The following is a 288358-nucleotide window of genomic DNA, read 5'->3' on the forward strand; positions in this document are numbered from 1 at the left end:
TGACTTCATGGGAAGAAGTCTTTTAAATCTTCACTAGTTTAGATAATGGCTACTATACTAGTTTGGCCAAGTGGGAATAAAAAAAGTTTAAAAAGTGAGTCTTTCTTATTGATATGCCAATTTAAACCTTAAGAATTTTTAAATTGCTGGAGATCTTCACCTAGCAAGGTTTCAGAAACTAAAACTAAATTCACACCTCCACAAAAGTGGTTTAAAGAAGGCTTTAATGTTTCATAATGGTGCAGGAATCTTAATATTTACCAAGTGGTTATAATTTTATTTTAAAAAACTATACGTAAGAGGGAGACAGAAAGACAACATACAAGTATTGAAAGCAGCCTTAAAACTTCAGATTACACTAGCAGATTTTATTCTGTATTACTGATCATGCTTCCATTTAAACAGAAAAGCAAATCCACTGATAACATTGCACATTCTTGTAGAAGATACAGACAGGGAAAAGTTCAGATGGAAGGTACAGAAAGTTTGAAAAGGGCCCTCAAAATTCAGATATATTCCTTTTTTGGGGGGGTAACTTTTATAAAATTAAAAAGTGTTCCTGGGTGTTATTTATACCTGCTTCCAAATTTAGGGACTACTTTTTATTCGGTCTGAAAAACTTTGTTTTCTCAGATAATAATTGACACTCCTTGCGTTGTGGCCCAGAAGTCTAGTTAGTGGCTCCAAGGGCTCACAGTTGATTCAAATTTCCACAACAGGGACCTGCCACCTTAGGTTAAGTAGGCTTTGCAAGGAGACAGGCAGATAACAAAACAGGGCGCCAAACCTCCTCCGCCGACAGCCGTCACACCCCGTAAGGAGTGTCCGTCCCGGCCCCCCGCGGCCGCAGCGGGTAAGCTGTCTGGGGGAGGGGAAGCACTCCAACAGTCATCTCTTCCTCTTCAGGTCGCCAAAGCCAACCGCGCCAGGCTCCTCCGCCCAAGCCCTTTCCCCTCCCCGCCCCAGCCTGGGTCCCAGCCAAACCCCACAGGAATGCAGCCCAGTCACATGCGCTGCGACGGCGGAGGACGTGCCTCTCCCCCCGCGCCCCAAGGAGGCCCAGCGCCATCTTGCCCTGACGCAGTTACAAAAAGTCATGGGAGCAACTGTGTCTCCTCGTCCGCGCCAGCGCCCCAAAGTTCCGCAGAGGCCGAGCCGGGGCCCTCACCTCGCGCAGGGACAGGAGAAAATGTCAGGGAAGAGCCTTGAGAGTCCCTTCGCCACTGCCTGGGTTCCACATCGGCGCGGCAGCAACGAACACCGCCGTCACTTCTCCCACTCTGCCTTTACAACAGCCTCCCTCAGGGCTCTGGCCCCACCCGCTGCTGCAACATGAAGTCATCGCCAGCCAATCACAGCGCGCCGGACGGAACCCATCAAGCACCGATTGGCTGCTTGGGCCGCCTCTGCCTCTCCCCACCCGGTTTACCCAGACGTTCGGGTCGCTGTGAGGCAAGGACGAGACGGAAACCGCCATTTCGGGGAAAGACCCCGAAAGCAAGAGCGGGAATCACCGTGCCATTTTAGGGGGGCGCGGGGGGGACCCATGTTTTCTTCTCTGGCCTTGTCCTTTTTTCTTCTCTGCCCCTCCCCCATTGTGTCACCGCCACAGACAGGAGCTCCCGCTCCCTTCCCCGCATTGTCCCTCGGCGGGGAGATCCTTCTTCCCCGGGGCTAAGGGAAGTAGGAGGCAGCGACAGCAACTGCACCGACAGCAACGACAGCTTTTTACCCCGATACACGGTGGCAGGGAGGCGGCGCTGATGGCGGCTGTATTTTTCTTACTGCTCTCCCCCGATCTCTTCCGTTTCTCGCTCCTCCATCGAGACGGCGCTGGGCTCGCCAGCTCCGCTTTTATCCTGTGCCCAGAGCCTGCGCACTGGAGCCGCCTCAGCCCCCAGTGGGTGTCATTTTACACCCCGAGTTCCCCTAGCGCCTGGAGGCCAGCCTGGGGTGGGGGGAGCGGAAGGCCGGGACTGAGAGTGGGAGAAAGTGCACTGACTTAGGAGGGTGACGGGAGGAGGTGGTCGTTCCCAGGGCCTACGGGGCATCAGGCTTCCATCCCGCCGTGGCAGGCCCAAGCTCACCGATATCCAGGCTGGAGGGCTACTCGGGGGGGAAAAGGGGTAAAGAATCAATCCCACCAGATACCGAAACTTCCCCCAAACCTCCACGTGAATTGTTGAATGCATCTTTTTGTGGGAAAGACGGAGATTCCGTTCCCCTCTCGGCCTCCAGGTGCCGGTTTTGCAGCCTCTGGAGAGGCAACAGCGGAGGGTGGCAGCCCACAAGCAAAATGGCGGCGGGCAGCCTCGTCCCCTCCCCCTCTGCCCCTGCGGAGCGGGGCGGGCAAGCCCCGTGCACTGGACGCCGCGGACGCCGCCGCCGCCGCCGCCGCCGCCGCGGCCGCCGCCGCCGCCGCCGTGTCCGCCATTTTCCCAGAGCAAGAGGCAGTGACACTGAGCGAGCGCAGGGGGCCCAGTCGGAAACCGTGCCTGAGTTCGGGAGCGGCAGCAGAGGGGCCACAGACACTCGGAGCAGCCTCGCCGTCGCCTCCGCGTTCCCGCTGACGGACGGAGTGCCCCCTCCCCTGTTCCTCGGTTGCTGAAGAGGCTGCGCGCTGCTGTTTGGGGAGGGGGTGTGTGGAGCCGGGTCCTGCGTCCGCAGTGGCTGCTGTCGGGGGGTCGTCTGATCGCGAAGGTGTGGAGAGGCTCCCTCGGGGGTCGAACAAATAACGGGGTTCGGGTGTCTGGTGTGTGAGCATCACAGGTCAGTGCCTGTCGTCTCTTTGGGAGTCCATGGGGCTTTGGCGGGGTGGAGGGACGTGTGTGTTTCAAAGGGGGGACAGGGGGGGGGTCCCCTCATCTTAATCCTTTGGTGGGGGGCGGGGGAGGAGACGTTGACTCTCTGGTAATCTTGGTTGGGGCCAGACGTTGCTTGTTGGAATAGAATTTACCCTATCTCTTCCCTGTCCCTCGGAAAGGGAGCATTATGGCGGGTTTTAGGGCTGGGGAAGGGGAAACTGGCGGTTAACCCCCCTGGAGAGCGGGAGTTAGGGGCGGGGTGCCCTCCTCCTGGGCAGGTTAGGGCTGCTGGGGTGACGAGGGGGGCTTGTGGCTGTTAGAAGGGTTTGGTCGAAGGGGGGGGGGGGTCCCAGGAGCTGCCAGCCCTCCCTTCCCTCCACTGCATCTTGTTCAGGTGCTGACAATCCTAGGCCTCATTTTCTTCCATTTCTTCACCGGCAGCCTCCGGGATAATTTTACCGTCCATAGCGAAGGGGGTGAGCGAACGGCCTGGGTCTCTGCCTCCCTTTGTGGGAGGAGGAGGCAGCCTCTCATCCTCCCCGGGGGAAGGTAAACCCGCCCCTGAGGTGGTCACCCCAGTCCCCAGCCTTGTGCCTCCTCCCCCACTTCGCGGGCATTATCGCTGCCCTTTACTGCACCGGAGGCTCAGAATCCACAGTGTGGCACATTTCAGAAAAGCTTATTTTGACCAAGGCATTGGCACAAACACTGGCAGCAGACACAGAAGAGAAACAAACGGTTCACTGTGCTGAACGGGGGAGGAGGGAGAGAAACAACAATCCGAGTGCTCCCTTCCCCTGGCCTTAGTTCCGTAGAGACCCGTTCTTGCTACACTGCCTTAAAAATGATACAATTTGAATGCAAAGAGAAAGCGCTAGAGTTGGCGTTAGAGTAAACCCCGTTTTTCCTGTTTACCCCCTTTTTGGAGATGTGAATAAATGTGAAGTATTTGGAGGTCTGGAAACCTTGGGGGCAGAATTAAGTGAGGTGCATTCAGCTCTAGGCTGGAGACATCAATACCTAATTGGAAAATAGTCCGTTTTCCCCTTTAATTTCCGAGATGGGAAGTAAAAAGTGAAATTTCCCTCTTTTGTCCTTTACAGATTCTAAAAATGGCGGCCCCAGGCTGATGTTGTGGTAATCTAATCAGCTCGGGTCCTCCACACCCCATGCAGTGCGTTTGTCTGCAGCATATTACAGGCTTATTATGTTTACATGGAAAGACTGGGCTTTTTTCTTCCTTAAACTGTTAACAAAAATATGTGGACTTTACTGCAAATTACAATGCTGTGTTTTAGTTGATTGATTTTATTGGTTTTTCCTGAGAGGCAAATAAAGTGACAGACACCACTTTGGAAAAAAATAACACTCAGGTAGTAGCCTTAGAAATTTCACTAGTGAAGCTAGGTACTCTTTTACACATTAAAACAAAAATCATTCGGGACAAATAATAGTTTTTGCTCGGTTTAATCCAAGCATCTTTCAGTCAGTATGCTAAAGTAAATTAAAATGTTTAATAAGTGTGTAAGTGCGATCTGGTTTGTATGACTAGATGTTTTAATCTAGAGTGAAATGTTTCCCATCCAAGTCTTTACCAATTTTGTGAATTATGGTTTTTGTACTCTCTCAGATTAATTTTTAGGGAGCTGTACAAACAAGCCCAAACCTGTTACTTCACAGGGTGTGGAGATGCTTGTTTTTCTCACTATTAAATTTTGCATCCATTTCCCCCATATATTTAAGAATTCCTTAAGAATTTTCTAAGGTAATTGTGTATTTTATTTAATAAAGTGAAGCTCCATGCTTTGCTGCCTTTTGATATTGTCTTATGGCACATTATCATAATTATGTAGATAAAAAAAGTATGGTTTTAGTTCATGATCCCCCTGTCCCCAGTGTGCCCATTTATCTGTAATAGGATGTGAAATTTAGTCACTCCTAATAGACTTTAAATGAAAGCCACACCATAACAGGGTCTTGAATCCACTTTGTGCTAATTTCAGAATCTTATAGATTGATGCAGAAAATGAAGTGGTGTAATTTAGCTGTATTTTTTTAAAGTGTGAATGATGATTTCATCTCTATAGTGGGAGGTCAATTTTTTTGGCCTGAATTAAGCAGTGAGATATGAGTGGGCAATTAATGGCATTTAATGACCATTCTGATTGAGAAGCAACTGAAAGATGAGTGCCTTTTAATCCAGCAGTACTTAAAAAGGTTGGAGAATATATACGCTTTTATGATTCTCTTATTCTATTGTAAATTTTGCTCTAAATATATACAACGGAATAAGAGAATCATAAAGTTCATATTTGAACTAGATTGATAAGTTTCTATTCTACAAAATTATTGTAAAAATAACTGACACGGAGTTTCATCATGGAAGACTGAGCAATCAACCTTACTTAGAGTCTCTGAAATATTTTATTTTACTGTAAAGTGAAATGTTGATGGGTAGTGGGAGAGTTTGTGGAGGGGTTTGTAATATGCTGAGTGATCATATAAGTACAGATCCTTAACTCCTGTGTAAAGATTGTGCATTTGTTTGAAAGACTAAGTGATTAATAACGGTGGTTAAGTTGGTACTTTTAAATTACTATCTAATGTAGGAAATCAGTATACTCTTAGGGAGATTTGGTTTATGTAGCCATAGGAGGAAACATTGTCTATACCCAGGTTTTTCTTGATAGTGACCTTGGTCAGGTCTAGACACATAAAGCATGTGGACTTAATTTAGCTTCAAACAAACAATATCAAGTTAGAAATTACTATAAAAAAAAGCTGCCTTCACTCGAATAGTTTTCCTCATACTGGCCTGCTTCATTGCTTTGGGTTTTGTTTGTTTGCTTCTTTTTGTTTTGATATGTTTTGGTTCCTATAAAACCAGACTGGCTTTTTTTTTTTTTAAGTATATTACACTTTATTTTAAGTGGTTACTTTATAAATAACATGGCTATCAATGTTTGTTTTTTATTGCTGTACATCCCAGTTGACTAAGTTTTAAGTTGGGATTGTCGAGGCAAATTTTTAAAAGGTTAGGCATAATTTTTGTTTCCAGAGTTTTGAAACACTTGGTCCCTTGGGGGAAAACTAGTCAAATGGTCTTTGTTCTTAGGATAGCTGAGTTTGAGGGATTAGTTGTTTATCTGTTTAACTGGGTTTGTAGAAAATCATAATGTAATTGGAGAGCAAATTTTATTTTTAGAGACTACATTTTGATCATACTTCCTTTTGTTGTCAGTGTGAGTTATAGAATCCCTTTGATCTGAATTTAAGTTTAGAACCTTTTTATGGGGCTTCTTCATTTCCCTTCAACTCCTTAGGTCTCTGATAACTCTCTTACAATTTTGGCTTGTTTGTCTTCCTCACAGCTTCCAGCCAGCGAATTCTTACCATATATACCACAGTAAATTCTAAGACTTCTTGGATCTAAAAATGAGGAAGTGAGGAAAAAAGCCAATTAATAAGTTAGGAAAAATTATTTCCCTTAATCCATCCATACCTTAGTGGTCTTAGCAAAATGATAACTTCTTAAATTGGTATTTTATTTCTAAGAATAAAGTACCTATTTTCATGCATCAGACCTTTAAACTTATGGTTTTATTTTTAAAAGTATGTTATATAAATCCTAACAATTCAGCTTTTCTGGAAGTTACTACTGGGATTTTAATGTGTACTACCATTGTGTGTTTAAAATGTTATATAAAACCAATTGGACTTTGAAGAGCTATTAAAAACTTCTTAAGAAATATTAGAATGGAATTTTCTTAAAAGACGCTACATTTATTTTTTAAAAATTTAATAGCGTATAATAGCTTTTATCGTCAAAGGATTTATTCTTAGCAGATGGTAGGCACCAATTATTGAATTTAAAGCTTTTGTTTAAGTGAACACATTTACATCTCAAATATTCATAGTGATCAGGGAACTGTTTCATGTCATATGTTAGAATAAGTGTTAAATACTTGTATCCAGTGAGACTTACTTTTTAATGTTGAATACAGAATTACTTTTATTTTATGATAAAATTATTTTTGTGTTTTGACTGGCAAAATATAAAGGACTAGTGGCCCAGTGCATGAAATTCATGCATGGGGGGGTAGTGTCCCTCAGCCCAGCCTACACCCTCTCCAATCTGGGACCCCTTGGGGAATGTCCAACTTCGGGTTTAGGCCTGATTGCCCCCAACTGCTCCTCCCCCCTGCCAGCCTGATCTCCCCCAACTGCTCTCCCCTCCTGGCCTGATCGCCCCAAACCGCCTCTGCCTCTGCCTGCCACCATGGCTTTGTCCAGAAGGACATCCGGTAGGTCTCCCGGAAGGTTTCCTGGTCTAATTAGCATATTACCTTTTTATTTGTATAGATACTATTTGAGATGTTGCTGTATAAAAGTTAGCTAGCTTTTAGGCTGGGTTAATATTGGAGTGGCTCACTGTCTTTTTTTTTTACTGTCTCTTTTCCAATGTATACATGTTGAGAGGAGTCTCGTGTGTTTTTTTAGTAGTGAAAGATAATATTTTGTATTACCTAAATATTTATTTAATATGGAAGAGTAATATTTGTGGTTGAAAATTGTTTTTAAGTGCATTAAATTTGAAGTAGACAGTATTTAACTAAAATTTTTGCTATTGCAATCAAACAATTCGTATTTTATAAAGAGGTAGGACTTAACCAAAAGAAATTTTTTTGTTTGTTATTGTGAACCTTTTTGCTAAGTGCTGCATTTATAATTCAAATGTTGTTGACTCAGGCTAATGTGATTTATTTGTGTCTTTTAAGAATGAGAAGTTTTTATTAATCATTGGTAACATATGCTTTTTACTTAGAGTCAAGAGAACAGTAGTTCTATGTTTCACTTAATATGAAATCAGTTGTTTTTTCCTCATGGACAGCTCATAAATTTATTTTTAGACTGTTTAGAAAAGCCATTTTTGTATTTTAGGTGAATTTTACAGCTTTATAAAAAATCTGATTTGGTTATTTACCTAAACTGTTTGTGATGTTGGTCATTTTGAATGTAACAGGTCAGTCACAGATTACTTTTAATTAAAATATTTATTTTTGCATTTTAAAACTGTCTCAAATATGAAATCTTGTTTTGAGAAAGGACCTGCATAAAGATCAACATGAGAAACAAGTTATTATGCAGCTTTCTTTATTCTAAACAACTGAAGAAGAGAGAGAATTTTCTAGCAACTATTAGATGATTGCTCAATTTAGAGTTAATCCAAAGTAATAAACATTCTTGGTCCTGAAGTTTGTTATTGAGAAAGATTAAATTGAGTAATCACACCTGTGTTATAGCCAATGTGGTTGCAGCATTTAAGGTCTGAGCCTGTGGCAGAAAGCAAAGTAATATATTGGTGGGATTGAGTTAGTTTTGGTTTGTAGTATCTATAAGGTAATTTTAAAGTAAGTTCACGTAATTATGTTATCTAACATTTTATCTGAGACCAGAACATTTTTTAAAAATATATTTTATTGATTTTTTACAGAGAGGAAGGGAGAGGGATAGAGAGTTAGAAACATCGATGAGAGAGAAACATTGATCAGCTGCCTCCTGCACACCCCCTACTGGGGATGTGCCCGCAACCAAGGTACATGCCCTTGACTGGAATCGAAACCAGCACCCTTCAGTCCGCAGGCCGATGCTCTGTCTACTGAGCCAAACCAGTCATGGCGAGACCAGAAAATTTTTAAAAATTTTAATCTATGTTGACTTGTTTTCAAAGGATATTTAAGACATTTTTTACTTAAAGACAAACAATTTTCCTTGATTTCCATTTTTTTCACTGTTGGTCTAAGGGTAAGATAAAGCCTAGTATCAATAATGGTTTTTAGCAAAAAAATGAGGAATGGTTAGTTAAAAGAATTAACCATTATCACTTAGGATAATTATCAGGAAAAAAACACACAGTTTTGTTTTTTCAGAAGTTCACATATCAGGAGACTATATATGAGAAAGATAAAATCTATTAATATTGTTTTTCCTAGTTCAAAGTAATAATGAAATTTAGTAGTTTCTATTTTTGAGAGAGACCTCTTGAATTTCTTTTATCCTGCTTTATATGTTATTTAAAGAAAGACAGGATACAGAATTTGAAAACCCATTTCCTTTTCAATAGTGTGTCAAAAGATAGGAAGATTCTTGATGTGACTGGTGGGACTGTGCTTCGGCAGCCATAAATTAATTGAGGTTGGGGGAGGGGGGATGATCTGATTTAGTCTGCTACATACTCTTCTCCAGAAAATAAGATTGTTCCATGTTTGCTTTTCTGCTTCTCTTTAAAGGAAGGTGTATAATTGGTTGAATTGACACAGCCTTGTTACATCTTACCATTAAGCCCCCACTAAAACAATATTTTTTAATTTATTGGGGTGACTGGTTAATAAAATTTATATAGGTTTCAAGTGTACGGTTTTATAACACATCATCTGTATATTGTATTGTGTGTTCATCACCCAAAGTCTAGTCTCCTTCCATCACCATTTATCCCCCCCAATACAAAAAACAGTATTTTTGAAGCACAGACAAAAGATTAATTTAATTATTTGTCTTGCACCATTTATTTCTACTTTTCAAAAGCCTGTTGTTTCAGGGTTTGTTTGGCTATAAGGAAAAATAAATCAGCCCCAACTAGCTTAAATAAAAGATTTGTTATAAAGCTATAGGGAATTCTCACAGAACTTATTTAAAGAAAGTACAATTGGGCCTCACAGGAATTGAGAAGGGGTCAGAGAGCCACTATTCTCCACCTTGATCCTTCTAATTAGCTGTGACTGGATGGGGTAGGGTAAGTATTTATGTTGTGTGTGTGTGTGTGTGGAGGGTGGGGAGTTTCCTTGGATGGAAAGCAAGAAAGGGACACTTCCAATTCATCTGAAAACAACTGCCTTTTTTTCACAGATGTACTTGAGAGGGCCTCCAAAACTAATTGGAATCAAACCAATGAATGAATCTGTAATAATAAAAGGGTAATATGCTAATTAGACCGGACGTCTTCCAGACGTCCTTCCTAAGCTGGGGCCTGGGGAAGCAAGCCCAGGTCCCGGGTGCTTTCGGGCGGCAGGAAGGAAGCCAGCCTGGGTTCCAGGTTCCTGCCAGCAGCCAGAGGAGGGAAGCCTGGGTTCCAGGTGCCTGAGGAAAGCCGGTGCTGGAAACCGGGGGAAGGAAGGCCTACTCTTGCACGAATTTTCATGCATTGGGCCTGTAGTATACGTGTGTGTGTGTGTGTGTGTGTGTGTGTGTGTGTGTGTATGTGTGTTGAGGAATGCTTTTAAAATAACCCAGTTTTTTTTTGTTTTAATTTGTCATTTTGAAATAATTTCAAACATATAGAAAAGTTACATGAATAGTACAAAACTTCTTTATACCCTTACAGATCTCCTGATTTTTAACATTTTGTCAATATATATACATACATATACACATATAAATTTTCCATTTGAGAGTAGATTGTACATATCATGCCCTCTTACAATCCTTAAGTACTGTATTAATTTCCTAAGAACAAATATCTTTTTTTTTTAGGTAACCAGAGTGGTTAAATTCAGGAAATTTAGCATTGATGTAGTATTTAAACTACAACATTTTAATATTGTCCATAGTCTGTTTTCATCAGTTGTCCCAATAATGCTCTTTATTAGCTTTTTTTTTCTTTTTTTCTGATACACTAGCCACTCCAGAATCACAGATTGTATTTAATTCTCAGGTCTCTAGTCTCCTTTAATCTGGAAGAGTTCCTCAGTCTTTATCTTTTGTGACATTGGCAGATTATATAACTCATTTTGGGTTTGTTTAAGATTTCTTCATGATTAGATTCAGATTTTTCATTTTTGGCTGGAATACTAGATAAGTAATATGTGTTTTTCTATCATCTGGAGACACTTGATGCCTTTTTTTTTTTAACACCTTACCAGGAAGTTTATTTTGATTGCTTAGTTAAGGTGTTAAGTAGTTTCTCAATTGTATAGTTAGTGTTTGTCATTTTGTCATTGTTAAGTAACTTGTGGAGAGATATTTTGAAATTGTGTAAATATTCTGTTCCTCATCAGACCGTCCTCTCTGAGACTTGGCATATATTGATGCTTCTTTCCTGAATAAATTTTTGCTATGGTGATTGTGAATACAACAAGGTTTTTGCAGTGGTTTCTTTCCAGGTAATTGGGATTGTGGAAGTTTTACTTGCTTTTCTCTTCTGTTTTTTTCTGTAATGCATGTGGGTCACTTTTGTAATCATGAATAAAAGAAAATTTGAGGGGGGGGAAGTATTGAAATTTAGATAGTATCAAATAGTATTTCTGCATAGCTTCCGACACAAATGCGATTTAGAATAGGTTCTTGAATGCTGGTCTTATTTGAAATCCAAAACACAGAAATTAAGTATTTAGATTGTTAAATTATTTTTTTAATGATGTGGTTCTAATTCCTCATTTAGTTTTCAGAATTACTGCTAAATGAGCCCTGAGTTACACTTGTTTAGATTTATGAATTGCTGCTAATGCTAGTAGTTTGACTTTTTAGACAAAGCTGAAAGTAAGTATTTTAATTCTGGTGATATTCCCCTTCCTTCATTAAAATCTTCAGATAATTTTTTTGAAATAAAATACATTTTTCTGAAATGATTGAGACAGGTGTTTTTTGTTTGTTTTTGCTAATACTCACCTGATCTTTTTTTTTTTCTTTTCTTTTTTTTTTTTTAGATAGAGAGTGGAAAGGAGGGGGAGAAATAGAGAGAAACAGCGATATGAGAGAGACACATCAATTTGTTGCCTCCTGCACACACACTGACCAGGGGCGGGGTTCAAGCCTGCAACCCTGGTACATGCCCTTGACCGAAATCGAACCCAGGACGCTTCTGTCCGAGGGCTGACACTCTATCCACGGAACTAAACTGGCTAGGGCGAGACAGGTTTTTTGTTTTTGTTTTTTAATAGATATGCAAGACATTACTTTTTAAAAAGGGGTTGTTAAGGTGGTACATTGAATACAGCAGAGCATCAAATATCTATAACTCTTAGGACAAAGCATTGTGTGGTTATTGGAACTTGTATATAAAGAAATACATACCCATTGGAGGAAAGCTCAGAAGGCCTGCAATCAATGATTCTCTCTCATCATTGATGTTTCTATTTCTCCCTCCCTCTCTGAAATAAATAAAAATATATTTTAAAAAATAAAACTTAGTTGAATCAACTGTATCTGTCTTAAGAGAATGCAAGTTCAGTTTGTAGGACTGCCAAATCTCATCCATTGTTGTTTCTTCTTCTTCTTCTCCTTCTCCTTCTCCTTCTCCTTCTCCTTCTCCTTCTCCTTCTCCTTCTCCTTCTCCTTCTCCTTCCATTGTTGTTTCTTCTCCTTCTTCTTCTTCTTCTTCTTCTTCTTCTTCTTCTTCTTCTTCTTCTTCTTCTTCTTCTTGTTCTTCTTCTTCTTCTTGTTTCTTCTTCTTCTTCTTCTTCTTCTTCTTCTTCTTCTTCTTCTTCTTCTTCTTCCATTGTTGTTTCTTCTTCTTCTTCTTCTTCTTCTTCTTCTTCTTCTTCTTCTTCTTCTTCTTCTTCTTCTTCTTCTTCCATTGTTGTTTCTTCTTCTTCTTCTTCTTCTTCTTCTTCTTCTTCTTCTTCTTCTTCTTTGTTCTTCTTCTTCTTCTTCTTCTTCTTCTTCTTCTTCTTCTCTTCTTCTTCTTCTTCTTCTTCCTCCTCCTCCTCCTCCTCCTCCTCCTCCTCCTCTTCTTCTTCTTCTTCTTCTTCTTCTTCTTCTTCTTCTTCTTCTTCTTCTTCTTCTTATTTTTTTAAAGTATTGGGTGAAAGGTGCAAAAACAAATCCCATGACGAAGTAGAGAATTTTCTTTTTATGCCAGAACTTGTGTTTTGGACATGGAAAGTAGCACCCTGTTAAGTGAAATGGAGAAACTAGAGTCAGAATTGATTTATGAGATTTTTCCCCCCCAAAAAATGTTTTTATTGATTTTAGAGAGAGATACATTAGTGTGATAGAGAAACATCAGCCAGTTGCTCCTGTATGCACCCCAACTGGGGATCGAAACTGCAACCTGGGTATGTGGCCTGACTGGGAATTGAACCAGCAATCTTTTGGTGCATGGGATGGTGCTCAACCAACTGAGCCACATCAGCCAGGGCTTTTGAGATCTTTTAATTAAATATTTCTCATTGTGGGACATGTATTATTTACATGGAATGCTTATTAAAAATGAACATTCTTGGGTCCCCATTCCACACCTACATAATAATCACATCTAGTGGGGTCTTGAATTGGTATTTTAGTCTCAGCTGATTTTTATACTGTTCCAGCTCTTTTATGCTACAAGTAGATTAAGCCCCAAGGAGGTTAAATAAATTTCCCAAGGTTGTTAAGTAACTTGTGGAGAGAGATTTTTAAAAAGTGGTTGATTGAGGATTAAACTCAATATAGTTAAAAAGTGGTTGATTGAGGATTAAACTTTAGGTACTGATAGTTGGTGCTTTATACTTTTCTAAGAAGCCATGTTGACTCCCCTCTTGAGACACTATTTTTGGATTCTCTGAATAAAGGAAACACTGGTTTTTGTGCAATATCATGTGATAGACCATATATATTTAGTGCTTCTGTACATCCCAGTTTAAGATGATCTGATGTACTGGTTTCCACAATGCATGTGCTGTTTGGTTAAAAGTCTTGGATTGGAATTATAGCAATACAAATTGGATCAAGTTGTGGTGAGCCATGAATGCTAGGATAAGAGTATGGACTCTGGGAAAACTACTGAAAAATCTGCTTCAGGAAGTGACATACTGGGACATGATAATCCTGCCGCTCCCCCCATTTTTTAAGATTATGGAAGTAATTACAAGAACTTACTAAAAAACTCCAACAGTACTTCTTTAGAGGCAGTATTGCAAAGAGCTTAAGAGAAACTGTAGGACCACAGTGCTTTGGTTTGACTGCACTCAAACCAGGTTGCACTGCTGTGTGACCTTGGGCAAGTTACTTACCTTTATGTGCCTTAGTTTTTTGATCTACAAAATGGAGATAATAGAGTCTACCTTATGGAGTAGTTTTGAAAATTCAACTAGTTAATTTGTGTGAAATTCATAGAGCTCTAGTTGTTTCTGAAAAAAAAGTGAGTCTCTGATTCTCATCCCTAATGTTTCTCAGATGCTTTGTGTTAGGTCTGATCACATAATTTAATCGATACCCCCTACCCTGAGAAACTGACCTTTAGATCATTTTGCAACAACATTCCCTTTCGCTTAGACCACATTCCACTTGCTAAGACCATTATATTTCCCTTCTGGATTTTCCCAGGATCCAGACAGCCCAGAGAGTTTCCCCAAAACCTTCTCATCCCTGGTGCTGGCGCCATTTTGGGGCTCAGCCCATCTAGTTTTCTAGATGATGTAATAAACTTAAAATTCTTACCACTTTTGGCTTTGTGCGTACCTCCTTCGGTGACCCTAACACTGAGGTGATCTCTATTTATAGTATTTATATATTTTTCCTATAGTGCTTTATGTAGATACTGTAGAAGTTCCTTACCCGTCATTTAACCAAACTACAGGATTAATATTCCTTTAAGAAAATACATTTTTTTAAATTGATTTCAGAGAGGAAGGGAGAGAGAGATAGAACCATCAACTATGAGAGCGCCCCACACTGGGGATCGAGCCTGCAACCTGGGCTATGTGCCCTGACGGAATCAAACCATGATCTGCTTCATAGGTTGACGCTCAACCTCTGAGCCATGCTGGCCGGACTAAATATTCTTTCTTTTAAAAATACTAATGCCTGCCCTGGCTAGTGTGGCTCAGTTGGTTGGAGCGGGTTCGATTCCCGGTCAGGGTACATACCTAGATTTTGGGTTTGATGCCTGGCTCTAAGATTTAAAAAAAACCCCACTAATGCCCATTGCATGTTGAATGATGCAAACTAATCTTTGCTGCTCCCACTGTTGTATAGAATGCTTATAAAAGTCATATGATTGCATACGGGGGGAGGGGTGTGGGATGGGAATGGGGGGATGAGGATGAATATGTGATACCTTAATCAATAAAGAAATTTAAAAAAAAAGAAAAAAGGTCATAAGATTGTTCCTAAATTGATTTATCCTATTGTACTTATATTGTGTTTATATTATTTAATTAGATATTACATATACCACAATGGTATGAGTGTGAAGAGAGAATTGTTTAAATGAAAATGAAGTTAAATGCTTTGGGAAACTAAATAAATTAATTGCTGAAGAAAATTGTTGTTTTTAAGTATCTGTAAGCTTCTGGTCAGGATGGCAGTGTAGGGATATTATGATTCATGATATTAGGTAAAGTATCTAGCCCTGGCACTTAATAAATGGTGACTGTTTTTTTGTTTTTAAAAAGGTAGGTATGGGTAAGACAAACAATAAATGGTGTCTGTTTTTTTTTTTTTGTTTTTTTTTTTTAAGTTAGGTATGGGTAAGATAGCTAAAAGATTATGGGGGAAAATAATAAAAATCTGGAAGGAAGCCTCCATTCACATTACTCCACAAGTGTCTAATTGATTGTCTGCCTTGAAATACTCTAAAACCAAAAATCATAATTTTTTATGATTTTTTGTTAACTGTTTGACTTTGATGAATTCACAGATTCCTAGTCCCTATTTTTTAATATGTAAATTTCTATTTTTTTTTTTTAACTAAAAGGGGATGGATCATATGATATTCTGTAACTTCCTTTATTCATTTAGTATTTTGGGAATCTAAAAATTCTTTTGTAGAATCTGACTGGTTTGTCCAGTGGGGACCATATCTAGATGTAATGACAGGCTTTATCTGGAATCTAACAGATACATTCAAATGTCAAGGTTTAATAACTTTTGTTATCTTCTGAGATTTAAATTGTTCTCTTCTTTCAGACCATTCTAACACTAATAATATAAACTAGATCCATTTACTGGTAAATAGTTAAATGCCCTCTATGTGAAAGTATCCTGGTAGCTACTAATTTTGGCTTGCTGATTTTGCACATACTTCCTAAGTGAAGTAACTGATGACTGTGTTGGCTAATATCTCTAAACTAGAGGCCTGGTGCACAAATTCGTGTACAGGTGGGATCCGGCCAGCCTGCCCCGATTGGGGCTGATCGGGCTGGGCTGGCAGGGGAGAGGGGAGGGGATGGGATGTGGGAGGTTGGCTGGCTGGTCCTGCCCCTGATTAGGGTGTTGGGAGCTGATCAGGGACACAGCTGGCCGGAGGCGGGGAGTGCCGATTGGGGCCCTGATCAGGCTGGTCAGCTACTGCAGTGCACATCATAGCTACCGGTCATTCTGGTCGTTCTGCTGTTCAGGTTGCTGGGCTTTTATATATATAGATCAGTTTGTAGTTTTTAAATTTTAGCCTATAATTGTTTGGTGTATTATAATCTAGTTGCTATATGTTAGTAGTAACCTATTAGTTACACAGTAATGCAATAATTGCTTGATTTTGAATTCTAAGTTAAAACTGGTAATTTTAACTTGGAATTCCAAGGTATTATGGAAATGGCATGATTGTACCAAAAGACAAAAGTTCTTTGTGTAATTACTTTCAGAATACAAATCTGAGATACTGTGATATTTATTGTTTAAATTTAATCTAGAGTGACGGTTGATATTTAAAAAGAAATTTCTTCTAATACAGCCTAAACTATCACTTACAGGCAATTGAAAGTTTACACCTCTTACCTTCTAAAGTAAATGGTTCCTTAAGGATTTGGGGGAAAGTATTTAATAAGAGTGGCCAGTTAGCTCAGTACATGTTGATTATTTTCTATTAACATATAACCTCTTCATAGAAAGTTCTTTAAATGAAGTTTGAAAGTGAAAGAGGGTGTAGCTCATCTCATAACAAATATACCGGTCACTTACAGCACTCGTTGTAATTACTAACTTCATTCTTGACATTTTATTTTTCCCTTTATTGTAAATTTTCTCAGTGATTGTATGCCTTGTGCAAGATAGGCTACTTTAAAAGCCTGTTTTGAACAAGATGCATAATAAGTTAATAAACTTCCAGGTTTTTGTTTTTCTATTTATATTAATATATAAAGAGGAAGAAGTGGATCTTTGAATACTGTAAGTCTTGTAATTAAAGGACTGGGGAAAATGATGTAGAAGTAAATGGTTTAAACATTGAAAGTATTTGTGTGTTGTTTTAATCGCTGTGATCTTTTCCTGATTTTGTGGGTTGTTAAATACTTAGGTATTAAAGCACTCTTATTTTAGACTTAAGATTTTTATAGTAAATATTTTAAATATGTGTGGAATATTAAGATAACTTCAGAACAGTAATAGAGCTGCCGTTTTTTCACCATTTGAGTGGCCTTAGTGATCAACAGTATTGTGATTAGAATTGATTAAATTACGATTGGGTTGAATAACAACTTCATGCCTTTAATTCTAAGAGGCAAGACAGTCCAATCGGTGTAGCTCAGTGGTTGAGAGCATCGACTCATGAACCAAGAGGTTATTGGTTTGATTCCTAATCAGGGCATATGCCTGGTTTGCAGGCCCAATCCCCAGTAGGGCGAGTACAGGAGGCAGCTGATCAATGTTTCTAGCTCTCTTTCCCTTACTCTCTAAAAATCAGTAAAAATATATTATACGTTTTTTAAGAGACAAGACAACTGTCATAAGTAAATATCTACAGTATGTTTATGTACTTACATATTTTATTTAGTCTAAACAGAAACTCTGGGTGGTAGATATTTTACCCATTTTTTCAGGAGAGGCCTAGAGAGACTGAGGATCACATAGCAAAGGAGTGACTGCTCAAGAATTCAAATCCAAGTCATCTGAAAACCATCATAGCTTTCTATTGATCCTTATAAAAGACTAAATCTACCTTGTTACACATTATGGGACTAGCCCTTTGACCCAGGGTCTTAGAAAGTAAGAAGGAATTAGAGGCAGGGTATAGAGGAATGTTTTAATCAAAGGATTACCCTCTTCATCCCCCAAGTATAGCTATACCTGACTATGGGAGGGACCCCTTACTGTGGGATTAATAGAATCTACCTGTGGCCCGGCCTCCCTAATGTCATTTACATTGAGTGGGGATGAGGTCTGACAGTGGATTATTGAACAGAGTATGATCCTTAACTGTGGGCTAGAAATGTCCTTAATAAACATCCTTATTTAAAAAAAAAAAAAGACTTAATTTTAGGCAAGGTAATAACAATACAAAACTCATTAATCAAAGGCAGTTGCTTAAGAAGACTACTCCACCCTTGATTAATTAGATTGCCCTAGCTCCGTGGTCGGCAAACTGCGGCTCGAGAGCCACATGCGGCTCTTTGGCCCCTTGAGTGTGGCTCTTCCACCAAATACCACGGCCTGGGTGAGTATTTTGAAGAAGTGGCATTAGAAGAAGTTTAAGTTTAAAAAATTTGGCTCTCAAAAGAAATTTCAACCGTTGTACTGTTGATATTTGGCTCTGTGGACTAATGAGTTTGCCGACCACTGCTAAGGCCTAGCTCATTTAAATGCTTTACAAGCAACTTAATTTCATTAGTTCATTCCCTAGCACCTAGAGCAGTATCCAGCACATAGTATATGCTCAATAAATGTGAAATAATAGAATAGTTGCCATAATTGGGTGGTGGTGCTTAAATAACACTCAAGATTTCTTATAATGTTTGGAGACAAGGTACTCAGAACTTAATGGTGATAAACTGGAAGGGTTATTGTTTTTTAGAAATTATTCTGATGACGAAGATGATAGTGGGGGCCATGGAAACTGAGGAAGAATGGATCTTAAACACTTGGGAAGGCACAGAAGATTGGATAACGAAATATACTGTATTTTCCGGCGTATAAGACGACTTTTTAACCCAGGAAAGTCTTCTATACGCCCAGTCGTCTTATACGCCGGAAAATACGGTAATAGGAGACTAGATTAAAAAGTAGGATTAAAAAAAGAACTGGGGTACTAAAGGGGTCCAAATAAGAAATGGAATGGAAGAAGTAGTGTGGAAAAGATTCAGTTTGAAGTTTGATTTTAGGGCACATACCTAGGTTGCAGGTTCCATCTCCAGTCTGGGGCTCTGGGGCGGGGCGGGGGGGGCGGGGAGGGGTGGGAGGGGTGAGTAAGAAAGGCAACCAATGTGATATTTCACTCTCACATTGATATTTCTCCCTCCCCTCCCCTCCCCTCCCCTCTCTTTTCTCCTCTCCTCCTCTCATCCTCTCGTCCTCTCCTCTTTACCCCCTCACTCTCCCTTCCTCTCAAGTTAATAAAAAAACATATCCTTGGATGAGGATTTAAAAAAAACCCCACACACAAGATGGATGGAGAGTAATATTGGGGAGGATTGTGCCTTGAGGACCAACCACATTTTAGCACAATAAGGGAAAGAGAAACAATAAGAAAAAAACAAAAAAGTTTCCAGAAGGAAATCGATCACTAACATTCTTCAGTGGCAGGTGTTTTGTATTGTTTTGTTTTTAAGTGGTATCTTAGCCACTATGGGCTTTGAGAGCTAATATGTAAACTATCTTAGTGCTTGCTATAGGGTGAAATAGATGATTTAATTGTGCAAGTTATGTATCTAACAGCTGATTTAAAATGTGTCAAAAATATAAACCAGTGGTTAAAAAATATAATACATTTTTTAGGAGGTTACAAAGGGAAGAGATTAGTGGTGTGGATAAGTTTTATAGCTAGAACAGGTTTTTTTAGTTAACCTGGTCAGATTTTTGTTTATAGATGAGGAAACAGTCCTCAGGAGGTTGATCTACTAGAGACCTCAAAAGCTAGTTTTGTGGCAGAGATGTTTAAGTTGGGAAGTTGAGAAGGCTTCAAGGTATTTAAGTGATCCTTGAAGATTTAATAAGATACTTATTTGGTGGGATGGTTATAAACAAAGAAAAATAACTTTAGAAAATTTGAAGGGGATGAGCAAGGATATTCCAACAATAGGAAAGAGACTGGCATAATTTATATATTGGAATATTAGTATGGAATAAGGTAACCTGTTAAGTTCCAAGATTAGGAACTTGACTGTTAGTACTGTGAGCTACTATGCTTTTTTGAAGAGGTCAAAATTAGGAAACTAGTGGGTTTTGAAGTATATTTTGTTTAATGTTTAAGTAGTTGTTCTAGAATAGAGCACTGGAGTGAATGTTCTCCCTCACTTTCCCCCCTCCTTTTTTTTGAGATAAGACATCTGGGTCACAGCCCAGACCTACTAAATCAGTATCTCTGGGGTGAGGCTTAGGAATATATCATTTTCTTTTTTTAATATCTATTCAGAGAGGAAGGCAGAGGGAAAGAGATAGAAACATCAATGATGAGAATCATTGATTGGCTGCCTCTTGCACGCCCCCTACTGGGGATCAAACCCAGGCATGTGCCCTTGTCTGGAATCGAACCTGGGATCCTTCAATCTGCAGGCTGGTGTTCTATCCACTGAACCAAACTACCTAAGGCAGGAAAATGTCATTTTCAACTGCCAACCCCAGATATATGAAAAGTAGCAGTTCGTCGATCTATGTTTGAGAACCACTGGTTTAAAGGTCAAGTGCAAATAGGGAGAAAGACCACTTAGGGAATTATTCTGGTAGACTAGGTCTGAGATAAAATGTAGATGGATCAGAAAGGTTTGTTCAATTCCTGTTAATTGGAGTTGATGCCCATTATTTTTATTATTTAAAATGTGTTTTTATTGATTTTAGGGAGAGAGAAGCATTAGTGTGAGAAACATTGGCTGTCTCCTACACCACCCCTACTGGAGGATGGACCCTGTAACCCAGTCATGTGCCCTGACCCAGAATGGAACCTGAGATCTCTGGATGCTTGGGATAATGCTCAACCAACTGAGCCATACAAGCCAGGCTCTATTCTAAAAGAAATGATTCAAAATAGTGATATGCCTGGCCGGTTTTGCTCAGTGGTTGAGCATCGACTCATGAACCAAGAGGTTGCGTGGGTTGCAGGCTGATCCCCAGTAGGGGGTGTGCAGGACCAGCCAATGGATGTTTGTCTCTCATCAATGTTTATCTCTCTATCACTCTCCTTCCCTCTCTAAAAAAAAAAAAAAAAAAAAATAGTGATTGAAGAAATCTTTAATTCTGGAGAATGAATGCATTATTTTATTTGAGATTAGAATAAAGAATTATTGAATAAAATACTGCCAACTTTGTTTTAGTCAAAAAGGATGCCTTATCTGATGGAATACTTATTTGAATGCTAAAAAAATAAATAAAGCAAGCCCTAGCTGGTTTTGTTCAGTGGATAGAGCATTGGCCTGAGGACTAAGGCCCAGTGGGCACTGGTGGTAGGCAACCAATCGACGGTTCTCTTTCTCTATCTCTCCCCCTCTCTCCCACTCTCTCTAAAAATCAATAGGAAAAACATATCCTCAGGTGAGGATTAACAAAACAAAAAATAAAAACAAGAATGAACCAATTTAATAGTCTACTAATATATAAAATATATATGCGATGCCTGCCTGGTGTGGCTCAGTGGTTTGAGTGTCAGTCCCACCCTAAGCCTCCACTCAAGCTACAAAGTTTCAATTATAGAAGGTAAACAAATTCAAACAAATGGCGGCAGAATGGAGCTTGAGAGAGCAGGCCAGGGTTGCCGTCGGCAACAGGGGAAGCAAAGCTTTCCGAACACCCTGGCCGGGCCCACCTGCTTAAGGCAACAAAGTTTCAATTATAACCCCAACACAAATGGCTGCCAGCCTCGGAGGGAGCCCCAGGCTTGGCTCCGCTCCAAGCTACAAAGTTTCAATTGTAGAAGGAAAATAAATTCCAGATACCAGGGCCTCCCCTTGGGTTACCAGGGGGCGTGGCCAGCCTGCAAACCACCACAGGCCCCTCGCTCAGGCTGCCCCACACCCCAAGGGAACCCCCACCTGACCCGGGATGCCCTCAGGGCAAACCAGCTGGACCCCACCCCTGTATCAGGCCTCTATCCTATCTAATAAAAGAGTAATATGCAGATTGATCATCACTGCAACACACAATATAGCTGCCCACATGTGGTCAAAGATCCTGCCCCCATGTGGACACAAGATGGCCACCACAAGATGGCCAGCAGGATAGGGCAGTTGGGAGGCACCCAGCCTGCAAGGGAGGGCAGTTGAGAGGGACCAAGCCTGCAAGGGAGGGCAGTTGGAGGTGATCAACCCTGCAGGAGAGGGCAGTTAGGGGTGACCAGGCTGGCAGAGGAGGGAAGTTGGGGGCAAACAGGCTAGCAGCAGAGTGGTTAGGGGGTGATCAGGCTGGCAGGCAGAAGTGGTTGGAGGCAATCAGGAAGGCAGGCAGGCAAGCAGTTGGGAGCCAGCAGTCCTGGATTGTGAGATCGGGCCTAAACGGGCAGTCGGACATCCCTCAAGGGGTCCCAGATTGGAGAGGGTACAGGCTGGGCTGAGGGACAACCCCCCTCCATGCACGAATTTCGTGCACCGGGCCTCTAGTATAAAATATATATGCGATGCCTGCCTGGTGTGGCTCAGTGGTTTGAATGTCAGTCCTACTGGTTCATTTTCCAGTCTATGTGTTCCGGTTGTGTGCTGTGGGTTCCATCCCCAGTAGGGGGCATGCAGGAGGCAGCCGATTGATGTTTCTTATTGATGTTTCTATCTCTCTCTCTCCCTCTCTCTAAAAAAAATCAATAAAATAATTTATGTATCTATATGTGTGATTAAAAGAAATGCAGGAGCTTTGTTATTATGTTTGATTTTTAATTACAACAGACTTTAACACTACTTTTTGGAAGAGTATTATTTTCTTCCTTTGGACAAATGGAATTTACCAATGAAGTTAATTTCTTACATCACATGTTGAGTCAGTAATTATTTTCTTTTAGCCTGTGATGTTTCAAACTATTCTCCAGAAAGCCTTAGGGTTTTCATGCAACTTAACTGGTATGTGGATGATATACTGATACGCAAGCAGGAACATACCCTTACAACCCTGTTTAACCACAGACAGAAAAATATGTCATAGCAAATATGAGGAACAAATGCCTACTGTGCCCATTAGCAGACATTACTTGTGGCCTTCTCTCATTATACCTGGCTGTGGCCTCCTTAACAAAACACATCAAGTTGACACTAGCAATCATTGAGAAAACTGTAGGATATTAAAACAATTTTTTTTCCTTCTAGAACAAAATAGATGCTTAGATTTCTGTGTACAGTTTGATCTGTAGGAAAGTTTCTGTCAATACTCAAAATTTGAAGGTCACCATTTTAATGCAATTTATAAAATTAAGTGTTTATTTTTGAGGTAATTATAGATTCACATGCAGTTGTAAGAAATAATACAGAGAAATTCTGTGTATCCTTTACCCAGTTTTCCTCAATGATGATAGCATCTTGTAAAACTGTAATACAGTTTCATGACTAGAATATTTTTTTTCTTTGCCCAGATATTTTGTTTTTTTAATTTTTTTATAGAATTTATTGGGGTGATATTGCTTCACAAAACCATATAGTTTTCAAGGATACAACTCAATAAAACATCATCTACACACTGCATCATGCGCCTATCTCCCAAAGCAAAGTCTCTTTCTGTCCCCATTTATCCTCCCTTTGCTCACCTCCACCTACCTGCAACCCCTTTTCCTCTGGCTATTACTAGAGGGAATATGTGTCTATGTGTTATATATATATGTATGTGCTTTTTTTCTTTAATCTCTACCTTTTTTCTTCTAGCCTCTCAACTCCCCCCCTCTCTAACAACTGTCAGACTGTACCATGAATCCATGCCTCTGTTTCTATTTTGCTCTCATTACCAAAATATTGAAATTGATACAATCCACACATTTTTGTTCAGGTGTCCCCATTTTAACTTTTACACGTGTGTGTGTGTGTGTGTATCACCTGTAGGTTCCTGTATCCACCACCATAATTAACATACAGAATAGTTTCATCACCACAAGGATCCCTGGTGTTGCCCTCTTATACTAATCTGTTCTTCTTTATAATTTGTCATTCAAGAATGTTATATAAATGGAATTATACAGTATGTGACCTTTGGGGAGTGGGTTTTTTTTTGTTTCCTACTCAGCATAATTTCTTTGAGATTTATCCAAGGTGTTACATGTGTCAGTAGTTTGTTCCTTTTATGTTGCTAAGTAGTGTTCCATTTAATGTTATTTTCTTATTTGGTAGTTACCACATAGAATATGCAGCTTCAGAATTTTCCTTTTAGAACATGTTGTTGCCCTGGCTGGTTTGGCTCAGTGGATAGAGCGTCAGCCTGTGGACTGACGGGTCCTGGTTTTGATTCCGGTCAAGGGCACAGGCCCAGGTTGCTGGCTCGATCCCCGTAGGGGGAGTGCAGGAGGCAGCCTATCAGTGATTCTCTCTCATCATTGATGTTTCTATCTCTCCCTCTCCCTCTCTCTCTGAAATCAATAAAAATATATTAAAAAAAAATAAAGAACATGCTGTCTCTCATTTTCTTTTAACTTCTCTAACTCTGTTTTCTCCTACTATCTCAATCCCCAACTCTCCCAGGACTGCTGAGAGCACAACTTAAAAGTTACTCATGTAGATAACAGTATTTTTTTTTCTTTAAAATACATTTTTATTGATTTCAGAGAGAAAGGAAGAGAAACATCAGTGATGAGAGAATCATTGATTGGCTTCCTCCTGCACGCCCCCTACTGGGGATCAAGCCCGCAACCAGGCATGTGCTATTGACCGGACTTGAACTCGACCTTCCAATCCACAGGCCGACGCTTTATCCACTGTGCCAAACCAGACAGGGCAATAACAGTATTTTTTACCTGAAATTTTAGAACCCATTGAAATGTGTGGTATTATGCTTTACAGTGCTCACGATTTTTTTTACATAAAAGTAAATTTTATGTGATTATAAGTTTGAAAATTCTTTTTCTTCTGCATTTGTATATGGAACAATACATTATAAGATATATGATTGTGGGCCATATGGCAAGTGAAAAAAGGGAATAGGTAACTGTTTTAAAATGAAATCACTTTTGTTAGTTTTATTCTCTGGTATGAACAAAGAGGAAACTCATTCTAAGAACAGTTTTATGTGTGTAGGAAAAATATATTGTATATTTATACCTGTAGACTCTGATCTAACCAGATTTCAACCACTGAATTGCCCCTTGTATAAAAGGCCACATTTTACTAGATTTTACACCAGAGGTTAGTGATCTCCAACATTTTGGGGCATAACAGATACTAATAAAAAATAATAGGTAGTTCGAGCTGACGGGTTACGAGGTCCACTTGTTTCGTTTCTTCCTCTTTCACTCCACGCTCCCGGCGGCGGCGGTGCGAGCCTCCTCCGGGCCTGCCGCCCTCCCGCGCTCCAGCCTCGCTCGCCGGCGCGCCCGGGTTCCCAGGCAGCCGGCGCCCCACGCCCGCTAGCGCCCAGCACCGCGCCTGCCGCTCAGGTCCAACGTAGCGCCCGCCGGAGACCCTCCCCGTTCCCGCGGCGCGGCACCGGGAGCGGGGCGTCGCAGCGGCCCGAGGGGGAGCGAGCGAGGCCGAGGGGTGGTTTGGGTTAGCGGTGGCGCCGCGAAGATGGTCGCCAAACAGCGGATCCGTATGGCTAACGAGAAGCACAGCAAGAATATCACCCAGCGCGGCAACGTAGCCAAGACCTCGAGAAATGCTCCCGAAGAGAAGGCCTCCGTAGGACCCTGGTTATTGGCTCTCTTCATTTTTGTTGTTTGTGGTTCTGCAATTTTCCAGATTATTCAAAGTATCAGGATGGGCATGTGAAGAGACTGACCTTAAGATGTTTCCATTCTCCTGTGAATTTTAACTTGAACTCATTCCCGATGTTTGATACCCTGGTTAAAAACAATTCAGTAAATCATCCTGCCTCAGAATTATTTTTCATATCATCATTCATGTGTCATTCCAAGGTTTTTTCACAAGTCATTCCAAATTTTCTAGTCCATACCACAGTGCCTTGCAAAAGCACCACATGAATAAAGCAATAAAATTTTGATTGTTAAGCTACATTAGTGGACCCTACTTATTCAGTCATTAAAGAGTAAGTTTTTTAATGTGGTTATTAAGACAGTATACAGTATTGGTAATTAGATTAAGTCTGTGAGGACAGGGTCTAGATTTTGTTAAGCCTAATGAGTACATGCAGTTAGCTTAATTTAAAATTTGGAATCTTACGGTTTTTATATAGCTAGGCACTTATTACAATATCTTGAATTGAAAGCACACTCCCATATAGGGTCATGGACCTGTGCTGTAATAAGGTGCTTATAAATGGAACAACTATACAGTTAGCCTAGTTTTCCCACAATCTATAGCACCTAGGAAATTCTAAAAGCTTCTAAATGCCTAATGTAAAAGATGCTTATAGCCATGTTTACTTTAATATTATTTCTGTTACACTACCTTGGATTTTGCATGGGTGAATATACTAACCTGAGATATCATAAGAAAACAACTTGGTTGAGCATTTTGTAACTTAGTCACTTCAGTTTCACTAAAAGCTATCATGGTGGAGTAAAGTCAGGGAAGGTTTTGTTTATCTCACCAATGATTTCATCAGAATTACTTTAATGTATCAAAGGGGTCTACTATGGTAGAAAAAAAAATAATAATAATAATAGCAATGGGCCCGGTCCAGCGTGGCTCAGTGGTTGAGTGTGGACCTATGAACCAGGAGGACACCATTCAATTCCCGATCAGGGCATGTACCTGGGTTGCAGGCTTGATCTCCAATGTGTGGCATGCAGGAGACAGTCGATCAATGATTCTCTCTCATTGATGTTTCTATCTCTCTCTCCCTCTCCCTTCCTCTCTGAACTCAATAAAAATATGTTTAAAAAATAGCAGTGGTGCATTAAAAAAACTGGATAGTATTGAAATTAAATATTTTAATTTGAGGCTGTCAAGGAGTGGTGATGGAGTATACAAGTACTTTAGCTAGTTGCAGAATTGGCGTTTAGAATACCTTCCCAAAAAATCTGGTAGAAAGAATGGTACTGCACTAGCTCTGTAGATAGAGTGTCGGCCTGCAGACAGAAGGGTCCCAGGTTCGATTCCAGCCAATACCTCAATTGCAGGCTCCTCCCCACCCGGGCCCTGGTCAGGGTGTGTGTAGGAGGCAACCAATCGATGTGTTTCTCTCACATCAATATTTCTCTCTGTCTTTGCCTCTCTCTTCCACTCTCCAAAAAATCAATGGAAAAATTTCCTCAGGTGAGGATTATAAAAAAAAAAAGGTATCCCCCTTAAATAATGCCAAACAAATAGATCACTATATTATATTCATACATGTATTTTTTAAATTAATGGACTTTATTTTTTAGAGCAATTTTAGATTCACTTTAGAATTGAATGGAGAATACAGAGCTCCCAAATACCTCCTCCCCATACAGGCACAGCCCTGCCCACCATCAGCATTCTTCATCATTATGGTATAGTTGGGTGGAATTGTACTGAACATGATAGTGACACTGTGAAATTCTCTTTTAGTGCATGAAAATGTGCTTTTTGAACATTTAATTTTATATATAGGTTTCCATTTTTCAAGTAGGTCCACCAACATTAACCTTGACTACAAGAAGACAGATTTTTCTAGAGATTTTATTTGCTATGAAAATAGTAGTGTAAGTTGAATTGGTGAATTTCTTTGTTTCCAGGAACCAAATGGTTATTTAAGGGAGACCCAAGTTAAGTTTTTTTTTCCAAGTTAAAACGTAACTGGGTAGATAGGTAGTTTTTGCTTAACAAATAGTTCTATTTATAAGGAATTGAATATACTTATGCATGCATGGTACTCTCAAATTTGGAGCATGGTTCCCTTAATATATGGGTTGCTTTCAGTTCACCAGTGAGGTATCTGTTTGTTTGTGAAAAGATTGAGGAATTTGAATATCTCTATCCTTTTATTATGTGCTTTGCACCATCCCTGAAGTATTTTAAGCACAAATTTTAGCCTTTAAACCCATGCATCTCTACTTTGGTAGTGTTTAAATGCATTGTTGTGAAATGGATTCATGTTTATAAGTAGACCAGGTTTGGGAAAGGAACAAGGTTGGTTTTGATAATGTTCTCTCATTTAGTGTGCCAGATGTTCTGGAGTGAGACTCTTACATATTTATTAAATTTCTCCTCTTTTTGAGAGAGACAGTTGTCAATTTCCCCCCCTTAAGTATAAATTCTAGATTATTTATTTAACTAATTATATTTGACTAATTATCTGGAAATTTTTAATTTCAGACAAACATAATGTGTAGGCTCTGAAATCAGACTGCTAGAGAGCAAATCCTGATTCTACTATTTATTAGCTATGGAACTTGGGACAAGTTTAATCCCTCTGCCTTATCTATAAAATGGGGATAATAAATATATGTACAATATAGGCTCTTTGTAAGGATTAAGCATTGTAAGCAATCAATATTTGTTAAAACAGTTATAACCTCAGTTGAGGAGGTTTGAGTATCAATCAGTAAGTGCTCATGGAGCACTGTCTGATACTAATACTAACCCAGTTGGAGAAATACCTAATTCATTCTGTTGTCAATTTTTTTAAAGCGTTTTAGAATCTGATGTTTGTTCTGTTGTTTCGATGATCAGGAATAATCTGTTAATGTACTTGGACTAAGATTTAAACTGTAAGATTATCAACCTAACCTACCTCCATTTGAGTTGAAGCCTAGAATAGTGAAATGACCTGCCCATAGTTTCATAGGTAGTAACTTGGTAACAGGTCTTGATCAATCAGTATTATTTTTATTATACTTTTAGTCAACTGCTAGAAATAAAAAATCTTAAATGAATATGGGGGCAGTGTAATTTCTAATCCTCCTATATAATAAAAGCCTAATATGCAAATCAACCAAATGGTGGAATGACCGATGGAACGACCCATTGCTATGACGCGCACTGACCACCAGGGGGCAGATGCTCAATGCAGGATCTGTCCCCAGCCCTCAGGTCCCAGGCCAGCCAAGGTGGTTGCCAGTGGGGCCCCTTCTATTGCCCCGCTGGTTGCCCTGCAGAGGGAGGCAACTGGCAGTGGTGGTGGCTGGGCTGGCGAGTGGGTGGCACCAGGCCACCAAGGCGGGGGGGCCCCCAGTCGCTCCACAGGTTGCCCCACACATTGGCCCTGATCGCTAGGTACCCTACCCATGTATGAATTTTGTGCGCTGGGCCATTAGTTTATAATGAAATCTCTGGTTTGTGGTCCCTTACAATTTCTTTCAAGTTTCTTTAATTCATTTCTATTAGTAATTTCAGTCCAAAATTCATCTCTTTATTCTCTTAGTGATACATGTCGAAAATATAAACATTGTGTAAGGTGCTTATAAAGGACAGAAAGGTGATAATAACCCTTTCCTCAAAGAGATTATTTTAGATGGGGCACTTGTATTTGTAATGTTGGAGGAAAAATTTCCTCATATTTTCATCCTGTCTGCCTTTGAGTATCATATTCATCTTTTCAGTAGTACTTTTTGTTTTCTGAACTTTTTAACATAGTCTTAAAAGCAGCTTTAGTCATCCAGTTTTTTTTTATAAGAGTGTTTTCTAATTTAATGGCTTTTCCTTGCTTTTTATCTTGTTTTTCCTACTTTAGGGTTTTGTTTATTTTGGTATTGTTGCATTGTTTTGGCTAAATCTGTTTTTAATATTGTATTTTCCCAGTTTGCTTTTAGTTTGGTTTGTTTTCTAGCTTTAATTGTTGCCTTTACTTGTGTTTACATTTATAAGTATAAAAAAGTAAAGAATAAATTTATTTCCTTAAGAATTAGCTGCTATATTTGTGTGAGTCCCTTTGGTTTTAGGTGCCATGTTTGACAAAAGTACCTATAATTTTATGCCATTTAAAAACAGCTCAATATTCCTATGTTCACTTGGTTTCTAGGTCTATTCTGGATAGCAGGTTTTGTGAAGACATTTATTCTTTCTTGGACCTCAGATTTACCAGACATCTCATGGTATTTCCTTTTATATTATTTTTGTAAAGGTTGTCATTTATTCTCAGTGTATTTTGTATATATTTTACTTGCCAGTTGGATAACTAGGTTTTTTTTATTCACATATAAGATGTGAAAGCTTTGTGCTAATTGTTGTTCCTCTAGTTATACATACAGTGTTATAAGCTCACATCTTTTCTGCTTACTACATTGGTTTCCTCTTATTTTTTAAGGCACAATTATTTGATTCTAATGAATTTATGATTTTATTAAGTATCAACTGGATTTTTAAACTGTGAGTTTCCTGGGTATAGAGTTTTTGATATAGTGAAGTTATTTGCCAACTTAGGGTCTCAGTAGATATGACCTCTTGTCTTCTGACCTCTTGTGAGCAAATTACTGAGTTCTTCTCTATTGAATCAAACTCAGAGTCTGTGATTCTGTTTCAGATGTGGTGATGTGTCTTTGTCATGGGGATGAGCTGTGTTTTTAGAGAGATGCTTTTCTGGAGAAGGTATCATATAATTGTTTTTGTAGCACTTAATTGTATAGGTTGGTAACTCGTTTGATTAATGAAGCCAGAGCTGCAATTTTACCCCAGGTGCTCTAATTCATTCACCAATATTTTGTAGAATAGCTTTTATGTTCCAAAAACTGCACGAGGGCTTGAGAGACAGGCAGTACTCACACAAATATAAGCTATTGTCTGAAATAGGCTTATGACAAACTCTTTACTGATGTTTAAAAACAGCTTAAATGTAGTGTTTGAGGATTGTATACTTATATAAAATAGGGTGTGCTGCTAAGTACATACTCAAAAAATATTCTTTTAGGTTGGAAATATTCAGTTACCTAAAAGAATACACAATGATTAGATTTCTGCTTCCCATTTTTTGTCTGGCTTTAATGTTTTTATTGATTTTATTTAGAGAGAGAGGAAGGGAGAGGCATAGAAACACTGATGAGAGAGAAACATCAATCGGGAATTGAGCCCCCAACCCGGATATGTGCCCTGACCGGGAATCAAACTGGTGACCTCTTGGTTCATAGGTTGATGCTCAACCACTGAGCCACACCGGCTGGGTATACCTCTGGTTTTAAAAAAAAGCAACTAGGTATTTAACAGCACCTATCTAAAATATAAGATCTCCTATTAATTTAACATAAAGATAAGTAAAAGAAAACATCTACCAACTAGTTGCTACCAAGAGGAAGAAAATACATTTTTTAAATTATAATTGTTATCTGTTATTAGGTCCAAGTTTCCAGCATTTTAAAGATATATAGAATGACAGTTGAATAGAATAAACTTACAGTTTTGTATATTGCTTATATTTTGTCATTTGGAAATTTTATAATTTTATAGCTTTGTGCAGGTTAATAAATATGGCTTTTATGAAGTAACTCTAATATGGTGACAGGTGCAGAAAAGAAGGTAGGACATTTTTCCTTTTTCTCCTTCTGCTTTGTTTTTAAAGGACTATTTATTTAAAAAAAATTTTTTTTAATTGATTTCAGAGAGGGAGGGAGGGAGGGAGGGCGAGAGATAGAGAAACATCAATGATGAGAGAGAATCATTGATTGGCTGCCTCCTGCACGCCCCACACTGGGGATCGAGCCCGCAATCTGGGCATGTGCCCTTAACCGGAATTGAACCTGGGACCCTTTAGTCTGCAGGCCAACACTTTATCCACTGACCAAACTAGCTAGGGCTAAAGGACAATTTTAATTTGATGGATCAAGCCATAAAAAACATGGCAAGTAGAGAACCATAATTACTTTATTTTCAAAAATTATTAGAAGATTCTCTTTAAATGGGAACTAGAGAGTTTTTCTATCCACACTTTTCTTTGTGTGTGATGATATAAGAGCAACTTTTCTTATGTGGCTATCACTGATTGTTAAATGTGTTTAATGCATTGTATGAAGTGCTTTGCATTCATTATTTCCTTTTCTTCACAGAAACACTAATAAATCCCCATTTTATAAACAAGGAACCTGATGCTTAGGTTTAGTGCTTACATTTTAAACTTTTAAGTACAACTGCCTGTTATTGTATACTAGAGGCCCAGTACAGGAAATTCGGGCATGGGTAGAGTCCCTAGGCCTGGCCAAGCGATCAGGGCCTTCCTTCCCCCGTCTGTCAGCTAGGGTTTCTTCATTCCACGCTGCCCCCTGGTGGTCAGTGCACATCATAGTGAGCAGTCGAACTCCCAAGGGAGCAATTTGCATATTAGCCTTTTATTATATAGGATTTTTATTATAACTTGTAATTTATTAGCTCTTCCCTAGTTTAAAAATAAAGACTAGCCTTCCTGGAGAATTGAAACCACCATTATCACCTTATTTCCCTATTTTGGTATTTTCCCCCATAAGGTGTGAGCCCACAAAACTCCATCATCTTTTAAATAGGAATTAACCCTGAGCAGTTTTTCTCAAGCTTATTTGTAAAAAATTAAAGATGAACATAAGAATTACTACTTGAAGAAACTGCTTTTCATTATTTCAGATATAACATGACAGGTACAGTTTTGACTGTTTATAGAATTATCTCTTATCTGTTTTGTTCCTGAGTTGTCACTGCTGAAAAAATTTTGAGTAGATATTCCACAAACAATATATATAGCAGGTGTTATATAGTGAGTTTAGATTTAAAAGATTGATGTTAAAACAATATATTTTTGTTACTATGGTAAATTTGTTTAAAAAGACACACTTCAAGAATATTAGTTTTCTCTACTAGTGATCTGTAAAAACATGGAGAACCCAACCCCCTCAATGTACATGTATTTCTGTAGTATGGAAAATATCAACCACTGTAAAACAGTTGATTTTATTACAAATAAAATAGCTTTCCTTTATATACATATATAGAGAGTGGAATTGATTAGAATCCTGGTTTTATCTCTTAAACTGAGCAAACTTGATTAAGTTATTTAACCTTTTTTGCTGTTGTGTCCTTTAGTGGTAAAGTGGAGATTCCTACTAGCATCTCAGCATTGTGGGGATTAAAGAGATCATCCATGTAAAAGCTTAATGCTGCTTAGTCCATAGTGAATATTCAATATTTGTTAGTTTATTGTTAGATCACACTGAACAAGAAGACTTGTTTTTGGATACTAAGTGCTGTAAGAAATTCCATTTGTCTTGTAAAATGAATAATATTTGTTGGTTCTTCACTAAGGAATATAAGTAGTAATCCTTTTGGCATTCTAAGTTCATTTCCTAAGGAAGATTATGACGCAGAAACTTTGTTTTGATCACAATCACATAGCTTAATTCCAGAAAAATGAAATTGACTCCTTGAGCAAATTCTAATTTGTATCAATATTTTAATAAAGAATGCTTTCCTCATGTGTTTTATTTACTGTTAATTGTTAAAATGTGGCTGTTGCTAGGACTAGGAAGAGGATTCTTAATTTTTTGTTCTCTTTTCTTTTAAACAGGGTTTGTGGATGCACTTAGATGTTTGCAATGAGCACTGTGGCTGGCATGCCCCAGTGTTTTGGATACCAATGCATAGGACTCCATAGTAATCGAATTTATCAGAGGCGAACGTCATGAGCATAGTGATCCCATTGGGGGTTGATACAGCAGAAACGTCATACTTGGAAATGGCTGCAGGCTCAGAGTAAGTATTTAAAGATTTTTGGATAGGCAAAATATTTCATACAGTTATTTTAGCACAACCAAGCAGTGCTTGATTTGCATTTATATTTTTCTCACTTTAGACTCTTGTCTAAAATAAAATATCAGAAGGTAAAAATCCCTTTAACTAAAATTACTTTTATAAATAACTTTTGAATCAAAATGATGTATCTTTTTCTAATTCTTTTTGTCTTTTCCATTTGCTAATTGTTGACATCAAGAATCAATATATAATTGGTTATTGTTTGTTTAGATTGTAAGATTTGTCATGTTTATATTGGAATATAATTTAGTTTTAAATTTGAATCTTTAATATCCATTTAAACATGGGTGTGTGTTTTAAGTTGAGTAAAAATCAAAATTTAAGTTCTTTTTAAATAAGAAAAAGGGAGTGTTTCCTGCTGTTTATTTTGACATTTTTTGCTTTTATGGGAGCCATTTCTGATGGATTCAGTGAAAGGTTCTTACCTTGCCTCCAGACTATTTGGTCTAGGTGATTGTGTGGACAGATTTTGTTTTATTTTGGTTGTTTTTTTTTTAATAACCAGCCACTTTAATACTAAGTTATTGCTGTGAATATTGAGTGGTTATTTGTTTTTGGGAATTGCAAGGGGTTCAAGTGACAGTGTTGGAAGCTGAAGCATGGAAAGATTCATATGTTCGTTCTCTGATTCAATACATAGTTGCTGAATGGGACTCTTTTTGACCAGAAAGTGGAAGTTAATGGAATTTAAGTTTTAAGGAAATTTATTTTAGGGCTGCTAGAACTGGTGAATGGAAAGGATGAAAAGAATTTACTGTTCCTTTGCTGGCATTTCAAGTGGCCTAGAAGTATTTTTACCACTCCTTCTGCCATTGGAAAAGACAGATGCTCTCTAATATTCTTATAATAGACTATACAGTCCATTTAACTGTATGATTATTGTAATATATTTTTTAAGAACCATTATGTTTTTTTTGGTACTAAAATGTATGAGTTACTTTTGTTGTAAAATAATAGATTCCCAAACAAGGCACTCTTGTAACAGTTAATTGCTGCCCAAATAGGGATACTACTGAGAAAGGAAAGAACCTAGAAGCAGGGCTTGAGAGGCAAGAGGTTTCAAGTCTAAAGTACTAGTCTGTCTTAATGTAAACATCTATCTTTGAGATGCAAATCCATATTTGATAATAGTTATAGGCATTTATTGGTAATAATAAAAGATTCCTGACTTATTAAAAATAATTCAATGGTCTTTTAAATTAGCCTTTTAAGCAATTAATACAAGATATAATTTATGAAATATTACTTACATGCTAGATAGGGATTTTTCTAGTATACAATGTGAGGTACATTTATCTGTGCCTTGTTTGAATGTCTAATATGGGTACTATAAGGCAATTCATGATGAAATTATGAAAACCACATAATTATACAATTAAAAGAGAATGAATAATACATTGAAAGAGCAATGTCGAGGATAGCTTCCTGCCTATGTTCTTTACTAAATACATTTATAATGTATAGAATATAAGTATGATTTATGTTATGGAGCCAAATCTTTTCTGGTATAAATAAGGCCATTTTTATTATGGAAAAATTATCAGTTTCTAGGTAATGATAGAATGACAGTCTTTGAAGTAATTATTTTAGGGAAAAAATTTTTTTTACTCCGCATACAGGTATGTATCACTTGGGCATAGTTTCTCCCACTCAGTGGACACAGAAAGTATAGCTGGTGCCAGTTTTTATTATGGGACAACCATTAGTGTGTTTTTTGGTTTGATTTTCAAATTTTTGAATTCTCTTTTCTTTAGTATAAAACCTGGAAGCTTAAAAAGAGTCTTAAATCACATTTTTTCCCTTCCCACAGAAACAGAAAGCTTTTGGAATTATTTTCATAAGAACATTTGATATAATTAACATGTTGCTTCCTTTCAATTTCAAATACATAATCAAAAGATATTATAGTTGTGTAAGATACAGTCTGCTCAAAGAAGGGTGTATGGGACTTCCCTGTACATTTCTTTGTTTACCTAGTGTGAAGCTACTTAATTTTTTCAAAATAAGATGTTTTTTAAAAAGAGAATTACATTTTATTGTACTCAGGTGGTTATATACTGTTATTAATTACTAGAGGCCTGGTGCATAAAATGCATGCATGGGTAGGGTCTCTAGGCCTGGCTGGCGATCAGGGCCAATCTGTGGGGCAACCAGCGCAGCAATTAGGGAGACCCCACTGGCACCCGCCTTGGCCAGCCTGGCACTGCCCACTTGCCGGCCCCACCAACTGGCAGCGGAGTGGTGCCGGCCCGCTCACTGGCTGGCCCTACCCCTGATCGCCCTGCTGCCACCAGAAGCCTCCCTCTGTGGGGCAAAGCCCCCTGATTGCCCTGCTGCCGTCAGTTGCCTCCCTCTGCAGGACGACCAGCTGGGCAATTGTTGGGGGTGCCCTCTGGCACCTGCCTTGGCTGGCCTGGGGCCTGCAGGCTAGGGGCAGCTCCTGTGTTGAGCGTCTGCCCCCTCGTGATCAGTGCATGTCATAGCGACCAGTCGTTCCACCGATCATTCCGCTGTTCGGCCAGTTTGCATATTAGGCTTTTATTATATAGGATATGTTAGTTACTTTAAAGAGAAAAGATTGTACAGTTAAAATATAGTATATCACTAATAAATTAAACTGATTTAAAATTTAACACAGATGGACCTGGAAATTATTATGCTAAAATGAAATAAACCAGTTAGAGAAAGACAAGTACCATATGATTTCACCTGTATGTGCAATCTAATGAACAAAGTAAACTAACAAAGTGGAGACAGACTCATGGATACAGAGAACAGACTGACAGTGGTCACAGGGCAGGGAATGGAGACTGGGGAGATGGGTGGAGGCATTAAAATAATGGACACAGACAACAGTATAGTGATTGCCACAGAGAAGGAGGGGGTGGAGGGAAGTAGAAGAGGGTAAAGAAGAGATAAGTGGTGATGGAAGGAGATTCAACTTGGGGTGGTAAACACAAAATACAATATGCAGATGATGTGTTGTAGAATTGTATACCTGAAACATATAATTTTATTAACCAATGTCACCCTCCAAATTTTTAATTAAAAAAAAAGAAAAGGGTTTGGATTGAAGTATTAATGTGATTCTTTTTGACTCCCAATTTCTGAGATTACATTTTTACCATCTGTATTTTGCTATAGTATTTGGTAATAATTTCAGTGTCACTAGAGCCACCTGTTGAAAGAATTTATTAATTTGTTGAATTGGTTGGGCACTATTAGCCTGAATTTATATTATTGAAGGTACTGAAATATTTTGCATGTAGTAAAATGTTTTCAGTAGCTTTTTATTTATTTCACTAGAGGCCTGATGCACGAAATTCATGCAAGGGTAGGCCTTCACAGCCCCGGCTGCCTCAGCCCTCGCAGCCCCAGCTTCTTCCAGAAGATTGTCTGGACAGTCATTCCACTGTTCAGCCGTTTAGTTGATTTGCATATTATGCTTTTATTATAGATTTTTCACTAGTGCTCAACATTTTTGCTTATGGTTGCTTTACATTTAATCCACTATCAAGAAACTAATACTTTCTGCTACTCTCCAAGTGTTGATTTGCTTATCTTAATTCAGAAGTACTTTCACTTATCTCTTAACCATCCCAGCAAAAATTCAGGCAGGAATGATTCCCATTTTACAAAAGAAATGCAGCTCAAGGAGATTAACAAATTTACCTAAGACTACATAATTAATAAAAACTAGAGTTAGATTTGAACCCAGGGTTGCTTAGCTCTAGATCCATGCTGCCACATAGGTCAAAAGAGCCAGGTTTTGTTAAAGATGAGTAAAATGAAGCAAAATACCACATGTGATAAAATGAGGACAATTGTTACACAAAACCTGTTCTCCATTTTAAAAATTTTCTTGTATACTATTGTAATGTATCTAATTTTATTATGTCTTTGAAAAATAATAGATCATAACAAGGATGAAAGAAATGGAAAGTTTTGATCACAAATCTGAAGGAGCATATGGAGACAGACCTTTTACACCCATTATTATAACATTTAGGGAGCCAGTTTATCCAGGTGCCATTACTGATACCCAAGTGTGTGTTATTGAATGTTTTAATATTAAAAGTAAAATTAGAGGTTTTACCTAAAATACTGGTATAAACTTCTTATTAAAATTCAACTATATTTTGAAGGTTTATTACAGGGAAGAAATTAAGTTTTTGATGAGGAAGAAGGAATTATAAAAGTCCAATTTCTGAGGTGTCAAGAGCTTAATTATTCTATAAATTTATTTTTCTCTAAATGCTACTCTTAATTTAATGATTAGCACTTCTCTTTTTTTAAATCTTAAATTCAGTTCACCTAACTTAAATGTCTGCACTAAGAATGTATAATATGGCTTGGATGATAATTTCTGATGGCTTTTTAAAGAAAATGGGATATCCTCCTATATAATAAAAGGCTAATATGCAAATCAAACGAATGGCGGCATGACCAGTCGCTATGATGTGCACTGACCACCAGGGGGCAGACGCTCAACATAGGAGCTGCCTTTTGGTGGTCAGTGCGCTCCCACAGGGGAAGTGCCGCTCGGCCAGAAGCCATGAGCCGGGCTCACTGCTGGCGAGCACAGTGGCAGTGGCGGGAGCTTCTCCCGCCTCCACAGCAGCGCTAAGGATGTCCTACTGATGGCTTAGGCCCGCTCCTGGGGGAGCGGGCCTAAGCCACCAGTCAGACATCCCCCGAGGGCTCCCGGACTGCGGTAGGGCGCAGGCTGGGCTGAGGGACTCCCTGAATGCACGAATTTCATGCACCAGGCCTCCAGTTTTGATATAAACAAATAAGATTTAAAATTAGTAAAGTGGTCCAGAAAAACGTGGCAACATTACGTAGATTACTGTAAACAGAATGGTAGTTGTTTTGTCTTCTAAGTTCTTGACAGTAATTTAGAATTAAAACACATTTGAAAATAGCTTATTTTCATTTTTAAGAATGGAAATAGTGCATAAAAATTTTAATGACCAAAAATGCTCTCCATATTTGTTAAGTTTGTGAAGTAATGAAAATTAAATGGTATATTTTCAGGATTACCAGAACTCAAAGGCTTTGTGTCACTTTCTAATAAAGCAACACATACTACCATTTTATAATACAAAAATGAGGTAAAGCTATTTACCTCATCAAGTCGCTAATCCACAGGCATAAATAGCACTCTAGTCAATTTTACAGAAATAATGGGGATAATTTGGTGGGAAAAGTGCTAGACCAACTTAAGAGATCTGGGCTTTAGTGTTTTCTTTACTATTATAACACCATGTGACTTAGAGGGTTTATATGGCAGGTCCCAAGGATACACAATGAGTTAGTAGTAGTAGAGTTAGGGCTTGAAACTAGATTTTGTGACACTTAGATCAGTTATCTCCTGGAGGTTGGACAACATGATCTTTAAAATACCTTCAAGGGCAGTGCCTGAACATCACTTTGGAGCAGCAAAGATTCTGTTTCCTGAGTAGTTCCTGTCCTACTCTGTCCTACACCAAGCAGGACTTAGCAGCCTACCCTCCACCCCTAGCATCATGACATCATTGTTGGGGGTTCAGAAACTGCTCTCACACTATACCGATCTAGACCCAGCAGGAACAGATATACTACCACCTGTTCTAGGCCAGAACAAATCTACTTCCAGTCTGAGGAAAAGAAACCATACCCTGAACACTCCCTTGGGACCAGATGCAAAGCAGTCCTACCACATCTTTGTTCTACCTGCGCTACTTACCAAATCTTTGCAACATCATATCACCTTCTCCAGACCCCCAACATCACCTCAAGGGATCAGAGGAAGGGCCTGAGAATGACTAATTTGGATTACATCTTGACCTTGTCAGTATTATCTGTGCCTCTCTTTCCTATAATTCCTTGGACACTGTCTAAATTGTAGGCCTATTCAGATGTTTGAATTCTTTCATTGTTCTTCCTTTTATTCTTCCATGTGCTGCGTATAATTTGGCTTTTACTTTAACCATGGTACTATCACATTGGAGTTAATGCATAGTTTTCAGACCTTATGTTGCTTGTTTTCTTAGCAGGATTTGATACTATTGACTCTTCCCACATTTGGCTTTAGTGGTTTTCTTTTTCTTTTCATTGTAGTAAAATATACATAACATAAAACTTACCAGTTTAACTATTTTTAAGTATACAATTCAGTGTCAAGTACTATCAGTGTTGTGCAGTCATCACTACTGTTTCCAGAGTAAATATGTAAGACTTGGAACAAGATGGTTTCTGTTGCAGCTACTCAGCTCTGTTGTAGTGGAAAGTCAGACAGTATGTACAAATGAATGGGCATGACTGTGTTCCATTAAAACAGTGGTTCTAAACCTTCCTAATGCCGCGACCCTTTAATACAGTTCCTCATGTTGTGGTGACCCCCAACCATAAAATTATTTTCTTTTTTTTAATTTTTAAAAATATATTTTATTGATTTTTTACAGAGAGAAAGGGAGAGAGATAGAGAGTCAGAAACATCGATGGGAGAGAAACATCAATTATCTGCCTCCTGCACACCTCCTACTGGAGATGTGCCCGCAACCAAGGTACATGCCCTTGACGGGAATCAAACCTGGGACCCTTGAGTCTGCAGGCCCACGCTCTATCCACTGAGCCAAACCGGTTAGGGCCATAAAATTATTTTCATTGCTACTTCATAACTATAATTTTGCTACTGTTAATGAATCATAATGTAAATATCTGTGTTTTCCGATGGTTTTAGGCTCTACAGCAGCAGTTCTCAACCTGTGGGTTGAGATCCACAGGTTGAGAACCGCTAGCAGGGTCGCCTAAGATCATCGGAAAACACAGATATTTACATTAAGATTCATAACGGTAGCAAAATTATAATTATGAAGTAGCAACGAAAATAATTTTATGGTTGGGGGTCACCACAACATGAGGAACTGTATTAAAGGGTCACGGCATTAGGAAGGTTGAGAACCACTGCATTAAAACTTTATTTACAAAGTTAGGCAACAGGCTGGGTTTGGCTCAGGGATCCTAGTTTGCTGACCTCTTGTTTAGAGAGAGTGAATCTTGAGGAGGTACAGCTTCTAATAAAGAATACCATTTTTCTCTGATTTCATTGGCATAATAAAGTAAATACTACTAGTTCAGTGGTATGACTTGCTTTAAAATTATAGCAACAGCCTTAGCCAGTTCGGCTCAGTGGATAAAGCATCAGCCCTCGGGGTGACGGGTCCTGGGTTCGATTCTGGTCAAGAGCACATACCTTGGTTGCAGGCTTGATCCCAGTGCGGGAGGCAATTAATGGATCACATGGATGTTTCTCTCTCCTCCCTTCCACTTCCTCTAAAAATCAGTGGAAAAATATCCTCAGCTGAGGATTAACAACAAAACAAATGTTAAAAATAGCTACAATTGTAACAACAACTTGATAAGAATTTCTTACTTATTAGAAATATTTATTGAGGGCTTATTATATACCAGCTACTGTTTTTAGGTGCTGGTGACACAACTCCATATCTAAAATCTTGTATTTATATTCAGATTGTTTTTCCTTTTGTAAAATGGAAAACAACACTTTTTTCTTGGAATCCTGTTCTTAAACTTGCCCTCTGGATCTCATCCCCTCTCACCTTTTCAAGATCTTGATACTTCACTCTTGCCTGATGAAGTATCTTCAGTTTCTCTCTATATTAGATCATTCCCATCACATAAATATGTTAAAACAAAACTCCTGTCCCTTTTATTTATTCTTTCATTTCTCTGTTCCTCTTATCAGCAAGCTCCCTGAAAGAGTTATTTGCACTCAACATCAGGCTGCATAACACCACTATACCCATGTTGTCATAGTAATTGGTAGTCTTTTATAATTTATATAGATTTCTCAGAATTTGATGTAAATAACCACATTCTCCTAATAGAAAGATTTAACTGTTGGCTTTCTGGGTACTACATTTAACTGGCCACACTCTTATTTTTTTGCTTGATTTTCCCCCATATCTGGTTTTGTTTTGTTGTTTTTTCCTCCAGGCTCATCTTTTTCTTTAAATAACTCCATCTCTATCCAGTTGCATAAGCCCAAACCCTAAGGTGTCATTCTTTTTTGTTTATTAAATAAGAAGTTTATTTAAACAACTAGAGTCCCGGTGCACGAAATTCATGCACGGGGTGTGTGTGTGTGTGTGTGTGTGTGTGTGTGTGTGTGTGTCCCTCAGCCCAGCCTGCACCCTCTCCAATCTGGGACCCCTCGAGGGATGTTCGACTGCCCGTTTAAATCCGATCCCGGTGGGCAGTCAGACATCCCTCTCACAATCCAGGACTGCTGGCTCCCAACTGCTCGCCTGCCTGCCTTCCTGATTGCCCCTAACCACTTCTGCCTGCCAGCCTGATCACCCCCTAACCACTCCCCTGCCAGCCTGATTGATGTCTAACTGCTCCCCTGCCAGCCTGTTTGCCCCCAACTTTCCTCCTCTGCTAGCCTGGTCACCCCTAACTGCCTTCCCCTGCAGGCTTAATTGCCCCCAACTACCCTTCCTTGCAGGCCTGGTCCCTCCCAACTGCCCTCACCTGCTGGCCTGATCACCCACAACTGCCCTCCCTTGCAGGCCTGGTCCCTCCCAACTGCCCTCTCTTGCTGGCCATCTTGTGGTAGCCATCTCGTGTCCACATGGGGGCAGGATCTTTGACTACATAGGGGCAGCCATCTTGTATGTTGGAGTGATGGTCAATCTGCATATTACTCTTTTATTAGATAGGATAAGAAGCTTGACTTGAAGGGGAAACTATCTAGGATTCATTTCTTTTAGAGTAATTTAATCCCTACTGAAAGACAGATTGGCCTGCGTATAACAGCTGTATACAAAGAAGTTATAAGATTGACCTTGGTTTTACAGACTCAAATCTCAGAGGGAAGGCAGGTGTGGGTGGGTGGGTGGTAAGAGATTAACCAAAGAACTTGTTTGCAAATATGCATAATCTATGGACACAAACAATAGTGTGTGTGGTGAATGTCTGTGGAGCAGGGTCAGGGTGGACTAGAAGGGGTCAATGGGGGAACAAAGGGGCCATATGTAATACTTTCAACAATAAAGATTTTAAAAAAAGGAAAATATTAAAATTCTCCAATCACACAGGTATGCAAGGATTTTTATGTTGTTCTTTTTATGTTGTTAACCAGTAAGAGCAAAATATCTTCCTGGAATATAAAGATAAGAGCTGAATGAGTATGCCACTAAATACTCATTTACAGAACAAGTATTTTTCCCCATTCATCTCCATTAGATGTAGATCAAAATATACCATTGGCCATTTAGTTTTCAAAAATGCAAATGTTTGTGCACCTACATCAGTTACTTTATGTACAATAAAGGCAAGAGAAAGGGAAAAATGAAAGAATTGAGAACACTATACTGTAGTAGTCAGAATGTGGTGGAATCAAATTGCAGTTTTCTAATTGAGAATATCTTGGTCTGGAGGAACAGAGTTCTGGAGTAAAATAGCAGGTTCTCTTTTTAGTAGACAACTCATATCTGCTGCTGGAACACATCAGTTATATCGTCATCCTCTATTTCCAGCTATGCAAGTGTGTCTGTTTCATTGGTTGGCTACCCGTCAAAATCAGAATCTGATCTGCTTCATTGACAAACCCTGTGGTTCACAATACACTTCCAATAGTTTACTAAGTGGTGTATGCCTCTCAATCTTAAACATACGTTATCTGAGTAACTGACTGTACTGACCATGATAGACTACATTAGGACAATGTAGAAATAGGGATATAAAATTCTTCAATATAAGAAGTTTAATGCCCAACTGGTATGACTCAGTGGACTGAGCATCGAACCATGAACCAAGAGGTCACGGGGTTCGATTCCTGGTCAGGACACATGCCCGGGTTTCAGGCTCGATCCCCAGTAGGGGGCATGCAGGAAGCAGCTGATCCATCTCATTGATGGTTTCTATCTCTTTATCCCTTTCCCTTCCTTTCTCTATAATCAATTTAAAAAATATTTTTTTAAAAATCAGCTTTCTCATAAAAAAAAGCAAATGGTGGTATTTTTTTAAGTGATTATATTTTGACTAGGATATTTTAAATCATACTCTCTTTATCTGAAATGAAATTTCCCAGATCATATAGTTAAAAAGTAAGTTTAAAATATGGTTTTCTCAACTCTAGAGTCTATTAAAGATCCTTTTTGGAAGCTCTATGGCAGGCATCCTCAAACTACGGCCCGCGGGCCACATGCGGGTGTTTTTGCCGTTTTGTTTTTTTACTTCAAAATAAGATATGTGCAGTGTGCATAGGAATTTGTTCATAGTTTTTTTTTAAACTATAGTCCGGCCCTCCAACGGTCTGAGGGACAGTGAACTGGCCCCCTGTTTAAAAAGTTTGAGGACCCCTGCTCTATGGTAATGTGCTATATGGTATGGTAATGTGAAAAATAGGCACTTGAAGCTGATTCAAGCTTTGTGTGGCTAAAGAGCCAAATAAAAGATTCTGTTATAAAGAAAACAATCAAATAAAATGTCTTTCAAAATTCAGAATAGTCTATTAAGGGGAAAAGTAGATTCAAAGAAGTTTGGCCTATCATTTAATAACTAGAAATTCAGTGGATGAAAAGATAACTTGAAGCATATTTGGCAAATGACACTAGTTTGGTAAAGTTTTTTAAACTTTACCAAACATTATAAGAAGGAAGGTTGCCAAAGAATTATTGGGAGCTTCTTGTTGGTAGTATAATTAATAGATTCAGAGATTACCAAGAGTTAAGTCTTCTTTTAGTAATAAAATAGTTTAGTTTTTCATTTCCACATGATCATTGAAAGCAACTCAGTGTCAGATGCATCTAAGTGTGGTTAATGGGCACTGTTCTATACCTAATAAAAATTAATGTAGATAAATCATCAAGGTGGGTTGGTCCTATACTTAATAATGAAAGGAACTTAAGGATTGTTCTTGGCCTTTTGTCTAAGATCAAGTGGAAGGAACTTAAGGATAAAATTACCAAATTATTGTAATAGCAAGTTGCACATTTTAATAATCCCTTCTTAGATACAAAGGTAACCAGTTTGTACCCTGGCCACCATACACTCATAAGGATCACTTTGAAACTATTCAGAGTACTAAGCTTTTCAGTAGAGCAAAGAACTGAGCAAAGGTAACTTGTTTGTAAATGGAGAAAGGGGAAGAAGTCTGGGAGACTACTATCCAGCTGGTGTGGCTCAGTTGGTTGGGTGTGGTCCCATGCACCAAGAGGTTGGGGTTCGATTCCTGGTGAGGGCACATGCCCATGTTGTGGGCTTGATCAGTTCTCAGTAGGTGTGTGCAGGAGTCATTTGATTGATAGTTTCTCTTTCATTGATGTTTCTATTCTCTCCCTCTCCCTTCCTCTCTCTCTAAAAAATAATTTTTTTTAAAAAAATATGACTACTATTATGAAGAGCCCCTGTGCCTACCTCTGATGGCACTACTATAATCATTGATACACTTGTTTTTTTTCCCCCATACATAATTTTCTTGAGAAGAGCCACTTCTTTCACGTCTTTATATTTTAATTTCCAGCATGTTAGTGTCTTCTACTTAATGTGTGCTCAAATGTTTATGGAATGAATGAAAATTGTATAATTGTAAGTTTTTTAAAGACAGAGACAGTATCTTTATATCTCATAGTCCCTGGCAAACATTACGCTCTTTATTATGTTGGTTTAATCAGTGCAAGTCAAACTGAGGTCTATGATGTAGTCCCCAAAGGGCTCTGAGTAATAGGAAGTTAAAAATTTTTGCTATTTTAATTTTGAGCTAGAAAACATTTATGTTCAGAGTCATCCTGGATAACCGCCACTTCATATGGAATACTGCCATGTAATTTGTGTGCAAGTTCTTGAATTTGTATTCAATGGTTTTGGTACACAGAACACCTAACGTCCTACTTTAACATAATGTTTCCAAATCTACAAAGAAAAATCTCCTTCTCTCTATTATAGGGTTTTGTATATTACTTAATTTTTTAAAAAACAGCTAAATAAACACTACCCTGAAGTCTAACTGACTTCTTATGGTTCTTGAAGACTCCCCATGCCATTTTTTTCTTTTTGCATATGCATGGATATTGTCTTTCTCCATCATTACTGGTTTTTTAATTAATTTTTTTTTCAGTAGAAGATACTCCTGGTATAAAATTCAAATATTCAAAGTCTTATATATCTTTCAGAAGCATTCTCACCTTTAACAAAACCTCATAACGTTATTTCTTATCTTTCCTGTTACTCAAGTTAGATGTATCCTTCTCTTGGACCCCCTAGAATCTAGATCCTAAAATCTGACCTTTTTCAACTCCTTCAAGGAGGTCTTTCTAGATTCAACCAAACATTTCAGACTTACAAAACTATCATAAACCATACTTGGCACTAGTCTACATGGTATGTAGGACAAGAGCCACAACTTGTCAGAGATTAATATCAGATGTTGCTCTCTATGTGAGACCATGTAGGAATACAGTCCGCCATCCAGGAACTATTTTCTTTGGCTTCTAAGGTGACTAGTCAGGTACAAGGAGACAAGATCCACATTGGACTAGTGTGAGAGTCTCCTGATTTTGAAGTCTCATGTCCCTCAGTAGCCAATATTTCTTGCCATAAGCATAGACTTCTAGGTTCTTTCAAGGGACGTGCCAGTTAGGAATTACTGCATCTTGGGGAAGTTCTGTTCTGTGGCATCTACATCAAGTATTTATAGTTTTTCCAGTCCAGTTACAATTAATTTACCAATCAAGGGCTATTTTTATTAATGTACCTAGCAATACAGCAAATTACATTATCAGGTTTTTTTTAGTGAACAGAGGTAGAAAGTTAACTAATTATCAAAGTCTCACCCTAGCCAGTTTGGTTCAGTGGATAAAACATCAGCCTGTATACTGAAGGGTCCCAGGTTTGATTCTGGTCAAGGGCACATGCCCAGGTTGCAGTCTCAATCCCTAGTAGGGGGCATGCAGCAGGCAGCCGATCAATGGTTATTTCTCATCCATCTCTCTCTCTCTCTCTCTCTCTCTCTCTCTCTCTCTCTCTCTCTCTCTCTCCCTCCCTCCCTCCCTCCCTCCCTCCCTCTCTCCCTCCTTCCCTCTCCCTTCCTCTCTCTCTCCCTCTCCCTCTCCCTCTCCCTCTCCCTCTCCCTCTCCCTCTCCCTCTCTCTCTCCCTCTCTCCCTCCCTCTCCCTCTCCCTCTCCCTCTCCCTCTCCCTCTCCCTCTCCCTCTCCCTCCCCCCCTGCCTCTCTCTTCCTCTCTGAAATCAATTAAAAAAATATAATTTTTTAAAAGTCTCATGCTGAAGAGGAAAGGTTTTTTGTTTTTTAAATTTTCACTTGAGGATATGTTTTGATTGATTTTTAGAGAGAAAGAAAGGGAGAGAGAAACATCAACGTGAAAGAGAAACATTGAATGGTTGCCTCCCATACCTGCCCCAACTGGGGATCAAACCCAAAGCCTTTTGGTGCACAGAACGATGATCCAATCAATTGAGCCACCTGGCCAGGGCAAGAGGAAAGGGTTTTGTTAATCATTTACCTATACCTTTTTCATGGCATTATCCTGTTGGTGGTTTTTGTATACCCGTCTCTTTTTGCTAACTTACTGTTCCTTCCGAGATCAGAATCTCTTCGAGGGATATGAATATGTTTTATATATTTTTTTATTCTCTCCAGCATCTAAGAAGATACCTTAAACATGTAGTGAACATTATCATAGAACTATTTATCGAGTTATAGTTTGTGTACTCCTTTGACTAAGTTAAATCCACCAAAAAACTGAGACAAATTATGTGAATGGGATTTATAGATGGAAACAAAGTGTAGGGATGAACTTTGTGTTCCTTTACAAAGATTTTTTTTAAAATATGTTTTTATTTATTTTTAGAGAGATAGGAAGGAAGAGAGTTAGATAGGAACATTGATGAGAGAGAAACATCAATTGGTTGCCTTCTGCACAGACCTCACTGGAGATTGAGCCCGAACCCAGATATGTGCCCTGACCAGGTTTGATTCTTGATGCATGGGTCAACACTCAATCACTGAGAGCCACACCAGCTGGGCCCTTTACAGAGGTTTTGAGTAAAATAGTCACTTCTCTCCAAGGAGCTCACATACTACTTTTTGGTTCAACATGTTGGCTATTAGACTGTGTGAACAATGAATCTAATGCATTGTGTCAGATCTTGTTAATATATGTAAACCTTACATACATATATATAGTATTAAGTATTCCATAAAATTGTGTGGATTTTTCATTGACATGCGTAAGGCTAAATATATCTTTATATAGCCCTTTTAAAAATCTTTGAAACTAGAAACTTTAAAATTGTTAATTTAAAAACAATTTAAACATTTATAATTTTTCTTCTGCCAATGACAGTGATTCCTTGCTTATTAGTTTTTGTATTGAAATTATGAATGGTTTAAGCAGAAATTGGAACTAAAACTAGAACATTAATCCCATTATGTTACACCATTTTCTATCTATATTCTATTTTGCTTATAGTAAATAACCTTTTCTGCAGTAATAGATCCTTGTCTCCTGGAGTTTATAATGTCAATAAAAGAGATAGGAAAGTAATGTATAGAAAAGTGATGTATGCATATTGCTCTGTATACCTGTTAGGTTAATGATACATAAATGTACAGTGTAACAATAAAACTTATTTTATTTTCCTGATTAATTTAATGTCCTGAATCACCAACCTAGAATTTAAAAACATTATTATATCAACATTGCAGGTTTATGATTACAGATTATATTTCTTTTATTTTTATTTTTACTGACTTTTTACAGAAAGGAAGGGAGAGGGATAGAGAGTTAGAAACATCGATGAGAGAGAAACATCGATCAGCTGCCTCCTGCACGCCCCCTACTGGGGATCGAGCCTGCAACCAAGGTACATGCCCTCGACTGGAATCGAACCCGGGACCTTTCAGTTCACGGCCCAACGCTTTATTCACTTAGCCAAACTGGTCAGGGGCAGATTATATTTCTTGATGTAAAGTTTATTGTTCTAGTATGTGAAAAATTCAGATGTATGTATGTACTCAACTTTAAGAAAATATATTTTAAAAATCTGCTTTACAAAAGAATTACAAAGGAACCATTTTATTTCAAGGCATCTATTTCAACATAATTTTGGGAGTTATGGGTGTATACTTAAACAAACAAACTTGCCCTGGCTGGTTTGGCTTAGTGGATGGAGCGTCAGCCTGCAGACTGAAGGGTCCCCATTTCTATTCCAGTCAAGGGCACATGCCCAGGTTGCGGGCTCAATCCCCAGTAGGGGACATGCAGGAGGCAGCCGATAGATGATTCTCTCTCATCATTGATGTTTCTATATCTCTCTCCCTCTCCCTTTCTCTCTGAAATCATTAAAAACATATTAAAAAAATAAAAATAAACTTTATAAGTTTAGTACATATTACATATTTATAGCTTAATTAAATGATTTAAATATCAACAATGTTTTGACATCTTACAAATTTATTTATTTAGAATATGTCTAGCTAGACTCATATTTGGAACCACTTGTTGAGAGAGAGAGGAATGGAGAGTGAGAGATTTGTTGTTTCACTTATTCATACATTCATTGGTCGAGTCTAGTATGTGCCCTGACTGGGGATTGAACCCGAATCCTTGATGTATCGGGACAATGCTCTAACTGAGCTACTGGGCCAAGAATGCTTAGAACCACTTTATTAGAAGTTTGAATTATTATAGAGTTAAGTTTTTAAAATAATTTAAAAGCAACTTCAGACTGAATAGTCAGAGTTACATTTGGGTTTTCTGAACAAATAAGTAGTGTTACACATCTGTATAATGCATAATAGTTGAGAAAATTCTTTTTCACATTCTTTGTATCATTTGAGCTTCATTCATATTGCTGGAAAGAAGGTGAAGTACGGGTATATTTATTTCCACTTTACAAATAAGAAACTCAAATTCAGAAATACCCATTGAATGGCCAGTCTTAGACATGTAAGTCCCAATTCTGTATTCTTTCTACTGAAGAAAACGTGTTAATTTTGATGGAGTTTGGGAGAGAAAATAAATGCATGTGAGAAGGTGGTGGGCAGCATACAAAAATATTACATAAAAAGTACTACATTAACAATACAGACCCTAACCGGTTTGGCTGAGTGGATAGAGCATCGGCCTGCGGACTGAAAGGTCCCAGGTTCGATTCCAGTCAAGGGCATGTACCTTGGTTGCAGGCATATCCCCAGTAGGGGGTGTGCAGGAGGCAACTGATCAATGTTTCTCTCTCATCGATGTTTCTAACTCTCTATCCCTCTCCCTTCCTCTCTGTAAAAAAGCAATAAAATATTTTAAAAAACAACAACAATACAGTAAATAAGTGCTATAGGAACCCATCTACACTAATAAAAGAGAAACATGCAAATTAACCATTACTCTGCTACACCCACCAGCCAATCAGGAGTGAGTATGCAAATTAACCCAACTAAGATGGTGGCCGCCATGGAGCTGGAGCGAGCAGGAGGCTTGGGTTGCCCTCGGTGATGGAGGAAGCCAAGCTTCCCGCCAGCCCTGGCCTCTGCTCAAGGCTACAAAGTTTCAATTATAGAAGATAAATAAATCCCAGATATTTGCTTCCAGCCGGCCCTGGCCTCTGCTCAAGGAGGTGCTGAAAAGAAAAGAAAAGAAAAGAAAAAAAGGGGCTGGGAGCCTGGATCGCCAGGGGATGTGGCCAGCCTGAAAAGAGCCCTCAGCTCCTCACCCAGGCTGGCCACTCCCATGGGGTGAGGGTCCCCGTTGGGGGGCTTGGCCAGCCTGCAAACAGCCATCAGCCCTCACCCAGACTGGCCAGGCACCCCAGTGGGAACACCCACCCTGAAGGGGATGTGGCCAGCCTGCAAACAGCCCTCAGCCCCTCACCCAGGCTGGCCACACCCCCATGGCCCAATCCCTGTAAACGGGCAGTCGAACATCCCTCGAGGAGTCCCAGATTGGAGACGGTGCAGGCTGGGCTGAGGGACCCCCACACACACACACACCCGTGCACAAATTTTGTGCACCGGGCCTCTAGTAGGCTTTATAAAATTACTAGAGGCCCAATACATGAAATTCTTGCAAGAGGAGGCCTTCTTCCCCTGGCTGCCAGCACCAGCTTCCCTCCGGCACCCAGGACCCGGGCTTCCCTCACAGCCCCGGCTTTGTCCGGAAGGTCATCCGGAAGGATGTCCAGTCTAATTAGCATATTATGCCTTTATTATTATAGATTATTATAGATGATGAGTTGAAGCAATCAGGAAAGTGCTCCTTAAAGAGCACTTTGAATTAAGCCTTGAGAAACATGTTGAAATTAAAGGGTTAAGAGAGATTCCACAAATAGATGTTTAGAAATAGAAATGCTGAAGACATCTTCCTGAGTTGGGAGGAAAAGAGATAGTATACCATTCCTCCAGGTACCCATTGTGTAAAATATATTAAATGTAAGATTTAAAAATAACTTGGGGAACTTAAAAACATTTTTTAGTACAGAAATACAAAACTACATACAGCACTAGGGAGAACAGTATAATTATCTATCCCAAGTGGCCATTACTCAGCTTTAGCTAATTATTCACAGTTTTGCCAACCTTGTTTCCTCTATCCTGCAGGGTTTGTTTGTTTGTTTGTTGTGGTGTTTTTTAAAATATATTTTATTGATTTTTTACAGAGAGGAAGGGAGAGGGACAGAGAGTTAGAAACATCCATGAGAGAGAAACATCAATCAGCTGCCTCCTGCACATCCCCTATTGGGGATGTGCCCGCAACCAAGGTACATGCCCTTGACCGGAATCGAACCTGGGACCCTTCAATCCACTGAGCCAAACCGGTTAGGGCTATCCTACAGTTTTATTTAAAGTATTTTAAAGCAAATCCTCACATCTTTTTACCTATATATTCTTCAATGTACATCACTAACGAGCTTTTTAAAAAAAACTCACAATACTATTATCTCAATATTATAACAATTAAGAATATTTCCTTAATATAAAATACCCTTAAATACTAGTTCATCTTCAGTTTTCCCTCACTTGTCTCAAAAATGTCTTTTTGTAATTGTTGTGTTCAAATTGGGATCCAAACAAGATCCACACATTGTATTTGATTGAAATGTCTCTTGAATCTCTTTTCATCTGTGACAACCTTTTAAATTTGTTTTCCCTTACAATATATATAGCCTGTTGAAGAAACTGGTCATTTGGCCTTTAGAAGTTTCAACATTCTGAATTTGATATCATGTAATATTCTACCTGGCATTTAGAACTAGAGATGTGATTAGCCTCAAATTCCACCCCCACCCCCTTTTCTCTCATTTTTCTTTTTAGCATGATATTTTCTATGTGGGACTTTGTAATTTCTATTGCATAGCATTAGCAGAGGCACATAATAAACTTGGTTGTCTAACTTGGTAGTGATAAGTGATCAACAGGCTGTTGTCAACCTTATCTATTCATCAGCTTTCAAACCTTTTAAGATTTTAGCTTCCATAGTTATCTCTTGCCTAAATCCATTATCTCTTAGGGGTTGCAGATTCTTACTTGATGATAAATGTTATACCAGTATGCTATGTCAGTATTTATGTGAATATACATAAATTGACTAAATAGAGCACTATAGCAACTATTGACAAAAATTATTATTGCATATTATCTCTAGTTGTGTCATTAAAAATTTATTAAGGGTTTGTGATAATATTTCAGGAGGTTTTGAGGGAAACTTATTTGGCTTTAATAGAGTGATTTTTATTAGTATGAGTTTCTGTTGACCTGTTATACATATGTAAACATATGGTAGGTTTGCTCAGATTTAATTGTTTTCTATTGATTGGACATTTGAATGATTTCTGCTCTTATATCTAGTTTTATGGATAGTATTTCAATGAACATCTCAATTCTGCGAGTCTTTAATAGTGGGATTACTTTCTTGGGATAAATTTCCGAAAACGGTGTTACTGGATCAAAGGATGTTTGACTTTTGGTATTGGTCACAACATTGTTTTCATATTTATTGTGTTCTGGCAGTGCAGAGCTTTGAGGATATCTATCATCATGGGACTTTTTAAGAACTCTTCTATGTATATCTGTTGTCCAACAATTCATCAACACATTAAGTGTTTTTTAATATATATTTTTATTGATTTCAGAGGGGGAGGGGGAGAGAGAGAAATAGAAACATCAATGATGAGAGAGAGAATCATTGATCGGCTACTTCCTGCACGTCCCCCACTGGGGATGGGTCCCGAAACCCAAGCATGTGCCCTGGTTAGAATCGAACCGTGACCTCCTGGTTCATAGCTCGATGCTCAATTTGTTAATTTTTTAAAAATTACTTTTAGTAAGAAGTGTCATTAGAAATGAGGATCTTATACTTACCTGGCAGGGGAGATACCATGATCAAGAAATGAGGATCCTGATAAAGTATTTCTGCCTTTTTACATTGCCAGTTTATCAGTGCTGCAGCTTTAATTTGAATCATGAGGTTATGCAAAGTATTTGTGATTTGTTTACATGCTTGTACTGAAAGCTTTATTTTTTATTTCTAACTCCAAAATATAAAAATTTTGGCAGTATTCATTAGAAATATATTCAGAGTTTAATCTAAATCCTTAAGAGTTAATCTGGAAATTCCTCCACTGCGTTGACCTTGCCAACATCACCACTCTCTAGATTTGTAAGATTTCTTTTCAGGATTAACATTAGGATTGTTAGGGTGTCAGATAGACAGGGGCTAGGAGAGGCCGCTGGACCTGGAGGGTACATGGGAGACATGACAAACCCAAACCAGCAAACAGGCCCATATGACGGAGGGGGGACAGGACCCCCAGGGTGTGGTCTGACCAGCCCCCCAGCACCCCGGGCAGCCTGGCAGTGTGAGGAGGTGTGTGTGGGACCTGAGGAAGGGGCTGTGCTCCTGCCCAGGGCGGTAGGCAGGGGTGTCACCCTCTGAACTCCCAAATAAGAGTCACATGGCTCCACTTCAGCTTGCCAAGCTGCCAATCACATTACATCAGAGTGGATTTCCTTTCCTTGTAAATAAACCTTCGCATGTTCTGCTGCTTAAAAAATAAAAATAAAAAAGTTAATCTTTCTACTCTGGCCATAATTCCTACATGTTGCATTAATAATAGTAATGTCGATCAGGAATTGCTGAAACTCTACTTCTTCCTTCTATGTAATTTTTAAAAATATATAGATATATTTTTATTGATTTCAGAGAGGAAGGGAGAGGGGGAGAGAGACAGAAACATCAATGATGAGAGAGAATCATTGACCAGCTGCCTCCCCCCACACTGGACATCCGCAACTCAGGCATGTGCCCTAACTGGGAATCAAACCGTGACCTCCTGGTTCATAGGTCGATGCCCAACCACTGAGCCACAGCAGCAGACAGGACATTTATTTTAATTAAACAAAAGTTTTATTATGATATGGAATCTAGATAGGATATATCTTATCCACAGGGTGTCTATCTACTCAAAAAGATATTTTATTGGCAATGGCAAAATAAATAATGACTCTCAGTTACAACAAGACATTTTATTTGTATAGCCAATAAACTAAGTGCTTATAATTTTAAATTGCTTAAAAGGAAAAAAAAAATGAATGGAATTCTCTTTGATACAACTTTTTCCCCTCCAGACCAGAATCCGTAGAAGCTAGCCCTGTGGTAGTTGAGAAATCCAACAGTTATCCCCACCAGTTATATACCAGCAGCTCGCATCATTCACACAGTTACATTGGTTTGCCCTATGCGGTAAGTGTCAAGCATTTCTTTAGAAGGGTATTTGTGTGTGTGTGTTTGTGTGTGTGTGTGTGTGTGTGTGTGTGTGTGTGTGTGTTTTGAAGGCTATTATATCTAGAGCTTGAAAGTAGATGTGTGTGGCATTTTACTTAAAACTGAATACTTGAAAAGCATACTTGTTTTATACTATCTAAACAGTTAGGGACATAATTAATAGCTTAATATTTCATTGATCTAACTATATTTATTCAAGGAGTTAAAATTCTATAAGAGGAATTCTTTAGAAGTAGTATTATTACTATTATTATTTTGTATTTTATGCTATTAATAGCTTGGTGTTAAAATACATTCTTTTTGTTTTGTTAATCTGATGATATTTTTTCATTGATTTTTGGAGAGAGTAGAAGGGATGGGGAGAGACAGAGAGAGAGAGAGAAGCATCGATGTGAAAGAGACACATCAATTGATTGCCTCCCAGACTCACCCAGACCAGGGCTAGGGATTGAGCCTGCAGCCAAGGTACGTGCCCTTGCCCGGAATTGAACCTGGGACCCTTCAGTCCAAGGGCCAACGCTCTGTCCACTGAGCCAAACCAGCTAGGGCACATTCCTTCTTTATAAAAAGACTATAGGTAGAATTGTACTATCTACTGTTAGCATAATGGAGAACATTATGTAAGTGAAATAAGCCAGTCAGAGAAAGACAAGTACCATAGGATTTCACTTATATGGTAATTTAATGAATAAACTGAACCACCAAGCAAACTAGAGACAGACTCAGAGAGAGCAGACAGACAGCCTTGGTGGGGTGGAGGAGTGGGGGCTGTTGGGAGTGGTGAAAAGATTGAGAAAAAAAAGAGAGAACTCATGGACATGGACAACAGTGTGGTGATTGTGGGGGTGGAGGTGGAAGAGAGCATAGAAGGGGTAAATGGTGATGGAAAAAATAAAATAAAAATAGGGAAAAAAAGACTAGGTAAAATTGTACTATCTACTGTTAATTCTAAATTATATAGTAATTTATATAGTAAATTATATATTTATTATTTATTGAGCACATATGTGCCAGACTCTGGTATTTTTACATATATCTAATTTAATCTTCAAAAACAACCTCATGAGATAAGGAGTAATTTTCATCTCTGTTTCATAGCTAAGAAAATGAAAGCTTATCTGATTTAACTTATTCGGTGTTACATAGCTAGTAAGGGGCAGAGCTTAGATCAGAACAGTTGCAGAACTGGACACATTTGTGATATTATTGAGGTACAATTATGAAAGATTTTTACTGTTTGGACAGAATAAAAAGTACCCAATTTTAGAAAAATCTCCTATTAATACTTTATAGGGATAATATGTCTTTTTTAGTTGTTTTGTTATTCTTTATCCTCTACATTCCTGAGTTCTTTTTACTTCTGTTCTCACATCTTGCACCTGATTTTATCTTCAAGGTGAAGAAGCTATGTAACCAATAGGACTGTGAAGATACCTTCTGATATGGGGGATGAGGGTGTAGAGTTTGAGGGAAATCATTGTGAAGGTGATCAAGGTTGTAGATTGACATTTTCACTCACTACTGTGGTTTAATATTTAGCTTCACCAAGTCATTGTTTAAGAGATATTAAGAAAGAAATGGGCCATTTTCATATCTCTTGAATATTCAAATTAAGGATTGAATTTTAACTTGCTTATTAGTTCATATTATTATTGAAATTATGTTGTGCTGTCTTTGTGTTCAATAATCCAGGACCATAATTATGGTGCTCGTCCTCCTCCAACACCTCCGGCCTCACCTCCTCCGTCAGTTCTTATTAGCAAAAATGAAGTAGGCATATTTACCACTCCTAATTTTGATGAAACTTCCAGTGCTACTACAATCAGCACATCTGAGGATGGAAGTTATGGTACTGATGTAACCAGGTGCATATGCGGTTTTACACATGATGATGGATACATGATCTGTTGTGACAAATGCAGGTAAAATATTTCACACTATTAGTTTATTTTTGTTGACTGTTGCTACCTTTGATTGTTAATGTTGGAAAAGATAAAGTCACTTTTGAGGGAATTATGAATGCGTTTTAAAGTGAGACCTCTGCTATTATCAGTGCAGTCTGTTTTGCTCCTAGAAAAAAGCCCCTATGGGGAAAATCTATCTTAAAGTTGATTAGAACTCCTCATTATTAATTGAGTATTAGGCAATCAGTTTTGATCATTATTCATATAGGATCACATCTTTCTTGTCACTCTTTTAATAGTAATATAAAAACATAAAGTAGTAGACAAGATAGAAATGAGGAGAGAATTGAGTCCTGTATATTTCTTTTGGAATTATTTGTGCTGTATAGTCAACTGTGATTTTTCCAATTTGGGGGAAATTATACATTTTGATTGATGTTTGTTTGACCTGACTCTCTCACCTCCTTTTGACTTGAACCTTGCAGCACTCTGGAGTCTCCTTGAACCAGAACCACAGTCTCCCCTCCCCCAACCCTGGTTCAACCACCAAGAAAGGCCTCTTCCCCTAGAGAAGGTGTGATTGGGACAGAAAGTGGGGCTTTGTTTTCTTTTTCCTTTCTTTCTTTTTTTTTTTCCTGGTGGGAGGGAGTTGGGGAGGATGGAGAGGGAACAGTAGGATTTCAGCCTGAAAGTTACTGAGTCCATCCCCTGCATAGTGTGGGAATCAAAGTATTCAAGCAGTGCACTGTAGTGGGTTAGAAAGCTTGATAGTTTTACAGAATTCCCTGGGTCTGGTGCTTATGTCATAGCTTTGTTATTTGATTTGAAATAGTCCAGTGTGAGTATAAATATGCATCCTAGAGCCAAATGTAAATTACTTTGCATTATTTTGTAATATTGTTACCATTTATTAGATTAAGTGTTAAGGTTTGGATGTTATTGTTATATAAACATGCAGTTAGGGTTATATTTCAAAAAGTTGATTTACCTTTGCCAAAAGGGGAAAAAAGATAGTCTTAAGTGGAATGTGAAATTTGATATTTTTATGGAAAATTGTAATTTTAATACTTGAGTTAATACTCATAAAAACATTAATAAAAACATTTTCAAATTTAAAAATAAATTCTTATTACCTGTGACACATATCAGTACCATGAGCAATCACTCCAGTAAATTTATTCATGAGGCAAATTTAAAGAATTAAAAAATAACCTTAATGATAACTTGTTATCCTCGTTATTTTTATTAGCTACTTATTAGAATATCTTTCAATTCATATTTTAACCAATAATATAAAATAGCTTTCTTTTAGCTGATTTTGTCTGTGATAAATTACATACCATTTGCAATGTTTTTATTTTAATGCATAATCTAAACAGTGTTTTTCTTTTGATTTAATTACATTCATCTATATAGAATATAGAATAATCCCTATTAGAAAATAATGAAATAGTCCTTAGGATTTATACCTATCTACAAAATCTTGAAGGAACAGTTCACAGTTTTTGTATTAACTCAAGGTATTTGCTTCTCAGCAACTGCTGTCTTTGTTATGAATCTTTTTTTTTATCATTCTATTTTTTTACTGCTTAACTTATAGTGTACTGCATTTCTTTTTTATTCTTGTTTTTTATTGCCTCTATATTTTTATATACTCACTGCTCATTCTCATCTCTTTCAAATTTGACATCTAGAGCTCTGATCATTTATTTATTTTCTAGTTCTGTTTTCTGCATGACATCATTGCTTATCCCCCAGATTTAACTTAATTTGTTATTCTAACCCTCCTTTTAGGGTGCTCTGCCATATATATATATAATTTTTTATTTCAGAGAGGAAGGGAGAGGGAATGAGGGATATAAACATCAATGATGAGAGAGAATCATTGATAGGCTGCCTCCTGCATGCCCCCCACTGGGGATTGAGTCCGCAACCTGGGCATGTGCCCTGACCAGGAATCAAACTATGACCTCCTGTTTCATAACTCGATACTCAACCACTGAGACACACAGGCCAGGCATGCCTTTGTGTTTTGTTTTGTTTTACTCCCCCCGCCCCCACATCTTTGATATACATAGACATATATTCCATTGCCTTCCACCTTCTACTAGTTCTTGTCTCAAGATTTTCGGTTAAGTGAAGAACAACAGTACGATAGTTGTTAATTTCATAGTTTTAGATATTAGAAGTAGCTAATCCTGATATATAAAAACCCTGGGTCATAACGACCGGAGGCTGACCAACAGGAAGTCAGTGCTGGCCCCACCCCCAAGCAAGGGGATAGGGGCAATCAGGCAGGCAGGCAGAGTGATTAGGGATGATCAGGTAGGCAGAACAGCGGTTAGGGGAGGTCAGGTAGGCAGGCCAGCAGTGAGGGGTGATCATGTAGGCAGACGGCCCCTCACCGGGCTGGCCCCACCCCTAAGCAAGCTGTTAGGGGCAATCAGGCAGGCAGGCCGAGTAATTAGGGGCGACCAGGTAGGTAGGCGAGTGGTTAGGGGCAATCAGGTAGGCAGACGGCCCTTCACAGGGCTGGCCCTGCCCCCCAGCAAAGAAAGGGAGGCCCAGGCCAGCCAAGCCATTGCACCCCAGCCTGTCGCCTGCAGAGGGAGGCCACCGGTAGCAGGGGAGGAGGGGGCAGTGCTGCACAGATGGCAAGCAGTGGCAGGGATGGGGATGGGGTCAGCTGCCTGCAGCCCGGGGAAGGGAAGTCCCGATAGGCCCTGATCTCAGGCCAGGCCTAGGGACCCCCCCCTGAGTGCACGAATTTTCATGCACTGGGCCTCTAGTTATTATATAAAGATATGACTGTTTTTAGAAATAGGCAAATATGTCAACTTTAGACCAATTAAAGTCACAAATTGAAAAGTTTGCCTCAAGCTGGTCCATGTATTCCATTAAAAACAGAGAACACAGTCGGTTTAATCTCTGTCCTCATGGAATGTTTTCTGGATTCTTTAACTTCATCTTCTCTGCCATCATTCTAGTTCTGTCCTCCTTTAACTCAGGTCTGGAATTTTGGAAAAACCTCTTATTTGTGTGTTTTGGTTTTTTTTGCTTTCAATTTCTTTACTTCTTTGAATTAACAGTTTATACCACCATAGCACCTCTAGTTGTTATCTGGTGCCATTAGAAAAAATTTACACATATCCTGACATTCCAAGTCCTATATAATCTGACTATACATTACTAATCCATGTTTAGTCTTTTCTTTCAAAATGAATATTCCTCTTCATAGATATTAACCACTTTCTGACTATTGCTCCTCATATCTGCCTACTTGAAGAAAACATTGCTATAGTAACTAATCTTTTCTTCCTAAAGACCTAAACAAGGTTCTATTCAAGTTCATTGTTTTCCAGGGTGCTTTTCCCATTAACTCCAAGTAGTGTGGACCTCTCTACTTTGTGATTTCTAATAATATTTATAATGTATATCTTTTGCAGTTTAAAATTTTATTTGCTTTATAAATTTATATTATATATAATGTATTTGTCCTCTTGTTTTTACATCTTAAAGTTTTATCTCCCTGAGGACATATTTCTATGAATTCCTCACAGCACTTTTTAGTATATTAAATGCAAAGTAGGCACTTAAGTGATAGTTAAATGGAATATCAAATCTTAATTTAAGGATGATTTTAAAAATACTTTATATGTTCTGCTTTTTGCTTTTTTTTTTTTTTTTTTTAAGTGTTTGGCAACATATTGACTGCATGGGGATTGATAGGCAGCATATTCCTGACACATATCTATGTGAACGTTGTCAGCCTCGGTAAGTTGTGCATACCAATAAGATTGCCCATAATCTTACTGAGATAATCTTTAGTTAGTAGAAATTTATGTATGAATAAAAACGGGTTGTTTTTTTGTTTTTGTATTCTGACAATCCTAAAATCAGGAAGAATCTATTGATAATGTTATAGTTAGTAGCATTTTTACTTTTTTAATGATGCATGAAATAATAGTGCATCTTCTATGTAATGCCATGTTTTTTCACTGGAATGCACTCTGTTAAAGAGTTACTGGGAGGACATTGCCTCAGTTACAGAATTTTGTAGGTTTGCAGTAATGTGTTTTTCTCCCATTTATTTTTTGTGGTGTTTTTGTGTGTCATTGTGTGTGCACTAGGGTTCCCTTTTTTCCACATCCACCCCAGCACTAGTTTGTTGATTTATTGATAATAGCCATTCAAACAGGTGTGAAGTGATATCTCTTTGTAGGTTTTTTTTTCTTTTTTTTTTTTTCTATCACCACTTCTCCCCCTTATATCTTCTTTCACCTCCACCTACCATCCTCCCTCTGAAATTATCACACTGTTGTCCATGTCCATGAGTTCTCTCTTTTTTCTTTTTTGTTCTTTCGTATTTTTTTATATATTAATTTTTATTGATTTCAGATAGAAACATCAATGATGAGAGAGAATCATTGATTGGCTGCCTCCTGCAAGTCCCTCCTGGGGATCGAGTTGTAACCCAGGCATGTGCCCTGACCAGGAATCGAACCATGACCTCCGGTTCATAGGTTGACCCTCAACTGCCGAGCCACACCTACTGGTCCTTTTGTATGTTTTTAAAAAATCTTTTTATTAGGACATTTCAAACCTATCATACCTAATAAAATGGTAATATGCAAATTACCATCACTCCGCTATGCCCACGATTGGGCCGGCTGGAGGCGCGGGGGGCGGGACTCAGGGTGGCCGATTGGCTGGCGGTAGGAGCGGGGGTCTCCCGCCGGCTTAAACGGCCAGCGCTGCTTAGGCTGGCGCTGCGGAATGAAGATGCTGGTGGCGGAACTCGGAGTGGCCGATGGTGTGGCTGCTGGCACCAGTTTTCCTCCAGCAGCAGTTTTCCTCTGGCCACCCGCCCAATCGGAGCACCTCCCGATCGGAGTTCCTCTCGGGGTGGCCGATCGTGCTGGCGGGAGGCACTCTGATCGGCGGGTGGCCAGAGGAAAACTGCTGCTGGCAGATAACTGGTGCCGGCAGCCAGGTGAAGGAAAAGTCTATTGCACGAAACTTCGTGCAACTGGCTCCTAGTATAAAAATAAATAGTATACTGAATCCACATATTTCCACCACCCTGCTTCAACAATTATTAACAACCTTTTTTTATTTATCTTGCCCTTCTATTTCTTCTCCCCTTCACATACTATTTTAATGTAAATCCAAGATATATTATTTTATTCATATGTATACTTATGTATTTCAAGATATATGTATTTATGTATACGTACATAAAATAATTTTTAAAAATAACCATAACCACAAAGCAATTATCATATATGAGCCAAACTGGCTAGGGCTATTTTTTGATGGGATAAGTAGCTGTTGTTAACTGTTATTTTAATAAGAGTTGATTAAAAGCTGACCTTTAGGGAAAACAGTCAATTGAGCAGTAACTGCCATCATTCTGTGATGATTAAGATAGTTATCATTGGTGCTATAGGATTGTTGCATATTCTAGTAGACATTAAGGCAAGTCTATTACTAAGTTGTAGGCATTTCGGTCTAGAGCCCTTATTCTCCCATTTCAAAATACTATCTAGTGTTATTTGACCTCTAGACTAATAAGTTAGACCAGTGGTCGGCAAACCTCGGCTCGCGAGCCACATGCGGCTCTTTGGCCCCTTGAGTGTGGCTCTTCCACAAAATACCACGTGTGATTGAAACTTCGTGGCCCATGCACAGAAGTCGGTTTTCGGCCTGGGCGTGTCTATTTTGAAGAAGTGGTTCTAACGCTGAGCCACATTCAAGGGGCCAAAGAGCCGCATGTGGCTCGCGAGCCGCGGTTTGCCGACCACTGAGTTAGACAGTAAAATATAGGGGGAAATAAAGTAAAACAATTACTACTGATGATGTAATGTACTTCATGAGTGGAGCTGAAGGAAGTTTATATTTTACTTAATTAAATGTTTAGTGTTTATTATTTCAAAAGTGGAAGTAATTTTAGGCAAATGGGATAATGCAAATAGACTAATTTGTGTCATTCATTTCTTTTAAGAAATTTAATTTATAACTTTTGTTACACATGTTAACATTCTTTTCCAGACTCTTTGTTTTAAATATTCAATTAAAATTTCTTTAAAAAAGATGTACTAGTTTCCTACATTAAAAAAAATGATTTTCTTAACAGTACAATTATAGTCACTAAACTGGCATATAATGCTGATGATGCTAGATGAAATCTAATGTGAGGCAAGGGGCAGTACATGTATTTTATACTGTTGGATTTTCAGTGAGAACATTAGAGAAATTGTAAGTTTGTCACATTTAAAACAAATCTGCTTTATATTTAAATTTATGAAAGTTTGATAAATAATAATCATGCTAATATTTTAAATGTAGGAGTTTGGATAAAGAGAGAGCAGTGCTACTACAACGGCGAAAAAGGGAAAATTTGTCAGGTGGGTGAAAAAGATCTATACTAAATAGGATTAGTGTGGTTGAGAGAATAACTGGCCTGCATATTTTTAATTGGATGGAAATATCTTACTGCTGAATGTTGATTGTATATAATTTAAAATCTCAGATACAGATTTTTAAATATTCTTTTTTACAGATTATAGAATAAGAATGTAGGAAATATGGAAACTAGAGGAAAATAAATTTAAATTGTATAGGAAAATACATAGGTAACCTATTGGTTTAAAGAAGTTAAATATGTTTGTTCTTTGAAAAGATGTGTATTCATTAGTTTATTATTTGGAATAGTGTTTCTTTCATTTTTAGGAACAGAATTTAGAAGTATAACATTACTACAACTTTCATTTTGGCTTAAAACATGCTGATACCAATACAGCTGGTTTTGAATAATGATAGTTTATTGAACTATTCCTGTTTCATGGACTTTTTAGTTATTTTCATTTTTTGTTTTACTTTGTTTTTATTACAAACTAGAGGCCAGGTGCACGAAATTCGTGCACTGGGTGTGTGTGTGTGTGTGTGTGTGTGTGTGTCCGTGTCCCTCAGCCCAGCCTGCACCCTCTCCAATCTAGGACTGCTGGCTCCCAACTGCTCGCCTGCCTGCCTTCCTGATTGCCCCTAACCACTTCTGCCTGCCAGCCTGATCACCCCCTAATCACTCCCCTGCCAGCCTGATTGATGCCTAACTGCTCCCCTGCCAGCCTGATTGCCCCTAACTGCCCTCCCCTGCAGGCCTAGTCACCCCTAACTGCCCTCCCCTGCAGGCCTGGTCCCCCCCAACTGCCCTCCCCTGCAGGCCTGGGTCCCCCCCAACTGCCCTTCCCTGCAGGCTTGGTCTCCCCCAACTGCCCTTCCCTGCAGGCTCGGTCTCCCCCAACTTCTCTCCTCTGCGGTCTGGTCAGCCCTAACTGCCCTCCCCTGCAGGCTTGATTGCCCCCAACTGCCCTCCCTTTCAGGCCTGATCCCTCTCAACTGCCCTCCCCTGCGGCCTGATCGCCCACAACTGCCCTCCCTTGCAGACCTGGTCCCTCCCAACTGCCCTCCCCTGCTGGCCATCTTGTGGCGGCCATCTTGTGTGTTGGAGTGACGGTCAATTTCCATATTACTCTTTTATTAGATAGGATAGAGGCCTGGTGCATGGGTGGGAGCCGGCTGGTTTGCCCTGAAGGGTGTCCCTGATCAGGGTGGGGGTTCCCTTGGGGCGTGGGGTGGCCTGGGTGAGGGGCCTGGGGTGGTTTGCAGGCCAGCCATGCCCCCCGGCAACCCAAGTGGAGGCCCTTATCTGGGATTTATCTTCTATAATTGAAACTTTGTAGCCTTCAGCGGAGGCCAGGGCGGGTGGAAAACTTGGCTTCCTCCATTGCCAGGGGAAACCCAAGCCTCCTGCTCTCTCCAGCTCAATGGCTGCCACCATTTTGTTGGGATTTATCTATCTTCTATAATTGAAACTTTGTAACCTTCAACAGAGGCCAAGGTAGGCCAGGAAGCTTGGTTTCCTCCATCGCCGGGGGCAACCCAAGCCTCTTGCTCTCTCCAGCTCCGTGGCTGCCGCCATTTTTGTTGGGATTTATTTATCTTCTATAATTGAAACTTTGTAGCCTTGAGGAGTCCAGGGCCGGCCAGAGTGGACGGGAAGCTTGGCTTTCTCCATTGCCAGGGAAACCCAAGCCTCCTGCTTGCTCTGTGGCCGCAGCCATCTTGGTTGGGTTAATTTGCATACTTGCTCCTGATTGGCTGGTGGGCGTAGTGGAGGTATGGTCAGTTTGCATATTGCTCTTTTATTAGATAGGATAGTACTTTCAGTGAATCTCTGTTGCATGCATATGTTTTTGTTTTGTTTTTTATTTTTTTATTTTTATTGATTTCAAAGAGGAAGGGTGAGGGAGAGAGAGATAGAAACATCAATGATGAGAAATAATCATTGACCAGCTGCCTCCTGTACACCCCTTACTGGGGTTCGAGCCTGCAACCCAGGCATGTGCCCTTGACCAGAATCAAACCTGGGACCTTTCAGTATGCAGGCAGACGCTCTATCCACTGAGCCAAACCAGCTAGGGCTCTTGCTATGTTTTTGTGTGCTTTTGCCATTTTATCTTTGGATGGATCCCTAGAAAAGGGAGTGTTGGGTGAAAGGCTAAGTGCATGTAGATTTTGCTAGATTTGGCCACACTTTGCAGGGAATTTTGAATTTCCTTTGGCAATGTATGCAACTGCGTGTTTTTCACAGTCACACCATCCGAGTGGGTTGTCAAACTTTTTTATCCTTTCTAGCCTAAGTATGAGAACTGACATTCATAGTTTGCATTTTTTTGTTGTTAAAATATATTTTTATTGATATCAGAGAGGAAGGTAGGGGGAGAGAGAAACATCAATGATGAGAGAGAATCATTGATCGGCTGCCTTCTGCATGCCCCACACTAGCCTGCAACTCTGGCATGTGTCCTGACTGGGAATCGAACTGTGACCACCTGGTTCATAGGTTGATGCTGAACCACTGAACCACTTCAGCCAGGCCAAAACTTGCATTTAAATGTATCCTATATAAGAAAAGAGAAACATATAAATTGACCTCTGTGACAACCACCAGCCAATCAGGAGTGAGTATGCAAATTAACCCGCCAAAGATGGCGGGTTAATTTGCATACATAGGCACCAGGCGGAGAGCAGAGTGGGAGAACCAGCAGAGAGTGGAGCGGCTTGGGGAACTTGGCAGAGCGGGAGGCTGTGGGACGGAGACAGAGCAGGAAGGGAAAACCAAGAGCACGGGGAGCACCAGGAATTCTGGGAATAGTAGTTCTGGTGGCAGCCTCAGGACCGGAAGTAGAAGCCCAGAGCATGGGGAGCACCAGGAATGCTGGGAATCATAGTTAGCATTGATCCGTGGCAGACGGATCTCCTAGACACTAGAGCAAAGTGAGCCTGGTGCAAGTTATTGTTGCAGTGGGGGGTGAGGGGGAAAGCAAAGGTGAGAGACATAAGTAAAATCAGAGTGTCTAGGACACTGATGGCAAACCTATGACACGCGTGTCAGCACTGACACGCTTAGCCATTTCTGATGACACGCGGCCGCTTAGGCGGCCGCATGCCGAGGATGAAACATTTGCGAAATAATGTTTTTTCCTCAAAGTGACACACTACCCGAGTTATGCTCAGTTTTTTGGCAAAGTTTAACACACCAAGCTCAAAAGGTTGCCCATCACCGGTCTAGGAAAAATTAAAGGGAAGATATCCTAAAACTTCCAGGAAATCTCCACCAATGAAGCAAAGAAAAAAAAAAGCCTCTATTATTCTGTGAGCAACAAACCAAACTGGGTTGGAGTCTCAGACAATTCGCTCATATGATTGCAAAGACAGATAGAAACTCCCAGATTGGAGAGGGTGCAGGTTGGGCTGAGGGACCCCCCCCCCCCCCCCGTGCACGAATCTTCGTGCACTGGGCCCCTAGTCTTAACCCTTTGCACTCGCTTTTTTCTCAAGCTGCTACCGATGCTAACCGTGTCGAGTCACACTCGACATCCAAGTGCAAAAGGTTAATATAAGTGAAGAAGTGAAGAGAATGTTTATTCTTCAGAAAAATAGATATATAATAGTTTCTTATGTGGAATGTTGTTTTATTGTTTGAAATAGAAGTATTACACACGCAGTAATTTTTATTTTGCCTTGAAGATGGTGATACCAGTGCAACTGAGAGTGGTGATGAGGTTCCTGTGGAATTGTATACTGCATTTCAGCATACCCCAACATCTATTACTTTAACTACTTCAAGAGTTTCTAAGGTTAATGATAAAAGAAGGAAAAAAAGTGGGGAGAAAGAACAAAACATTTCAAAATGTAAAAAAGTAAGTTTTTCATTTTTATAAATGAATAAGATAGAGAGTGGTGGGAGCTGAATTTTACAGGCATTACTATAATATTTTTTATATCCTTCCAATTTTTATCAAATACTTTTCCATTATTGTAATATTAATCACACAGAAAATTTAGACTTTTTCTCAGCATTGTATCATATATATTTTTTATGTTCTTTTCTAAAGATGAGTTTTTTTACTTAAACATTTCTCTAGTTCTGGTGGTTATACCAAACTTTTTGTTATTATGAGACTTCATTGAACCGATTGATTCTTAAATATTAATTATATTCAAAACTCAGAATTCCATTTTATTTCAGGCCTTTCGTGAAGGATCTAGGAAGTCATCAAGAGTTAAGGTAAATATGTTAAATTTAAGCCCTTGTTAGCAACTGTCAATTATTCGGGAGTTTACTAAGTTGTTGTTTGTTCATAATCTTCATGCTTTCTTCACTATGTGTCATTTCATTGCTTATTATCTTTATCAGAAGTTGGGCCATAGAGAATTCTAATTCGATAAATATGCCATTCTTAGAGTTTATTAACATTGTTAAAATAGCCAAAAGGAGGAAATATATGAACAATTTCTAATAGTAAAATGTCAAGAAAACAGAATTTCAGTTACTATTGCATTCCATGTCTCTAGTACACTTGGTGTTAATATACTAGATAGTTGTATGCAAAATCACATTTGGAATTTGAAATTTTACTCCTTTGCATAGTTGGGATTCTAGTGATTTAGTCATCAGTTATTATAAAATACTATAAAATCACCATAGATCCACCATATTAATAATAGTACAAACTAGTCACTTGTACCTTGAATTAATTAGAATAAATCCTCAATTTTGTAGATGCCAAGATTGCTGAGAGAAGCAAGGCTCCCCAGCTCTGCCTCCCCCTAAGAGATAGGTTTGTGTTGGATCATAGAGGTCAGCTATACAGTGTTACTATAGCTTTTTAAATTAGGCAGTAAAGGATAATGGGTTTTCCAAGTTGTCAAATGTTGAAATAGGATGTGGGGAGCATGTTATAGTATATCTGTTGTTCATGTAGTATAATAATTACTCATTATTCAATAATAATTATAATTTATTATTCAATAATAATTATTCATTAATTCTGCATTACTGGAGGATAAGCAGTTGTCCAATTATTATTCTTATGAACTTTTGTAATTCTTCTCAAAAATGTTAATAAGTCCAAAGTTTCACAAAAATGTTCTTTATATATTGAAGTTGGAATTTAAAAAATATATATATATTTTATTGATTTTTTACAGAGAGGAAGGGAGAGGGATAGAGAGTTAGAAACATCCATGAGAGAGAAACATCGGTCAGCTGCCTTCTACACCCCCCCCACTGGGGATGTGCCCGCAACCAAGGTACATGCCCCTGACCGGAATCGAACCTGGGACCCTTGAGTCCGCAGGCCGACGCTCTATCCACTGAGCCAAACCGGCTAGGGCTGAAGTTGGAATTTTATACTGTTGTTCACAGTTCAACTGTAGTATGTTAAATCTGGATTTATGGTATTTTCTCTGACACAGAAAAAGGAGGTCTGAAAAAGATTTTGGATTAAGCTGTTGGTACAATTGATAGATACTCCAGCTATCTTCCTTTCTTTCCAATTTATCTAATCAGTTTAATAGGAGGTCTAATGAGGAAGGAGCATGTTTTACTTAACTGAAATATTTTCATTTATTATGTGAAGTAGTGAGTCTGTGCATTTTTAAAGATACCTTTTTCTTAACTTGAAGGTATCTCTTTAAGATCATGACAACTCTAATAAGTAATTCTGTAGTGTTTATAAGATTCAAGAGATACAGAAGAGCTGTATTAAAGATATACCAGCTCAGTATAGAGTGTTTTCTGAGGGGGATGGGGAGGGGAAGATGCAAAACAAAGAAAAATTTGAAAACTGAGGAAAGCCTTAATATGTAGTGTCTCATTTGTATAAAAATCTGTTCTTTATCAAGTAGTCATTATAATGTAGAATATGTAAGTATATAAAATATCAATTAGTGAAATAAACCTATCCCAATCAAATAGTTGAACAACTTACTATATACATTTGACCCTTGAACAGTGCCAGGGTTAGGAATATCAACCCCCTGCACAGTTAAAATTTCAAGTATAACTTTTGACTCCCCAAAACTTATCATTTGATATCCAAGGAGGCTTGGTTCCAGTACCCCCCCCCCTACCCCCCCAGATATCAAGTCCCCCATATAAAATGGTTTAGATAAATGCATATAGCCAGGCCTCTGTATCCGTGGACTCCCAACCACAGATGGAAAATAATACAGGTAGTTATTGAAAAAAAAATCCACATATAAATGGACCCATGCAGTTCAAACCTGTGTTCACAGTTCAACTGTAGTTTGTTTTATTGTGGACAAGTATAGGGAAGATTCACTGATGGTAAATTTTAGTGTTTCTGTACACATTTACATGTCCTAACAGGATATATAAGGATTTTTATTAAATCTATATATGATATTAAAATTTCAGTTCTGTTAGATTTTACATATAGACAAAATCTTTTATCAAAGTTTAATGTTGTAGAAAGAAAACAATGAACAGCATTTACAACTAAATTGAAATTTCACATTAAATTTGTTAATAAATTTGAATTATTCTAATGATAAGGTAAAATATTTGTTCTTATTATCTGCATTAATTGATTTTCATCCTAAGATTGCAAATAAAAATTGTAGGAGTTCAGGAAATTAAAAAAAAAGTTTTTATTGATTTCAGAGAGAGGAAGGTAGGGAGGGCTAGAAACATCAATGATGAGAGAGAATAATTGATAGGCTGCCTCCTGTACGCCCCCTGCTGGGGATTGAGGCCACAACCCGGGCATGTGCCCTGACTGGGAATGGAACCCTGACCTAGTTCACAGGTTGATGCTCAACCACTGAGCCACACCAGTCGGGCAGGAGTTCAGGTTTTAATACATTTTCAAATGAATGGTAATTGTGCCTTTATATAAATTGCATTCCAGTGAAAAAATACTCCTTTTTTTTTTTGGTAACATTAAGAAGAGAGGTGGTAACTTTTTATTACTTGGCATTTAGAATTCTTATCTTACAGGTTTTAATAGGGGCTATAGAGGAGCAAGCACTTAAGCTTGAAAGTTCTTGCCCTCATTATGACCCTTTGAATTTAGGCTATGAACCATTTGAGTATTTCACATTCTATTCTCACATCAAATTTATTATGTGGACAATTGGAATTACACTAATTAAGATATCAAGAATATTTTTGTTATTAAGTGTTAAAATTTTAATGTATATAAAATGTTTATACTTAATGTGCAGTATGTGTAGTTTACATAATAATCCCATTTATCTGGTTAAATAGAGCTGTGAGTACAGAGTAGATATTTGCAGTTTCTAAAACAAAAAATTTCATCTGCTTTTTTAAAACATTAGTTGACAATGACTCCAAACCTTTGGGTAGTTGCAATTTTATTGATAGCCTTCATTTGACTACAGTAGTGATGGTGAAACTTGAATTTCTACTATTCTGACTTAGCTTCCTTCAATTTTCCAACTCATATTTGTGTGGCATGCAGTATAAAAATGTAGTAAACTGCTCATTTATGGTGCTCTTTTTACTAGGACCAACTTAGAAAGTCTAACATTAATGTCTAGTTTATATCTTATATAGTCATTGATTTTGTGTGCGTATGTATAAATATTTGAAGTCCAGATATTAATGCTTAGTTTGCTGTGATTTTAGGGTTCAGCTCCAGAGATTGATCCTTCATCTGATGGTTCAAATTTTGGATGGGAGACAAAAATCAAAGCATGGATGGATCGATATGAAGAGGCAAATAATAACCAGTATAGCGAGGGTGTTCAGAGGGAGGCACAAAGATTAGCTCTGAGATTAGGCAATGGAAATGACAAAAAAGAGATAAATAAATCAAATTTGAATACCAATAATTCGCTCTTCAAGCCTCCTGTAGAGGTAAATATATCATTTGCCAAAATGTTATAAAACAGAAACCTTATTTTTTCTACTCTATATCTTAAAGTTGTTAGACTAAAAGCATTAAGGTTTAATTAATCTCAACATTTCTCTGATTTCAGAGCCATATACAAAAAAATAAGAAAATTCTGAAATCTGCAAAAGATTTGCCTCCTGATGCACTTATAATTGAATATAGAGGAAAATTTATGCTAAGAGAACAATTTGAAGCAAATGGATATTTCTTTAAGAGGTATATGCATTTATTTTCCCATATTAGTTTTCTATTTTTCTGTATTGAATTTTTTGCTATTTTTAACCAAGATGCTGTGTTTATATGTATTTTGTTTTCCTAAGTGATCATTTTAGTATTTAAAACAGTAGTGTAGTTGAACAGTAACTAATAATTTTGAACTATAATAAAATATAAAAATGCAGATATATTCCTGTCTCTTACCCATTTTTATCTTGCTGACACTAAAACAATCTACTTTAAAGATAAACTATAGCAATATAGGTGGATATTAATTAAAAACTCGATTGCCTGAGATTATAAGGTAATTTCCATCCAACACCTTTCCTAATTCCTTATAATTGTTAGAACCTGAAAAGACCATTGGTGCCTATCACAAGCAAAACCTCTTCCTCTTTATTAGATGATAGATTTGATCTTACATTATTGCCACCATTTTCAACTCCCACTTTTCTAGGTATGGAATGGCTTTGGAAGGCCTCTTCTATGGTTTGTGATTTTGGGAGGAAACTGATGTGTTCCTATCACAGCCATTGCTTCCCTGAAGTCTAGAAGTATGTGTGTAACTCTAGAGAGAGAACATTCTCAGTCTCTATGCTATTATTAAAAATATTTCTAGTTTATAACGAGTTTTTATTTAAAATAGAAAAGATATATGTGAATCCTTCCCTTTTATATAGCAAATTTGACTAAAACAGAGCTATAATTCAAACACTTAAATGCACAAGGAGATAGGGACTTTAAAGGCATCCAAATATAAGTCCTTCTGTAAAGGTAATAATTACTCCCTTTTTATCTTTGTAAATTTGAATTTCCACATCCTGTTAATTATCTTTGACTTATATAAGGTTATAGGAACAGCTAAAAACCTTATTAGCATGAACTAGCCTAGTGGTTAAGAGTAGGTTTTGGTATCAAGCTTTTTTATATTCAATTTCTTGATTTCACTACTTACTGTAAGTCTTTTAGAAGTTTCTTAAACTCAAAATGCTAATGGTTTATAATGCACTTCTTTCTTTGTAGACCATACCCTTTTGTTTTATTCTATTCTAAATTTCATGGGCTAGAAATGTGTGTTGATGCAAGGACGTTTGGGAATGAGGCTCGGTTCATCAGACGTTCTTGTACACCCAATGCAGAGGTAAGCTTATAGAGATCCTTTTGGGAGACAGGGGTTGGAGGGGTATGTGGAATTTGAGTATTAACCACAGAAGTCTGGTAGCCTAAAAGCACTTTTTAACTGTTGATGTATTTTATACTCGAGCACCTTTCCATTGTGAAAATTTAGGAGATACTGGCTTTGAGGTCTTAAAAATAACTTTGCACATTGAAGAAATTGTGATGTTTCTTGTAAGAGGAAATATTAGATTCTGTTTATCCTAAAGAAACTCTGTATATATGGGTCAAATATATGTTCTAATTTGATCAAGGTAGATGACAACGCTGAAAGCTAAAATAGATTTTATATGTGCTACAATAAAACTGTGTTTTAATGTTGAGTGTATTTCTGGTTTTGTTGTTTTACATGGAAAAATAAAATTTTTAATTTTATTGTTATATAATGTTACAGTTAAGAATGTAAGTTTTGAAGCCAGACTTACTAGATTCATGTCTTCTCTTTGACTAACTAGATTTATAATTTTGTGCTTCAGTTTTACCTGTAAAAAGGTGTTATGAGAACTAAAGTAGTTATGTAAAGTACCTAGAACAGTGTCTGTCATAGAAAAAGTACAGTGTTAACTGTACCATTACTGCATTTCATCAAGTTAAAGATGCCACTCCCTATTTCAGAGATGCTAAAAGGTGAAAAAATATGCATTGTAGAACTGATAAAATACAGTATTTTCTTTTTAATACTACATGGTGGGCTGTAGAGCTTGCATCAAACTTGCATTGATGTATCACTTTCCCAGCTGATAACCACTGATTATAGTTACAAGTCTTATAATTAATGCCATTATTTTCCATGTTGTATTTGGGGATTACTTTGAATAGTTTTCAAAATGGTAGGGTGAGATGCTTCTAAAGGTAAAAAATAATCTATAGAAATATAAAATTCTTTTAACTAATAGGTGAGGCATGAAATTGAAGATGGAACCATACATCTTTACATTTATTCTATACAAAATATTCCAAAGGGAACTGAAATTACTATTGCCTTTGATTTTGACTATGGGAATTGGTAAGTTCAAATCTCTACATAAGATCTGTTGTTTCAACACATTTCCTTAATGTCCACAACTTTTTATTTTTATTTACAAGCATTTTGGTATCAGCTTCCATTACAGCAAAGCTGCTTAGTTCTTTTCCAGACATTCCTTAATTACTGTTGTAATGAAAATGCTAATAGTAATTATAACTAGTAATCCTGATTCAGCTATATAACACTGACCTTGTTTTTTTTAAAATATGCAGTTGTTTTATTATTCTGTAAAAGGTAGTAAAATATACTTAACTTTCCCTTTTTTTAACTACAACACTGACCTTGTTTATGTAAGAATTTTTCCCTTCTATTTTTTGTTTAATTGGTATACAATTTTATATCAGTTATATTAGTTTCAGTTGTTTGATATAGTGATTCTACATTTTTATACCTTACAACCTAATTACCCCACTAATTATTTTAATATCTCATGCAAATATCAAATATATTTCTATATTCCTTCACCTTTTTCATCTATCCCTCCACCCTCCTCCTCTGTGAACTATCCCTTTTGGTCTCTATTTATGAGTGTTTTTGCTTCGTTTGTTCGTTTTTTTAGATTCCACATAGTGAAACCATAGAGAATTTGTCTTTCTCTCTGATTTATTTCACTTAGTGTAATATCCTTTAGGTCCATCCATGCTGTTGCCAATGGCAAAATTTCATTCTTTTTTATTACTGTGAATTAATCCAGTGTGTGTGTGTGTATATACCACATCTTTTTTATACATTCATCTATCATTGGACACCTAGGTTGTTTTCATAACTTGGCTGTTGTAATTGCTGCAGTGAACATAGGGATGCATGTATCTTTTCAAATTAGTGTTTTCATTTTCCTCTGATAAATACTCAGAAGTGTGTTTATGATTGTTATGGTAGATCTATTTTTAGATTTTTTTGAGGGATTTCCATACTGTTTTCCAAAGTTGCTGCACCAGTTTGCAGCTCCACCGACAGTGCAAAAGGGTCCTTCTTTCCTACACATCTTCCCCAACACATTATTTGTTGACTTTGATAGCAGCCATTCTGACTGGTGTTATCTCATTGTGGTTTTGATTTGCATTTCACTTATGATTAGTGATGTTGAGCATCTTTTCATGTCTGTTGGCCATCTGTATATCTTCTTTCTTTGGAGAAATGTCTTCTCGCGTCCACTGCCGATTTTTGATTGGATTGTTTATTTTCTTGTTACTGAGTTTTACGAGTTCTTTATGTATTTTGGATATAAGCCCCTTATCAGGTATGTCATTTGCAAATATCTTGTAGGTTGTCTTTATGTTTTGTAAAAGATAATACTCAGACTGATGTCAGATAGTTTTCAACCTCTGTTTTCAGAAGTTTTGTGATTTCAGGGATTACATTAATTTAAATCTCAATCCATTTTGAGTTTATTTTTGTTCAGATTATTACAGTTGTTCCTTCCCCCCCCCCCCCCATAGCTCCCCTCCACCCAGTTCCCACCCCACCCTTTCCCCTTACCTTCCCCCTCCGCCACTGTCCTCATCCATAGGTGTATGTTTTTTTTAATTACTTTATTGATTAAGGTATCACATATTTGTCATCAATCCCCCCCCCATTCCCATCCAAACCTCCCCACACGTATGCCCCCATCCCCGTTGTCCGTGATCACTGGTTCATAGGTGTATGATTTTTGTCCAGTCTCTTCCCACACCCCCTACACCCCTTTCCCCCTGAGAATTGTCAGTCCACTCCCTTTCTATGCCCCTGATTCTATTATATTCACCAGTTTATTCTGTTCATCAGATTGTTGATTTTTTTCCTCTTCTTCCTCTTCTTAAAGAATACCTTTCAGCATTTCATATAATACTGGTTTGGTGGTGATGAACTCCTTTAGCTTTTTCTTATCTGTGAAGCTCTTTATCTGACCTTCAATCCTGAATGATAGCTTTGCTGGGTAGAGTAATCTTGGTTGTAGGTTCTTGCTATTCATCACTTTGAATATTTCTTGCCACTCCCGTCTGGCCTGCACAGTTTCTGTTGAGAAATCCGCTGACAGTCGTATGGGTGCTCCCTTATAGGTAACTAACTGTTTTTATCTTGCTGTTTGTAATATTCTTTGTCTTTTGCTCTTGGCATTTTAATTATGATGTGTCTTGGTGTGGTCCTCTTTGGATTCCTTTTGTTTGGGGTTCTCTGCGCTTCCTGGACTTGTAAGTCTATTTCTTTCACCAGGTGGGGGAAGTTTTCTGTCATTATTTTTCAAATAGGTTTTCAGTACCTTGCTCTCTCTCTTCTTCTGGCACCCCCATAATTCTGATGTTGGTATGCTTGAAGTTGTCCCAGAGGCTCCTTACACTATCTTCATATTTTTGGATTCTTTTTTCTTTTTGCTTTCCCGGTTGGGTGTTTTTTGCTTCTTTGTATTTCAAATCTTTGACTTGATTCTTGCGATCCTCTAGTCTGCTGTTGGATCTCTGTATATTATTTTTTGTTTCAGTCAGTGTATGCTTAATTTCTAGTTGGTCCTTTTTCATATCCTCGAGGGTCTCACTAAATCTATCAGCCTTTTCTAGAAAATTCTTGTAAAAACTTATAACCATGGTTTTGAACTCTATATCCAGTCGTTTGCTTTCCTCCGTTTCTTTCATTTGTGACCTGTTTCTTTGTCTCTGCATTTTGGCTGCTTCCCTGAGTTGATAGAGTGGCTTTGTGTGCTAGATGTTCTATAGGGCCCAGTGGCTCAGCCTCCCCAGTTACCTGAGGTGGACACTCTTGGTGCACCCCTTTGTGGGCTATGTGCACAGTCTTGTTGTGGTTAAGCCTTGGTTGTTGTTGGTATCACTGGGAGGATTTGACCCCTAGGCCAATTGGCTGTGTCTATGCTGGAAGAACTTCTGTGCTGGAGACACCCTTATGAGACAAAACTTGCAAAAGCCTCTGTGCTCAGCTTGGCAGGGGTGGAGTCTCAGGGCGGAGCAGACAGCAATGGCTTTCCGTCAGCCCTGTCCTAAGAGGCCCCTGGGTCTCAGTGTCCCACGGTAATCGCTGCAAGCACCTCTGAGAGAAAGCTGCCCTCGAGTTTTGCCCGCTGACAGACAGTCCAGTTTCTCCCCGTATGAGTCTGGGTCCCCAGAGTCTCGCCCGGAACTGGAGTTCCGAGCTGTCGGGAGCTTTTGTCTCCCTCCCGATTGAGAAAGCCAGCTGCGTACTCAGTTGCCAGCCCTCTCCGCGCACGCCTCCGTACCTCTGCCTTCTGCAGCTCCTCTGAGTCTGTGTGCTTTTCTCTTTCCTTCTAGTTGTAGAATTTCCACTCAGCCAGCCTTCCTGTGGTTCTGGATGATGTCCGTTTTGTCTTTTAGTTGTAGTTTTGAAATTGTTGTGCGAGGCAGCAGTTTAGGTGTTTACCTATGCCGCCATCTTGGTTTCTCTTGAGTTTATTTTTGTATATGAGATAAGAGAGTGGTCCAGTCTTCCCAACAGCACTTATTGAAGAGACTTTCATTTTTCCATTTTATATTCTTGCCTCCTTTGTCTCTAAATAGGATCTAGTATTTTGTATATTTTTAAATAACATGTAAATTAGAATCTATGATTTTTACATTCTATCTTTTCTCAGTCATTACTTTTTGAGATTCAATTCTGTTATGTGTAGTTCTAGTTCATTTATTTTCACTGTTGATGGTATTTATTCATTCCACTATTGGTAGAGTTACAAAAAAATGCTCTTATGACTTTATGAGCATGTCTTCATGTGTACATGTTCTCTTCACGGTAGGGACCTAGGGGTAGAATTGCTGTGTTGTAGAATGTGTACAGCCTCAGTTTATATTAAACATAGATGAATAACCAGTTTGTATTCCATTTTACTTCCTTGCTCCACTTTACTTGTCTTTCTCTCTGACTTATTTCACTTAGTGTAATATCCTTTAGGTCCATCCATGCTGTTGCCAATGGCAAAATTTCATTATTTTTTATTACTGTGTGTTAATCCAGTGTGTGTGTGTATACCACGTTTTTAAAAATGGATGCTAATCCATGTGAAATGGCATCCTTTTATGTTTTAACTAGAGGCCCGATGCATGAAATTCATGCAGGAGTAAGGCCTTCCTTCCTCTGGCTGCCAGCACTGGCTTCCCTCTGGCACCCGAGATCCAGGCACCCGGGACCCAGGCTTCCCTCGCAGCCCTGGCTTCGTCCGAATTAGCATATTATGCTTTTATTATTATAGATTACATTATCCTTAATTGTTTTATGGACCCAAGGATCTTTTAATATGTTTGTGACTTTGGCTTTCTTATGAATTGCCTAATCATTTGTTCATTTTTTCTGCTGGGTAGTCTTTTTCTTACTGACTTTTTTGAAGGGAGAAGGTTGTTATAAGTATTTCAGTTCATTTCCTCCTATTCTGTATTTTACTTTTTATAATTTTGTGTGGTACCCTATTGAAATGCAGAAGTTTTTAACCTTTTGCACTCGGATGTCAAGTGTGACTTGACACGATTAGCATCGGTAGCAGCTCGGAGAAAAAAGCAAGCGAGTGCAAAGGGTTAATGGTCATTTTGATTTTTGTCAGTGAAAACCCTCTTACTTTAGTATTCTTTTCTATTTGATTGTTCAGTCAGGTTTATCATGATACTTTACATGTTTCCTTTTTGGCCCTTTCTCCTTGAGACAGTGGAAAATACTGCAAAAATGGCTCTTTGCTCATTACTTTAAGAAACACTATCCCACAGTGGTTAAGAATATAAGCTTTTTATAATCTGACTGGTTTCCAATCCTAGCTGGATCGCTTATTTAGCTATATAACCTTGGACCAGTTTCTTAATCTCTTAGTGCCTCAGTACTTCATGTATGCTATGAGAATAATAATACTCTCCTAACAAATTTTTTGAAGATTCAGTGAATTAGTATGTGTTTAAAACAGTTCCTTGCACAAAAGAATTACTTAATACGCTTTAGTGTTGCCATCATTATTATAGGGAATTCTGTTACGCTGAAATCAAAGAAGACATTTAGAAAGAGTTTCAAGCTAGTTTCTATTAAACCTGATTTGGAGAGGTAGGAGGTAGACCATTAATATTTGAATTCTACCCGATTCAGAGAATTAGGCAGTTAAGCAGTTTGACCTGTGCCTTTATGCTGGTGTTAAAAGTGAATGAATAGGAGTATTAGAAACTTAGCATATTATTTTTATTTTGAACAAATTTTGAATCTACTTAAAACATTCAACGTGGTAAGCTTCTATTATTATTTAACCTATGTTTGGACATTTATCCTAGAAATGAACGAAATCTTGGTGATAGAGATAAAGAGATCAGAGCATTATGAAATATTGAGATGCAAAATGTGGGCTTTGGACTCCTATAGACCTGAATCTGGATACCATCCCTACCACTTATTAATTGTGTGACTTTGGACAAGATACTGTTTCTCTCTTGAGTTTTATCTCATCTGTAAAATGAGAGAAATAATTATCACTACTGTGAAGATGAAAGATAGTAGTTATTTTTCAAGCTTCTATTTGAAAGAGGGAACACGTAAGGGCAAAAGGAAGCACTACTTGAAGTTTTTCCAATGTAGTTTTTTAAAGAAACCTGGTTATTGAAACCATTTTGTAAAGTATAAGAGAAACTAATTAAGGTTTGATATTTATTATACCTAGCATTTTTTTTTTTTTTACTTAGGTCAAATTTAGGGTATTCGTTATAACACTTTGCAACCTCTGAAATAAATACAGTTTTTGTCTTAATGTGAGCCACAGTATCCTTGTACTTAAAAAAATTTTTATTGGAGTTTTTTTTTTCTGTAAACCATTACTTATTTATCCTTGTGATTGAAGCCTAGAAATCAACTTTTATTACATTGTTCTTAAAAGAAAAGAAAATTTCTTTGTGATAGTTACTAGGAATACAAATTAGTGAAAAGTAAGGATTACTTATAATTAGTAATAGCATACAATTTTATGGAGTTGCAGCTTAAAATGAATTATAAAATTTTACAGGTTTTTTAAAATGTCTTGAATAACTATTTAACTGGTTATTTTTCCAGTAAGTACAAGGTGGATTGCGCATGCCTCAAAGAAAATCCAGAGTGCCCTGTTCTAAAACGTAGTTCTGAGTCCACGGAAAACATCAACAGTGGTTATGAGACAAGGAGGAAAAAAGGAAAAAAAGAAAAGGATATTTCAAAAGAAAAAGATACGCAAAATCAGAATATTACTTTGGATTGTGAAGGAACAACAAATAAAATGAAGAGCCCAGAAACTAAACAGAGAAAGCTTTCTCCACTGAGACTGTCAGTATCAAATAATCAGGTACTGAACTTTGTGTGTTGCTTCTTAATGAAATAAGTTAACAAAGAAAAGTAATTTGTCATATTTTAGCCTCTTTTTTGTTTTATGTAAAATGGTGTAAAATTTCTAAGTTAAGTCCATTCTGTTATTTAATGAAGTTCTTATACACATAAAATACAGGTTCTGCTAGAATTTGTACAATATTTGTTAAACTACAAAGAAACTACTCACCCAGCAAATCTTGGCAGAATTGAATATAAGATTTTTCTAAGGCTGGGTAATTTTAACAATCATTCCATTTTGCACTTTCCTTGTATTCATAGTAAGTGTGCTTATTCAAAGTCTTAAACTGTAAAATTTCCTTTAATATTTGGGACATAATTAAATCAATTATATATGGGTGGCAGACAATATTTTTGAGGGGAAATTCTTAAAAACACAAGATAACTTTGGGGAAAGGGTCTGGCCTATACTTCTGCCCTTCCAGGAAACACTTTATTGTATGTCCTCTAAACAAATGGAAATTAGGAAGGACCATTTAATCATAAAAATTAACATTTTAGTCATTTCCAATACCCTGTCTTCTAGAAATAATTTTTCATAAGTTTCAAATTAAAAATTTTTTGAGCACTTGGTATTTGTAGGCACTGGGTTTTTGTGAAATAATTTATGTTTATGTTTTGGGGAGAATATAAACATAAGGCTATCCTACCATATTAACCTTGTAGGCTCTGTGGATAAGAACACTATTCACTAGATCTTTAGCAAAATTGATTTTGGAAAGTTTCTTGAATTAGGAAACCAGTTTTAAATTTTTGAAATGGACTTAAGTAGGCTTGTAATGTTTATGTTGAATTCACTGTAGTTGAAAACATTTAAAATAGCTCAGTGCCCCTATTATATGTGTAGTAGTAATTTTCATAAAGCAGTTCTTTCCATCTCTCAGGAACCAGATTTTATTGATGATATAGAAGAAAAAACTCCCATTAGCAATGAAGTAGAAATGGAATCAGAGGAACAGATTGCAGAAAGGAAAAGGAAGATGGTAAGTTGGGAAGCTAGTAGCTGCTTCTTGCTGTCACTTGGCTTAGTGATAGCTGATCTTCTCATAGTAATTGTTGCTGCCTTTAGGAGGGTTTTTACCCTGTTCTTTGTTTGAAGTTAGCAAACACCATGTGCCACTGAGCATTTGTTTGGCTTTGTCATTACCATTCAGGTTACTTCCACTAATCTTTTGTATTTTTACTGTATGTTCATTAGACATTTTAGAATGTATGACATTTAAGAAATTATTTTTTAAACGTTTTTGAAGCTGAGGACTATTAATAAATTTTAATGCCAGAATTACTGTTGCAAAATGTCTTTCATTAGTTAAATGTATCCTTTCTCTTCATAATTTAATGTAAAACAAAAATGGAATTTTAAAGCTTATAATAGCATCAAATAAATGGCTATGAAAACAAAAACCACTACTGTTTGGTAGCTACTATTTCTGTATCTCGTACAGCTTTCAATAAAATGTTTAATATTTATATTCCTTGTACTATATTTGTAAATCCTATATAATAAAAGGCTAATATGCAAGTAGACTGAACGGTGGAACAACTGGTCTCTATGACATGCACTGACCACCAGGGGGCAGATGCTCAACGCAAGAGCTGCCCCCTGGTGGTCAGTGCGCTCCCACAGGGGGAGCACCGCTCAGCCAGAAGCTAGCTCACGGCTGGCAAGCAACAGCGCAAGGGGACTTACCCCGCCCCCCCCCCCCCCCCCCCAGTGCACGAATGTCGTGCACCGGGCCTCTAGTATCTGTATAAAATCTAGAACAAGATTTATTTTTACCATCCATGCTAAATTAGCAATTTATACAATATTTAGGCCACAAAGTATTATTATATAGTTTGCCCTAAGATTTGAAAATGACTTTACACAACTAAAGATCTCAGTGTGGGTTTTCTGTAGTCCCTTTTATTTCATATGCTCCCTTATTTCCTGTTTTACTGATTTACACGGTATATTCCATGGAAACTCAGGTCTTTGGAATTAGGTCATTGTAGGCCTACTCAATGTAAGTCTGTTTATGTTTCATTGCCTTGATCATTTCTCTAGTATTGATTCATTATTGATCTTCAAAATTGTGAAAGCAATGCAGAGCTCTTTCATAGCCTCAGAATTTCAGAGATAGGAGAAAAGAAAAATATACGAGAAAATATTGGAGGAAGTTGTTTTTTTTAAAAAAAGTTCTGCCTTTACCTAAAAGAATCAATATTAAACCTTTTGCAAGGTTCTAAATTACCTGTACCTACCCAGATTACCCTTTCTTAACTAGATTTTCATATTGGACTGTTCATTCCACAATTGCCACAGCTTTGTATTTGCAGTAATTCTGCGGAAACTTTTAGAATGCCAATTTAGGGTATTACTGGTTTTTGTATGAGGCATGTGTCTGGCAGGAGGACCTTTATTACAACTGCTTTTAAAAAAAAAAGGAAATAAATAAAAAATAAAACCTGGAGGTTTGTTCTGTGCCCATACAATAATTTTATTCAGATTGCATTCTAAGTTTATATGACTATGGGCTACTTTAAAAATATCTCCTTCTACCAAAGCTGAGAGAGGTAATGGTACTTAGAACATCCTCATTTTCTGACCCAGAAGAAAATAGATCTTTTTGCTGATGTTGAACATGGTAGAACTTTGGATAAACAGACAAAAAGGCTTACTTACGAATCCATTTTTGGTACTGATTTTGCCTATTAGCATGTTATATTAATATATAAGAATACTTCATTTTTATATCAATTTTAGCATATTCATTTTAACATCTGTTGTGCAACTGGGTTATTTTTCATAGGAATAACGTGGAAAAATTGAAAAAGCTTAAATGTCTCTGCCTTAATGGGCATTTACAAAACAATTGTAATGCAGCAAGAAGTGTGGTAAAGGAGCTAGAAATATAGCTTACAGCTGGGGGGATCAGACACCATTTCATGAACTAGGTAGTATTCATGATGGACCTTATGAGTAGGGTATAAAGTGCAGATTAGCTTATAGCTAAATTGTACCGAATTGAATGGATGGTTATTTCTCCAGGGGAGAGAGCCTGGACATAGTTATAAATGTGATAAATGGTAAATCACATTAAGGTACTAGAGGCCCGGTGCATGACCTTCGTGGGGGGTGGGCGGGCGTCCCTCTTGCAGTCTGGGACCCCTCGGGGGATGTCCAACTGCCGGCTTAGGACATCCCCCCCGAGGGGTCCTTAGCACTGCTGCAGAAGCGCGAGAGGCTCCCGCCACCACCACTGTGCTCACCAGCTGTGAGCCCAGCTTCTGGCTGAGCGGCGCACGCTGTGGGAGCACACTGACCACCACGGGGCAGCTCCTGCGTTGAGCGTCTGCCTCCTGGTGGTCAGTGCGCATCATAGCGACTGGTCTGTCTGCTGTTTGGTTGATTTGCATATTAGCCTTTTATTATATAGGATGATTATAGGCTGATTATTTTAGGGGAAAGGGAGATAAGGTTGGTTGATGATCTCAAGAAACTTTATTGAAATCTTACTATGTGGCCTGAGTAGAAAGCTGTTCTTTCATTAACATTTTCCCTTTTCCTCCATTATATTCTGTCTCTTCCCTCCCTCCCCTAAAAAGTTGTTACCTGCTTATAAAATCAAACTTTTGGCTAAGTGGTATGGAACTGAATAGATGTATTGGACATTTCCTTTTTAGCTCGTGAGAAGTACTTCTTAGGCAGTAGGTTGGGATCGATTTGGGAGATTCTTACAGTCAGCCCAGTTAAGTTATGGCAATTGAAACACAGTAGACTGTTTATACTCACCTGAGTCCAAACCAGGGCACTACTGAGTAGACTCCCCCAGGTACACGACAGTTGCTGTGAGGTGAGGTTAGTGGCTATAACCTTGTCAGAGGTAGAGTGTGCCAGAAGGGAATTAGATATTGGGAAGGTCACCTTATTTTGTTGGAATTAACAAGTGACCAATTAAAATACAAAACCATTGAAAGATTTAAATTAAAAAGGAGGCTTGTCCCCCTCCCCATTTAAAATTCATGAAAATAACCTTCTTTATAGTATTTTTAATATATTAAATATCTCTAATATGATATATTTAATTAAAATCTTTAGTATATTAAAATTTCAAAGTAATTTCTCATAATCTTATGAAAAGACTATCTTGGAAGTATATAGTCTTGTTAATATTTGGATGGCCTATTATAGTCAGATTTAACTGGAGTCCCTGGAAGATGGTTCAGGGGAATAGAAATTGCAGAAACAAAAGGGGTATGAAAGGATAGTCACCTAGTTGTGAGAGTCTTGAAAATTATCAAGCAGCTAGGATAATCTTGAATTATATATCATTAGGATATAAAGTATGGAAGAGCAAGAATCTCTAGTTTTTTCATTGTCATAGACCCAGCTCCTGAGGTGGGGAGGGGAAGACCTGGCTTTTATAAAAGTAGATGATGGTCAACAGATGAGCCTACTAAGTGTTTCATGGCAAGCATTTGAGGAAAGATATAGATTCATGAGTATGAAATAAGTAAGGCTTCCTTATAGCTCACTTTGTGCCCTGAAGACCTTGCCAGGATACAGGGTCCCTCATTATTCTTTCAGCCCTCATCCTTCACATAAAATTATTCCACAGAACTCATATTTAAGATGTTTTGTGAAGGCCTAGCCAGCGTGGCTCAGTGGTTGAGTGTTGACCTATGAACCAGGAAGTCAGGGTTTGATTCCTGGTCAGGGCATATGCCCATGTTGCAGGCTTGATCCCCAGTGTGGGGCATGCAGGAGGCAGCCAATCAATGATTCTCTCTCATCATTGATGTTCATATCTATCTCTCTCCCATCCTCTCAGTAATCAATAAAAATACATTTTTAAAGTAAAAGATGTTTTTTGAAAAAAAGAGCTCTGTGGCCACTTGAGTTTACCAAACCACATACCATGTCCCAAACTTTGAGATTCCCAGTATACATGGTGTGTTTAAAAACTCAATAAATTGTTAGCCGTGGCCACAAGGCTCGGTTGGACCATTGTCCCGTACACCCAAAAAGGTTGCGGGTTCAAATCCTGGTCAGGGCATATACCAAGATGTGGGTTCCATCTCCTGTTCGGGGCATGCACAGGAGGCAACCAATCAATGTTTCTCACACTGATGTTTCTCTTTCTCTCCTTTCCTCTTTTGAAAATCAATAAAAACAGATCCTCAGGTGAGGATTTGAAAACAAAACTGTTAGCATTTCCTAAACTTGTACACCCTTGCAACTTTTTTGTGGTGACATCTTTGACATCCCAGATTTTTATTCCATGGAATACAGAGAAAACACTATACAGATTCCATGCTGTTACTAATACCTCTAGAAAGTGACTTAAGAAGATCAGAAGATGCAAAAGAAATTTAAATAGTAAAATTAGAGTGAATTTGTTGCCACAAAATTATCTGATGACATACTATCCACCTCACTTTGCTCTCCTTATAGCATGATTAAATTGATGTTGATTGCTAATTTTAATTTTCTAAAGTCCTTTTTTCTCTCATAGTTTAGGAATTATGTTTCTAAAGAAGAGTGAGTAATGATATTGTAGTATTGAAGAGCAAAAGGAAACCTGTTCATTTTTACAGGTTCAAACAAAATGAGGACATTTAGCTTTAGCTGTCCTGTAATAAAGATTTCTAAAAGCTTGTTTAAATACTTCAAGTTATATGCCTTCAAATAACAGTGACACATGCTTTGTATACACAATTCTTAGTCACTTAAAAAAAAGAAGGCAAAGGTCTTTTTGGAGGATAGCTTGTAGGAAATAATATGTGAAAATCAAGTAGGAAACAGTGCATAAGGGTAAACTAAATTGTCGTGTGGTAGAGAAGAAATGTTGATTCCACCACGAGCCATACTTGCTATTTTGGAATGATTTTATTGGTAACCAATCTTATCTATTTTTTTAAAGTAATAAATTTTAATAATTAATTTCTAATTCCTATTCAAAAGGGTAAGTTACTTGAGTAGGGAATTTTTCCCCCTAAAATACATATTTATTGATTTCAGAGAGGAAGGGAGAGGGAGAGAGAGACATAGAAACATAAATGATGGCAGAGAATCATTGATCGGCCGCCTCCTGCACATCCCCTACTGGGGATCGAGCCCACGACCTGGCATGTGCCTTGACCAGAATCGAACACAGGACACTTCAGTCCGCAGGCCAATGCTCTATTCACTGAGCCAAACCAGCTAGAGCAGTAAGGAATATTTTAATTTCTCTAAGTCAAAGCTGTAGAGTGGCAGATTGGCCCTACCCTTCCCCTTTCCTTTGAAAGGCAAGATTTTCTTTGTTTTGTTTCTAAGAAAAGCCTCTTCCTACCTGATAGCAAGGTAAAAAATTAAATCACAAGTCCCTAGATTAGCAAATTTCCCTCAAAAGCTACTATGATGGAGCATCTACAGTTTATAAGCTTATATTTACTCAATTTAAATGACCCAATATCTCTAATTGGGATAAATAATAACAGTTTACTCAGTGAAGTGTATTTTTTTAGTTGCAATATTACATAAAATTTTAATTCATGTTTTTTATTATGTAGCTTTGAACTATATGGACATTAGGTTTCCCACATTTTTGAATAGGAGGCTTAGACAAGATCTCCATAGTCTCTTCCAAATATAAAATTATATGATATCAGTGTATTTTTACATTGAAGCATAAAGTTGAAATAAAAATTCTCAAAATTTTCGAGTGATAAAATTCTATGGAGACATTAAGCAGCATTTCTTTTGCTTATGGGAAATTACATACTCTATATTTGCTTTTGTATACCTAGAAACTATATAAAAGCCTAAGCGACCGTTACGACCCAATGACCTGACCACTGGCCTGTAGCTATGACACGCACTGACTACCAGGGGCAGATGCTCAATGCAGGAGTGCCCCCTGGTGGTCAGTGCGCTCCCACAGCCAACCTCCTGCTGTGCCTCCCTCTGGCCGGTGGGCCCCAATCAGCTCTGATTGCCAGGCAGGCCAAGGAACCTCACCTGTGCACAAATTCATGCACCAGGCTTCTAGTACAGGTGTCGCCAACCTTTTGGGCCTCGCGGACCATCAGTGGTCCGCGGACCACCAGTTGGCGACTGCTGCTCTAGTATGTCATAAAAGCTATCTAGGTAGATCTCATCCGAGATCCCTCATAGTTTAGCTTAGCACCCAACACTCCAGCATTAACAGTGTGTCAAGAAATAATTTAATATTCCTGAAAGGCAACCCTATCTGATTCTAATTATATATCAGTCTATCAATTGTCTAGCTCACAGATTATTTTGACTTTGAGGTTTGGAGAGACATAGACCTGGAATGAGTCACGGTTATAGGAATGCATGTCTTAGTAGTAGCCTTATGTGACAAGTATGATCTAAACTACATCAAGCACAGATGTTAAAGTCTATGGACAGTCTGCTGGATTTCATTAGGACTCAATTTCTCTAATCCCCTAAACAGCTGTCATTGCTTCAAGTTATACACAAAATTGTTATTTTTCACATGGCTAGTAAATTTTCATTCTTTAAATAGATACTGCATAGCTGGTTAATGTATCAAAGAATGCCATTAGATGTAGTGGTGAATATAAAAGCTGAATGACATGAACCTAATTTAAAATAAAAGTAGATCTGCACTCATTTTTTCTCATGTAGAATATCAGATACTGTACATTTTCAACATTTGTGTTTTAAGATGAAACTGGGTTAAAGCTATTAAGATATTTAATAGTTGTAGTAAATGTGGGAGCAGTTATGTTTTATGCAGAATACCAGTGGTTGTTAATTGTAAAGAGTGAATCAGGAAGTAGGAAACTTGGATAATAATTATACTACTGCCTTTCAGCGAGTCAACTTAATATACCTGTGCTTGGATTTCTGTCTTTTTCTTTTTAATGTTTTTATTGATTTTTTTTTTTTTTAGAGAAAGAGGAAGGGAGAGGGATAGACAGAAACTACGATGAGCGAGAAATATCGATCGGCTGCCCTCCTGCAGCCCCTTCTTGGGGATCAAGCCTGAAACCTGGGCATGTGCCCTGACCTGCAATCAAACTAGGGATCTCTTGGTTCATGGGTCGATGTTCAACCACTGGCCACACCAGCCAGGCTGGGCTTAGATTTCTTAAGCAGCAAAGGAATAGATTATTTTTTAAGATACTGAACAGCTCAAAAAGATTACTAGTCATCTCTAAATAAAGGATTTTGCTTTGACTATCAAGTAGTTGTATTATTTATAAGGGAGTTCAGTTTTTAATTGCATGAATTTAGTCTTTACATGAAATAATTTTATCTCTGACCCTCACACTCACCATATCCTAAATAAATGAATATTGGACTATGTCAAAGAAAACTTCTTTAGGCATAAATTCATATTCATTTTAGAAAATCCTCTATAATCATGATATAGAATGTATCTTCATTGGGTGCCTGGCTTATGGGTAATTATTTTTTAATATAAAACAATCCTTGTTAAGGCAAGTTTAAGTTTTTCTTCTCAAAGAATGTACTTTACCCACATTTTTTTAAATTTAAAGTAATAAACACAATAATTAGTAATTACCCTTTCCTTTCCCACCCATCCCCATTGAACAGGTGAAGCAATTACAAAAATTATATTTTCCTATTGCTCCAGATTTCTAAATTTAGGGTTTTAGAAAAGCCCTGAAATATGGAGACCAAGAGTTTTATAGAGAGACGTAAGATAAAAGTGATTTTAAAAGACCAGGGATGAATTATCTAAGGAAATAATTCAGCTTTAAAACTCCCAACTCTAGTAAAAAGATGCAGATATGTACCTATGAACAAGCAATCTTACCTTTTTGGACCTGTTCCTTACCTGTAAAATAAAGAGGGTGAGGATAACACATATTGTAGAGTGATACGTTTGCAGTATGGCCATTTAACTACTTAGAAATGTATAAGTATTCTCTGAGGAATTCTGTTGACATATTACTTTTTTTCTTCCTTTGTTATATTCAGTAAGGGAACAAATACAGGAAAGAGTAAGCAGTAGGTTCCAGATTGTAGGTGTTTGATGCTTGAATCTTTGCTTATTACTGGAACTAAAGTTCCAACTGAAAAGACCATTCAGCCAGACCCTGAGTTTCTGATCTCCCCCCCCCCCCCCCCCCCCCCCCATCGATGGCAATAGAGGAGGAAACACAAACGGATCTGAGCCTCATGGCCTGGTTCTTTGATTTGGGGAAATGAACAGTTGATGGATGTACTTCCTTGAAAGCTGAAGCATTTGCCAGACCCACTGGCCAAGGCTCTGGGCCTTGGTTTTAATGTTCTCTCTCCAAAAAGAATTCATGCTCACAGGAACTATTGCTGTTCCACAGTCCCTGCCTTGAACTGTCAGGGTAAGACAGGAAGAGCAGAAGGTAGAGGAATGCCATATAAGAACTATAATGGAGGGCAGAGGAGCCAAAGTAGAAGTAATTAACACTCATGGAATGCCTACCATTTTCCAAGTAATGCTAAAAAAGACTTAACAGCTATTTTCTATTTGAAATCAGTAATGATTTGGTGAAGTGTAAGTATTATTACATTTTATAAGAGGCTCTAAAGGTTAAGTTGTCTAGGGTCACGGAGATAGTAAATGACTGGTAGAGTCACAATTTGAACCCACGACCACACCACACGATATCCTGCTACCATGTCAGTAACATATTCACTCCTTACGGTTAGATGAAATTTAACCTTTTCATCATAGAACTTTAATTCGTATTTCAAAAGGCTGACTTTTCTATTATTGACCAAAATTATTTTTATTTTGTTAAAGCGAAATATAGTTTATTTTTTGAGCCTTTTGGTTTTGTTTTGCTTTACCCATAATCATCATTAAGTGTCCCTTTCATGAAATCTATTTGTAATGTCAGAGCTTACCGAGATGTTTGGGATTCTGAAAGGTCTCGTATGAATATAAATGTGTTCCCCCATTACCTACCATCAGTAGAAGTGTTTTTGCTAACAGCATCATAAAAATTATTTTCTAAATTTGCCATGATGCACTAGCTGGTTTGGCTCAGTGGATAGAGCGTTGGCCTGGGGATTGAAGGGTCCCAGGTTCGATTCCAGTCAAGGACACATGCCCGGGTTGCAGGTTCGATCCCCATTAGGGGGCGTGCAGGAGGCAGCCAATCAATGATTCTCTATCATCATTGATCTCTCTCTCTCTCCCCCCACTTCCTTTCTGAAATCAATAAAAATATATATATATAAATAATCTGCCATGAACATTTGGACTTTTGAATTGTACTTTAGAGCAGTGATATTTATGTCACTTAAAATTTAAATTTCATAGACAAGAGAAGAAAGGAAAATGGAAGCAATTTTGCAAGCTTTTGCCCGACTGGAAAAAAGAGAGAAAAGAAGAGAACAAGCTTTGGAAAGGATCAGCACAGCCAAAACTGAAGTTAAAACAGAATGTAAAGATACACAGATTGTCAGTGATGCTGAAGTTATTCAGGTATTCTTATTCAGGTCCAGTTATATTTCACCGTTAAACTCTTTATAATGATTAAACCTGATTTAATTACATTTATAAAGAATTTTTAATGTCTGATATTAGCCTTTCAATAGCATTTCTCAAGTCCTATAAGAATTTAGACTTGAGATAAAGATTCTACTTGTTTTGTTTTTTAGTAAAAAAATGTTTTAATTATGTCAGTTTGTACATATTGAAATTCATAAAGAAATTTGGGGAAGTTAGCTTCTGAAGTAGATTAGCGCTATTAGATTTCAACTTCTCACTTGTGTAAACATAGTATTAAAAGCTCTATTCTGTTGTATTTTGAATTAGGAACAAGCAAAAGAAGAAACTGCTAGCAAGCCAACCCCTGCCAAAGTGAATAGAACTAAACAGCGAAAAAGTTTTTCTCGCAGTAGGACTCACATTGGACAGCAGCGTCGGAGACACAGAACTGTCAGCATGTGTTCAGATATCCAGCCATCTTCTCCTGATATAGAAGTTACTTCACAACAAAATGATATTGAAAATACTGTACCTGCAGTAGAGCCAGAAACTGAAACTGCACTAACAGAAATAATTACTGAATCTGAAGTTCCAGCACTTAATAAATGTCCTACAAAGTACCCCAAAACAAAGAAGGTATGGCTGTTAATGAATGTAAGAAACAGCTTCCTGTCTTACGTGAAATATACTTGTTTTTAAAATTCAGCCTATAACATCTCATAAGGAACAGAATAAGAGGCATAGTTTTTATATTTGCTAGTTTTTATACTTTTTAGCTAAAAAAGGAGAATTACAAAACTATAAAATTAGTCAATATAAATGGTTATTGGTATGAATACAATAACAATTGAGTCTATCAAGATCTACTTTTAGTATTGTGATTCAGGATTTCTTTAAATAATTTGCCTAACCAAAGTTTACACTTAAGAAAAATAACTGGTTTTAAGATGTTGTTTTTTCTTTGGTCTTCGTATTTTTTTTTTATGAATTCCACATTATAGGCCGATTATAAGAATTAAATGTGATGAAATTGTGGATTTCCATAGAATGTGTGAAAATTCATATGGATAGTTTTAGATCAGTTAATAAAAATCTTTGAAAACCTGCCATTAAATTTAATGAAGCAGTATGGGAAACTATTCATTGAGATAAACCCATCTGAATTCAGAAATAACAGAACATCCTTAATGAAGTTTCTGTTTTTCTCTCACTTTTTTTGTTGTTAATCTTTCCCCGAGCATATTTTTTCCCATTGATTTTTAGAGAGAGTGGAAGGGGGGAGGTGAGGAGAGAAACATCCCACACATGCCCTGACCAGGGCCAGGAATGGAACCTGCAACTGAGGTATACATGCCCTTGACCAGAATCGAACCCATGACCCTTAAGTCAGCACATGGATGCTCTAACCACTGAGTGAAATTGGTTAGGTCTTTCCTCCCACTTTTGAATATAGTACAGCAGACTGGATGGAGCAGAGATCCCAAAGTAGTAATCTTTAGGCAATTTGGGGAGGGGGCAGGTCATAAACGTATACTTCCATAACTTCTACGCCAAAATACCTTGAAACTTGAGGTCGAGGTTCGATTCCCGGTCAGGGCACATGCCCAGATTGGGTGCTAGGTCCCCATTGGGAGGCGTGCAGGAGGCAGCCAATCAATGACTCTCTCTGTGATGTTTCTGTCTCTCTCCCTCTTCCTTCCTCTCTGAACTCAATAAAAATATATTTTAAAAATGCTTTGAAATTTAATTTATCTTGTCTTTGTTCTTAACACATTCAGTAGTTTGCCAGTACTGTGAAACCATGAGAAGTATACTTAGTAAATATCTAGGACTGACCCTGGAGAATACTTTAATGGAGAATCAGAGGGTTAGTTAGAGATAAGATCTAAACACAGTTCTGTTTAATTTGAAATTTGTGAGATCTTGAGCAAACAAGCCATTGCCTCAAGAAGGAGTAGTTATTTTTGCCCACTTTGGAAGGACAAAAGAGATAATCACAACTCTTTCTTTGTAATTTTGATTAAAGGGAAAACTCATGTTTAAAAAAGAAGCTATTTTCTTGATTACAAATATGACATCATCCCTGCTTATTAGTTACTAGAGGCCCGATGCACCAAATTCGTGCAAGGGGCTTGGCCCTCGCAGCCTCGGTGGCCTGCCTCAGCCCTAGCAGCCCCGACGACGACGGCTTCATCCGGAAGGTCTGTTCAGCTGTCCGGTCTAATTAGCATATTATGCTTTTATTGTTATTACTTGACTAAATGATTGCAGTGCTATAAATTTATTTAAAATCCTGGTCAAATGCCAAACATCTTAAATCAATAGTGATTGTCAATGCTGACAGCTTTTTTTTTTTTTTAAATGTACCTGCACTGGTCTCATCTGAAGATATTGAACAGCCAGGGTAGAAAAGCACTGCCCCAAATCAGATTTTTCTAACAAAATAAACATTTTATACCTAGAACAGAAGCAGTAACCTGAATTTATTTGTTTGTGTTTATAAGATGGTCCTGAAGTCTCCTAGATTTTATTATTTTACAAAAGTTATTGTGTGTTTTTTACAAAGTATTATTTGTGTAAAAAAATTAGGCGTAAGACTAGTGATAACCAAGGAAATATAGAATGACTTATTGATTTTTGGGGGGACATCATATATGTTTGAATTATTCAATTTATCATTTTAGGTAATACATCAATTACAAATTGGGTCTTAGAATGTTCTATAGGAGAATCTGTAATTGCATATATAGTGATCGAAATTTTTCTTTTCTCTAGCACTTGGTCAATGAATGGTTAAGTGAGAAGAATGAGAAGACAGGAAAACCTTCAGATAGCCTTTCAGAAAGGCCTCTGCGCATAACCACAGATCCTGAAGTGTTAGCTACACAACTAAATTCTTTGCCAGGTCTCACTTACAGCCCCCATGTGTACTCTACTCCTAAGCACTATATTAGATTCACTTCACCATTCCTTTCAGAAAAAAGGAGGAGAAAAGAACCTACTGAAAACATTTCTGGCTCATGCAAGAAGGTAAACTTTTTCTGGATATAAAAATCTAGGATGAGCCAAATGTCAATCTCATTGCTTACTACCATTCCTGATAGTGAAATGCTTTTGGAATCAGCTCTACATTTATAGGCTACATAAACAGCGACAAACTGATTTCTGTTCATTTATTGTTTGATATATTTCAGCGATGGTTGAAACAAGCTCTAGAAGAAGAAAACTCAACAATTTTACATAGATTTATTTTACCCTGTCAAGAAAGATCCAGAAGTCCACTAATCAATGGTGAAAATAAAAGTCCTCTACTATTAAATGAAAGCTGTTCCCTTCCAGGTATTTCTTTCAGTACTGTTTTAACGTGAAAAATATGGACCGATGTGTATAACTTTATATAACAAAGTAATATTCTACTTATTATGACATGCTTTACAAAAGAAGTACTTTGTTATATATATTTTCTCATTTCTGTCCTCCAACCTTTTGGATGAAGATAGACATGAAAACCTTAATTTGCAGTGCCACGTTGCTGCGAATGGTTGAATTTTTTGCTTTTGGGTTGGCTGCTCTTCATACAGATTCAAAAGGGCTCTTACAATTCAGTTAAATTAACATATCTACTTCTAAGGTTTCTTCCAGAGCCCTAGGTCTGTAAGCCTTTTGGCAAGATAATGCATGCTAATAGTGAAATTAAGTTTGGTGGGGTGGGGTAGAATGGAGAGAGATTGCTTTATATTAGTAATATCTATAAAAACTCTGAAATTGTTTGGGGATTAAATTCATCATTAGTAGTAGTCGATGTTTCAAGCTTTGTATCAAATACCAGCAGTAAAATTTCTTATAAATTGTTTCACCCAACAGATTTAACGACACCACTAAAAAAACGAAGACTTTATCAGTTGCTAGATTCTGCTTACTCAGAAACCTCCACACCTACTCCTTCACCATATGCTACACCAACTCACATAGATATTAGTTCTACGGACCCATCATTTGCCACTCCTCCACGAATAAAATCAGATGATGAAGCTTGTAGAAATGGTTATAAGCCCATATATTCACCAGTTACTCCAGTAACTCCTGGCACACCAGGAAATACCATGCACTTTGAGGTGAGAAATTTAAATGCAAAAAAAAAACCAAAAAAAAAAACCAAAACCCTCATGGGGATGGCGTTACTTTAATAGCTTTTCTTTCCCCCCCTTTAGTAACTGGTTTACTGAGATTAGAAGTTTTTAAGAAACTAAAAGAAAATTTGGAACATGCATTTATATAAATTTGAATTTTTTATTTAAATGAGCATAACCTTCATTTTTATGAGTCATACTAAATGACTATATATCAGATTGACCTTAAAGCAAATGATCTTATATGAGAAATGGAAATAAAACAGAGTTTAAAACCAAACTCTGTGTAATTAGTTTCTCATTTTAAGTTTTCATTTCTATAAATACCATGGATTTAGTTATATATTTTAATTTTCAATTCTAATTATTTTTTTATATAGAATATTTCTTCCCCAGAAAGTTCTCCAGAAATTAAGAGACGCACTTACAGTCAAGAGGTAAGGGATTATTCAGATATTCAAAAAGGTTATTTAAATTGGTGACTTTTTCCTAGTATCATTATTTTGCTTTAAGAATTACTAGTAGACTTAAAAATTAGTCTCAAGATGTGGTTGTGTAATTTTGTTTTTATTCTTTAAACAGGGATATGAAAGATCTTCAACCATGTTAACATTGGGGCCTTTTAGAAATTCTAATTTAACTGAACTGGGTCTGCAAGAAATAAAGACTATTGGTTATACAAGCCCTAGGAGTAGGAATGAAATCAACAGGCAGTGCCCTGGAGAAAAGGACTCTGCCGCAGACCTTCACCTGGGACTCGATGCCATCGAGCAAACTGCCTTGCATAAAAGCATGGAAACACCTACACATGACAGGACTGATTCTAACAGCCAACTGGAATGTACTCACTCTGGACGGGGCACAATATATTCTTCCTGGGTAAAGAGTCCTGACAGAACAGGTGTTAACTTCTCAGTAAACTCTAACTTGAGGGACCTGACACCCTCTCATCAGTTGGAGGTTGGAGGAGGCTTCCGAATAAGTGAGTCAAAATGCCTGATGCAGGATGATACTAGAGGCATGTTTATGAAAACACCTGTGTTTTGCACTTCAGAAGATGGGCTTGTATCTGGTTTCGGACGGACTATTAATGACAATTTGATCGACGGAAGTTGCACACCCCAGAATCCACCACAAAAGAAAAAGGTTACAATTTTAAAGATTTATAGAACTTTTAATAGTGTTTTTTTCATACTCCTGAGGGTAATTAGTAGGTATAGTATGTATTATATGTAAGGCATTCATATAACTATTCAAGTTGAATATTTGATATGTACATTTTCAAACCTTTTGTAAATGCCAAGTTAATTAGAAAATGTTGACAGAGAAGTAAAACACTCTAGTCATAATAGAGAAAATTCTTATAAGAAGCATGGTTTCAGAGATTAAAACCTCGAGATGATTATTTTCACCAAAAGAGTAACTTTTAAAAATAACCACTTCCCAACCAAAAAAACAAAGTTGTATATTTGGTACTATCCTTATTTTATAAAGAATAGGTAGCCTTACATAGAAATGCCTCTTTCCTCAGTATTTGTATTTTGAAAAGTATTATATGAATAATAAATTATCTGATTTACCACCATTATTCATTTGGCATACATAGCAAGACAATTAGAATGCCTTATTTCAGAGGAATGGGAGAAACTACAACACTTACTATATTTGTTAATAGGCTTATTGCTTTATAAGTCAAAGAATTTTAGTGATGTGTGCTTTTAATTTTTATAACAGAATCCAGTTGGCAACTTTGTGGGAAGCAATGTAGTATAGTGGAAAGAGCACGGGCTTTCAAGTAAGACCTAGGTTCGAATCCCGGCTCCAACACTCACCAGCTGTGTGACCTTGAGTGAGTGAGTTACTCAATTTCCTCATCTGTAAAATGGGGATGTTAATATACCTATTTCATAGGGTTGTTGTGAGGATTAAATGAGATAATGTATGTAAATCATTAAATACAATGCCTAGTATATAGTAGGCATTTGGTAATTATTTGTTCAGAATCAAATTATTTTACATAATTTTCCTAATATAAATATAGTAATTCTCTTTAGAAAAAAAGAATAGATGGACTCTGACATATAAAACAAGAATAAAAGATTTGCTTTTCCTTACCTTTCTTAAGGTTTCTTTATTAGAATACCGTAAAAGACAACGTGAAGCGAGGAAAAGTGGCTCTAAAACAGAACACTTCCCACTGGTTAGTGTATCTCTTCATGCAAGTGGAAACTTGAGCAATAATGGTGATGGGTGTGGCAACAGGAGTGAAAACGGGGAGTCGGTAGAAAGCACTGCTGGCCTCCCTTTACCAACACCAGCTACAGGTTATAATGCTTCTTCGGAAGAAACCAGCAATAACTGTCCTGTTAAGGAAGTTTCTGCCACCGAGAAGAATGAGCCAGTTCAATGGTAAGCCTGTTTAAAAACCTAATTAGTAACTTTATAACTACAAGTAGTATACCTTATAATGAAAATAGTCTTTGTTATTTGTAAAGAGGTGAAGTCTGCTATCCTGGTAAGAACAAGATTTTGTTAATGAACTGTCTTTTTGTTGTTCTCCCAAGGCTAAGCGATAGAGGTTTGTGGACATAACTTTTGAAAGATCCTCTGTGCTAATGAGTTGTAAACCAGCTATATATTTGCCTGTGTTGTTAAAGGTCCATTGTGGTTACTCCTTGATAGTTTTCACATAAATATTCCTCTCCAAAGAACCTCTATCATAGCCAACATCCTCCAATTTCTTTACCAGTTACCTGGAAAGAATCATCAACTATTCAGTAGGATAAGCAGCTGGAAATAGGATGGGTCTTGGCAAAGGGCAGGAGGCCACATTGACATTGCTCCTTGGTCCCCTTGCCCCAGAGAGCTTCCTGCTAACCTTACAATCTGGACACAAGGTAAATTGTAAAGGGTGTGTTTGGTACCTTTGGTAATCTGAAGTGACATTCTGAATGTTAATACACGACCCTCCAACTGCCCCCTCATTTTCACCAAGAAACTGCTTAAGACAAAGGAATGGAGTCCAATTGAGTATGTCAAAGAGATGAGGATAAAAATATCTGTTTTGAAAGCTGTGAGGAAAAGGAAAGAAAAAAAAAAAAAGCTGTTTCCAAAGCTTAATACCAAAGTGGTTTCCCAAAAGATCTAAGACTTGCTCTGAGAGGACATATTTGACCATTAAGGGACAAAGAAAAATCTGGCTAGCAGTAGCTTCTTTGAATTGATGATATGATTTTATTTGAAAGGACTGCCTCAACTTCAGTGGAGCAGGTGAGAGAAAGGAGTTACCAGAGAGCTTTACTTCTCAGTGATCACCGAAAAGATAAAGATATTGGTAAGTGAGCTTGTTCCTTTGCCAAAAAGTGGAGTCAGCTAATCACTCTGCACCCCTTGTTCTTTGCAGTTCTAATGTTCTCTTTGGGTCTGCTTCTGCTTCATCTCTAGGGGGAGAATCACCATGTGTCCCATGTTCACCGAGTCATGTTCCGTCTTCACCTCCATCTCATTCAAATCACATTCCCCAGTTGCAACCCAAGGGCCCAGTCCCTTCTTTCAGTGAACTTATGGAAGGTCAGTAAGCAGATGACCTATCATACCTTTTTAAATCAGAGAGAAAAGAGCCTTTATAAAAGTTGGTTTGAATAGTAGAATGCACATTACTTTGGAAGGTTAGTAAAAGGCAACATATATAGTGGAATTTTGCACTTACTATATGTTTCTTCTGCATTATAGATCCTGATCCTGAAAATCTAGAACCCGTGACTACAAATGAATGTCCATCCCCAGATACTTCTCAAAATGCTTGTAAAAGCCCTTCAAAAATGAGCAAGGTAATAATGTTGACCTTCGAACATGGCCATTCAAAAAAGTGTATGGTGATGTGCACAGAGATTTTTCTGCTATATCAAATACGTTTTGATTTTTGGACACTTTTCCTGTCAAAATTTGACCAAACTGTCTAATGTGCTAAATGCACTACAGTAGCCTAGATTTTCTCTAAGAGTTCCACCCCTATTCTGTTGGTATCTAGGAAATTCATAGATGTGATAATCTAACGTGGCAGTAACTTTGGAAACTAAAAATGAGGAATCTGAAATTGATTTCCTTTTTCTTTGTCCTTATTATTTAAGTAGTTTTGGATTGTTTATATTTGAGCAATGTAAAAGGTGTTACAACCAGAATGGTTTTGGGGGAGCAACTTTATTTACCCAAACCTATTTATCATTAGGTTGGGTGTAGAAATTTCAATCACGGAATTGAAACTTGCTAAGTGTGATTAGAGTTCTTTCAGAATGGGGCTAAAAACAGGTTTCATTGCTTAGGCCCTAAGCCTTAGGGGAAAAGCAGATTAAGTTTAAAGATCATTATTTCCTTAACTTGTCTTCAATAAAAATTAATTGAAGGGATTCAGTTTAAAATTGAGTCCTCAAACCAATGTTATTCCCTACCTCTTTTTTAATAGCATTAGATATTTAAATAGCATTAAATACCAATATAGCAAGCCTATATATGTGTGTGTGTTTCTTATATTTATAGTTTATATGATTTCTTTTTCTTTTCATAGCCGAACTCACCAGTACCTATAATTCCTGTTCAACAACATGGGAAAATACTCACAAAACCAGATTCCCAGTGGGAGGCAACAGGTAGTGTGTCAGAAGCTGAGAATGGTGTTCACCTGAAAACAGAACTCCAACAAAAACAGCTATTAAATAACCCCCAAGCACTTTCAAAGAATCCTCCGCCTCAGCCACTCGGTCGTAACTCATCCGAGCAACTTTCACAAAAGCTGCCTCCTGCACCAGTGAAGTTACACTGTCCTCCATCACCTCACATAGAAAATCCTCCCAAGTCGTCGACGCCTCACACGCCTGTCCAGCATGGCTATCTTTCACCAAAGCCTCCTTCACAGCAGTTAGGGTCTCCCTACAGGCCTCACCACTCACAGTCACCTCAAGTTGGAACACCTCAGCGAGAACCTCAGAGAAACTTTTACCCAGCAGCACAGAACCTTCAGGCCAGTACTCAGCAGGCACCTCCTGGAGCGTTATTTACACAGACACCCTCAGGACAATCTTCGGCAACATACAGTCAGTTTAACCAACAAAGTCTGAACAGTGCGGCACCACCCCCTCCACCCCCTCCGCCTCCTTCTTCTTCGTCTTATTATCAAAACCAGCAGCCCTCTGCAAACTTTCAGAATTATAATCAGCTTAAAGGTAGTCTTTCCCAACAAACTGTGTTTACATCAGGACCAAATCAAGCACTTCCTGGCACCACAAGCCAGCAAACAGTTCCAGGACACCATGTTACTCCAGGGCATTTTTTGCCTTCTCAGAACCCTACTATTCATCATCCAACTTCTGCTACTGTCGTCCCACCCCCTCCGCCACCACCACCTGCTCCAGGACCACATCTTGTACAACAGCCAAGTTCCCATCAGCAACACTCTGTGGCACATGTAGTAGGACCTGTTCACGCTGTCACCCCTGGGTCACATATTCATGCTCAAACTGTTGGACACCATTTGCCACCACCCCCTCCACCTCCTGCCCCTCATCACCATCCACCGCCCCATCCTTCCACAGGACTCCAAGGTCTACAAGCACAACACCAGCATGTAGTAAATTCAGCACCCCCCCCACCACCACCTCCTCCTCCGCCTTCCAGTGTTTTGGCTTCTGGGCATCACAACACATCAGCTCAAGCCTTACACCATCCACCTCATCAAGGACCTCCACTTTTTCCTTCAAGTGCTCATCCAGCTGTACCACCTTATCCCTCACAAGCTACACATCACACCGCTCTGGGACCGGGAGCCCAACACCAGCCTTCTGGAACAGGGCCACATTGTCCATTACCAGTCGCAGGTCCTCATCTCCAGCCCCAAGGACCAAACAGTATTCCAACACCTGCTTCAGGGTTCTGTCCTCATCCTGGCTCTGTGGCTCTGCCACACGGGGTTCAAGGACCTCAGCAGGCATCTCCAGTGCCTGGACAGATTCCAATTCACAGAGCACAGGTGCCACCAACATTTCAGAACAATTACCATGGTTCAGGGTGGCATTAAAATGGACTCCCAAAACATTTTTTAAAATGTTCTGTAAGATAAACTGTATATTTCATATGTACCTGTTAAGGTACTTTTTAAAGCTTGTACATGAAACTTTGTATTAAAAAACAAACAAAAAAACACCAGTGCTCTTTCATTGTATCGTTCCCATTTTTGCTTTTCAAAAATTCCTTTAAAAATGTGCTATTAAGCCAGTATTAGTTACCTTTGTTTTGTAAGTGGAACATTCCAGCTGTTTTTCTGGCAGAGTTAATGCTACATAATCTTTAAATTTTATTGTTGCAGTTAAATTCATTTAGTGAATGTTTTCTATATTATTTTATACATAGGCATTAAATACAGAGCTAAGCAATGGCACTACAAGGATTTTCTTTTCTTTTTTTTCCCGTCAGCAGTTCTGTGAGTGCATCTTAGATATAAAAATGCAATACAGATTTTTATAGTTTGATGTGGACATGGCTCATTTTGTTTTATTGGTTATTTGCAAGCAAAATGTAATTTAATGTATAGATGATTTTTAATGTCTCCTGACAAACTGTAAATACTGCATTTCTTTTGCATATATAATTGCTTACAGCTTTTCTCATTTGATATATAGCATTGTACATATTACAAGTCTTTGCAAAACTGTGTGATCTTTGTGAAAGTAGTACAGTATATGGCCTTTAATTTCTTTTTTATTTTAAATATACTGTCACATTGAAGCACTGGTTGGGCATTTTAATTCATGTTAATAAATCACAATTATGTCAGTTTTACCAAATTGTCCTGTACGACTTCTGAGATTGGGATCTGTTTAAGCAAGTGCTTTTACAAAAGTTTTATTTATTTTTATATAGTTAATAAGGAGCCTTCCATTTTCCTTAGCAACTACTACCTCAGGTAGACTGCAGCAAGCGTCAAGAAGCAGTGAGGGTTGCTCCTGTAATGCTTCTGCTGGTCAGTGTTCAGGAGCAGGAGCGACAGGAAACTAGTTTATGTAAATGCTCTGTACACTATATCTGACCTCACACAGACTGAACCCATACCGTTGCACAGATACCCTTATCCTATATAATAAAAGGCTAATATGCAAATCAACCAAACACCGGAATGATCAGTCACTATGACGCGCACTGACCACAAGGGGGCAGACGCTCAACACAAGAGCTGCCCCCTGATGGTCAGTGCACTCCCACAGAGGGAGCACTGCTCAGCCAGAAGCCGGGCTCACTGCTGGCGAGCGCCTCTACCCACCTCCATGGCAGCGCTAAGGATGTCCGACTGACAGCTTAGGCCGGCTCCCCGAGGGGTCCCAGACTACAAGAGGGCGCAGACCGGGGACTGAGGAACCCTCTCTCCCAGTGCACTAATGGCATGCACCAGGCCTCTAGTAGACTATAATTTACAACTCTTACACAATATTGAGTATTTGCCTAAACACACAGGAACATCTAACTTGTACATTTTAAAAACAAGACTGAAATGTCCTGTTGATTAATCAGAATTGTTTGAAAAACCTTAATTTAACATTTACTGTCTTGTTTTGGAATTTTAGAAAATAGGAAATTAAAATTTTGGGGGGGTGTACAAAATTTAAAGGAAAAAGGCATTATTCTTAGTTCTCTCAAAGTGAACATTTTACTGCAGAAATATAAAATGCTAGTTATTTTGGAAAAATAAAAAATGCTTCTTTTGTTCTCTACCTTTCAGGGGATTAATTAAGTACAACCAATAGTAATGACACTATTTGTCAACACTTCTTTCCTCATCCAATTACTTGACATAATTTGGCACAGTATATAAATTCTGTGCATTGAAGAAAAACATGAACAGACTAAAATGACTAAGATTTGGCAATACTGTAAGTCATGTTATACACTTTTAATTTCTATTTCCTTTTGAAAGTAGCTAATGATAGTACATTAACACAGCTGTGTTTAGAGATCAATCCTAATCAGCTTCAAGCTTTAGGAGAACTTGGGTCAACTTTACCACCCTTGCCTTTATCGAACAAAATTCTAATTTACCAAAAGAAACACTTGTCCAAGAAGAAATGGCTTCACATTATCCAACCGGACAGTTTCAAACACTAGAACAAAGTTAACTAAGCATAGTGAAACAGCTTCATCTCTTTAAAGGATTTTTAATTCCTCATGGATTGCCTACTCAATAAATAATGTATATAGAACTTTTTCTGTTAACTGCAGAATCTTATATAATTATTTGATTTGATAATGAAGGATGCATACACTCTCAAAATACTTTACCAAAATTTCATTAAAGTTAAAAAAATTATTGGAAGAAAAAGGTGAAATTTAGGAATTAATTTCAACTGTAGATATAAACTGAAGCTCTCTACCCCAGCAGAAACCAGTAGTTATGTTAACTAGATAGAGATGATCCAGGTACAGGAAGAAGCAAGTTAGTAAATCAGTTTTCACCTTTAAAAATGTATGCTTTTTTGAAGCTCTTATATTGACCTTTTCTCTGCCTTTGGGAAGTTCTAATTTCCAGACAGCCAGCTTCTGAATCTGCTATAATCCACTGCTTGTCATTTTTCCATGAAGACTTTACATGGACTAGAGGGAAAGATAGAACATTCAACTAAAATCACTGGCTATAGTGTTTTGCATTACCGGCAGTTCTTTAGCTTATATGTATTATCATTAAGTCACCAAGAATCTGCTAAAAACCACGCTATACCTAAAACAAATGTATATTCTTTATAGAGCAACTGTTTCATTTTTTAAATATCTTCACTTGAAGATGTGTTTCCACTGATTTCAGAGAGAGAGAGAGGAAGGGAGGGAGGGAGAGAAACATTGATGCGAGAGGGAAACATCCATCTGTTACTTCCTGTACATGCCCTGACTGGGGATCAAACCCACACCTAGGTATGTGCCCTGACCAGGAATCAAACCTGCAACCTTTTGGTGTACAGGACAACACTCCAACCAACTGAGCCACCTGGCCAGGGCAAGAATAATTGTTTTTTACATTGTAAACTAGGTGGACTATTTTATCACGAGGGACAGATCCTTCCAAAATTCATAAACCAGTTAATTTTCTAACAGCCAAAACTGCATTAGATAAATTTCATTCAAGTGTGCTATAGCCCTGATAAAAATTATGGTTCCTATGGTAATGTTGGATAGCATCGCTGCTCTACAGCCACCATCTGTCATAGAACCTATCTGATAACCTACAGCCTCATCAGAAAAACGTACAAGCACATTTCATAAATGAACAGGATGTTCCACCTCACAGTAATAGGTGACATAATGCTCACTCAAAGAGGATTATATGTATTTTTCCCTCACAGTGAACACTGTTGAAAAAGAGAATTTGTAATACTCAAAGTATAAGTAATGTTTTTCATTAAACATAAATGAAAAGGGATCATTGAGATCCTAGGTATTAAATCCATACTGCAGCATCTTCTCTAAATCCATATTCTGTACCCTTACAAAACAATGAGTGACTTCCTTGTATAAAACCTTAATTCATGTTATAGAACTACATTAGGAATGTTGATATTTACTTTAGTTTTGGGTACATTACACTAAAAGGATGGCAAATGTTTGTTCATTCTGTGGATTCAAATATAGGCCAATGACCAAGGCGTTGTCTGGGGGGAAAAAAAAACCCAAAAACACTTTAATTTTTAAAACAACTGCAAGCACCTCAAACAATGGATTATTGTTACAACACTTGTTCTCTTTTCACAATCTAGTTATTGCAAAGGCATATGGATAAATGTTAATAGACAAAGTCAAGAAAAAGGAGGCACCTTAAATGTAAAATTAAAAAAAAAAAAAACTGGCATTCAATCCACTGACTTCTAAAAGAGGCTAAACAGACCTCATATATTACATTCTAAAATTGTATTGCCTACTATGGTTTGTGTCCCGGATTCTACAATTTTAAGGAAATGATAAACAAAACTGTGTGCAACCTGCAAAGGGAAAATCATTTTCTCAACTTCAATGCACAAAAAGACAATAAAACTAGTAAAACTTGTTGTAGTCACACATAAAAGTGCCTACAGAATGAACGTGATCACTGTTACCTCTGAGTTGTTCGTATTCTGCCCATTACACTGCAAATTGCATATACCATACCTTGGTTCTAGACAAACACGAGCAAGATTTTCCAAAAATATATATTTTTCATTTCACACACTGAACATGTTTCTCTTGTCCAGTTTAATCTACGTAGACTTTAACTTACAGTGTTTGGAGGAGGCAACACCACATGGTACCAGGCCATCACATTTTAAAAGGGAAATTGCTGCTTTTTTCTTAAAAGTACTTTTAAAATATGCAAAAATAGGAAAAGGAATGCTAAACTATAAAACGTACTTTAGAATGGGAAGTATGTTTTTTTCTCTCTTTAGGTGCCATATAGGCAATGACCTAACCCAGAGCCACTCTGTTTAAAATCCACAGAAAAAGGACTGTTATGGAATGAAGTTTGTACAACTCCCTGGAGCTAAGTCCACTACATGCAACTTAGGCTACAAAGCACTCAAGACCTGGTAACTTTTCTGAAATTGGAGTTCCCATCCTATATTTAATGGAAATTAACATTTACAGGGTGCATTTACATACACTATAATACAGGAATGACGTCCCTTTGCCAGAAGATAAAATTGTACATTTCCTTGCTATTTCTTGGTTCCAACTTGATAATTTCTTAAGATTGTAAATTATATAGTATTCAGCTAAAATATTTCTTCATAAATAGTTACAAAACCTGCCAAAACACAAGGGGGAAAGTATTTTTCTTTCAAAAAACCAACAAACTGACATTTGAATGTCACACAAGAAACAATGCTTAGAGACGTGGTATTGTTTCCAGAAGAAAGTGGGTCAGTAAGCTACTAAGCTGAAGATAAAAGACTACCCTTCCCCAGGATCACAGTGCACAAAAGCAAAATGTCAAACAGTACCTCAAAGCAAAATAAAGGTCTGAGGATGAAGCCAGCTCACTTGTAATCCTGTTAAAAGAATGAGAGTCACCGTTTAGGTCCAATGTACTGGAAAACATTTGCTAGCTCAGAATGCTATATTTGTAGAATCTGCTAAGAATTCAGCCAAGGATGCCGAAGGCATTCGCCAGCTGAGGCTCGTTTTTCTGGAACCATTTCTAACATCGGAATCAGGAAATCTGTAAACTGTGCAGCATCTTCATGGGGCCACCCATACTTTTCCACAAGTACATCAAAGAGGCTCCAGGGCTTCAGCTTGGTGATGTGCCGCAGTTCTCCTGCAGGGGAAACCGGACATGTCAGGAAAGCTCCAAGTGTGCATTTCCTACTGTTGGTCTAGGCGGGTTCTTTCCAATGAAGCAGACACCTACCTGCTTAACACTATGCAACAACGAAGAGGCCAGCTTTTCTCCTCAAGAATAATCATTACATGTACATGAGTATGTCATCTACAAGTAAGCTTGGCCAATGTAAATAGGCATTAATTTAACAGGGACTAGTTCGTTCACATGAGTCTAGGTTTCTTTAAATGAGGAGGGCCTGGTGAGTGTGCCCAAGAGGTTTCCATTTGCAAAACTGATGGAGGTACTCCCACTCCCATTTGGTATTTTTTGCAACTTGCAAATTTGCTTAGAAAACGCTTTAAGATATATACTATTTAAACTCCATGGGCCACTATATCACGTTACCACACGAAAGAAAAAGGCATCCTTCTCTTTAGAACAGTGCTATTCGAGAGAACGCCCTGTGATGGTAGCGATGCACTTCATCTGCACTCCAGTGGACAGCTGCAGGCTGGCTGTGCTTCTGAGCACTTGAAATGTGGTCGTGTGGCTAAGGAATTCCAGCTTTAATGTGTTTAAATGTAAGTAGCTTGTGGCTACTCTACGAGGCAGCACAGCTCTAGATGCCAACCTGTATCAAATACCATTCCTTTCTACACACTTGTAAAATCTAAGCTATCAGGGCATCCATTTATAAACCTGGAAGTTATTCTTTTCAAACTGTGCTGGCTGCAGTGTAACTGGAGCAGCCCCGTGGACATAACAGAATGACTAATAAGCTAGTAAACAGGCAGTGACTGTACACGCCTTTTTCACAACAGGAGAAAACGTTATCTTTAAGCCAAACTGCCCTAGGAAGACTTTCATTATGATTAACTCATTTTCTCTACCTGTTAGAAGTCTTCACAGATAGCCACCCCTGCCCGTAGAGAGGCCTCCACGGGCGCCTGTCCGAGCACACAGACAAGCTAAACTCCACCCCACACCCTCTCGGGCCCACAGCCAGCCAGAGTCCTGAGGGCACCCTATGGGCACACCTCATGCCAGGGCCAACTTCTCCCCTTTCACAGTTTAACCAACGCGGTGAATTTTATCAATGATATGCATTGACATCCAATTTTGTGCTTACAGAGGTCTTAGAAGGCTTTGTCTGTTTCACCCACTTATTCAACTCCATTTAGAAACACTCTTCCTCTTTCTTTAATCATAAAGAAAATAAAAGAACATCTCAAAAAAATTATAAACACAGCCCTAACTGGTTTGGCTCAGAGGATGGAGCATCAGCCTGTGGACTGAAGGGTCCCAGGTTCTATTCCGGTCAAGGGCATGTACACCTTGGTTGTGGGCACATCCCCAGTAGGGGATGTGCAGGAGGCAGCTGATCGTTGTTTCTCTCTCATCAATGTTTCTAACTCTCTATAACTCTCCTTTCCTCTCTGTAAAAAAAAAAAAAAAAAAAAAAATCAATAAACTATATTTTTAAAAAATTATAAACACAGAAGTGACTGTAATCCCACCACAGGGACCTTTTCTTCGAGTCTATACTCTTTCAATGTACATTGTTATGAGCTGCTATGTCTACAGAGTTGTAATCATGATTGCGCACAGAATTCTGAATAAAAACATCTAGCACAGCCGGCATGGCTCAGTGGCTGAGCGTCGATCTATGAACCAGGAGGTGACAGTTCGATTCCCGACAGTCGGGGCACATGCCTGGGTTGCAGGCTCAATCCCCAGTGGGGGGCATGCAGGAGGTAGCCGATCAATGATTTGCTCTTATCACTGATGTTTCTCTCTCTCTCCCTCTCCCTTTCTCTTTCAAATCAATAAAAATATATTTTTTTAAAAATCTGTTCTTACAGCTTCTGGCTCTCTCGTGAGGACTGGGGACGGAGTGGAGCTTCCAGTCTGCAGGGCAGGTCTATTGATACAGGGGAAGTGGACCTGCCACCCTCATACAAAGTCTGAGCAATCATGAATGTTCATCTCCTTTAAACCAAAATTCCAGTTTTAGAGACCAGCCTAAGAAAATAAACCCTGGCACACACACCTCCCAAATATGCATACTGCAAAAATATATAGACTTGCAATATTTCAAATGCTCAGTAATAGGAGAATAGTGTTTAAAAACAACAACCGTGGCATACCTACTTGATGAATATTATTTAATACTACTTAATAACATGGAATTATATGGTAAAATGTTTGGTAGTAAAAGAATGAATGTGAAAACTATGTTCTACACGTTGATCACAAGAGTGATCTTCAAAGTACCCATAAAGATATAAAACAGGTGCCCCCCATACCAGCATTGTAATAAGATTGTGTGTGTGTTTTTTCTGTATTTTCCATAATGCAGCTCTATGGATTTTATAGTGACTGCTGATCTCATCCAAGCAAGGGGAGAAAGCTCACACGTAACAGGCTAAGACAAGCTCTCTGGTAACGGGGGGACGGACTCTATTTACACTCATCTATTCTGACTTAGAAGAAATACTTTCCAGGTTTGGGAATGAATGAAACTACCCAGAGGCACTGTCTGCCCAGAAAAACCGAGACATGTAGTCCCGAGGATCCTAGTTTTTACAGGAAAAAAAATCCATCAAGAGGCATGGAAGTATGTACACTCTTTAGTGAAAATATGGATTACCCCAAAGATGACTTAAAGTCTGCGTAACAGTGATCAAAACAATTCAGTGCTTAAAGGCTGTGAAAACTATTCAGACCTAACTAGTACCACAAACTGATAAAAATATTCCCAAACAGCCTAAAATATCTAATATACGACCAGGTAAATCGCACATAAAAAACTGTATGTGCAAATATGCTGCCTATAGCAGGAAAACATGCAGAATAATCCTAAACACCAGTAGGCACTGAAGACAGAATAATGTTGCAATGTAACAGAATACTGAATTGCCTCTAAGAAGAATATGTGGATTATGTGGATAGGTGGGAAAAAATACATGATGCCAAAAAACTACAATAACAAAAACATGAAATAAACTCGCCCATGCCCTATGATTATATGTACACGTTCTTACATTTAACTCAATGATAAGAAATGCTGTCTTATAACCAGCTGACAAAGGTTAGAAACAGACCCTCAGCTCCCAAACGTGGAGATCTACCCCTGGCAGAAATGATAAGTACAGGCTCCTCGGAGGAGTCCGGGCCTCCAGTGCCCTTACAGCTCCAGCCCTGCAATTAACACACAAGGAACAGCACCTGCACCGCCACCACTTACCATAAAAATAAAACAAGACGTAAGTGGCTCCCACATAAGTTATAGAATTTTTTGCCTTGACAATTTTTTCTCTTAGGAAAATATACCAAGATATGTTTTGCTGAAACAAATTTTGCCAGTAGGCACTTAATGACACTTCATGGTGATCGTCTTTTTGTAAGCCTTTCTCCCTTCCTATCATCATCTGCTCTCACACATATGTGTGCAAACAGGAGAGCAGCGAGGCTACTTACTAGATGGGCGCCCTGCCACCGGCTGCCTCACAGCCCAGGGCAGTCACCCTGACAGAGCCACAGAAAGCCGGAAAGGCCTGTGGGAGGGGGGCTCCTCCCGAGTAAAGGCTTTGGGACTGGGACTGTACCTGACAGTCCCAGATTATCAGGTTACTTTTTAGGAAAAAAAAGTGAAGTACTTCCATTATGTCTCTTAAATATTAAGTGATTTGTGAAGGGAAATATGTTATTCTGTCCATAAAATTATAATATTCCAGAATTATGAGTTTTTACACCACATATGGGGACTATGAAGGCAAATCCTGGGACAAGCATGAGTTTTTACACCAAGAATGCTAAATGCTAAATGCATTTCAACCCTGCAGGTCACCTTTAAACAAGCACCTCAAAAAGAACCGCATATGCAAGCCCTAAAGCACATGCCATGACAATGGAGAACTTTACACTTGTCTGTGCACAGGCAGGGAAGGGCACAGACCAGGAGCATCCCAGGTGCCGGGGTGCTGATGCAAAGGCCAACCTGAAAGCCAACTTCCAGCATTGAAGGGCCCTTGAACAGGGAGGGAGCTCTGAGCTGAAACCCACCACCATCCGACATCAGTTCACTAGGCAGCACTCCTCAGCCTGCCTTCTGAAGGCAGCCCACAAGGTGAGGAGAGGGTGCAGGCCCGCAGCAGCTGCTGGGCTGGTCTTCAGCAAGTGTGGTGCCTGGAGGACACCTAGGCCTGCGGCAGAGCCCGCGGGCGCCTCAGAGCAGCACCACCCAGAGCACAGGTGGCCTCAGGCTGCTCAGAGGCCTGGCTGTGAGCCTGCAGGTGGGCAGGGGAACTTTCTCTCTCACTCCTGTGGCCCAGACTTGAAGACCAGAGTCTCAGAACCAAAATGAATACCGGTTGTCTGATAAATCGTTTTCCCTGACAATTCTTTTTCCTGTGGTAAGCCTTAAAAAGGTAGTAAAAAAAGAACTGCATCTAGTTTCACATATCACAGGTTGCCCACTGGGTGATCCCAGAAAAGCTCGGTTGTGGTCAATGTGCTTCAGGAAGTGGAGCAGATGAACATCTTCCCATGGTTAGTTCTCAGTTCTCCTGTATATTTAACAGGGAAATAAAACCTACAGGACAAAACAGGGATGGTGAGCTGAACATCACCCAAGTGTATAATAAAGGATAACTACTCTAGCCTAGCCGGTTTGGCTCAGTGGATAGAGCATCAGCCTTCGGAATGAAGGGTCCCAGGTTCAATTCCAGTCAAGAACATGTACCTTGGTTGCAGGCTCGATCCCCGATCCCCGGCCCTGATCAGGGCGCTTGCGGGAGGCAACCAATCGATGTGCCTCTCTCACATCAATGTTTCTCCCTCTGTCTCTCCCTTCCCTGCCACTCTCTCTAAAAAACAATGGGAAAATATCCTTGGGTGAGAATTAACAACAAAAAATAGGGGTAACTACTCTACAAGAATTCCTTTATCTCATAGGAAAATAAAATGTCAAATTGGTGCAACAAGTCAAGTTAGGGCAGGGGACAGAGAGTATCTGGGATTTTCAGGAATTTCTATAACTCCATGTTCTGGTCACACCAATTTTAAAGGTTCTAACAACAATAAAAAAATTAAGCTGAAAAATCATGAATGAAGAGGACTAACTATACTCACACAAAAGACTATAGCACTGGGAAGGGCTCTTTAAAAATAATCCCCTGGGATTTTTGAAAATTGATCACTAATAAGGGGACTGACTATACAGGGCAAAGAAACAGCTGTTCAAGGCCATGCCAAGGAAGGATCAATAAGAACAATGATATTAAAGTACAATCACTTATAATACAGTGTGAGGTCCTACATTGGGAGAACAGGAGCGGATTTGCAGGAATTGAGCTCAATGGATATCACAGGCCTGTACCCACTGCAGACACACCTCAGACAGATCCAAGAGGACAGCAGTGGGGGTCACTAAGGCAAGGCTCCGGGCCGCCGCTGCTCCAGTGCAGGAACGCTCCAGCTCCATGCACAGCACGGAAAACGTAAAGGTAAGCTTAGCTGGTTTCTAACGATTACTTAACTCCTCTTATAAATACTTTAATACACAGATTGGTACTCAGAGCAGGAGAGAAGAGGTGTGAAGGAGATAAGAGATTTTAGGAAGGTTGTCTCTTACAAAATTCTTACTCCACAGGATCAGATGATTCACTCAGGTTTATTTCTTGGGAGCTTTCTTCAGTAGAATTCCCCAGCTGTGAAAGTCCAGGTTTTTCTCCAATACCCAAATGCAAAAGCATAATTTCTCCTTTTGGGAGAGGATTATGCTGAAATTAGTGTTGCATAAGTACCATTACCTTTTCTGGTGAAAAACTCCTTGGAGTATTTCCCCAACATAGCGAATTGTCGAGGGATTTTCCCCAGCAGTTCAATGATCAATGCTATGTGATCTGCATTGGGAAACATTACCAGCAAAACAGAAACACACGACAGTTTAATCAGCACACTGCATGCAGACGCGGCCACCACCCGCAGACAGAAACCGAGCACCTGAGCAGCAAAAGCACTGGCTCCGCCGTGTGGCTGGTGCAGGCACCGGGCCCAGGACCCTCGGAGGAGCTGACGCTCAGGTGGCGCAGCACTGGCCCACGTGCAGTTTTCCTCTCAGCGCTTAAACCGGCACTGAATTCTGCCGGCTGCTTTATAAATTTAGGAGAAATGCCTGTGTCACCATGAATGCTGAAACCAGTAGCTGCTATTCCGTTTCTGTCTGCATCGTGGCACTTTTCAAAAAGAAGAGGTACTACCTCTGCGATTGAAGAATTCCCGAGAGTATTTTCCAGACAGAGCAAAGTGCCTTGGGATACTGCCTAGCAGCTCTATGATGTGGGCTATGTGGTCTACAAAGGAGAGAAAAAAGGGTATGGGAATGGGCGGGGCAAAGGGAAGGAGGGGGTAAAAGAGGGAGAAAACTGAAATTAGTAAAAACTCAGAAATAGATTCAAATCAACAATGTTTGCAGCACACCCATGCAGAGGCCTCTGGGACTGGCAGGCCTCAGGCACCATCTGGAGCATTAACGGTGATGGATACCAGCACATCGCAGGCCACCCAGCATCACAAGCAACTCAGCATAGAGATGGCCAGGTTCACAGATGGGGTTCAAGCACAAATTCCCTGGGTTTCAGCTCAGCTCCCAAACAGGAGAGGAAAACAAGCAGCGGATCAGTGGGCAAAAGGAACACAGAGGCCCGGGCTCTGTACAGCCTGTCCTCTCCCGGCCGGCTGGGCCGGGGCCTGTGGCAGCAGGAGGCAGGGCCCTCCAGGAGGCTCTGCCCATTCCCTGTCACTGAAGGGGCTTCAAGATAAAAAGAAAAAAAAATCTGAACTTGGTGTTCAAAAACCAATACATAGCTCTATTTCAGAACAAGATATAATACTCTCCAGAACTTCAGGACCCTCACGCAGGAGCCCCACACTAAGGTATGGGCAGGCAGCAATACTCACCTTCGTCTCTGGAATAGTCCTCTCCAGAATGCGGTTCAAACAAATAATCTCCCGTCGCCAGCTCAAATGCCTAGAACACAACAGATGACAGACTAAGCACTTCAGAGACTGGCCCCAAGTTTTCCTCCTTGTACAAGAGACCTACATTTTATAAGGATCTCAATCAAACCAAAAAGCCTCCTAAAAGGCCTCAACACCAAATTTTTTCTCCCTTCCAAAAAGTTCAAAAAAGCTCCAGAAGTAATTTTGCATCTCCTTTGCTGGAAGATGGAAGGGCTGTGCGCTGACCTTATTCTGCTGGAAGCAGACTGACATGCCCTTGCATCCATAAGCTGTGCGGAGGGCTGGCCAGAGCACTGTGCTCGGCCTCTAGTGGGAGGAGGAGGAGGACTCGATCCAGGCTGAGGGGTCTCTCTGCCTCCAGAGCCTGCCCTCAACCAGCAGGCTAACCTGGCCCCTGGATGCTGCCACTCTCCTGAAGCAAAGACCTTCATGTCTTAGTAACTAAGGGGGCTATTTTCAACATCTCCTCATCTTGTCATTCATTTCTGACTCAACCAAAGGAACACCTAGAACCTAAGAAGTCCCTCTGCCCTGTGCCTGGGGCTGGGAGGAACCTAATCCCTGTGCAGCCCTCCGAGGAGGGCAAGGAGAGCTGGCTGCCTGGGTGGCCACTGTCTGTCCCTAGCACACCTGTGTGGAGGAGGCCACCTGTTCCCATTTCCACCAGGTTCGTGCATACACACACACACACAAAATCTCAGGACTATGAGTTTAATAATGTGGTAATAATATATAAAGACAGCAACTACTATTGCTCTGCTGATCAAATACCCATGTTTTAAAAACAAAACAGGATAAGCTAAATCCCATTTTTGGTTTTTTCCATACTAACTTCTACTCCGTGTTAGCTTGTGCTGTTCTGAAAGGCGCTGTGGATCTGACTGTGGCACAACTCCCACCCGTCTCAAGGCACTGCCCTCCCCACTCTCCCCTCAATGAGCTGCCACTGCACTGACCCATCTTCTGGGATGCCCACACCCTGGGGAAGGCGCCCTGGGGAAGACTTGTCAGCCTGCGGCGGGGGCATCTCTCCCGGCACTCAAAACAAACCACAGTTTGGCACACTCAGCCCGGGACTGCTAGTTCATGAACTTGGGGTCCCTGCCTGCACGAGCTCTGGGTCTGAGCAGGACCTGGAGTACGTGCTGCCCCAGCGCTGCAGTGCCCGAGGACAGGGCCTCTCCTCTCCAGCCAGTAAACAACCAATCCCAGGTCAGGGCACAAAACCTCACATTTGGCCTCAAGTCCCAAGAGGGACAACTGGATTTCACACTGAATGGCCTTACTCAGGGGAAGACTAGGACACAATCAACTCGATACCGTACAAGCCCAGAGGGAACGGAACGGTGGAGCCCTCACAGGAAAGACCCACGAGCCTGCAGATGGGAGCTCCAAGGAGAGTGCCAGCTGCTCATGGCCCTCCCTTCGGTCCTCACTTTTCTAATTAACTTTCAAAAATAGTTCAACCTAGCTGTATGCACTGCGTGCAGCCTAACACTAAGGTATATCCACTGAGTGTTCTTTGAAAGATGACTGCTTGATAGTACCCACATATTTCCAAGGAAATCCTTAAGTCAAAGAAGCCTATCGATGAAATGGTTCACAAGAGAAAAGGAAGAGGGGTTCCTCATGTTATCTGGTCCTGGTTCTCTGGAAAGTGATGAGATTTTCTTAACAAACAGGACACAACAGGGCAAATACATACGACCAAGAAAACATTGACGTCTGGACTTTGCGAGTTCCTTACCTGCCGGCTATGAAACCATGAGGCTTCTGCCTTCTACTCATTAAGTTACTCCCACTACAACCTTCATACTTATTTATTTTCAATCACTGGGAACTTTGGATTCTTCCTCTGTACTTGGCCTGATGCCTCAGAGGGCCTCCCTTGGACCAACCTCTGTTCTCAGATTCTGGGGAGATCTCTTTCCTGAAACGCCCTCTCATGCCGAAGTGCCCCATTCTGAACAGGTAAGGACACCTGTGAGTTCTGCCACGTGACCAGTGCTAAAGAAGTCTGGTGAAACCTGCTGGACGGGCTTTTCTTGTGTCCAGAGCACAGACTCAGACTCACCATGGAGTCCACAGAAAGCTACCTATTCAGGGGCTCCGACCAGAGCAGAGGAGCCACGCCTCGACCCGTACAGTGCGACAGGTCCCATCACTTACACCTGACCTACCCCAGCTGCTGGGCCTCACTGTGCTGTCCTTTCCTGACGGCTCATGAGCAGGATGGCGCGGCCACGCGCAGGAGCGCCATCCCCCCTGCAGTCTCCGCAGGGCTTGGTGCCGCTTAACACCCAGAGGACTCTGGGCTTCTCCTCCTCTGGAGCTTTACTGCGGCTTGGAATTATGAATGTAATACTCTGTTATGTTTTTAAACTTTGCTAACAGGGTAGGGATGTGGAAACAGTGCCTCATCTTTACCAGGTTCTCTACTTAGAACAAAAGGGAGCTCTCAGTCACAACCTTCAGGGACAAGGGGTGGGGGTGGGGAATGAAGACGGCACCTCAAGGAAAAATCACCCTGTTGGCACAATGGTTAAGCCCTCCTAAGTGGCCCTAGACGCACTGAGGGAGTGTATTTTAATGTATTACATTAACAGAGAGAGAGAGAGCTGCTGGAAGGAGACGAGTGACTGCTCTTCCCCAGGAGTGGCTAAGGTTGAGGCCACTGTTTGCAGCAGTGGACGGACCAATTCTTCTCTAATGTAGGGAAGACAGATACCCTGGCATGGCCTGTACTGCCTGCTCCACCATTATTCAACTAGATCTGTGATCGTGTCCTATTTTTCTGGTTATATCACCAACCTTTAACATCCAAAATTAGAAGCACAGGATATCAGAGTTGAAAAAGTTCTCAGAGTCTATTGAGGGCGACCCTGATGTGGCCCCTTCTGTGCTGCTGGGACAAGCAAGGCCTGACATCTTCCCCCGCAGCTCCCACTGTTCAAAGCCTCCCTCTCCTGCCCCAGCCCCCCACAACTCCCCCCCCCCGCCCCGTGCCCCCGCCTGCCCTCTGGAGCCACACAGAGCATCTAATTCCTCTCCCCAGCAGGCTCGAGCTTCAAAGGAACCACCACATTTCCACCAACTCTTTTAACCATTCTTTTCCATACCCAGTCACAGCAATGCTTTAGTTTTTGATACTTACTGAGAAACTCAATTTTCAGAATTATTTGGAATTATCCATCAGAGCCACGTGGGAATAGAAAGGCACAGTTTCAGTTCTGTTTGCCATATCTGTTGCCTCAGATCATGCTAATCTGAAACATCTACTTTTTTCATATCGTTTTAGTGCTATATGCTTTTGCTGCAGCATCAAGGACAAATAATCCAAAAACTCAACTGTTACATTCACCTTTGAATAACAGTAAATTTAATTATTCAGCATTTTTCCAATGAGACAAGTGCCTAGGTTTGCACACATGCCCTTGCATTTCAATGTCAGAGGAGAATTTGGGGGGGGGGGGGCGCGGATATGAAATAAGGAAAGCATGAACCACCACTCTAATCAACACACACACTCCGTTTCCTACACAGGACTACCAAGTACAGCCATGAGGAGGAAGGTGCTGACCTGTCCAGGAGAGAGGGCCAAGAAAGAGAAACCGAAACCGGCTTATGGATGACGCACGTTCATCAATTCACACGTAAGGAACAAGAAAGGATGGAGCCTGGGGAGCGCTTAGACACCACTCAACTCCTGATGCACAAAAGCGGCCGTGGAAAAGGACAGGACAGGACACGGGGTGGAAGAGGAGACTCCTGAGGCCCGAGGAAAACATCGCCGTGTCCTCCCTGGAAGACCCGGTCCCAGGAGCCTGCACAGCTACTGCTGTCTCCGAAGCAGCTGGACAGCCCAGAACAAGAGGCCAGGACATTCTCTAGATCTGACTTTACAGAAAGAGAGAGACAAACACTGGTGGATGGGTGACCTTCCTCTCCAGGAAGGTCTGCCAGGGGCCTCCACACTCAGACAATCATCCCCTGGGCCACAGTGTGAGTGAAGCATGAAGCTGCAGACAACCTGCAAGCTCTCAGCCGCCAGAGGAATTAGCTGAAGTCACTGCACCACAGAGGAGGGTCTGGTTCTCAGGGGTGGCTGCCCAGGGTCTTGAGAGGACACACCTCTCTCACAAGACAGACCCAACCCAGACCAAGCCCAGATGTGCCCGAGAAGAGTTCTTCCAATTCTTACGACACTTAAGGCAGCAACCTCCCCCTCCGCCGCCCACAGTGGACAACCTTCTGCGGACGGCAGCACCAGCGAGACCCTGCCCATCACGGGCACCAGGTGATAAGCCTCTACAGGAAGCAAGTGGCCACGCCGTTCTTACCATACACGCCGTGCTCCAAATGTCAGCAGGTGTGCTGTACCCTGCTCCTATCAACACCTCTATGGATCTGTACTGCCGTGTCTGGATGTCCTCTGTGAAGTGTTTATGCTGAAAGGGAACAGACTGCATTACCAGGGAGGACACATTAAAAAAGAAAACAGCATGTCTTCTACATGACCATGACCAAGATGTTTTAGAAAGAAAATTCTACTTACCACCCAACAAGCATTTCCCAGATCAGCAATTTTAACTCTAATTTTATCGGCGTTCCGTGGATCCAGGGGATTCACCAGTAAGTCCGCTGCCCGGGTTTTGGCTGGCATGAGCAAACAGCAGGACAGTTAGTGCGGGGGGAAGTGGTTGGCAGGTGCGCACACACGTCTGCTGGGCACAGAGCCTCTTTTTCCAGAAAAGTGACAGGATGGTCATTTAGGCCTGGAACCCTGTAAGCTGAACTCAACAGAATTTAACATTTGTGGTCTCTATCTCTGGAAAAGATTTCACAAAAAGGAACAAACTAGGCTGCCAGAGACCCCATGGGCACTGCCCCGCCCTTTCTCCTTTGCCTCGGATTCCTTCGCCCCTCGGACCAGCCCTGCGCGGCTCCCTCCGGCCTGTCTCCGGCTGCTCACCTGTGAGGGCACAGTCCCTGGTGCTCCACCTGGCCTGTCTGTGCACTGCTGCAGAGCACAGCAGCACAGAGCGCCACCCCGAATGGCGCCGTGTCCTTGTACCTGCACCCCCCACTTCCCTCTGCTTGGGATGTTAGATGATGGTTAACAAACAGATTAAAGGCCAGGACTCGTCAGCCTGGTTAGCCTTGGACAAGGAATATTCCAGAAGAGAGATTTCCTGAGAAGACCTGGTTTGTAAGGCAAACCTCTGAGGTCCTTCACGCTAGTCTTGCCAAATAATCAGCCCCAGGGTGACCCTGAGAACCTCAATGGTCGGCACAATGCCAGGCTCCTCAGGGCTCCCGGGACAGAAGAGCATCTCAGAAAGTCCGGACATGCCTGCGTCACGCAGGTCACCACGGGGCCACTGACCACGAAAGTAACCTGGTACCGAGGCCCAGACAGCAAACCCTGGAGTTCAGTCAGCATCTTCAGCAAACCTCAACTACCTACAAGCTCAGGTTTCTGGAAAGGATGAGGTACAGCCATGGCTTTCACTTTAGAATTCTGAAGTGGTTTTTACAGACTAAACAGAACATTAAGCACCCTTTGCTCAGGCAAAGCTGGGCACTGCCCAATGAACCAAACCTCCTGTGGGTGCATCCGTGCCAGGAAGCCATGGCACTGAAGGAGGCACCCAGGGCAGCAAGGCCGGCCGTGCTCACTGTTCACAGGGCAGTGGGCAGGCGAGGTGCCCGGCCCCCAGAACACCGACACAGCCCCGCAGGAGGGGCCAGAGGATGCGGAGAGAGCTCTGGTTAATGGTTTAATCCTCAAGACCCATTCCTCAGGCTGTGGACCAATGGGGCGGGCAGACTCACATGTTCCCTTCCTGCTGACTGCCCAATGCCCACTTTCCTCTTTATAAAAAGGCTGATCACCATGGGCCCCATCAAAGGCCAGATCTGAGCTAAGAAACACAGGAAACTCAGAAATAAGAAGGAAAGCAGCCCACAAAAAGGCACAATGTACACTCCGAACAGAGAATGGGTGGAAAGACAGTTCCAGGAGAAACACACAAATGCTGCCCTGATGGGTGCATGGGCAGCATGTGAAGGCGGGGCGAATCCTTGTGGCCTTCAGTCAGGAGAGCCAGCAGGCAGGAGACCGAAATCTGGGGTCTGCAGAACTGGAGTAAAATCTAAGTCCCAACACCTACAAGTTCTAAGACTCTGGCAAATGGCTGAAGCTGTTTGAGACTCAGGGAAAAGGAGGGAGAGGAAGGGACCACCCCCCCCCGCACCCGCACACACATGCACGCAGACTGCGCACAGGAGGCGGGCAGTGTCTGGCCTGTAGACCCAGGGGCTCCCCTTGCCCGTGGCGGGGGAAGGGCCTGCTCCAGGGACATGCGTTCATCCCCTGGCTCAGGTGTGTAGATCATGACCACCTCACAAACGGCACTATGGAATTTACCTTAAACATGTAATTGCATAAAAACACAGAGAAGGTAAAAGAGAACTTTCTTCTGAGTACCTAACAGTAAAAAGTAATTTAAACATCTACACAATGGAATACTACGCTGCTGTAAAAAAGAAAGAACTCTTACCATCTGCAACAGCATGGATGGACCTGGAGAGAATTATGCTCAACAAAAAGTCATTCAAACACAAGTACAATCATGCTTGCTGCACAGTCACACCCATTTTAGTATTACCAAGGAGAGAGTGGAGAGTGGGCAGAGAGAGGTGGGAAGATGTCAGTTCGGGAAGGGCAGTGGCCCTGAAGCCATTCCTGATAAACTGGTCTCAGGGTGACACTGTGTTCCCTCCACCTGAAACCATCCTAGAAACTAATAAGATGACAGCCAGAGGGGCCTCTGAGTGACAAAACAGCTGCCATCACTGAGCTGCAAGGCTCTATTCTAGGCCCAGATTGACACTTATATCATTCATTCATTCATTTTAAATCCTCACGCAAGGACATCTTCTCCATTGATTTCTAGAGAGATTGGAAGGGAGGGAGGGAGGGAGAGAGAGAAACATCGATGTGAGAGAGACACATCAATTGGTTGCCTCCTGCACATGCCCTGGTCTGGGGCTGGGGAACCTGTAACCAAGGTACATGCCCTTGACTGGGAATCCAGGAATTGAACCTGAGACCCTTTAGTCCATGGGTCGATGCTATAACCACTGGGCAAAACCACATTGATACTTTAGTTTAAAATATCTGTACATGGGAGGCATGAATGCCCTCTCGATATGCAGATTCAGTACCAAATGCAAGGAGCAAAACTAGGAGATTTAGTGTCCAAACTTGACCCATTATCTGTTCTAGGTGCTGTCTTGGCACAGGAAACAGCATAAACAAGACAAATGAGGTTCATCCACCACACCCCAAATTAGGTAACTCATGTACTGGCTGGGAGTATGGGCAATAAAGTAAATAAAATGAGTCACACACCATGTCAGGTGGCTCCATATGCTGTGAAGAAAAGAAAAGCAAAGACAGGAGCTAGATAATGGAGGGTGTTCAGAGGCGGTCTGAGGAAAGGGAGTCTGGGAAGGGAGAAGCTCTAGGCAAGGGAGGTGGAGTGCAAAGAGGCACCAACAAACCCGCTGGTACTTCTGAGAAACTTCAGAACAAAGCTAGTGTGGGAGGTGCAGAATGAGCACAGGAAGTAGACCCAGGGGATGCTGGGGAAATGACAGGGAGGGAGCAGCCAGGGAGCAGACTGCATGGAGCTGTAAGCGTTAGAGCTGTGCCTCTGGGGCATGCTCGGTGGATGGGATGAGCTTTAACAAGCTCTCTCTTTGGACTGCTCTCCAGAGAATGGTTAGGGAGTGAGAGCAAAGTGAGATGGCAGGGAGGGAGCCTGTGTTAATTACAGCAGCCTAGGCAGGACTGACAGTGACATGGTCACTATTAGGTGAGAGGGGAAGGATCCAAAATATACCAACCTACTTGCAGGGAAAGCCGACACAACCACTCTGCCCCAGGTCTCCCGCCCCTCGGCCGTGATGAGCCAGGGTCTAGTCCAGTGATGGGCAACCTTTTGAGCTTGGTGTGTCAAACTTCGCCAAAAAACTGAGCATAACTCGGGTAGTGTGTCACTTTGAGGAAAAAACATTATTTCGCAAATGTTTCATCCTCAGGAGCAGCAAATGTTTTATCCTCGGCGTGTGACCGCCTCAGCGGCCGCGTGTCATCAGAAATGGCTACACGTGTCAGTGCTGACACGTGTGTCATAGGTTCGCCATCACTGGTCTAATCTATGGATCTAGCAGCGAACAACCCAAGAGGAATCCTGCCTCCTCTCCTCAACCTTCTAGGCTACCACATTACTCCAGGAGAAAGTCCAATTCTTCAGCTGGTATGTACGTCTTCTATCAGACTTCTCACTCTGGCCTGGCCTCTTCTTCAACTACGCTGCTGTAATAAAAAGGATCTAAACAAATTCTAAATAAAGCTTGTTTCTCTTGCCTCCTATTCATGAAGTACTAAGTGGCACCCACAAGCCTCTAGATCACACCCCTTTCTTGCAGGAAACACCTCCCATGGGGGGAGGGGAGGGGGTGCTGGCCCATGGTTATGAAACAACCAAGCTGAAAACCAAAACGGAGTACCTCTCATCACATGACTGGATGAGGAGATCCTGTCCCTGCTATGTCCCTAGAATTTGACAATATTCTAAAGGTCTGTTTGGTAAGAAGAGACTGGGCTCAAAAAATAAGAACTTCCCCCTCGCCGGTTTGGCTCGGTGGATAGAGCGTCAGCCTGCAGACTGAAGGGCCCCCAGTTCGATTCTGGTCAAGAGCATGTACCTTGGTTGCTCGCTCCTCCCCAGCCTGGGCCCTGGTCGGGGCCTATGCAGGAAGCAACCAATCGATGTGTTTTCCTCTCTTCCACTCTCTCTCTCAAAGATCAATGGGAAAAAACACAGACCTCCTATTTCTCCCTGCCTCATGCAACAGACAGGGTGCTGGGAATGGAATGCGTGTTGGACAGACTAAAATTTTGATTGTGAGTGGAAAAAAGTGGGAGAAAGGAAAGAGTAGAAGAATGTAACCAAGTATCACTGGGATCAGGCCGGCAGGGGAACAGAGGACTTGTGTTTGAGCTGCTACCTGACCAAACAACGAAAGTTTGCCAAAAGCATGGACAATGGATAAACAGGAGGAAACATTCCAGGCCAGCAGGAAGCACAAGCGAAGGGACAGAAGCAGGAGTGAACATGCCTTGTGCACACAGGTGCTTGTTATTGTGTCTTGAAAAAAAGGGGAGAGGCTATGCTACACTTAGAGCCCAGCAGTCACAGCAGTGTGGTAGGAGCCTGAGAGTAAGACACGCAGAGGTCAGTTCTTCCTTAGATGAACCTACATCCCAGGTGAAGTGTCTTGTAAGTACCTTTAAGAAGTTCTGCTCAGAGTAAAGGTAAACAGGGTCAGAATGTGTTTAGCAAGGCGGCTCTGCAGGCCTTTCCCCCTTGCTGAAATGGAAGGGCTGCAGACCTGGCGGGGCTATCTGCAGGCTGGCTCACCCACGGACTGTGTGTCAAACACTGGTCAGCAGAGGGAGCAGAGGAGGTTTGTGAGGCCAGAATGGAAACCAGCCATGGTGCCCAGGGTTTGCTTACTGAAATCCCTTGGCAGGTCACGGCAGAGATGTGTCATGTGGCATTCACTCCCAAGTAAGGTTTGATATAAGTCGTCATCACATTTAAATCCTTGCCACTGCCTTTAAAATGGCAACAACCAAGTCCTATAATCAGGAACAAGTATCAAAAGAAAGACACCCCTTCTCAATCAGACAAAGAACAGGCACCTACCTCTTTGAATAGAAACAAATCAAACCAAAAACGAAATATTACAGATGGAAGCACAAATTATAAATTAAACTACACATTCTAGAAAGCTACAGGTATAAGTTCTTAAACTTGGAAGGTTCTTAGACGATGTCACTAAATATAGAGAGAATGAGACAAGCTCAGAAATGGATCTGAGCCGTAGAGAGCAAGAGAAAGTGGCACAGAATATACTTTATGTCACATTAATGACCCACGAGTACACAGATAAAATGGAAGTGGTTGCGGCACACAGACATGGGTTTCCCACCTCCAGCCAATTCCCTCCTTTGCCAAGTGTGACTCAGACCACTGAGGCAGGTACCTGATGGGGAGGGACACTTACTTTTTGGCAAATCTCCCGTGCTGGAGGCCGAAACCGTCCTGCTCCTGTCGTGGGATGGGCTGCTTTCCTCCTGCTCAGTAAGCGGGGATCCGTCGGAAAGTGCAGAGCCACAAGCCACAGGTTCTGAGGGCCCAGAGGACAATGATGTGGAAAACTCTGGAAACTGTGACTCGGGAATTTTATGTCGTCCATTTGGCAATTCACCATTGAATTGTTCATAGGAGCTGCTGTACGTGTAATCACTTTCTGCGTTTGGCTCATCGAGGTTATACTCCTCAGGGTTTGGGCAATCTTCTTCATCATCGTCTTCGTCATCCAGCTGCTGCTCCAGCAGGAACGGGCCGTTCCCAATGTGGCCATTGGTTTTGGGTGATTCTATCCACGTGGGGTCTATGTTCTCGAGCTCCTGTTCACCATCGTCTTCATCCTTCTCAATGTTTTCTTTCTCAGCATCTTCTTTCTCTTCCTGGTCCTCAGCTTCACCTTAAAAGGATGAGGAGTGGAGAATTAGAACTCGTTATCTCCTCACCACAATGGCACTAGGTACTAATCTCCTCCAACAAGAGGTAACTCTAAATGTGCTTAACTTATGCACTACATAGCAAACAGCGCTTGGCTCTCAGGGTAATATCCTCAGGTTTCTGAAATCTTAATTTGCATTTATTAAGTAACTGGCCTTCTCTTATTAGAAAGAGTTAGCTCCTGGGGGAAATGATCTAATAGTTGCATTTCCATTTCTACGGTCTCCTGTGTAACCCTCAGGGAAGGTTTGTGGGTATAGTACTATTAGGTAAAAGGTTAATTACAAAATAAAAGACAATCATCAGCATGATAGAGACATGGAGTTTCTCAAATATTTCCCATGTTTTAAAAAACTTGTGAGAATATTAACCTATTTCTGGCACCCATTTTACAAATGAATTACCAGACAGTTCCCCATCTTCCTGAGTAAGGAGTTAAAGAACCCTCCTCGCATCTGAAGCAGCACGGCCCCCCCTTTGTGGTGACCCGGGGGAGGGTCCCTATCAGTGAAGCCCTGGGCCCTCTCTGCAGCCCCTTCTTCCGAGGCGACTGACCATTGTCAAGCGCAGGCTCTCCCTCAGCAGCCTCCTCTAGCGCTGCTGCTTTTAGTTTCACCTCTGGGCGGTATTCATCATCTTGCTCATTAGAAGGTACAGCTGATGTGACATTTTCTTCTATTATTTTCCTTTCGGCTTCGCGCTCCAATTCTTCTATTTCCTGCAGGCGCTTTTCCAGTAACTCAGCCTGCCTTTTCTGCTTCTTTTTCAGTTTTTTCTTTTTGTTTTTAGAAATTTTTCCTATCTACGGCATGGTAAGAAAATACCACAGGTCAGTTTGCTTCTTTTGAAAGCACTATGCAATAGTATAAATGCTGGCAGTATAGCAAATACCAACAAAGTCTGCTTTTTTCAGGTCGTATTCAATTAAAATCACATGCCCAGACATGAGATCCACCTGGTGGCTAGGGTTACAGTCAAACCAGAAAAAAAGGAAACAATGTAATATCAAATAATGGGTCCTAACCCTCAGAGGGATATAGTTTAAATCCAATTAAGTCTTTTCCATTCAAACTCTGAGGAGTACTGAATATGCTGAGATAACAAGAAGCACCTCTTGCTAGTTTTATGTGCTGCTGCCTGTATACAAAATAACAAAGTCCCCTCTCCCTACTGCCTTACCAACTTGCCTGCCAAAAGAGAAAGGCCTGCCAAAACAGGTGTTTCATTCACAGGTGGTCAACAGCACTGTTTGTGTTTGGGTCTCACACACTGAGCTGTTATCAACACCAAGACTGCATGAATATAGGAGATGAGCCCATGAAGTAGAGGAAAAAAGAGAAAAGCGCCTCCAATGATAGGCATCTAACTTGGAAACTACTAGCCATGAGAGCCTCCAGTTTTCACAGATCAAAGCGAGCTGCTCGAGCCGTGGGGAACAGCACTGCTCACCGCCTCGGCAGGCCAGGTGGCGCAATTATTACCACTCCCTCTTCTACTGGGACTTCCATTCCAAACTGAGGGCTGTGGCAGCACCCTCAATTCCTGGGCATTTCCTTTCAAAGCTCTAAAATCTGTAGGTGACGAGATAGAGACATACAATCGTCCCCTGGACCCAGCTGGGGTCAGGGCTGCTGGGCAGGGTTTATTTCCAGGCAGCTGCTTCATTTGACTTAGTGTTTTCACAGGACCACAAAAAAGACAACCGCTCTCATACTTAACTACTAGCTAAGGAAAAAAATTTAGAGCTGCATTAGAAAAACAGGTAACTTGGAAGCCAATGAGAAATAAGGTAAAGTGTTTTCAGAATAATCACACTCCAAACTCTATTTCTATCACCTCACATTTCACCAAGCTCGGCAACAGCACTCCAGAAAGCACGCGAGGAAAATGAAGATCAAACTTGGAACCGCTCTAACTATTTCTAAGTCTAAAATTCAGTTCAGCTTACCAAAACAGTTTAAGTCTTATATATGCAAGGATACACAGCATTTATAAACATACCTGTGTATTACATTAGTATATATTAGGACATCTGTGATTGAGAAAGGAACCAAAACAATATATCACCAATTCCCTCAACCAACCCTTACATGAAAAATTGTTGCAGAAAGAAACAAACTACTGTTACACTGTGAAAAGTTAGTAATGAGCAGTGGCTTTTAAGAATAGTACTTACAGGTTTTTGCTGTGGAGCCGTACTCACTAAAACAAAACAAAACAAAACAAAAACGACTGTTTAGAGGGAAATTGATACATATCCTTATTTGAATTGTAAAATGAAATAATTACTGCCTTTTAATGTCCATCCAACTTCAACAACTTAAATACTAGAGCTTCTGAATCAAAGAGATCTAAAGAATGTTTATCAAACTCAAATGAATGATTGGTTCTTTAAAAATCATAGCAATAGCTGTTCAATATGGAGCCATTTCTCTTATCTAAAATTAAATAACCATTTAAAAAATAATAAATAAAATGAAATGAAATAACCATTCATTTCAGAAATAGTCCATCCAAAAGCACTGACTAATAACTTAAGAATGGAGAAGGGTTCACAAATGAAGTCATTGAACTAACTTGTTTTGTAAACAATGAAACAATTTAGATGAGATGTACATTTATGTTTGAAAATTATTTAGCAAGTTTGTACAACTAAAGTAAATCAAATATTGCAGCAAATATTCTACAAATCAAATGATCAGACCTCGCCAGCCTCAAAAGCTTGACAGACTAAAAGGCTCCATGATAGCACCAATTAGAAAGGATATATGCACCCCTATGTTCATAGCAGCACAATTCACCATAGCTAAGATTTGGAAACAGCCTAAATGCCCATCAGCAGATGAGTGGATTAGAAAACTATGGTACATCTACACAATGGAATACTACGCTGCTATTAAAATGAAGGAACTTTTACCATTTGCAGCAGCATGGATGGACCTGGAGAGCATTATGTTAAGTGAAGTAAGCCAGGCAATGAAAGAAAAATACCACATGATCTCATTTATGATGTTCTTTATTTATGGAAAATAAAGAACATTATAACCTGATGAACAAAAAGATACACACAGAGGCAGAGAAGCATTGAACAGACTGTCAAATTACAATGGGAAGGCTGGGGAGTGTTGGGGAGGGGGGAAAGAGATCAACCAAAGGACTTGTATGCATGCATATAAGCACAACCAATGGACAAAAGACACTGGGGCGGGGGGGGGGGGGGGCGATGAGGGCATGCAAGAGGGGGTAGGGGAGACTGGGGAAGGTCAATGGGGGAAAAAAAGGAGATATATGTACTACTTATGTAATACTTTAAACAATAAAAAAATAAAATAAAAGGCTCCATGATATAGAAAAACACCGATGGTAGAAAATTCAGAGGCGCTGCATCTCCCAAGATCCCCTGTCAGTCACAGAGCTGCAGCCCTGAGTCTGCTCGCCTGCCTGACAGCATGGAGCACACACACTGTGAGGAGAGGGTGAGAGAACAGTCAACCCCTCACTGCCACCTTTATAGTCAGGGAAAAATAGAAATTAAACTTGATATGCCAATACTCAAGTCACTTGGTCTTTCCCCCGTCCCTGGGGTGTGTAACTGATTCCAAATCCACTAGGTAGACTCTGACTGATGTAACTGTGCTAAGTGGAGACTAGGAGGCATGCTAACAAGCCTGAAGCTAGAAAAAACTCTGAGACCTGCTCCTATATATTCTTCTGCAGAGAAGTGGGCAACAGAAGGAAATGTGAAAAGGTAAGAATTGAAATGACCTTTTAAGGGAGAACAAAGTTAAGAATTCAAATGTGAAAGTGTAATCTGAAGCATCTTCCTTAAGAAAAAAAGTCTAGTTATTTCTGGGGATCAGGTTCTTATGAAAGTTCCTAATATGTACACAGCTGCCTCAGCTGCCTTCAGTGTGCAGCTTTGCAGGCTCTCAATGTTCCCGAACTGACTGAGACAAAGCTGGCTCGGCCCCTCACCTGCAGACCCTGAAGGAGGAGGAGCACCCGCTTTCTGCCACTCCGTGGCCTCGGCTGCCATTCTTCGCACGTACGCATCATCCACACACATCAAGATGTTTTCTGGCTTTATGTCAGTATGAATGATCTTGCATTTACTGTGTAGATAATCTAACCCCTGAAGTACCTGATCACAACAAAATTAAGAGAGGAGATAAGTTATTTATACCTTTATTAGTCAACATTTATTTGTAAAATAGGTAATGTTATCACAAGACACAAAAATTCAAAAGACAAAAAAGGATATTTAGTAAAAATCTCCTCCCACCCAGTTCTTTCCCACAAGCAACCAAAGTGTATCATTCTGGGGATAATTTATGCTCATGGAAACAAATGCATCTATATATACATCTATATATGCATTTTAAAAAAAGACTGATTTTTAAAGAGAGAGGAAGGGAGAGGGAGAAAGAGAGAAACATTAATGTGAGAGCGAGACATTAATTGGCTGCCTCCTGCCTGCCCCCCACCAGGGATCAAGCCCGAAAGCCACGCATGTGCCCAGATTCGGAATCGAACCGGCCTTTCGGTGCCTAGGAGCCACACCGGCCAGGGCTATATATACTTTTATAATAACTTTATTGAAATGTAATTTAGATACCAAACAATTCACCCTTAAAAGTGTATAACTCAATGGTATTTAGATGTGCAGCCACAGCCACTATCTAATTTAGAACACTTTCATTACCCAAAAAGAAACACTATACTCATTGGCAGTCATTCTCCATCCCTCCAAACTCCTCCAGCCTTAATCAACCACTAACTTACTTTCTATCTTATTCTGGACATCCTATATAATAAAGAGGTAATATGCAAATTGACCCTCACACCCTTGCACAAGATGGCCACCCCTATGTGGTCAAAGATGGCCACCACAAGATGGCCGGCATGGGAGGGTAGTTGTGGGTGAGCAGGCCAGCAGGGGAGGGTAGCTGGGGCAACTGGCCCGGCAGGGGAGGGCAGTTGGGGCAATCGGGCCAGCAGGGGAGCAGTTAGGCATCGATCAGGCTGGCAGGGGAGTGGTTAGGGGGTGATCAGTCTGGCAGGCAGAAGCAGTTAGGGGCAATCAGGCAGGCGAGTGGTTGGGAGGCAGCAGTCCCGGATTGTGAGAGTGATGTCCAACTGCCAGCTTGCATTTGGACAACCCCCGAGGGGTCCCAGATTGGAGAGGGTGCAGGCTGGGCTGAGGGACACCTCCCCTCCCCCCCTCCCCCAAATGCACAAATTTCGTGCACCGGACCTCTAGTTTTATATATAAGTGAAATCATACATAGTGGTCTTTTGTAAGTGGTTCATCCATATACAGCATGTTATCAATGCTTCATCATTCCTTTTCATTGTTAAACAATGTTCCACTAGATATACCACATTTTGTCTAGCCATTCACTCGATGGACATTTGGGGTTTTTCCACTTTTGGACTGCTATAAATAAAATTGTCATGAACATTCACATACATGTTTCTGTGTGGATATATGCTTTTATTTTTCTTGGGTATATACTAGGAGTGCAACTGTTGGATCATAAGGTAACTCTATGTTCAGCCCTTAGATAAACTGCCAAACTGTTTTATACAGTGGCTATACCACTTTCCATTCCCAGTGGCCACGCGTGAGGGTTCTGATGTCTTCCTCATGGCCAGCACTTTCTCTCTTTTTCATTTCAGTGACTGTAGTGGATAGGAAGGGTATATCTCACTGATGACTAATGATGTGCATATATTTTTAATACTGCAGGAAAGGAGGTCAAAGTTTTTCTGAACTTACTTCCACTGGAGAGGAATTTTTTCAATTATTTCCATAAGCAATTATTTTTAAAATACAGATCATGTTCCTATAAATTAGAAATTCAATATGCTCAATAAATAGTAACATTTAATAAATATTATTAAACCATTTTAAATCATTTAGGGGTCTTGTCCACAATAGACAAGTGGGGGAAAAGATAAGCGGAAGATATATAATATCACCCAACTCTGAAAAGTTCATAGCAAAAACCCAACACTTCTGTCTACCTTGAGTATTTGGCTAAATGACCTTAGCAGACAATACAGCATCAGGAAGTGAGGGTACAGAGATTTCAAAAAGAGAAAACAGAAAGACCTGTCTCTCAAACAGGATGAAAATCCCTCATCTAATCTTACCCCCTCTTTTGTAGCCACACATTATACTACGTGTTTGATACATAGCAATAAACAAAGTCCCCTGGCTTCATGGGCTTACACAGGCCTCATGTTATCAGAGAGCTTACTGCTTCATGCCAGGGGAAAGAGGGTTGGCCATGAAGAAACCAAGTTGAATCATGGGCACAACAAACACAATTTAGTATGTGGACGAGTTCCTAGTAACAGTACCAGTAAATGTCAACACTTTTCCTAAAAGATCTTTTCACCACCATCTCATCCTCAAATAGCTTTTATCTTTCTACCTTAGGTCATTCACATTCTCAGATTGTTTCACCACGTGGGAGGCTACACAGGTACAAGTTCAGGAGATTCACTATCCAAATATGTTCATATGAGTTCCCCATGACAATGAGGCTATCCAGATGAGCAAAGTGTTCTCAGCAAGAATGTAAGAGTCCAGATTTTTAAAATGTTGCTATTGCACACAACTGGGTTAACTTTCACTAAGAAGCATAGTTTGTAACATCTGACTATGAAAATAAGCAAAAGATTTCACCATTGGAACAAATTAAGTAAGTTAATTAAGATTATGTAAGTCATTAAAGGAAAGGAAATGGTTAAGAGACGAAGCTATCTGAGCTTCCATTTTCATATCTGTAAAAGGGAGGAATATCTGTTAGAAATATGGTGAGAATTAGAAATAATCTGTGGAAATCATAAAAACAAGGTCTAGTTTACAGGAAGCTCAAAATAAGTGATATAACTGAACTAAGCCAGAAGACTTGAATTATTGACTAAATAACTATAACTTGACTAAGTCATTTCTTAAACTTCTCCAGTCTCAATTCTCCCATAGCTAACATGAATGGACTCTACTTGATATTCTCTGTGGTAATAAAGTTACAAAATCTGATTCTGCAGTTTCTTTTAATTCTAGATTACTATTTTTTAAAACCTTCAGCTGTAAGCTAAGAAGAATAGTTTTATTTTCAAAAAATGTCATTTCTGTTCTCAGCCACTGAGGTTTAAAGCAATAAAGCACCCCAGCATCCAGAATCCAACAATAATGGCAAATCTTACAACCATTTATGCAGAATTACTATGATGATGGAAAAAAAAAACACCACACAAAAAAACAAAACTCTATGAAACAAGCTTCATGCTCAAGGACAGATCTCCCCTTGCAAATTCTGAAAAATAGTTAAAAGGAGCCTTTACTAATTTCCCCTCTGTTGCCTTCATTTGTCAAAACTTAAGTTTTTCTCTTGCCTAAAAAACCACACATACTTGGCCTCAGCAGCAGGAGGCAGCAGAGGCTGCACAGATCCTTGGGCTGCTTTGAAAGCTGAGCTCCATCTAACCACAGATGGGCCAGGGACAGGGCTGCATCCACTAAGGGAGCCCACACACCCTCCTGGAGCACGGGCCAGTTTGCTCCACAGGAGTCAGGCACACAGGTCAGCAGCAGCACAGAAGTGAAGGCAGAGCCCAGGGCTGAGAGCAAGAGAAGCCCCAGTTCTCGGTCAGGAACTAACTACCCATGGCTCAGAGCAATTCCCTTCTCTCAAGTTCAGCTGTAAAATAAGGGGTTTGGTCAAGACTGCCTCTAACGTTTTTTTCTACCCACCTATGAACCATGTCAGAGCTCATCTGTTACTGGCGTTAGCAACATAAATCTGCTCCTATCCACTATGGCTTGCTGGAAATAGGAGTAAGTTGAAAGTAATGTGAAGACTTCTCTCAAAGGCATCTCCCAGGCCCTGTGCATGCACCACCCAGACTGATGCTGTCCCCAAAATCCTAAACTGCAAAGAGAAACAGAATGAAGACTACCGGTCAAGATGACAGTGTAGGTAAACACGGTACTCACCTCCTGTCACAACCACATCAAAATTATAACTACAGAACCATCATTCAGAACCACCTGAAATCTAGCTGAATGGAAATCCTACAACTATGAAATTAAAAAAGCTACACTGAGACTGGTAGGAGCAGCAGAGATGTGGAACAGGCCGGTCCCACACTCACAGAGATAAACATTGGATGGGATACCTCAGCTGTGGAGGTCCCCCCTGAGGAGCGAGGGGTCCCAGACTCACACCAGGCCTCCCAGGCCAGGGTTCCAGGGCCAGGAGGAGAAGGCCCTATAACTTCAGGCTGTAAAAACAAGTGGGCATTGAGGCTAAGGTAAGACATGGCTGCTGGAGTCCCAGGCAGTTCCTCTTAAAGGGCCTGCTCACAGACTTACTCAGAGTCACTCTGGGCTCCAGAGCTGGAGCAGCAGCTTGAAAGGCACTAGAGACGTACAGGGAGGAACTGAATTCTGCAGTATCAGGGCAAGAGCTGGAGGTGGGTCAGGGGCAGCTTTCTCTAAGACAGAAGTGCTGGCAAAGGCCCATTGTTCCTTTTCTGTGACACAACTTGTAGGCCCATCCCAAGCACATCCCAGTGGCTTTTCCACATAAATGGCCTCTCTTGCCTCATGCTTTAGACTTTCCTAAAAATCTCTCAAACAAATAACATCTGGCCTGATGTACCCCATATCTCTTGCTAAGTGGCCTGGCCATGCCCAACACTAGCAGCAGCCCATCTTAGTTGGCAGTCTGCCCTCTCCTGGGTACTTCCAAGCCCAGCACAAGTAGCAGCAATCTGCAGATTGCTCTGTAGCTCGTGCCAGGTGGCCCCAGATCCAGCATGTCCTCAGATGAGGATTAAAAAAAAGAAGAAAAACACATAAAAATATGAACAACAAAATGTTAATAAATACGTATCTCTTGACAATCCTATCTAATAAAAGAGTAAAATGCAAACTGACCGTCACTCCAACACACAAGATGGCCACCCCCATATAGTCAAAGACGGCTGCCCCCATGTGGACACAAGATGGCCACCACAAGATGTCCAACAGGGGAGGGCAGTTGTGGGCAATCAGGCCAGCAGGGGAGGGCAGTTGGGAGGGACCAGGCCTACAAGGGAGGGCAGTTGGGGGTGATCAGGCCTGCAGGGGAGGGCAGTTAGGGGTGACTGGGCTGGCAGAGGAGGACAGTTGGGGGTGACCAGGACTGCAGGGGAGGGCAGTTGGGGGGGACCAGGCCAGCAGGGGAAGGCAGTTGGGGTGACCAGGCCTACAAGGGAGGACAGTGGGGGCAATCGGGCTGGCAGGGGAGCAGTTAGGTGTCGATCAGGCTGGCAGGGGAGTGATTAGGGGGCGATCAGGAGGGCAGGCAGAAGCAGTTAGGGGCAATCAGGCAGGCAAGCGAGTGGTTGAGAGCCAGCAGTCCTGGATTGTGAGAGGGGTCCCAGATTGGAGAAGGTGCAGGCTGGGCTGAGGGACACGCCCCCCCCCATGCACAAATTTCATGCACCGGGCCTCTAGTTAAATATAAAAAACAAAATGAACAGAACAGAAACAGACTCATAAATACACAGAATATTTTGGTGGTTGCCAAACAGATTGGGGGGGAAGGGGGTTTTGGGGATGAGTGAAAAAGGTGAAGGAATTAAGAATTATAAATTGGTTGTTACATAATAGTCATGGGGATGTAAAGTACAGCAGACGGAATATAGTCAATAATATTCTAATAACTGTGTGGTATCAGATGGGTACAATATCAGGATGATCCCTTAGAAAGTTGTATGTCTAATCACCAGGATGTACACCTGAAACTATTATAATATGTATGTCAACTGTAACTGAAAAATAAGAAATGATTTAAAAAAAAAACAGAATGAGAACAATTTTCCAAATTATTTCATGACTCCGGTCACAACTCGGGGACTTTCTTCCTTCCCACCTGAACAAAGGACACAGGGTATGGAGACTTCGCCTGCCTCCCCCTCGGTGGGTAATGCCCTGCTAATGCAGCTCCAAGGGAAACCACCACAGCCAGATGAGCTGGCAGAGCGGAGCGGGCTGCCCTGAGCTAGAGCACTTCCCTGGGACAGACTTGTAAGTGTGGAGGTGACACCAAAGGGATTCTCTCTAGCCCAGAATCTCTCTTACTAGGTAACTAACAGTCCCACTGGCTTTTTCCTCCTCACTAAGACAGATATGAGGCAAAGCCTACAAACTGCTTCTGATAAGCATGACAATAAGCAGAATGGAGAGGTACGGGAAAAGAACTGGATACTCAAACCAGTCTCAGTAGACATTGTCCTTATCCACCTTGGACTGAAATAGGCCCCTGCTCCTTGCTCTTTCAAACAGTGACTAGTGAGAATTGATGAGAAAATCCAGCAGTTGTACTTGTGAATACAGTCAGGACAAAAGGTAAATCCTCTGTGCCCTGCATTTAGACGCACAGAGTAATGAGCTGGGAAAGAGGCTTCACTACCTGGAAATATGTCACCATATTTCTGAGTTGAGGACCCAACATTTTGAGAATTCCAAGTTAGTACAGAACCATGTGTACCACCACACCAAACAATTCCAAGATATCAATGTTTACCAATTTAAAATTAATCTTCTGAGCTAAAATTCAACAATACTGGCTTGACCATAGTGAATGCACTGATGACTAGGAGAAGTAAAATAATTAAAATGGTAAATAAATACTAAGTGTAGATAGCGTGGCTCAGGGACTGCTGAGTCAGCCTGCCAACAAGGCCCCACCCCGGCATGCCCATCAGATCACCACCTCAGAGGCAGGTTTGAAAAGCACTGCATTTAAAGTCCCCTTACATATATTGCAGCACATATTACAAATTATAAATTACCTGTTAAATAAAACCCAATGGCTGTCCTTTTAACCTTTTGCACTCAGATGTCGAGTGTGACTCGACACGGTTAGCATTAGAATAAAGGAATTGAGAAAAAAGCAAGCGAGTGCAAAGGGTTAAACAATCTAATTGTCAGCTCTATTAAGGCAAAAAAAATAAAAACAGACCACTTACTACAAATAGAGACCTGAATGCACACCTTCCATAAAGACATGCTACGATTTTAAATGCTCCCAAATCTTTCTATGCAGACATTTCATACCATGCAGTTGAGCATGGAAGCAGAGGTTACACCACCTGGATTCGGACCTTGGTGCCTGCTGGGTAACTGTGGGGCCTAGGGAAGTTTTTATCCTATCTGTGAAAGGCCTTCTGTAGAGTGGACATAACAACTGCCCTGGCCTCCTAAGGCTGTGATGAGGACTAGACAGCATCATACAAATAAAGAGGACTTAAAAGAACATAATCAATGTTAGCGACAATAATGATGACAGAATAGAAGAATTTAAAAATCTGGTGACTTTGCTAAAATACTGGAAAAACTAGCAGTTAGAAAAGTCACCAAAATTCGGGTCTTGCTCTTAACAACCTTCATTTAATGGCAAGTAGTCCTTCTTTACCAGGTTTCTGTAATGGGCAGTAAATTAAACCAGAAAGTTTAAAAATGTGAGATGTCAGCCACCCTTTCAATTACATAATGTTTAAAGAACAGTAAGACATTTAAAGAAAACTGTACCACAAATAACAAATACTGCCAACAAGCACCATTATTCTTCTTTCAGTTTCAGAAATAAAAGTTAGACATAAAATAGACCTCAATAAAACTGACTTAAAAAGAAAAAAAGAGAAATGAAAGCTGTGGGTCAAACAGACAACCACAAGACTCCACTCTTGAGGCGAGAGAAGCAGCCTGCGGGGAGGGGGGGTGCCCTGCTGCAGCACTCAGCATCCTCACCACAGGCAACCAGGATGCCCTTCTCTGACTGGGCACTAGGTCACCATGGCTAAGTGAGGAAAGCTGAGGCCTGATCAAAGGACTGATAATAGTGTAAGTATAGGAAACACTGGAAATGTGATTGTCATTACTTTTAGAAAGTGTTAACATTTACCTTCAAGCCTGTCAAATCATAGGTCAGTCAGATTAAGAGGAACATATACTTCCTTAGAAAAGACATTTCTTGATCACCTACTACATGAAGGAAGCGGCGAGAAAATGTGACATGGATACATGACCTGTACCTGCGCGATGCTCACAGTGCAGATGGGAGACTCGAGGTCTGCTCACAATGCTGGATGCTTTCTCACTTCCTTGCCCCTCAGAATTCATCTCCACAACAAAGCCACAAATTATGGATCATCATCCCGATTTCACAAATGAGGAAACATACTCACGGAGGCTAAGGAATTTGATCCAGGTCACCAAACAGTTAAGTGCCAAAGTTAGAATTTGAAATTAAGTCAAGGCATGTACCCATTGTACTTTCCTCTATTCTAGGGGTTCTCAGTGAGGGGGAATCTCGCCTCCTGGAGGATATGTGATAAAGTTTGGAGTAATTTTTAAAAATATATTTTTTTATTGATTTCAGAGAGGAAGGGAGAGGGAGAGAGAGAAACATCAATGATGAGAGAGAAACATTGATCAGCTGCCTCATGCACACCCCGTACTGGAAGCAAGACAGCAACCAGGGCAGGTGAATCAAACCCAGGACCTTTCAGAGCATAGGCAGACACTCTACTCACTGAGCCAAACCAGCTAGGGCCAGAGTAATTTTTAATTGTCAAAACTGGAGGTGGTGGTGGCTGGAGGTGGGTAGAGGCCAGAAATGCTGCTAAACACCCTACAAGTCATAGGACGGGTCCCTACAATAAAGACTTATCCAGTCCAAAATATCAACCCTGTGCCAGGGTTGAGAAACTTTGGCTTATAAGACCCTGCAAGCATTAGGAAAGAACCAAATGCAGGCCACAAGCATCTTGAGGGGGGAGAACACACCACTATGAACTGGGGGAGTATGGTAAGCCTTCATCACAGAAGAGGTATTTTGGTTGAGTCTTTAGCTAAAACATGGGTACAAAAGAAAGCAGGGTCTTTTCAGCAGCCCAAGACAAAAGGAAGATCAAAGATGTAAAGTTAAAATACAGCAAGGCTGCCCTGACCGGTGTGGCTCAGTGGATAGAGCGTCAACCTGTGGACTGAGGTGTCCCAGGTTCGATTCTGGTCAAGGGCATGTGCCTTGGTTGTAGGCACATCCCCAGTAGGGGGTGTGCAGGAGGCAGCTGATCGATGTTTCTAACTCTCTATCCCTCTCCCTTCCTCTCTGTTAAAGCTCAATAAAATATATTTAAAAAAACAAACACAAAACAGCAAGGCAAGGACACTCTAAAATACCTATCAAAGAAAACTAGTAAAAATTTATGAATAAAAAACTTGGTAAATGAGCACGTATTTATAAATGCTTTGGGACATCTTTAGATATTATTAAGAAATTAGTAACTTGGTTGACTCCATGAGGGAAAGTAGGTACCTGAAAGACATATTTTAGAACAGTTATGTATATTACCTATATAAAAGATTAATTGACAAAAATTTACCTGCCAGGACATAAGAGGTGAATCAGGGTTTGTAAGGGGGAAATATGGGCTGACATCAGATGGCAGAAGAAAGAAGAACAGTGATTTAACTCTTATTGGACATAAGCCCAGTACAATTCCAAAGTTATTACCTGCTGCTCGGCAAACCAGTAAAAGCATGAGCTTCAACCTAGGTTATCTGGGTTTGAATTCCTGCTAGACCACTTAATCCTTCTTAAGTTACTTCCTGACTACAGGCAAGTTCTTTCACCTTTCTATGCCTCAGCTGCACTTACATAAAATCAGGAGAGTAAAAATACCTATTTCATAGAGTTACTATGAGGATTCAATGAATTAAAATTTGCAAAGTACTTAGAATTTTGCCTGGCACACAGTAAGCACTGAGTAAATATTTGTATTTATTGATAGCAGTATCCCTCTAATCTAATAAGAAAGGTACCCTTATTATTCCCATTTATTTATGATGAAATTGTGGCCTGAGTTAATTAAGTTGGCCAAAGTCCTTTAGCTAAACTAAGGTATAACTGTCGCCAAAACCCAAGCTCTTTATCACTCCATCTATTGCTTCATGAAAATCAACAATGTTAAGCTTTGGACAATAAGCAATTAAAAAACACTAGAGGTTTATATGGAAACTAGAGGCCCGGTGCATGAAAACTCATGCACTGGAGGGGGGGGGGAGGGTCCCTCAGCCCGGCCTGCCCCGTTTCACAGTCCAGGAGCCCTCAGTGGCAGGAGGTGACCCGGCGACCAGGGGAAGGCAATGCCCCCATCACACCTGTGCTGCTGCCACTGCCGGCAGCGCAAGCCTCAGCCGGCCCTGGTTACCTGAGCCTTCGGCGACCCCGAGTGGCTGGGCAGCCTCCATCTGAGGCTTGCCTGCGCCTCGGGCCTGCCATGGGTGGTTGGGCAGCCAACATCCAAGGCTTGCTTGCGCCTCGGGCCAGCCCTGTGTGGCTGTGGGGCTAAGGGGACTGGGGGACTCCAGAGGCAGGCACACAGAGCGGCCGGACCTGCCTAGGGCCGGGGCGGGCCCGGCTGTGCCACGCAGCTGCCACCCGAGTGGGGCTGAGGGGACTAGGCACCGCCACCTTGTGGCTATGGGTGCCGCCATCTTTGAGGGTGTGGCGGTCAATTAGCATATTCCCTCTTTATTAGATAGGATATAAATTGTTAAAGTTTTACTTAGAGACGTAACTGCTAATGGAAAGGAGAACAAACTGGAATAGGGAAGAAGATGGTCTCGACTCAGAGAGCAGAGAGAAGCCTGTGAACTGATGATGGTGGCACAGGAATGGAAAGGACACCAAGAGCAAAAGATACAGCACAGGAGAGACCAAAGGCCAGGTGACTGGTGAAGAATGGCAAGTGGCAGAGCCACAGGGATGACTGAAACGAGGTCAGCTATGCCTGAACACGAAGGCGAAGGAGGACACATGGCACGAATATTAGAAAGCTGGCCCTGCCTTGTCTTGTTCGGGAAGGGATGTAACTATGCAGGCCTGTTAATAAAGGATCTTCCCAGTACTATTTAGGAGTCAAAAATACTAAACTCATATGCTGAGTAGGAGGGATGAAGGGAAACTCAGGTACATAGGCTATTAACTAGGATATATAATAGTCTATTATTTTTAAAAGTTAAAAGCTTAGGGGAGAAAAAAATCCAGATTCCATGATAACATCCTATATAATAAAAGCCTAGGTGGTGTCATGCCCTCACGCAACATCGCCACAAGATGGCTGCACGCACAGTGGAGGTCGGGCCCGGCGGCCACTCTGCGCGATGAGGCCTTGGGGTCCCGCGGCTCTAGGTGGCGCGGAGGAGGCTGGTTCCGGCGTCTCCGCCACCTCACGCGGAGGAGGCAGGTCCCGGAGTAGGAGGCAGGTCGCGGCAAGGGAAGGCAGTTGTGGGCAATCAGGCTGGCAGGGGAGGGCAGTTGTGGGCGATCAGGCTGGCAAGGGAGCAGTTAGGGGGCAATCAGGATGGCAGGAAGAAGCAGTTAGGGGCAATCAGACAGGTAGGCAGGTGAGCAGTTAGGAGCCAGCGGTCCCGGATTGTGAGAGGGATGTCCCAGATTGGAGAGGGTGCAGGCCGGGTTGAGGGACACCACCACCACCACCACCCACCCCCGCATGATTTTCATGCACCGGGCCTCTAGTTTTTCTTAAATAAACTTAAAGATGGGTTTCACACTAAAACAAAACTTCTACCCACAAAGCCTAAAAGAACAAAGTGCAGACCATATAAAATCAGAATTTCATATTGAAATTTTCCTAGAACAATAAAACACAAGAGCTCTCTCATTTCCAAAGCACAGTGTATGTGAATAACAGAAGGATAATACACTCAGTAAATCATTTCTTCAATCATCAAGTATGCATTAAAGTTCAATTAAATTGCCAGATTTCATCTTTAGATTTACAGACTCTTTTACTTGCTAAGAAAGGCTAGGTTTTGTTTTCCCATTCTGGAATACAAAATAAATGTCAATTGTTCATCTGCTAATGCCCTTTCTTACATGGCCAAGCCTGAGTATTGACATGGTAAGTTAACAATGGCAACAGCCTATATCTTTCAAAATGTGGGGTTCAAGGGAATGACAGAACCTGTATAAAATACAGGCAAAATGGTATTTCTGAAATTATTTACTGTTTGTTATAATATGTAAGTCATTTTATATTTTCAGGATTTAGCAGAGATAATTAAGATATAAATACTGAAGCAGCATTTGGGAATCAAATAACTCCAATGGACGTATTAATTTTCCCCTTCATCGTCTATCTTCTAAAGAAAAGCATTATCTTTTCACATGAGAAATTAACCATGTTAAAATAATGAGTTAAAATGCTACTATCTAAAGCCTAAAAGAGGACAAATATATTATTAAATAAAAGCTAGTCAGAATCCCATACTAGGTACATATGCATACCTAACATGATACTATGTAAAAATATAGTATCTTGTTGTGTAAGCCACTACAGAAAGCCCTTCTCTTACCAATCCCTTTCCTCAAATAACATCTATAATATATTTTTTAAATATTTTTTATTGATTTCATGAAAGGATGGGAGAAGGAGAGAGAGACAGAAACAGCAATGATGAGAGAGGATCATTGATTGGCTGCCTCCTGCACGTCCCACACTGGGGATCAAGTCCGCAACTTGAGCATGTGCCCTGACCGGGAATCAAACCATGACCTCCTGGTTCATAGGTCAATGCTCAACCCCTGAGCCATAGCGGCTGGGCAAGTCTATAATATTAGAAGATGAGCTGTCAATTTGCACCATAAAAGGATGAAGATAAATGAAGAGATAAATACACAGGCTGAATAAACTAAGTTAACTACACACAATTTCAAAGGAAAAATCTAACAATTATAAACATCAAATTTTTTATAAAATGGGTTTAGAACCTACTGATTTGCATGTATGCAAACTGGTAGGAAGGTTCTTTTTCAGCCCCAATCTCTAGGATGTACAATTCTTCAATTCCCTGATTATTTCCTATTTAAGAATTCTGGACAATAGCCTATATTTCAGGTCTGGAACCCTTAGGCAAATCTAGTTCAAGATCTGGATCTGGGGAAAAGGGACAGGCTCCCAAGCACTCAGTCTTCATCGCAGGAAAACCAAATAACCTCCTTGATATATAAATTACTCTGAAGTGAAGACGTACTCACAGTCATTATCTATTCTATCAGAATCGGTAACCCAGAATATGTCATATCTGCAACATTCCTAATTTAGGCTGTAAGGGAATAAGCAGAATACAGAGAAATATATTCCATGCAGAAAATGAAATCTGGTAAACATTTCTAATCAGAAAGAGATCTTTCATGTATGTATACTTTCATTTTATAAATAATTGCTAGCACATGATCACCAAACCAGACCCAGACCCATTCTTTTGTCCAGGCAACAGAACAAAGCATAAATCTAATACAATACTCCCTATATAACAAACATTCCTTATATCGTTCATTTACCCTTCATCTAATACCTAAAAACAGCAAATAAACACAAATTATTTCTTTTGAATTATTTATTTTCTAAGGAACAAAGTGGGACATTTTATAATAATAATATTAAACTAATTTTCACTATACCATTATCATTACCTTAAAAAGACAAATATGCCCAAAGAAATGTATACCTGATATTTACATATTGCTCCCTTAACAAACAGAATGGCATAACATTAAATATAAAACTGATTTAAGATGTTCAAGTTGTTATACACTGTAACACATGCATACACTTTAAAAACAAAAATTATATATCAAGAAACTTGTATGTATATGTTTATGCATTTTTAAAGAACAAAACAAAATAGTAATTTATGTTGAAAGCCTAGCCAGTTAGGTATTAGGAGGTGGGGGCTGCCCTCATAAGCCTCACCTGTCGAATGATACTCTTCACACAACGTAAAGGAAGGCCTTGATAGTTGGACTTGATGATCCATTTGAGGAGATGGTGGCCAAGCACTTCGAAGACCATGCAGACATCTAGGACATGGTTAAGGATCACTTGTGGACACATTTCCTGAAGTGATGCAATTACTAAATGCAGCAGCATTGTGGCACATGATGAAACGTTTCTTTCTTCATAACATGCAACAATCCTATATAATTAAAGGCTAATATGCCCATCGACGGGCAGAACGACTATTTGCTATGATGCGCACTGACCACCAGAGGGCAGACACACTCGATGCAAGAGCTGCCCTCTGGTGGTCACTGCACTCCCACAGGGGGAGCACCGCTCAGCCAGAAGCCCTGAGCCAGGCTCACAGCTGGCGAACACAGTAGCGGTGGTGGGAGCCTCTCCTGCCTCCGCAGCAATGCTAAGCCGTCAGTCAGACATCCCCCGAGGGCCCCTGGACTGCGAGAGGGCACAGGCCGGGCTGAGGGACCACCCCACCTTAAGTGCATGAATTTTGTGCACCAGGCCTCTAGTACTATCAATAATATCCAAAGTGGACCTTTCCCATTTCTCACCTAAATAAAATGATGCAACATTTACTAAGTACCGTATTTTCCGACGTATAAAACGACTTTTTAACCCAGGAAAATCTTCTATACGCCCAGTCGTCTTATACGCCGGAAAATACGCTACTTTTTAAGTGCCACAGATTATTAATATTTACCTGTAACAACTTTAGGAAATAGTATACGTATCCCCACACAGAAACGAGGAGAGCAAACCTCAGTTAAAGAACTATCCCAAGTTACAGTCCAAAGGTGGCGGTGTCAGGACTCACTCCCACACTTACCTGTGCTCTCACTCGTTTCAGCACACTTCTCTTTGATGATCAGCCTTAATGAAAATGAGCAAGACTAGAACCTTATGAGAAATTAACGAGAAAAAAAGTAAAGAACTCCCCTGTCTTAACTGTCCTGTCTGCTTGCCTAAATTTCTATTTCATGGGTTACATAAAAATAGAAATTAAACGAACTCAGTGAAGACATTTCATCTTTTCCTTCAATATCTTCCACTGTGTAATAGATCAATTTTAATATTGTAGGCAGTTTTAAAGAATATATGATCACAATATAAGACACGGCATTAAGACCAAACCTATAATAATGAAAACAGAAATTCTAGTCAAACACCAACACTCCAGAACTATGGCCTATCATATAAATATATTTATGTCATTCCTACTGGAAGATTTAAAATGACTCTGAAACCATCTGCGAATACTTTATTCATCTCTGGAGGCCTATAGATAGGTTATTGATTTAATATATTTTACAATATCTGCATCTACCACATCATCACAATAACTACTGCTTTAAATATTAAGAAAAAATTTTCTACAGTGTTGGAGAACATGTGAGCTACAGATTTATGCATAGATAATGTAAAACCAGTTTCCCAGGCATATTACAAAAAAATCAAAAACTGAACTTACGAACACACAGAGCCAAAGCCCAGATCTCTACATGATTTCTACATCACTGACAAATCTAAACTATGATTTCTTACCATTTAATTTAACAGTAAAAATAGTCACTAGAATATATATGTAGTATTTTTTAAAAACTCCATTTACCTACAAATCAACTGGTTTCTCCAAAGAAACCATCTTCCTGCCAGCTGTCTCAGGAACTGCCATGCATATCTGATGCAGGAGGGGCTGCCTTGCCCGCCCATAAACCATCAGTCACTTGGAGAACAGGAGCAAGTCAGGACCAGCTCTACCTTCCTATCTATCACGAGGGAAAATGCACTCAGTAATTAGCAGAAACGATAATGAGAGAAACAGAGAGGTGGCATTAGCAGTCAAGGGTACTTGCTAGTACCTCCAAATCCACTCTAGAGGAAATACAGGCAGACCTGTATTATTGCACAAACTGACGGCAAGACTCTTCCTCCACCAACAAAAAGATTATATGGTGATCTGGAACTGAACCAGCAGTATCTCTGAGGTATGCCTGTATAAAACCCTCAAAAATACATAGTATGAGGGGAGTGCTTCCCTAAGAAATGAAAACTTAGTGAGTGCATGAACAGGATGTCATTCTGGAATTTGAGCTGAGATTTAATTTTGTCCTCAGGCTTCTGGAGCTTGAGCAGAACAAATATCAAAATGTTGGATCTGCTCCAAAGATGATATAAAGGAAATAGCCAAAGATGAGGAAGGAGAACCCTGGCTCTTGACACACCCTGGCACTCATCAGTCACAGGGTACTGAGCAAGTGCCCAAATATTCCTGAACCCTGAGAAATAAAGACAAAGCAGTTCCTTTTATCTGAGGAGATATGTTCCAAGACACCTAGCGGATGCTTGAAACCGCATATAGTACCAAACCCTACATATCCTATGATTTTCCCTATCTAGATATTCTATATATATAAAAGGCTAATATGCTAAGTGTGCATCGACTGGTAGCTATGACGCACACTGACCACCAGGGGCAGACGCTCAATGCAGGAGCTGCCGAGCTGCAGTGACTTGGCAACGGCAGTTCTCGGGTGATGCACCCCAAAACCAGAGAGGAGGGAGTTTGATTCCTTGCAGGGCCGCACGATTCCACCTTCGGCCGTGGGTTATGCTGTTGCTGGGGCACTGTTGGCCCCAAATCTGGTTTACTGCACACTTGCGTTTGCATTCCACACCCTGTGTGACAGCAACTTTGCAGAGTGCCCTCTCGCACTCCAAGACCCCTCAGGGGATGTAGGAGAGCCAATTTTGGCCCCATCCCCACAGGCCAGGCCAAGGGACTCCACCTGCTGGAGGGACCCCTGCTCACTCTGCAGACGCCCTTCAAGCCACAACGCCACCTCAGGGGTGGCTGGCTGGGAAGGGACCTCGGGAGGTTGGCTCCAGGCCATGTACAGCCCATATCACCCAGTCCAACCCCACCCGCCACCTTCTAATTAATTACCTTTCAATGTGCACTAATCCATGCACCAGGTCACTAGTATGTACATATACAGTATACCCATGATGCTTAACTTACAAATTAGGTACAGTAAGAGATAAACAATAACTAATGATAAAACAGAATAAGTATAAGAACATACTGTCGTAAATGTTATGCAAATCTGGTCTCTCTCAAAATATCTTAATGTGATACACTCAACCACCTTCTTCTTGTGATGATGAGACAATACGATGCCAACATGATGACGTGAATCGAGGCGAATGGCTACTATATGGGTTACTTGAACACAAGTGCTGAGATACCACAACAGTTAATGTGATAGGTGAGACAGCTACTAAGCGGCTAAAGGGCAAGTAGTGTATACAGAATGGATATGCTAGACAAAGGGATGATTCAAGTCCTAGGCGAAACAGAGCAGGAAGGCGTAACTTCATCATGCTATTCAGACTGGTGCACCATTTATAACTATGAATTACTTCTGCAATTTTCCATTTAATATTTTCACACTGCAGGTACCTATAACTGCAAAAAGAAAACCTCAGATACTGGGGGATGGGGAGTAACGGCTGTATCACCTGCCTCAGGCTAACCAAGGGCTATCGAAGAGAATCCAATATGAAAATATGGAAAGAGCATTCTGGATACTAAAGGTATTATTTCTTCTCTGCATTTGTGCTATCAGCTCTGACCTACAAGTCTTAGATTACTCTGCTGTCAACGATCCTCTGAGGTTGCCCTGTACCAATGCCCTCTACCAACGTGGAAAGGATCATCCTCCTTTCCACAACCCCTAATCACCTCCTCCCAAGAACCCTCAAAACTAACAAGAATGCAAACGTACCAGTAGCCCAGTCAAAACTGATACATTTAAAAGAGAAAGGGAAGTCATAGGATGCCTTTGCTCTGTCTTCTTGCTAGACACATTTCCTTTCCAATAGGACCGAGAATTAAAACAAAGGCTTCCAAAGCAACTAACCTTATAGCTGATTAAGAAACTTTCATCTTTCAAAAATCACTAATTTTCAGCAAGATAATTTCTTCTTGAGAAAGCAAATACTCTGTATACTATTTCAATGATAATTTTAAAAAGTAGTTGAATGATTTGATCTTTAAACAATTAAAGCAAGTTGATACAGACTTAAGAGGGAGAGAAGATATTTAGGAGAAAATAACCTTATTTGTTGAAAAGTGATTCAAACAAGTCCTTTTTCCATTATAAAGAAAATTTGTATCAAGTATGACATGACACCAAGAAATTAGTTTTATTTTATTGGATGAACTTTGTGGTCTTTTTAAGTCTGTATGTTTCAAATATGTAAACTGACATTTGTAGAGGTAAAAGAACGACTTCTAGGATTTGTTTTAAAATAATTCAGCAAGAGATAAAGGGTAAATAAATAAAGCAACTGTAGCCAGTTAATTCTTGAATTTGGGTGAGAGATTTATAGAAATTAACTGTAGTACACTCTCTAATTTTACCCAAGTTGGAAACTTTACATTATAAATGTTCTTGAAGAAAAACAGTGGAGGTTCTCTTTCCATCATGGACTGGCCTATGTCAGATTTACCAACAAGTACAGAAAATGTATCACTCTGAGACAGGCTAGTAAACCAGGACAAGTGGAATAGGGAAACTGAGACAGGTAGTTACATGGCCATCTAGTAAATAGAAGAAATCCTAACTTCCCTAACAAAGGACATTTAAAAGTAAACAGCTTACACTTCTCCCCACGAGAGGGTAACAGCTTAAATCACCCTACTTAGGGACACTGAAAGCAGAAATCCAAATGGTGCCATTTACCAACCACACTCAAGGACAGAGGAAGGGAATAAATCTAATTCTGGCGCATCAGAATAAAACTGGTTAATGTATTGAGAGCCTCCTAAGACTTCCCCTAAACACCCAGCCTTTAACACACTCAAGACAAAGGACCCAGGCCTCGCTCTCCCTCCCAGGAGCAGGCTTATGCCTTTCGTCCCACACAGTGTGCATCTTTTAAACTCTAAAGGTCATGAGACTTGCAACCAGGGGAGCAGCAGCTGTCCTGGGCTAACCTCCTGAACCTGTTTCCTAGGCCCTGTTTGCTCTGACTTTCCAGTGAGCCAAAGCCACCCCACCTAGGCTCATTTCTTTCCTATTATGTTTCCAGGGAGCCAAAGCAGCCCCGCCCAGGCTCTCCTGTTGCTTCTCCTATGCTAAGCCCTTCCTTGTTTCACTGTCCCCAGCTTCAATAAATGTCTTCTCAAAATCACTCACACTTGTGCTGTGAAATCTTTCCTGAAGGAAATCAAGAACCCACACACTACAGGTCGGCCCGAGGCAGACCTGCTCCAGGCCGGTCCCTATGTGGTAACAACTTGACTTTCTCCAGACTTTTCCAAAGACGACAAACTAAACTAAACAAAACCAACATATTTCCATATTTACCTGGCAGAAAGATGATACTATGCAGGATCAGGTGTGACTTTGCTATGTTGACATTAGCAGAGCATTTTTCCTTCTATTGCTGCAATGAATTCTTTGCCGCTACTGAAGGATACCTAGCCCTTGTGTATGGAATTTTTTAAAGTCTCAAGCAAAAAGAAATGCTGGTATACGCTTCCACCTACCACTGTAAAAATAAACTTCACTAGAATTATTTAAAAAAATTAATAATTCCATGCAAAAATCAAGTCAAGTGATGTAAAATAATTTTATAAGATGTTACTACACCAAAACCCCCGAAAGCTCTTGCAGAGCACTCGACATATCACTTTCCAACACTCCGGGGTTATATGAAAGGCTTTATGTGGAAAATCACAAAGCAGAGCAAGCATGAGTTTATGCGGGCTTATACATCCCAATTTTTCAAAATCAAAAAGAAAGACTACAGTATAATTCAGCCATTAGGGAGCACAGAAGTGTCAGAAAGGATACGGATGCCATTCATGCCTGAAATCTTGAAGTCATCAATTAGCTGTACTACCATGTCTTTATTTGGGTCACTGGGATCACTTTCTCGAACCTATGGAAAGAAAAGTAAGTCAAGAACAGAAGTGTTTAAGACCAAAAATAATTTCCATTATACCAAACAAAATGGTTTTAATATAAGTGATGTGTTTTTTAAAACAAAAGATTCAGTATTTGAACTTATAAAACATTAAATCAATTTTAATTTAGTAAAACCCAGAAAAATCCCTTTGTAAAATTTTAAGTTATTAATTTGTCTTCTATTATTCAAGTTTTTGCAGTACTTACACATTTGAGCAATTTTATTTCATCCAAGGCTGTCTCCGTATAATGCTGAGCACTTTTTACAACTTTCATTGCAACAAATCTTTTCCCCCTTTGGAAAATGCAAATTTAAAAAAATATTATAAGCAGAAGTGATAATTATAATGAAATTTACCCAATAAATAGAAATTTTTTAAAAATATATTTTATTGATTTTTTACAGAGAGGTAGGGAGAGGGATAGAGAGTTAGAAACATCGATGAGAGAGAAACATTGATCAGCTGCCTCCTGCACACCTTCCTACTGGGGATGTGCCCGCAACCAAGGTATATGCCCTTGACCGGAATCAAACCTGGGACCTTTCAGTCCGCAGGCCAACGCTCTATCCACTGAGCCAAATGGGTTAGGGCTAAATAGAAAGTTTTAATAAGCTTTCCTTTAAAACAGTGCTTTTCAAATTGTGGGTCAACAATTTCAGCAGCAGAATAATCCCTTATAATTGTTTGTTTTTCCCTCATAAAATGAGGTAAACTAGAAAATTTCATCATATGTCATATAAAGAGAGTATTATCTTGTAACACTAGTTTCACTTCACATACACACACACACACAAAAAAAAAACCACCCACATGCATATTTATATTGGGTTGCATGGTGTTTCATGCTATAGGTCATAGCTTTAAAAAGGAATCAGAAACCACTGATTTGGAAGGTCTATATGTTAATTTATATGTAAATAGATTGTGGGGTATCTTGGTATGGATAAATTTGGGGGGGGGGGGGAATGATCCTACTGTAATTTCAATGAATAAGCCTCAGATATAAAAGCAGAGAAAAGTTAATATTTTAAGATAACAGGAAAATGAACTTCAAACGGAGGGGAAAATGTCTAGCTAGGGCAGGGCAGACCTGCACTAAGCACTTTACACTGCACAGCAGAAGCAGCTGTGCCCCTCAGCCACAGCTTATAATAAAATAAAGATGACGAATACGCCAGGAATCAAGAACACAAATGACAAAGAATACTTACTGCATATCCCAGCACAGCCAGACGGTAGAGAAGTGTCCCCATCCTAGCTTCCTAATAACATGATACCGGCCATTGAAAAGGTCTCCAATTTTCACTGGATGATAGCCACCTTTTATTTAAAAAAATAATAATAATTTCAGAAAAATAGTAACAGAATATCATCTCTTCCTTTGTCAGTTCTTGATACCATTAAAGAAAGCTGTAAACAATAAAATCAGATTAAAGTATGTTTAATAGTATAACATTTTTCAAGAATGTTTCATTAAAAGAAAAGTGTTCTTTGCCTTTCTACTAAGTTAATTAGAAAGGCAACAAACCACCCAGCACTTCATAACACTTACTTCAGGATTTATATTTCAGGCTAGGTGTAAATAATATGCATACTAGCTCCTGACATTTCCAAACAACCTTATAAGTTAAACACCAATCTTGTTAGGTCAGTACAATATAACTCACCAAAATAAAGGCTGTGTATTCTGCATAAGTCTGCATACACTAACAAGAAGTCCTATATAATAAAAGCCTAATATGCTAAGTGTCTGGTCATCCGTTCAACCAATCAAAGCATAATATGCTAATGATATGCTAAGGTCGCTCAACCACTCGCTATGATGTGCACTGACCACCAGGGGGCAGACGCTCCGACCAGTAGGTTAGCTTGCTGCTGGGGTCCAGCCGATTGGGACTGGGCAAGAGGGCCGGACACACCCTGGAGCCCTCCCTCGGTCCCTCCCTGGCCAGCTGGCCCCCATCGGCCCCAATTGGGATTGGTTGAGACAGCCCCAATCAGCCCCGATCACCAGCCAGGCTGAGGGACTCCACCCGTGCATGAATTCGTGCACTGAGCCAATAGTATCTCAATAAAACTGAAAGAAAAAATGGCTTACTTTCTTAGAAAGTTAAACTAAAATTAAAATAGGCTCTGAATTTACACTACAGTTTTTAAACCATTAAAACTAACACTAAGCGGGAAGAAAAGAAAACTATCATTTTCAAGTATGAATTAGGGACACTCTCCTAGGCACTTTATTCTCAAAACCAAGTTCAATGAAACTAAAATAGCCCAAGCCGGGGCTCGGTTGCTTGGAGCATCATCCCATACACCAAAAGGTTACAGGTTCAATTTCCAGGCTGGGCGTGTGGGGGAGGCAACCAATAGTTTTCCTCTCTCACATCAATGTTTTTTTCTCCCCCTCTCTCTCCATTTCTCTCTAAAAATCAATAAAAACATATCCTCAGGTGAAGATTGAAAAAATAATGAAATGAACTAAAATATGTTGCAGGTATTCCACAGGGGAAGCAGAGGAGGGGAAAGGAAGAAAGGAGAAGTTCCGTTTGGGATTGAGAAAGAACTTAAGCAAAGCAGATTTCTTGACCAAAGTGGTTCTCAGAGCCACTTAACACACAGTGGGAGCCTCTGAGAGGAGAGCATGCTGCCAATTCCAGACATATCTGTTAATGAAACCATTTCTTCAAAGAACTAGTAACATTTCACAGCACAAAGTACTTAGGAAATAATGATACCTAGTTCCTTCTTTTATTTTCACCCAGGGATATGTCTTTAAGAGAGAGAGAGAGAGAGAGAGAGAGAGAGAGAGAGAGAGAGAGAGAAGCTGCCTCCCATATATGCCCTAACTGGGCACTGAACCCGCAACCTGGGTATGTGTCCTGACTGACTCCAGCCCTGGCCAAGTGGCTCAGTTGGTGAAAAGTCGTCCCATACACCAAAAGACTGCAGATCCCATCCCTGGTCGGTGCACGAACAGGAGGCAGCCAATCAATATATCGATGTTTCTTCCTTGGGTGAGGATAAAAAAATAAAAGAAAGAAAGAAATGCACTACATGTTTAACAACTGGAGGACTGTTTACCAGTCTCAGTCCACAAGGAACACTTGATAGCTTAATTAAAAGTCGTTTAATACTTAACTGCATAGTATTGCTAACATTACAGTCTAAATTTAAAAACAATTTAATTAGACATAAAGAAAAGAAACTTCTATCACTATTGTATGTTTCAGATTTGAATTCTCAAACAGCCACAGTGTGTGGAGGTGAACAAAAACAGAAGAGCACTCTTTGCAATGAAATCACACAGATGCTCCCTTTCTCACTGGGACTTTGAAAGTTGAACAAAAGAAATTACTTCGTCCAGTTATCTCAGGAGCCCATAAGATAGCTAAGAATATTGTGCCTAAAAATAGGACAACTAAACACGGGGAACATAAAAAATTTTAAATACAAATGTAAAAACAATTCCAAGTGCTAAATACTTATCCTTTTATTTTGAAAACTTGACAAATTTATATTTTATAATTTTTATATTCAAACTCACATATCACAACAGAAAACAAGTCTCCTCTGACCATTTTTTAATCTCTTTTCACAGAACGGTAATAAACACTCATGCTGCCAGGGCAGACCACATAAGTACCCAACAACACCTCAGGAATTAGAGAAAACAGACACTCCAATCACTCTTAGAAAATTCTCCAATTCCCTGAGATTAGCAAACATTGTATATCAGAATGACTATTGCAGTGGACACCCCATGGCCCACAACAGTGTCTAGCACACAAGGAATCTTTAGAACAGTCACAGACTAGACAAGACCCCCGTGTCTCCTTGCTGCTGGACCAGTGGGCAGTGCAGGACATGGGACAACAACAGTGCTGGCCCCGGACCTGCTCAGGGCAGCAGGCAGAGTTCCAGAAAGGGTCAAGCACTTGATGAATACGATGACTTAGGGGTTTGGTTGATGTTTTATTACCTATGTTTTCCTCTTATTCTTAAAAAATAAACATTAGCCCTAGCCGGTTTGGCTCAGTGGATAGAGCATCGGCCTGCAGACTGAAAGGTCCCAGGTTCGATTCCGGTCAAGGGCATGTACGTTGGTTGCGGGCATATCCCTGATGGGGGGGTGTGCAGGAGGCAGCTGATCGATGTTTCTCTCTCATCGATGTTTCTAGCTCTCTATCCCTCTCCCTTCCTCTCTGTAAAAAATCAATAAAATATTTTTAAAAAAATAAACATTAGATTGCATTACAAACAAGAGAGAACAAGAATGGACTGTTAAGTAGTCATTAAGTACACTGTCCTGGCTTCTTTTCCAACTCCTAGTCCTCCAGCACACCCAAGAAAACTGTAAAGTTCTATCTATACTATTTAAAAAAAAATTTTTTTTTTCATTTCAGAGAGGAAGGGAGAGGGAGAGAGAAATAAAAACATCAATGATGAGAGAGATTATCTCTCATCATTGATCAGCTGTCTCCTGCATGCCCCCTACTGGGGATGAAGCCCATAACTCGGGCATATGCCCTGACTGGGAACTGAACTGGCAACCTTTCGGTGCATGGGACAACACCCAAGCAACTAAGCAATACTGGGCAGGGGCTCCCAAACATTTATTGGGGGCGTCGAGGGGGATAGTAACATTCTTCCTGAAAACTAAAGAGGAGGAAATACTCCATACTCATGCTATGAAGTCAGCATTACTTTTTACTCCAAAACCTGGCAAAGACATTTTAAGAAAGCTATAGACCAATTTTCCACATGATGTAGATACTAAAACTTAGACAAAATTTCATCAAATCTAATTTAAACAACATATAAAAGAAATAAAATTTCATGACCAAGTGAGGTCTATTCCAGAAATGAAAACTTTGACTTAATATTCACAACTCAATGGATTGATTCACCATAATTAACACACTAAAACTGAAAAACCATACAAAATTTCTAGCTACTATGCTATACCCCTAAAATTAGTGTAATACTGAATGTCAACTGTCATTGAAAATAAAAAAAATTTTAAACCATATGATCAGCTCAATAAACAGAAACAGCATTAGTCCATAGCCTACATACACTCTTGTTCAAAACTGTCAACAAAACAGAAATGGAAAAAGACTTATGAAAAACCTACAGGTAACACCAGACTTACAAAAGACTGAATACCCCTCCGCCCCGCCCACACACACATACAAGATCAGGAACAAGATAAGGATGTCTGCTCTCACTACTTATATTTAACACTGAACTTAAAAGTTCTGGGCAGTATAATCAGGCAAAAAAATAAATAGAATCCAGACTGGAAAGGAAAAAATAAAACTATCATTATTCACAGACAACAGGACTGTCTGCAAGGGAAAGCTGAAGCAATCTGCAAAAGAAAAGAAAAAACCTACTTAAACTAATAAGTAAAGACAGGTAACAAAATATTAGCTCGAGATATAAAAACCAATTGTAGTTCTACATACCAGCAATAAAGAGTGGGAAATTGAAATCTTAAAAATATATCATTTACAATAGCATACAAAATATGAAATACTTAGGGATAAATCTGACCAAAAAATGACAATAACCTGAACATTGAAAACTTGCAAAAACACTGCTAAAGGAAATTAAAGAAAACCTAAATAAATGGAGTTCATTGGTTAGAAATCTCAATATTGTTCAGATGCCAACTCTCCCCAAACTGACTTTTAGATTCAGTATAATTTCAGTCAAAACTCCAACAGGGTTTGTTGTAGAAAGTGACAACTAATCTGAATGCTCACATCCTATATAATAAAGAGGTAATATGAAAATTGACCCCACGCCCTCGCACAAGATGGCCGCCCCCATGTGGTCAAAGATGGCCACCACAAGATGGCCAGCAGGGGAGGGTAGTTATGGGTGATCAGGCCAGCAGGGGAGGGCAGACGGGGGCGACCAGGCTGGCATAGGAGGGCAGTTGGGGGCGACCAGGGAGGCAGGGGAGGGCAGTTGGGGGTTACTAGGCCAGCAGGGGAGGGCAGTTGGGGGCAACCGGGCGGCAGGGGAGGGCAGTTGGGGGCAATCGGGCAGGCAGGGGAGTGGTTAGGGGGTGATCAGGCTGGCAGGGAGGTGAGTGGTTGGGAGTCAGCAGTCCCGGATTGTGAGAGGGATGTGCCAGATTGGAGAGGGTGCAGGCAGGGCTGAAGGACACCGCCCCCCCTACCACCCCCGCAGTGTACAAATTTCGTGCACCAGGCCTCTGGTAAAAATATAAAGCACTAATTTCATTAAAAGGTGCAAAGGCAGTTAAATTGGAAAAGAAGAGACTTTTGAACAAATGGAACTGAACCAAGTGGGCATACCTATGGGGAGGTGAGAGAGGGGGAGGGGAGGAGAGAGGGAGAGAAAATGATAGAAAAGAGACAGAAAAAGAGAGAATACTTCTATAACTCACATCATATTCAATTAGCTCAGAGACCTAAATCAGTGGTTCCCATGACTCTCGTCAGATTTCAATAATTTGATAAAGTGGCTCCCAGAACTCAGAGAAACATCTTACTCAATAGAGCACCGATTTATTGTAAAAGGATATAACTCAGGAACAGCCAGGTAAAAATATAAAGCACTGATTTCATTAAAAGGTGCAAAGGCAGTTAAATTGGAAAAGAACAGACTTTTGAACAAATAGAACTGAACCAAGTAGGCATACCTATGGGGAGGTGAGAGAGGGGGCGGGGAGGAGAGAGGTGGCTCAGTTTGTTGGAGCAGCGTGTCATACATGGAAAGGTTCTGGGTTAATTTCCCTGTCAGGGCACATGCCTAGGTCGCGGACTCAATCTAGCCCTGGTCGGTCAGAGCATGTGTGGGAGGCCACAGATGGATGTTTCTTTCTCACACTGATCTCTCTTTCTCCCCTTTCCCCTCCACTCTCTCTAAAAAATCAATGAACATGTCCTCAGGTGAAGATTTTTTTTTAAAAAAGAAGAAGATAGCTAAAGTATTGCCTAAGTCAGTGATGGGCAACCTTTTGAGCTTGGTGTGTCAAACTTCGCCAAAAAACTGAGCATAACTCGGGTAGTGTGTCACTTTGAGGAAAAAACATTATTTTGCAAATGTTTCATCCTCAGGAGCAGCAAATGTTTCATCCCCGGCATGCGGCCGCCTTAGCGGCCGCGTGTCATCAGAAATGGCTACGCGTGTCAGTACTGACACGTGTGTCATAGGTTCGCCATCACTGGCCTAAGTTGAAAATGGTTTAACTGTCAATGATTCACAAGAACCTATTGTAATTGGCCTTCATAAACAAAATTTTACAACCAGTCTTTAGTAACCATAGTTTAGGTTACAAAACATATATGAGGATATGTTGTAGATTTAAAATTTTATCATATATACTTCCTAAAACTTGACAGCCACATCTCGAGTTGTGAAAAATGTTTGTAGATATCAAATAAAAATGTTGAAATCTAAGAATACACTATTCTCATTATTAGTAATTTGAAGTGCAATTTAAATCACACACACCCCAGTAGAAACATTAACAATACTAAATACAAAAAGGAAGCAGGGGAAAAAGCCCTACAATCTACTGGAAAAAAATCAGCAATAATGAATCCTCAGACATAAATATTAAACTCTAGGGCACTGAGGCTTGGAGGCAGGGTGGTTAAAAGCAGTCAGTCAGAAAAATTGTCATTGAAAATTCTTACATGTAAATTAATCTCTACTACATCCAATGTTCCTGTAACACTAATGAGTAAGAGAGCTCTAGGGGGAAAACCAGAGCAAAGGGAAATGCTCCAGAAGACAGGGTTCCCACTATCTAGAATCTAAGGAGGAACAACAAAAATCACTTGAACATAAGATAAATATCATGGATGCAAAAATAATTTTTGCAGGAGGGCTACAGAGATTTAAGTTGAATTCATAGATTGAGATAGCTTACATATTTGAAATGTTAATAAAGGCCAACAGATAATTTCAAGCTTTTGCCAACTGCCAATTTCTTATGCAGATTTGTACTTAAATTCAGGAATGCTGATTTAAATCATAGCATTGGCATTTACTAGCTATCAGACATTGAGCAAATTACTTTATCTCTCTGGGTACTTGCACCTACCTCACTCAGAACCACACCTGGGCACATACTGAGTGCCCACATACATGTTTACTCTTCTTCTGTCATTACCCAGCCCACTGTGATTAAAAAGGGTCAGCAGGCCAGGGTTCAGGGTACTGGCTATTCCTATTTAAAACAGGAAAACTGTCCCAAAGTGTAATCTAATTCATCAGGATAGCCCAATTAACAAAAGGTTTTTGATATTACAAATGTGATAATGATTTACAGTTGTCAAATGTCAATGAAGAGAAAGAAATTAACTTGTCTTTATCAATGATTTAGCCAAACATTAAAATAAGAGAATTGAGACTTTTCAACATTCAAATTTAATGTCACTTCCCAAGTCATACAAAGACTGGTTATAAAGACTGGCTTCTATCTTGGGTGCTCTCTCTGATAAGCCAGCTGCCTTGCTGTGAGCAGTCCGTTCTATGGAGAGGCCCTTGTAGCAAGGAGCTGAAAGGTCTAGTGAACAGCAGTGAGGGATGGAACCCACAACCACCTGTATGAGCACGAAGGCAGATGCTTCGGGTCCAGTCGGGCCTTCAGATGACTGCAGCCCAAGCTGACAGCTTGACTGTAACCTCATGAGAGAACCTGACCCAGAACCCACCATACTTCTGCAAATCTTCTGAACAGAGACATTGATGGCCTTTGTTACAAATGAACTTTCAAAGGTTTCTAAAGTGAATCGCCTTGGAAAATAGACATACTATCATCCTCTAGAGAAGAGAACAGGCTGGTCTGCTGTCCAGTATAATAAACATCTCCCTGGTGAACAAAAGTGGGCGGGTTTGGTTCATACAGGATTGGAATTTCCTATGTTTAGAGTTCCTTAGCTACGACACAAACCCATGGTGTGCAAAGCACCCACCTGGGCCTGCCTCCACGTGGCCCTTGTTGGACTTGGAGGGCAAGGGAAACTAGTATGAACATGAAGCCCAGGCTGCTTGTGGTGCTGTGAGTAATCAAGTCCTTCGTCTTTGACCCAGGAGTCTCACGTCTAAGCATCCATGAAACTGTGGCCAACTAACTTATTGGCTTGCAAGAAAGTTAAAAATCTCAGAAAGTCTTGGTTTGTGAAGAATTTATCTTTGGCATCAGGAAAATACAGTCTTGTTTAGAGTGGCTGGTTTGTTATCCTACCTTATAATAGAGAAACATGCAAATTGACCGCACCTCCGCTATGCCCATGATTGGGCCTGCGAGAGGCTGGGGGCGGGACTCCGGGTGGCCTATCTGGCCGTTGAGAAAACCAAGATGGCTGCGACAAATCCTCTTAGTTCCTGGGGTCCTGGGGAGCGATGGCAACCCTAGAGGGGCGTGGCCGGCCACAGCCAGAAGCCTCCCGGGGGTCCTGGGGCGGATCGCGACCCGGGGGGGGGGCGTGGCCGGCCACAGCCAGAAGCCTCCCGGGGGTCCCGGGGCGGATCGCGACCCGGGGGGGCGTGGCCGGCCACAGCCAGAAGCCTCCCGGGGGTCCCGGGCTGGATCGCGACCCGGGGGGGCGTGGCCGGCCACAGCCAGAAGCCTCCCGGGGGTCCCGGGCTGGATCGCGACCCGGGGGGGCGTGGCCGGGCACAGCCAGAAGCCTCCCGGGGGGGCGTGGCCGGGCCCAGCCAGCCGCTCCCGGGGCGGGGACCCCGGGCAATCGCCACCCTGGCCTAACTGGCTGGTGCTGAGAGGGATCAATGGGGCCAGTGGAGGGAGCAGGTGGTAGTTGACCACCGAGGCCATCTGCAGCAGCCGGATGCAGAGCTGGGGTCTATGTTCTCCAGGTTGGCCTCCGTGGGGCCTGTGTCGCACCCATAGTAGCCGAGTGGGGACGCTGGCATAGTAGCCCCAGCATGAGGCCAGCTTCCCAAGCCAGGCTGCGGAGGGAGGGAGGGCCTCTGGGCTGGGAGCACTCCCCCACCCCAGTGGACAGGGCACAGAGAGCGAGCAGCAGAGAGCTACTAGCGGTGGTGGGTGTGGTGGCCTGGCTTCCAAGAGGCTGGCTTCAGCTGCTGTGGCCTGCGCTGAGGTGGCAGGTGGTGGGGGCAACTGCGTGGGCGCATCCGAGGCTGGGGCACTGGGAGACGTGGGACTGCAGCCCAGAAAGCGAGGCTCCGGAGGACCTGGTCACCGACCCCCGGCATTGAAGCCGCCTCCTACAAGATGTATCCTAGCCTAGGTGTGTGGGAAGCAGGTTCAGGAACCTCTCCCTTTGCGGCGCCAGAGCCCAGGCCTGCCAGCGCCCCAGAGGAGACCCCCACCAGGATCGGGGGCTTGACCAGTCTCTAAACCAGGGTGGCCATTAGCCCAGGCCTGCCAGCACCCCAGAGGAGACCCCCACCAGGATCGGGGGCGTGACCGGCCTCCAAACCGCCAGTGACCCTAACCCAGGCCTGCCAGCGCCCCAGAGGAGATCCCCACCAGGATCGGGGGCGTGACCAGCCTCTAAACTGCCCGCAGCCCTAGCCCAGGCCTGCCAGCACCCCAGAGGAGACCCCTGCCAGGATTGGGGTCATGGCCAGCCTTCAAACTGTGGCGGCCCCTAGCCCAAGGAGGCCTCCTGGCCGAGGACGCCTGAGTCTGTTCTTGACCTAGGGCCGGGCTCTCCCCGCAAGGGGCTCAGAAGCCACCAGAGTCTAACTGCCAGTCTCTGGGAGTGCATCCACTGTCCACCAAAAAGTAGGGCCATCAAACCATTCAGTCTCAGTGCAGGCACAGGTCCGTGGCTGACGGGGTGGAGGCCAGACCAAAACAAAACAGCAGAAACACCCTGCCCACCTGGGCGGGTACTGCTGTAGTCCACGTGGCCTGGGCAGTGTAGAAAGCGCTACCTTCTCCCAGGTCCTGTGCTGGCACCTCCGCCTCCCTCACCCTCAAGCCCCCCTGAGTCCTGACAGCAAAGTGTGTGGGGCATTCTGCAGGAGTTGTGCCGTTCTGGGTGCTTTTGCCCAAAGACACACTTTGGGATGAATTCAGAGCCACATCTCATTTCCCATGAGACTGGAAGAACCATGTAAAAGGATTTTGACAAAAGCTTTCCACATCTCTGTTTATTCTTTTGAATCCATAAAACGACCTTAAAAAAAGCATCCTGGCCACCTAAGAAAGAATGCACTTTCTGGCCAGAGCACGCAGGATTCTTTTGCCCAACAGGTTAAAGGGAGCAGAGCTGGCACAGTGGGAATGGCCCTGGTGCCCTATGAGGAGACCGGGGGAATGGGGTTGCCGAAATTCCATAAGCCTCTTGCCACCTTCTCCTTTGCAAACCACACCATCCAGATCCACCAGGACTGGAGGCAACTGGGAATCACAGCCGTGATTTGGGACATGGTGAGCAAATCTTGAGGGGCCTCTGAAAACATCTGCAATTCATTATAAGACTGGTCTTTATTTAAAAAGAAATAAAAGAACAGCTTTGTTGAGATATAACCCATATACTGTACATGTCACCTAAAGTGTACAATGAACTGGCTTTTTAAAGTAAATTCAGAGTGGTACAACCATCACCATGCTCAATTTTTAAATATCTTCATGACCCATCCCCTCCAAAAAAAAACTTCTACCCATTGGAATCACTTTCCTGATCATCTTCCCCAAAATAGATTGCACTTTAAAGGTGGGTAAAGGAAAGTTGAGGGAAGTTAAAACACTGCACAAAGGATATTGTAAGATGACAAAGCCCAAAGTGAAGATCATGTGTTTTCTTTAAAAAATATATATTTTTAAAATTTCAGAAAGGGAGAGGGAGAGAGAGATAGAAACATCAATGATAAGAATCACTGATCAGCCGAAACCGGTTTGGCTCAGTGGATAGAGCGTCGGTCTGCGGACTTGAAGGTCCCAGGTTCGATTCCGGTTAAGGGCATGTACATTGGTTGCTGGCACATATCCCGGTGTGGGGTGTGCAGGAAGCAGCTGGTCGATGTTTCTCTCTCATCGATGTTTCTAGCTCTCTATCCCTCTCCCTTCCTCTCTGTGAAAAATCAATAAAATATATTTAAAAAAAAAAAAAAAGTATCACTGATCAGCTGCCGCCCACAGGCCCCCTACTGGGGATTGAGCCCGAAACCCAGGCATGTGTGCCCCTGATCAGAATCAAACCTGGACTCTTCAGTCCACAGGCCGATGCTCTCTCCATTAAGCCAAACTGACCAGGGCCATGTGTTTTCTTCAAGTTCTGTGTGGTTGTAATGGTCCCCAAATCTATACTAATAAAAGGGTAATATGCTAATTAGAGTGGTTGTCTTCCGGACATCTTTCCAGACAAAGCCGCAGTGGCTACAAAGGCCAAGGCTCAGGCAGCCATAACCAGCTGCAGTGGCAGCAGCATTGGGGTTATGGGGATGGTGCCTCCAGAGGGAGGCCAGACTGGGGGCCAAGGCACAGGCAGTTTGGGGTGATCAGGCTGATAGGGGAGGGCAAGGTAGGGGCAATCAGGCTGGCAGGAGATCAAGGTAGGGGCGAGCAGGCAGGCAGGCAGTGGGGTTAGGGACAATCAGGCAGGCAGGCAGGTGAGTGGTTAGGAGCCAGCGGTTCCGAATTGTGAGAGGGATGTCCGACTGCTGGAAGTTGGACATCCCCTGAGGGGTCCCAGATTGAAGAGGGTGCAGATTGGGCTGAGGGGCACCCCCCCAACCCCCCAGTGCACGAATTTCGTGCACCGGGCCTCTAGTCATCTTATAAAAACAGTAAGTCTTAAAATCACTGCATTTCCTTCCTTGCTTTGATGACTAAGAAACCCAGAGGCAAATTTGCAACACTCCCAATTTGTACATATCTTTATTACTAAATCTGTATGTATTAACCTTAACCTGATTTTACTTAATTATTTCTACTATATATTTTCCTCATCCATTTGTCTATTGTATTCTATGTATTTATTTGTAAAATGTCTCGAGTATGTACAGTGCTGGGATACAAATAACAGTACTAATCCCTCACAATATACAAGCTCAAACAAGGTTCCCTCTTGGAAAGCATTTCCTGATTTTCTTGGCTGAGAAGGAGCCTGCCTCCTTCCCCTTGCTTCTCTTACACACTTCCATAATGCCTCCTTATGTTCTGTTACACAACACAATACAATGTATTTTAATTATTCATATTCTCATTTGTCTTTCCCAGGAGATAATAAACACTTTGAGAGGGACAGTATTCCTAGCATATAGACCTGAATCGCAACAAATATACGAGAAAGCACAATAACATGACACGAGAGACAGAAATGAATGTGAGGTATGTGGTTCTCTATTCCGTGGTGGGATGTGAGGGAGAAGTGGAAAAGGCTTTACTAGTGTAAAATGTGGGCTAAAATTAATCTGAGTTAACTCTAACAGAAAAACAGAGGGGGGGGGAGAAACGGAAGGAAGAAGAGATAATATGAGGAAAATTATAATAGTGAGAAGGCATGTTTACAGTAAAATATAGAGTTCGGTTTGATGATAAGAAAGAAAACAAGAACAGTAGCACATTGGGATCAAACTGTGAGGAGCCTGGAGACTTTCAAGTTTAGACTATCACTGTGAATTGTGAAAAAGTTTTAACAATACAGTATATCCCTAAGACAATTTCCCTTAATTTCTCATGACCAGATTGGGAAAAAGTGAATAATCTAAATGCATCCCAAGTAATCCTACATAATAAAAGGGTAATATGCAAATGGACCCTAATGTTGGAACCATCGGGAACGACCGGTCACTATGACGTGCACTGACCACCAGGGGGCAAACGCTCAACACAGGAGCTGCCCCCTGGTGGTCAGTGTGCTCCCACAGGGTGAGCTCCGCTCAGCCACAAGCTGGGTTGACGGCTGCGAGCACAGTGGCAGTGACGGGAGCCTCTCCCAACTCCTCGGCAGCAGTCAGACATCCCCCGAGGGCTCCCGGCTGCCAGAGGGATGTCTGACTGACACGAGGGGGCAGCTCCTCGGGGGATCAGGCCTAAGCTGGCAGGTGGACATCCCCCGAGAGGGTGTAGGCTGGGCTGAGGGACCCCCCACAAGTGCACGAATTTTCATGCACCAGGCCTCTAGTATCATATAAAAACACTGCTAAGAGAATTGCACAGTAGAACAGTTATACTTTTATTATACTGAAAAATTAAAATGTGTGGTACTTAAGGCAAGCTGGTAAGAAGATGAATATTTATCAAACTAGAGGCCCGGTGCATGAAATTCGTGCACTGGGGAGGGTGTCCCTCAGCCCAGCTTGCACCCTCTCTAATATGGGACCCCTCCGGGGATGTCCAACTGCAGGTTTAGGCCTGATCCCTGTGGAATCGGGCCTAAACCTGCAATTGGACATCCCTCTCACAATCCGGGACCACTGGCTCCTAACCGCTCACCTACCTGCCTGATTGCCCCCTAACTGCTCCCTTGCTGGCCTGATTGCCCCCTAACTGCTCTTCTGCGGGCCTGATTGCCCCCAAATACCCTCCCCTGCTGGCCTGATCACCCCCAAGGCTTTTATTAGTATAGATATGACCCTGCACAGAAAATTTTACTAACCCTGCTTTACAATAAGGGCTTGACGATTGAATCATCAGTACCAGACACCAAGATTTCCTTTCTTTGAATAGTGGAGGGAATACTTATCTTGTCTTTAAGTTGCCCGAAAATTAAAATGAGATAATGACTTAGAAAAGTATAAAAGCACCATATAAAGACAACTGTCTTTTTAATGAAGTGGCAAAATGAAAAACACTTTTTATTCTCCCCTTCCTTCCTTTACAGCTTTTATTTAAACTTTGAAATTTATAAAAATTTCACTCCAATTTTCATTTCTTTACATTCAACATTATTTTGTATTGGTTTCAGGTTTTATATTAGTTACAGAATAGTGGTTAGACAATCATATACTTTACAAAGTGTTCCCCGATATTTCTAGTACCCACCTGGCATCATACCATCATTACAACACTATTGACTATATTCCCTATTTAAGTGACAATGGGTTTACAGGTTCCTTTCAGTCTTTCTTTTGTGTTGCTTGTCCTTCCTTTTCTTTCTCACTTCTTCCCTCATTTTCTTTATATAGTATCTCAATTGGCCATCAAAGCTCAGTGAAGGCACTGGGACACGCTTAATCCATTTTACAGACCAGGAAACTGAGGCCAATTCCAGTTGGCTGTGGAACTTGACTCAGCACACAGGAAGCCCTCAGAGCCATGCTCTTTGTGCTTCCTAAGGGGCAGCCGCCCGGCAAACAGAACAAACCTTCCAGTCAGGCTTCCCAGCCTCTTTCTCAAGCACCTCTTTATTGCGGATGCTCCACATTCTTTCCTCTCCCCCCATTCTTTACTGCCCCCCCTTCTCCGAAGCAGGTGGAAGGCTTCCCACTCACTGCCTAGGCATGCTCTGCTATGGGGCAGGGTGTCTAGAGCTTGCTTTTGGGTCAAGGCAGGAGCAGGAGTCACTGCCTCTGAAGTGTGAAGGCCTCCTGAGCGAGGCCCATTAGCACTGGGAGCTTCTCTGAATCACATCAGTCAGTCCAGTACCCTGCAGTGCAGCACCCCTCCACTGAGGTGGCACCACCCCTCAACCCCCGCCTCAGGGGTGAGGGTCCTTGCCCCTCTTCCAGGAGTCCTTCCATGCCCCTTGATCCCTGGCTGGGCCCACCCACGTCTTGGGGGCACTGAAGAACCTCTGTCTCTCTGCAGATGAGGCAGATCCTGCCCTAGGTCTCCGCAAAGCTATGAATCTGTGGCCAGAGGCCTGGTCTGGGTCTCAGCAACCACATGCCTGCAATGTTCCCAGGGACCCCAGGAGTGGCTGGGCGAGTCCCGCCTCACCTCCCCGGGGTGCCGATCTCCCCAGGGACCTCCGGGAGCAGCTGGGCGGGCCCGGCCACGCCCCCCCAGGTTGCCGATCTGCCCAGGGACCCCCGGGAGTGGCTGGATGGGCCCGGCCACGCCCCCCCCCAGGTCGCCGATCTTCCCAGGGACCCCCGGAACTAAGAGGACTGGGCGCCGCCATCTTGATCTTCTCAACGGCCGGATAGGCCACCCGGAGTCCCGCCCCCCAGCCTCCCGCCGGCCCAATGGTGGGCGTAGCGGAGGTGCGGTCAATTTGCATGTTTCTCTATTATAAGGTAGGATACTGAACACAGCATTCATGGGATCCACCAACATTTAAGAGATTAAAGTACACTGATAGCTCCATACATTTACAAAGATGGAATCTGATTCTAAACAAAAATCAAATAAAAATAAAGGACTTCTTCTGCCTTATAATCAATAATCCAGGTTTTGTGTCATCATATTACTATAATTTTATAGCTACAGCAAAATTTTTCTAAAATATACTGATGGTGACATTCCTACTTTTCTAGAAGATTCCCTCAAGAATGACTGAGCCCACAGTGGAAATGCAAGTAACAGTACTCTCTGGGGTGAGCCAGAATCTAAAAGCCTAATTTCTAACAGTGATGGGCAACCTTTTGAGCTTGGTGTGTCAAACTTCGCCAAAAAACTGAGCATAACTTGGATAGTGTGTCACTTTGAGGAAAAAACTAACTCCAAGACTCTAGTTGCAAATGTTTCATCCTCAGGAGCAGCAAATGTTTCATCCTCGGCATGCGGCCACGTGTCATCAGAAATGGCTACGCGTGTCAGTGCTGACACGCGTGTCATAGGTTCGCCATCACTGACCTGAATAATTTCTTCAATTTAGTGAGAATGCTTGAGAACACAGCAGTTTCAATGCACCTGGGGCGGGGGTGAGGGTGGGGGTATGCAGTGAAGTCCTTAAAATGCACAGAGGTTAACATCAGATCAGAAGTGGCTAGAGGCTGTTTTCAGGAGACCAAGTCTCGATGTACTTGACTCTGTGACCAGGGTCACAAGTTTTCTCATACATACACACCAACAACTAAAAGTCCAAGTTCACTAAAATTATTTTGAACATACTAATACCCTACAAATCTCAGAATTCACAACTAAGATAGATAATGTACCCATTTTGTATCCATTACCAACACTTTCCATTGTTTCTTAAGTACGCAGTGCCATTTTGCTCCTTCAGTGTATCTTTGATAGAAGAATCTAGACCATTGCTCCATTAAAATATGTTGTTATAAAAATTTTACCTTTAAACTGAAAAAAAAATGCAGTCTATTGAAACTAAACAGAAATTGTTTAAAGTCCATTTGGTTGTCTAATTAATATTCCTACCTAATAGTACACTGCAGAATAAATATTCCAGAGGTTTAATTTTGTCTGTTAATGAAATCAGTCTTTTTTTTTTTTAAATCATTACCTAAGGATATATTTTTGTTGATCTGAGAGAGAGAAACATTAATGAGACCCTTCTGTGTATAGGATGATGCTCCAACCAACTGAGCTATATCAGCCAGGGCTATGTAAAATCAGTCTTTATATCTATGCCTCTGCATTGATTTTAATTGTATGAACTTTTTTTTTACAGGTTTCTCGGTGGGCTAATGAGAAAAATATTCCCTCAGGGCTTCATATATATAATAGTTATAAACATCAGCGGTCACCAACCTTTCGGACCTCATGGACCACCAGTTGGAGATCGCTGATATATATGACCTTTAGAAATGAAGGTCAGTTTGAATGAATACAAACATAATTGACTCAGCTTTAAAGCTGGGGATGGTGAAACAAGGAAGGGCTTAGGACAGAAGATGCAACAGGAGAGAGCCTAGGCGGGCTGCTTTGGCTCACAGAGAAATAGTCACAGTGACAGAAGTGAGCCAGAGTGGGGCTGCTTCAGCTCACCAGAAAGTCAGAGAAAAGGGAGCCTTGGAGACAGGTTCAGGGGGTAAGCCCAGACAAGCTGCTGCTGCCCATTGCTCCCCTGGTTGCAAGTCTTGTGGGGACCCTTGGAGTTTAGGAGATGCCTGTGGGGGAAGAAGAGAGGGAAGGGAAAGGCACAGGTGGCCTCTAAGAGGAAGAACATGCTCTTTTTCTTTTTCTTTCTTTTTTTTTTTTAAGCCTTCTACTTGCTTTGTGAGCAAGGAAAGAGTAAATAGACATTATCTAAGATCCTAAATAGGGGTTCTCTCCATAGTAAACATGAGCTTCAGTATATGACCTTGGACAGTGTTCATTTGTACTCAAAGATTTTTTTTAATTGATTTCAGAGAGGAAGGGAGAGGGAGAGAGAGATAGAAACATCAATTATAAGAGGTAATCATTGGCCTGCTGCCTCCTGCATGCCCCCTACTGGGGATCAAGCCCTCAACCAGGGCATGTGCCTTGACTGGAATCGAACCTGGGACCCTTCAGTCCGGAGGCCGATGTTCTACCCACTGAGCCAAACCAGCTAGGGCTGGAACTCATTTCCTAATTCTTATATATTCTGGATAAGTAAAAGTACAATATATTAAATTATAAACTTGGGAAACAATTGATCTTAGAATGAGAAAAGTCTTAGTTGGATACACGGAAAATTCAGAAATCAGAAGACACTTGAAAAATATTGAGATCTCTTTTACAACTAAAAAAAAATTCTCTTAGTATCTAAAGTAAAAGAACTCTGAAAGAAGTTCACTGGCTACTTAAAACCAAAGGTCATAATTATACACACTCAGACATAAAAATATAACTGAAAGATCAACTTATTTCAAGAAGTCAAGACCTATTGTTATTTTAGGCTCCCATGGGATCAAGAGGGTACTAGGTGTATCACAGCACATAGCAATGTCTTACTCACCCACACAACTACAGGCACGTTCCCAGGTATGGTACATAATAAAATGAAAAATACTACCACCGTCAATAATCCAATTCTCAATTATTCTAAAGAAATAGAAAAGATGCTAAAAGAACACAGGTCTTAGAGATAAATGACTACAAATGCAGTAAGTAAAGGTCTCCTACATATATATGGAAATTAAAACTGACTTTTGAGCCTCATTCTAAAGCCCCACCTAGTTTTACAATCCAAGAGTAATTACAGCTTTCCAGTATAATCATCATCAGAAAGTCTAACTCATGTACCGACTTGTGCATAGTCCTATGTTAGGCACCCAACAAAGCAATTTAGATATAGCTAGTGGACTTTGGGCTTAGGGCTTACATAATCTATGCCGGCCAAAAAAAGTATTACAGGTAATTACTTTTAATAGGAAAAGCGGTGACATAATTACACACAAAAATTAAACATACCTAAATATTCTTGGGAGTCTGCAACATCTTTCTATTAATTTCTTGTGACATTCTTCTGACAGACTGTATTCTCCAAAGAAGGTCGCAACTGTTCTATCTTCCAAACCACTTGCTTTCCTAGGAGCCTGAATTCCTACTACTGAAAAATGGACTGCACTGATCCTTGTAGATGTGGTGGGCTTCTGCTGTGCTTCGAACCAGCAGGATGTAGTGGAAGCGACTATTATTTCCGAGGCTAGGTTGTAAAAGGCAACAAAGCTTCCACTTTGGGGCTCTGACTCTGAGGACGCCACGCAGTAAAGCAGCACAGCTGTAAGGAGGGCCTGCAGTTGGCAGTCCTACTCTTCCAGCCCTTCTAATCTAGGGCCAGACATGTGCGTGAGCTTTCAGATCATGCTAGTCCCCAGACACTGAGGCACCTCAAGCCTTTGAGATGTCTCAGTGGAGGCCATAGATATCATGAGGCATAGGTAAAACATCCAAACTTTGCCCTTCCTAAATGCCTGATCCACAAAATCATAAGCAAAATAAAAAGTTGGCTTAACGCTTCTAAGTTTTGGGATAATTCATTATGCAACAATAATAACCAAACAATCCTTATTCCACTTACCACAACATCTTTGCAAAATCTCCATCGTTCTCTAAAAAAGATGTGATCTCAATATTTCCAAGACTAGCCCAATATCTCCAAAACCCACTCATTTAATTCCTTTCTTGCTAGTCCTTCAAACTCTCATCAGATTTCTTCCCTTCTGCCTAGAAATAAGCTCAGGTATCCTGTCCTAACATCAACTCTCCCTTATCCATCTCTGACTCTCCTCAAGGTACAGTTTTCATTTCATTGCTAAATTTTACCAAAGAATAGATTATGCTTTCTCAAGTACACCTTGATATTCTCATGACTGGCCCCAACTGATGGGTCATTAGGAAACCTCCAATAGTTTACCCATCTCAAACTATGCCAACAAGGAAATAGTGGCACCCAGCAGTCACAGTATTAAGAAGATTAATAACAAATTAGGAGCAGTCCAGCTTTTCCAGGTACTGAGAGTTGAGGAAAACTCTCTCTCATGGAACCTCATAAGTAAAACAACATGTGTTATCATGAACCACAACCTCAGCAATAAGAGCATGTGAATCTGTGTGTGTGTGTGTGTGCATGTGTGTGTATGCACATACATGCATACCACAAACAGCAACTCCAAAAAAGATATGTAAAAGGCCAATAAGCATTTTAAAAGATACTCAACATCAATAATCATTTGGGAAGTCAAAAGCACAATGAGATATCACTAGGATGGCTAAAATAAAAGAGAGTAAGTGTTGGTAAGAAGTTAGAATGTCCAGAATAAGCAAATCCATAGAGACAGAAAGTATGTTGGTGTTTGCCAGGGACTGGGATGAAGGGGAAATGGGGACTGACTGCTAATGAACATGTATTGTTGTTGTTTCGGGGGGGAGGGGCGAGATAGTTAATAAAAATACTCTGTGGTAATAGTTGCACAGTTCTGTGAATATACTAAAAACCAGTGAGCTGTACAAGGGGTGACTTTCATATAATCAATAATAAAAAACTGTATGAGGGGGAAAACAGCAGGTTTTCAATTACTGCTTCCTAGTCAATATAAATAGACCCCATCCCAGCCCAGGTTTAAGACTCTTAATAAAATCTGAAACTTCTTTATTACAGCACAGGGAATATAGTCAATAATATTCTAATAAGTACATATGATGTCAGATGGGTTTAAGATTTATTGGGACAATCACTTAGTAAGTTATATAATGTCTAGTCACTGGGGTGTGCACCTGAAACTAACATAGTAATGTATGTCAACTGCAACTGAAAGATAAAAATGACTTAAAAATGTAAACAATCAAACAAAAAACATAGATTGCAGGGAAAAGTGGAGAAGGGAGGTCTGTGGGGTGGCTGCAGGGACTGTGTCCCTGACTGCTGGGTCTGTTTCTTTCAACTTGTTCTTTCTCCTCTTGTATTCCATTAAATTTCTCCAAGTCTGGTCACTGAACAGCCTCTCTGCATCTCTTTTATTCACTTAATACCCCTTCCCTTATCTATGATTTGTTTCCTATCAAATCTGTAATACTTGTGTATGGTTCAGGAAGAGTCCATAAGACCCACTTGTGACAGAACTGCAATATTTAAAAATTTTTGATGAACAAATAAAATAGCGTGGAACATGTCCTCTGTTTTGGTGCTAAACAATGTTGTATTAAATATGTAAAGTTTCAAACGTAAGCCTTTGAATGGAAGATGCTAGTAACCAAGTTGGTACTAAGTGAGGATGAGTATTTTTATGATTTATTGACCTACCACATAGGTTATATGAATCCCAAACTAACTCAGCCTCTGATGAGGTTGGAGTTCCAAAAAGGAGGTTAACCTCTGCTCAGCCAGGCAGATGATCCAGGATGCACACTTGGTTCAGACTTGGGCATTCCTTTGGTGTGGAGAAAGCCGTATGATTTCATATCAGAGAGGAATGCTAAGAGAAAGCATCATATTTGAGCTGCTTAAAGAGCCTGCTCCATAAGCAGTTTCAGGCAAATGATTTGTCTTGTGTCTCAGATTCTCACTGCACAACAAGTATAATTACGGATACTGGTATTCATTAGTCAACAGGTCTGGTTATTATAACAAAAGTCAAAATAATTGTGGCTTAAAAGAGTTGGAGTCCCCAGAACTACCCTCACTGCTGACCACCAACTGCAAGTTTGGGGGTTCTGAACATCATACTCAGTTTCAATCATTAATAATTTGTGAGAGCTCACTGAAGGCTGTTATACTCATGGTTACAGTTTATTATAGCATGAGAATTACAGATAAAAATTAGTCAAGGGAAGAGATGCAAAGCAGAACCAGGAGGGTCCCAAATGTGGAACATACAGTTATCCTCTCCCAGGTGAGGTAAGGACTGTCAATTCCTCTAGGCAATGATATGTGACAGTGCATACAGAGTACTGCCAACCAGAGAAGCTCACCCCAGCCTTGTAGTCCAGATTTTATTGGGGCTCCATTATGTAACACGGTGGATTGGCAATGTGGCTGACTTCGGTCCACACACCCTCCAAAAGCCCCTACCACAAATCACATTATTAGACTATCTGGCATGGCCCCCTTAGGTTAAAAAACACACTTATGCCCGGCCAGTGTGGCTCAGTGGTTAAGCGTCGACCTATGAACCTGGAGGTCACGGTTCAATTCCCAGTCAGGGTACATGCCTGGGTTGCAAGCTTGATCCCCATTGGGAGGCATGCAGGAGACAGCCGATCAATGATTCTCTCTCATCACTGATGTTTCTATCTCTCTCTCCCTCTCCTTTCCTCTCTGAAATCAATAAAAAATATATATATATTTTTAAAAAGGACACTTAAAGGCAGGACATTTCAAGGACTTAAGAGATTACTACCAAGGGGGTTATTTGGGCAAAGACTAAACCTTTTGGAGCAATGTTAAATTCTTGCTTGTCCTCTCTTCTGAGCCCCAGATTCATATTTCTAGTTGCCTTTTTTATATCGTCACCATTTTCTTTAAACTCTAATAAATAAAATCAAACTCATCAAAATTTCCCCAGACCAACTGTGATTTCACTGTTCCTGTTAATAGTGCCAAATCTATTTCTTTCCAATAAGGAATTGAGGCAGTTTATACAACCACAATACAATATTCAAAATTAGAAGGAAATTGGGGCAAAAAGAAAAAATAGCCCAGCAAAAATAAAATGGAACAATGTTGTGGGAAGTTAGGATGAAGAATGCAGGGCTGTAAGTTATTGTTCACTTGTTTGAGGTGAGTTGCACATTTAGTAGCCGAACAATATCCAAAACAAAGTAGAAATGATTATCAGTTTCAAAATTCAAAGTCTATTTTTTAAAAAAAGATGCACACAAGACATCACTACTCTTCTTCTAGGCACCCCAGGGTTCAAGACTTAAGTTTTTCATTGTCGCTCTCTATATTCAATCGTTTGTCAAATAATAAGGATGCTACCTCTCTGATGCTGTTTACTTTGTCCTCTTCTCCTATCTATGTACATCTATATCTATATCTATATCTATCTATATCTATATCTATATCTATATCTATATTCTCTCCAACGCCAATCATTCAAGATTCACAAATTAATCTTTCTTAAATAAATCACTTCCCTGTTCAAAATCTACAGTGTTTCCTCACTGCTAAGTTTTTCTTTTTCTTTTTTATTATTTACAAAGAAGTATGTGCTCAACAGAGAAAACAGGAAAAACAAGACAAAGAGATAAAAGCATACACACATTATAGAAATCCCATAATCTAGATATAACTACCTACTGCATATATATATATATATATTATTTATTTTTTTTTTTTTAATTGAATTTAGAGACAGAGAGGAAGGGAAATGGAAAGAGAAACAGTGATCGGCTGCCTCCTGCATGCCCCCTACTGGGGATCTAGCACACAACCTGGGCATGTGCCCTGACCTGGAATAAAACTGGCAACCTTTCAGTGCTCGCTCAACTAACTGAGCCACACCGGCAAGGAGTAGCCACTACAATTTTTTAAACTGCAGTAAAATTTACACAGAATGAAAACCAGGTATCTTATGTACACAATTCCCTGATATTTGACAAATGTATATACTCTAAACCAGCGGTCACCAACCAGTGGTTCGCGGACCACTAGTGGTCCATGGTGTCCGAAAGGTTGGCAACCGCTGCTCTAATCAATACAAAATAACATTTCTCCAAAACCTCACAAAGTTTCCTGATGTTCTCTGCCAGTAATGTTCTTTCAGCTATACATATCGCAAGTATTGTCTCCTAGTCTGAAGTGGCCTTTTAATTTTTAAAAATGTCTTAACTGCTTTTTGTCACCAGCACTGTTAAAGTGGTAATTTCTAAGATACATGAATGCAATGCTTTGATAAAAATTTAAATACCATAAACCCCAAGAGTATATAATTGCTCCTGTCAAGGTAAAGCTAACTCAATATTTATAAACAAAAAATGCAGCCAAAAAAGTCTTTTAAATAGCAAAGTTTTTCTTATGAAGTCCAATTTATTAATTTTCTCATTTTATAGTTAATACTTCTTGTATACTCTCTAAGAAATCTTCCCCTTCTCCAATGTTGTGAAGAGATTTTCCTATGTTTTTCTTTTTTTTTTTTTTTTTTTTTTACAGAGAGGAAGAGAGAGGGATAGAGAGCTAGAAACATCGATGAGAGAGAAACATCGATCAGCTGCCTCCTGCACACCCCCCACTGGGGATGTGCCCGCAACCAAGGTACATGCCCTTGACCGGAATCGAACCCGGGACCTTTGAGTCCGCAGGCCGACGCTCTATCCACTGAGCCAAACCCGTCTCGGCTGTTTTTCTTTTTATAAGCTTTATACTTTTAGCTGTACATTTAAATCTGTGACCCATAAGAACCTGGTAAAGACATCTTTTAAAAATCTACACATTTACTGTACGATCAGAAACAAGACAAGGATGTCCACCTTATCATTTCTTTCAACCTTGTGCATAGAGCAACGAAGCAAGAAAGAGAAATCACACAGAATGTAAAGAAAAAACTATTTGCACTGAAATGTTAAATGATGAGTGTGCAGAAAATCTAGTCTATTAAACTGTTGTTTTCCTGCGAGCATGTTTTTTAAAATGTATATTACTAAGTGATGCTTTAATTTATCTTCATATCTGTCTTCTTTATGATGCTCCCAAAATACTCTTTAACCTGATCCATCATCAGCTTTTAGCTAGCCCAGTTATTAGGTAAACAAAAGCACTTAGAGCTGCTCAGAGACCCCTTTCCCTGTCTCCAGGATTTAGCCAGGTTCCAATTAATCTTAACTAGCAAGGCCCTCATTATATTTTCTATGAAGTCTTTTCTTTTACCTCTGACCAAATACAACCTCATTCCTCTTAAGCCCTCACAAATTTCCTCTTTTTTACTCTTATAGTTAATTAACCACACAATAGAAATAAAAGGGGGATATTTAAGTAATTTCTTCTTTTAATGTTTCAAGTATTACAAATAGTAGTACATGTCTCCTTTTCCCCCCAATGACTTCCCCCTGGCCTCTCCCACCCCCAAGCACATGCCCTCACCCCCCCTCGTGTCTGTGTCCATTGGTTATGCTTATATGCATGCATACAAGTCCTTTGGTTGATCTCTTATCCATCCTCCCTCCCCTTCCTTCCCTCTGAAGTTTGACGGTCTGATCGATGATTCTTTGTCTCTGTATCTATTTTTGTTCATCAGTTTATGATGTTCATTATATTCCACAAGTGAGTGAGATCATATATTTATCTTTCTCTGACTAGCTTATTTCGCTTAGCATAATGCTCTCCAATTCCATGCATGCTGTTGCAAAAGGTAAGAATTCCTTCTTTTTTATGGCAGCATAGTATTCCATTGTGTAGATGTACCACAGTTTTCTGATCGAGTCATCTGCTGACGGGCACCTAGGCTGTTTCCAAATCTTAGCTATTGTAAATTGTGCTGCTATGAACATAGGTGTGATATCCTTCCTGAATGGTGTTTCTGATTTCTTGGTATATATTCCTAGAAGTGGGATTACTGGGTCAAATGGCAGTTCCATTTTTAATTGTTTGAGGAAACGCCATACTGTTTTCCACAGTGGCTGCACCAGTCTGCATTCCCACCAGCAGTGCAAGAGGAACATTTTTCTCTGCATCCTCTCCAGTACTTGTCATTTGTTGATTTGTTGATGATAGCCATTCTGACAGGTGTGAGATGGTACCTCATTGTCGTTTTGATTTGCATCTCTTGGATGATTAGTGACTTTGAGCATGTTTTCATGTGTCTCTTGGCCTTTTGTATGTCCTCTTGGAAAAGCATCTATCTAGGTCCTTTGCCCATTTTTTGGTTGGATTATTTATCTTCCTTTTGTTAAATTGCATGAATTCCCTATAAATTTTGGAGATTAAACCGTTATCTGAGATAGCATTGGCAAATATGTTCTCCCACTGAGAGGGCTCTCTTGTTGTTTTGTTGATGGTTTCTTTTTGCTGTGCAGAAGCTTTTTATTTTGATGTAGTCCCATTTGTTTATTTTCTCCTTAGTTTCCGTTGCCCTAGGAGCTGTATCGGTCTTAGAAGAAGCCATAAGGCAGCAAAATCGCAGACATTTGTGGTAGCAATATCTTTAAATAATTTCTTAATCCAGTCACCATTCAAGAGGCTGCAGACTGTCTGTCCTATCCAGGTACTGGATCCAGGGGGGAAAGGCTCTGCCATTAAGTAGTTCATATGCTAGTGGCAAAGTCATGAGGCCAGGAGCGCCCAGAAAGTAGGGACTGTTTCTCAGTTACCTTTCTAACTCCTTTGGTAACTTCCAAGGCTTCACACACAGTAAAGCCTCAGAGTTCAACTGTCATGCAATCAAAACTAATCCATCAATACCCGAGGCAAAAGCAATTCTGACCACCAACAGGGGTCAGAATCTCCTCAGTCTCCATGAAAGAAATGTAATGAGGCCTTATTAATTCAAGAGCATCTATAACTTTGTTCACATAAAGTTTCTTCTTAAGGCTTCAAGGAAGACAAATTAAGCCAATTAATTTTAAAAATACATGCAACATAATAAATTAAGTATGTGTACATCAGCAGTGGTTTTAAGGGAAATAATTATGAATGAATAAAGGTTATCTGTTTCGGATCAAAAAGAACTAACATAAAAGACTACATAAAACACGTGAAGGGCATAACACTGTTGCGTAGACAACCTTGCAAAGGTGTATTACTTTTTCTTAAAAATAAAAAAAAGTAAGCTATAAAATAGTAGTAAGTCAGAGATTCTAAAGACAAGGCCAAAGAGAACATTACATTTTGAGTTGCTAAAATTCAGACAGTCAGTGTGCGAACATTTATACTGCTTCTGTTATGTTTTGAAGAAGATGTACCTAAATTTTGAAAGAAATAACTATAGTCCACTTAAACATGTATAATATATTAGAAATCTGGAGCATTATGGATGATTTTAAGGCAGAAACAAAGGATCTGTATTCTGATTTGTGTTCTTCATGGCATATCAACCTCCTCACCTGACATGCCCTCCAGACACACAGGCAGGATCAGCACTACCCATCCCTCAGTTGTGGCTTACTTCTAGAGACAATTCTTTCATCCCGTGAAAAACACTTATTGCACTGTAGATAGTTCAAATGCAGTGGGGTTAACAAAATACACAGCCCGTGACCACGGGGAATCTTTCAGACTGGGGCAGAAATCACTAATGAACACAAAAATATATAATTATACATGGGGTGTTGTGGTAGATACTAATTTGAGTGATAAAGGGAGGAGCCCACTTCACGTGGGATTAGGGGTTAAAGAAGGCCATTCTAAGGAAATAACACAAGAAGGGAGGAAAGCAATGCTGACAGCGCTTTATCTTTCAGAGGCTCGGGGAAACAAACCCATCACAAGCAAGGCAGTTAGACCATGAAGAAAGCAAGCATGAACGGGTGTAGCATCAAAGTACAGATGGGAACAAAGCTGAGAGGAGAATGGAACAAAAACAACACAGAAAAAAGTAAACTTCCTATTTCTTAAAAATCTTCTATGCATCAGGTAGTATGCCACAAACTTACATATTTGTCTTATTTTATTCTTTATAAAATCTTAGGTGGTAGGATGTTCTTGTACATTATATTAAAGAGGTTACATCATAGATGAAGCAACTAAAGCCCAGAGGGCAAGGAACTAGTCCAAGGATACAGAGTTGGGAGCCAGTTTTGAACCCAGTTCTCTTAGACACCAAAGTCCTCAATCCTCCTGGATTCAGTGGGAGAGCCAAAGAGAAGATGGGCAGAACTAGCTGGCTATGAAGAAAGGAAGAGTTCCACGCCAAAGGGTAAGCCAAGGCAAGTAGAAAGAAGCAACAAACAACCTTTAGCAATATTAGAACTCTAAATAGTGGCCTTTTTGTTAAAATGCCTGAGGTTTCACAAGTTTTGAAGGGAAGAGACTTGTAAAGATAAAGAGGTAAAAAATTAAATGCGATTAGTTGGTCACAGATGATTCAGATAGCAGTGCCCCAAATGCTTTCTGCAGCTACTGGTGGGCCTGGGATTCCATCCTCCGCCCCCAACATACCTATATTTCCCATGATAAACAAATATTTCTTTTTTAAAGAGATAAAATATGGTGTGGCCTGGCCGGCATGGCTCAGCGGTTGAGCATTTACCCAGGAACCAAGAGGTCACCCGTTTGATTCCCAGTCAGAGCACATGCCTGGGTTGCAGGCTCAATTCCCAGTGCGGGGCATGCAGGAGGCAGCCGATCAGTGATTCTCTCTCATCATTGATGTTTCTTTCTACCTCTCTATCCCTCTCCCTTCCTCTCTGAAATCAATAAAAATATATTTTTAAAAAAGAAATGGTGTGTTTTGTTGTTTTTTACTTTGGGAGTACTGAGAAGTGGCTGGTGGGGCAAAGGTTCTCCAGAAATGAGGTCAAGGAGACCAGATAAAGTGGCAGGCAAGACAGGTAAGACATCTCAAGAGACAAGTAAAACACACCCCTAAACTGTGAAGGCCATCCCGCCCCTTCCCCTTTCCTGAACAATTCAGTCTACAGCCATTAAACAGGGCCAAGCAACAAAGCATGTCTGAGCACAGCTTGGTGAGGTGGAAAGGGGAAGATGCCCAACATGGCAGTGGCAGCAACAGGTGGCTCATTATATACAAAGAAACTAATCCAATCAGTAAACATAATGAGGAAAATGAGAGCCTAGTGACTTACTGTCAAAGAAAGAAACTACAAATACTGAAAGGGAGAAAACTGGGCTGAATCCTCTGGTATTAGAGTAGAATTAGAGATGTCAGATTAAGCTCATGGATTTTAATATATACATAAATAAAAACAAAATAAATATAGAAAAATACATATAAACATAAATGGTGTGTATCCCTCACCCTAAGAGATCTGGAAGCAATGACACCCCAATAGTAATAATCACATGTAATTTGTGCCTAAGACAACAAACAGTTCCCACAGGCCACCCTAATGCTTTGCATTTAGTATTACACTAAATACTAGAAGCCCGGAGCACGAAATTCGTGTGTGTGTGTGTGGGTGGGGGGGGGGAGGTCCCCTCAGCCCAGCCTGTACCCTCTCCAATCTGGGACCCCTCGGACATCCCTCTCACAATCTAGGACCACTGGCTCCTAACTGCTCACCTGCCTGCCTGCCTGATCACCCCTTACTGTCCCCTCCCCAGCAGCCTGGTTGCCCCTCACTGTCCCCCTCTGCCAGCCTGGTCGCCCCTCACTGCCCCCCCTGCCGGCCTGGTTCCCCCACGCAACCTGCGGCTCAGTCATTTGGTCGGCCCTCACTAACCCCCCTGCCGGCCTGGTCGCCCCACACAGCCTGTTCAGTCATCCGTTCGGTTGTTTTGGTTGCGATGGTCACTTAGGCTTTTATATATATATACACATTATTCTCTACTAAAAGGGGTTCTTTGGGAAAAGATCTGATTCCAGGGCTGGAGTTGGGAAAATTCAAGATTGTATTTAAAAGTAATAAAGTGTTCAAACAACATTATGGACATTTCAAAAAGACACAGAACCAACTTGAAGGGATTCCTAATGGCCAAATTGGGGGGAATCTACACATCAAGCCAAATAAGGAAAAGGAAAATAACTGATTATAACTCATTGCGGGGGCTGGGGGGAATCCATGAAAGAGTCCATCTGAGATAGACAGAAAGACAGAGAGATGGACCAGAAGAATGAGATAGAAGGAGAGAAAGAAGAAAGTAAACTTGTTGATGAGAGGATATTAACATAGCCTCAAAGTAACTCGTGGCAAAATTCTCATTAATTACCAGGGGAAAGAGTAATTTTAGGGTGGAGATATCCAGCTATCAGATAACGAGTGACTGACATCAACTGTAATAGTATAAATCAAAACCATACACTACCTGAAAAGAGTTTTTTATATACCAAACTGAGAAACATTATACAAAATAATAACTTGGCCTACAATGTTCAAAAATGTCAGTTGTGACAGTCAAGAGAAGACTTAGGAACTGAATGAAGAAACAACAACAACAAAAAAGAGAGACTTTCCAAGGGTTCTGTTTCATATCAAGGACAATATAGGGCAACTGGCAAAACCTGAATAGAGTCTGAGGATTAAATGGTTGAAATATATCAGTGCTAACTTCCTGATCTTGATGGTTGTATTGTGATTACAAAGGAGAATGTACTTGATTGTAGGCAAAATATACTGAAGTACTCAGTAGTGACAGAGCATCATGTTGGTAACTTAAACTCAACTGGTTTCAGGGGGGAAAGTTACCTATTCTATTGGGGAGGAGGAAGATGGCCACAGTTCTCATACCAGACATTCCCAATTCCATGGACTCCTTGAATGCATTTATGTTCATTATCTTAGACAAACTATTATGGTCTACTAGTGACCTGGTGCACAGATTTGTGCACATTGAAAGGAAAGGTGGCCGGTGGGGCGGGACTGGGTGAGACAGGCTGGACATGCCCTGGAGCCAACCTCCCGAGGTCCCTCCCCAGCTGGCCACTTGAAGGGCCTCTGCGGAGTGAGCTGGGTCCTTATGGCAGGTGGGGACCCTCAGCCTGGCCAACAGGGACAGAGCCGAAACCGGCTCTCTGACATCCCCCATGTGGTCCTGGAGTGCAAGAGGGCACTCTGCAAAGTTGCTGTCATACAGGCTGTGGAACACAAACGCAAGTGTGCAGTAAACCAGATTCGGGACCGAGAGTAGCCCAGCAACAGCATAACCCACGGCCAAAGGTGGAATCGCACAGCCCTGCGAGAAACCGGGTTCCTTCCTCTCTGGTTTCAGGGTGCGTCACCTCCACTGCCAAGTCACTGCAGCTCAGCAGCTCCTATGTTGAGCATCTTGGTGGTCAGTGCGTGTCATAGCAACCAGTCATATGGTTGGACACTTAGCACATTAGCCATTTATATATATATACTAGAGGCCCAGTGCATGAAAATTCATGCACTGGAGTGGGGGTTCCTCAGCCCAGCCTGCCCCCTCTCACAGTCCAGGAGCCCTCAGGGGTGGGAGGCAACCCGGTAATCAGGGGAAGGCAATGCCCCCATCACACCTCTGCTGCTGCCACTACTGGCAGTGCAAGCCTCGGCCGGCCCTGGTCACCTGAGCCTCGGGCAGCCATGGGTGGCTGGGCAGCTGCCATCTGAGGCTTGCCTGCACCTCGGGCCGGCCCTGGGCAGCTGGGGGGCTGATGGGACTGGGGACTCCAGAGGCAGGTGCGCAGAGCAGCTGGACCCGGCCATGCCGCATGCCTGCTGCCCCAACAGGGCTGAAGGGACTGGGTGCCCATCTTGTGGCTGTGGGCGCCGCCATCTTTGAGGGCGTGGCAGTCAATTAGCATATTCCATCCTTATCAGATAGGATACTAGAGGCCCGCTGCACGAGATTCGTGCACTCGGGGTCGGGCTGTGGCAAGGGTCCCCTCAGCCCAGCCTGCGCCCTCTCACACTCCGGGAGCCCTCGGGGGATGTCCAACTGACGGCTTAGGCCCGGGGAGTGGGCTGCACTTGCCAGCCATGAGCCCAGCTTCTGGGCTTCTGGCTGAGTGGCGCTCCCCCTGTGGGAGCACACTGACCACCAAGGGGCAGCTCCAGTGTTGAGCACCTGCCCCCTGGTGGTCAGGTGCATCATAGCTACTGGTCATTTGGCCGTTCTGTCAATTTGCATATTACCCTTTTATTATATAGGATAGATACCACAAAATTCAGAGAATGGAATCTGTTGCCTGTAATGTTGATTAGAGGAACAAGTTAGTCACAAAATTAGGGAGAAGCATGAATGTGTGAGATACGGTGTAAGAAGAGAACCTTACCATCTCTAACATGCCTTACTGAGGGTGACTTTAATACTCTCAAGATGTTTACAGTTCAGTGAACGTTACCTAGAATCAGTCTGATTGTGGAATCCTTCATTCATAGCCCTGTATTTCGGTCTGGAGCATCCACAGGGCTGATTTGCAGAGGTGGTAAAGGATCAAAGTACTAGTTACATCTCTTGACTCATCTCCCACCAGGTTGTGAAGCAAACAGTACTCATTCCAACATGGTGAAGCCTTTGTGCTTAAGATAACAAACAGTTACAACAGGCCACCCTAATGCTTTGCATAAGGAGCAAAATCAAAAGACAACTGTCTTGGGGCCTGAACCCTAGCCCCTTCTGAGGGAGGTCTCCTGACCCCATGGCTGCTTCGTGCTTCCCATGCCCAGCTCAGATCAGGACTCAGGAGACCGACAGAGACTTGGCTGACAGCAGCTGCCCTCTCACTCCAACAAGAATTGTTTGGGTTGTCTTGTACCCATGGTGTGGGGAAGTGGGTTTATGATATCTAAATCCAGCCTACCACCAGGAATGCTCAGGACCTACTCAAGAAGGCAAATAATCCCTTCCACTAATATTTACAGGGTAAAATAAGATTATTGTTAGAGTAATAAATTTGACAGTAAAATAGTAGTCAAGTTTTCAGGCAAATTTAAATTGGCTAGTTGAAAAAAGCAAATATGCTAGAAAAATTAATTGTACTGGACAAAAAGGTGTTCCTAAAGTGTTAACTAAAATTTTGATTGGTACTTCATCTCATGATAAAATTGCACACCAAGTAATGAACCTAAAACAGTAATATTATAGTCCAAAAAATTAAAATTTAAAAGCCATCAAGACTACATTATAAAATTTTCAAAAGCTTCCTAACATTTAAATCAAAAAAGGGTGGGATAGTAGAAGAATATCATGTAAGGAAAAATATCCTGTAAATAAATTACATCTAGAAAATTAATACTTTAGAAAATTAATTATAAGGCTAAAAGCAAGACACCCATGAAAAACACACAAGGTGTCAAAACAAGCCAGAAGAAAATCATTTGGGCAAAAAATGAAATAGGATCCCAAGTCAAATTTATAGAAAATATTCCTTTATTAACTTTTGGTTGAGAATATGTTTGTATATTTTCAGAAAACAACTCCGAGACCATGTGGATTCCAGCAACAGAGAGGAATCGACAGGACTACTCCAGCCATGAAGACAGAAGAGAAGCAGTCCAGAGATGGAAGACGCCGACGTCACCTTGCCATACTAGCAGTTAGCAGTTGTGCATCACTGCAGGTTGCCCAGGACCAAACCAGACAGAGTCGGACCTGCATTACCACCATTTGTCCACCATCCAGAACTGAAATGTCAGTGCTGACATGTACACATAAGGAACTGGTGGACATTGAAATTGGGTCTCAAAAGAACTGTTGGCCCAGAACGAAACTCACTACAGACTGATTCATTTGCCTGTCACCATAACCATTATTGCTTGTCTCATTTTCGGTTCTTATAAGTGTATTTATTAATAGCACATGATCTCACTCATCTAGGGGAAATAATGAACAACATAGACTGATGAACAAGAACAGACCCAGAAACAAGGAGGCATGGATCAGACTGTCGGGCCTCAGAGGGAGGGGAGGGAAGGGTGGGGATAAAGGGGAGAGATCAACCAAAGGACTTGTGTGCAAGCATATGAGCCTAACCAGCGGTTAAGGGCAACAGGGGTGTGGGGGCATGTGTGGGGAGGGGTGTGGGATGGGAATGGGAGGATGAGGACAAATATGTGATACGTTAATCAATAAATTTAAAAAAAAAAAAAGACAAATGTCTTCAAACAACTTAATTTTGGAACCAAGAAATGAAGATTAACAGGAAACATCTTTTCACCTCAATGCCTTCTTTTCCATATTAGATGGTATAGACCTTTAAGGTCATAATCACTACTTATACAAATGCTAACGATCTGCAATCGCTTTTCTAAGGACAACAATGGTTCTGTGTGTAGAAACCCACACCTGTGGAACAATGAGGTTGAGTGGAAGATTAGTTCTTAAATGTTCAAAGCAGAACAGTAACTTTCTCTCCCTCTTAACAGGTATCTAAAAAGTACATTGTTCCTTAACCAACACACAAATGGCCTGGAATCACTAAATAGATTCATACTAACATATTAGAAAGTCAAAGATTCATTAGTGCTTTATGGCTTGAATGTGTGCATCTTCTGCCATCTAATCTTATGCTGTACAGAATATGACTTCGTTTTCCTTAATCTGTAGTAAATAAATGTCTCATCGACTGTTTAGAAGCTCAGAATTCCAGATAGTGATAATTTTCTACTAGAGCGAATTAAAGTCCAAAGGACTAGTTAAATAATAAAGAGTAGTTAAATAACAAAGAGGCAGCTGAATGGACACAACCACTTCCCTTCCTCATGGACTCTCAGAGTCCTGTCTACACAGAGTATTTAGTCTGGATCATACTGTTCTCAATTTTCGCCACACAACATGCTTGCCTTGTAGGAGCTTAACTATATGCTCTTGGTCTTTATGAATCCTCACAACAAGAGCACTCCAACAGAATAATTTTTATGTCTTCTGTGAAAACATAGCTGAAAACATAACCCACTATGTCACACAATGGCAGAACCTACAGAATGTCTTTTTCATTGAATACAATGCCAGGAAACAGTCCGTTTGTATAAACAAATGGGCAAGCTTTCTTTCCACAGACAATGAATACTATGTAATTCAATGCTATACAGACAAAGGAGCAGTTCCTTGTTAGTCTTAGCAGCCAGAAAAGTTAAAGCCAAATGCAGTAAACAACAATTACATTGGCTCCCCTCAGGAGCCTGGTACCTTCTACTGTCTAAGTTCTTCTTGGATAAGTACTATGCTTTTATATTAAATTGTCCTGCTTTATACTATCTTTAATCCTCTGACCACATTCCAATCCTCCTGAACATACCCAGATTATGTATGTACATATTATGTATATTTTCTATCTCTTACAATTTTCCTTCTGCTATTGCTTACATTTTCTGGGATCATTCTATATTTAATGATCTAAGAATTCAAAACAATAATGACACTAAGAGGCTAATTTAATAAAGATCAAGCAATCTGCATCATTAACTCCCCCTTGTCCATTCCCCAAAGCATATTATGTGATGGCTCAGTGGGAAGGCAAGCACAGCACCTTTGCAGTAGTCTGCGGGGTCCTCCTGCTCCTCATCGTCTGAACCCAGGATCTCCTCCTCTGGCTCTGGAGGCGTGGGGTCTGGCAGAGGTGGCGGTGGCGGTGGCGGTGGTGGTGGAGGAACTAAGGGAGCTTTCTGTTGAGGCTCCGGCCTGAAACAGCAGAAGGAAAATTCATATTTACTTAGAAGTAAATCTTGCATTGTGGATACTCTTGAAAGTTTCTTAATATGGAAAAAAATAGAACTTGTCATACACTTAAAAGAAATGATGAGAAATGTCACTGCATCCATTTTAACTGAATTCAAGTAATGTTTCAACATACAGGCCAGGAGGGAAGACTACCCTTAATAGCCAAGGCATATTCTTGAAGGCACATTTTCACCCAGAGCTTTAGTATTTTTTAATTCATGACATTATTATAAAATATAAGTGAAATAAAAGAGTACCTCCCCATGATATACAAACACATCCCACAGAGATTATAAAAAGACATGTGAAAGTAGTCCTGAACTTATAAAGGGGCTTATTTTCCATTATTTTAAAATCAGAGTTTCTTTTCCCACAGAAATAGTAGGAGTATGGTTAACTCACAAAAGGTGACTAAAATAACCTGGCCTACTTGGCTCAGTGGTTGAGAATCAACCTATGAACCAGGAGGTCACGGTTCCATTCCGGTCAGGGCACATGCCCAGGTTGTGGGCTAGATCCCAAGTAGGGGTGTGCAGGAGGCAGCCAATCAATGATTCTCTCACATCATTGATGTTTCTATCTCTCTCTTCCTCTCCCTTCCTCTCTAGAATCAATAAAAGTATATATTTTTAAGTGACTAAAATAGACTAACTGATATATGGTTATTTTCATTAAGGAATTCAGTTATCTATCAACCTTGTTTATCAAGAACACTGCCCAAACTGGAAATTAAAGAAAACGCCCACTATCAATAAAATACAAATACAGTCTGTACTAACTGGTTCTGTCACAAAAAAAAACACCTAAATGACGTATAGTATACTGTTTTACAAAAAATAAACAAGCCTATTATACACACACACACACACACACACACACACACGAAAGCTTGAGAGGTTAGAGCTGTAAACATTCAGATATCTAGGATAACTCAAGGACATATTAAATACATTTATTTATGGTAAAAGGAAAGCATTCATAACGCATTTCTATGAAATCAAGCTTTCAGTTACTATAAAATTTAACTGCTATTTCTAACCATGTACCAATGGGAAAATGTGAACCTGAAGTCTCAACCTGGATGCCAGAAGCACATCTGTCATGTAAGCTGCAAGCTGCCCTAACAATAGGACCACCACTGCTCTCCCTGAGGTGGCCACAGCTGTGTGGGGATAGAGGGACAGGCTGACAGATGTGTTCCCAGGAGCCATTTCAGTAGGGTGAAATGGGGAGCAAGGGGAACTCCCTAGGCCAGTGATGGGCAACCTTTTGAGCTTGGTGTGTCAAAATTCGCCAAAAAACTGAGCATAACTCGGGTAGTGTGTCACTTTGAGGAAAAAACATTATTTCGCAAATGTTTCATCCTCAGGAGCAGCAAATGTTTCATCCTCGGCATGCGGCCGCCTCAGCGGCCGCGTGTCATCAAAAATGGCTACGCATGTCAGTGCTGACACGGGTGTCATAGGTTCGCCATCACTGCCCTAGGCACTGATGGGTAGACAACTGCTATTTTTTTGGCCTGTCCAATACTCATGCTCCCTTTCATCTTGAGACACTGCTACTCCCTGGACAATGGAAGGCTGGTTCAGGTCCTCACTGTAGTACACAGCCCAGGGCACAGAACCAAAGTTCACTCCTGAGCCCTGGAACCTTGAGAAGGTTGACTGTCATAGGGTGCAAGTTTATACCGGGCTGGTAGGAAGAGGCAAGAACAGAGGAGTTGCCCTGACCGCTGCCCCTTTCTAAGGTGTACCTCTAAATTCTTGCCAATCTAAAAGTCTCTAAATAGTCCTTACTATAGTGCCTTTAGCCTAAATTAGCTGCAGTTCATTTATGTGGCTTGCCACCAAAAACTCAAACTGCCACAGGCAACGTGGGGGTGGAGGAGGGAAGGCAGCAGAGGCACCAGCAGTCATGAGGAAGGGGTGGGATCTTCATCCCATTAGTAACCTTAAAGGCAATACTGGTAAGTATGACTAGATACTAACAAAAAAATGTTTATAAGCCAGCCTGGCCAGGTAACTCAGTTGGTTAGAGCATCAATCAGGGCACATACAAGCAGCAACTAATGAATGTAAAAATCTCCCTCCCTCCCTCCCTCCTTCCTTCTCTCCTGAACCAGTGACGGAGAAATGAAAAGGAATAATCACAACCAAACACCCAAATCACTGCCAGAACACAACCACAAATTCCAGCAGACCTTGTAGAAGAAGTACAGTCATCATTCTAGCAGCCTTGCAAATCCTTGCTCTCTTTTTAGCAGACATGCCCTTAACTGAAAGTAGAACATCCAGGCATGAGAGAGGCCTGGAGAAGGGGAAGCAGGAGAGGACCAGCAACAGCTTTCCCGCTTCCCCGGAGGGAAGAGGAGGGAAGACATATCCTTCAGGCCTTCAGGGGTGTGGGCAGAATCTATCTACCTGACAAACTGACTGCCAGAAATACTCTGAAGGCTGGCTATTTCGTCCTAAAAAATTTTATATGAAAAGATGAAGAGACTCTAAATTTAAAATAAGAAAACATGTTATATTCTCTGCAGAAACCATGTAACAACTAATGAAAGCAGAACTGAAGGGCCTTGCTCTACCTACCAGTGCGGGGCATATTTGCTCAACACTACCAACATGTGGGCCACATACTTCATCATTATGGGGCTGTTTCGTACACTGTAAGATGCTATCAGCATCCCACATCAGTAGCACACACCCCCCACCCCCCAGTTGTCACCATCAAAAATGTGTCCCAGCACTGACCAATTCACCCGGGCAAAATCATGCCCATTTGAGAACCGGCACACTAGTAGTGTTTTCTATTTGTAGGTTTTTAAAAAATATGTTCTTACTGATTTTTTGGAGACAGAAACAGAGAGAAGGAGAGAGAAAGGGAAACATCCATGTAAAAGTAGGCCCTGGCTGGTTGTTGCTCAATGGTTAGTGTCGGTTCCACACCAAAGGGTCTCAGGTTCCATTCCAGGTCAAGGGCAAGTACCTGGGTTTCAGATTCCCTCCTTGCCCTGGGTTGGGGTGCATGCTGGAGACAAACAGTCAATATGTCTCTCTCACATCGATGTTCTCTCTCTCTCTCTCTCTCTCTCTCCTTCCCTCCCTCCCACCCTCCCCCTCTCTGAAAAGCAATGGAAAAAATCCTCATGTGAGGATTAGTAAAGTAATATTATTCTTTACCCATTTAGTGAGTTGCCCGTGTTGCTTAACAAAATTCCCAGACCCTCTTGTCTCAGCGAGCAGGCACTTTTCCCACCAGTGAGTGCCACATTGAACAGTCAGGAAAAAGCTCCCCTCAAAGCCTCATGTATCAAGTCAAAGGGATGAGTCAGGGTACCTTGAAGTGCACAGGAAGTTGAGTAATGCTGATGTAATATTTCAACTGGTTATTATATCAAAACATCTAGAACTGTGCTGTCCAATACAGTAGCCACTGGCCACATGTGGGTACTGAGCAATTGAAATGTGGCTAGTCCCAACTGAGATAGTCTCTAACTATAAAATGTGTACTGAATTTCTAAGAAAAAATGCAAAATTATTAATAATTTCATATGTATTATGTTAAAATAATGTTCTAGATATAATAGAATATCTTGTTAAATTTTAATTCACCTGATTCTTTTTACTTTTATTATTGTGGCTACTAGAACACTCTGGAGGCTCACACTATACTCTGGATAGCACTACTCTAACCCCTTCAGATCCACCGATACCAAAGGAAAAGCTTGGCCTTAGAAATCGGAGACGCCTGGTCACACCAGTGATAATTATTTTTTCCAAGGCTTCTGCTACTAATCTGCTTCACATCAGTTATCGTCAACTCTCAAATCACTCAATTCATCCTAGTAAGATTCAATACAATGTAATGTCAAATGTTATAATCCCAATCACCGATTTTTGTTCATCCCATCCATCCTTGTTACTGCCTACCGCACAGGAGAAACGCAAGTAAATCTGTATTAGGGAAGATGTATGCGAGAGAACAATGCCACACCATCTTTAAGGCTGGCTTCTTCAAAGTGGTTTCTGGGAGCTTCTATAGTACTTCAAAGCCTGATTAAATATCAACCGTTTAAAAACCAAGAGATGACAGGTTATCTTACCAAGTACGTACTTATAAAATATATTTAATCAATCTTTAAGAAGTTATCTTATGTAAGAATTACTAAAAGCATTTAAGACGTCATAGCAGGAGAACCCACAAATATTTTTTACAAGGTGCCAACACAATTAAATGGTGAAAGACTAATCTTTTCATCTGTACTGGGAAAAATGCTTATCAGTATGCAAAAAACTAAAGTTGTAACCCTACCATATATCTATATCTATATCTATATCTATATCTATATCTATATCTATATCTATATCTATCTATATCTATATCTATATCTATATCTATATCTGTATCTATATCTGTATCTATGTCTATGTCTATGTCTATGTCTATGTCTATATCTATATCCACTGAATTGGTTTTTTTAAAATATATTTATTGACCTGAGAGAGAAGGGGGAGGTGGAGAGAGAAGGAGGGGGAGGAAGAGAGAGAGAGAGAGAGAGAGAGAGAGAGAGAGAGAGAGGGAAACAAACATTGACCTCCTGCTCCACCCATCCACGCATTCACTGGTTGACACCTGAAACCTTGGCTCATCAGGTCCATGCTCCAACCAACTAAGCACACACACATACTGATTCAAAATTAGTTCAAGACCTAAATAAAGGAAGAGAAACTATAAACCTTGCAGGAAAAAAAACACATAAGTAAATTTTCATCACTTTACAGGTTAGACAATGTTAGCTATGACACTAAAAGCATGAGCAATTTAAAAAGGTATAAACTAGTCCAGCCAGCTTGGCTCAGTGGTTGAGGGTTGATCCATGAACCAGGAGGTCATGGTTCGATTCCTGTTCTGGGAACATGCCTGGGTTGTGGGCTCGATCCCCAGTAGGGGGCATGCATGCGGCAGAGGATCAATGATTCTCTCTCTCATCATTGATGTTTTTATTTCTCCCTCCCTTTGCCTTCCTTTCTGACATCAATAAAGATATATTTAAAAATATAAAAATTAAAAATAAAGAAACAAAACTAGATTTGATCAAAATTATGAACTTTTGTGCTTCAAAGGGCATCATCAAGAAAGACTTCCTGGCCTCTGTGGATCACCCTTGAAAACATTACCTCCTGTGAACTAGGAGGCCATGGTTCAATTCCCAGTCAGGGCACATACCCAGTTTGTGGGCCTGATCCCAAGTGGGGGGCAGCCAATCAATGATTCTCTCTCATCACTGATGTTTCTATTTCTCTCTCATCTCCCTTCCTCCCTGAAATCAATAAAAATATTTTTAAAAAAAAGAAAGTAAAGATAGCCCACAGAATGGAAGAAAATATCTGCAAATCATACAACTTATAAGGGACTTGTATCTAGAATATAAAAAGAACTCTCACAATAATAAAAAACAAACCCATTTAAAATTTTTAAAAGGACTAAAATAGACATTTCTCCAAAGAAGATATACAAATGACCAATAAGCACATGAAAAGATGTTCAATATCATCAGTCATTTGGGAAATGGAAATCAGTGATGAGACACCACTGTCAAGGATGAAGAAGTTGGAACCCTCATACGTCACAGCAAGGTTTAATGTGACACTACTCTTTTGGAATATCTTGCAGTTCCTAAAAAGTTTGAATTTAAAGTTACCATATGACCCAATTCCACTTCTAGGTATACTAGAGGCCCAGTGCACGAAATTCGTGCACGGAGTGGGGTTGTCCCTCAGTCCAGCCTGTACCCTCTCCAATCTGGAACCCCTTGAGGGATGTCCAACTGCCCGTTTAGTCGGACATCCCTCTCACAATCCAGGACTGCTGGCTCCCAACTGCTTGCCTGCCTGCCTGCCTGATTGCCCCTAACCCCTCTGCCTGCCTGCCTGATCGCCCCTAATTGCTCCTCTGCTGGCCTGATCACCCCTAACCGCCTCTACCTTGCCCCACACCTGGGACCCAGAATTCGCTCCTCCAGCCGGCCGCAGGCACCCGGGACCTGGGCTTCCCTCCCTCTGGCCGGCCGCAGGCACCCAGGACCCAGGCCGGCTTCGCCCAGGCCAGCCGCAGCCGCAGGGGACCGTGGGTGGGCTACTTCACCTGGCCACAGCCGCAGGCACACGGGACTGTGGGGCGGGCGGCTTGTCCCTCTCCCGGGCTGCAGGTGCAGACGCAAGAGCCCAGGACCGCAGGGCGGGTGGCTTATCCTTCTCCTGGGCCGCAGCCCCAGCCGCTGGTGCCCGGGATCGTGAGGCGGGCAGCTTGTTCCTCTCCCAGGCCACAGGCCCAGGTGCAGGCGCAGCCGCTGGCGCCTGGGACCGCGGGGTGGGCAGCTTGTCTCCCGGGCTGCAGCCTGGCTGGTCCCCATTCCTCTCTCCCCAGTGTTGAGTGTCTGAGCAGTTACGGCATGATGGCGTGATGACTATTTGCATAATAGCTCTTTATTACAGAAGATGTTCAGAATAGGCAAATTTATAGAGACAGAGTAACTCAGTGCTTGCTTAGGGCTAGGGGTATGGGGATAAAGGAGAGAAACGGGAAGTGTCTATTAATAGGTACAGGGTTTCTTTAAGAGATAAAAATGTTCTAATGTGGTGAAGGTTACAAACCATCATGAACATACTAAAAAAAGCATTGTACACTTTAAACATGCAAGTTGTATGGTAGGTGGATTATACCTCAAAAGGCTGTTTTTAAAAAGCAAAAGCCTATACAACTGTGTTATTTTAATGTCCACTTTATACCTTTATAAAGTGTATGTTTCCAAGAAAAAAATAGCAATATCTACATTTAGATTTAAGAAATCTATATGCACAGAGTCTCCTTTACAACTGCCTCAACCATATTCACAGTGAAAGTAGTATGTAGTTCTGTAAAAAATAGACTGATAAACTAATTGACCAAAGTTTATACAAGTTTGGGAACATATTCTCAGGTAACAAGAAATATACCACCTCAGCTACTGGAATGAAAAATTTAGAAAGCGAAATTCCAACTAGTTGTTTATATTTTTCACAAAGACCTATATTTATTTTATCCCCCATAAAACACAACTAATCAATACCCCAAATCAGGCTAGCATAAAATTGCAATTTAAAAAAGGCCACAAAATATTTTTCGTTAAATATATATTACTAAGATTATTTTATCATTCTTATCTACTTCATACTGTATCTCTGGTATACACTTACTCTATCAAAAAAGGGAGGAAAACCTAAACAACCCTAACGAAATGCATGCATCATCGGCTCTAAATTGTCATGGCAGTCGAATGGGAGTTCTGATTCCCTTCCCACTGCTATTTCTTTCAAGCAGAGAAAGGGACACGTAAACTTCACATTTAGCAGGGGAAAATGTACTTTCCTTTATTAACAGCCTAAATGGCAATGACACAAGAAATTCATTCATTCAATTAATATTTAACCAAAATAAAAGAAAAGGAGTTCCAAATGAATCACTTCAGGTAGTATTCTAGGGACATTCATATAAACTAATTTCTTTTTATTTCTTCCACATGTCCACCACCTCATCTAGAACTCACTCTCTTTCTCCCTCTCTCCCTCTCTCCTTCCCCCCATCTTGGTGGTAAGTGTTAACCTCAGAAATATATAATCTTGGCATTTCTACTTAAGGATAGAATCAATTAATTAATATGTATTTCCTCTCAAAATAGCTTATCTGAAAAGGCTTGCTCTAACACTAGGTACAGCCATGCAACTAGGGAGGAAAAAGCCATAATGATTTATTGCATTCCTCTCTAATGAAAAGAGAATTTCCAAATTTTGTGTAAATCAAACCTAAATGTGAAGTGTCTGCTTGCAGTAGGCAGAATTCTAAAATGAACCCTAATGATCTTCGCCCTGTATAATTAACTCCCTGTTCTTCTTAGTGTGGGTAGACCAGACCCTGTGAATGTCATATCACTCTCATAATTATACTGTTATATGGCAAAAGGGCAGCTACACTGGGTGAGCCTGACCTAACCACATAAACCTTTTAAAAATAGAGGGTTTTCTCAGACTGGTGACAGAAGTCAAAGACATGTGCTCCGGCTGGCCTGGATGAAAGCAAACATCCATGTGTGAACTGCCCATTCATTAGGGCCACATAGCAAGTTGGCTCTAGGAGTGGGAACGGGCCCCAGACAATAGCTAAGGATAGCAAGGACTTTCTTTTTTCTTTTCTTTTTTTATGTATTTATTGATTTGATAGAGAGAGGAAGGGAGAAAGGAAGGTGAGGAGGGAGAAAAAGAAATAAAGTAAATTTGTTGTTCCCCTTATTTATGCATTCATTGGTTGCTTCTTTTATGTGCCCTTACCGAAGATGGAACCCACAACCTTGGTGTATGGGACAATGCTCTAACCAACTGAGCTACCAGGCCAGGGCTGGATAGCAAGGACTTTCATGAAAGAAATTAGATCTGTCGATGACAAGTGATCTTGGAAGACAGCTTTGAGCCCTAAATGAGAACTGTAGCATCCGCTATCAGCTTCATTTCTATCTAGTGAATAAGTAGCCACGCCGTGCAGCCCTAATTTCTGACCCACACAACTGTGAAATAATGGGTACTGGTTTAAGCTGCTAAATGTGTGGTAATTTATTACGCAGCAATAGAAAATAAATACAGATATCAAGTTCTCAGTAAGTAAAACAGTAGTTTGTGTTAAATTAGCAGATTCTGGCCTCAGCAGTGAGATCTCGGTTTGGGTTTTTAATAACTGAATTGGCCAGAGGAATTAAGAAGCTAGGTAATCAGGATTGAGACACAAATCTCTTTTGGGCACAAGAAGGTAAAAAAAATTTTTTTTAAGTATTCCCCAAATTCCAACAGAATGACAGGAATTTTAGACTTTCCTAGTTTCTAAAACTGCATTGTTTTTTAGAATATGGAACATAGCCAATTAAAAGTTAGTGAAGATGTAACTAAACCAGACATGCTTCCCAACTGATCTACATTTTAGACAATAAAGGAGCTGACTGCTTACTCTCCTAACAACACATATATGACATGGCTATATCTTATACCATTGGTACTGTTAATCCTCCTATATAATAAGAGGCTAATATGCAAATAGACCGAATGGCGGAACAACCAAACAAACGGTCGCTATTGGCGTGCACTGACCACCAGGGGGCATGCGCAGAACACTGCTGGCATCGGTTGCAGGAGGATGGTGGAGCAGGTGAGTGGGGGCACCAGACCAAGGCGGGGCACCAGTCGCTGTCACAGGGGTGAGTCTCTGGTAGTTACTGAAAATTCTTTGCTCCCACATGCCGTGGTCCCACCTGGCGCTCACACCTGCTGCAGGCGCCGGCCCCACTCACACCCGATCGCCCCTGAGGGCTTATCCACCTCCCCCTGCTCCTGAGAGGCGATCAGGGCAGCAGCCGCTGCTCGCACACACTGACGGCGCCGGCCCCATTCTCATCTGCTGCTGGCACCAGCCTCAATCGCTCTATGCCATCAGTGGATGTGAGTGGAGCCAGTGCCATCAGCATGTGGAAGCAGCAACAGTGGGAGTAGGGCTGCAGCAGACAGGGGACCGGAGGCCGTGGCGGGAAGGGCTAGGTGGGGGCACGCTGAGACCCGCCCCTGTGCCCACCACAGCTTCGCAGCCCACAGTTCCCTTTCAAGGTGCATGAATTCGTGCACTGGGCCCCTAGTACTTTATAAAATAGTTATGGAGACCCAGCAGCAAATGTTACTACTACTCAAGGGGAGAAAGAAAGATCGACAGAAAAGTTTAAACTAAAGAGCTCTAAGGCATGAAAATGACACCCACTGACTTCACAAACACTCAGAATAGTGTCTACTTAAATACCCGGAAGTGGACCAGGGCACAAAAGAGCACAGCACCAAGAGATGTAAAGAGGACAGAAATGCCACTAAACACAAAGCCCAGGAAACAAGGTGACCAGAAGCATGAAGGCCTCCAATTGCCTGATGCCTGGAGACAGTAAGACATTCAGCAGCAGTCAGTTCACAAAGGAATGACCCACAGTTTCAAGGAGTTTGGGCTCTATCCTGAAGGCAAGCAGAAGCTACTGAAATGCCATTTTAGGACCAGACTTGATTTCTGTAAAGAACATATGAAACTGTTGTGCAAAACGTGTAGAAAGGATATAAATAAGCCAGAAGCAGGGAAGCTAGTGAGGAGGCTAGGGAGGCGATAAAAGCCTGAACTCAGAGCCTGGTAGTTCATTTGCTGGAGGTGGGTGCTTGTCTTCTAGATTTGTGGTAGTGATATAGTGTTATCATTAATTAGGACAGAGAACAAAAGCAGGAGGAGGAGGAAGGGTTTTCAGAGAAAACATAACTTCTGTTTTAAGCTGATCTGAGTTTGAGGAGGATGTGGCACGCCCAGCAGTGTAGAAATACCGTGGATTGACTGCTCGATATATGGAATCTATAGCTGAAAAATAAAGGTTTGGGCTGCAAATACAAGCACGGTCATATGCAAGCAGCTGTTAGCCTTTCCAATCATGTTTGAGTGCCCAGGAGAAATGAGGAATGAAAGGGCCAAGGGCAGAGCCTCCTTCAGAGCCAAAGTACAAGGTTATTCAAGCCACCAACAAAATCTAGACTGCCTGGCTTAAGCTGCACAGGCAATGATTCATATGATAAACACCAATATCAATTCATGAATTTCAAATACAGGTTTTAGAGAAATACATGTATAAAACCTCATGTAAGCCAACCTTTTACGTTAGGATGAGACATACATATAAAAAGAACTAGTGCCTACCCCAAGTAGCTCAGTTGGTTTGAACATCGTACCGATACACCACAGTTGCAGGTTCAATCCCTAGTCAGGACACATACAAGAATCAACCAATGAATGCATAAATAAGTGGAACCACAAAACCCTTTTTCTTTCTCTCTTCCTTCCTCTTTCTCTCTCTCTCTGAAATCAGTAAGTAAATAAAAATTATTTTAAAGATGCTTTGGCCATAAAACAAAGATCTAGCAAACTAAGGACCATATGTGTTTCTATCTATCTAAAAGCTCTGTTTGTAGGCTATCAGAAGACAGATGGGTGCAGGTTATACTGCACAAAAAAAGAACTATTTACTGAGACCTCTATGTTGATGAAACTTCCTATAACCACTAATGATTGCCTCATGCTCCTCCGGAAATAATGCAAAATGTACCCCCCTCTGGACCAGGCTTCTGTAAACCTCCACAAATTTCAAATCTAAAAGCAACTATAATTATATAATTATATAATACAGTGACCACTGGCCAAATTAATTAAAACTAAATAAAACTTAAAATTCAGTTCTTCAGTCACTGTAGCCTCATTTCAAGAGCTCAACAGCCACAGGCAGCTGGTGGCTATGGTATGAGCAGTGCAGACACAGTTCATTTTTATAATCACAGAAAGTTCTATTGGATAGCACCGCTCAAGGCTATATTTTAGCAGCATTAACCTATTCGAGTATACCATTACTTTTAAAAATAAATAAGATTAACTGAAGACTTTCAAACATTTTTCTATACAGCTCACTATTGCAAGTTTTAAAGTAAGTTGTAAAATTATAAACAGGGGCTTGTGCAGGAGGCAACCAATCGATGACGTGTTTCTCTCACATCAATGTTTCTGTCTTTCCCTCTCTCTTCCACTCTCCCAAAAAATCAAAGGAAAAATATCCTCTGGTGAGGATTAACATCAACAACAAAAAAAGATAGTATGTCCCAAAGTGACTTACAGATTCAATTCACTACCTATCAAAATACCTGTTGGCTTCTTTACAGAAAAAGACAAGCCATTCCTAAAATTCGTGTGGAAATGCCAAGGCCCAGAATTGCCAAAACAATCTTGAAAAAGAAAAAAATTGGAAAACTCACACTTCCTGACTTCAAAACTTACTACAAAGCTACAGTAATCAAGACAATGTGGTACTGCATAGGATGGGCATAGAGATCAATGGGAATTGAAGATCCAGAAATAAATGCTCACACACACTACCGTCAACAGATTTTTTTTGACAATGGTGCCAAGGCCATTCAGTGGGAAAAGAATAGTGTTTTCAACAAATGGTAATGGTACAACTTAATATCCACATACAGAAGAATAAAACTGGACTCTTAATTAAGACCATACACATAAATTTGTAGTAGTTCACAGACCTAAATGTTAAAAGCTAAAACTATATATACCAGAAAACATGTACACCATTAGCCATCAGAAAAATAAAATATCAAAACCATAATGAGATACCACTTCACACCCACTAGGATGGCAATAATAAAAAAGACAGGTAAGTTTTGGCAAGGACATGGAAAAATTAGAATGCTTATACACTGCTTATGAAAAAGAAAAATGGTGCAATCATTTTGGAAAACTTGAGATAGTGTCTCAAAGGGTTAAACAGTTACCAACAATTCCACTATAAAATCTATAACCAAGAGAAATGAAAACATATACCAAAATAAAAACTTGTACATAAATGTTCATAGCATTTAGCCATAATAGCCAAAAGTAGAAACAATCCAAATTCCCATTAACTAAGGGATCCATATATATAAAAGGCTAAGAGACCAACCATACGTACATCTGACTGTCCGACCAATCAACCAGTACATATGATGCGCACCGGCAATTAAAAAATAAACGTTGACTCGCACATGTGTGATACATATAAAGCTCCCATCAAATTTCTTAATAGTATTACTCCTTCTGGAATGCCATGTCATAAGTTAAAATTGAAGTAGGTGCAATCATCATGCTACTGAGAAATGTTAATATTAAGTGGGGTCTTTGTAATGGTACTAGATTTATTATCAAAAGACTGCAACCTAACATAATCGAAGCTGAAGTATTAACAGGATCTGTGGAAGGGAGAGGTTGTTCTGATTCCAAGAATTGATTTGTCCCCATCTGACACTGGCCTCACATTTAAATTAATTCGAAGACAGTTTCCTGTGATGCCAGCATTTGCAATGACTATTAATAAATCACAAGGACAAACTCTAGACAGAGTAGGAATAGTCCTACCTGAACCCGTTTTCAGACATGGTCAGTTATATGTTGCTTTCTCTCAAGTTCGAAGAGCATGTGACATTAAAATGGTAAATACTTCATCACAAAGGAAATTAGTCAAGCACTCTAAAAGTGTTTTTACTCTTTTTTTAAAAAAAATATTTCTTTATTGATTTCAGAGAGGAAGGGAGAAGGAGAGAGAGAAATATCAGTCATGTGAGAGAACCACCGGTCGGCCCCCTCCTGCATGCCCCCCACTGGGGATCGAGACCGCAACCTAGGCATGTGCCCCTGGCTGGAATCGAACCTGGGACCCTTCAGTCCGCAGGCTGACGCTCTATCCACTGAGCCAAGCCGGCCAGGGAAAAAGTGTTTTTACTCTTAATGTGTGGTATACAGGGAGATATTAGAATAAGTTTAATCAATTTATCAGTCATGTTTTTATCAGTTGTTTTTATATCATGTTTTTGTTGTATTTATATCATGTTTTTGTTGTTTTTATATCATGTTTTTGTTGTTTTTATATCATGCCTTTGTTGTTGTTATATCATGTTATTATTTATTTTTAATATATTTTATTGATTTTTACAGAGAGGAAGGGAGAGGGATAGAGCCAGGAACATCGATGAGATGAGAAAGAAACATCAATCAGCTGCCTCCTGCACACCCCCACGGGGGATGTGCCCACAACCAAGGTACGTGCCCTTGACCAGAATTGAACCTGGAACCCTTCAGTCCACAGGCCGACGCTCTATCCACTGAGCCAAACCAGTTAGGGCCATGTTATTATTTATTAATCAATTTATATATTATTTCCATATACATTTTACTAATTTTCTTTCATCTCTGACACTTCTATTATAAAGAAAGAGTGAATAGTGACATTAATATATTTCTTCTAGTTAATTTCCTTTCAATGTGCATGAATCCATGCACCAGGCTACTAGTCCTATATAATAAAAGCCTAATATGCTAAGTGTCCGACCATTTGTTCCACCGTTCAACCAGTCACTATGATGCTTGCTGACCACCAGGGGGCAGACGCTCTGACTGGTAGGTTAGCTTGCTGCTGGGTCCAGCCGATGGGGACTGGGCGAGATGGCCAGACACGCCCTGGAGCTCTCCACGGTCCCTCCCCTGCTGGCTAACCTCCCGTGGTCCCTCCCCAGCCAGCTGACCCCCATCAGGACTGGGTGAGATGGGCCAGACACGCCTTGGACAAATCCGTGCGCCGGGCTGGTTTTGGCCTGACCCCTGCAGGCCAGGCCAAAGGACCCCACCGGTGCACGAAGCCGTGCACCGGGCCTCTAGTATATAAATAAAAAGGTGGCCAATCCATATTACGGAATATTACTCAACAATGAAAATAAAAAGTAATGAAGTACTGACAGATGCTACAACATGGATGATCCTTGAAAATATTATGGTAAATCAAAGAAGCCACTAAAGATCATACTATATGATTCTATTACACTATATAATTCCCAGAATAGGCAAAAAGCTGATTAATAGATGCTTATAGCTAAGAGGGTGGGAAGAAATGGAGGTGACTATTTGGGTGTACAGAATTCCTTTTGCGGGTCATGAAAATATTCTAAAATTAGGTAGTTGGTGAGGGCTGCACAACTATGTATGTATACTGAAAAAAAACCTGTGAATTGTACATTTAAATGGGTAAATTATACGAAATTGGATTTTTTGTCAATTAAGTTGTTACACAAAAGAGGCAGTTCTCTATGTATTAATATAAAGGATATACCACCAATGAATACAAAGACACAGAGCATTTGTGTATGGCACGTATCATTTGTTTTACAGACACACAAAACATGTGCATCATGTTCATAGCGTATCTCTAGGGAGCAGTAAGAAAACTAACAATAATAGCGCTCTTCAGGAAAACAAACTCAATGACTGGTGATCATACTTTTTAAATTTAGTACCATGTGTATGAGTACTGAAATAACCTAATTTCTAAAGACAGAAAAGGAAAATGAGAGAAAATACCTGCTGGGAAAGTGGCTCCTATCTATAACCCCCAAACCCCATCTCCCACAGCACTTAGGGAGAATTTACTAAAGAACAACAAAGTAAACTGTCTAGGACCGCAAGTTTCAATTTTTTTCATCTCATGGCAAACAAACTACTAAAATTCTGCAGCAGACCAAAAATATAATTTTTGCTGATCTGACAAAAAATTAGATATAATTTTTGATTCATTCACACTGGGCACCTACTGTTCTGTTGTCTTTTTGTTTTATTTTCTTTTGTTATGTTAATATTAACCCAGGGATATTTTTTTCCCATTGACTTTTAGAGAGCAGAAGGGAGGGGGAGAGACAGAGAGAGAAACATCAATGTGAGAGACACATTGATTGGTTGCCTCCCACACAAACCCACAGACTGAAGGGTCGCAGGAATCGAACCCACAACCCTTCAGTCTGTGGGCCAACACTCCAACCACAGAGCCAAACGGGCTAGGGCTGTTGTCATTTTTTGGTCTGACAATCTAAGGCAGTGGTCGGCATCATTAGTCAACAGAGCCAAATATCAACAGTACAACAATTGAAATTCCTTTTGAGAGCCGAAAACCGACTTCTGCGCATGGGCCACGAAGTTTCAATCGCACTGTATGTGAGCGCCCGCACGTGGTATTTTGTGGAAGAGCCACACTCAAGGGGCCAAAGAGCCACATGTGGCTCGCAAGCTGCAGTTTGCCAACCACTGATCTAAGAGAAAAGAGGTCAGTGCCCCTCACTAAATAGTCAGGTACTGAATCTTTTTTAAAATTCTTGGGGCACACTGGTTGAAAATCGCTGGCCTAGGATATAACAAGACACACCTAACTTTATTTTTGGGTCTAGAGAGCTAGAATAAAAGTCAAAATACAAACAACATGCAAATTTCTAGTAGAAAGGCTATGAGTTAGGTTTGAATACTAGTTCCGTCGCTTAAAAATCCATGAAAACTCCAGCCAGTGACAACTTCTTTGGGCCTCTAGTAAAACTCAAGAGTATGATGTGCACGTGGTAGGCAGTCAATAAAGGTTAATCCTCATCTTTCCATCCTGGTGTGGTTACAATGAATCTGTTTCCTCAGGGCTCCAATTATGACCAATGAGTATACCATAATAGATCACACATAATACGGCCAGACCTCTGGCTCTCTCTGGCCTTCTGAGTGTCAACATCATTCCTAACTCCCAACCCTCTGTTTCTAAACCCACCTATTTTAGCTAAGAAATTTAAGTTTCACAAGGATCTCTATGTTCATTATCACCTATTTCCCATAAGGCAATATGACAACATGGGTGGTACTGCTGTTAAACATCTTTGAAGAAAAGTATATCTAATATGGATTTTTAAAAACTTAACAAGAAAGTAGATTGCTTAATAAAATTTCTCTAATAATGTATGACTTGTTCTAACGAGGTCTTTTTTTGACAAGCCCAAAGTTAAGCCCAGTCTTCAAAGAATTTCTTGTGAACTAGGGTTTCACACAAAGGGTGTTACACAACAAAACTGTTCCCATCTTAACAAAACTTGTAATTGCTGGCACAGAGTTTTGGTCACCTGAAGATTTATTATTCCTCTGCAACATATTCTGCCTCTTTGAAACTTTCAAATTTCATTCATCCATATTCTTAAATTTTATTTTATTTTTTAACTGATTATTTTTGTTGTTGTTAATCCTTACCTGAGGATATTTTCCCATTAGTTTTTAGGGAGAGTGGAAGAGAGGAAAGACAAAGAGAAACATCGATGTGAGAGAAACACATCAATTGGTTGCCTCCTGCACAAACCCCGATCAGAGCTTGGGCCGGGGAGCAGCCTGCAACGAAGGTACATGCCCTTGACCAGAATCAAATCCAGGACCCTTTGGTATGCAGGCCGACATTCTATCCACTGAGCCAAACCAGTTAGGGCCATATTCTTAAATTTTAAACAGCTTAATTTTTTTGAGATTGTTGTTTCAATGAGCACTAATGCCCACCTTATTATACGACTTGTGTACATAGTTTTTCAAAGAAGCTGAAATACATTAGTATTATTCTTTTAAGAGTGGCTATTTTCAGAGATTGGTGGCTACCTGCAGAGACATTAGGAAAACATTTTCTAAGGAAATGAGAAAGGTTCTGGAAGCACCAAATCCAATCCCAATGAGGGTGAGCTCAAGAGTAAGATGAGAGCAGGTTAGAGTCCAAGTAAGTGAATTGGTGTCCAAGGACAGGCTCCACTAAGGCACCAGACACCCAGGGCCAACCAGGGAGTCAGACTTGTACCTCAGATGGAGAAGAAGGGAAAATCTGCCCTAAGAATTTTCTAACTCAAGCTTCCCCTCAAGCAGAGTTAGCATTTGAATTTATTATGGTTTTACATATAATAATGAGAACTACCCCCCCGCCCCCGCAAGCCAAGAAATTAATTTAAGTGTTTCTGGGCCACTTCCAACCCACAGATCCTGGAAGAAGTAAAAGCAAACCCTCTTAGGAGAAATACACTCTCAATCAGACAGAGCTCCTTGGGAATCTAAGCAGTTGAGAGCAGGCAAATGTGATTTAACCATTTTTTCATATCACCAAATAAACAAGGAAACTTCACCCTCTGAGCAAGTCCCAAGAAATTAATAAGCAGCAAAAATATCGGTTAAAAATCCATGAAAACTCCAGCCAGTGACAACTTCTTTGGGCCTCTAGTAAAACTCAAGAGTGTGATATGCATGTGGTAGGCAGTCAGTAAAGGTACTAGTATTATGAAATATAGACTATAAAATAAATGATAACTTTGATAGAAATGAAAACTGAAGCCTGAGCAAGAAAAAAAAGACTTAAAATGTGTTGATTAGACAACAAATAAGAGACTGTAAGATTGATCTGAAGAAATCATCTAGGATGCAGCACAGAAGGATAAAGAGGTGAAAATATGAAAAGAAAAAAAAAAGATTGAGAACTGAAATAGAGAATGAGATTTACTATAGCCAAGAACTGCCAAGAATTGATGAAAAACATGTGTCTCAAATTCTGAGATCATGAAATATGCCAGATAAAGAGAAATACTCAGTACAGTAAAACTGAAGAACTCCAAAGTAAATAGAAAAAACAGGGGGTGGGGGAGAGAACAACCGGGTTTTTCTATACAAGAATGACAATCACACTATCACTGGGCCTCTCAAAAGAAAGAATGAAAGTCGAACAATTGGAGTTTAAAATCACTATAGTACTGAGGACCTATAACTGATACTCTCAGCTATATATCTGGCTAAGGAAAATACATACACATTAAGCAAATAAAAATACTTTAAAACCAACAAAAACTTAAGTTTACCATTCACAGACTTCTTCTGAATTTCTTGTAAACTTTTTTATGTTTCTTTATAAACTATATTTCAGGAAGACAGAAAATGATTAAGAAGGTCTAAATTATAAGAGAAAATAGTGATTCATAACAAACCGGTCAACATAAGTAAATCAGAACAAACACTGCATGAGTAGCTCCAGCTGGCAATAAATACACTATTTAAAATAACAATATTTGTAAAAGCAAACTCTTCAATATAAGTACTATTCTGAGCACTCTACTCATATTAACTCAACTCCTCAGACAACTGTGAGGTAAGTACTATTGTTGACCCCATTTTCACAGATGAGGATAATGAGGAACAGGAGTGAATAACATGTTCAAACTCACACACCTAGAGAGTGGAGAGCCAGAAGGAAGCTTGCCCTACTAGACAGCAATTGGAAGCAGTGAAATACTTCTGAGACCCAACATTCCCATGGGACTAAGTCTCCGGCTGCACTAGCACTCAGTGGAGAGCAGGGTAGGTGGTAGACGGCAGACAATGGAAGTGAGTTTGAAAAAGAAACATTTAGGAAGCACACCCACTGACATGAGAGGACTCCTCTGTGGGGCTTGTATCTACTTCAGACTTCTCCGATCATAGAGTGTGATTCACTAAGCCTGAGAGAAGGCCCAGAATCTGCATGTTTGATAAGCACCCCAGGAGATTCTCATGCAGGAGTCCAAAGCCTATGCTTTAAGAAACATTACTATTATATGCATTGTTCTATACCATCCTATCCTACATAATAAAACCCTAATATGTAAATCAACCAAAAGGCAGAACGACCAGTCACTATGATGCGCACTGACCACCAGGGGGCAGACGCTCAACGCAGGAGCTGCCCCCTGGTGGTCAGTGTGCTCCCCCTGTGGGAGCGCCACTCAGCCAGAAGCTGAGCTCACAGGTGGTGAGCGCAGTGGCTGTGGCGGAAACCATTCCCACCTCCACGGCAGCACTAAGAAACAGCGAGCCGAATGGTAAGGAGCAGCGAGGAGGTGGGCAGTAAGGAGCGAGGGGTCTCGGACTGCGAGAGGGCGCAGGCCGGGCTGAGGGACCCCCGCCCACACCCCTGCCCCTCACCCACGTGCACAAAATTCGTGCACCTGGCCTCTAGTTTTACATATAAGAGACTTGAGCATCCTCAGATTTTGGTATCCACGGGGTCCTGGAACCAATCCCCCGATACTGAGAAATGACTCTACATGCACATGTAACCACTATAACCATTACATACAAGTCCTTAAATGTAATTTTTATTTGACTTTAACGAGCTTTTAAAACAAGAAAAATCATGATCATGTAGAGCTCACATATTACGTGTCGAAAAAATCTTTAGACAATGTGCCAGTTTCAAGCTTTCCAAAAAATTATGGTAAAAAGGATAAACTGTAGTTAAACAATGTATTAACTATTCAACAATAACAAGAAAACAAATAATAAATACAATATGAATGAAGGCAAAAGCATTGTGCTGAGTAAAAGAAGTCAAACACGAATGTCTACACAGTATATGTGTCCATTTAAAAAAGGCAAAGCTGCCCTGGCTGGTGTGGCCCAGTGGGCTGAGCATCATCCTATGCACAGAAAGGTCACCAATTCAATTCCCAGTCAGAGAGCACACGCCCATGTTTCGGGTTCGGTCCCCGATCAGGGTGCATATGGAAGGCAATGAATCGATATTTCTCTTTTTCATTGATGTTTCTCTCATCAATGTTTCTTTCTCTCTCTCTCTCCCACCTCCTCCCTTCCTCTCTCTCTAAAATAAATGAAAACTTTAAAAGGAAAAAAACGGCAAAACTACAGTGATCAATGGTTGCCAGGTGCTAAGGAGTGGGCGGAGGGTACTGACTATAAGGGAACTTTGGGTGCTGATCAAATGTTACCTTGTGATTGTGATTACACCAGGTATGTGTAGTCACAACTCATGGAACTGTATACTTAAAATTGGTGAATTTTTATTTATGTAAATTATAAGTTAATAAATCTAACTCAAAAAATGACCATTATAGCCACTAGTGAGTTTTTCCCTGTGAGCTGTTCTTAATACATGCTGTCATCATACTCCAATTGGTTAAGGTCCAATACTTTTAACTATCTAATATAAAACCCTGCAGCCCTGACAGGTTTGGCTCAGTGGATAGAGTGCCAGCCTGCGGACTGAGGGGTCCCAGGTTTGATTCTGGTCAGGGGCATGTGCCTTAGTTGCAGGCATGTCCCCGGTAGAGGGTGTGCAGGGGGCAGCTGATAGATGTTTCTCTCTCATCGATATTTCTGGCTTTCTATCCCTCTCCCTTCCTCTCTGTAAAAAAATCAATAAAATATTTTTTAAAAAAAACACCTGCAAACCCCTCCTCAAATCATTGATAATATAACACATGAAAAATTCAGTCCTGATCTTTATGGCCTAGTTTTAAACTACATACTACCTTTCAAGGGCAGTACTGAACAGATGATAAGACAAAAGCTTTAGAACAGAACATAAAAAGAGCCTTACCTAAGGTGGAAGAGAAATTCAGAGCCTATGTTGGTGCTGAGACTAGCACCCATGAAACACAATACTGCAAATTACTCTTTCACTCACAGATGACACAATACTGCCAGAGCAAGTTTATCTGCCAACTTAAGACTGTCCTGAAACACCAAGTCCATCTCTCTGGCAGGGCCAGGGACCAAAGTAATCTACCAGCCTGAGTATCCCACCAATTTCTGTACAAGAGAACTCAGAGACTCACATTCTCTCCTTTCTCTGTGTCATAAATTTTATGATTCTACCCTACAGTTCCAAATTCTGCTTCAGTACCCAAGTACAGAGATAGTGTTTACCAAACACTATTTTAATTGCTAAAATGAGTAAAATATGGGTCTTCATTCATGGAACCAGGGGTCCAACAGATTAGATCAGAGAGGTATGCAAATGATAGAAAACAAGGCAGACAGTAGCTTGAAAACACTACTTCCTTAATTAACTCAACATTTATTTTAGGTATACAGTTTCTGGCACTGTTATAAGACAACGGGATACAATGACAAGAAAAAAACACGCAGAAAGGCGGAAATGTTCTCTCTGACTAATTGAGTTCCAAGAAATGCTTGCTTAGAGAAAGGGACAACTGAGGTTAATCTATGAGTAAGAAAAAGTTCTATCTGGGAAAGGGCTTTTGAAGCAAGAGGAACTGAATGAATGAGCACAGGCATGGCAGCTGGAAAGGGCTTGTCCAGTGTTGCTGACCTATACAAGGTAGATCAGGAGAATATTGGCAGAAATACCAGGAAAAAAAGGTTGGGACCAGATTTGTACACCCTTGAATGAAAAATTTGGAATTTGTTTCTGGCAGGATACAAAATGCCATGGAAAATTTAAATTTTAGAAGCCATGACACAACAGTTCTTAAAAAGGACTATATATTGTAATCATATAGAAGCTTTTTTTAAAAAAACAACAACATGAGATTCTGACTCAGTAGGTCTGGAATGTAGCTTGGGCACATGGCACTAGGAGATTGATACACACCCATGGTTAAGAATCAAGGCTGTAAGAAGGGAGTCAGTACCAGCTCTAAAAGAAGACATCCAGAAATATGCTAAAGTGTGGTTATGATTTAAATATAACTAAGAAAGGCAGATACAACAGACAAAGGCAAAGAAACACAGATACAAATTAGAACTTTTAATGCTCCAAAAGATTTCTGGGTTAAGATCTCCACGTTAGTAAATGTATGTTTCTTTTAAAAAGTTATTACACTAATCACAGTCTGTTCCAGTCACCTACTTCAAAGATGATTGGAAAGTTAAAATCAAGGAACAGGAAATTCAACAATATTTATAAAACAAAGTGAATGGAGGAGACAACAACTAGGAAGAACATAAGCAGCTCAATGATCACAGAAATAAGACCCTGGAACTCCAGAGCCTCAGCAGCACAGCCAAAGGCTGGGGAGGGGTCAGGGCTGGGGTGGGGATGCTGCTGAACACACAGAGCTCATCTGGACGGAGCCAGGGCTCCCTCTCCATACCCCCGGCCCCCAGTGCAGCCAGAACGCATCTTCCCTGAGGTGAAGGCTGGGCATTTTGGAGACATGAGACACAGAGGGTACGTACAGTAAGGTACTGAGATGAGAAACAGTTTTGAGGAGGAGTGAGACCAAGTAAGGTTACATGGAAACTTTCAGTAAATTAGCATATTACTCCAAATCATGGAAAGAGGTTTAAGAAACCACAGAATTATGTATTATTACATAATACATATCTTATACTATGTATATACTATTAAATATATACTATTCTTATTCCACGTAATACCTCATTTAAAAGTCAAGTAAGCCCAGCCCGTGTGGCTCAGTGGTTGAGCATCAACCTATGAACCAGGAGGTTACGGTGCGATTCCCAGTCAGGGCGCATGCCCAGATTGCGGGCTCGATCTCCAGTGTGGGGCGTATAGAAAGCAGCCAATCAATGATTCGCTCTCATCATTGATGTTTCTATCTCTCTCTCCCTCTCCCTTCCTCTCTGAAATGAATAAATTCATACATAATAGAAGGGTAATATGCAAATTGACCCTAATGGCAGATGACCACAACGACCGCTCAACCAGTCACTATGAGGTGCATTGACTACCTCTTGGTCTGTTTCCCCGGCCGGCAGGCTCCGATTGCCGATGGTGAACGGGGAACCAGGGGTGGGTGGCGGTAGGGGGCACGGCCAGCTGCGGGCAGCCGGGGAAGATGGCCCTGATTGCAGGCGAGGCCTAGGGACCGTATCCGCATACGAATTTCGTGTGCCGGGGCTCTAGTATATAATAAAAATAAAGGACAGTTAAAAGAAGTTGTACATTAAAAAAAATAATAATTGCTTACAGTCCTAGTGTCCAGAGACATATCATTTTATCTCCATGTGTTTACTCACAATTTTTACCCAGGTATATCTTACATAATTTGAGATAAAGAACTAAGTATCATTTTATAATTTTTAAATATATTTTATGGATTTTGGAGAGGAAGAGAGGTAAAAACATCAATAATGAGAGAGAATCAATAATTGGCTGCCTCCTGCACGCCCCCTACTGGGGATCCAGCCCACAACCTGGGCATGTGCCCTGACCTTGAATCGAACCGTGACCTTCTGGTACAAAAGTCAACACTCAACCACTGAGCCATGCTGGCCAGGTTCTAAGTATCATTTTAATAGACAAAGATGACTTCATTCAGAACTACCAAAATTAACCATTCTTTTTCAGTCTTGGGAGAGTGCAGATAATATTATGAAAAACATCTTCAGTCACACATCTTTGTCTGTATTTTACAAATTATTTTCTTGGAACACAGTCTCAGGAATAAATTAGCAGGTCAAAGATTATACACATTTAAAAACCAAGCATAAGCCCTGGCCAGTGGCTCAGTTGGTAGGAGCATTGTCCAGAAAAGCAAAAGGTTGAGGTTTCAATCCCCACTTGTTTTTTCCCTTTCCCCATTCCCTTTCTTAAAAAGATAAAAGTCAATAAGCATTTCCTCAGGTGAAGATTGTTTTTAAAAGCCAACATCTTGCCAGTTTGCTGTACAAAAATCTGTGCCAGTTACCCTTTATTAGTAGTTTAACTGCTTAAGATGGTTTCTTGCACGCTCTCTACTAGGAACATCCCAACAACAAAGAAAGGATCCTTTCTTTACTGTGATTCATAAGTTTACTAATACCTTGCTATAAAATTAATAAATTCACTATAATGAGTTAAGTATGAAATTTAAAATCTAAAGATTTGATCAAACAATAACTGAAGACAAAGTAAGCAGACAGTAGTTTTTTTAAAATATATTTTATTGATTTTTTACAGAGAGGAAGGGAGAGGGATAGAGAGTTAGAAACATCCATGAGACAGAAACATTGATCAGCTGCCTCCTGCACACTCCCTACTGGGGATGTGCCCGCAGCCAGGGTACAGCAGACAGTAGTTTTTTAACAGCAAAATTAAAAGCTTAAAAATGACTATTTTCTTAGTTACCTACTTCAGTAACTATTGTGGGTATTGCTAACTCTTTAAACCCCTGTTATTCCATATGTCCCTTGTAAGTTTCCCATCACTGGTTACATTTTTTAAAAAGAGCATGCTGGTGTTAAGTACTGAATTGAATCAATAATGACTGAATTTTAAAACACACTTCCAACCCTGGCTGGCTTGGCTCAGTGGATAGAGCGTTGGCCTGCGGACTGAAGGGTCCCAGGTTTGATTCTGGCCGGGGGCACTTGCCTGGGTTGCGGGCTCGGTCCCCAGTAGTGGGTGTGCAGGAGGAGGCCCATCAATGATTCTCATCATTGATGTTTCTATCTCTCTCTCCTTCTCCCTTCCTCTCTGAAATCAATAAAGAAATATATTTTTTTAAACAACACACACTTCCAAAATATTTGCACTTGTGTCAACTATAACCTTGCTGCCACCTCTTACATAGTTCTGTGTTTGTTTCATCATGAACAAGATTGATGTAACCCCTAACCTCATGGAGTATTTTGTTGGAATGAATCTGAAATCAGAACAGGGAAGTTTATAACTGCACTGGTGGAAAAAGCCAGTTCAACTCTAGTTCTTACTATGAGCCAGACTATCTAAATGCTTTCACATTTATTCAAATAAAAACTTTAATTTTTAAAGGCACAAATTACATAGAAGAAATTTTCACTATTAATGCAATTATCTTTTGGGGAAAATAACCCAGGTATAGGATAAAGTGGTGGGCATACCACTGACTACACAGAGACCGCCCAGGGCACCTGGCAGCCCAGGGCCTCTCAATCCAGAAAAGGTGACTTTACAACCTGCCTCCACCTGCCCAGAATAGGCTCAAAGGCAGTAATTCAAAATAAATAAATAAATAAATAAATATAAATAAATAATCAATCTGTGAATCTCTTCAGTTTAAAACAATAAACTACAACAGTTAATCTTTGCCATCGCCTTCCAGATCCTTCTGTAACATCCACAAAAATGAAAAAGCTTCTTCTGAAGAGGCTTCTAACGTGCTGGCCGGTCACATGCTCTCCGTCCACATTTCATAACCCAGGCAGAATACAGAACTGAAGCCCGTCCTTCAATGCTTCCCTGCTATACCTCCCTGCCTGGATTTGTCTCCCATCTCAGCTCAACCTTGCTCTTCTGCCTGATAAAAGCCATGCCTCCTTACTCTTTATCTCGCCAAGTTATACTCTTTGTCCCTCTGAAGTGTCTGTCCTCCACAGACAGTGGCTACAGCACTTCCGGCAGTCCCTGTGTGTTTTGATTAACAGCATACACATTCTCCTCTCCCACCTACAGGCTTTACCACCTCCTCCACACCACCCAATTCCTGGTTCGGTGCCTTGCACACTACAAAATTTCAAAACTCTGTATTCTTACTCCTGCCTATGTTTTAGATAGTTGAAATGAAGAACAAAAGAACTCTGGAAAACTTAGTTCCTGCTAAACAGATATTTAATCTGTAACGTAAAGAAGACAGCTAACATTCAAACATTTAACTATTTTCTTTAAATACAAGGGTGGGCAAAAGTAGGTTTACAGTTGTGAGTATATAAAAGTTTATTCTTGTATTATTATTTACTAATTATTATATTATTTGTATTATAACTGTAACCCTACTTTTGCCCCTCCTATATATGAAATTACTTTTTTTATTTTAAAGGCATAGTCACTAAATCCTTTTCTAACCTTAATTTTTAAAAATAAATTAAATATCAAACAATAAAATTATTTACCTTATAATTCTGGATAATGTATAAGTGAAATATTTTTTGAATTTTTGTTGCTGTTGTGTTAATCCTCACCTAAATTTTTTCCCCATTGATATTTAGAAAAAGTGGAAGGGAGAAAAGGAAGGAGGGAGGGGTGAAGAGAGAGAGAGAGAGACATCGATGTGAGAGAGATACATCGATTGGTTGCCACCTGAATGCATCTGGACTGGGGCAGGAATCAAACCTGCAACCCAGGTATGTGCCCTTGACCAGGAATCAAACCTTTGATCCTTCAGTGCTCTAACCACTGATAACCACTGGCCAGAGCATATATGTGAATTTTAAAAAGTAAAAAGCTTTTTCTGGAAATCCCATCAGTATTTTATAAAAGTGCCTGGTGAGTGAAGGGTTCAACACAAACAAAGCTCATGCCATCACATAAACTGCTTTAAGGAGCATTCCAAACCACTTAAATTAATCCTGCACACAGAGAAACATTGTCTGTTTTCTTATTCTACGTAAAAATATGCTTCTAAGCCCTGGCTGGTGCAGGTCAGTTATTTGGGCGTTGTCCTGCGCACTGAAAGGTTGTTGGTCCAATTCCTGGTCAGGGCACATGCCCAGGTTTTGGGGCTCGATCCCTGGTAGGGGGCATGCAGAAGGAAGCCAGTTGATGTTTTGCTCTCACAATGATGTTTCTCTCTCTCGTTCTCTTTGCAAAATTCAATAAAAATTAAATTAAATGTACAAAAATCTCTTCTAAGAGTGATGGTTTATCTTCACAAAGTAGTAACTGACATTCATAAGTACTAAAAACTGTAAAGGATTCAAATATTCAATATGTTGGTAAAGTACTTTCACTCAACAAATATTTATTGGAAACCAACTATGTGCCATGCATTGTGCTGAGCACTATACTGATTTAGAAATAAGGGAACAGAATCTCCAATGATGAAACACAGGACAGCCATGCTTGTTTGCATTAATGACTACTAACATGTTCCCTCTTTCAAGATTTTTAAGCAACAGCTCCAACATATAAAGACGGATATAGAGAAGCAAATTAGGTTTTCATTCCACTAGCAGTTGCATGTCCAGCGTGTTCTTAAAGAAAATGATTTATGTTTATGGTGTCAGTTGGAATTGTCAACTTTGGGTTTTATCAAATTTCTTTCATGTGAAAAGGAGGAAAACAAAGTAATAAAAGAATAAACGCAAAGCTGGTTTCCTGAAACCAGCTGTAACTAAAAAAGAAGTTTAAATTATAGACCTAGGAAATGGTGGTATTACTTTAAAAATTATTGTAATTTTTGAGAAAGCTAACTCATAAAAGGAAAAAACAACAACCAATACCTAATGGTACATCTAAAGGTGCTGCCAACATTTATAAATTGTGTTATGAGGCAAATTCAATTCTCTATCATCATCATTTCAAGTAGTTCCATTATTATTCGAATAGGAACGGGGTCCTTAGGTATCTGGTATCTGAGAGGGATGGGTTCCAGGACCCCACAGATACCAAAATCCCCAGATGCTCAAGTCCATTATATAAAACTAGAGGCCCGATGCACGAAATTCGTGCAAGAGTAGGCCTTCTTTCCCCAGCTGCCGGCACTGGTTTCCCTCTGGCACCCAGGACCTGGGCTTCCCTCGCAGCCCCGGCTTCATCTGGAAGGTCGTCCTGTCTAACTAGCATATTACACTTTTATTATTATAGGTGGTGTAGTATTTGCATATAACCTATGCACATCCTCTCATATACTTCAAATTATTTCTAATACCTTCATGATGTAAATGCTATGTAAATAGTTGTTATACTGTATTTTTTAGGGAATGACAAGAAAAAAAGTATGTATATGTTCAGTACAGACACAATCATTGTAGACAGAACTACATAAGTCATATAACAATATAACTTAAGTATTTTTGTATTATTATTATTATTATTATTATTATTTTTTATTTTTGTTGTTGTTAATCCTCACCAGGGGATATTTTTCCATTGATTTTTAGGAAGAGTGGAAGAGAGAGAGGGAAAGACAGAGAGAAACATTGGTGTGAGAGAGACACATGGACTGGTTGCCTCCTGCACGAGCTCCGACCAGGGCAGGGGCTCTGGGGAAGAACCTGCAACCCAGGTACATGCCTTTGACTGGAATCAAGCCCGTGACCCTTCAGTCCGCAGGCCGACGCTCTATGCACTGAGCCAAACCAGCTAGGGCTTCCCAAGTATTTCTGATCAGCAGTTGGTTGAATCCGAAGATGTGGAACCCATGGATACAGACAACCAACTGTACTTTATTAAGACAATTTTAGCAGCTTTCTTTGTTCTACCTTTGAAGAGAAAACCACTTTTTAATTAAAACCAAGCTACAGAGACCTGCCAACCAGTAGTCTGGATCATATGCCGTAGTAACTTTCTATTTAAGACTCATATTTGAAATCAAGAGTCTGTCCCATCTGTGTCCTCTCCTGGATGGAGCACGGCAGGGCTTCCCAATCAGCCGCCACCTCTCAAGTAGATAGCGGCCACCAGACTCCCCCCTCAACGCCACTCTGAAGTATGACACCTAAAGGATAGGTATCCATCTATATAATAAAAGCCTAAGCAACCATTATGGCAGAACAACCAGAACCACCGGTCACTATGATGCGTACTAACCACCAGGGGGCAGACGCTCAACGCAGAAGCTGCCCCCCGGTGGTCTGTGCGCTCCCACAGGGGTAGCGCCACTCAGGGGTAGAAGCCGGGTTCACAGCTGGCGAGCACAGCGGTGGTGGTGGGAGCCTCTTCCGCCTCCACGGCAACACTAGGGAGCCGCAGGTTTGAGTGGTAAGGAGCAGCGAGCAGTAAGGAGTGAGAGGTCCGGACTGGGAGAGGCACAGTCCAGGCTGAGGGACCCACCACTTCCCATCCCCAATGCATGAATTTTGTGCACCAGGCCTCTAGTAATAACAATAATAACAAAAGATAATTAAAAAGTGTTGGCAAGGATGTGGAAAAACTGGAAATCTCTTACATTGTGGTTGGGAATGTAAAAGGGTGCAGCCACTTAGGAAAACAATATTGAAGTTTCTACAAAAGTTTAACCCTTTGCACTCACTTGCTTTTTTCTCAAGCTGCTACCGATGCTAACCGTGTTGAGTCACACTCGACATCCGAGTGCAAATTTTATTTAAAAATAAAATTACCATGTGACTCTGCAATTCCACTTCTAAGTATATACTCTGAGAGAGAGAGAGAGAGAGAGAGAGAGAGAGAGAGAGAGAGAGAGAGAGAGAGGAGAGAGAGAGAGAGAGAGAGAGAGAGAGAGAGGGAGAGAGAGGGAGAGAGAGGGAGAGAATGAGAATGAGAATGAGAATCAAGAAGGATTTGAGCCCAAGCTTGACTGGGCACTATCCCAAAGCTTTATCAGGGGATAGGGGCTTATATTCCCCAAAATCCAAGTCCCTGAATTAGAGGATGATACCTCAGTAGTTCTCCCCTCAGAGTGCCCAAAGAAAAGCATCCCTATAAACTTTACAACCTCATCCAGGGAAATTTCAAGATACAAAGACACCAGGTTTACAGATTACAGCACTGATACACAATTAAAAATTTCAGTGTGAGTTTGATGAGTTTTACTGGTTGAACGGCCATTAGAGATGTACAGTCCTTTTTTCTTTCCTCTTTTTCCTCCTTTGGGCTCCAAGTTCATACATAAAATATAAATGGTTTATGGAAAGACTTCATTATGAATTTGAAACAATTAAGACTCATCCTCTGATTGCTCAACAACCCCAAAGATCCTATGGTCCCTTCACAATGTTCAAAATTTTTCTCTTTCAACATTGCAACTATTCCTACAAATTCCAAAACCAAATTAACTGTGCCTCAAAATAGCATCCATTACACATCACAGATGTTCTTCATCTCCCATTCAGGTTCACTTTACTATGCCCTCAGGAGTCCTCAAACAATTGACCTATCTATCTATCGATGATTAAATTCATAGACATCTGCAAGGAAATAACCATGTTCACTTATTTTTCCACTTTCTATTTCAGACAGGTACTAGAAAAAAACATAAACTCCTGTGGCCAAACCACCAATATAATAATAAAACAGAAGTTATGTTACTATAAAATAAAGAACAGTCTCTTCAACAAATAGTCTTGGGAAAACTGGCTATCTACTTGCAAAGAGATAAAATTGAACGCTTATATCAACTCTTACAAAAAAAATCAACTCAAAATGAAGTAAAGATTGAAATGTAAGACATGAAACTATAAAACCTAGTAGAAAACATGGAAAAAGCTTTATAACATTGGTCTTGGAAGTTTCATGATTTCATTGAATCTGACAACCAAAGCTCAGGCAATCAAAGGAAAAACAAATAAGTTGGTTGCACCAAACTAAGTTTATTTTTAAAATATTAAGTGTAATCATAACAGAGATTAAACTGCTAGGCATTGTCCTGATCACTTTACATACGTTCACGCATTTGATCCTCCTTACAGCTCTATGGTGGATATTATTTTTATTATTATCCTCCATTTTATGAAAAAGAACACTGAAGCCCATTTGAACTATACCTGGCAACTGGGAGAACCAGAATTATATCAAGGAAAATAAAAGAAACATTTGATGAAAGTGTTAATAAGCCTGAAGTTACAATTAATTCTCCTTATCCCACCCCCCCTTACCCACCTTTCCTTTGAATTCATTTTTATATCCTCACCTCACTTGCTGCCAAAACAAACACTACATACTACATAGAAAAAAAAAACCTTTACTAGTTAAAGGAAAATTTTTATCTAGAATCTTTATTCCCATTAGTTGAACTCCAAACAGTTCTTTTTAAGTACAGAACATATTGTTAAGGACAAACTTTAAAATTTTAATGTAGTTATTGTTCCATGTTTTTTCCATCAATGGGGTAAAATTATTAAAGGCACTAAAAATATAGTACCCTCGCCCGTGTTGTGCATTTGGTGGAGGAGAGAAGGTAAAATTTAAGTAACTATAGTATACTTTATTGTAGGCAGTTATACAGAAAATGCAATGTCCTGTACTGATACAAAGCAATTCTAAGAGGCCAAGTAAAGAAATATTTTTTCTTTCATTTAAAAAAATATTACCCCTGAAATCCATGGAAGTACCAAGTAACAGTAAATGGGGAACAGGAAATGACAAAACCATGTGTTTTGAGAAGGACTGGCTTGGCACACTCAAGCACAATGACTGTAGGAGCACAGGTTTACATGAAGTGAATTTTTCCCCCATAAAAGGGAAATGCCTTAACTTTTCACATTTTTTCCAGTTTTAAAAACAACCACACACATAAAGGTGTACTGAAAGGGGCATGTTCCTGCTGTTGATAAATGTAAATTGATAAAATAACTGGGAAATACGTATCAAAAACCTTAAAAATGGGCACTTTGTTAGCTGCAACATGGAGGCGACTGGTGGAAGTGAAAAGCCGGTTTCCGGGGAACTGGTATCAGTGGCACATGCTCTTTCTCTCCCAGCTGAGTCTTATGGTAATGACCCTGATATTGAGATGGTGTGGGCCGTGAGAGCAATGCAGCATGCTGAAGTCTACTACAAGCTGATTTCATCAGTTGACCCACAGTTCCTGAAACTCACCAAAGTGGATGACCTATTCTGAATTTCAGAAAAATTGTGAGAAACTCAGGACAGATATATTGGACCCAGAAGAACTAAAATCAGTATCAGCTAAAGAGCCCCCAGAATACAATTTTTTTGTCATTGAAATTGCTCTGAACCAGGAAGGCCATAACAAAGTAATTTACACCAGTGTTCAAGACAAAGAAGAGAAAGGAGCCAACAAAGGAGAAAAAAGAGAAAACAAAAAAAGGAGGAGAGAAAGAAAAAGAAGCCAACAAAGGAATCAAGAAACATTGTGAAAATCTATGTAAGGTAGGAAGAAAGTAACACTGAAACTGTGACTCAACTGAGTCTACAAGTACCATGATGCTACTTATACAGATCCCTGTGGTTAGAGGTATGTTCTTATTCAATTGAAGGACATGCAGAAGGACTTTTTTTTTTTAAAATATATTTTATTGACTTTTTACAGAGAGGAAGAGAGAGGGATAGAGAGTTAGAAACATCGATGAGAGAGAAACATCGATCAGCTGCCTCTTGCATACCCCCTACTGGGGATGTGCCCGCAACCAAGGTACATGCCCTTGACCGGAATCGAACCTGGGACCCTTGAGTCTGCAGGCTGACGCTCTATCCACTGTGCCAAACCGGTTTCAGCGGACTTTTTTTTTTTTTTTTTAAAGCCTAATTATCAGGAGCTGCTCTGGTTGTGTTGCATGAACTGGCTTAAAAACTATTTGTGGGGTCATAGGTGATTGTTTCTTGGTATATTTTTTCTTGGTTCTTCACTGGTCAAGTAAGAAATTTTGTAAATAAATTCATTTTGGTTCTTAAAAAAACAAACAAACAAACTTTAAAATGGTCCTACCTTGCCATCCTTAGGAATTTACCCATGGAAAACAATCCAAACATTTTTCAGTTAATAATATATATATATACAACAGCCCTGGCTGGTGTGGCTCAGATGGTTGGAGTGACATCCCATGCACCGAAACCTTGCAGGTTCGATTCCCATTCAGAGCACATACCTAGGTTTCAGGTTTGGTCCCCAGTTGGGACACAAGAGAGGCAACCAATCGATGTTTCTCTCTCACATCTATGCTTCTCTCTCTCTCTTAAAATAAAAGTAAATAAACATATCTTTGAGTGAGGATTTAAAAAATTAATTTAAAAAGGTATACAACTATCAAGAATCATTTTTTATAGTAACAAAACATATTATAGGATCCTATGAATCCAACTTTCTCAAATTCATTTAAAAATAAGATTTTTAAATTAATTTTAAAGTTTGAAGCACAACATTAAAGCAAATGGCAATATAAAAACTGAATGTACAAGATTATTCAAATACTTGTAATCAAAAGTCTCTGACATCAGGAGGTTGCAAAAAGGAAATAAGTAACACAAAAATATTCATGAATGAACTGAGCAGTCATAAAACTAAATCCTATTCAAGTATCTTTCTCTACTTGGAAAAAAACAAACGTGTTTAATAGAGGCATAGATCAATTAATTAGTCTTTCACTAAAATTAAGCACTTGACAACAGAATGCAGATACAATTCTATAAAATTAAACATATGTGAGATTTCATGTTGATATAAAATAGATTTTTACTTTAAAAACCGGCAAAGCTACTGACAAGAAACTAGAAGACCAACTAACAACTACAGAAGACAAGATCAACAAACATACTGCATTAAGAGACCTTCCAAAGAACACAACTTGTATGTTAAAGATTTAGGGAGATCACTGGAAAAAGAGATGAAGCTCTCAACTACCTTTACAAAAATAAGGCTCTCTTACTAATTCCGATAAAATTAACATATGATTAATATATGAAGTGGAAAATATATTGGGAGGTGGGAGTGGGATATTCTTTGTTCATTTTATGAACTGTATTACAGACGCAACAATGATAAATTTTGTTCAACATACTGGTAAGATAAAATTAATTTTATTTTAACAATGTATAATTATTTTTATTTCAAGAAATGGCCCAGTTAAACATTTTTCTGTACTGATGTGAAATTTAGGTCCCTATTTTAAAAGATTCACATTAACACTTTTCTATTCCAGTAAAAATTAGATAAACTCAGTTATATAAAAAGAGAAAAGGGAAGAAAAAGACTACAAAACATACAAAACTGCGTGTGCAATTATGAGTGATTTTTTTGAAGGTTAGAATTAAACAATTATTATTTGAAGCAATGCAAATATATTAGTAAGAAAGATTTTGAAACATATGCTAATATTAATCTATGGATTACTATTGCTTTTTTTTCTTTTTTTTTTTTAATCCTCACCCAAGGGTATTTTTCTATTGATTTTTAGAGAGAGGGACAGACAGAGAGAAGAAATATCAACGTGAGTGAAATACATCAATTGCTTGTCTCCTGCAAGAGCCCCGACCAGGGCCCGGGCGAGGGAGGGGCATGCAACCAAGGTACAGGCAGATCCTTGACCGGAATCGAACCTGGGATCCTTTGGTCTGCAGGCCGATGTTCTACCCACTGAACCAAACTGGCTAGGACTGCCAGGTGTACCGGTTAATAATGTGGATTTTGTAATCAAAGAAAACATGATAATTTCAAGAGAAACATCAACAGTGCTTTATTCAAAGTAATGTCCATCGCTAGCTACACATTTCCCCAACTTTCAGGTAATCTGCGGATACTGTCCCAATAGAACTTTTCTTTTTTTGAGGCAAACCATTCAGAGACCAAATTTTCCACTTCTTTGTATGTTTTGAAGTGCTGCTCAGAAAGTGCATGTGCCATCGATCAGAACAAGTGGTAATCTGAAGGAGCAAGGTTTGGTGAATACAGCGGGTGGGTTAATACTTCCCAGGCAAGATCTTTTAACGTGTCTTTAACTGGTTTTGAAATGTGTGGTGATGCGTTATCATGAAGCAAAATTACTTTGCCGTGTCTTCTGGCACATTCTGGTCGTTTCAAGATCAAAGTGTGGTTCAAATTGATTATTTGTTGTTGGTAACGATCAGTATTAACAGTTTCACCTGGTTTTCGAAGCTCATAATACACCATACCTTCTGATCCCACCAAACACAGAGCATTGTCTTCTTTCCAAAGCCATTTGGCCTTGCAGTCAATGTTGATGGTTGACCTGGATCAACCCTTGATTTTGTGTGTTTGGGATTCTCAAAATAAATCCACTTTTCATTGTCAGTCACAATTCAATGCAAAAAAGACTTCCTTTGGTGCCACTGAAGCAACATTTTACTGGTGACTTTTCGGTTTTCCATTTGTCTTTCTTTCAGTTGATGTGGCACCCATTTTCCTTCCTTTAAAATCCTTCCCATTGCTTGTAAACGATCGGAAATTGTTTGCTGAGCAACGTTTAATCTTTCTGCAAGTTGTTTTTGAGCTTGACACGCATCTTCATCCAATAATGCTTGTAATTGTTGGTCTTCAAACTTTTTCGGTTGACCTGGACGTTCTTCGTCTTTCACATCAAAATTATCACTTTTAAAGCGTTTAAACCAGCATTCACAAGTATCTTGAGATGGAGCATGTTCACCATAAGCTTCCTGAAGTATACGATAACTTTCAGCAGCACTTTTCTTCAAGATAAAGTAATGTATTAAAACTTCCCACAAGTGCTCTTTCTTTGGCATGAAATTCGACATTTTTTAAGCGTAAAAATACCTATGATGTTAACACCTTCAGAAAATTTGACATATGAAGTTTTGAAACTTGTTGTCAATACAACAAAACAGTATACATATCAAATCGCACATATATCAACATATGTGTAACTACATCTATTGAAAAAAATCCGCATTATTAACCTGCTATTACGATTGCTTTTTGACCCATCTAGAGATAACGAGGTCAAATTAAAGAAAAACCCCTCTATCTCACTTAAGAAATATATCTGGATCCCTATAATGTGCTGAGACAAGATTGAATAGTAAGTTTTATTGATGCTTACTATATGTCACTTCATTCAATACATAATATAAACTACAAACTAATAATTACCTTAAATTTCTGGAGACTAAGATTAAGTAACTTTCCTCAGGTTAGAAAACTAAATAATAGATAAGTCATCCTTTAAACCAAGACTGTCTACAAAGCCCATGCTCATTACTTTTAGTTATGCATTATCCTAAAGAGACTTAAAATAACTTATACGCTAGAAGAAATAAGCACCAAAGCAATGAAAAGAGGTGCACTGATGCAGTATGCACCAGGTGCTTTAGAAGGCAGAAATACAATGTGGGAAAGACAACAGGCCTGGCAGACCTGGGGAGAGTATGGTAATAATAGTTTCACAGAACACAAGAACCTCACAAGGAGAAAAAAAAGACAGAGATGACAATACAGTTTTTGGAAACTACAAATACTATCTAACAATTCATGAACTTTTAGGTATAGAGATGAGACAGTCAAACGTTTAGTTATAATATTTAATTTTCTTTTTATATATATTTATTAGAGGCCCAGTGCACGAATTCATGCACAGGTGGGGTCCCTTGGCCTGGCCGGCAATCAGGGCCTTCTTGTCCAGTATCAATCCGGCCAGCTGACCAGGGGGAGGGACCGCAGGAGGTTGGCTGGCTATGGGAGGTTGGCTGTGGGAGTGCACTAACCACCAGGGGGCAGCTCCTGCATTGAGTGTCTTCCCCCTGGTGGTGAGTGCACATCATAGCAACCAGTCGTTCGGTCATTTAGGCTTTTAGATAGATAGATAGATAGATAGATAGATAGATAGATAGATAGATATGTTCTTATTGATTTCATAAAGGAAGAGGGAGGGAGAGAATCATCAATGATGAGAGAGAATAATTGACTGACTGCCTCCTTGCAAATCCCACACTGGAGATCGAGCCCGCAATCTGGGTATTTGCACTGACTGGGAATCAAACTGTGACCTTCTAGTTCATAAGTTGATGCTCAACCTTTGAGCCATGCTGGCTGGGCTATAATATTTAATTTTCAATGTAAGTACATATTTAAATCCATGCTATCGAATATTATTTAGAAAGACTGTTTTTCTCCACCTCGTGAAAAAAGTTTATTCAAATGATTCACACGCATCTTTTTACACTGTACTCATCAGTAGTCACTTCTTTAGTCTAAAGTCAGTTTTCTAAAATATATCATCTTTATTTCTAGGCTGTTTAAGTTATCCTTTTTATTTAAGTATATATGATACTGCAACTGGAACTGTTAAAAAAGAACTATTATAATTTAGTTTTTCCATTAGATTTTACATGCACTGGTTTTACGCGCACACCCAATCTGGTAAACATAATTACAAAACTGGTGTTAAAATGCCTTTGCCTTTCGTATTACTTCCACTAGTGAATTGTGAAAATATCTGAAACTAAACACTGATGGAAAATCATGTTAATTTACAATATGTAATCACAAAGAATTCTTGGCTATTCAAAATAAAGCCATTGAAATAGCTGCCTCTAAGATGAGAGATATTTACATGCTTTTCTCTGGTGGCTGATTTCTTAGGGAGGAGAGTGCTCACCTTATATTCCAGTAATCACAGTACCTCTGTATTAACTTCTATATGCACAGGGTGGGGGAGGGATAAAATAGGTCTTACCTATATCAGTGACTCTCAAATTTGCTGTGTATCATAATCTCCCAAAGAGTTTGTTAAAGCACTGACTCCTGGGATCCATCCCCAAGTTTCTGATCCCATGGAATAAGGTAGAGTCTGAGAAGTGGCATTCTTTAAAATGTTTCCAGGTGGTGGTGATGTTGCTGGTCCAGAGACCTCACTTTGGTCCAGATTATTCTAGACCTTGTTCATCATGTTAAGGGTTTGGATTTTATTCTCAGGCTATGGGAAGTCATTGAGAAATTTCAAGCAGGGAAATGATATTACAAGATTTGTGGTCCTTAATATATCACTCTGACAGCAATATGGACAATGGAGCTTTCACATATAACGTATTTCATATATTCTAATAGGTATACTTTTCACATGTATAATTCCTAATAGCAGGATGCATCTTGCAGTCAATGGTGTTTCATAGTTTAATAGGCAGTGAATTGTCTTTCTTAGTGGTAAATAAAATAATGGTGTGCATTATAATTTACAGGTGGCTGATTCACTAAAAAACAGTATCGTTATTATACAGTGTTGCTGTAAGAGGGAAAACACGCTTCACTTCCATTTTATACATGAGGACTTAGGACAGTATAAGAGATCCAGCCTCCATGGCTAGTAAACAACAGGTCCAAAATTATAAATCCAAAAATTTTGACACATAAGCCTGACATGACACTGCTTACAATAATGACCTGTAGGTTGGTTGCAGAGAGAAGGGAAGGAGATGAGAGCAAACCAGAACACTTCAACAACAGGAGCCAAGAAAAGATTTTATGGGTACCAGGTGTAAAATACCAAATTTAAGCAATTAAGATGAATCGCTTCAAGTTTTTATTAAGAAACTATAAATAAATGAAAACCACCAAATGTACCACCTCCACACATGTAGAGATAGAATCAAACAGCAGTTTGGGAACACTGTTTCACACAGTGCTGCAAGATACAAAAGATGACATAATGTCTCTGATGAGATAGACAATGGTTTCAAGATTCACTTTAAATTATAGCAGGTGATACCATGAAGTAAGCTTTGTGCCAAGATGGGTCCTGGGCCTGATGGGACAGCCACCAGAATGCCGTGCACCATCAGCTTTCTAAGAGACTACCAGAAACCCAAGATATTTCAGCAACAGCAGCAACGCTCAGAAAAAAACAAAAACAAATAATTGTATGCATTTGATCACATTTGTAACTTTCTGAAATGCCATTCTGTAGGCTGATAATATCGTTTTTAATTCTAAAACGTAAAGGAGAATAAAAATCTAACAAATATTATTTGTCATAACATCCTACATATTCCCACTCCCTATTGCCAGTCTACTATTAAAAGATCTACTAAACCATGCAATCTGCTCAACACATCCTGGAAAGCATATTTATACCTTTACTTGGATCATTTAAATGTTCTAATCTTGATAATCCATCTATTAGGACTGTGCAAATATTCTTCCTCAAACAAATCTCCCTTGCTAAAGCAACTAAGCATTCTGAGGAGCGAACCATCTGAATTGATGAATTATCATAAGGCCCAAAAATAGTTTTCATCTCTGAAATGAACTCTAAATATACTCCTTAAATCTCATTCAACTTCTGACTAGAAAAATGCAAACTGACTTAAAAGTGGCCACAAACTTTTGCTGTAACCTTCATCTATGTTTAAAAACTAGACTTCCTTGCCCTAACCGGTTTGGCTCAGTGGCTAAAGTGTCGGCCTGCGGATTCAAGGGTCCCAGGTTCGATTCCGGTCAAGGGCATGTACCTTGGTTGCGGGCACATCCCAGTGGGGAGTGTGCAGGAGGCAGCTGATCGATGTTTCTCTCTCATTGATGTTTCTAACTCTCTATCCCTCTCGCTTCCTCTCTGTGAGAAATCACTAATATATATATTAGTGATATAAAAAAAAAAACTAGACTTCCTTGACTGAAGTAAAGAGTTGTCACAGGTGGTGTCTATGTGAGACCCGCAGGTGCTGTATTAAGGCTGCAAGTTACACCTGAAGAACCTAAGAAAGCACACCAAGAGCAACCTACCAAGATATTTCTATTTTGACCGCTTGGTATTATATTCATTACAAACTTTAAAGTCTTGGACTGATTTAGGGAAAAGCATTTAAATGTTAACAGCCAATAACAACAGCAGTACATTCTGACAATTAAAGCATTAAAAAAGCTACAGTATTATTCCGTTTGACATAGCTTCTGAGCAAAATAACCCAGAGTTAAAGGCAAGGCACATAGCTAAATCAACCCCTCTGTCAGTAACTATTCCCCCAACCAGACAAATGACAAGAGGTTCTAAGCAATGGCTGAATTGTGCTGGGTAAACAACAGCAAAGCAATATTCTTTGGGATTCTAACTTGTGGCAATTAACATCATTTTTAAGTCAAAGCAGGTTCCCTTTAAAGGCACTGCTTGCCTCGTCCAATTTCCTAATAGGTGGCTATCAAAATAACTAGACCATCATTATTTTTCTCATCCCTTAGTTGTAAGCAGATGGTGATAAAGCATAAAGCATCCTGAAATGGAGATGTGGTCTGTCCCTGCTCGTGGGAGACCAAGGCCCAGGCCCACAGCCAAGGCTCACTTTGGATGACTCCCACTCTGAAGGAGTCACTCAAGGTACCAGGCAGCAAACCCATAGTGGGAGGGGGCCCTGGCTACAGTGTTAGGGCGCTTCCAGTAGCCCAATGTCCCAAGACTGTTCCAGCAGCATGACAGTGGCCTCTGCCTCTCCACCTGTCCCCACCTTTCCTGTTGTCCCACCACCTCCTGCAGTCACTCCAATGAAGTGTATTTCTAGTTAAAGGAGTCACAGTCAGTGTGTACTGCTTGGAATGCAGAAGCCTGATTGATAGGCTTCATCACTGTAGTCTATATTTTTGTTAAAATTAAACAATTTTTGAAAACTTAGTTGTTTTGATTTAGTTTTAATAACAAAATAATTTCATTAAGTAAAATGTTAGAAAACAGAGGATAAGTACAATGAAGAAAATAACATCATTTATAATCCCACCACCCAGACAGAACCAACCAAAATCATTTTGGAGCACACCCTTCCAAGCATTCTGCCAAAATGAACATTTGACCCCAGAGAAAAAAGCATGGACACAATAACCACACTGAATATCTATGAAGCCATTAAGCCAGAGTGAACACCTAAGTCATCAACCAATACACTTCCGGGAGTGAAAAGGCTTCTTTCCCTCCCTCTCCTATTAATAAGTAAGTCAAGTGGCGTGGCCTGCATGGCTCAGTGGTTGAGCGTCGACCTATGAATCAGGAGGTCACAGTTCAATTCCACATGTCTGAGTTCCAGGCTGATCCCATGTGGGGCATGCGGGAGGCAGCCAATCAATGCTTCTCTCTCATCATTGATCTCTCTCTCTCTCTCTCTCTCTCTCTCTCTCTCTCTCTCTCTCTCTCTCTCCTCTCTGAAATCAATAAAAATATTTTTTTTAAATAAGTAAGCCAAGAAAATATGTAAATTGGGGCTATACCAGGCAAAGACAAGCCAAAAGGTTAGGAACCCCTACTTTAGAAATACTGCTGTTCATCAGAAGAGCCTATGGATTATAAATTCTTACCTAGTATGATTTATTTTTATCAGTTGGCAAAAGGGGGAACAAGAAGATAAACCAATCCAAAATTTTAATAAAAAATTTCTAAACAAAAAATTTGCACTTGAACCTTTTGCACTCGGATGTCGAGTGTGACTCGACACAGTTAGCATTGGTAGCAGCTCTTTTTATACTCTTTGAATGTATCAATAATTTGAAATATTAAAAAAATCCAAATAAATAAGTTTGTATGAAAAGAAACTCCAGTTTTTTATTCTACTGCCGCGCTTTGTAAAATCTGGGGTATTTAAAAAATTAAATCCCGAGTAGAATAAAGGAATCGAGAAAAAAGCAAGCGAGTGCAAAGGGTTAATTAGCAACAGCAAGTACAAAATGTAGATATCACTTCTTCCTTCTGAAGTTAGAAAAAAATGTTGATATAATTTTTCTTTGCACAGGAGGTAAACACGCATAGAACAAATGACTTTTTTCCTGAATTATCAAGGCACACTGAAGCAGTATGTCATTCTTTACCCCCCAAAATAATATATCCTTTGGGTTTTCCACCTATAAGTGAGCCAGAGCCCTTAAACAAGTTGGAGAGGAAAAATAGCCTGAATATCAAAATACAGAGGTGAACAAAAGTAGTCTTAGAGTTATAATATAAAGAAATAACACAATAATTAATAAATAATACAAGAATAAACTGTTTCACATACTAACCTCTGTCAGCCTATTTTTGTCCACCCCTATATATCGTTTCAAATATACTCTTAGGATTAGAGAACATGTGATGGGAAGAGAGCAATCATTAAAACTGTATCTAACAAAATCTAATTGGAAGTAGATTTAGGAATAGCACTCTACTATATAAAGCAACAACAGAAAAACCTTTAAATTATGAAAATTACGGTACAGATTTAAATGTATGATACATGGTGATAAGAATAAGAAAGTCAGAGTTCCCTGAGATTAATATTTTCTCCATCTTTTAAACTAGGATCTTGCTTTTTGCCTTAGTCACCAACTGTTCTTTATCTTCTCACCTCTTTCTCAAAAAAAAATTTAAAAAAATAGTAGTATTCTTTTTTGAAGATGAATCCTGCTCACATTCCCCAGCTCTACAGATGGCATTTCAGCTATAGTACACTAAATTCAATCTCTAGATCAAATACATTGAGCGCAACCTAAAAAGGTCAAAAGCAAATACCCTATAAACTTTATTTTTATCCTTTTATGAAAGGACAGTGAAATAATTGTATCTGGAAACAGTATGGAATGATCATATTTTAAGACATTTCTTTACACTGAGTCCCATGAATAAAGGAAGGGTATAAAAAAATCATGTGAGGTGCCATATATTATTCCTTGTTTATAAAGTTCTCTACGTATAAATCCTGGACAGAAATTACAAACAGGCAGAGAGGGAGGGAGGGAGGGAGAGAGGGAGGGAAAAAAAACTTTAACTTTAAAAGCCAAAACAGAGATATAGTTTCAGAAAGTATAGGGTGAACTAACAGCTGACCTTTGAACCCCACTTATCTCTGAAAATGGAAAGATTTCTGGGCAGTGAGAAAAAATACTACTTTGAAAAAGTTTTTGGAAATGTATTTTTCCCATGTGTTGTTTTTTAAATATGCTCTTGATTTGTTTACTGTAGGCTTTAATTGCCACAAATAAAAATATTCACCTGATATTTACGAAAATATTTATTGAATATTTTTAACCATACATATATATTTACCAAATATTTACCTAAGTGCTTCAGATACTTAATTAAAGTAACCTTTGTCAATACAATTTCAGTTCACAGCCTGGAATTGTTATTATCATTTTGTGTGTTTGCCTTTTTGCCAAACTGGAAAAGTTTAAAGGCAAAGAGATGTAAAAACTCTAAGTGAAAATACAAAAATGGTGTCAGAATACAAAAGAAATTAACCTTTTAAGAAGACATGGTAGGTAAGGAAGGGATGCAAACTTCTTTTTGCAATTTTGCTTCTAAACAACTCTAATTCTGATACCAAAATTAGATAATGACAAACGGGTACAAACAGGACTGTAGGGCTAAATTTAGACATTCCTTCTCTGCAGCATCTACCTAGGTCATTTATTGAATGGTTATCTTGTCTTAAAAACTTTATGTACATTACCTCAGTTAAATCTCATGATTACCCATCTTGTATGCATTATTATATATTTGCTTCATACAGATACAGAAACTAGGGTGCAGACAAGACTGCCTACTTGTCCAAGGTAAACAAAGCAATTGAGTGATCCAGCTCATTAAAAAATCTGGTCTGATTCCAAAGCATGTGATCATTTCTCTGTGCCAAATTCCCTGTCACAAAACAGTACCACCCACCACCTCCTGAACATACATTTTACATACTTTATCTCCTTAAATCCTCAACACTACCTGTGAGGTCAGCATTATCACTTTTATTTTAAAGATTAGGAAAACTAAGACTTAAACAAGCAGGTAGCTTGTCACAATTTAGCTTCTGGTACATGGCTCCAAAATCCATATATATATATATTCTTTTCAATATATCATGCTGCTTTCCATTCTATATTTCTACTAGAGGCCAGTGCACAAAATTCGTGAACGGGGGGAATGTTCCCCTCAGCCCAACCTGCCCCCTCTCCAACCCGGGACCCATTGGGGGATGTCTGACTGTCGGTTTAGGCCAGATCCTGGGGACTGGGCCTAAACTAGCAGTCGGACATCCCTCCAACAATCCGGGACCACTGGCTCTTAACTGTTCACCTGCCTGCCTGCCAGATAGCCCCTAACTGCCCCCCACACTGGCGTGGTTGCCCTCAACTGCCCCACCCCTGCCAGCTTGGTCACCCCTAACTGCCTCCCCGCCGGCCTGGTAGACCCTTACTGCCCCCCCCCTGCTGGCCTGGTCACCCCACACTAACCCCCCTGCCGGCCTGGGTGACCCACACAGCCTGCAGCTCAGTCGTTTAGTTGCCCCTCACTAACCCCCCTGCCGGCCTGGTCATCACCCCATGCAGCCTGCTGCTCAGTCATTTGGTCATCCCTCACTAACCCCCCTGCCAGCCTGGTCACCCCACACAGCCTGTTCGGTCGTCTGTTTGGTTGTTTCGGATGCAATGGTCGCTTACCCTTTTATATATATATAGAAGATAAATCTATCATCACAAGATGACCCCTTCCTTTGTAGGAAACAGTGATTCAGTACAGGATGAAGATCAAGTTAGACATGATCTTTTGTTACCCTTCACACCCTCCCATCAGCTCTCCCAACCAAACCTCTCAAGGATTTACATTATTTTCAGTCACTCCTTCTATGATCCCTTTCAAACAGTTAAGTGAAAAAGCTGGAAAATATTAAAAGGAAATCTGGAGAGAAACCAAGATGGCAGCATAGGTAAACACCTAAACTGCTGCCTCACACAACAATTTCAAAACTACAACTAAAAGACAAAATGTCTATCACCCAGAACCACAGAAAAGCTGGCTGAGTGGAAGTTCTACAACTAGAAGGAAAGAGAAAAGAACATTGAGACGTGCAAAAGTGCTGAAAAGCTGAAGTACGGAGGCGCGCGAATCGGGCTGGTGGCGGGCGATTGGATGTGCTGCTTTTTTTCAACCCGAAGGGAGACAAGCTCTCGATTACTCTGAAATCCAGTTTCTGGGGAGATGCTGGGGACCCTAACTCCTACGGGGAGAAGCTGGACCATCTCCCATCAGGTCAGAAAGTGAGGGTGACTTTCTTGCAGAGGTGCGCCCAGCAATCATTGTTTACTGCGCTGGGGTGCGGGACGCGGGGACGGGGAAACTCGGAGACACAGAGAAGGCTAACTGGCAGCCATCGCTGTTTGCCACACCCTAGCCTAATGACGCCCTGAGACTCCGCCCCGCACAATCTACAAACCCACCCAAGCTCCACACAGCGGCTTTTGCATATAAATGGCTTGCCCTATCGCAGCTTAACCAAACAAACTGCAGCTCTGGTCAGACAACTCCAAAACCTCCAAACCCCAAGCAAAAGAGGAGAAAACTGTAGTTCTCGCTGTAGCTCCTGCTGGGTGGCCTCAGACAGTAGCTGACCTGCACCCCATTGGAGATCCAGAAGCTAGTGTATCTGTGTGAGACGACACCAGATTTCAACTACTCTCATAAGGGACACATTCAAGAGGCAGACTCAGTGAGCACCAAAGCCCCACTGAAACAAGTCCTACCCCATTAGCGTGTCTCCAGCACAGCAATTCTTCCATTATAGACACAGCGGGTTCTCACAGCCTATTGGCCTGGAGGTCAATTTTTCCCAGTGACACCACAACAATCAAGACTTAACTACAACAAGGCTGTACACACAGTCCACAAAGGGGTGCACCAAGAGTGTCCACCTCAGGTAACTGAGAGGCTGACCCATTGGACCATATAGGACACCTAGCACACAAAGCTACCCTACCAACTCAGGGAAGCAGCGAAATGAGGAGACAAGGAAACAGATGACAAACAAAAGAAATGGAGGAAAACAAACGACTGGATATAGAGTTCAAAACCACGGTTATAAGGTTTTTCAAGAATTTCCTAGAAAAGGCCGATAAATTTAACGAGACCCTTGAGGATATGAAAAAGGACCAACTAGAAATTAAACATACACTGACTGAAATAAAAAATATTGTACAGAGACCCAACAGCAGACTAGAGAAACGCAAGAATCAAGTCAAAGATTTGAAATACAAAGAAGCAAAAAACACCCAACCAGAAAAGCAAAAAGAAAAAAAAATCCAAAAAGATGAAGATAGTGTAAGGAGCCTCTGGGACAACTTCCAGCATACCAACATCTGAATTATGAGGGTGCCAGAAGAAGAGAGAGAGCAAGATACTCAAAACCTATTGGAAGAAATAATGACAGAAAACTTCCCCCACCTGGTGAAAGAAATAGACTTACAAGTCCAGGAAGCACACAGAACCCCAAACAAAAGGAATCCAAAGAGGACCACACCAAGACACATCATAATTAAAATGCCAAGGGCAAAAGACAAAGAGAGAGTATTAAAAGCAGCAAGAGAAAAACAGTTAGTTACCTACAAGGGAGCACCCATACGACTGTCGGCTGATTTCTCAACAGAAACCATGCAGGCCAGACGGGAGTGGCAAAAAATATTAAAAGTGATGAATAACAAGAACCTACAACCAAGATTACTCTACCCAGCAAAGTTATCATTCAGAATTGAAGGTCATATAAAGAGCTTCATAGATAAGAAAAAGCTAAAGGAGTTCATTACCACCAAACCAGTATTATATGAAATGCTGAAAGGTATTCTTTAATAAGAGGAAGAAGAAAAAAGTAAAGATAAAAATTACATATCTATCAACAAGTGAATCTAAAAATCAAGTGAATTAAAAATCTGAGGAACAAAATAAACTGGTAAATATAATAGAATCAGGCACATAGAATGGGAGGGGATTGATAATTCTCAGGGGGAAAGGGGTGTGGGGGGCACGGGAAGAGACTGGACAAAAATCGTATACCTATGGATGAGGACAGTGGGTGGGAGGTGAGGGCAGAGGGTGGAGTGGGAACCGGGTGGAGGGGAGATATGTGGAGGAAAAGGAGAAACAATTGTAATAATCTGAACAATAAAGATTTATTAAATTTAAAAAAAAGAAAAGAAAATCTGCCCCCAGGAAATGGTCATCAGTACCACTGTCAACAATCTGCCATACTCTGCATAATCTTACTCCAAACCCAAACACCAAATCAAGTTTGGTATATTTTTAAAATAAAAAATTAAATCTTTCCCACTGTCATTTCCATATTGTGTCATTATCAGCTGATTGATGACAAGCAACATTTCCAGGTCTGACATTCCATCTATAAAATAAACAAAATGATCTTGAATGACCCTTTCATTTTAGAGCTCTCAGTTATCTGATGTACACACACCCACTCTTCCTTTGCCTGCATGTGCAGAAGTGCTGGAAATTTATTGGACAAGGGGGTAGGGAGTGGTAGATAAAAACCCCACAGTATGCAAAGCAAAGTAACCATTAGGTTCTGCTGTAAACACAAAGATCTACTCACAGGCACACACACAAAGTCAATCTGAAACAAGCAACAAAAACAGTCCAGAGCTTATACTTTGACAACCCAAAATGAATCATCTATTTTTAGCTCAATACACTCAAGAGAGGAAGAAGACTGGTCTGCAGCAGCCAACTGGTCTGCAGCAGCCAAGTGAACAGCTAAACAACCAACTGGGCTCACTAATAAGTCTCAGGCAAACTGGAACTCCTATCCTTAAAAGTAACCTTGGCTTGACTACAACTATAAATTTAATATAAGGACAGAAAGCTATGAAGTCTTAAAGCGTGCCAAGGAAGTAGCACTTCAAATATGTAATTCTACTTTAGTATTTTACTGATTCCGAGAGAAAGTATGGCTAAGGCTCAAAAAAGCCTGGACATCTTTACATTCTAATCTTAATTCGCCAAGTCTAGATGACTCATTTTACAGTTTAGAAACCTGACAGAGGAACAAAAATGGCAATATTAAAATTAAACTCCTAAAGCCACTTGTGAAACAACCTTAAGTAATAAATGGTGAATTTAGGGCTGTGAACAAAGTTAAGAATTTTAATACACTCTAAATTTGATGAAAGATACAAAGTTTTCAATTTTAATTATAAAGAATATATTATCTCTAAATTACAGCACATTAATAAATACCTGCAGTTCAACAGACTACCTAAAATTAAATGAGAGAACTGGTATAAACAAAATTTTCTCAACCCAATCCAGGGAGTTTTGCCTAATATTCCAGCTGCTGGCATCACTCAGATGCAAGGGAAAGAGCACTAGACAAACAGGTAGCCTAAACCAAAGTCCCAACTCTGCCATTAATTAGCTGTGTGTGCCTCCAAGGCTCCAGGGCTCATGGCTCACAGGCAATTCAAACATCAGGTAGGTATTTCTAGAAGGACACAGTACTACCAAAAAAGAAGCTGCTGGAGACCCCAATGAAAGCAATGGGAGTCCTTTAAGGTTTCTTATCCCAAGCAGGCTGGGTAAAACAGGTACAAAAATAATCATTTGGCAAAGCTTTTCAGAAGACAGTGAAAGAAGATACTGCCCAATATATTCTAATAAGACAAATAGCCCTGGCCAGTGTGGCTCGGATGGCTGGAGCATCATCCAATACACCAGAAGGTGACGGGTTCAATTCCCAGTCAGGACACATACCCAAGCTGTGGGTTCAATCCCTGGTCAGGGTGTGTATGGGAGCCAACCGATTTATGTTTCTCGCTCTTCTCTCTTCTCTCAAACAGATGTAATTTTTCTTTTTTTAACCCTTTGCACTCGCTTGCTTTTTTCTCGATTCCTTTATTCTAATGCTAACGTGTCGAGTCACGCTCGACATCCGAGTGCAAAAGGTTAATATATTTTTGTTGATTTCAGAGAGGAAGGGAAAGGGAGAGGTAGAAACTTCAATGATGAGAGAGAATCATTGATCAGCTGCCTCCTGCACACCCCTACTAGGGATGGAGCCCACAGTCAGGCATGTGTCTTGACTGGGAATCGAACTATGACCTCCTGCTCATAGGTCAATGTTCAACCACAGAGCCACACCGGCTGGGCAAGACATAACTTTTTCTTAAAGAAAATTTCCTCACCAATTGGGAAAGAACAAAAAGCCTTTATTCAAATAAACATTTGTATCTACTATATGGTCTAGTGGGTGACAGGCAGCTTCTCAGTATCCTATCTAATAAAAGAGTCATATGCAAATTGACCATCACTCCAACACACAATATGGCTGCCCCCATATGGACACAAGATGGCCACCACAAGATGGCCAGCAGGGAAGGGCAGTTGGAAGGGACCAGGCCTGCAAGGGAGGGCAGTTGGGGGCAATCAAGCCTGCAGGGGAGGGCAATTAGGGGTGACCAGGCTGGCAGAGGAGGGACGTTGGGGGCGATCGGGCCTGCAGGGAAGGGCAGTTGGGGGGGGGGGGGGGGGACCCAGGCCTGCAAGGGAGGGCAGTTAGGGGTGACCAGGCCTGCGGGGAAGGGCAGTTAGGGGCAAACAGGCTGGCAGGGGAGCAGTTAGGCATCAATCAGGCTGGCAAATGAGTGGTAAGGGGTGATGAGGCTGGCAGGCAGAAGTGGTTAGAGGCAATCAGGAAGGCAGGCAGGTGAGCAGTTGGGAGCCAGCAGTCCTGGATTGTGAGAGGGATGTCCGATTGCGCGTTTAGGCCCGATCCTACCGGGATCGGGCCTAAACGGGCAGTTGGACATCCCTCAAGGGGTCCCAGATTGGAGAGGGTGTAGGCTGGGCCCTTACTGAGATAGTAAGGTCCAAGCAGAGTGAAGAGCCTGTCATGAAGATAAAAAAGGTTGATAGGACCCACAATGGTGGATCAGGTGGAGCTCCAGATTAGGAGTTCCAGACTGGAAAACCTTCTTAGCTACACTAATGAGGCTCTTTTACGAAAGTGTTCCTGGAGATGGTACAAAGGGCAAAGGGGAGAGGTTAGTGGCAGTCAGGAAAGAGGCTGAGCAGCACTGGAGGCTGCAGGTAAGGAATGGCAGAATAAAAGCAGTACAACAAATTCAGATGAGAGCAGGCAGGTTTGGGAAGGACTTCTAAAAAGGCATCATCAATAGGACCTAGGGATCAAGTAGATGAGAACTGAGAGGAAAAATGAGATAGGTAATGCTGAGTCTTTGGGTCTACAGAGTTATAAACATTCACTTTGTAAAATTAAAATAAGCAGATTGGCCCTTAGAGGCAGAAGGGCCATTCCCAGGTATGGTGGGGCCCACTGTTAGAGAGCCTGCAGGGGAAGAAGTAAAATAAACAAGTCTGGCCGATGGCAGTGGATCCAGTAGCTACAGCAAAAGAAAACTTGAAGGTTACAAATACACATCAGCAAAAATCCTCAAGTATTTGCTAGACTTAGATAAGGGAACTTCTTTCTATCTTTATAGAGACCTCACAAAGTTTCCTGTTACCTTCTACTTCCTTTTGAAGATATTTAAGATGCCTATTTAAATCCACAGAGGCAGGTTATACGTGAGTAATTTTTGTCCTTGGCCCAGAGTCCCTAAGGATAGCCACAAACCAAAGGAATTACTTATTCTCTCTCCCACACTCTACTATAACTAGCCACTGGACATATTGGCCATATAACCCTTCTATTAGCACAGTCAGGAAGACTAAAAGAGATAATGAGCTTGGTTTAGGGCAGGTTAAATTTAAGGTCTCAATGGACATTTAGGCAGCTGGATAATCTGTAGCTCAGAATGGAGAGTTGGAGATAGAATTTTGGGAGTCGTCAGCGCATAAATGATATTCCACACCATGGAGAAGAGCAGCAGACCTAGGAGAGAGGCCCTGAGGAGGGGCTGATATGTGGATAAAAGAAAGACAAAGAAACTGAAGGATCACTTTCAGTTTATTTTAGATCCCAACTTGTTTCCTAACAAAAACAGAAACCTTTTGTATTAACCAGACCTATGCATTTCAGTGCCAGATACCTTAATACTGTAAAAATTTATAAATTTTACCAATTTCAATTGGTAATAAGTGAAGTCCTATTTCATGTGCCTAGGACTATCAGGAGAAAAGGGACTGACTGCACCTAAGTGCCATTTGCTGATGAGGGACATTTCCAGATAAAGGAAGTTATTCCCTGTATGTGAATGGTTTGCAGCTCAAATGCCATCAAGAATCAGCTAGGTGCCGAAACCGGTTTGGCTCAGTGGATGGAGCGTCGGTCTGCGGACTGAGGGTTCCCAGGTTCGATTCCGGTCAAGGGCATGTACCTTGGTTGCGGGCACATCCCCGGTAGGGTGTGTGCAGGAGGCAGCTGGTCGATGTTTCTCTCTCATTGATGTTTCTAGCTCTCTATCCCTCTCCCTTCCTCTCTGTAAAAAATCAATAAAATATATATTAAAAATATCTTTTTAAAAAAAAGAATCAGCTAGGTGAGCGTGCAGCATTAAGATGCATAGCAATAATTGTTGTGTCTTGGTTCTACTGGAGTGGGACTGTGCCTCTCTTATAGGCTTTCAAATTCAGTGTGTTTTGTAGAGCAAACAGAAGCCCAGGTACCTGCAATAGCATGTGAAGTAGGAATCAAACCATGTCTTCATGAGCTCATAACCACAGCACAAGGTGGCATGCTAACAAATGTTTCTTTTATTTTCTATCACCAAAGTCTTTCTTCCTTCCATTAACCATTTTTCTCTACAGATGAAGTGAATACATTGTGTTGTAAAAGGAGGCACTTTTTAAACTGATCAGCTCTATGACTTTGGGTAACTTATCTCTAATCCATCTGTAAAACAAAGATGATATTGCTATGAGGAGTAACTGAAAGAATACTTGGAAAAGGCTCTGGACTCAGTGAACATTAGGCATTCATGAAAAATGAGGAAAGAAGAGGAGATGATATGGAGTAAATGATGAAAACCCTTTTTATGGGGGTGGGAGGGTAATCCTCATTGGAGGATATTTTCACCATTGTTATTCAGAGAAAGTGAAAAGAAAGTAGGGAGGGGGAGAGAGAGAGGGAGGGAGAAAGAAACATCAATGTGAGAGAGACACATTGACTGGTAGCCTCCTGCATGCAACCAACTGGGAGTGGAGAGCAAACCCCCAACCCAGGTACATGCCCTTGACTGGGAATCGAACCCTAGACTCTTAGGTGTTCGGGCCGATGCTCTAGCCACTGAAGAAAAACCGGTCAGGGCTGAAAATCTTTCTTAGCTACATCACTGATATCAGTGTCATTAATGTCTACACAGCTATAAAAATCACTTAAGTGCCATACACACAAAAAAAGCTAAACCTTTCGTTGGCCTCTCGTTTAACTGTTCAAAGTTTTTAACTAACAAAATGTATTAAACAATAACTAAAATGAAGTTTAATTCTTAGTATCTGAATTGACTGTGCTTTTGACCTTTTTTAACATCTCCTGAAAAGGCTGCTGCTACTTAAAGGAAGTAGATACTGTGATCCCAGGGGATCAGAGTCACATTTATATTTAAACACTGGTCCTCTTGCCAAAGAAATTGCATAGTTCTCTTCAAATAGAGATTTGGGATTAAAAATCTTTATGCTAAACCAAGATGGGCAAGAAAAGGGTATAAGAGTCGGCCCGGTGTGGCTCAGTGGTTGAGCATCACTGAGGAACCAGGAGGTCACGGTTCAATTCCCGATCAAGGCACATGCTCAGATTGCTGGTTGATCCCCAGGGGCGGCGGGGGGGGGGAGGGGGGGTGCAGGAGGGCAGCCAATCAGTAATTACCTCTCATAAATGATGATTTGATCTCTCTCTACCTCTCCCTTCCTCTTTGAAATCAATAAAAACATTTTTTTAAATAAAGAATGAAAAGGGCGTAAGAGAACAAAAAATGTGAATTTTGTCCTTGTGTGCTAGTTATATTTACTCTGTTTCAAGGCCAAGGCTGGCATTCCTCATCTCTTTGCCTTCTTGACGCTTACACCTTGAAGTTACTGAAGGAAGACCTGAAGAGCACAGACCCACTAAATGCATGCAGCCTGACTCAGGACACCTTGTACGTGAAAACACTCGACATCTTTTGGTATCCAGAACCTGAGGCAAGGCAGTAGGAGCTGCAAAACATGGCTTTCAGCATATCTTGACCAGTAACAGGTATGTGTCACTGTAAAATCATACACATACTGTTTTTCCTACCCATGAAGTGGGAATAGAACCATCTATCCTATACACCAGGAATGGTTTTTAAAAAACTAAACTAGTAGTGAACAGGAGAATCTGCTGTAAAACAAAAGGCATTTCTTCTATGCTCTGGCTAGAGCAGTGCCAAAAGAACAATACCAGTATAACTTACAGTAACCATTCTTGGTTTTCTTAAAGAGAAAGAAAGCTGGTCAAACCAATGCTCCAACACTCTAAATTTCAATCCTATCTGGAACTTTAGAGGAATCACTCCACTATTTGGGGTATCAGTTTTCATCATGAACAAACAAGGGTGGGGGGCAAACTGGACCTTCAAATTCCAGTCTTGCTGTGATGTTTTTATCTACATATGCCTATTCAAAACAACTAGTTAAAAGCTAAATGGTATGAAACAAGACGTAAATCTTCTATTTCTTTATATAATCTTTTGCTGCCCCTGTGCTTTTTTAAGGCATCACCATAAAGTTGAGCAAATGTTTTTCTAGTGTTAAATAGACATTATTTTGTTATCACATGCCCTTAAATGCAAAGAAAAGAGAAGAAAAAAAAACACACTGATGTGCTGCATCACTGGGGAGAGGCTGGCTATGCTGGCCTTGCTGGGGAATACAATGTCAGTCACATTTGGAGATATACCAGTGGTAAGGCGTGGTGCCGCTGAACCCTTAGTGGGAATTTTAAAGGTCAAAACTATAAAAAATACCCAATCAAATCAGGTCGCCAGACAGAACCTCATCTTTAGAAAAAATTAACACTTTTAAAACATTAAATTTTAAATAAATTTCTTGGGAAATGCTTGATTCACATTAATCTAAAAGTATTTCTACAGTCCTGGCCAGTGTAGCTCAGTTGTTTGGAGCGTTGTCCCTTTGGTGTGAACAAGCTCAGTTATGTTGAACCAAAGGGCAGAGGGTTCAATTCCTTGTCAGAGCACATGCCCAGATTATGGGTTCAATCCCCAGTCGGAGCAGCCAATCTCTCTCTCTCTCTCTCTCTCCTCATTCCTGTCCCTTTTTTTCCTCTCTCTCAAGTCAAATTTAAGAAAAATAAGACTTTATAAAAGTATTTCTACAAACAGATCCGTTATAATAATCTTATCCTAAGAATCAGAAGACCTTTTTAATGTTCTCTATAAAATCTGACTTCATTAAACAATTGGGTGGATGAACAACAGGTAAATTTTACTACTATGATACAGTTCAGTTTTTGTCACTAGCTGTTAAATATTTTATAGCAACTCCGAGCGAAGCAGGGGTACATAGCAGTGAAGGGACTAGAAGTAAGGATGAACCACCAGGCAATGCACAAGTCATTACACCAAAACACAATTTCTTGACTTGTTTGCTTTGAAATAAACTCTTGCATCTATTTTGAAATGGATGCGTACCAAGATATCACCACAGCAGTAAATAAATACACTCTCTTGGTCCAACTACAAAAGCCCAGGGAAAAAATGAGTCCTAAACTAAGGAGGAAATCACATTCAACAGACCAAGGTGTTTATTATATCACTAGAGGCCTGGTGCACGAATTCGTGCACAAGTGAGGACCCTCAGCCTGGCCTGCAGGATTGGGCTGAAAGCAGCTTTCCGATATCCCCTGAGGGGTCCCAGATTGCAAGAGGGCACAGGCCAGGCAGAGGGACCCCACCGGTGCACGACTGGGACCGGGGAGAGATGCAGGAGGTTGGTCAGCTGGGGAGGGACCACGGGAGGGCTCCAAGGCAGGTCCAGCCCATCTCGCTCAGTCCCTATCAGCCAGACCCCAACAGCAAGCTAACCTACCGGTTGGAGCATCTGCCCCCTGGTGGTCGGTGCACATCATAGCGACTGGTCGATCGGTCGACTGTCTATCCCCTGGTGGTCAATGCACATCATAGCGAGTGGTTGAGCAGACTTAACATATCATTAGCATATTACACTTTGATTGGTTGAATGAACAACTGGACGACCAGACATTTAGCATATTAGGCTTTTATTATATAGGAACAGTCAGCCAAGGATTCTTCTAAAAAAGTCTTTCATTTATTCAAACAGACTGTCAAATTATAATTGAATACCCAGTAAGAATAAAATAAAGGGAAGCATTTTTTAATCTCTTAAGAAAATGAAAACGATTGAGTTAAACAACAAAACTTTTCTTTCTCAATTCTGTTTAATTCCATCAGACTTACCTTTCAATAAATAAATAAATATAACAGAATTCAACATAACTGTGAGCCTTGTTCAGCCTTACATTGAAGAGGCTCCTTCAGCAGGCTAAGGATTATCCTAGCCCCAAGAACAAGGTGTTCTTTTGATTCTGGGTCCAAAGAGTATAACAATAATTGTTAGTAAACTTTGTCAGGAAAAACAAAAACAGGGTGGGTGAGGGGACAAGAACTGAGTTTCAAGTCAGTATTTGGATTTTGTGTGTCTGTGTGCTCTGACTAAAATAGGAAGACGAAAAGAACAAAGTGAGAATAATCGTGTGTGTGCGCGCGCGCGCGCGCATGTGTTGAATACCATAAACTATATGTAATCTAGCTACTATCTTTATTTTTTTTAGCATATACAATACATTAGAAATTTGTCTATATCATTTTCTCTTTTCCTTTAAAACCAAAAATTTAAAAACTAAATTGATTTTACAATTAATAGATGCTGTTAAATTAGTAGAACATTAAAAAGATTTAAAATTCATTAAGTGATATGATGGCAGATAATTAAGCAGTATTCCTCTCCCTTAAAGGGGAGAACTAACAACTTTATCAAAGGACAAATAACTACAGAATACAATTCCCTTCAAATTACCCAATATGAGTTAAAATAAAGGAAATAAGGTGTTTTACTCATACAGTATAATATTGTCAGCATAGGAAGAGAAAAATAATTTTTAAATGAAATAGGTGGAGCTCAGGAAAGACAAAGAACAATAAAGGAAACAATACTCGCCCTGGCTGGTGTGGTTCAGTGGCTGAGCATTGTGCCATGCACCAAAAGGTCACCAGTTCAATTCCCAGTCAGGGCATGGCCCGGGTTTGGGTTCAGTCCCTGTCGGGGTGCATGTGGGAAGCAACCAATTGATATCTCTCTCTCCGCCCCCCCCCCCGCTCTCTCCCCCCCCTCCTCAATAAAAACATTTTTTTAAAAACCGTACTCTTTTGTAAATAAAAAAAGGTTAAAATAACTATTCAGAGGCATTCTCCTATTTAAAAAGGTTCCATGGTTTTTTAATTTTAAATTACAATTAAATCTTAAGTTTAAATGTAGCTCTTCAGTCATGTAGCCAGATTTCCAATGCTCAGTAGGCTGTCTATATTATAGACTCTTCCAGATCACTGCAGAAAGTCTATGGTACAGCACTGGCCTAAATTTTAAACAATTTATAGAAGTAATACTTTATGTATTCGAGCAAAGACTTGTCACAAATTTTATAGGAAACTTTGAGACAAACATTTCAAATTATTAACTATAAATGGGGAATACTGTCATGATGATGCATATGTAACATTAAAAAAATACATAAGGTAGCCCGACCCGGTTTAGCTCAGTGGATAGAGCGTCGGCCTAGGACTGAAGGGTCCCCAGTTCGATTCTGGTCAAGGGCACATGCCTGGGTTGTGGGCTCGATCCCCAGTAGGGGGCATGCAGGAAGCAGCCAATCAACGATTCTCTCTCATTATTGATGTTTCTATCTCTCCCTCTCCCTTCCTTCTGAAATAAATAAAAATATATTTTTTAAAATACTTAAGGCTCAATAAGCCAACCACCTGTCTTTAGAAAGGAGCATCTCTACCCATCCAAATAAATAAGGGACCACGCTCTTTTTAAAGTCTGGGAGAGAAATACATTTCACAGCCTATCTTGGTAATCTACTTCAATGTTTAATACAGCACCAAGGAATCCATCTGCCCTCTGCCATTCAACTGGTAAAGAAATACTGCCATAATTTTTCCACCCATTTCCAGAGCAAGTGAGTAACATTCTACCACGAACTCTGCAGCGTGTATTGCAACCCACTCATTCTAGAGGGGAAAATGGAGTTGGTTAAGGCTTTCCTGAAAGACCTTCCTTCATACCCACAGGAGCATGTGCATGTTCTAAACATGGGCATAACATCTCCCTTGCTACAACCTTTCAGTGGCTCTTGGAAATTTTCAGCATAAAGTTCAAAACCTTACCACTGAATCCTTGCCACAGGGCACATCTCTTTTTCACCTATTTTCCCAACCTTTCATCAACCTCTTTTCCTAGCCTTATGGAATTTCACTCTCTTACATGCTGTTTCCTCAGCTTGCAATGCTAACCTGAGGGTTTGGACTTAATATTCCAGTCCTCCTATGTACAAAGCACACAACCCTCTGCCACCATGCCCTCCAAAAAGACTCAAAATCCAGCAAGAAAAATATATTTTGCCAAAAGGAGGATCTTGACTAAAAAGATGATTAAATTTTGCAATAAAGTCAGTCAATACTTACTGAACATCCACAAGGCTCTGGTTTAACAAGGAAGGTTGGAGAATACTAATTTCTGCACATCTTTAGTAAAAAAGGAAACCAGCCATCTATGTTGAATGTTTTGTCATCTGTCTGGTGTGAAAAGTTTGGATCATATAACTTCTTGAAATCCCTTATAAAATTAAGATTCATTAGTAGAAACACTAAGTACACCTTAGGCAGTTCATAAATGCTTGACTAAAGACCAGAATCTACTGTGTCTTGTATCTTGTTAAAGTTGATTACATTGACTTCGCTGTCATCCTACCTAATAATAGAGTAATATGCAAATTGACCGTACCTTCGCTATGCCCACGATTGGCTAGGAGGCGCGGGGGGGCGGGACTCGGGGTGGCCAGGGTGGCAGATTGGGCCGGCGGGATGCTGAGCTCACGTCGCCAGCGGCAGCGCGAGCTCAGCGTCTGCGCCATGGCTGTGCTGCAGCACAGAAGGGGCCTCTTGGACAGTGAGCCCACGTCCCACCGCTGACCATCAAAAGCGGGGAGCTGGGTGTCCGCTCCGGCACCAGCGGACAGACACCCAGCTCCCCTGCGATTGAAAACGAAAGCGGGGGAGCTGGGTGTCTGTCCGCTCTGGCACCAGGCCAAAAGCCTCCGCGGGAGGCTTTTGAAAGGCCTGGTGCATCAGCGGACACCCAGCTCCCCCACGATCGAAAGCAGGGAGCTGTGTGTCCGCTCCGGCACCAGTGGACCCCCTGCCATCAAAAGCGGGGAGCAGGCTGCCAGCAGTGTCCGCGGAGCATGCTAGGCTTTGCGGGGCAGTGGATATGGCCTGGATGGCAGGTTAGGCCTAGGGGACCCTACACGTGCATGATTTAATCATGCACTGGGCCTCTAGTTAATACATAATCAATGAAACAATGAAGGTACCACAATGACATCTGGCTTTATTAGAGGGAAAAGCTAAGGAACAGAGGGACTAATAAAGTCAACATTGTCTAGCATATTGTTGTGTCATCTTTACAACAATCAAAAAGAGACTATTTTGAGAATCCCAACTGAGGGTGTAAGGAAAAGGGTCCTTTATATACTGCCAGTGAGAGTGTAAAACTGTACCATTCTGGAGGCAATTTAACACCCTTATCAAAAGGCTTACAAGTTGTCTTTACAAGTGATTCCATGTCTAAGACCAAGATTCATTACATAAAATTATGGTACATCTATCCATAGCATGGACTCATTCCTATTCAGCCTTTAAAAATGATACTATTTTTAAAATGACGCTATAGATTATTTAATTAAAAAATTGCAAATGTTAAGTGTAAAAAACCAATTCTAAAATAATTTCTCAGTACGATACTGAGTTTTCTTTGGTGATGATGTTACAGTATAATCTGCTCCATTTTTATATATCTACGTACACTAAAACAAAAAAGTAATAGTAATGACTAGCCTTTCATGATAAAAGCATGCTGTTTTTTATTTTCTCTTAATCTGAATTTTCTAAAATTAACACATCTTCTGAGAAATGTGAAAAAAGGTTGTTAAATAACCATAATTAAGTTAGAGCTTAGAAGGTTTGAGTCTCCTACAGAAACTAGTGTGCTTTCTCCTTATAGATAGTAAGAGCAATGTTACTTTTTTCCTTTAGTTTGGTTGTCAGAAAACTGAAAGCCAAATTTGTCAGTCACGCTTAGGAGCTGCAAGGCAAATGCAGCTCTGGGTGTGCACCTGGCTGTCCTCCATCATAGCCTTCTACCCTGGCCCGCATTTTCTCTGACACTTTTTCTATTGCATTGTAGATATTCTAACTAGACTCAAATAAATTTTTATGGAGAGGTATGTAAAGGAGGGTGAGGGGAAGAAAGGTGGATAAAGAAGGGGATAGGAGAAAAAGGACAAGGTGGCAGTTGTGCAAAGAGAACACTGTTCCACCTCTGTTATTTTCAGATTATTTATTAAAGTTGAAGTTCTACCACAGTGGATACTTAATAAATATTCATATAGTAAATAAATAAAAATAACAACTTCCCAGTCTGAGAAATGAGTATCTTTTGGGGGGCCCTTTCTATTCCACACAATTGATAACTTATTAACTTTTGATAACTGAGCATGTGGTTATTAGAGCAGTCATCACTAGTGTTTCTGCATATCCGAAATGTCACAAAAACCCAGAGACACACTATTTAGCATGATAAACTTTGATTTGTATACCTTCAATCTAGAGATAATGCTTAGTACTCTTAGGATTGAAATTTCCTTTACAATAAGTCTGCACAGGATTGTGGCTTATGAATTGTGAGTCAATGTGCTACAGTATAGTGGGAAATGTTTACCATGAGCTGAATTTAGATAGCAGATACTCTTTTTTTTTTTTTTAAGGCTCATATGACTTTTTGTTTTGGTTTAATTTGCACCGTCACCTACATATATAAAAGCCTAAGCAACCAAACGACAGAACAGCTGGTCAATCAATTGCTATGACGCACACTGACCACCAGGGGGCAGGCGCTCAACGTAGGAGCTGCCCTGTGGTGGTCAGTGCGCTCCCACAGCGGGTACCAGATGCAGGGCTCATGGTTGGCCGCCACAGCCTGGAGACCGCAGCGGTGGCAGGCACAGTGGGGCCGGGATGAGCAAAAAAGGCAGGCGGCGTTGGACTTCCAGTTTCGCCCAATCCGTGCAGGCCACGCCGAGGGAGCCCACCGGTGCACGAATCCGTGCACCAGGCCTCTAGTTTACTAGTAAAATAAGAGAGAGCTGACATAAAAACAACAAAACTTCTCTAGCTCCAGAAATCACAAGAGCTGGCAAAACTTGGCCTGTATTTGACACAGCAGTAAACAGCAAGAGCTGATCAGCAGCCACCTCTTTGGATGGAGAGACTCCAGTTTTCTAGAGTCTCTGCCTGGCCCACACCACTCATTTACAGTGGCCTCTGGTAGGCAACTGTGCTTGTAACCCTTTCACCACAGCTCTAGTCTCCATGAAAGTTCCCCAAAATGCAACTTACTAATTATGTGTAGTTCTTTCAAGGAGTGCCAAGGGCCTCCCACTGTAGAGTGCCAATGATATAGTACCTCAGCACTCATACCCAAGAAACTGGTCAAGTAATATCAGGGGTAAGCCATCCAGCAAAGATCCTACACTTTTTTGCTGCCTTTGTTGTTCCACAATTTCCAAATCAATGAGTGGCTAGCACATAGCAACTGCTGATAAATGTAGGATGGATGGACGACAAATGTAATCTACACTAAAATTAGTGTTAACTCCTTCCAGCTACTAGGAGATAAAAACTCTGCTAAAAAGGAAATCTGCAATATAACTGTTAAAAGGAGAGAGAATGAATGTGTGTGTGTGTTTATTGTAGACACTGTTATACCTACCTGCTCACATTTGTTCAAAACTTCCCTGATCTACCATTTGTGGTAAGGGGGAGGAGGGGCGAGGGGGATCCCCCAACTGAAAAAAAGAGAGTGCCATTGCTGGTATACAAAATGATCTTAGGTTGTACTTGGGCCTTGGAAATTAATTACAATGAATCACATAATGAGAAAGTTACTTCTTTCCCAAGGTTCTTTCCATTCAGTACATCAAAGAACAGGTCTAACTTTGATGCTAACACATTCTTAAGCTCCTTTATGAAACTTGCCAATTTAATTTCCCTTGTAAACAGAGGAGCATATGGCTCAAGGCTGAAGCTTTTATCAGACAACAGAATCTAGACAGGATTTAATAGTAATTGTTTTTTAAGGCAAATGATACTAATTCTTCAGTTCTGGTAGAGATACAAATATTCATTTTAAGGAAAATTAACTTTTACAAGGCATTATGAGGAGGGGAACTGACTTTTTGGGGATGTAGAATCACTTCATAAATTATATAAATATCTAACCACTATGCTGTACACCTAAAATTAATATATTAAATGTCAACTACAATTGAGAAAAATTTTGAAAACATTATTAAAGTTTATGTTATATATATTTTACCACAATTAAAAGTAAACAAAAAAGCATGATATTAAGTAAATAACAGCGGAGGATGGAATGCAACCATAACCAAAAGCATCGAGGTGATATATAAAATACTGACATTTGGGGAATAAATGGCTATGGTATGGCACCACTAGTTTAGCATAGAGACCGAAAGTGTTCAAATTTACTTTAATTTCCATCTTACATTAAAACTAATGTAAAAAATACATGTAATTACGAACTGTGCATTTTTATGGTGACAAAAAAAAAACCTAAGATTTGTAACCTTAACACCTTATAACAGTTAAATTCACTTATGACTGTAATTGACTACATACAATTTTATGTACATAGACTATGATTACACTTAGCTATAATTTATTAACCAATGCCAATATCATAACAATAGATGATTTCCTACTACCAAAAAGTCTTACCACAAATTTCATAATTTGTAAGCTTCAAATGATAATAGAAAAACATTTTGCCCTGGCTGGTGTTTCTCAGTGGTTAGAGTGTTGGCCCGCACACCAAAGAAAGAGTTGCGGGATCAATTCCCAGTCTAAGGCACATATCTAGGTTGTAGGTTCAATCTCTAGCCCCAAGTCGGGGTGTATGCAGGAGGCAAGCTCGCTCGCTCGCGCGCGCGCTTCTCTCTCTCTCTCTCTCTCTCTCTCTCTCTCTCTCTCTCTCTCTCGTCTCTCTCTCGTCTCTCTCATCTCTCTCCCCCTTCCCCCCTATTCCCTTTCTCTCCCCCTCTTCCACTCTCTCTAAAAATCAACAGAAAAAATGCCCTCAGGTAAAGATTAGCAAAAACAAATAATGGTAATAAAATAAAAATATTTTGTGATGAAAGCACTTATATATTTAAAATCCTAAGTTAGGGCTAATAGTAAGTAAACCGGTAAGTGAACCAAATGTCATTGATACTCCCCACTGTCAAACAGCAGCTGTGACAAATGCTACAAAGGAGAGGTACATGCTTTTGTAAGGGCTTATAATAGGCGTTATTTGACCTAGGCAGGCTTCCTTGTGATGAGAGGATGTCAGCAGCAAAACAACAAGGTAGAAGAGACATGACCAAAAGTCAGAGGACTGAGACTGAGCTGGGGAGTTCGGGTGCTCACTGTCACAGATATGAAGTTCACCTTTATGCCAAGAATAATGGGAAGACAGTTGAAGGGCTTTCACAGCAGAGCAACCTTCCTGATCAGATCTGTGTTCTGAAAAGTTTGCTCTAGCTATCATGTGGCAACCCACCAAAGAGGAATCAGAAAACAGAACCAAAAATTAAATTGATAACACATAAAATAATTGAGAAACTCCTGAATCTATACCAAATAAATAATGATCAACAGGAAGGAAGCTCAAATAATTATCTGGTTTTTAAGCAAAAAAATAAAAGATAACACTACACTTTTATTTAGGTATATAATACAAAAATTTTTAGAGACTATGAACAATATAAAACTTAATCCTTGGAACATGTCAGAAAAGTCATAATTTCTTGCTTACACCTCAGGTGGCCTCCCTACCTCAAGGGCTTTTGAGTCAAGAGGACTGAGCTCCTGAAGGAGCTCTCCAGGGTGGATGGCTGGTTACTTACCGCTTCCCAACCCAAGCTTTCTTTTATGTTTTACATGATAACCTCCTAACAGGTTTAACTGAAGAAATATTTTTGCTATTAAAACCACATCAGCCCTAACGGTTTGGCTCAGTGGACAGAGCGTCGACCTGCGGACTCAAGGGTCCCAGAGGACTACACCCTATGGTTCCTGTTTGGTCTAAACTTCTAATTCTGATCTCCTTCATGAAAGTCAGTACCCAGAAATAGGCCCCTGTCTGCTTCTAATCCTCCTCAAAAAGGTTCCACTTCTTGGACACATTGGCATCCACCGATGCTAAAAGAGAGAAAGAAAAAAAAAGGAGGGAACAAGGTAAAGGAGAGGGGAGAAGGGAAGAGAGAGAGAGAATAGAGGGGTGGCAAATTGGCAAGGACCTGGAGTACAGCTGGTGGGAGTGTAGATTTGCACATTCATGTTGGAAAAGTGGTAATGCAATGTCCACAAAATCTCAGGAGTTGCACTCCTAGAATATATACAACAGAAATGCATGCATAGGTCTATTCACCAAAAGACATGTATATAAATGCTCCTAGCAGCACTGTTTCTAATAGCCACAAATGGCAAACATTCCACATGCTTATCAAAAGTAGAATGGAAAACAAAATGAGATATATTCATATGATGAATATGGCAATGAGATTAAATCAACTACACCTACACACAAAAACATGGATGAATCCCACATAGGTAATGAAGGAAGAAGACAGAGCAAGAGAGTATACAAAGGGTTTTTATCCTATCTGATATAATAAAAGGCTAATATGCAAATCGACCAAACGGCAGAATGACCAGTCACTATGACGTGCACTGACCACCAGGGGGCAGACACTCAATGCAGGAGCTGCCCTCTTGTGGTCAGTGCTCTCCCACAGGGGGAGCGCCCCTCAGCCAGAAGCTGGGCTCACAGCTAGCAAGAGCAGCGGCGGTGGCAGGAGCCTCTCCGGCCTCCACGGCAGCACTAAGGATGTCCAACTGATGGCTTAGGCCAGCTCCCTGGGCCTAAGCCGTCAGTCAGACATCCCCCAAGGGCTCCCGGACTGCGAGAGGGCACAGGCCGGGCTGAGGGACCTCCACCCCAAGTGCACGAATAGTTTATATATAATGTTCAAAAACAGACAAAACTCAAGAAGTCATTTGTGGAAATAATCACAATCTTTACCTTAATACTAAAACCCAAAATGAATCGCATACTTAAATAGTAAGAGCCAAAAACTCCTATAAGTAAACCTAGCAGAAAACCTTAGTGATTTTGAGCTTGGCAAAGATTTCTTAGATACATATAGAATACAAACTGCTAAGAAAAAAAAAATCAGTAAGTTGGATCTCATAATGATTTATATTATCTGTGCACTTTCCCATATCTATATATATAAAAGGCTAATATGCAAATTGTCCCCTCGGGAGTTCGACCGAGAGACCGGGAATTCGATGGCTCGCTATGATGTGCATTGACCACCAAGGGGCAGCTTGGAATGAAAGAAGGAAGGAAGGCCCTGGCCGACAGCCAGGGAAGGGAGGCCCCCACGGCAGCCGCTAGGGACCCTACCTGTGCACGAATTTTGTGTACTGGGCCTCTAGTATATTCAATAAAAAGATTACTAAAAGTTAAATTTAAAAAAGAGAAAGCATAAGGAGGGAAGACAACATAATCAGCCACTGTCATCTCACCACTCAGGAAAAATACATACAACTCAAATACGTTATCCTACAAACTAAGAAATAAAGCCAACAGAGGCAGAGTGGGGAGTTGAAAAAGGTAAAAACCATTATCAGTAACTGTCCTACCCTTCAAGCTGGAATGGGGAGGGGAAGAGTACAATGGAGACCCTTCTATAAAATCTGACGCTCCCCAAGACTACTTAGTTCACCATAGAGATATGGAGGAAAGCACATTCAACGTAAGAGCAAATAAAAGACACCTTAGTCCTACATCCTCTTCCACTGAATATCCTTTATTTCCTTCTCTCTTCATCTCCCAGCCCTAATTTTTATTTTCTCCTTATTCTTCCAGGCTTTTGCTTTCTGCAACCACGATTATCATACGCCCTTTTTCTCTTCACTTAAGAGGATCCAAAATAAGAAAAAGAATTAAAATACACATGAAAAAATAGCATGGGTTCTTTACGTGTTTCATATATCCTTATATTGGGGGAGGGACAACATACAATCTTTATTACTTCACACCAATCCCAATCATACAGCATTGTTAATATAGGCCACAGCATAAATATTTTTATACTTTCTCCCTCTCTCCCTTTCTCCTGTCTCCTAAAAAAGGTAGCTAGCAATTTGTCAATTCAAATATGTGATAGCTATGTGGGATGCTAATTACCGAGGCTATCATTTCTTATTTGTTCCAATATATGGACCCTTTTTAACACACACAAAAAAGTCAAAAACTAACACACAACAAGAAGTGATCCTTTTAGTATCTGTTCCCTGAGAAAATGCAAACCTTGTAGGCACTAATATTTAGTTAACTTTTGACTGTGAAGTTTATTAATTACAAAAACATCCATATACACTTACATAAAACCATAGCAGGTGCAGGCAATGCTCAATGTGAATGTAGATCTTCAGCTTCTCAGGACCCTCACCTCACAAACTGCTCAGCCCTCTCTGCAGTCAGTCTAGATGGGTTGGGAATCGTGGTTCTGTGCACTCTGGGCTCACCACTTCTATATTAAAAGTTATCCAATTTTGGCCCAGCCAGTGTGGCTCAGGGGTTGAGCGTCAACCTATGAACCAGGAAGTCACGGTTCAATTCTGGTGAACCAGGAGGTCACAGTTCAATTCCCGGTCAGGGCAACTGCTTGGGTTACCAGCTCGATCCCCACTGTGGGATTGCAGGAGGCAGCCGATCAATGATTCTCTCTCATCATTGATGTTTCTATCTCTCTTTCCCTCCCTTCCTCTCTGAAATCAATAAAAAATGTTTTTTTTAAAAAGAGAGTTGTCCATTTTGCTCAATAAGTTAACTGAAGAAGTACTAGTAGCAATACAGTCTGACAATAATTATAGTACAGCAAAGTGCTTTCTGTTCACTCAGGATCTTTCTGAGATGATTTGTCTGAATCCTTCCAACAGCCTTTTTTTTTAAAATCCTCACCCAAGGATATGTTTATTGATTTTGAGACAGACAGACAGACATCAATCAGTTGCCTCCCATACACACCAGAGCGGGGATTGAACCCGAAACCTCTTAATATATGGGACAATGCTTCAACCAGCTGAGCCACCCGGAGTGGGCAAAATGTGTGCGGTAGCTCTCACATAGAACTGGAATTCAAAAAATGTTCAATAAGGCTCTGGCTGGATAGTTCAGTTGGTTAGAGCATTGTCCCCATCTGCCAGGGTTGCGAATTTGATCGCTGGTCAGAGCACATAAAAGAATCAACCCACCCAGCTGGTGTGTATCAGTGGTTAAGCATAGACCTATTAACCAGGAGGTCATGGTCCAATTCCCGATCAAACCACATGCCCAGGTAATGAGCTCAATCCCCAGTAGGGGGCATGCAGGAGGCAACCAATCAATGATTCTCTCTCATTAATGTTTCTATGTGTCTCTACCTCTCTGAAATCAATAAAAATATGTCTTAAAAAAAATCAACCAACAAATGCATAAATAAGCAAAACAGCAAATTGATGTTTCTCTCACTCAAATCAATAAATAAAAATTTTTAAAATAGCAAAGTTTTTTAAATAAAAAAATGTTTAATAAGTTATTAAAATCTTTTTTCTAGCTATTATTATTATTACTATTCCTCTTCCCCATAAATTTCCAAATCCCAGGAGTGTTCTAGATTGGAAAAGAACAAAACTTGAAAACCCAGTTTTGGTATCAAATAAATACATACAATTTTTTTACATTAAATGGGGTAGATGAGGAAATAAAACTGTGCATGGCTCTGTCCCTACTATATTTAAGATGAATACAGTGCTTCATTCAACAGGCACTCAATTAAAAACAAAACACTAATAGTAAAATTTACTCTTAAAATCTGTAAGAAGGATACTCTCTTGAAACAAATATGCCTTTCTCTTACCTGGCAATAACATACAAATCAGGCATCATATTGTTTTAATTAATTCAATAATATTCTCTGCCCCTAATTTTAAAAATGCTTAAGTTGAGATTTTCATTTCTCTCCAAAATATAAAACCATAAAAAAGTAACCTTTTGTTCTTCCATTGGCTTTTGTCCTATGAGTCAGCCATTCTAAACAGAACATTAGTACTCCATGCCTCCCCTACAAAATGACATTCGTTGGGACCTCCACTATTCTGTTAAAGGTAAATATATAATTTTAAATTTCATGGTGGCATTGAAAGTTGTTATTTTAACATTTTTTAATCTAGGCCCCCCATAAAAACCTTCAAAATTCCATTATCACATTACTTCAGATCATATTTGTATTTTTCAATGAAAGATACTTAAGAGTCTGCAAAAATAAGTTATTTCTTTTTTGTTGTTTTGCTTTTCACAAAATTGTCTAGAAAAAAACAATAATTCAATGAATACTAGCTGTTATAAGACTAGACATTCCCATTAAGGGGGTCACATATAAGACATGGAAAAATTATTAGGAACATCACATAACTGTTGTTAGAAGTATTGTTTCTCCACTTGGTTCCCTGAAATATCAAAGATCACTCTGTACTGCACACAGTGAGCAAAATCCATTGTGGCGAATGATAACTTGGTTCCTTACAAACAAGTAGCTTTCCTCTCTTTAAAGAAAGAAGACTGGGTTTCCTTCTTCATCCTTCCCACTAATAAAAACATGGCAATACTAAAAAAAAAAAAAAACATGGCAATACTGACCATCCGTAAATTCCAAATGTCTTTACGACTCGAGTCATGTCTCAAGCAAGTAACTTTTTTAAAACACTAGTCAAAGACTTTTAAATTTTAGGTAACTGGTAAACAAGGAATTAAAGAATGTGGTGGTATTGCTACATGGCACTACAAGCTATTAAACTCCTGGGCAGAATATAGTGTTACTAGGCCATAATTTTCTTTTAACATGGGATTCGTGTTTTTCAAGTTCTTCCAAACAAATTAAAAAGACTTTGACTATTCATCATTGTATGACTTTAAAAATAGGGGAAGAAAAAGAGTGACTTCTATTTTTAATATATATTTATATTAGTAAAACAATTTCTATGTTCGCAAAGTGTTAGCTGACTATAAACCACATTTATCACCCATTAAGTCAGCATATCTTAAAAATATTATGTGTCAGATATCTGAAATATCAAGCAAAGCAAGAATAACAAAACAAGCAAGCTCTGGTAAAACTCTGTATAAAGTTGTTATAAGCACGGCAGCTGATTTCTGAACTTTAAAATCATGGCTACATGCATCCTCCCTTTCCATCAAATTTAACCACAGGAGCTTAGGTAAAAAAATTAAAAATAATAATAAAATAAACAAGTAAATATGATCACCAAAATATTTTAGAATCTTCCCTTATAAAATGTATTTTAACCATTAAAAACCTCACCCATTCCTAATTTCTCAACAATTTGAGTCCATTCTGTTCAACCCTCAACTTATCAATAGAGAATTCATGCTTCTCAAAAAGCCAACATAATTATTGCTGTCATCTCATTAAGAATGCTCTTCTTAGTAACAAAACTCAAAGGTTACAGTTGGCACCCAGACCGTTCACTATTTACACCACCACCCTCTCCCCTTCCCATCACCACCATTTTACTGGCAGAACATTCACAAGGCTGAAGATTATTTTCATCTCAGCAAACAGAATGCTTAAAAACAGATGACTAGCCCAAACCAGAAGTTAGAAGCTATATAAAAATAAACAAAATGTGCCTAAATTTTTCTATTTTCAATCTCTAAAGAAAGCAGTAACATCTTCCATATTTGCAATGCCCTGAATTATAGCCAGGAGACTTTCACCTAATTATACTAATAAATCGATTTAACGTCATCATTTTGTCATCGGATCATGTCCTCCATACACTAGTGTACTTTAATTAAATCCCTTTTACCATGTTAGGGTCTTCACATATTTTTTCCCAGTGTTTTCCCTATATCAGTACTTACTACCAAATTATTTATCCATCATGTTTTCCTAAATATTACATCTATGAACAAAAAAGATAACCCTGAAAACCACAGAAAAGAAAAACCAACACACCAAAAATATCAACATTAGGTATAAACTATTATTAGGTTGTCAAGAGAAAGGTAAGCATCAAGGTATACACCCAAGAACCCCAATTTAAAACATTATATAGTATACAAAATTTTGGTAAACAGAAGTGAACACAATATTTACATAGCAAAATAGGCAACTATAGCCTCATTTTTGACTTGAGATAAAAATACCTTTACTTCTATGTATTAAGTAAATAGCCATTTTAAGGAAATATCGCCTTACAGGTACAATAATCTGATTGATATAAAAAAATAATTGCTTTAAAAATACTTGAGTCATTTTGTCCTTACCTGCAGGCATGAACCATTACTGCATGCAGTGACTGTTCCATTTCCTAGCACAGACTTGAAGAAGCATCATATCTCTCTCTCAGAATGTGACTAATCTGGGGGTTTGCAATTCCTAAGCTATTTACAAATGGCACTCCCTTTTCACATAATAAAATGTTTATTACAACTAACGTCAAATGTTTTTAACCTAGATCTTATAGATAAATAGTGTCGGTAATTTTGTGTTACAGCAACGTCAAAATATAGGAAGAAAATCTAATGCTATCATTTCCTTAAAGCAAGCACAATTTATTTGTTTTTTAGCTAAGTAAATTATTTTTAAAGCCTTCAACAGCTGTCACACAGGAACCCGTGGTCTGCTGTGTTATGGTGTGCATGCTGCAGCTGATTAGGCTTCACTATTTTTTTTTTAAATCAATTACCCTTTGTAAAAGCAGAACAGCCTGCCCAAATACACATCTTCAATACAGCACAACGACCAGCATGCAGCACAACACGTTATATAGCAAACTTAACAAGAAAAGAAAATGTCCTGGTTTGTTTCTTAGCAATGCTACACCATTAATTGTTCATGCAAGAGATGTAGCTGTACCTTTCTGAAGAGGACGACTTCTCAGAGTTAACTGACATCAGCAGCTCAATCTTCTGCTTGATTTCTGGAAAAATCAGAAAATATTCACAACCAAGATTGCCTGCCCTTGCTTTCAAGCCTTATATCAAGAGATTTTTCTTCTCTAATCCCTTTTGTTCAAAATGAGGCCACAAGATTCGCAGCACTTCTGCTAGGACTGGGATTCAATGGTGCTATAAAGGGAAAACGCTCCAGAGGCATCAGGCCTTGCTAAACTATGCACATGACTGTTTATGAAAGCAGGAAGTACCATTTCTTTTAAGTAGAGGGGTGTGTTGGGTTTTTTTTAAGGTAGAACTAGCCTGGCCCTACAAGAAGATTTTAAAGGCAACAAATTAAAATACAAACAAGAAGTGCTAACAACTAGATCCAACATACTAGATCATTTGAGAAGCCTGGGTAATAAAGTTACAGGCTGCAATGAACAGATATAAAACCCTTGGCTACTTCTATTTCACCAGCCCTGAAAAATATGGCTCAGTGAATCATTTTTGTCACTTAAGAATGAAATAGTAAACCAGAACCCCAATTTATAGATTGAAATTTTTTAACCAGTTATAATTTCCTGGTTGTCTTAATTAAAGATATATTTAGTATGTACTCCCTACTCCTTTAGAGAAAGACTTGTATTTTACACCTTAATTTTCCCCTCCTCCTTCGCAGAACATACAGCACAAGTGAACAGCAACACCCAGTTACCTAGCACATAATCTACTTCTCCTTTTAGGAAAGGCCTGACAATGCCATCACAAACAGGAATGTACACGCCAATTCAATTCAATTAAACAGTAACTGCCTGATACCGATTTGGTAAAAAAGATAATAGACTAAAACTGAAAAAGAGGGTAAAAAAAAAAAGAAAGAAAAAAGAGGGAGATGGGAAAAGAGAAGGCAAACTAACACATTTCCACTAAAATATTAATGATTAACCTAATGCTCATAATTTTACATGAATAAAGCTGACATGGTCTTATTACCCAGACTATTTCACATGTAAACTTGTTTGTTTTTTTCCTTTTTGTAAATGGGTTTTCCTATTCCTAACTAAAAGTCTACACATCAAAAATAAAACTCAGTGCCACTGAAATGCTTTAGGCAGTCTCAGGATTTCAAAATATACTTCACTAGTTTGGGGTTGTTGTTATTATTTTTTAAGTGTAAAACAAGTTTTAATTTTTACAAATCTTGACTACAGAAACCAAAGAAATACGAAAAATATAATGGAAAAAGGAATAAAAATTAGGTGCATAAAATACAATGGACCTGTACAGGAATGTCCTCTCCATATTGTTACAATAAGGATTTTTCTAAATTGCTTAAGCTTACAACTTCGCCCAATGAGCACTATTAAACTGGCATGAATGTCTAACAAAAGAACAGAATCTACCACAGGCTGTAGCCAAACCGGCTAATCACTGGGGAGAGCACACAGTACTGGGGTAAACCGAAATGATAATAATGAAACTTACCTTGAGGATTCTCATGTGTGTTACAAAACCTGGCACCTAATACCATAGTGAATGCTCAGTGATGTCCCTCCTTCCAGTTTAAAAAGAGCCCAGTGTTTAAGTGCTCAATCAGGCTCTGCCACCAAGTAGCCTTGGATTCAAAAACAGGTACCTCCATCATTTTAATTGCCATATGACCTTGGGAAAAGTACTCAAAACTCTAAGCCTCTATCTCCTCTCCTGTAAAATGGGGGTGATAATTCCTATGTGAGGGGCTGTTATGAGGATTTAATGAAATAATCCATGAAAGTCGTGTAGTGTCATGCTTGGCACATAAGCCCTCTGTGCCTATTCCTAGGCAGGTAGTGCCTAGCAGAGGACAGTCATCCTAAATATTTGTTGGATGTATTAATGAGGTATAGTAGGTGTGTCCCATTTTAAATAGCCTTTCCATAAGTTTTAATCCACCCTCACTCTCTTACTACCAAGCCTCAACATCTACCTTTTTATCACTAGATTGTTATTATATGTGGAAATTTAACTTTAACCCATATCTCAGTCTCCCTATCTAGAGAAATATTCCCAGTTAATCACGTAGCCACTTTAGAAATGAGATTACACTGGAATGTCTTCAGGGTGGCAATTCTTCATTGCAAAAAGACAAAAGTTCACACTTCAGGGTATCTATATAAAAGCTGTGCACTGAACCTGAAAAACCCCAAGATTGAACTACACAGCTCAAATGAAGTTTATACCCATCTTGTAATGTTAGAAAGAAAAGTTAAAGCTCTAAAACATTTTCTGACTGGTGACTTTGGAATCTCCAAACCAAATGGTTTCAAGTAACACATGAAAAGGCTTCCAAAATCATTTTCACATTTTCATCAAACCTTCAGATTTGTTTATAGCTCCAGAAGGATTGAAAGGTTCAAGAATGTTCACAAATATTGTGTTAATATCATATCCTTTGAGGCCCATGTATTCCATCTACGTTACTATCTACTCAACTAGACGCCCGGTGCACGAAAATTGTGCACTCAGGGGGGGTCCCTCAGCCCAGCCTGCGCCCTCTTGCAGTCCGGGAGCCCTTGGGGGATGTCCAAATGATGGCTTAGGGGAGCGGGCCTAAGCCAGCAGTCAGACATCCTTAGCACCGCCACAGAGGCAGGAGAGGCTCCTACCACAGCTGCTATGCTTGCCAGCCATGAGCCCAGCTTCTGGCTGAGCAGCGCTCCTCCTGTGTTGAGGGTATGCCCCCTGGTGGTCAGTGCGCATCATAGCGACCAGTCATTCCACCATTGGATCGATTTGCATATTAGCCTTTTATTATATAGGATGCCTTATCAATACCACCCATGGGTCTGATTACTCCTAGATGTCTCTTTAAGAACTCCAAAAGCTATGCCACTGAGTTTCACTCCACCACAATTCCTCCATAACCCTCAGGGACTTTGATGTCCATGTTGGTGTGACTTCCAAAAATCCTTGGCTAAGGACAATGGCCTCCTCAGCAGTTCCTTGTAGTCTCCTGAACCTCTGATCACTTGAGTCATCTACATCATGACCACATGTAGTATGCTCTTACACACACTGCAAATATTTCCCCAAAGTTAGCTGGTTGTTTTCTATTTTATTCACAGTATCCAGGACCCTATACTTTATTTTTCTGCAATTAAGTCCACTAATCTTCCCCTTTATGAATTATGTCTTCCTGTTAAGACTTTCGCCACACCAAAGTTTTTAGAATTGTCATCATACTGTCCTCTAATATGCTTTGTAATTTTATTTTACATGTAAATATTGGAACCTTCCAGAATTTATTTTGTATATAAATTGATAAAGACTTCCAGTATGCTTTTCATGGTCACATTTTAAAACCTTATACCCCACCATACCCTCACAATTCTCAATTACTCTTCACCACCACTCCTCAGTTCTTCCAAAGCAGCAGTATTTACAACCTTGTAAATATATATTTATTCAAACATCCACTATCTCCATTTATACATTCAGGCCAATGAGTACCAAAAGAGGCCACATTTCCTTATTTTACAAAGAAAATAAGCAAGTGTAATTTGAGTGAGCATATTTAAAATTATGGTTAACTTGATTTTTAATAATTATTTTGCTTTAATTTCTAAATAATAGTACAAAATAACATAAGGATTTTTTTATGGTTTTGTGTGTTTTTTTTATGTTTTTATGATTCTCCTACTAACGCTGGGTCCTTTGCTGGATCATCTCTTTTCACCAGACCTTAAAATGTTGGTGATTCTTGCATGTCCCTCTTTTGACTCACTGACTCTTCTATCTATACCCTTGAAACTCACAACCATAAGGGCAGAGATGACCAAATCTGAATTTCTAGCCCAATAGTCTCGTCTGCACCCCAGAACTATATATCCTTCGACCCCACTAGACATGTTCACCTAGATGGTCCCTACATGCCTCAAACGCTACGTCTAACACTAAACTTCTCAATCTAATGCCTCCTTTTGTGCTCATCGATGTTTCTCTCTCATCGATGTTTCTAACTCTCTATCCCTCTCCCTTCTTCTCTGTAAAAAAAATCAAAATACATTTTTTTAAAAATAAGATGCAACATTTGACAAAGCTGATGGAAGATACTAAAGTTTGAATCTCAAGTAAACCCAATGACAAATGAGGATATAGAAGGCGTTAGAGAAGTTAGTAACTAATGAGAATAATCAATGAGAACAATACGCTGTGTCTCAAAAATGATAATTTTATTATCAAAGAAAATGGGGGGGAATACTCTTAAATGGTCTGCAAAAATGTCTTTCATTACAATTGCATTATTACTTAAAAATTATCCAATCATATAATTAGTATAAAAAATGTATGTCAAAAACAATCAACATGATTCATTCTTTGTTCATTCTAAAACTCAGTACATATTTTTCAATTACAACTTAAGCTTAGTTCCAGAATCTAATTTTATATTCCCAGATAAAAATCTCAATTTCACTCCCCCTTGCTTAAGAGTAGTCTTTTCCCAGTATCATATTTCCTCCTGCCGTAATTCCAAAACAGAACTACTTATGTTCCTGACTACGGTAGAGTGCCAGGCGACTACAATGTGTTCACGCCAAAGTCTACAATGGGGCGGAGGTGGGGTGGGGGATTGGAGGAGGAAGAGGTCACCTCAGGCTGCTTATGTTTCTGGTTTAGAGCTTTCCAGGTAGCTGTGGCTGCCACTTTTCACGAAGTTCATTTACTAGAGGAAATGTTTACCTTCTGTCACCTTTTAAACCATTATTCTGAATGCAATTTATTACCCAAAAGAAATACTAGTTTAAAAAAAAAGTTTTGTTGCCTCGGCCAGTCTGACTAAATTGGTTGGGCGTCGTACTGTGCAGCACAGGGTCACCAGTTTGGTTCCCAGGTCAGGGCACAGGCCCAGGTTGTAGGCTCCACCCGCAGTGGGGGGCATGCAGGAGGCAGCCAATTAATGTTTTGCTCTCACATCGATGTTTCTCTCCTTTCCTCTCTCGCTAAAAATCACAAAAACTAGTCTTAAAAAAAAAAAGTTTGTTATTGATTCTCAAATTCTAGCAAAAAGTGGGTCATTCCCCTCAAATTGGTACTCCCGTCCTCACCCACCCCTCTGTAAGCCAGCCAGCAAGAAGGCAGAGAAAAAAAGAGACAGTTGCTTAGGCCCAAGACTCCAGATCACCCATCCTATCACCATAGGGAGCATGTGAAAACTTTACAGTTCATCATACAGTATTGCCATCGTTTTCTTATTTTGATGTTGAAAAAGCTCAGAAACAACTAAATACAAAAATGCATTGAAGTATGAAAATACGAATGTTTAAATAAGTTCCTAATTTCATTAGCCTCACATCACTGCCCTCTATTAGCAATGAAATGTAATGAAACTAATCCCTGAAAACTGTGTACAGGTTTCTCACCACAGTAGAGTGTCATTAATAGTTAATCCAGCCACTGAACAGAACAAAGGCGCTCTTACCCAGACTGTGGGGGAGGACAGCAAAGTGACACAAGTTCTTAGATAACCGAGCTGCTGTTACACTTGGGGTGAGATCCAATGCTCTGCTCGTCAGGAGGCCAAATTTTAAAGCTATTTCTGTTTTACACTTACGAAATAAATGTCACTTGTATATTTTTCTGAAACAATATATGAATTTTAGAAATCACATCACAGAATATTCAGCAAAGGGAAGTATTTTTACAATTCTAACTTAAGATGATTTTTCATACTAGATGTTAATATAAACTGAAATACTTCGCTCTCTACTATTGTGACTGACAATTTCATGAATTAAGATGTTTTAATTTCATTTATAATTTTGGCATATAAAAGACTAAGTTCACCTAGGCAATGAATGAATGCCTCCTTTCCATTTAGTAAACTAAGGCCCACCACTCAACCATCTTAAAAGAAACTTCAGTATGTTAAGAGGTGGCAAAATTATTGTGCAAGGCTTATTTACACGTATAACAATCCATATCAAAATATGTGGGTATAAAGAGGAATTAATGGCCCTAACTGGTTTGGCTCAGTGGATAGAACATTGGCCTGCGGACTCAAGGGTCCCAGGTTCGATTCTGGTCAAGGGCATGTACCTTGGTTGCAGGCACATCCCCAGTGGGCGGTGTGCAGGAGGCAGCTGATTGATGTTTCTCTCTCATCGATGTTTCTAACTCTCTATCTCTCTCCCTTCCTCTCTGTAAAAAAATCAATAAAATATATTTCTTAAAAAAAAGAGGAATTAATGTCCCTAATTCCCACTCCACATTAACTTTCAAACTGAAGAACTGAAACTGATAGATATAGTCCAATTTTTCCGCCCTTCCACATCCCCTCAGTCTAGCAGGTACTAAGCTAGGTACCTGAGCAGGGGGAAGAGTGTCACAGAAACATGTAAGATAAAATTCCTTCCCTCAGAGAGCTCACATTTAACATTTAGCTTGAACCATCAGGCTTATTTAAGCCCTATAAATGAATGAGTTCATTTAATCTCCACAACTGGATAAAATGGGCATTTAATTTCCATTTTACATGTGCGGAAACTGAAGATTTGAAAGTTTAAGAAATTTGCTCAAGGTTCCATTGCTAAACAATTCCATTTACAATCACATTTTTTTAAAAGTAAAATAAAATAGGAATAAATTTATTGGGTTAGGAATAAATTTAACCAAGGTGAGAGACTTACACAATTGCAAGAAATTAAAGAGCTAAATAAATGGAAAGACATCTGTGCTTATGGACTGGAAGATTTACTATAATTAATATGGCAATACTTCCCCCCAAAAAAAAAAACCCCACAAAAACACTGATCTACAGATTCATACAATCCCTGTCAAAATTCCAACTGCCTTTTTTGTAGAAATGGGCAAACTGCCCTAAAATTCATATGGAAATGCAAGGGACCCTGAGTAGCCAAAACAAAAGAACAAAGTTGGAGGACTCACACATCTCAATTTCAAAACTTCTACAAAGCTAGTTACCAAAACCGTGTGGAACTGGCGTAAGGACAGACATACAGATCAACAGAATAGAATTCGAGTCCATAAATAAACCCTCACAATTCAATCAACTGATTTTCAACTGCGTGCCAAAGCCATTCAATGAGAAAAGACCGGTCTCTTCAAAATATGGTGCTAAATAACTACATATACATTCATGTGCAAACAAACACCATATACAAAAATTAACCCAAATGGATCAAAAACCTAACTATAAAGGTTAAAATTATAATTCTTGAAAGGAAATATGGCTGTAAATCTTTATGATTTTGGATTAAACTAGAGTTTCTTAAATATAAAACCAAAAGCACAAGGAACAAAAGAATAGATAAACTGAACATCATAAGAATTTAAAACTTTTGTGCATTAAAAGATACTGTCAAGAAAAAAGACAAATCACAGGATGGGAGTAAATATTTAAAAAACCATCTGATAAAGGACTAGCATCCAGAGTATATAAAGAACTTTTACAACTTAATTAAAACATCCAACAACCCAATTTAAAAATGGGCAAAGGATTTAAATAGATATTTCCCCAAAGAAATACAAATGGCCATGTAAAGATACTCCTGCACATGAAACTTTTCTCAATATTATTTGTTACTAGGGGCCCAGTGCACAAATTCATGCACCTTGAAAGGAACTGTGGGCCGCGAGGCTGCGGTGGGCACAGGGGCGGGTCTCAGCCCCTCCTCCACACCCCCGCCCGGCCCCTCACACCACAGCCCCCGGTCCCCTGTCTGCCAGCAGCCCAGCTCACACCCTCTGATGACACAGAGCGATTGGGGCCGGCACCGTCAGCGGGTGTGGGCAACGACTGCTGCCCCGATCACCCCTCAGGAGCAGGGGGAGGAGGAGAAGCCCTGACGATGACGAGTGATCGGGACCAGTGCCAGGTGCCGTCAGTGGGTGTGAGCGGCGACTCCAGCACCGGCTGCGGGTGCGAGTGGTGGCTCCGGTGCCGGCAGTGGGTGGGAGCAGTGGCTGCCGGCCCCAATTGCCCCTCAGGAGCAGGGGGAGGTGGAGAAGCCCTGAGGGGCAATTGGGGCCGGAAGCTGCCACTCGCACCCGCTAATGGCACCGAGCTATCAGGGCTGGCTCTGAGCGCCGGCAGCGGGTGTGAGCAGTGGTTCTGGCACTGGCAGCAGGTGCAAATGGCAGCTCTGGCGCCGGCCACGGGTGCAAGCGGGGCCGGTGCTGGCAGCATGTGCGAGCGTCAGGGACTGCGGCATGCGGGAGCAAAAAATTTTCAGTAACCACCAGAGGCTCGCCCTGATGACAGCATCCCGCTCACCTGCTCCACCATCCTGCCACAGCCAGGCCCACCATGTTCCACACTCTGCCACCTGCTGCCAACACCTGCCATGTTCCGTGCGTACGCCCTGGTGGTCTGCGCGCAGCATAGCGACCGGTTTTTCAGTTGTTCCACCGTTGGGTCTATTTGCATATTAGGGTTTTATATACATAGATTAGGGAAATGCAAATCAAAACAATGAAATACCACTTTTTACCTATCAGGATGGCTATAATCCAAAGTATATTAACAAGTGCTGCCAGGGATATGAAGGATTTTGAACCTTCATGCATTGCTGGTGGAAATGTCAAATGGTACCACTGCTTTGGAAAAAAGTCTGGCAGCTCTTGGGTGATGAAAATATTTGTTTCCTTTTAGGGTAATGAAAATGTTCAGGAACTGATAATGGTGATGTTTTTACAACATTATAAATATGCTAAAGGCCACTGAATTGTATACTTTAAAATGGTTAAAATGGTGACTTAAGTGATTTTTATTTCCATTAAAAAATAAAAAATATTCCAGAGCTAGGGCGAGAACCCAGGCAGTCTAGCTTCCAAAGCCTACCTCCACAGCTATGCTGCAAAGCCTGCAAGGAAGAATTAATCAGTCCATCTGGGAAAAGGAAATGGTTATTGAAAGCATTTGGGCTTGGTTACAAGGGTTAGGAGGACTTTGCCAAGTGAAGAAATGCCCACTCCAAACAGGAAAATGGCACACATTATAGAGAACCCTATCATGTGGGCCACCCAAGCTGTTTTGGTGACAGGCAGGAATGAGGTAGATACCAACAGAAAAGGAGCCAGAGATACTGGCAGGGCCTGTTCCTGGAGCACCTACATGCCACACAAGTCCTGGTTTACAGAGTAGAAATATGAGCAACTATACAGCCAAAGCTGAAATAAGAGATTCAGCAGGTGAATGCAATTTAAAAGCAAATTTTTTAAATGTTATATCATGCTGAGAGGGAAATATTAAACTTCATGCAGCTATTTATAAGGCTCATCAATTCTCCACAATTCATTTTGTGTCTGTACACCCACACAGTATTTATCCCCTCAGGAACTTTGCCAATTATCACTTCTTTCATTTACAAATCTTAAAAGTCTCATTTCAAGCATCAGTCATCCCTTATTTCTATAAAAATCTCTAACAGCAGCAAGCAACAGTAGTCTACTTTCAAGGCTTTGTTGCTTTAAAAATGTTATGAAGTACAGCAAACACTTTAGCAAAACAGACTGAAGCTACTTTATTCTTGTCTTGCTGTCTGTGAATTTTCCCACCAATTACATAAACTTGAAATGTGAACTAGTTCTCCATTTTAATATGCAACAATCAAAAAATAATAATATGCAACAATCAACATACAAGGCCTTAAACATAGCAAGGACATACAAAAAAGATCTTAGCTTTCTTTGTTATATCAAAGTGATCTTGAATCAATACTCCAGAGCACAGGTTCTTTATCCATATCATCTTTAGACATGCATTAAGTTGCTGGTTTCTGGTCACTTAGAAAACATTTTAAGCATGAAATAATACCTAAAGATTAAGACATTAGGAATAATAATAATTCTATTTGTAATAAATAGCAACAACAATAACGATAACAGCTAACATTTCATACCAATTACAATGTGTCAGGCACTCTTCTATTTGCTTTATATATAATAATAACTCTCTTAATATTCCCATGTCCCTATAAGATAAAAACTATTATTATCACCATTTTACAGACAGGAAAACTGAGGTACAGAAAGGCTACACCACTTGCCATGATTCATTGAACCACTATGGTAACAGGGAAAACTGAACTCAGACAGCCTATGCATAGGGTCTAAGCCCTTAACCATTATGATCTATGCATGTCTGATTTAATGTTCTTTTCTTTTTTTTTTAAGAGAGGGGTTGGGAGATAGAGATAAACATTGATTTGTTGTTCCACTTATTTATGCATTCACTGGTTGATTCTTGTATGTGCCCCGACCAGGGATCAAATGAACCTACAACCTTGGCATTTGGAGATGATGCTCTAAAACAACTGAGCTACCTGGCCAGAGCTATGGGTGACTGATTTAGAATGCTCTCAAATTTTTCCATAAAGAAAGAACTTAAACACTCATTCATATCAATAGTTATAAAAATTATAATACAATCCTACAAATTCAGTCCTATTCAGACTTCATGTTTATAATATTGCTGTCCCCTCTCCCTAAAAATATCTTTCTTCCTCTCTATCAACCTTAAAACAAATATTTATTATACCTATACCCTGTGCTGAGTTCTTGGGGGAGGAGAGGAATCAAAAGTCATTAACTTTAAAAAAAAAATCATTAACTTACATTAAGGGTCTAGAGAAAATGAAATTATTCTGCTATATCTGACTACATTTTACAGAATAAGTTAGGTGCCGGACTGGTACTGAGCAATTTGGGCATGCTAAGTAAACCTCAAGATGTGTCTCCTGTATTTAATTTTCATCTTCCTACCAAGGGCCATTTGTACTGATTCAGAGACATACTAAATCACTATCTTGAGGTGATAATGCGTAAAAAGTCCCAGAGGTCATTCTTATGTACAAGCCAGTATTGAGAATCACTGGTTTTACACTTGGCCCGTCCTCCCAATATAACTAAAATGACACTATAACTAAGGTGACCAGATTTTAACATTGTTAAAGCGGGACATCATTGACCCGGGGGGGCGGGGGGGGAGGTCTTGATTAAAAATTTGATCTATATGGAGCAACAAAAATTTTCACAGAATGCAAAAATAGTACTGTAATATATTTTTTTAAATTTCAACGTAAGTACAATTTACAAATATAATAAAAAATGATGTATAGTATTATTTTATTCTTTGGCATATTTCTCATTTGAGTGAATTTTTTTTAGTAGATTGCTGTCGTTGTTTAAAAGGTCATGAATTTGCTGTAACGTAAGTTGTAAGTGTCACTTTCAAGGCCGGCGCTAGACTTTTTGCCACCACTATAAAATATAAATAATACGAGTACTGTCTGCTAAATTAAAGAAAATTTATGTATTTATGAAATAAATAAATAAATTACTTGCCTAAATTATCTGAATAGCTGATTTGTAATGACATCACTTGTTTAACTAGCTTACTAGCACGCAGTACGATGTGTATCGTCTGAGAGACAGTTACAAAATGTTTTCGTCGTTGCCAATCCCAAAAAATGCCATTGTTCATTAAGTCCAAACAATGGTGGTCGAATTCTAACAACTGATCAACAATGCGAACTTTGATAAGCAGTTCTCGATAATCAGTTCTCAACAATTATTTGTTATTATTAAAGTTTAACATTATAAAATTAACAAAAATAATATAAAACTCATATCCTGGCTAGATAGCCACATGGCCACCGAAAACCGTATATTCCCTTCCCGTTCTCCCGCCGTTCCCTAGCTTGTCATGCATTCTTTCCAAAAATCGGGACTTTTTTAAAATGCCATGGGACGCGGGACAAATTGTTAAAAATCGGGACTGTCCCGCCAAAAGCGGGACGTCTGGTAACCTTAACTATAACTAAAACGACAATATTTCAAACACATAATTCAGTTCACAAGCACAATTAATTAGACAATCATGCCAAATAATATTCCATTTATTTATTTCAATATAGGGAATACTAGATAGTTACAATCCAGTAATTCCTCTTCTTCAAAATCTAAGCCAGAAAAACATTCACATGGGTCCTAGGAGAATCACACAAAGATGCTCATCATAATGCTGTAAGCAACAGCAAATAATGGATAACCCAATGGTTAAATCCACCATGGTAATTCATAATACACAGCATTTGAAAAAAATGAGGTAGATCTATCTACATATTCTGACTGATCTCCAAAACTAAGAAAAAACTACAACTTGCATTATCCACACAATATACTATTTTTGTTATATACACTTTTATAGGTATATGTATATATATATGTATATGTATACACACACACACACACACACACACACACACACACACACACAAGTAAAAAATAAAGTTGGGGAGAAAAAAAACACAAAATAACTGGAAAGAGGTTTTCCTTATTTCTGGAGATAGGGCATGGAATGAAGAATGGTAGTCAGGGGGGATTTTACCTTTAAATGCATATATATATATATGCCTAAGCGACCGAATGACCAGTTGACCAGTCGCTATGACGCATACAGACCACCAGGGGGCAGGTGGTCTGCCCCCTGGTGGTCAGTGCGCTCCAACAGCGGGAGTGCTGCTCAGCTGACCCACCCGCCCCGGCGGCCCACCAGCCCAGCGGCAGCCACTCACTCCCTCAGTGGTCCTGCAGGTCCAATCTCTGGAGAACGGGCCAGGCACCAACGGACCAGTGCCACCGGCATGATCCCGACAGCGCTGCTGGCCTCCTGGAAGTTGGCCTCAGGCACCGCAGTCGCTTCCCCTCTCTAGAAGCTCAGCAATAAAAAAAGGATATAAAAGCGGCCGCCAGGTGGCTCCCAACAACTGGTGCAAATGTCAGCAGGACAGATCCGGATCCCATGGCGGCAAGGGCATCCCACCGCCCACTCAGAGGGCCGATCGTGTCCCAACCCTTCCCCCCCCCCCCCCCCGCCGGGGCACCAGGGCAGGGCTCACTGCTGGGCCCAGATAGGCACCAGATGCAGAGCACCAGATGCAGGGCTCACTGCTGGTGAGCGGAGCGCTGCCTCTCCCAATCAGGACTGACTGGGTGTAAGCCCGTGGCAGACGCAGGGGGGCCAGGATGAGCAGGAGCTGCAGGCAGGAGTGGCAGGCGGCATTGGACTGCCAGTTTTGGCCCAATCCCCCCAGGCCATGCCGAGGAACCCCACCCGTGCACGATTTCGTGCACCGGGCCTCTAGTATTTTTTATAGGTGTTACTTGTGTAATTAAACGTAATTTTCTTAAATAAAGTTCAGTGTTACCAAAGGACACTCCATTTAAAACAAATCCCTTTTGTGGTTAAGCAGCTTTCAAATGGACACTCTGCAAAAAGACTGCCATCACACTATTTTATAAATAGCCTCAAAAATGCCAATTTTCACTTTCAAATAAAATTCACAGTTTAATCAAGGTCAATGCAATGTTCTGTTGGAATTTTGAGAGGGTTATACAGAAAAAGGGAAAAAAGGAATAGCTAAGTTCTTCTGACACTGTTATATCATAAGAAAGGGAATGTCATGGAGGTTGTAAAATTGGCATTTAAAACTAGCTTTAAAAACTAAATTCAGTCAGCCCCTTCCAATTGCATTATGGGTAGGCTCTTAAAACAAAATAAAATAGTTGAAATAAATTGGTGAACTTGAAAAAAAAACACCTATAGGTATTAATTTAGCAGCCCAAAAGTGATCAAGTCTCAACTAATGGATGGAGTGTGCTTAATAAAGATAGGCAAATGCTGTAGAAAGAGAATCCCATAGATGGAGTTTAAGATAAAAACTACATTTTGTAAATAGTGCGTGCCATCAGAATATTAGGGTTCTTTCGTTAGACTCTACAGAGGAGAAAGACATGTACACAAGAAGCTAGAATCAGCCCTGGCGAGTAACTCAGTTTGTTAAGAGTGTCATCCTGATATGCCAAGGTTATGGGTTTGATCTCTGGTCAGGGCACATACAAGAAGCGACCAATGAATAATACATAAATACGTGTAACAACAGGGCGGTCTCTCTGTCTCTCTGTCTCTCTCTCTCTCTTTCTTTCTTCCCCTCCTTCCCTTCTTCCCGCCCCTCTCTCTCTCTCTCTAAAAAAAAGTCAATAAATAAAAACTTTTTTAAATCACTTAAAAAGAATCAACCAATGAATCCATATATAAGTAAAACAACAAATCAGTGTTTCTCTCCCTCCCTCTCTCTTAAATCAATTTTTTTTTTTAATTTTTAAAGAAGCTAGCATCAAATGCCAGGGCAATTACATAGCAAGAAACACTTCCCACAAAAGAACCACACCAATAAAGAGGTAAGTATAAAATGGCTCAAGAAATCAGAGCTTTCAGAAATTCTAGTCTTGCTTAAAAAAAAAAAAAAAAAAAAAACAGCTTCCTTCCAGTCATATCTTATTACCTATTTTAGTAACAAAATGGTCCCTCGATTTATACTGAAATATACAAGCCTTTAACTCATCTGAAGTACCCAACGTTTTCTTTTTCTAAAACTAACTACCTAAAATTTGGACTGAGACTACAAGAACATGGTGGAGGATTGGAGTGATATTCTATTTATTGAATTAGAGAGTTCCATGGTATTATTCGTAAACTTACATTCATATTTCATGCATTGTGAACACAATATATTTCATAATTTTAAAATATATTTTTTAAACCAGAAGAATAATTGAGAGAGATGCCAGGGCAAAAATGGAACACTATTTATGCTAACATGATTTCCAATACTCTCACCACATGGTCTCTTCATTACCTCCTCTGAAATACAGGTAAACCTCAGCTACCAGGACTTCAAGGAATGAGTGGTTCTGGGCAGTCATGTATGTGTTCATGACAGTTGAAAGATGACTGGTCTCAACCATTCACACTTGAATAGAAAGTAATGTAAGCGTAATATGAAGTTTCTTGGCTACTTCCGATTTTCTCAGGGCCTTTGAACAGTAGCTGAAAGTCTGCTTCTGCACAAAGGGCTCCAGATTAGGACTGTTTTTTGCTTGGTATTAGTTTTCTGTTTGTCCCTTAGCCATATGTCTCTATATTGAGCACAACCAATTGACTCATTCTAACCAGCTAAGGAAACTATAAAAAGGTAGTTTCCTACACTATACATAAAGTTTTCCTTAAACTATAACACTTAATGTTTATGAGTCTTACATCAAGGTTTATATATAGAATTCTAGTCCTGCCCAGCTGGTGTTGCTCAGTAGTTGATCATCAACCTATGAACCAGGTCACAGTTCAATTCCAGGTCAGGGCACATGCAGGGGTTGCAGACTCGATCCCCCATGGGGGGAGCAGGAGGCAGCCGATCAATGTTATGCTCTCACATCTTTCAAATCAATGTTTCTCTCTCCCTCTTCCTTCCTCACGCTCTAAAAATCAATTTAAAAATCTTTTTTATTTTTAAGAGTTCCTGAGGTCTTCTCATCAGAGATTGTAGTGAAAAGATATTCATACTGAAATTTTCTTCCTCTGAAGCTCCTATTGCTTGTGAAGTTTGAAACAAGAGAAATGCTATTCTTGTATCTTTGTCCATTTTTAAATTCCTTCTTACTATGACTGAGGACTATAGTTTTGTCTTTCAGCAAATTATTACTTTTTAAAAAACTTAGTGCTGATAATAATCTTAAATAATTCTTCCCTAATTCCAGACCTACACTGTCCAGTACAGTAGTCACTAGTCATATTCAGCTCCTTAGCACTTGAAACGGGCACGCCAGAGACATGGCTAGAACAAAATTAGAATGAAAAATATTTTATTAATATTTTCATACAGATTATATCTTTATAGGCTACTATATTTTATATACTGAGCTAAATATATTATTAAATTATATTATATTTATGAGATTATTATTCAGCTGTAAAAAAGAATGAAATTCTGACACATGCTACAACATGGATGAACCTTGAAAACATGCTATGTGAAATAAGCCAGACACAAAAGGATAAATATTGTCTACTCCCACTTATATGAAGTACCTAATCTAAACAAGTTGATAAAGACAGAAAACAGAACAGAGGTTACCAGGGGCTGTGGGAAGAAGAAATGGGAGGACTGAACCAAGATGGCAGCACAGGTAAACACCTAAACTGCTGCCTCGCACAACAATTTCAAAACTACAACTAAAAGGCAAAACGTCTATCACCCAGAACCACGGGAAAGCTGGCTGAGTGGAAGTTCTACAACTAGAAGGAAAGAGAAAAGAGCATTGAGACGTGCACAAGTGCTGAAAAGCTGAGGTATGGAGGCGCGTAAATCGGGCTGGTGGCAAGCGATTGGATGTGCTGCATTTTTTCAACCCGAAGGGAGACAAGCTCCCAATTACTCTGAAATCCAGTTTCTGGGGAGATGCTGGAGACCCAAACTCCTATGGGGAGAAGCTGGACTATCTCCCATCAGGTCAGAAAGTGAGGGTGACTTTCTTGCAGAGGTGCGCGCAGCAATCATTGTTTACTGCGCTGGGGTGCGGGATGCGGGGACGGGGAAACTCGGAGACACAGGGACGGCTGACTGGCAGCCATCGCTGTTTGCCACGCCCTAGCCTAGTGACTCCCTGAGACCCATACCCCCACAATCTACAAACCCACCCAAGCTCCACACAGCGGCTTTTGCATATAAATGGCCTGCCCTATCGCAGCTTAACCTAACAAACTGCAGCTCTAGTCAGACAGCTCCAAAACCTCCAAACCCCAAGCAAAGAGGAGAAAACTGTAGTTCTCGCTGTAGCTCCTGCTGGGTGGCCTCAGACAGTAGCTCACCTGCACCCCATTGGAGATCCAGAAGCTAGTGTATCTAGTGATCAGTGTGTGACGACACCAGATTTCAACTACTCACATCCATAAGTGACACATTCAAGAGGCGGACTCAGTGAGCACCAAAGCCCCACTGAAACAAGTCCTGCCCCATAAGCGTGTCTCCAGCACAGCAGTTCTTCCATTATAGACACAGCGGGTCCTCACAGCCAATTGGCCTGGTGATCAATTCCTCCCAGTGTACCAACAGCAATCAAGGCTTAACTACACCAAGACTTTGCACTCAGCCCACAAAGGGGTACACCAAGAGTGTCCACCTCAGGTGATAGGGGAGGCTGAACCACTGGGCCCTATAGGTCACCTACCACAGAAAACCACTCCATCAACACAGGGAAGCAGCAAAATGCGGAGACAAAGAAACATGTCACGAATGAAAGAAATGGAGGAAAGCAAACTACTGGACATAGAGTTCAAAACCACATTTATAAGGTTACTCAAGAATCTTCTAAAAACCACCGAGAAACTTGATGAGACCTCCAAGGAGCTTAGTGAGACCTTCAAGGACCTTAATGAGAATGCCAAAAAATGGAAAAGGACCAGTCAGAAATTAAGCATACACTGTCTGAAATAAAGAATATACAGAAATTCAACTGTAGATCAAAAGGACCCCAAGAATCAAACCAAAGATCTGAAATATGAGGAAACAAAAAACACCCAACCAGAAAAGACAAAAAGAAAAAAGAATCCAAAAATATGAAGATAGTGTAAGGAGCCTCTGGACAACTTTAAGCGTACCAAAATCCGAATTATTGGGGTGCCAGAAAAAGAGAGAGAGTAAAATATTGAAAACCTATAAGAAGAAATAATGACAGAAAACTTCCCCTACCTGGTGAAAGAAATAGACTTACAAGTCCAGGAAGCGCACAGAACCCCAAACAAGAGGAATCCAAAGAGGACCACACCAAGACACATCATAATTAAAATGCCAAGGGCAAAAGACAAAGAGAGAATCTTGAAAGCAGCAAGAGAAAAACAGTTAGTTACCCTCAAGGGAGTACCCATACGACTGTTAGCTGATTTCTCAACAGAAACTATGCAGGCCAGAAGGGAGTGGCAAGAAATATTCAAAGTGATGAACAGCAAGAACCTACAACCAAGATTACTCTACCCAGCAAAGCTAACATTCAGAATTGAAGGCCAGATAAAGAGCTTCACAGACAAGAAAAAGCTAAAGGAGTTGATCACCACCAAACCAGGATTATATGAAATGCTGAAGGGTATTCTTTAAGAAGAGGAAGAAGAAGAAAAAGGTAAAGATAAAAATTATGAACAACAAAATGACAACAAATACATACCTACCAATAAGTGAATCTTAAAATCAAGTGAATAAAAAATCTGAAGAACAGAATGGACTGGTGAATATAATAGAATCAGGAACATAGAAAGGAAGTGGACTGACAATTCTCAGGAGGAAGGGGGTGTGAGGGGTGCAGGAAGAGATTGGACAAAAATCTTATACCTATGGATGAAGACAGTGTCGGGGGGGTAAGGGCATGGGGTGGGGTGGGGAATCAGGTGGAGGGGAGCTATGGGGGGGGGGGGGGGAAGAGGAACACCTGTAATAATCTGAACAATAAAGATTTATTTTTTTTAAAAAAGAAGAAATGGGAGTTACAGTTCAGGTTATAAGGTGAAGGAGCCTTCCTAAAGTAGTGAGAGACTGCAAAAATTACCTCAAATTCTCACTATCCTATATAATAAAAGCCTGATATGCTAAGTGTCTGGTTGTCTATTCAACCAATCAAAGTGTAATATGCTAATGATATGCTAAGGCCACTCAACCACTTCCTATGATGTGCACTGACCATCAGGGGGCAGAGAGTCGACTGGTCAGCCAGTCACTATGATGTGCACTGACCACCAGGGGGCAGACACTCTGACCAGTAGGTTAGCTTGCTGCTGGCGTCGGGCCGATCAGGACTGAGCAAGATAGGCCGGACCAGCCCTGGAGCCCTCCCATGGTCCCTTCCCGAATGGCCAACCTCCTGCGTCTCTCCCTGGCCCCAATAGTGCACGGGTGGGGCCCCTCGGCCTGGCCTGTGCCTTCTTGCAATCCAGGACCCCTGGGGGGGGGGGAGAATCGGAGAGCCAGTTTTGGCCCGATCCCACAGGCCAGGCCCGAATTCGTGCACCAGGCCCGAATTCGTGCATCAGGCCTCTAGTATACAGGTAAACACTGCTAGTAAATCACTTCTAAGGAACAATACCCAATTTAACCACACAAGGAGAAAAGTCAAGAACATCAGGCTTAAAAGACAAATCTTATTTTTTCTTACTAAAGAATGAATCTGAAGATGACAAGAACACTCAATACCTCACAGTCATTTCTGCCAACCATTCCACAAGTGCTTTTTAACAAGCATCTTCAAAATATTCTACCGAGCACAGTAAGCTTTGTGCTGAGAGCACTTCCCTGTATAAAAGAAACAATTTCACAAAAGTATCATAACACACAGAGAGCAAACAAGTTGACCGTTTTTCTTATTTAGAGCATTCAGTCCTCTAAATTTACCAAGGATTCCAAATCTCAATTTATAACCACCCCACCCCACCCCACTTCTAATTTGAGACACATTTAGTTTTGTCTCATATTTCTTAAGTCAATGAAACAGTTTTGTACTTCTGAACATAAAAGAGGGTATGCTGTAACAAATTATTTCCAATTAGTTTGTGAGTCTTCAAAAGACTAATTCCACATGTATCAAGTATATTTACTAAAAATCAAACACGCAATAAATATAAGACAGAGGAATTACAGGGAAACAAGAGAGAGGAAATAAATATGTAAGTCCAGTGGCATTACAAGCAGTAAAAAAATCTAGTCTCAGGAAGCCAAAAGAGAAGCACATCATAGTCATTCTTGTATGTAAACATTTAAGGAAGGCTTGTGAAGCTATTCACTGATGCAGAATAATAGTAATAGCCACTAACACTGACATTGAGCTCACTGTATGCTACCTGCTATGGAGGCTTTCCATTTATTAACTCATTTAACCCAAAGCCCTCATGGAGTCAATATTGTCATTATCGCCCCTTGTTCTTTGATAAGAAAAACAGAGGCACACAGAGTTAAATAATGTTCCCTGAAGGCACACGGTCCTTGGCTGTGCACTCCTAGAAAAGGCTGGGCATTCTTTGAGCCCCTATATTTGGCCTAGGGATGTAAACGTAAATAAAAGGACATAGACTAATACAGGAAACAGCAACATACTCAACTCACTAATGCAAGCTGAACAGTGTAAAAACGAAGTCAGTCAGTCCAGTGTAATGGCAGGAGAAGGGACTCCGCAGCTAACAGCGAGGAGGGGTGGTAGTTACTCTGAGCAACAGTTACCCAGACAGGGAATAATAACATTCTAGGAAAAGGAAATACCACAGCAATATACAAAGATGTGAAAACACAAGGCTGTTTAGGAAGTAAGGGAGGGGGAGACTCCTTTTGACCACTTTATATTCACGGAAGACACTTCTGCTTGCTAGCATTTTTGGCAGAATGTTTCAGGGAACGAAAAAGCTAAAAGTCCACTAAACAAGTAAGAACAAAACTCAACCCATTACACTGCAATATAACGGCCTTTCGGGTACTGTGCTCGGGATAAGCTGCCAACTCCCAGCCTAGAAGAGGCAGCCCTTGGCCACCTCGCTCCATGCCAGCCCAGCAGGAGAGAGGAGGCGCAGGCCCATCCCCAACATAGCCTGTTTTCTCCTGAAGGCCTTCACCTGGCCTCCATCACACTCATCTCTCGCCAAGAGAACCAGCAACAGTACCTTTCAGCTTGAACAGCTTACCCACCTTCTGTATCACCAATACCACTAATTTGCCCTAATTCCCCAGCCCCTCCCCTGATCCTCAGAGACCCTACCATAGTGCCACTGGAACTTAATCACCAGCAAATCCCTACATCCAGCATCAGTCTGTAACAGGGCTGCTTCCTGCCCTAATTGGACCGGCTGCCCAAGGACAGGACTTCTCCCGCAGGCCGTGGGAACAGGGGCCCTTGTCCCTTTAACGTCCTTCATTCAGCAGGGCCCGGATAGAGGTGGGGCTACTACACTCATGTCCTCACAGTCTCCCTTTCCCATTCTTAAGACTGATAAGAGGGTTCCTGTAGGAAAGCCGGATATTTCCCAAGTAAAGTTCAAGGTCCCCATAACTCTTCATTTCAACTAAAGGCTTCATCCTGTCTCAATGGTTTGAAGAACATTTTTTCCACCTACATAATTTTTAAATGAAATATTTCCCATATAGCTCACAAATAGGATTCAGGATAAAACTTCTATTTTAAGAATTTCACAGTTTATTAACCTTTTTGGAAAAAAAATACATTGGTGAGCTAACTTTTCAGAAATTAAGTATGAAGGATAATGAACTTGTTAAGTCAACTGCTGTCTGGATGAAACTCTATATTCATCACAGCAAAGCTTCACATTTGTTATTTACAACTCTAACTCAAACACTACCACTTTCTTCTATCATATCCCTAACTTTGAACAAAACCTCACCTATCCCTCTGCTCACAACCCAAAACATACTCCCACAGTTTCTACCCCAGGAGATAGTCTGGTGAGTGGTAGTTTGCTAAAGAATCACAGATTTTTAGAGTTGAAGGAGACCTCAGAGGTTATCTGATCCTGTCCATCACTTCTATATTTGCAAAGACCCATCTTTCCTTTCCTTCTACCTGCCACAGCCCTTGATGGCAAGGTCCTCCTCGAACACAATGCCCTTGATTCAGCAGGCACTCAATGAAGGTTGCTACAAAGATTAATGGGTAATTCTCAGTTATCATTCTTCCTAAATTCCGTAGCATCTGACACACACCATTCTCCTCTGGCTCTCATTCCTCCTTTCACGTCTTCTCTCAACAATCTCCGAAATCCTAAAACTTCAAGGAGAGTAAAAGATATGGCACCCAGCACTGGACTGCGAGTCCTAAAGCCTGGATCCAATCCCAAGCCTGTTAGCTTTGTAAACTGTGGGAAAGATGCTGAAACCTGTTAAGCCTGTTTCTGACCTTTAAAATTTGAGATTCGGTGCCATGATATATCACATGATATATCACCACTTCTTCAAGCCACCAGGTGTACGACAGTACCATCATAAAGAAAAGTCCTGGTCAGTGTGGCTCAGTTGGCTGAATGTCATCCCAGGCTCCGAAAGGTCACCAGTTTGATTCCAGGTCAGGGCACATATATTTTTTCTATTTAACTAAATCTTAATGTTTCTTTCTGATATTACCCTTTATTTCCTCAATTTTTAAGGCCGACCCCAAAACTTGAAACCTAAAAAAAACACTACAGCTAACATATTTATTTCTCGTTAAGAAAAATTAGCACATGTTGATTACCATAAAGAGGAGCTTTTTAAACTTTTGTTATACTGTACCATGGCACAGGAGAGATATAATGGTCCCCTCATCCTACAAGAAGTATAACCCATTTTGATATAGTGTTTTCCAAGAATGTGAGTCACCTAAATGGCTTAGCTCCGTGGTCAGCAAACTGCGGCTCGCGAGCCACATACAGCTCTTTGGCCCCTTGAGTGTGGCTCTTCCACAAAATACCACGGCCTGGGCGAGTCTATTTTGAAGAAGTGGCGTTAGAAGAAGTTTTAAGTTTAAAAAATTTGGCTCTCAAAAGAAATGTCAATCGTTGTACTGTTGATATTTGGCTCTGTTGACTAATGAGTTTGCCGACCACTGGCTTAGCTTAATATATTCATAACTTTCAGAATATGGCAGGATGAATGAGTTGCATGCTCATCAGGCAATCCTTCATATTAATATTTATTTCCACTGAGCTTTTAAGAGTTTGTGTGTGGCAGAGAGCTTATTGTGAGACTTGCTAATAACAACTTGGAGCTCAGTAAACGCTTGCATATCAACAGGCAGTGATGGGCCATAGGAAACTTGTGGTCTGGACCAACCCCTTTCCCACAAGATGTAACAATTCCTGGAACTCTCCTCAGAGTACAATTTCTGTTTGCTCTAGAGTTATAAGTGGAATACCTAGCCCACAAAAAGGGGATAGTTTTTTAAGTATCCACAGTGTAGAATAATGTAGTGTTTGGGGAGAATCCTCTATGTGAAGAGCTGGAGGAGGTGCAGGGATCCACTCCTCTCCAACACTCACACTTCCAAGGAAAGCCTATATCACATTCCCCAAGGAATGAACTCAGTAGCAGATAACCTAAGCTACTCCCATCTGAATAAATCTTAGAATACTACACAAACATTTATACATATCTAAAATACTTTCAAAGTTAAAATCACCACTTCTTCAAGCCACCAGGTGTACGACGGTACCATCATAAAGAAAAGTCCTGGTCAGTGTGGCTCAGTTGGCTGAATGTCATCCCAGGCTCCGAAAGGTCACCAGTTTGATTCCAGGTCAGGGCACATACCCAGGAGGTTTTGGGCTTGATCCCTAGTGAAGCATGTGTGGGAGGCAACCAAGTGATGTCTCTCTCTCTCTCTCTCTCTCTCTACGCCCCTCTTCTTTCCTCTCTCTCTAAAAATCAATAAAAACATAATTTTTAAAAAGAAAGAAATAAGAGAAACTCTGTGTTTTAACCTAACTTAAAGGTAAAAATTAATTTAAGAGACAAAAACATTAGAATAAAAACTAATTGTAAACTTTTAAATGTGACTTTTATAGTTACATCTTACATCATGACTAGGACAAGTTAATGTTTCAACACAAACAGAAATGTGACTATAAAATGTAACTAAGTTTTCAGGCATCGTTTATGAAAACAAAGGAGCAGGCAGAGGAAGAATGTGCTATAACTCTTTCAAGTGCAACAACTATTTTCAAGGTCAAAATACAATCGGTTGAGATGAATGCATATTTAAGCACCATGTCTATGTAAAATTTTAAATGATCTTATTCAGAAAAGTTTAACATTTAATTTTGTGGTATTAAATACACAAGTGAAATATAATGGAAATAAAGAGGGGGAGCTCTTAGTTTGCACATTACTACATAAAATTTGTAAATAAAGTATGACTGATTACAGCACTATGTACTAAAAAAAAAAAATCTTCAAACTTAGAGCCAGAAAATTGAGATTTAAACTGACACCTTAGTATCTGATTCCTTAATTGTCTCATCTTCCATAAGTCTGTCTCCTCATCTATAAAGTGCTGTCAAATAATAATTTGATTCATCAATTGAATGATTATGCAGGAAAATCAGGCCACAAGAAAAGCTGGCAGGGAGTGGGTGGTTAAGAGGAAGTGGCAAAGAAATATATGAAAAGTTCGTGACGATTGTTCCAAACATTTTCACTAACTGATAAAGACCAGTAAGAACCTGCTCTCTGTTTTGGGTCTTTCATGAATAGCTAAAAAAGTAACATTTTTGAGAAAATTAGTAGAGCTAATGATGAAAGTTTTCATTGTGACCTGAAAACATGAAATTGGCAATGGAAAACTTTGCAGTACAAACCCAAGAAAACATCCATATCAAAATCACAAGTGAGGACAATGTTAACTTGTTTATTTTATTTCAATGGCACTGCTACCGTAGGAGTATCCCACAAAGACCAAGAGTCAATTGGACCCATTGTTCCAGTCACCAGATGTAACAAGGAGTTAACTGTGGCTCAGAAACTGGTTTCATCATCGTGAAAACATTCTGGCTCATAGTCCATGAGTCAAACACAATAAACCAAAAGCTCTAACAACCTAGCTTGCCTATCCAGGTTATTCACCAGACCTGGCACTCAATGACTATTGGCCAATGCCAAAAATTGATTTTAACATCAAAGGACAAAAATTTATGACCAGTGAACATATTCAAACCCTAAAGGTGTAAAGACCTTGAGGTACAATGGCAGCATTGTTGGAGTAAATACACACTATTTAAATGCCAGATTCATTTCTACTTGAGACTGACAAGTGTATTTATAAAGAAGTCTTTACTGAGACTACAAAAACTGCAAAGAAGTGCCACCTTAAATTATTTTTGGAGCAAGGCAGGATATGCATGCATAATAAAGTAAATAAAAATGTCTTGCCCGAAAACTTGAGCCTGAGTTTTGTCTTAACCCTTCATTTCTCATTAAGTAATATCCTAACCCTTAGTTAGATGACTAACAGTAGAAAAACTGACAAACTAAAGAACCAAAATATTTTATCTAACTTTTCATTTTAGTATTGTTACAATAGGAATCCTGAGACTAATGACATAAAGAGCAATCCACTCTGGGCACCTGGGGCCTCCCTGGCCCCAGCTTGCTATTACTAATTGCTATTTGTTGCCTACAGATCCTCAAAGACTAGACCACCTCCTTTCTAAAAGAAAAACTAAAAGCCTTCCTAAAGACAAATCAGAAAGTATAAGATTTTAACACCAAACTACCACCACATACCTAAAGCAAATCCCTGACCCAACTGAAAAATACAAAGTATCACTCCAGTATAGACCCTACAAGTGTCTAGACTACGGCAATAAATAACTATTGCTCAAAATGCTTTGGGTCAAGTACCTGCTTTATTGGATTTCTATGTTCCCTGGGATTCTAAAGCTGTAGATGGATAGAATATAAACTACAAAAAATCCTGCTGCCTATTACTTTATCACAGTATAGCAGTATACATAAAATCATGAAAAAGAATTAATACTTAGCTTATTCAGAGAAATAAAGTTTCTTGCAGATAAACTATGCCCTCTTCCTTATTCTTGTGTTATTTTAATTGTCTTTTGTGTAATTTGGGGGAGAGTGGGTGTCAAATTACAAAAAAGATTATCTACACTGCAGAAAAGAAAAACTCATTTACCCTCTTAGGTTCAGTGACTGGGATGCAAATCAAACTGATCAAGACAGATTAACAGAAGGAAAAAAAGTTTACTCACACACACAACATGCATATACACAGGAAAACTGGGATAAGTAACAATGCTGGGCTTAGATACCATCTTAACAAAAGGTGAAAAAGTATGGACAAACGGCTGACCAAAGGAAAAGGGGTTTAGGGCTTCTGTGGGTGGGAAGAATTTGTGAGAAGGTGACTTCGATATGTATAGTGAAGAGCAATTGCTTAGTAGGTTTTTTTATTCAGATAAGAATCATTCTCCTCTTCCAAGCATGTGAAAGGAAAAAACTTATGTCCTGCTTTTAGACAGAAAGTAAGAAAGCAGAGAGCTAGCCTGGCCAGCGTGGCTCAGCGGTTGAGCGACAACCTATGAACCAGGAGGTTGCAGTTCAATTCCGGCCAGGACACAAGGCGGAGTTGTGGGCTCAAACCCCAGTAGGGGGCGTGCATGTGCCCTGACCTGGTGGATTCCTTGACCTCCTGGTTAATAGGTCGATGCTCAACCACTGAGCCAGACCAGCCAGGCTATCTACAATCCATTTTAGTGTTGTATACATCTCTAACTTAAGTCGAGAATAACTTTTAAGGAGAAAACGAGGAACAAATGTCATAAATATCTCAGAACTAAAACACTATCAGGAGCATTTATGTAAAAGAAAATACCAGGGAGGGGAAGATACGATTACAATACTGAAAACAGCAACATTTGAACAGAAACTTACAACTTGATTATGAAAGTGCAAACTCACATTTACAGTTCGGTCTCAAATCACCTTACTTCTGAAAAGGAAATACAATCATTTCCCTCTTGTTTTACACTCTACTCAATGAAGAAAGAGACTGGGACTGACAGGTGCAACGGAACATAGCCCAGAAACACAAAGGCCTCAGCTCAAAGGTTTTCATTTAGGGGTAAGATTGTATAATGGCAAACAGATAACTGCTTTAGAGGGAGACTTAACCATATCTCCCCCAATAAGGGTGGTAGTGTGTACGTGTAGTCAATTAAACTAATTCATTTAGTGCTATTTTAATAGAGCTATTTTTCTACCGAAAATTTTAGAAGTAGAATGTCGTTCCATCTGCCATGTTGGATACAAAGAGGCTTTTCTTCATGTAATAAGAAAGCCTTATTGTTAAAAAATAATTCCATGATCTTTCAAAAACGATAAATAATAAACCAAAAAAGGACATATAGAACCAATGTATTATAAGTAAGTGGTTTACTCCAGAACTTAGTCTGCTAAGTCGAAGCCCTAATAAGACTCTGATAGACACCGAGGAAAAGCAGGTGAGAGAGCCTCCTACCTGCCCTTTACAGCACTCGCTGGCAGTGCCGTCCACTTGGCAACTGACGTACTTTTTACTCGCTCCTGTTTTTCCCAGGTATTAATTAAATCTGACTTTTTATATTCTACCTTTACACGGGAAAAAAAGAATCCTTGAGAAAATGTAACAAGGTATATCTCTATGAATAACCCAGCACAGGGCCTTCCAGAAGTCTTCATTAAATATAAGATATAATACAGAATCCAGATATACTTATACCACTTTATATTCAAAGTGGTGTAAGTAGTAAGACTATGAGTAGAGTTTTTTTCTTCTTCCTACAATTTCTGAATTTCCCTACATTTGACTATAAATATACATTTTATAATCAGACTATATACTCTATTGTTTATAATCAAAATAATAATCTAACAATAATGTGTGATATACCATGATGAGTAAAAGTATAGGTTCTGGCTAACTGCCTAGACCTAAATGACAGTCCCTGAAATTCAAATTACTTACTACCCCCAACCATCACCTACAAAACAGAATAGCTCCTAAGACTGCAGTGCAAAGGACACTTGATAATACATGCAGAAGTGCTTTAAAGTGCTTGGCCAAGGAAGGCCATACTAATAGCCAATAGCTGTACTGCTGCAGTTGTCGCCTTATCACCCAAATAGGTCAGGTCAAACAGGTCCCAAAGTTGGAAGTCTTGGGTTAGGGCTTTTGTTGCTCTACCTGGAGATCATAACAGCTTATGATGCTGTTTTCACAGAAAATTCTGCACCAAAGGGAATAAAAAATACACTACAAACAAACCCTGCCCTCCTTTTGCCAAGAACCAACTGTGAAACAGACTGAGATGGCACCTTAACATTTCTTTTGTTCTCCCTTCTCCCATTTCACCTCTCAAGCATTCATGTTCTCAGAGAGCTCTAGAAAACCCAGGCTGACACTTTATGTGTAAAAATGTTCATACAGTTTATATGGATAGTACTGTATATGAGAACTTCTATTTAGGACAACCAACAGGGGCAGGGGCTTAGCTTAAGGAATGGTAGACATGTATTAACTTTCATGTAACTGTGCAGACTGGAATTTAACCTTTTGCACTCGGATGTCGAGTGTGACTGGACACGGTTAGCATTAGAATAAAGGAATCAAGAAAAAAGCAAGCGAGTGCAAAGGGTTAATTTTCATTCTGATGATCACCTAAAAACTATAATGCAAAATTCTCATTGTGATGTGAAGCTAAACGGTATCCTTCTGTTTTTGAAGTTTTCTACTTAAAACAATTAAACATAAGATAACAGAAATTTCACTAAGAATTCTTATGAGTCTCTCCATTAATTAAAGTAGTAATAGCAGAAGCAATGCGTGCAAAGTACTTACTAAACACCAGACATTAGTCCTGACTCGACTGGTTGGAGTGTTGTCCTGTACTACAAAAGGTTGCGAGTTTGATCCCCAATCGGGGCAAGTACAGGAGGCAACTGTTCAATGTTTCTCTCTCACATCGATGGTTCTTACTCTCTCTTTCCCCCTTTCCCTTCCTCTCTCTCTAAAAATCTAATAAATAGAAGACATTATTGTAAACATTACATATAATAATTTATCTACTCTATGCAACCCTTTAAAGGTTCTAGGATTCCCAGGTACAGCTGACAAAACTGAAGCATGGAAAGGGGAAGTGGTGAATCTCATACTGAAACCCAGACAATGATCTCTTGTTTTTAACTACCAGGCTAGCCTCAGTTTGATAGCTGGTATAACTATTTCCTACTAGCCGAGACCGGTTTGGCTCAGTGGATAGAGCGTCGGCCTGCGGACTGGAAGGTCCCAGGTTCGATTCCGGTCGAGGGCATGTACATTGGTTGCGGGCACATCCCCGGTAGGGGGCGTGCAGGAGGCAGCTGGTCGATGTTTCTCTCTCATCGATGTTTCTAGCTCTCTATCCCTCTCCCTTCCTCTCTGTGAAAAATCAATTTAAAAAAATAAATAAATAATAAATAAAAAATAATAACTATTTCCTACTAGAGGACCGGTGCACGAAATTCCTGCATGGGAGGGGCGTCCCTCAGCCTGGCCTGTGCCCTCTGGTGATCTGGGACCCTTCAGGGGATGTCCAACTACTGGTTTAGGCCCGGTCCCTGCAGTCGGACATCTGGCAGTCAAATATCCCTCTCACAATATGGGACCACTCTCCTCTAACTGTTCGCCTGCCTGCCTGCCTGCCTGCCTGCTCAGTGCGTGTCATAGCAACCAGTCGTTCCGGTCGTTCTGCCATAAGGGTCACTTAGGCTTTTATATATATAGATTAGCAGGACCACTTCTGTGGAGCCCAAAGCACCTGAAATCTGTATCTTGAACGTATCAGAGCGGAGAAAACAGTAATCAAGAGTTTCTGCTTATTCAACCAAAAAATTATTTTTCTACAAAGAAACTTGAGAGTATCTATCTTATCATTTCCTTTACTCAATCTGCACAGCAGCTTATTATCCACCACAGTATTCCCAGTAGTCACTCATTTTTATCTGAAAAGTAGTTTCGTAATTAACCTAAGTTAGATGACTTATAACATGATCAAAAACAAACAGGGAAAATGTCTCCCTCCCTAATCATTCATTCTAATGAACGCCCTCAACATCTTGGCCCCTATTGTCTCTCACTTCTTTAACCCTCAATCCACACTGAGGCAGAGTCATTTTGAAAACAAAAAACTTATACCTACCCAGCCTCCTTGGTTCACTTGGTTGCAGAATCCTCCCATACACCAAAGGTGCGGGTTCGATTCCCATTCAGGGCATATTCCTAGGCTGTAGGGGGGTTTTTTTGTTGTTTTTTTTATTTTATTTTATTGATCTTTTACAGAGAGGAAGGGAGAGGGATAGAGAGTTAGAAACATCGATGAGAGAGAAACATCGATCAGCTGCCTCCTGCACGCCCCCCACTGGGGATGTGCCTGCAACCAAGGTACATGCCCTTGACCAGGAATCGAACCCGGGACCCTCCAGTCCGCAGGCCGATGCTCTATCCACTGAGCCACACCGGTTTCGGCTAGGCTGTAGGTTTGATCCTCAGTCAGGGCACGGGGCACATACAGGACGCAACCAGTCGATGCTCTCTCACCTCTCTCTCTCTCTCTCTCTCTCTCTCTCTCTCTCTATCTCTATCTCTCTCTTTCTCTCTCTCTGCCCCCCTTCCTCTCTCTCCAAAAATAAAATGAAAACATACCCTCAGGTGAGGATTTAAAAAAAAAAAAACAACTGATCCCATATTGCCCTGCTGAAAACCCTTCATTTCCTGTAGCTACTGCGCTTTGCTTTGGGGCTTGTGATCAGTCCCCCTTGAAAATAATAGGAATTATGGCATGGCTCAAAAAATATGGCCACATATTTTGCATACAGTCAAAACAAGACACAATGTATTTAAATGCCTTAAAATTCCATTTTAATTTCATAAACGAATTAGATTTCTACAGGCAAGTCCATAAATATTTGCTGGAGGTACAAAAAGTTTATTTTCACCAAAAACACACACACATCAATATACAGATTATATGACAAAAAATGTAAAAATGAATTTAGGAACTTTAGAACGATAAGCTTTCCCGTAACTAAACATTTCATTTTATTTGAGCCTGCACCATTACGACAGTCAAGACATTCTGCTAAGTGGAAATTCCACTCATTGGCACTTCGTGTATGTTTTCGTTGTATATGTATGAAAGTTTAAGGCTCTAACCTCAAACAGCCTCACAGAAAGACAGAACTGCAGAAACATGCAGAAAACACAACTCAAACTGTCGGCTGCCGACCTCCTACCAAAAGACCAACCAGAGAAAGATCTGGTTGTAGGGTATGCACTCCACCCTCCCTCTAAATGGGGCATCTTATCCTACGTGTCTCAAGGGGGCAGCGGGTAACATGAGTACAGGTTTCCTGTAAGAGGAGAGGGGTGGAGCTATGACAAACGATCTAAAGGGGCAACAGCCGCAGCTCAGGTCCAGTTAGCAGCCACAGTGAAAGAATGTGGATGCAGAGTGGCCAGATAGTCTCCTTTTTTCAGAATATAGGAGTAGGGATTTTTTTATGTGCAATTTCCTAAGTTGCCAAGCTTGGTGAGACACATGAACACATCCATAGGTGTAATTCACCCCACACCCACCAGTTTGCAACTCATGATAATATAGATCTTCATTATTCATTTAACAGACAGGTATTGGTGCCAATGTGAGTACATGCTCTGCTGGGCATGAAGACACCCAGTGAAGGAGAAAAGCACAAACATAATGCCATGAACACTGGCCGGGAGAGGCCACAAAGAATGCCAAGTCAGCACAGAAAGAGTGTGAGAATTAAGGCAGGTCTTTCCCCTGGAGATATATCTGGGATAAGTCCTATTAGGAATGAGCCAAATAGAAAGGAAAATGCAAAAGGCCAGGCTGCAGCTGAGAGAACAAATAATGCAAAGTGTAAGGCTGGGGAGAGGAGGCTGAAAGGTGCCCTGCCGGGTCTAAGATCTGGAAAGTATAGGATAGGATGGGGATGGGAGCAGCTGAACTACTAAGTGAAATTCAGGGAAGAGGAACAGACTGAACACAAATGCAAATAGCAGACAAAACCAGGAGAATGGCCTGGCCAGGCATGGCTCAGTGGTTGAGCGTCGACCTCTGAACCAGAAGGTCACGGTTCGATGCCCAGTCAGGGCACATGCACAGGTTTTGGACTCAATCCCCGACGGGGGATGTACAGGAAGCAGCCGATCAATGATTCTCTCTCATCATTGATGTTTCTCTCCTTCTCTCCTTCTCTCTCTCTCTCTCTCTCTCTCTCTCTCTCTCTCTCTCTCTCTCTCCCTCCCTCTTCCTCTCTGAAATCAATAAAAATATTAAAATATATATATATATATATTTAATTTTTAAAAAAGAGAATGGGTCATGCATCAGTGTGAAGAAAGGGGCAAGTGTGACAAATGCATTCAAAATTGTACTAAAATTGTAGTAAAGTGTTCTCTTTACTAAAGTGAAATATGTTAAATGTAAAACATGAAAATAGTCATAAACAAGAAAGAAAATGTTATATCACCCATAATCCTACAATAACTGCTATACACTTCCTTTCCACCTAGGAATATCCAATGGTATTCTCCTCCGCAGTCTTCATTCTACTTACGTTCCCTTGATACGAAGTAAGGGATATGAATTTTTATCTCCTTAGATTTCTCCATCTTGGCACATCCTATCTAATAAAAGGCTAATATTCAAATCGACCTAATGGCAGAAGTATCAGTGGCTATGACACTATGACATGCACTGACCATCAGGGGGAAAACGCTCAACACAGGAGCTGCCCCTGGTGGTCAGTGCACTCCCACAGAGGGAGCAGCTCAGCCAGAAGCCAGGCTCACAGCTGGCGAGGGCTCACAGCTGGAGAGCACAGCGGCAGTGGCAGCAACGCTAAGGATGTCCGACTGCCCACTGGGAGACCCAGACTACGAGAAGGTGCAGACTGGGCTGAGGGAACCCCCCGCCACCCCCCGGCGGCCCAGTGCATGAATCTCGTGCACTGGGCCTCTAGTCCTATATAATAAAACCCTAATATGCAAATTGACTGAAAGGCAGAACAACTGGTCATTGTGACACGCACTGACCACCAGGGGGCAGACGCTCAACTCAGGAGCTGCCCCCCTGGCGGTCAGTGCGCTCCCACAGCTGGAGCACCACTCAGCCAGAAGCCGGGCTCACAGCTGGCGAGTGCAGTGGTGGTGACAGGAGCCTCTCCCACCTCCGTGCAGCGCTAAGGAGCGGTGAGCCAAGTGGTAAGGAGCAAGCAGGTGAATGGTTAGAAGAGAGGGCTCCAGGATTGCGAGAGGGCACAGGCGAGGCTGAGGGATCTCCCCCCCACACACACACAAATTTTGTGCATCGAGCCTCTAGTTTATCATAAGTCTCCACAAACCTTATGTGAAATAAAACAGAGCATTAACAACTAAGTTGTGTCTCAATTTTAAAAAGCCAAACATGCCCTAACCAGTTTGGCTTAGTGGACAGAGCGTCAGCCTGTGGACTGAAGGGTCCTGGGTTCGATTCCAGTCAAAGACATGTACCTTGGTTGCAGGCTCAATCCCCAGTAGGGGTTGTGCAGGAGGCAGCTGTTCAATGTTTCTCTCTCATCAATATTTCTAACTCTCTATCCCTCTCCCTCCCTCTCTGTAAAAATCAATAAAATATATTTTAAAACAAAATAAATAAAAAGCAAACACACGTTTCACAAATACACAATATTTGAGTCAACTGCTTCAGCCTTTTCATATAGCACAGGCCAGAAAGAGAGACACCTCTACTCTTTTCCATTAGAGAACCCCCACTGTGGAAGGGGCTTGGCTCTGCATGGGGTATGGCCCGCCTTAACTGCTCGAGCTGACTTTAGTAGCTTTAATAAAAGTAAAGAGCTATTTTACCCATCAAAGGACATTATCAAGAAAGTAAAAAGACAATCTATAGAATGGGAAAAAATATTCACAAATCATATCTGATAAGGGTTTACTATCGAGAATATATAAAGAACTCTTACAACTCGACAAAAGACAAATAACCTAAATAAAAGATGAGTAAGGGACTTGAAAAGACAGTTCTCCAAAGATATAAAAATATCCAATAAGCACATGAAATGATGTTTAACATCATTAGTCATTAGGAGAATACAAATAAAAACCACAAGACACTCCTTTCACACCCATTAGGCTGGCTATCATCAAAAATATAAAAAAATAAGTGTTATAAAAGATGTGGAGAAACTGGAACCCTGGTATATTTCTAGTGGGAGTGCAAAATGGTTTAGTAACTGCAAATCACAGTTTGGCAATTCCTCAGAAAGTTAAACATAGAACTGTCCCATGACCCAAAAATTTCACCCCTAGGTATACACCAAAAGAACTGAAAAACAGGTAGTCAAATCCTTCTGGGAATTTACCCAAAGAAACCCGGAACACTTACTCGAAAAAATATATGCACTCCTATGTTCATTGCATTGTTATTTACAACTAGAGGCCTGGTGCACAAATTCGTGCACCAATGGGGTCCCTCGGTCTGGCCTGCAGGATCGGGCTAAAACCGGCTCTCCAACATCCCCCTAAAGGTCCTGGATTATGAGAGGGTGCAGGCCTGGCCGAGGGACCCCACCGGTGCACGATCAGGGCCGGGGAGGGACGTGAGAGGTTGGGCAGCCAGGGAGGGACCGTGGGAGGGCTCCAGAGCATGTCCGGCCCGTCTCACTCAGTCCTGATCGGCCGGACCCCAGCAGCAAGCTAACCTACTGGTCAAAGCATCTGCCCCCTGATGGTCAGTGCACATCATAGCAAGCGGTTGAGCAGCCTTAGCATACCATTAGCATATTATGCTTTGATTGGTTGAATGGATGACAAGACACTTAGCATATTAGGCTTTTATTATATACGACTAGCATTCCCGTTGCAGGAAAAATCCTGCAATAGGATTTCCTGCTGCACTCTACCCCGCCTCCGCTCCGCCCTTGTCACCCGCCCCGCCTTCTCGGCCAGCCCGCCTGCTTTTCCTTTCGCCCCCGGCCCCGCCTCCCCTCCGCCCTTGTCACTCGCCCCGCCTTCTCCACCAGCCCGCCTGCTTTCCCCTTCACCCCCGGCCCCGCCTCCATTCCGCCCTTGTCACCCGCCCCGCCTTCTCCACCAGCCCGCCTGCTTTTCCCTTCGCCCCCAGCCCTGACTTCGCTCCTCCCTTCTCCTCCCCCTGCCCCCCCCCCCCCAGCTTGCTTGCTTGTTTGAAGCTTTACTCCCTTCTGCAGCTCTTGGCTTCTTTCGACGCTGTCTTGATATGCAAATTAGCCGCCATCTTTGTTGGGATAATTTGCATACTCATCCTGATTGGTCGTGGGCGTGGCTTGGCTGGTGGGCGTGGCTTAGGTGTAGCGAAGGTGCAGTCAATTTGCATATTTGTCTATTATTAGATAGCCAAGATTTGGAAACAGCCCAATTGCCTGCCCATCCGTAGGTGAATTAAAAAGCTGTGGTTCATTTACACAATGAAATACTACCCAGCCATAAAAAAAAGAAGGAAATCTTACCCTTTGTGATAGCATGGGTGGACCTGGAAAGCTATGTGAAATAAGCCAGTCAGAGAAAGACTAGTACCATGTGATTTCACTCAGATGTAGAATCTAATGAACAAAATAAACTAACAAGCAAAATAGTGACAGACTCATAGAGACCAGGCTGGCAGCTATTTTTTATTTAAAAAAATAATAATAAAATAAACTCATGGAGTCGGACATCAGTGCAGTGATTTCAGGGAAGGGGATGGTTGGAGGAGACATGGGGAATAAATAGCGATGGGAGGAGACCTGACTTGAGGTGGTAAACACAATACAGTGTACAGATGGTATGTAGTAGAATTGTGCACCTGAAACCTGTATAATCTTACTAACCAGTGTCATCCCAATAAATTCAATAAAAAGGAAAAAATATAGCACAATTATATAGCAAACAATAGTAGACCCCATCCCCCAAAAGGTATCAATCTGATTATCTTTGTCAAGACAAGGAAGGGAGTGAGAGTAGTTAGTCACTACAGGGTATAAGGCAGGAAGGAAACAAAGATTCTTGGGTTTAGTTTTCCTTTTAAATGAGAAGACAGGAACAGGGAAAAAAGCCAATGAAGAGGGAAAGACTAGCCCTAGCCGGTTTTGCTCAGTGGAAAGTGTGTCAGCCTGTGGACCGAAGGGTCCTGGGTTCGATTCTGGTCAAGGGCACATACCTCAGTTGCAGTCTCCTCCCTGGTCAGGGTATGTGCAGGAGGCAACCAATCGATATGTTTCTCTCACATCGATATTTCTCTCTGTCTTTCCCTCTCTCTTCCACTCTCTGTAAAAATCAATAGAAAAATATCATCGGGAGGGGAGGGTAAGAGAGAGGAGGGCAGGGGAGGGGAGGGCTAAAGCTGTGAACTTCAAAATCCACTTTGGCAGGGTTAAAGTAATTTTATTAAAATATGTATTGAGCCCTAGCCCACTGACTCAGGTACTACCCAAAATGCCGATGATGGTGAGCTTTTAGAAATGTATATTATAATTAATAGCATGAATCTGGGTCCACGCTACTTCTAAGAAGGAATTTCAGCTCTCCACGGTTAGAGAGACAGACATGGCAAGACAAGTGATGTTTCCAGCAAATGATAAAAAAGGTATTTTTCTTCCCCCCAAAAAAGGTGCCACACCATGCTCCTTTCTCACCCCCAGTAAGTTCTACAGCCCTCACCTCAAGGAAGAAAGCGGGAGGGGCTGCTTCTTCAAAGACCACAAACCCTGGGACTGAAAATTTGGAACCTTTTATTTCACAGCAAGAGGTATCTTTTCCTGCAGGTGTCACTGTGGGATAGGCTGCCATTTGAACACAGCATTATTATCACAAGTACACAGTCTGCCAAATCTTAATCAACTTAATTCCATCTTAAAGTATTAAGCCCATATCTGAGCTCCTCTTTCAGGAGATAGTTCCTTCTCTACCCACAAACTCAGGTAGGTAACTTAGGCCCACTTGATGCTTCCATGGTTTGTTTTTGGTCCATAATCCATAGGCAAGATTTTTATCTTATAGAGACGTCAGGTACAAACTATTCTGTTCTTTGATGCCTAGTTAGTACCTTCACCACACCTACCATATCACCCTGTTTTGTTTTCTCTAGAGCATTTATCTAAAATTATTTAT

General features: G+C 40.4%; 3 protein-coding genes and 1 pseudogene across 9 annotated transcripts; 3 read left to right on the forward strand and 1 right to left on the reverse strand.

Annotated features, from left to right (window-relative positions):
* The first annotated feature begins 2405 nt into the window (after positions 1 to 2405).
* Positions 2406 to 99907, forward strand: KMT2E (lysine methyltransferase 2E (inactive)). 5 transcript variants are annotated; one of them, XM_008149890.3, is made up of 27 exons: positions 2407 to 2769; positions 29646 to 29718; positions 33144 to 33328; positions 54037 to 54151; positions 55886 to 56115; positions 59791 to 59871; positions 62446 to 62504; positions 66190 to 66362; positions 66692 to 66730; positions 70118 to 70348; positions 70471 to 70601; positions 71625 to 71742; positions 72674 to 72783; positions 78814 to 79078; positions 80004 to 80102; positions 89409 to 89573; positions 89907 to 90215; positions 92355 to 92609; positions 92774 to 92918; positions 93444 to 93694; positions 94090 to 94146; positions 94292 to 94855; positions 95835 to 96118; positions 96955 to 97043; positions 97154 to 97279; positions 97442 to 97539; positions 98274 to 99907. In XM_008149890.3, exons 3-27 carry the CDS (start codon positions 33258 to 33260, stop codon positions 99777 to 99779), a joined length of 5571 nt encoding a protein of 1856 aa, XP_008148112.2. In that variant the 5' UTR covers positions 2407 to 2769; positions 29646 to 29718; positions 33144 to 33257; the 3' UTR covers positions 99780 to 99907. The 5 variants fall into 5 exon arrangements, with proteins under 5 accessions (XP_028014487.2, XP_008148112.2, XP_054582530.1 ...); XM_054726555.1 differs by lacking the exon at positions 92355 to 92609; XM_028158650.2 differs by lacking the exon at positions 29646 to 29718.
* LOC103293518 (stress-associated endoplasmic reticulum protein 1) lies at positions 25006 to 25773 on the forward strand. Its single transcript, XM_054726558.1, has one exon. The coding sequence runs from the start codon at positions 25328 to 25330 to the stop codon at positions 25526 to 25528; it is 201 nt and encodes a 66-aa protein (XP_054582533.1). The 5' UTR covers positions 25006 to 25327; the 3' UTR covers positions 25529 to 25773.
* A 2199-nt stretch (positions 99908 to 102106) lies between the features above and the next one.
* Positions 102107 to 203008, reverse strand: SRPK2 (SRSF protein kinase 2). Of its 3 annotated transcripts, none has more exons than XR_008558166.1 (16): positions 202941 to 203008; positions 181881 to 182032; positions 147812 to 147920; positions 146806 to 146893; positions 146485 to 146572; positions 140576 to 140682; positions 126704 to 126869; positions 124905 to 124930; positions 123284 to 123530; positions 122208 to 122690; positions 116620 to 116720; positions 116405 to 116512; positions 112002 to 112071; positions 111302 to 111394; positions 104716 to 105032; positions 102107 to 102343 (listed from the first exon to the last, which is right to left on the reverse strand). XR_008558166.1 is itself a non-coding variant. In XM_054726557.1 (16 exons), exons 1-16 carry the CDS (start codon positions 202991 to 202993, stop codon positions 104848 to 104850), a joined length of 2169 nt encoding a protein of 722 aa, XP_054582532.1. In that variant the 5' UTR covers positions 202994 to 203008; the 3' UTR covers positions 103323 to 104847. The 3 variants fall into 3 exon arrangements, 2 of the variants coding, with proteins under 2 accessions (XP_054582532.1, XP_054582531.1); XM_054726557.1 differs by lacking the exon at positions 102107 to 102343 and adding an exon at positions 110852 to 110944 and having other exon boundaries at positions 103323 to 105032; XM_054726556.1 differs by lacking the exon at positions 102107 to 102343 and having other exon boundaries at positions 103324 to 105032.
* Positions 203009 to 213591: 10583 nt separating this feature from the next.
* LOC114234696 (protein PBDC1-like) lies at positions 213592 to 214184 on the forward strand (annotated as a pseudogene).
* The last annotated feature ends 74174 nt before the right edge of the window (positions 214185 to 288358 follow it).

Source organism: Eptesicus fuscus, chromosome 14, assembly GCF_027574615.1.
Source record: "Eptesicus fuscus isolate TK198812 chromosome 14, DD_ASM_mEF_20220401, whole genome shotgun sequence".
Classification (NCBI taxonomy): domain Eukaryota; kingdom Metazoa; phylum Chordata; class Mammalia; order Chiroptera; family Vespertilionidae; genus Eptesicus; species Eptesicus fuscus.

Bases quoted from the DNA above. Each gene is read 5' to 3' on its own strand.
- KMT2E (XM_008149890.3), top strand. From the start codon at position 33,258: ATGAGCATAGTGATCCCATTGGGGGTTGATACAGCAGAAACGTCATAC. The intron at 66,731-70,117 runs GTAAATATGTTA...CTGTGATTTTAG, and splicing joins GGAAGTCATCAAGAGTTAAG to GGTTCAGCTCCAGAGATTGA. The intron at 92,610-92,773 runs GTAAACTTTTTC...GATATATTTCAG, and splicing joins TTTCTGGCTCATGCAAGAAG to CGATGGTTGAAACAAGCTCT.
- SRPK2 (XM_054726557.1), bottom strand. From the start codon at position 202,993: ATGGGTGCTAGTCTCAGCACCAACATAGGCTCTGAATTTCTCTTCCAC. The intron at 110,945-111,301 runs GTAGTACCTCTT...TTCCCAATGCAG, and splicing joins GGAATTCTTCAATCGCAGAG to ATCACATAGCATTGATCATT. The intron at 105,033-110,851 runs GTAATGGTACTT...TTTCCCCTGCAG, and splicing joins GGAGTTTTTCACCAGAAAAG to GAGAACTGCGGCACATCACC.
- LOC103293518 (XM_054726558.1), top strand. From the start codon at position 25,328: ATGGTCGCCAAACAGCGGATCCGTATGGCTAACGAGAAGCACAGCAAG.